General features: G+C 46.8%; 4 protein-coding genes across 4 annotated transcripts; 2 read left to right on the top strand and 2 right to left on the bottom strand.

Annotated features, from left to right (window-relative positions):
* The first annotated feature begins 8,394 nt into the window (after positions 1 to 8,394).
* LOC115141834 (multidrug and toxin extrusion protein 1-like) lies at positions 8,395 to 16,277 on the top strand. The gene is made up of 17 exons (XM_029681079.2): positions 8,395 to 8,634; positions 9,812 to 9,913; positions 10,148 to 10,216; positions 10,426 to 10,574; positions 10,828 to 10,870; positions 10,985 to 11,029; positions 11,121 to 11,218; positions 11,351 to 11,448; positions 11,750 to 11,863; positions 12,053 to 12,120; positions 12,249 to 12,357; positions 12,499 to 12,574; positions 12,902 to 12,971; positions 15,275 to 15,407; positions 15,679 to 15,773; positions 15,862 to 15,904; positions 16,045 to 16,277. The coding sequence occupies exons 1-17, from the start codon at positions 8,491 to 8,493 to the stop codon at positions 16,275 to 16,277; spliced, it is 1,689 nt and encodes a 562-aa protein (XP_029536939.2). The 5' UTR covers positions 8,395 to 8,490.
* A 335-nt stretch (positions 16,278 to 16,612) lies between these two features.
* LOC115141290 (multidrug and toxin extrusion protein 1-like) lies at positions 16,613 to 31,277 on the bottom strand. The gene is made up of 17 exons (XM_065000357.1): positions 30,989 to 31,277; positions 30,269 to 30,370; positions 29,912 to 29,980; positions 29,559 to 29,707; positions 22,472 to 22,514; positions 22,272 to 22,316; positions 21,625 to 21,722; positions 21,367 to 21,464; positions 21,151 to 21,264; positions 20,951 to 21,018; positions 20,601 to 20,709; positions 20,393 to 20,468; positions 20,204 to 20,273; positions 19,840 to 19,972; positions 19,305 to 19,399; positions 18,082 to 18,165; positions 16,613 to 17,981 (listed from the first exon to the last, which is right to left on the bottom strand). Exons 1-17 carry the CDS (start codon positions 31,154 to 31,156, stop codon positions 17,679 to 17,681), a joined length of 1,824 nt encoding a protein of 607 aa, XP_064856429.1. The 5' UTR covers positions 31,157 to 31,277; the 3' UTR covers positions 16,613 to 17,678.
* A 14,483-nt stretch (positions 31,278 to 45,760) lies between these two features.
* Positions 45,761 to 277,026, bottom strand: LOC115141289 (membrane-associated phosphatidylinositol transfer protein 3-like). The gene is made up of 20 exons (XM_065000356.1): positions 276,674 to 277,026; positions 254,145 to 254,240; positions 229,713 to 229,820; positions 185,198 to 185,268; positions 184,382 to 184,605; positions 137,127 to 137,316; positions 133,966 to 134,100; positions 132,673 to 132,866; positions 121,359 to 121,516; positions 110,463 to 110,633; positions 78,494 to 78,688; positions 71,595 to 71,743; positions 68,327 to 68,443; positions 56,587 to 56,703; positions 55,990 to 56,138; positions 55,563 to 55,712; positions 51,175 to 51,358; positions 50,688 to 50,816; positions 50,035 to 50,425; positions 45,761 to 47,849 (listed from the first exon to the last, which is right to left on the bottom strand). Exons 1-19 carry the CDS (start codon positions 276,696 to 276,698, stop codon positions 50,102 to 50,104), a joined length of 2,886 nt encoding a protein of 961 aa, XP_064856428.1. The 5' UTR covers positions 276,699 to 277,026; the 3' UTR covers positions 45,761 to 47,849; positions 50,035 to 50,101.
* LOC135575005 (U1 small nuclear ribonucleoprotein 70 kDa-like) lies at positions 144,716 to 145,468 on the top strand (the record flags this gene model as incomplete). The annotated part of the gene is made up of 2 exons (XM_065027138.1): positions 144,716 to 145,214; positions 145,347 to 145,468. Coding segments are annotated over 2 exons (621 nt in total), but the record flags the coding sequence as incomplete, so codon positions are not given.
* Positions 277,027 to 284,665: the final 7,639 nt, after the last annotated feature.

Here is a 284,665-nt window from a genome sequence, read left to right as displayed (position 1 = left end):
CTAACCCAGGGCAAATTGTTTCAAGGAGAATCGAAAATGAAATGCTGTCCTCCCAGGAACATTGTGAAAACCTAGTGTAACGTGTCCACCTTTCAGTCTGGGCAGAAGCATTGTTAAATGCAGCCAAGATCACTGTGTACCTTTCTTTATATATAAAGAAATGACCTATCCTCAAATAGATTAAAGGCATTGCTTAGCTCTACAGAGAGTGCAGTTTTAAATATATAGACAGAGGGGAGCTGTGCCAGCAGGAATGTCAAGACTTTTCTGAATGTATTATTTTGTATGCTTGAGTTATGTTCTTCCCAGCAGGTCCTGGAATGTAAAGAAACCCACTGTAACCTTACATTCATTATAACCCCTATAGAATAAAGAGTTATAAACTCAGCAAAAAAAGAAACGTCCCTTTTTCAGGACCCTGTCTTTCAAAGATAATTCATAAAAATCCAAATAACTTCACAGATCTTCATTGTAAAGGGTTTAAACACTGTTTCCCATGCTTGTTCAATGAACCATAAACAATTAATGAACATGCACCTGTGGAACGGTCATTAAGACACTAACAGCTTACAGATGGTAGGCAATTAAGGTCACAGTTATGAAAACTTAGGACACTAAAGAGACCTTTCTACTGACTCAGAAAAACACTAAAAGAAAGATGCCCAGGGTCCCTGCGTGTGCAGATGTGGCCAGGGCAATACATTGCAATGTCCGTACTGTGAGACACCTAAGACAGCGCTACAGGGAGACAGGACGGACAGTTGATCGTCCTCGCAGTGGCAGACCACGTGTAACAACACCTGCACAGGAGTGGTACATCCGAACATCACACCTGGGGGACAGGTACAGGATGGCAACAACAACTGCCCGAGTTACACCGGGAACGCACAATACCTCCATCAGTGCTCAGACTGTCTGCAATAGGCTGAGAGAGGCTGGACTGAGGGCTTGTAGACCTGTTGTAAGGCAGGTCTTCACCAGACATCACCGGCAACAACGCCGCCTATGTGCACAAACCCACCGTCGCTGGACCAGACAGGACTGGCAAAAAGTGTTCTTCACTGACGAGTCATGTTTTTTTTTGGTCGTATTCATGTTTATTGTCAAAGGAATGAGCGTTACAATGAGGCCTGTACTCTGGAGCAGGATCGATTTGGAGGTGGAGGGTCCGTCATGGTCTGGGGCGGTATGTCACAGCATCATCGGACTAAGCTTGTTGTTATTGCAGGCAATCTCAACACTGTGCGTTACAGGGAAGACATCCTCCTCCCTCATGTGGTACCCTTCCTGCAGGCTCATCCTGACATGACCCTTCAGCATGAAAATGCCACCAGTCATACTGCTCATTTTGTGCGTGATTTCCTGCAAGACAGGAATGTCAGTGTTCTGCCATGGCTAGCGAGGAGCCCGGATCTCAATCCCATTGAGCATGTCTGGGATCTGTTGGATCGGAGGGCGAGAGCTCGGGTCATTTCCCCCAGAAATGTCTGGGAACTTGCAGGTGCCTTGGTGGAAGAGTGGGGTAACATCTAACAGCAAGAACTGGCAAATCTGGTGCAGTCCATGAGGAGATGCACTGCAGTACTTAATGCAGCTGGTGGCCACACCAGATACTAACTGTTACTTTTGATGTTGACCCCCCTTTGTTCAGGGACACATTATTCAATTTCTGTTAGTCACATGTCTTGTCACGTTCGTCGTAAGGATCGGACCAAGGCGCAGCGTGAGTAAAGTTCCAAATCATTTTAATAAATCGAAATTCACTGAACAAAACAACAAGTGACGCTACTGATGTGCACTAAGGCAACTATACATAAACAAGATCCCACACCAGAAAGTGGGCAAAAGGGCTTCCTAAATATGATCCCCAATCAGAGACAACGATAAACAGCTGTCTCTGATTGGGAACCATATCATGCCAACGTAGAAATACAAAACATAGAATGTACAAAAAGTACCCACCCTAGTCACACCCTGACCTAACCAGAATATATAGAAAAACAGGGGTATCAAAGGTCAGGGCGTGACATGACAGTGAGAGGATGTTTCTTTTTTTGCTGAGTTTATTTGAGACCTATAAACAACTATCATAGGAATACATGTTGTAAGTTATGATCAAAGTAAGCCCTTTGTAAGAAATACTGTACATTTATTCATATTCCTGACTAAATGTGGGGGAGATTCCAGATTTCCTGATTACCTGCTGCCTCCCTGTATGCAGATTATTTGACAGATATTTACATTTCAAAATAAAATGTTCAAAATGTTTTTATTTTAAGACAATTATTGATGCCATAAGTCAATGGTGCTACCTGTCAATGATTTTAGAGACTGGTATAATGATGATTTAAATGGTCTGACCATCCATATCTGTTTACACATGATTGATCCAGATACAATGAGTCCCTAACTACCTGCGGAGGTGGACAAAAAGATCTGATTACAGTCAGATCACAATGAGTCTTTTAATCGCCTACACCTGTCTAAAAATGTGGATACAATCAGAATGTGGACAAGATCAAGACAAAGGACACATGTTAGAACCAGCTATAAACGTGGCTCTAGAGAACGTGTTTGAACAGCAAGCAGGAGATGACAACGTTTCAGTAGCAGTCCTCCTCGGCTACTCCTTAGCTATTTCTCAACTTCATGACTAAAACATGCAGAGTTTCACAGCTGACTCTGACAGTACTATTGTTTTCGTCTGCTCCTTTTCTCAGTGATTGGTGGTTTGGTACATAGGCCCAGATGATCCAATAAACTTAGCGCACAGTACACCAACACAGCACAGGCTTTGGCTGAATGGCTCTACCTGTGGAGAAAGAAAATAATGTGTCATTGTCCCACCACTGAGAGATTGCATGAACCTGGCGAGGTCAGGAGATTCACTAGAAACCCAGTATTGTTGTACAGACAAAATAGTCAATTTCACAACCTCCTATTGATAGTATCCAGGGCTATAGCTCCACTTCAATACAACACACAGTGGAGACCTGGTGAAACATCTCACTAACATGAAAGAATTGTATGGAGAGGGCATGTTTCACAGTCTAGACAAGACAGCAGACATTTCACAGACACTCTACAGGTTTTTAATGGTTGAATCCTACAAGACTATATGGCCATTGACAGCTAAAACATCCCAAAACTGCACTTTATTGTGGGCTATGGAGGAGGATTGGAACCTCAAGGGGCAGAGAGGAGACTGAGAAAGGGAAGTAAGGAAGAAAATATAATATCTTAGCTAAGCCCTGACCCTGACCACAGTCTTGGGAATTTAAAATGTTAGATACTTAAGGAGTAGCTGGGTGTATAGTACAGCTCAGATCACTGTGATCTAACTATGATCTAACGTCCTAAGGGGGTAGAAGCTTGTGTAATTACAGTGCCTTTCTCTCTCTTTGCTGCCTCTGCAACACCCACTCATTATCCAATTGAAACAAGTCCTCGTGTATCATAGCCTCTATTATTACCTATATATACATTTAAGTGTTCAGTAAGAAAGGGAGAATGGTAGCTATATTCTTTGCTGAGGTTGCATAAAAAAATATTCTATAGACAAGTAAAGGCCTTTGGTAAATTTACACAGCACAGCAGAACTCTTGTTGTTATTAACCATGTGTGTGCTATTGAACACAATATCATACTGGTCAATAAGACACATAGTTGTTCAATGGTGCATGTTAGGGTCACTTGGGACCTCCAAAGTAATATATTTTACCTCAGCTCAAACACAGCAAAAGTCAATGACACCACTAAGGTCTGTGAGGACAGGGAAAATGGGAGCTTTGTGTGGTATCTGTGTACCTGATACACCTAAGTTGTATCCACTGAGTCATGCTGATTCAGACATGGAGAGAGTTTCATAGATCAGCCTTACAGGATGTCTAAGCTTCTGTTGCCCCCCTACTTAGCCACTGTATCAGTTACTAAAGCAGACAATATGTGGCCTGTCTGATAGAATCAACCTCTCCTCATACTCAGAAGATAGTGTTTGATGCTTTCCCACAGGCCAAATCACTCTCTAATTAAATGAACCAGACATTCTTAACTCATTGAATTTTCTCTCATCCAAGTTAAAAAAGGACAGAGCCAAGACAGTGGGACAAAAAGCCTTTCTTTGTGTCCTTGGTACCCAAATTGAGTTGACGCTGACCCGAGAGAAGTACCCTGACAATCAATTCTCTGACAATCAATTGGTTTTCAACACAACTAAATTGGAATAACCAAATGTAATGTTTCCATGAATATAAGTCTCCATCCCATTATAAGAGCTATTGTAAGCATTACTATGAAACAAAACAAAGCAAAACACTGTACATACAATGTCAAACAGTGTCAAATGTAGGCCTACACAGTACACACTATTAGAGAAATATTTCCAAAAGGGTTCTGAGACTGTCCGCATTTTTTAAATTTGTACTTTATTTAACTAAGCAAGTCAGTTAAGAACAAATTCTTATTTTCAATGACGGCCTAGGAACAGTGGGTTAACTGCCTGTTCAGGGGCAGAACGACAGATTTGTACCTTGTCAGCTCAGGGATTTGAACTTGCAACCTTCCGGTTACTTGTCCAACGCTTTAACCACTAGGCTACCCTGCTATAGGAGTATCCTATTTGTGGGGCAGAACTCTGTGGTTCCATGTAGAACCCTCTACATAGAACTCAAAAGGTTCTACCTGGAACCTAAGGACAGCCATGGAACCCTTTTTGGTTCTAGATAGCACAAGATTGTATGATACCTAATACTCATGGTTTAAGTGTGTTTTAAACATACTTGAAATTGTCTTAAAGACCCATTAGGCTGCAAGGTCTCTGTTACTTTTAGACAGGGACTATTATCTACACTAATGTGTTCACTGGGTCATACTCTGAGTCTACAGTAAGGTAACCACAGGAAGTGTCAGCCCTCAGGTGTCTAGAGCCTCATATGTTTGATCTTTCAACTGATGGGACTGGCACCTACCATCGACTTTCTTTCAGAGACTTTTGCAGCTTTAGACCTTTGTAAATGTCATTGTTAAAATTGCCTGGTTGTTTTTGAAATCGACTATATTGCAGTCGCCCATAACAGACTGACTGATCTCCAAATCATCTCAAATGACTAGTCATTATTTGTCTGCTCAGTCGGTGATCAGCTACTGAGCAAAATTTATGCTCCAGAACATGTATTCCCAAACGGGATAATGCCGTCGGGGGTACGCCAAATAAAAATGTGATTCACATTTTCATAGTCCATTTATATTTTCCAACGGGGTTATACATTTGGGTGATGTTTTTTTCTCGCCTGAGTAGCCTCATTTCACTGCCAAAAATAAAATGAAACCATCTAGTGTTCAGCGATATAACAACACAATGTCAAATACAGGTAGTCGACTCAAATAATTAACATCCAATCACATTAACCGTTACTCTCTCGCGGCAATTCCACTAACGGTCAGTATGTAGCCAAACGTAGCTGCTGCTCTTTCGGTTTGCTCCAAAATTGATAAATGGTTCAACAAGTAAGACACATAACAGCTGTACTGGTAGTACTGCTACAACCAGCAGTCCGGCACCAGCACCTGTCGATGACAAGTTGTTCTGCTTCCACGAGCACATCCAATGCTAGCATTAGTAATTCTACATTTGTTGGTAACCCAGCTAGCATGGACACTGACAGTTGTGAATCTGATGCAGCCGAAGAGCTACTGCCCCCTTACCTGGGAAAGCACCTTACTGACAGGGACGATGGACCATCGAAGAGGCGCAAATACGATGAGAACTACATCGATTTGGGGTTCACTTATATTGGGAGCAGTGCCTTTCCTCAGTCAGTGTGTTATAGGTGCAAATGTACTCTCACAACTCAATGAAACCTTCACTCTTGCGCAGACATTTAAAAACGAAACATGCCAATTTGAAAAATAAGCCACCGTTTTTTTGTTGTTGCAAGAATTAAGACAATTTCGAATAGTAAGACATGTATTAAAGCAAAATATACCATTAATAAGAAGGGGCTAGAAGCATCTTATATGGTGAGCTACCGAGTGGCTAGGACAGGCAAGCCCCATACTATTGTGGAGGACTTCATTCTTCCTGCTACCGCGGATATGGCTGGGACAATGCTGGGGAAAAAGGCCCAAAAAACTATACAGACAATATCTTCATCAAACAACAATGTTTCACGATGCATCAGTGACATGGCAGGAGATGTTTTGAAACAATTACTGCTTCGCATACAAGCCAGTGAATTATATGCATTACAGCTGGATGAGTCAACAGACGTGGTGAGCCAGGCACAGCTCCCGTTATATGTCCGTTACGTTCATGTAGGGTCAATTAAGGAAGACATCCTCTTCTGGAAACCAGGGAAACAGGAGAGGATATTTTGAAAGTACTGGACAGCTTTGTGACATCAAATGGACTTTGGTGGTCAAGATGTGTTGGTATCTGTACTGATGGCGCAAAAGCAATGACGGAGACATAGTGGAGTGGTAATGCGTGTGCAAGCAGTTGCTCCCGATGCCACTTGGGTACACTGCAGCATCCACCGAGAGGCTCTTGCTGCCAAGGGAATGCCTGACAGCTATAAACACGATTTGGACACTACAGTGAAAATGGTTAACTTTGTTAAAGCAAGGCCCCTGAACAATTGTGTATTTTCTGCATTATGCAATGATATGGGCAGCGACCATGTAACGCGTTTACAACATACAGTTCTGGTTATAAAGAGGCAAAGAATTGACACTTTTTTTTAAAATTGGGAGATGAGCTTAAAGTTTTCTTTACTGACCATAATTTTCACTTGTCTGACCACTTGCATGATGACGAGTTTCTCACACGACTGGCCTATCCTATTATCTTGGCTGAATGATCTGAATCTAGGATTACAGGGACTCTCCGCAACTATATTCAATGTGTGGGACGAAAGTGAGGCTATGATTAAGAAGTTGAAGCTCTTTTCTGTCTGCATTAACAAGGACAACACACAGGTCTTTCCATCATCGTATGATTTTTTGTGTGCAAATTAACTCAAGCTTACGGACAATGTCAAATGTGATATAGCGAAGCACCTGAGTGAGCTGGGTGCGCAATTACGCAGGTACTTTCCCGAAACGGACGACACAAACACCTGGATTCGTTATCCCTTTCATGCCCTGCCTCCAGTCCACTTACCAATATCTGAACAAGAGAGCCTCATTGAAATTGCAACAAGCGGTTCTGTGAAAATTTGATTTAATCAGAAGCCACTGCCAGATTTATGGATAGGTCTGTGCTCAGAGTATCCTGCCTTGGCAAATCGCGCTGTTATGACACTGATAACCTTTGCAACAATGTACCTACAGTGGGGAGAAGTATTTGATACACTGCCGATTTTGCAGGTTTTCCTACTTACAAAGCATGTAGAGGTCTGTAATTTTTATCATAGGTACACTTCAACTGTGAGAGACGGAATCTAAAACAAAAATCCAGAAAATCACATTGTATGATTTTTAAGTAATTCATTTGCATTTTATTGCATGACATAAGTATTTGATACATCAGAAAAGCAGAACTTAATATTTGGTACAGAAACCTTTGTTTGCATTACAGAGATCACACGTTTCATTTACATACATGTTTCCTGTAGTTCTTGACCAGGTTTGCACACACTGCAGCAGGGATTTTGGCCCATTCCTACATATAGACTTTCTCCAGATCCTTCAGGTTTCGGGGCTGTCGCTGGGCAATACAGACTTTCATGAAAACTAATTACAGGCACAGACTGTGTGTGGAAAATGATTTAAGACTTGAGACTCTCTCCAATTCAACCCAACACTGCAGAGTTATGTGCATCCTTTCAAGCACACCTTTCTCATTAACCTGTGGGGAGTTATTCACAAATGTTGATGAACAAATAAGGTTTTATATGTAAGATGGCTAAATAATGAGCTAAATTATTGATTGTTATTATTATATTATTATTTGTGCCCTGGTCCTATAAGAGCTCTTTGTCACTTCCCATGAGCCGGGTTGTGACAAAAACTCACACTCATTCTTATGTTTAATAAATGTATCATATAGTGTGAGTGTGAAAGGCTTACAATGATGGTAAAAAAACAACATTTGAGAGTGCGCTGAACCTGGTGCTAGAAGGGGTACGCAGCTGGAGGTTGAATGTTTGAAGGGGTTCGGGACTATAAAAAGTTTGGGAACAACTGCTCTTGAACACGGCTTTAGAGAAAAAATACTTTATTTTCAAACAATGTTGATGTTTGCAGAGGAAGGAAAGAGCTCCATCATGTGGTGGAGTTGCAGAATTGACAAAATACTGAACTTTGTCCAGCAGTTGATTGGAAATCATGTTTAACAATGCTAGTTGAGATTGCCAGTGTACAGCTAAGTCAGAGCTAGGGAGTGACAAAGGATGTCATCAGATAGGAAGTCTCGCTCTGGCAGCTGGCAGCTAGAATACCACCTTGTTCTCACTTGACCATGCAGACTTTTCTGAGCGACAGTCTTTAGAAATGGATTCTAATGGAATTGTGGAGAGCAGGATGAATGGGAATGAATTGACAATATGTGGGAGCTGTTTGAGATGTATTCGCAGGTTGATTCCTGTTGAATTCAAAAAAGAAATTCTTGAATTATCAACAATGGCTGGGCCTGTGGTAAGAAACATCTTTATTACATTTTGCCCACAATTAGGTCAAAGTTATATAAAACTTTGCATTTTTATATTACATTATTATTGTTATTTGGCAGTGATGCTTGCATATTATTGAATTCACTTAAATGCCACTTGCACACTGGATAATTATAGGTTACTGGTATCTGGCATACTATATAGGTCTGTTTAACCTGAATCCTCGATTCATCTATCACCTGGTCTGTTTAACCTGAATCATCGATTCATCTATCACCTGGTCAGTTTAACCTGAATCATCGATTCATCTATCACCTGGTCTGTTTAACCTGAATCATCGATTCATCTATCACCTAGTCTGTTTAACCTGAATTATCGATTCATCTATCACCTGGTCTGTTTAACCTGAATCATCGATTCATCTATCACCTGGTCTGTTTAACCTGAATCATCGATTCATCTATCACCTGGTCTGTTTAACCTGAATCATCGATTCATCTATCACCTGGTCTGTTTAACCTGAATCATCGATTCATCTATCACCTAGTCTGTTTAACCTGAATCATCGATTCATCTATCACCTAGTCTGTTTAACCTGAATCATCGATTCATCTATCACCTGGTCTGTTTAACCTGAATCATCGATTCATCTATCACCTAGTCTGTTTAACCTGAATTATCGATTCATCTATCACCTAGTCTGTTTAACCTGAATCATCGATTCATCTATCACCTGGTCTGTTTAACCTGAATCATCGATTCATCTATCACCTGGTCTGTTTAACCTGAATCCTCGATTCATCTATCACCTAGTCTGTTTAATCTGAATCATCGATTCATCTATCACCTGGTCTGTGAATCATCTATCACCTGGTCTGTTTAACCTGAATCATTGATTCATCTATCACCTGGTCTGTGAATCATCAAATAATCTATCGCCTGGTCTGTTTAACCTGAATCATCGAATCATCTATCACCTGGTCTGTTTAACCCAAATCATCTATCACCTGGTCTGTTTAACCTGAATCATTGATTCATATATAACCTGGTCTGTTTAACCTGAATCACTTGGAGTTACCTCAAACCGTAGATTGTTTAACACTTCATAGTGTTAGGCCTATTCACTCCACATATGCCTGATAGTATGTACAACGACATCAACTGATTTATCAAATGTTGTGGATGTATTCTATTCTTACCAGGTTATGGCTCAGCTCATGGTCTTTTTAGTGAGTTTCGTCAGTACAATTTTCTGCGGCCATTTGGGGAAGACAGAACTGGCAGGGGTCACTCTCGCCATAGCTGTAAGTATTGATTGATTTATGAGTTTATATCACTTTTGTATTACAACCATTCTGGATAATATTATCCCGGGTACTTGTCTGTTTGTGCCATCATGTGACTTTTGCCACTCCTTGTCATGCCAAACATGATGACACAAACAGACTGGTACCTGGCTGTGGTAATATTGAAATTACAGTACACCATGATATTGACATTTTCAACAAATTCTCAAAATCTCTATTCTGGTCTTCCAGGTGATTAATGTTACAGGTGTCTCCATTGGGTATGGTTTATCATCAGCGTGTGACACACTCATATCTCAGGTAGGAATGAAACCTGGTCTGTTTCCTCCTCCTAACACAGCACTGTCTCCAAAATGTTATCAAAGGTGCCTTTAACCTAGCTCTGGTCCAGGGGGTCACACGCGGCTTGCTGGCGCTCAGCTTCAGCAAGGAGCATTTAACGCCCTGGACCAGAGCTACATTATCCTGCCGTGCCACTCAAAGGTGAACTTGATTATTGTTCCTTGCAGACTTTTGGGAGCCGTAACCTCCTGAAAGTTGGGGTCATTGTACAGAGAGCCATCCTCATTCAACTTCTGGCCTGTTTCCCATGCTGGGCTGTTCTCATCAACACAGAACCAATCCTCCTGGCTGTCAAACAGAGCCCAGAGGTCGCCAGGTAGATCAGACCCCTCCAGTCACTGCAAACAGTTACCCCAGATCTAATAGATGTCTAAAATTGCACCCTATTCCCTATATAGTGCACTACTTTTGACCAGGACCCATAGGGAATAGGATTCCATTTGGGACGCAGACTATATCTCTGAATTTGGCTGTTTTCTCTCATTCACAAAGTGACATGTAGAGATTGGTTTGTAGAATGTGATTATTGTTTTGGATCATTCTGACAGAGCTCTCGTATTTCACTTTAGGCTGTCTCAGGTGTATGTGAAGATTTTTATGCCAGCACTCCCAGTGAGTACACCTATCTATCTACCCAGACACACGTGCGCACAATCAATTAAGAAAATAATTAATTTCCCATGTCAATAACTTACTAAAACATGTTTATCATTTATTTTTTAACAGGCCACATTTATTTATCAGCTGGAGGCCAGATATCTACAGAATCAGGTTAGAGCTAACCTAGACCTCAGGTCAGTCACCCTGCAAAGAGAATTATAACCTGACCATTTGATATGAATGAGACTTTATTGTCCTTCAGGGAATCATATGTCCGCAGGTCATCACTGGTGTGGTGGCCAACGTACTGAATGCCCTCATCAACTACATCTTCCTCTATGTTCTGGACCTGGGTGTAGCGTGAGTGTCATCCCCAGAGAGGGAATCCTCTGTCACCATCATTACCATTGAGGGCTATAGGATGTGATGGTAATTGTTAGCACTGAGGGCTATAGGATGTAATGTATGTTGTGGATTGTTTTCGGTTGACAGTGGGTCTGCGTGGGCCAACACCATCTCTCAGTTCTCTCTGGCTGCTATACTTTATGCCTACATCCTGTGGAAGGAACTACACAAGGCCACCTGGGCAGGTGAGACATGATTACACTAAAGTAGAGCTTATACCGCCAAATCCACAAACTCTTTGAACTCTCTGAACTCCCAGTCTGTGACTTGAATGGATCACATACAAAGGGATGCATAATACACGTTTATTAGTATGCATTTATTGAGGGGAACAGCAGTGCCATGTCAAACCAAGTGCTCTGTTCGTGGCTTCCTAATGTATTAACACAGCATGGTTTTGGTTTAGACCCAAACACCTTCTGTGAGAACATTAGCATGAACCTTTCAGGGACGATCCCAGTGTCCGAGCCTTGTGTTCCCCTGTAGGTTGGTCTTGGGAGTGCTTGGAAGACTGGGGCACCTACATCCACCTGGCTATTCCTAGCATGATCATGCTGTGTGTGGAGTGGTGGACTTATGAGATTGGAGGCTTTCTAGCAGGTATGACAACAGATAGATATTTGGGTTGTTTTGATGTCTATGAATGCCATTGATCTATTTTTTTAAAGTGAAATGTTGCTCTATATTTGACTATTTTCTTGTGGATACTTCTACACATTACAAACTGTTTAGATACTACAGTGTTTCTACTTTGGTTTGATATCCTGTCTCACTACCTCTCAATGGCAGGTCTGATGAGTGAGGTGGAGCTTGGAGCACAATCAGTCGTCTTCGAACTGGCAAGCATTTGCTACATGGTAAATATATAGTTGAGATTTACTTTATCCATCATATTATATATTCACACCAGGCACATAGGAAGTGAATCATCTGGTTGCAGATCCAGGTCCCAGAGATTGATCATGGTGTGTGTGTGTGTTGTCAGTTCCCTCTAGGGTTCAGTGTGGCAGGCAGTGTGAGGGTGGGCAGTGCTCTGGGGGCCGGAGATACAGAGCAGGCCAAGCTGTCTGCCAAGCTGGCCATGTTCTGTGCTGGTACATGTGCCTGCCAAACACCTCAAATGATATTTCAAAGCTTGACAACAGCAAATGAAGCATTCATACAATAATTAAAGGATTCAAAGTTTTACTGGAGATATGTGTTCCGTCTGTGCATGACCTGTTGTCTCTGTCCAGGGTCCGTTTCTGTGTGCTTGTCGGTTCTTGTTGGGATACTGAAGGACAAAATCTCCTGCGTCTTTACATATGATGAGTGAGTAATGTAGTCTATGGTAATTTACCACTCCAGATTTGTTCCTGTGGCTTTGGGATCTGTTGATCGTCACCATGGCTAAGCAGTTTGTTGTGTTTTACTACATCACTGGTGTGTTTTATTGTATCGTTATCACCAGACCTGTGTATGAGAGTGAACATTAATAACCTTTCTCTATGACATAACTAAGTCACTCACTGTAATACAGACGTACACATTCATGAACTTTGCTTACATATTCCTTTACACTTTAACTACGGTGAGGTGTCTCTGTCATTGATTCTACATAACTGAATGTATTTATTCACCCTGAATTTCTACCAACAGGCAGATCAGAGAGAGGGTTGCTCAAGTTATGGCTTTCTACGCCCCTTTTCTTCTGTTATATGCAATATCGGTAAGGAGTCAATGCTTCTACTGTATCACAACTTATAGCTCCCTTTACTCATCACAATATGGATCCACTTTTTATAATATCAAAGGTATTTATGTATCTAAATGTAACTGCCAAAATAAAGGAAACACCAACATAAAGTGTCTTAATAGGATGTTGGGCCACCACGAGCCAGAACAGTTTCAATGCACCTTGGCATAATTTCTAGAAGTGGAGGGAGTCACTGAGATCTCTTCTTCTAGCCATGGTAGCGAAAATAATGGGCAGTTTTATACATGACTCTAAGAATGATGGGATGTTAATTGCTTCATTAACTCAGGAACCACACCTGTGTGGAAGCACCTGCTTTCAATTTTTTTTTTACCTTTACCTTAATCTCCCAATATACTTTGCATCCCTCATTTACTCAAGTGTTTCCTTTATTTTGGAAGTTACCTGTATATACAGTGCCTTCAGAAAGTATTCATACGCTTTGACTTATTCCACATTTTGTTGTGTTACAGCCTGAATTAAAAATGGATGAAATATATGTTTTTTTCTCACCTATCTACACACAATACTCCATAATGACAAAGTGAAAACTTGTTTTTAGCAATATTTCCAAATGTATTGAAAATGAAATGCAGAAATGCCTTATTTACATAAGTATTCACACCCCTGAATTGTAATATTTTGTAGAAGCACATTTGGCAGCGATTATAGCTGTGAGTCTTTCTGGGTCTCTAAGAGCTTTCCACACCTGGATTGTGCAACATTTGCCCATTATAATTTTCTAAATTCTTCAAGCCCTGTCAAATTGGTTGTTGATCATTGCTGGACAAACATTTTCAGGTATTAGATTTTCAAGTAAATTTAAGCCGAAACTGTCACGCCTGCGCCTTGCATTGCGCACTCCTGCCACCATCATTATGCACACCTGCTCCCCTCGTCACTCGCATCAGCGATTATTACACTCACCTGGACTCACTCACCTGTGATTATTTCCTCCCCTATATCTGTCTGTTCTCTAGATTGTCCCCCGCATCAGCATTAATTGTCGTATATCTTGGTCTTACCTGGTTCTGACGCTGTTCCTGGTCCATGTTTGTGCTAAATTAAATGTTAACTCTCTGTACCTGCTTTTCATATCCAGCATTTATCCTTACCACATGAACATTCACTGTCTTCTTGATAAGCAACTCCAGTGTAGATTTGTCCTTGTGTTTTAGGTTGTTGTCCTGCTGAAAGGTGAATTAATATCCCAGTGTCTGGTGGAAAGCAGACTGAATCAGGTTTTTCTCTATGATTTTGCCTGTGCTATGCTCCATTCCATTTATTTTTTATCCTGAAAACTCCCAGTCCTTTAACAATTCCAAGCATACCCATAGCATGATGCAGCCACCATTATCCTTGAAAATATGGACAGGGTTAGTCAGTAATGTGTTGTATTGGATTTGCCCTAAACATAATAGTTTGTATTCAGGACAAAAAGTTAATTGCTTTGCCACATTTTTTGGTAGTATTACGTTAGTGCCTCGTTGCAAACAGAATGCATGAGTATTTGTATTCTGTACAGGCTTCCAGCTTTTTACTCTGTCAATGAGGTTTTCTCCTATCATAGCCATTAAACTCTGTAACTGTTTAAAAGTCACCATTGGCGTCATGGTGAAATCCCTGAGCATCTTTTCCCCCTCTACGGCAACTTAGATAGGGATGACGCCTGTATTCTTGTAGCGACTGGGTGTATTGATACACCATCCAAAGTGTAATTGATAACTTCACCATTCTTTTTTATTTTTACCCATCTATCAATCAGTGCCCTTCTTTGCGAGGCATTGGAAAAACTCCCTGGTGTTTGTTGTTGAATCTATGTTTGCAATTTACTGCTCGACTGAGGGACCTTACAGATAATTGTATGTGTAGCGTACAGAGATGAGGTAGTCATTCAAAAATCATGTCTTAACATTATTATTGCACACAGAGTGAGTCCATGAAACTTATGTGAGTTGTTAAGCACATTTTTACTCCTGAACTTATTTAAGCTTGCCATAACAAAGAGGTTGAATACTTCTCTACTCAAGACATTTCAGCTTTTCATTTTTTATTTATTAATAAAAAATAAATAAAAATAAAACATAATTCCACTTTGACATTATGGCGTATTGTGTGCAGGCCAGTGACAAAACAAATCAATTTAATACATTTTAAATTCAGCCTGTAACACAACAAACATTTGGAAAAGTAAAGGGCTGTGAATCCTTTCTGAAGGCACTGCACACATGTTTGTATTGCAACAGTAACCGTGTCTGCTTCTCCTGTTTCCCCAGGCTGCCTCGGGTAGTATTATAAGGGGGGCAGGGAAGCAGAAGGTTGGGGCGATATGCAACATCCTGGGTTACTATGGGGTTGGCTTTCCTATTGGAGTGTCCCTGATGTTTGCTGCCAAGCTAGGAATCATGGGTAAGAACATCTATAACATATTCTGAATTTTGTCCTATGAATTTATGGGGTAATACAGTATCACATTTCTTTTTCAGTCTTTTGATTGCTCCAATATTGCACCTGGGCACCTGACTGTTTCGTATTTTAACAACATCACATTGTTGGTTTGTGTAGCAAGGTGACAAGTTGGCTTATAAGCGAAGACAAACTGCCGCCAATCTCCCTACTGCCTCTTTCAGTTGTCTTCTCTTCTTTGACTGTTACTGTTATGCGTCCTCTCCTCTCCCAGGCCTGTGGACCGGTCTGTTTACCTGTGTGTTTCTACAGTCCTCCTTCCTCATCGTATATCTATCCAGAATGAACTGGAAGAAAGCCACTGTAGAGGTGAACACAGGCATAACCCTCAAGTCTTTATTTCATTTCATGTAAATGCCTTGAAGGGGATCTTAATGATGTGTTGGGTTGTTTGCAGGCCCAGATCAGAGCTGGGGTACAGGGGAACTCTACAGACATGGGTAAGAAAGTCTACATCAATCATTGACCCTTCACTTTACTGTTCATCATAACTCTCTCTATGGCTTTACAGAGGTATCATTTTATTCTTGGTTATGTAAGAAAGAATGCTCTGTCTAATAGGTGTGTTTATGTGTGACAGACATGGCCCCAGAGGCCCATTCAAATGATTCAGCTCCATGTGAGGGCCATAAAGACAGAAATGCCCTGGCTGAAGATGGGGCTGAGGCTGGGGACAGGGTGGCCCTCAACAAGGTGGGGGCACTGCTGGCCCACAGGGCCCTGATAATGCGGAGGGCCCTGGCTCTGTGTGTCATGCTCTTCATCCTAGCCCTGGGAATCATCATCAACCTATTGCTCACCAACCTCACTTGATGAACACAGAGTGAGTTCCAGAGAAAATGTTCCAGTTTCAAAATGAATGGGTTCCAGAGATAGCTCCACTCAGTGAGAGTGGTCAGAGGACCACCTAAGCAACGAAGCAGAGACGATAGGAGTGAAGAGGAGCTGGCCAAACTACAGTATGGTGCCAAAATTCCAGTACTGTTGGTCTGTGAGGAGCCAAGGGGTTACTTATTCTGGACCTTTTCATTAATCATCTGAATGAAACTGTATCACACTGAGCTGATTACACAAAGCAATCAAACCTAATGTTTTCTCATGGTAATATGATATATTGTAAACTAAAAAGTAAAGACAGACTCACACTGTACCATCCTAAATGTTTGTATTGCATTCTATTAATTCATTCCAAAACCAGTGGCGTCATGCCCATAGGGGGCACGTGCCCCCTCAGATTTGTCTGATTTTTACAGTACTTTTACAGCACACTGACTGGACCAGGCAAAGAGAACACCCCAAACCCCCCTTTAGTCTTTCTAGTAAGTGGTTCCCTCCAAGGTGCACAGAGCAAAGAAATGCCTAGGCAGGAAGCTAGATACTCTACTGCATGCAGTGGAGGAGGAGAGAGAGAGTGACACACACAGCATTTGATTTGATTTTAGCTGCTGGTGATGTGCAGAAGGGTATAATTGTAAATGAATTTGATCAAGCTGTGTAGCCTATTGATTCCTTCTTGATGAATATATCAAATCAAAATGCGTTGTTGTTTCTCTGTAATACTAGCCACCTAGCAAGTTTTTGAAATTGGCTTTAGCTAACCAGCTAGATAGATTCCCAACTTCATACCTACACTTTAAGAAAAAAGGATCACAAAAGAGTTCTGAGGTTGTCCCCATAGGATAAACCTTTTTGGTTCCAAGTTGAACCCTTTTTGTAGGACATTACTATTTTTGGTTCTATGTAGAACCCTCTACATGGAACCCAAAAGGGTTGTATCTGGAACCAAAAAGGATTCTATCTGGAACCAAAAGGGGCTCTTCAAAGGGTTCTCCTAGAGGGACAGCCGACGAGTGTAGCTAACAAACCATGTCAGGCTATCAATCAAGTTAGAGTAGCTTGTCTAATTACTGTATCTTAGCTGGGCATGCCTGCTGCCAAGGTTGCTACACTTTAGAAAAGCAAGCCCTTACTAAATGTACTGAAGGCATAACATTTCTTAAAGAATCAATTTACATCATTCATTAAAATGAAAATTGAACAAGGTAAGAGGTATGCATAGATAACCTACAGAAAAATATACATAATGATTATAGCTCTAGATTGCAGGAAAAATCGGATTCACGTTTAATAATTGGTGTAATAACAGATTCAGTGACACAGCACACTATGACTGTCTTGCTACAGGGTCTGTTCTGGATCGCCCAGGTATTACTCCTAGATGAGAACTGTTGACGGGGTGAGTTCAGGGGGGTAGGTAATGGTAAAGGTAGTGTTGCTCCAGTCTACACTCAGATTGCGCCATGAGCTGATTGGTAGAGGCAGTAGAAGATGGACACTTGTCCCCACAGCTAGGATGACAATGGCAGCCAGTACGGTGAAACCTCTCCTCAAGACCAGCTGGGTGGTGGAGAGCAGGGCTCTGGGGCTCCCATCCTCCTTCTGCACCTCTGGGGTCAAATTGCTTCCCCTGAGGTCCCCCTGGCCCTCAGCACTCACTGACATGTATCCATTCACTGTCTGGGTGTGGAAGAAGGCACAATCTGGGTTAGAACAATGTTATTTGCGAGTATAGTATAAATAACATAAAAAATAGGACTGAGCAACATTTTCTACTCACCCTGCCATTGTTCTCTGTGTAGTCAGGTGCAACTATACTCCTCATTGACACCATATGTCCAGCCTTTCCAGCTCGTTTCACAGCCTGTCACAAACAGTTCAACTCCATGATGCTGACAGCAAACATTTTCCTTCACCCACCCCAGACCATTACTATGCTTCACAGAAACCATAAAGATAGAGGCCGCCCCAGGCCACTACTATGCTTCACAGAAACCATAAAGATAGAGGCCGCCCCAGACCATTACTATGCTTCACAGAAACCATAAAGATAGAGGCCGCCCCAGGCCACTACTATGCTTCACAGTAACCATAAAGATAGAGGCCGCCCCAGGCCACTACTATGCTTCACAGTAACCATAAAGATAGAGGCCGCCCCAGGCCACTACTATGCTTCACAGAAACCATAAAGATAGAGGCCGCCCCAACCATGCTTCACAGGCCACACCCCCAGGCCACTATGCTTCACAGTAACCATAAAGATAGATGCCGCCCCAGGCCACTACTATGCTTCACAGTAACCATAAAGATAGAGGCCGCCCCAGGCCACTACTATGCTTCACAGAAACCCTAAAGATAGAGGCCGCCCCAGGCCACTACTATGCTTCACAGTAACCATAAAGATAGAGGCCCCAGGCCACTACTATGCTTCACAGTAACCATAAAGATAGAGGCCGCCCCAGGCCACTACTATGCTTCACAGTAACCATAAAGATAGAGGCCGCCCCAGGCCACTACTATGCTTCACAGTAACCATAAAGATAGAGGCCGCCCCAGGCCACTACTATGCTTCACAGTAACCATAAAGATAGAGGCCGCCCCAGGCCACTACTATGCTTCACAGTAACCATAAAGATAGAGGCCGCCCCAGGCCACTACTGATTCACAGTAACCATAAAGTAACCATAGAGGCCGCCCCAGGCCACTACTATGCTTCACAGTAACCATAAAGATAGAGGCCGCCCCAGGCCACTACTATGCTTCACAGTAACCATAAAGATAGAGGCCGCCCCAGGCCACTACTATGCTTCACAGTAACCATAAAGATAGAGGCCGCCCCAAGCCACTACTATGCTTCACAGTAACCATAAAGATAGATGCCGCCCCAGGCCACTACTATGCTTCACAGTAACCATAAAGATAGAGGTATGGGCTGTCAGTCTCTCAATTACCTGAGTCCCTGTATGTCCCAGATAGGGAAGTGAAAAGCCACTGGTGACGTACCTTCTCTGTCATTTTCCTCCAGTCGAGCCTGAAGATGACAGTGATGAAGAAGCTGGACTGTAGAATTACACAGATTAACAGGCCTAACCAGAACCCTGTGGGAGAGGAGAGGAGGGACCTTCTCTGTCATTTTCCTCCAGAGAGCCTGAGAGGAGAGGAGAAGCTGGGAGAGGAGAGGAGAGGAGACCCTGTGGAGAGGAGAGGAGAGGAGAGGAGAGGAGAGGAGAGGAGAGGAGAGGAGAGGAGAGGAGAGGAGAGGAGAGGAGAGGAGAGGAGAGGAGAGGAGCTTTGACCAAGGACAGAGAACATTGTGTCATCTTCAATACAGAATAGCTCTGCTATTCATGATTCTTAATGGCTAGTGAGAGCATCTATTTTTCTGAATGTTTTTGTACCACATTTCTGAATTTGATCATAACCATACTTCTGTTGCAAGTATATGGCAAGGCAGTAAGAATGACCAAAGACCTCTGGTCATGAAAAGGATGTCTAAAATTGTGTTTGGTTTTCATAAAATTCAGAACTGAGTACATACCTACAACCCTGAGGCCAGCTGCAAACATCAAAGAGATGCCCAGTGGAAGGCCCACGCAGTAGTAGGTGATGAGATTAGCCATCGCTGCTATCTTCTGTTTGCCCGTGCCCAGGATGATTCCCATACACACACACTGGGACAGACAGACAAATCTCAGATTAGTGGGTGTTAACAGAGAGAGACAAACACTGTTACCAGGTTTCATGGCTTATCACTCATTCAACCAATGTTCCTGGGTCCCGGACAAATACACAGACTACCTCTCTTATTCCACTGTATATTAATGACTTCTTATTGTAGCAGTGTTATTGTATAAAATGTTATTCATTTTTTCAATGGTTACAAACCACTTGAGTGCACTTACCACTAGCCCATCAAAGAACTGAAGAACACAGTACACATTTAGAAGTTGAGAGACCAGATCTATGATCTGCCTGAAAAGGAAAGAGAGCATGGTTATTGAGATGGTCAGGTTCCAATTTGGGACTGTCTTGACTTGAATCATTATGTTGAATATATGTGTATATGTATATATGTATGCATATGTACTTACGCATCAGAAGTAAACATGAAGCCGATTACTGTTTTAGTAGAGATCAGCATGATTCCCTGAATTACTGCCATTGAACCTAGAGCATGGGACAGAGGAAAAAGACCAAGCATTACTGCAAAATAACTACTAGTTTGTCAAAGTAATTATTGTAATTTTAGTTCACCATAGATCACCATAGATGGTTTAAACCAGGGCCATATGAGCTGACCTGACAGGGCAAGGGACACCTTGCTGGTGAGGATGGCCCCGGCTGTGTCTCCGGCCCCCAGGGCGTTCCCCACACGAACACATGCTGCAGCCTGGATCCCCAGGGGGAACTTTACCCACACAACACAACACATTAACTAGACACCTCATAAACAGCTTGCTGTCTTATTCTAACCAGGCCTCAAACAAAGTTAATGTGTGTTTTCGCCTCAAATTTTACTTTGACCTGTAGCCAACAATTGTGGGTTATTCTTCAACTTATTTGGACTGGATAGCCAGGGCATTGGGTTTTGTTTGGTTTCCATGATAGGACTGTTAGGGTGGGTGTGTAAGGAGTTTTGTACACAGTACCATGTAGTTGATGAAAGCCAGCATTATGACCACATGTTGAGCAGCCAGGTCCACTTCACTCAGCATGCCTGAGAAAGAGAGAAGGAAAGAGAGAGGGGGAAGAATGCAGAGGTGGATGTTACATAAATATGGTTGTTTTGGCCTTTGGAATGTGACTGTTCATTGGTTCATTGGTGTTAACCTTACGAGCTGAAATGTACCTGCAAGGAACCCCCCAAGCTCATAGATCCACCATTCGAAACACAGCATCAGAGTACTGGGGATGGCTAGTTTCATATAAGAGCCCCACTCCTGCAGCGCTTCTGTAGTCCAGCCTGTAGGGAGAGACAATGGCCTGTTCATCCCAACACAAACTAGTCGATTTCAGTGGGTCACATTCATCAGGCACAATCACAGAGATGTGGACGTTCTATTACCTCCCCATGTTTTCACATGTAGCTTCTTCCAACAAATGTAAGCAAATAAGAAGGAACATATGTAGAGTTGGGAAAGCGTATTAGCTGCTGCCGACCCTCTGGAAAACAAACACACACAAACAAACAGAAACACACTCCATGAAATGATAAGGAGCATTGCATACTTACACTGGCAGGTACATTCTTGATACTCTGACGATGTTACTGACTGTTAAGAATATGGCACTGTTATCAATGTTATTGTGTGAGCACACCTACATAACTCCCAGGTCCATCCAGTAGAGCAGGATATAGTTTGTCACCACATTGGCGATGTTGGCCGCTGCTGCTGTGTACATCTGAGGCAGTATTATCCCCTGAGCACAGAAACACACTCGTTGATATGATTATAAACATCAGAATCACACCTATGATTGTCTTACTCCTTAACCCAGATGATATACAAGACACTGGGATGAGGATGCCATCATAGAAATAAGAATGAATAGAAAGGGCATCTCCATATAAGTCATTGATGGCATAATGGGTGGACTGGCAGCCATTTGGAGTGTACCCATGCCAGGAAGTCAAATCAGGAAGTGTACCCTTCAATCTGTGCTGTGATTTGTTGAGTCAACTCAACTGACATTACAAAAAAAACATGAGCCACCTCAGTGAGCATCATTTGAATGAACATGCTACATTACCATGGTAATCCAGCATCACTTGATAGAACATTCCAAAACAACATGACAATGATTGCATTACAATACTTGGCAGCCATTGTGAGTGTACCTATGAGTTTACCAGTCAATTGCCAGAGTAAGAGCTTCCAAGGCCATTCTATTCATTCTTATTTCTATGGATGCGATGAGGTGTGAGAAACAAAACAAGTCAGTTGTAGCCCAGCAGCACGGTCAGTGTACCTGGTTTTGGAGATAAGAAGCCTGAAGTTGATGCAGGAAAATAGCCTAAAATATAGAGATACAGAGTAAATGACAAAGACAGGGAGGAGAGGATGTTCTATTCATCTAATAAGAATAGGTTAATGGAGCCAGCGAGTTGAAAACAGACTAAATTGAAGCCAGTCTAAACAAGTGGGTGTTTGATAAAACAGACAACTCACTGGCACTGCAGGTAGGTAGGCGATGACATACAGCTGTGCTATCCTAAAATACAGAGCATATATTCACTGTTAAATCACACTAAATTACTACACGTGTTTCCATGTATTAACCCTATACACACCCCATACTGCTACACTCTATCCATTAACCATTATGTTGTCCATAAAAGTCCCCTATTCAGGCAGCAGTGTCAAAATGTTTATTGCATCTAGAAACTAACAGCAATCTGTACATCTCATTGAGTAGGTCAATTGGCTGTGAAAACATTGCTGGCGTTTGTGTCTGTGGAATTGCCAGGGGCCACATTTGATGCTGAGAGCAGCCAGAGATGGTGTTATTGCAGCTAAGAGAATGAAGAGTTCTGTTCTCCCCAACTAGCATACAAACAAGCACATATCTTTACCCAGCATCAGAGGCACGGCACCGTGCATCGGCTGTATCTGTGCTTTGAGTAGGGCCTCATATATTTCCTGACCATGTGACCTGATCAGGAACAACAAGTGTTAAACATATCAAAATATATTTTATATTTGAGATTCTTCAAAGTAGCCACCCTTTGCCTTGATGACTGGGGCTCCTGAGTGGCGCAGTGGTCTAAGGCACTGCATCTCAGTGCTAGAGGTGTCACTATCCAGATCCTGGTTCAATTCCAGGCTGTATCACAACTGGCTGTGATTGAGAGTCCCATAGGGTGGCGCCCAGTGTCGTCCGGGTTTGGCCGGGGTAAGCTGTCATTGTAAATAACAATTTGGTCTTAACTGACTTGCCTAGTTAAAAAAAGACAGCTTTGCATTCTCTCAACCAGCTTCATGAGGAATGCTTTTCCAACAGTCTTGAAGGAGTTCCCACATATGCTGAGCACTGATTTTCCTTCACTCCTCGGTCCAATTCATCCCAAACCATCTCAATTCGGTTTGAGGTCGGGTGATTGTGGAGGCCAGGTCATCTGATGCCGTGCTTCTACACCTGCATTGCTTGCTGTTTGGGGTTTTAGGCTGGGTTTCTGTACAGCACTTTGAGATATCAGCTGATGTACGAAGGGCTATATAAATCAATTTGATTTGATTTGATTTTATTTGACCCAGTACTCCATCACTTTCCTTCTTGGTCAAATAGCCCTTACACAGCCTGGAGGTGTGTTTTGGGGACATTTTCCTATTGAAAAACAAATGTTAGTCCCAATAAGCACAAACCAGATGGGATGGTGTATCGCTGCAGAATGCTGTGGTAGCCATGCTGGTTAAGTGTGCCTTGAATTCTAAATAAATCACTGACAGTGTCATCAGCAAAGCAACCCCACACCATCACACCTCCTCCATGCTTCACCGTGGGAACCACGCATACAGAGATCATCCATATACAGTGGTTGGAACCAAAAATCTCAAATTTGGACTCAGTCCAAAACAGATTTCCACTGGTCTAATCTCCATTGCTTGTGTTTTTTGGCCCATGCAAGTCTCTTCTTATTATTGGTGTCCCTTAGAAATGGTTTCTTTGCAGTAAATCGACCACGAAGGCCTGATTCATGCAGTCTCCTCTGAACAGTTGATGTTGAGATGTGTCTGTAACTTGAATTCTGTGAAGAATTCGTTTGGGCTGCAATTTCAGAGGCTGGTAACTTTAATGAACTTGTTCTCTGTAGCAGAGGAAACTCTGGGTCTTCCTTTCCTGTGGCGGTCCTCATGAGAGACAGTTTCATCATAGCATTTGATGGGTTTTGTGACTGCAATTGAAGAAACTTTCAAAGTTCTTGAAATTTTCCACATTGACTGACCTTCATGACTGATCATCACTGACCTTCAAATGTATAAACTTTTGACTGGTACTGTACATTACTGCTTTACCCACTTTATATGTATATAATGTATTCTAGTCAATGCTCATCTTATATAAATACTGCTGTGGACACCTTTTCTATTCATATACTATCAATACTGTCTATACTGTGGACGGACCACTAGAGGGCAGGCTGGGTTCATGGATAGTTGCCCAACAGAGCCTGGGAGACAAGGTAACCAGAGTCAATTAAGCACAGCTGACGGTACTAATGAGATACTCTCCTTCCCCTATAAAAGAGAGAATGGAACCAGAAGGAAGGGGAAAACTATCTCTGGAAGATGGCCACCGAGAGAGAGAAGCTGTGCTGAAGGAACCACTAAGACGGTGACAAAACCGTGATTTATGTTTGTTGTAGTTTAAAGATTATCCTATTGTGTTCTTGTTTCATCTGGAGAAGAAGATGTGTGTTTTTCCTTGGAAGATTTTTCATTGATTATGTTTGAATGTTTTTGTTGACAAAATACTCTCAATAGAGAACCGTGTTCAATCAGAAAAACCTTTTTCCTGACTCGTTTATTCCACCTTCCCGCTTTAGAGTGACGCCTAATTACTTGGTACGCTCACATTGGTGGAGGATGCGGGCATTAGGTGGACGAGTGACACAAGGATAAGTGAGTAAATCAAGATTCTTCCAGTAGACCCGGAGGAACCATTCAAGAACAATGGATAACGCCCTACTACAACAATTGATCACGGCACAGCGGACAACCATAGAACTCCTGCAACAACAGCTGAACCGACTAGAAGAACCTAGAGTTAAGCCAAGAGCGGCTGCTCACGCCATCTTACCTCGTCTCTCCAAGGAGGATGATATTGAGGCCTTCCTCATGACCTTCGAAAGGACGGCCACCTTGGAAGAGTGGCCGCCCACAGAATGGGCGGCGCATTAGCCCCTCTTTTGACCGGGGTGGCTCAGGAAGCCTATTTTGACCTGGATTCCCACGAAGCTGCGGACTATGGGCGACTAAAAACCGAGATCCTGTCCCGGTACCAGCTGACTGCCAGAGATAGGGCTGTAAAGTTCCATCAATGGACCTATACAGCTGATCAACCCGTCCGTGCCCAGATCTTCGCCTTAATACGACTGACGAAACAGTGGCTAGAACCTGGAAAGGGAGTAGGACATGTGATAGAGACTCTCGTAGTGGACAAGATATTGAGAGAATTACCCAGTGACTTACAAAGGGTTGTGGGGCAAGCCAACCCGTTGTCAGCCGACGACATAGCCCAGGCGGTGGAAACATATCGGTCTACAGGGGAGTTGTTAAAAAGTGACAAGGAGGAACGGAAGGAGTCTGGCAATCCCGTACCACGACTCACCCCGGCGCGCTCGCCACCGAAACGTCCAAGCCCCTCCCGGAGGTGGGAGAAGTCAGCCACCACACAGCAGGGTCGGTGTTATAAATGTCAGTCTCCCAACCATTATGCCCCACAATGTCCTAGCAAGGATGAGCCCATGGTCACGGAGTCATCACTGCCTACCCCCACACATCCCGTTTTGAGGAGGCAGGATCAACACTGTTGGTTAGCAGAGATAGCCCCAGCCTCAGAGATTCCGGTGCAAGTCGAAGGACAAGATGTGGTAGCTATTCTCGACTCGGGAAGTATGGTTACGTTAGTAGAGGAGCGGATGGTGACCTCCGCAACACTGCTACCAGACAAAGTAGCCGTATCCTGTATCCATGGAGACACCCACTATTACCCCACTGTGAATCTGCCTATTCTCACTCCAAAAGGAAGGTGTACAGTCAGGGCCGGGAAAGTGCCACAGCTGAAGGTGCCATTATTGATCGGGAGAGACTGTCCCTTATATAAGGAGCTTCGGCAGATGACGTTATGCACGGGAAGAAGGGGGACAGGAAAGAAGAGAAAATCCAAGCCCGAGGTAGTAGTCCTACAAGGAGACGTAGCCGCGTCCTCGTCCTCTGCAGCAGAGGAAGAAATAGCGACCCAACGTTTACGACAGATATTCCAAGAAACCACCGATGAAGACACATGTGAAGGGCTATACACAACGCAGGAAGGAAGGAGCAACCAGGCGTTAAGGGATATATTTGAAGCTCCATCCGAGGAGGGAACCTGGAAGGGATTCTCCTCGGTCACCCCTGATGGGGATGTGGAACAACCTCCACATCCCTCTACCGAGGTCGACCTGCCCCAGGAATTAAAGGGACAGTTCGGCACCTCGCAGCATAGAGACCCAGACCTAAGGGAGGCCATGAGGAAGGTGAAGGTGATCGACGGGAGGAACGTCGACGGATCAGGTGAGCCCCCTCTTCCTTACTATGCAATCAGGCGGGGTCTCTTATACTGGGTCGTACGACGAAGGGGGAAAACCAGGAATTACTAATGGTGCCTAGGCCATACAGAGATACAGTTCTACAGTTAGCCCATTCCCACGTCCTAGGAGGACACCTGGCACGAGACAAGACTATTGACAGAATCATGCAGAGATTCTATTGGCCCCGGGTCACCCGGGATGTGGCCAGGTATTGTAGGACGTGTGATCAATGTCAACGTACAGCCCCACGGCCACACCTACGTAACCCTTTGATTCCTCTCCCCATCATAGAGACTCCTTTGAACGCATAGCTATGGACCTCGTAGGACCCCTCCCAAAATCCGCCAGAGGACACGAGTACATCCTAGTGGTTATAGATTACGCTACCAAGTTCCCGGAGGCCATACCCCTGCGTAACATGTCGTCAAAGGGAATTGCCAAGGAGTTATTCCTGATGTTCTCTCGTGTGGGCCTCCCCAAGACTATCTTGACTGATCAAGGAACCCGTTCATGTCCCGGTTGATGAAGGACTTGTGTCGGTTATATCAGGTTCAACAGATACGTACAAGCATATTCCACCCTCAAACAGACGGGTTGTGTGAACGCTTGAACAAAACGATAAAAAGCATGTTGAGAAGGGTGGTGTCCCGAGATGGGAAAAACTGGGACATGCTTCTCCCACACTTAATGTTTGCCCTGCGAGAAGTACCCCAGGCATCCACTGGATTCTCTCCGTTTGAATTGCTCTATGGCAGACCCTGTCGAGGAATCCTCGACTTAGCCAAGGAGACCTGGGAGACCCAACCATGCCCCTTTCGATCCACAATAGAACACGTTACCCTGATGAGAGACCGCCTGTCAGCAGTGTGGCCCATAGTCAAGGAGCATATGGAGAAGGCCCAAAGGACCCAAGGCCGGGCCTATGATAAGTCTGCGACCCCCCGTGAGTTCACCGTGGGAGAGAAAGTGATGGTGCTTGTGCCCACGGCCGAACATCGCTTGCTGGCGCAGTGGAGGGGGCCCTACGAGGTAATGAAAAGGGTCTCACCGGTCAATTACCTCATCAAGCAACCTGACAGGATGAAGAAGGTCCAAATCTATCACATAAACCTGCTGAAGACATACCATGGACGAGAGGAGGAGGTGGCTTTGATGGCCCTGGAGGGCAAAGGAAAAGAGGAGGCTCTACCACAGGGCCGGATCGAGGAACGGGAATGCAGACGCGCTGTCCCGACGCGACCAAGACGGTGCGTCTGGCGCCCGACCCTCCGGTTCGGTCCTGGGGGGGAAGGTATGTGGACGGACCACTAGAGGGCAGGCTGGGTTCATGGATAGTTGCCCAACAGAGCCTGGGAGACAAGGTAACCAGAGTCAATTAAGCACAGCTGACGGTACTGGTACTAATGAGATACTCTCCTTCCCCTATAAAAGAGAGAATGGAACCAGAAGGAAGGGGAAAACTATCTCTGGAAGATGGCCACCGAGAGAGAGAAGCTGTGCTGAAGGAACCACTAAGACGGTGACAAAACCGTGATTTATGTTTGTTGTAGTTTAAAGATTATCCTATTGTGTTCTTGTTTCATCTGGAGAAGAAGATGTGTGTTTTTCCTTGGAAGATTTTTCATTGATTATGTTTGAATGTTTTTGTTGACAAAATACTCTCAATAGAGAACCGTGTTCAATCAGAAAAACCTTTTTCCTGACTCGTTTATTCCACCTTCCCGCTTTAGAGTGACGCCTAATTACTTGGTACGCTCACAATACACACCATCATATACATACATATTTATATTCTGGACTCTGACATTGCTTGTTCTGATATTTCTTAATTCCTTTCTTTTAATTTTGTGGAATTTGTGTGTATTGCTTTATATTGTTAGGTATTACTGCACTGTTGGAGCTAGAACCATAAGCATTTTGCTGCACCTGCAATAACATCTGCAGAATACGTGTACGTGACCGAGATGTACGCGATCAGTTCTCGGGAAGACTCTTTTCTCTGTATACATCAATGATGTTCCTATTGCTGCTGCTGAGTCTTTGATCCACTTCTACGCAGACGACACCCTTCTGCATACCTCTGGCCCTTCTTTGGACACTGTGTTAACTAACCTCCAGACGAGCTTCAATGCCATACAACACTCCTTCCGTGGCCAACAACTGCTCTTATGAAAGTAAAACCAAATGCATGTTCTTCAACCGATCACTGCCTGCACCTGCCCGCCCGTCCAACATCACTACTCTGGACGGTTCTGACTTAGAATATGTGGACAACTACAAATACCTAGGTGTCTGGTTAGACTGTAAACTCTCCTTCCAGACTCACATTTAGCATCTCCAATCCAAAATTAAATCTAGAATCGTCTTCCTATTTCGCAACAAAGCATCCTTCACTCATGCTGTCAAACATAACCTCGTAAAACTGTCTATCCTACCGATCCTTGACTTTGGCGATGTAATTTACAAAACAGCCTCCAACACTTTACTAGAAAATTGGATGTAGTCTATCACAGTGCCATCCGTTTTGTCACCAAAGCCCCATATACCAGCCACCACTGCGACCTGTATGCTCTCGTTGGCTGGCCCTTGCTACATATTCGTCGCCAAACCCACTGGCTCCGGGTCAGTTTTTCTCCTTTGCACCCCAGTATCTCTACTTGCACATTCATCTTCTGCACATCTATCACTCCAGTGTTTAATTGCTAAATTGTAATTATTTAGCCACTATGGCCTATTTATTGCCTTACCTCCCTAATCTTACTACATTTTTTTATTGTGTTAATGACTGTACGTTTGTTCATCCCATATGTAACTCTGTGTTGTTGTTTGTGTCGCACTGCTTTGCTTTATCTTGGCCAGGTTGCAGTTGTACATGAAAACTTGTTCTCAAATGGCCTACCTGGTTAAATAAAGGTGAAATAAAAAATAAAAAATAGCATTGACTTGATTTGATTTTTACACCGTACCTGGCCACTTCAGGCTCCTGGCCCAGAGCCAGCAGGATAGACTGGGTGTTGAGGAGCATGGCCCAGCAGGGGAGACAGAAGAGCAGTAGGATCAACACACTCCTCTGGAGAATCACCCCCACACGCTGCAGGTTCTTACCACCAAATGTCTGCTCAGACACACACACACACACACACACACACACACACACACAACACACAAACAACACACACAACACACACACACACACACACACACACACACAGTGTGAATGACAAGACATTATCGTTAGGGTCACAGACTCTGACAGTTGCATATATTTCAACAGGAACGTATACTTCAACTACTGCATGTTTTATTTACACGTACATACCTGAGATACCAAAGTGTCACATGCTAAGGCAAGTCCACCTCCTGTTGCTGCAGTCGTAACATTAATAGTCTGAAGAAGATGACCATCAAACACATTTACAGCACACGATTACATAAAGATTTACATTCTTACAGTATGTTAATGTTTTTTTTAATGATAATTGATTATTGATTATTACTATCCCCTTCCTTGTGGTTCTTCAAAGGAATACCAGAATCTGTAGGGACCTGAGGTGATGTTGTAATATTTCTTTCCATTCTCCCTCCTTTCCTCTCCAACCACATACTGAGGGACATTTTCTTATCTAAGCTGATAGATCCCAGCAGAGTACACAACATAGCCAGAGGATTGACTCACCGCGCAGGCCAGGCCATAGCCAGCTAACATCTCATTCCCCAGGCGACCACAGAACATAGTGATGACAAACGGAAGCAGGTAGTTTAGGATTCGAGATAGCAGCTAGGGGAAGACAACACTCATAAACAATAACAAACACCCTACTGGGCAAAAACCCAAGAATCTATGTGATGATGTTGAATCAATGTGGAAAACTCATTGGATTTGCTAAAAGTCATCAACGTAAAGACATTTCACCTCACTTTGATCCTAAATCCAATGACATGGTGAAATGTTTTGTTGATTTCACGTTGAATTCACAATAGTTGACAACTCAACCAAATGTAAATCAAAACTAGACGCTGAACTGATGTCTCTGCCCTGTGGGACAGACATTACTTCTAAGTCAATCAAGAGAAATATACTTGAAACACTAGTTCTGATGGGCTTTAGTGTCCCTCGGAGTGTACTTTGAATAAATCATAGTGCCATTAGTATGCACTGCACAGTGCATCCTGTAGCCTAGTATTTCACTCTCACAGAGTAATCTACCTATAACCCTGACAACAGAGCTGTCCACTCCAAACAGTGCCACACAATAGCTGTGTCCCAAATAGCACCCTATATTCCCTTTATAATGCACTACCTGGTCAAAAGTAGTGTTCTATATATGGAGTATATGGTGCCATTTGGGAAACACAATAACACACAACAGGCTCGGTGGGCAGTGCCAGTCCTTACCAAGGGTCCAGTCATCCGGAGAATGTGGTAGAGCTCCTCTCTATGTGCCAGGGGGATTCTGTGCCTTACCCAGCGGCAGCAGAACAGTTTGGCACTAGACTCCTCCATTATAGGTAAATTAGAATTAGAAGTGGGCCCAGATGCCAGTGTAGGCCCAGAGTCTTCCATCCCTGCCTTTGTGTCTGTGTGTGTCCCCTCAGTCCTCAATAGTGTTACTGCTGGGACTGTGCTGTAACTCCCCTGTGACTGTCAGACAGACAGCTCCTCTGCAGCTGTGTAAGCACTGCTCTGGTCAGCAGGTCACCAATGCAAAGTTTCAACATCCCAAAAGGCTTACATATTAAACACAAGTGTGAAGCATCTCAAGTGCCTTGTCATTGCATAATAGAAGGACTCAGATAAACAGAACAACACAGTACCAGTCAAAAGTTTGGACACATCTACTCATTCAAGGGTTTTTCTTTATTTTTTACTATTTTCTACATTGTAGAATAATAGTGAAGACATAAAAACTATGAAATAACACATATGGAATCATGTAGTAACCAAAAAAGTTGTTACTATATTTTAGATTATTTAAAGTAGCCACCCTTTGCCTTGATGACAGCTTTGCACACTCTTGGCATTCAACAAGGACCAAGCTGGAAGAGACCGATAAATACCAGTATTTCTATTGCAGGTCTTTTAACTGAATGACTAATACTTGTTGGGTATTTATGCTTTGTTTGTATCGAATGGATGGGGAGTGCCAACAGAGAGAAACATAATGATTTACATACATGCAATTAACCTTATCGTCATCCTCTTTCCTCAACGCGAAAAGAAATGAGATAGGTGATTAAGAGCATACAGTGATTGTTGATAATATTATGACAACAATCTTATGACAACAATCTTAGCTTCTGACCAAGCAATCCACCTCAACTGCAAAGTCAAATTCAAACTATTCAACTAGATGTGTGTTTATCATTGTGAAGGATGTAGCATCAAATGTTAAAGTGTCTGACAATCTACCTTGTCAGAGCAGCAAAGATCACCCGGTCAGTACACTGGCATAAAGCAATAGAAGATCCAGCCTGCTTCATTTACCTGGCCATCTGTAACACTGCGACAGCAGACGGTAATGCAAATGGGAAAAATATATCTTATGAATGGAATATATCCTTATATTCTCATAAACACTACGGAAACGTGACTGTTGTCTGAAGTTCGTTTATGGAGGAGAATTACAAACCAAAACCAGTAGACACACCCACAAACTATGAAGACACCTATCAGGTAGAGAGAACTGATGACAGTGACAGGGAGATGTAGTATCTAACTGCACTCCCACTATCTCAGCACTGGAGGGGGCAACAGGGCTGTAAATACCTGAAATCTGTCTAAAATCTCAACAGTTATCAAAAGGTTCCAAAAGGGTTCTTCAGCTGTCCCCGATAGGAGAACACTTTTTGGTTCCAGGTAGAACCATTTTGGGTACAATGTAGAACCCTTCTACATGGAAGACAAAATGGTTCTACCTGCAACCAAAAGGGGTTCTTCAAAGGATTCCCCTATGGGGAGAGTGTACTGTGTCAGTCTCTGGACCAAGCCTGACTAAATCCATCAGGCCAAATCAAACATAATGTGCTGTGTCACTTGACATCTTGTTGTTTCCCCTCTGATGCCCATCTGTTATCGTGTTGTTCACAATCTCCTGGACTGATGATGGCACTTCATATCCCTGCTCTCCTCGCCTCTCTCTCTCTTGTTTGGACAGTTTAGAAAGACAGGAGCAGAGATATGTGAAGAGGAGACACAGTGGGAAGATTGGATGCAGCTTGGGAATCAAACCCTCAGGTCTCCATGGTCATCATACAGCTGATGTGCTAAGAGCTAGCAGTGGTACCACTTGACCACAGGCACTGCAGAGGGAAGCTATTTCTGTGAGCTATGAAATACTATTGTCCCCTGGCTTCCTCCTCTAGGTCTAAGCCGTCAGGATGAAAGTAAACCGTCTGATAAAAGCCCTTCCCTCGCTTCTCTTCCTGGGCTGTTTGTGTCAACTAGCAGCAGGTCAATCAAAAACAACCCTCCTTCCTTCCAAAATACACTACTGATATCTACCTCTCCACCAAGGAAACTATCCCATTTCAGCTCTAAGACAATGTTTTTCCAGCACAGTGTGTACCAGTGCTTGGTGTAAAATGAATTTGCCCTGGTATAGATGGGTATGTTTCATGTCTGAGGTGTGAATGCAGTATACAGAGTTAAACAGGAAACACAAACAAAATAGAACAGAAGAATAAAAGCCTTGGAGAAAAGCCAACACGAGTCACCCAACCAAATTATAGTATTTTCCATAAATTATATTGTCTTTCACACAGCATGTCATATTCAGATGATATGAATTACAAACAGAAATAAAAAGCTACTGTAAGTACAGTACATTAAAAACACCCATGTACAGTAATCATGTCTGGTGTTTTTATAATGGCACCATAACAAATGATATTGTTCTCTAGTCTTGGATGTACTGTCAGGGCCCGATTCTGACTTAGGAAATGTAGTTGATATTCAGACTTCATTTATACAGATAAATAACAGGCATAGCCATGGAAAGATAAATAACAGGCATAGCCATGGAAAGATAAATAACAGGCATAGCCATGGAAAGATAAATAACAGGCATAGCCATGGAAAGATAAATAACAGGCATAGCCATGGAAAGATAAATAACAGGCATAGCCATGGAAAGATAAATAACAGGCATAGCCATGGAAAGATAAATAACAGGCACAGCCATGGAAAGATAAATAACAGGCATAGCCATAGAAAGATAAATAACAGGCATAGCCATGGAAAGATAAATAACAGGCATAGCCATGGAAAGATAAATAACAGGCACAGCCATGGAAATATAAATAACAGGCATAGCAATGGAAAGATAAATAACAGGCACAGCCATGGAAAGATAAATAACAGGCATAGCCATGGAAAGATAAATAACAGGCACCGCCATGGAAAGATAAATAACAGCCATAGCCATGGAAAGATAAATAACAGGCACCGCCATGGAAAGATTTGTGGGGGTGGTGCTGTGATCTTCTCACAGTGGGGTGCAGAATTAGAATCAGTGATTATTTTTTGCACATTGCTACATCAGTCCACTAATACAGGATTAGTAAAGGCCCTGTGCACTACTTTTGTGAGAAAAAAAATATTTTCAAATATGATTATTTTTATGAACATATGTGTTTAATTCAGATTATCCCATGGCTATGGTAATGGGCTTGGCAGGCGTGGTTCCCTTGCACACGCTGAATACATTTAATTCAACCACTGAAAATCCTCCCACTTGTTAGCCAACAGATTTTCTCGTGGAGTTTTCATTCATTTGGGTTTTCAGTACATTTATCTTAAGCCATCCCTTTAAATATGGTGTACATGTAATTTGAAATTTGTCGTCAAACTAGAATACGTAGATTTAAAAACTCTCTGATCCTGTAGATTATTTAGGTACATTTCTGAGTTGGGAAAGTATGTATAAATCATTTAAAAAAACAGTCTCGGAGAGCCTTCACGAACAAAATATATTGATGAATCAAAAACAGTCGTTTGATTCATCCTGAAAGTTGTCATATTCAAGTTCAATCCATTAAATATTAGAAGGTGTAAAAAAGCGTACAATAAGGGTTAAACAATAGTCCTATAAATCTACCCTAATCCTCACTAGTAATGGAACTAAATGACAATGGTCCAGTTGTTATGAACCATGTGCTAGGCTCCAGGTTTAACATGCTATGTGTGGTCTAAGAGTTGCAGGTTAGTCTCAGTAAAAGGAATGGAAGAGTCTCAACTCTAAATCTTCTTCTGTAAACAAGTAATAGAGGTGCTTGGAACAAGAAATCAAACACATGAAATGTTTTTGTTTTTTTCATCTTTCTGTTTATTTTCTTTAACACATAGTAGTGTTATTAAACCATATGCATACGTTTGGGCTTGTGACTTCTTCAGGTTAACCTAGGCGAAGGGAACAGGGTGAATGGTCAGCAGTCTGTGTGTACAGGACTTGTCCCAGGCCGACCACCAGGTCACCTTCACCTGCCAGCAAAAGAGAGACCCCAGCGTCAAAGCCTCTGTGATGCTGATTGTCCACTGTGAGGACTGATGGACAGACATCTATCATACTCCGAGTCCTCATTCTCAGGAAGCATGGATCAGAATATGAGGGAATTAAGCATGAGTGCTTTCTCAATTGTACTCACTCACTGTTCTAAAACACCAGTCTCAACGTCAACAGTGAAGAGCTGACTCCAGGATGCTGGCTTTCTAGGCAGAGTTGCAAAGAAAAGCCATATCTCAGACTGGTCAATAATAAGAAAAGATTAAGATGGGCAAAAGAACACAGACACTGGACAGAGGAACTCTGCCTAGAAGGCCAGAATCCCGGAGTCGCCTCTTCACTGCTGACGTTGAGACTTGTGTTTTGAGGGTACTATTTAATGAAGCTGCCAGTTGAGGTCTGTTTCTCAAACTAGACACTCTAATGTACTTGTCCTCTTGCTCAGTTGTGCACCGGGGCCATCCACTCCTCTTTCTATTCTGGTTAGAGCCAGTTTGCGCTGTTCTGTGAAGCGAGTAGTACATAGCGTTTTACGAGATCTTCAGTTTATTGGCAATTTCTCGCATGGAATAGCCTTCATTTCTCAGAACAAGAATAGACTGACGAGTTTCAGAAGATTTTGAGCCTGTAATTAAACCCACACATGCTAATGCTCCAGATACTCAACTAGTCTAAAAATGCCAGTTTTATTGCTTCTTTAATCACAACAACAATTGCAAAAGGGTTTTCTAATGATCAATTAGCCTTTTAAAATGATACACTTGGATTAGCTAACACAACGTGTCAATGGAACACAGGAGTGATGGTTGCTGATAATGGGCCTCTGTACCTATGTAGATATTCCATTAAAAATCCATTTAAAAAAATCTAATTTCCAGCCACAATAGCCGTTTACAACATTAACAATGTCTACACTGTATTTCTGATCAATTTTATGTTATTTTAAAGGAGAAAAATGTGCTTTTCTTTCAAAAACAAGGACATTTCTAAGTGACCCCAAACTTTTGAACGGTACATTCACGGTGTACATTCACAATAGAATTCATAGCATGATAAATATGTTTATGCCTTAGCACACACTCAATTAAGTTGGAGAGCCCTATTGATCCCTATCATAATAGAATATTCCTCTCCTTCTGCTGTCCTCACAGATCTGTCAGGTACAGACAATGTGACAGTGGAGGAGTTCAGTGACATGGTGCTGTCCTGTCCCATCTACGCCAAACCCCCTGTGACGGTGTCGTAGCTGCTGGACGGGAGGCCCTAGAGCTGGTCGGCAATGGGGCAGAGGCCAAGGTCACCATCACCAAGGCCCTAAGGGACCTCCACCCAGGACTCTTCAACTGCATGGCAACAACCACAGAGTATGGAGACACCACCAAGTTCTTCCAGCTCATTGTGGAAGGTTAGAGCTGTCAAGGAGAGATCAGAGAGAACTGAATGGTGCTATTATACTGTGGTAAACATACAGTTCAAGTCTGGGTTAAACTCAGATTATTGTCATTTCTATCACCTGAACAATAGGTCATTTTCTGAGAGAGGTAGCTTGTGAAATTATAGTCTGTCTGGATGTGGTAGATTCAAGAAATTATAGTCTGTCTGGTTGTTGTAGATTCAAGAAATTATAGTCTGTCTGGTTGTTGTAGATTCAAGAAATTATAGTCTGTCTGGTTGTTGTAGATTCAAGAAATTATAGTCTGTCTGGTTGTTGTAGATTCAAGAAATTATAGTCTGTCTGGTTGTTGTAGATTCAAGAAATTATAGTCTGTCTGGTTGTTGTAGATTCAAGAAATTATAGTCTGTCTGGTTGTTGTAGATTCAAGAAATTATAGTCTGTCTGGTTGTTGTAGATTCAAGAAATTATAGTCTGTCTGGTTGTTGTAGATTCAAGAAATTATAGTCTGTCTGGTTGTTGTAGATTGAAGAAATTATAGTCTGTCTGGTTGTTGTAGATTCAAGAAATTATAGTCTGTCTGGTTGTTGTAGATTCAAGAAATTATAGTCTGTCTGGTTGTTGTAGATTCAAGAAATTATAGTCTGTCTGGTTGTTGTAGATTCAAGAAATTATAGTCTGTCTGGTTGTTGTAGATTGAAGAAATTATAGTCTGTCTGGTTGTTGTAGATTCAAGAAATTATAGTGTATAAGTTTTACAGTTCGAAAGATCATGTTAATACATTCATAAACAAGTCTGGGATACTATGACATTAGTACCATCATTTCTATCAGAACAAACAGACAGGACAACATGTGCTTTTCTGAGAGAGGTAGCTTGTGAAATGACTATGTCTGCTTGTTTTATTGTAAGGTGTCAACTGATGGAACGTAAGGAATTAACGCCAGCGTTCTATACATTGCCTTGGAAATAACTGACGACACAATGGGAAGCGCCGGACCCAAAGTCAAACGTGAATCTAGTGTTTTCATGTGCAGAACGCATTCAAATACCATACCTTTTCAGCCTGCAGCATACCGCCCTGTAACCCACTGCTGGTTTGTTTCTGATGGAAAGCAGGGTTGGTCCTGGATGGGAGACCAGATGCTGCTGGAAGTGCTGTAGAAGGGCCAATAGGAGGCACTCTTTTCTCTGGTCTAAAACATTTTTCCCAATGCCCCTGAGCAGTGATTGGGGACATCGCCCTGTGTAGGGTGCTGCCATTTGGATGGGACATTAAACAGGTGTTTTGACTCTCTGTGATCACTAAACATCCCATGGCGCTTATCATAAAGTATGGGTGTTAACCCTGGTGTCCTGGCTAAATTGCTAATTTGGCCACCTAGTCATCCCCAGCTTCCAATTGGCTCATTCATCCCCCCCTCCTCTCCCCTGTAACTATTCTCCAGGTTGTTGATGTAAATGAGAATGGGTTCTCAGTCAACTTAACAGGTAAAAAAATTATACGTTTATGTCTTTCACAGTGCTGGAAGTAAGATATTTGTTCTTCAACGGTACCTACACAGTTACGGAAATGTTGTAACTAATCTAATTGTTTTCTTTTGTCTAACATCCTGCCGATAAGAAACATCATATATTTGACCTAAGTAATAAAGAACCGAAGGCTAACAATTATTTGATTTCTGGTCAATTATAAAATGAATAAGTGACTGAAGGAACTTATTTTCTATTATATTCTTTGCTTATTGAAAGCTTGTCACCTTGCCAGGTCTTACCATGCCTGGATCCTGGCAGACAAAGATAATGATTCAGCTACCTTCTCATGAATGTGATTCCATAAAGTTACATATTGATGGCCAGCATGTGAAGTGCAGAAACAAGGGCTAGTCCCGCAGCTCTTCTTTTGAGATCCAATAAAACCACTACAGCCAGTTAAATATTGATGAAATCAGATCAGATGAGGCCATGCAAGCTGGCAGTCAAATCCAAAGACCTAGCCAGTGTGGGAATCGTCTGATAAATGATAGGCTCAGGAACGTGACCTTTCGTGGCTCGGGTGCATAACTTAAAACATTTTTAAAAATAGAAAACAGAGACAGAATTAATCATATTTTCAAAATATTTTTTAAGTATTCTGATGGAAACCAATATATAATGAATACATGAAGTAATGTAAATCATTTATTTCCAAAGTAATTCCCTTCTAAATTTTTGGAAACTAATAGTAGTGTCTGTCTGTCTGTCTGTCTGTCTGTCTGTCTGTCTGTCTGTCTGTCTGTCTGTCTGTCTGTCTGTCTGTCTGTCTGTCTGTCTGTCTGTCTGTCTGTCTGTCTGTCTGTCTGTCTGTCTGTCTGTCTGTCTGTCTGTCTGTCTGTCTGTCTGTCTCAATTCAAGGGCTTTATTGGCATGGGAAACGTGTTAGGTAAATAATATACAAAAGTGAAATAAACAATAAAAATGAACAGTAAGCATTACACATACAGAAGTTTCAAAACAATAAAGACATTACAACTGTCATATTATGTATATATACAGTGTTGTAACAATGTACAAATGGTTCAAGTACACAATGGAAAATACATTAGCATAAATATGGGTTGTATTTACAATGGTGTTTGTTCTTCACTGGTTGCCCCTTTCTTGTGGCAACAGGTCACAAATCTTGCTGCTGTGATGCCACACTGTGGTATTTCACCCAGTAGATATGGGAGTTAATCAAAATTGGGTTTGTTTTCGAATTCTTTGTGGATCTGTGTAATCTGAGGGAAATATGTCTCTAATATGGTCATACATTGGGCAGGAGGTTAGGAAGTGCAGCTCAGTTTCCACCTCATTTTGTGGGCAGTGTGCACATAGCCTGTCTTCTCTTGAGAGCCATGTCTGCCTACGGCGGCCTTTCTCAATCACAAGGCTATGCTCACTGAGTCTGTATATAGTCAAAGCTTTCCTTAAGTTTGGGTCAGTCACAGTGGTCAGGTATTCTGCCACTATGTACTCTCTGTTTAGGGCCAAATAGCATTTCCTTTTTGTTTTCTCATGATTTGCTTTGGTCTAATTGTGCTGCTGTCCTGGGGCTCTGTGGGGTGTGTTTGTGAACAGAGCCCCAGGACCAGCTTGCTTAGGGGACTCTTCTCCAGGTTAATCTCTCTGTAGGTGATGGCTTTGTTATGGAAGGTTTGGGAATCACTTCCTTTTAGGTGGTTGTATAATTTAACAGCTCTTTTCTGGATTTTGATAATTAGTGGGTATCGGCCTAATTCTGCTCTGCATGCATTATTTGGTGTTCTACGTTGTACACAAAGGTTATTTTTGCAGAATTCTGCATGCAGAGTCTCAATTTGGTGTTTGTCCCATTTTGTGAAATCTTGGTTGGTGAGTGGACCCCAGACCTCACAACCATAAAGGGCAATGGGCTCTATGACTGATTCAAGTATTTTTAGCCAGATCCTAATTGGTATGTTGAATTTTATGTTCCTTTTTGATGGCATAGAATGCCGTTCTTGCCTTGTCTCTCAGATCGTTCACAGCTTTGTGAAAGTTACCTGTGGCGTTATAATTACTATGTGGGGTTCTAGGTTTATTTTTCTATGTTGGTGTTTGTGTATGATTCCCAATTAGAGGCAGCTGGTAATCGTTGTCTCTAATTGGGGATCATACTTAAGTTGCATTTTTTCACCTGTGGGTTATGGGATATTGTTTATGTTTAGTTGCCTGTTCGCACTACATTGTCATCAGGGTTGGTTTATTCTTTATTATGTTTTGTTTTGTATTAGCTTAAGTTTCACTTTCATTAAAATATGTGGAACTTGAAGTACGCTGCGCCTTGGTCCGACCATCATTATTACAAACATCGTGACACCTGTAGCCCATTCAAGGTAAGATTTGTATTTGATCCTGTATATGTTTTTGCTCTTTATTCTTTGTTATAGAGCCAAAAAGATTGGAGAAGTGGTTTACCCATACATCTCCATTTTGGATAGATAATACTTTGTGTTGTTGTTTGTTTAGTGTTTTCCAATTTTACCAGAAGTGGTTAGTCTATGGATTCTTCAATTACATTGAGCTGATTTCTGACGTGCTGTTCCTTCTTTTTCCGTAGTGTATTCTTGTATTGTTTTAGTGATTCACCATAGTGAAGGTCTCTCTCTCTCTCTCTCTCTCTCTCTCTCTCTCATTTATATATAAATGATCACAGGACAAATTAAGCTTTTGATTTCTGTCCAGGAATAATAATCCCTGTGATTCAGCACTGGCACGTGGTTCCACGCTCTGTAACTACCTGCCACAGAGAAGTTTAGTAGAGTTCTTTTGGAGCTAGATAATTCTGGAAAAGTATGAGCTGGAACGTTACTGCTGTGCAAGTAGACGCACAGTATGTGTCCTGTGAATAAGAATTTTGATGTACTAGTCAATTATATTTGAACAAAACATGATCTGTTGCTGTACGCCTTCTGAGTTCTCTACTCCCCTGTTTGGCGGCTTTATACTTCTGTTTCACAACCAAGACGTGCAGACGCATATTTCCTCAGTCTTTATGAGCACTGAAGTGCTGCGCTGCTAGGGGCTATTTCAGGCCACATTCTACAAATCATAACAACCACTTTCAGTGGGACTCCATAGTGGTCTTGAGACCACTTTCTATCAAGTACATGGATTACCTAACATGTTACAGTGCCTTCAGAAGGTATTCAGATGCCTTGACTTCTTCCAAATTTTGTTAGATTACAGCATTATTCTGAAATTGATTCAATAGTTTTTTCCCTCATCAATCTACACACAATTCCCCATAATGACAAAGCAACAACAGGTTTGAATTATTTAAAACAAATTTATAATAAAAAAACGACTAAAATATCACATTTACATATATATTCAGACCCTTCACTACTCAGTACTTTGTTGAAGCACCTTGAGCAGTGATTACAGCCTCGAGTGTTATTGGGTATGACGCTACAAGCTTGGCACACCTGTATTTGGGGACTATCTCCAATTCTTCTCTGCAGATCCTCTCAAGCTCTGTCAGGTTGGATGGGGAGCTTCGCTTCACAGTTGTTTTCAGGCCTCTCCTCGACCAGTTTCAAGTTTGGGCTCTGGCTGGGCCACTCAAGGACATTCAGAGATTGTCTTGGCTGTGTGTTTAGGGTTGTTGTCCTGTTAGAAGGTGAACCTTTGACCCAGTCTGTGGTCCTGAGCGCTCTGGAGCAGGTTTTCATCACGGATCTCTCTCGATCCTGACTAGTCTCCCAGTCCCTGCCGCTGAAAAACATCCCCACAGCATGATGCTGCCACAACCATGCTTCACCGTAGGGATGGTGCCAGGTTTCCTCCTGAAGTGATGCTTGACATTCAGGCCAAAGAGTTTAATCTTGGTTTCATCAGACCAGAGCATCTTGTTTCTCATGGTTTGAGAGTCTTTTAAGTTCCTTTTGGCAAACTCCAAGTGCACTGTCATGTGCCTTTTACTGAGCAGTGGCTTCCGTCTGGCCACTCTACCATAAAGACCTGATTGGTGGAGTTCTGCAGAGATGGTTGTCCTTCTGGAAGGTTTTCCCATCTCCACAGAGGAACTCTAGAGCTCTGCCAGAGTGACCATCGACCATCCTTCGACCTCATGGCTTGGTTTTTGCTCTGACATGCACTGTCAACTGTGGGACCTTATATAGACAGGTGTGTGCCTTTCCAAATCATGTCCAATCAATTGAATTTACCACAGGTGGACACAAATCAAGTTGTAGAAACATCTCAAGGATGATCAATGGAACATGTTGCACCTGAGCTTAATTTCGAGTCTGAATACCAATGTAAATAAGGTATTTCTGTTTTTGGGTGGAGGCTAGTTTAAAGAATCTCAAATATAAAATATATTTTGATTGGTTTAACACTTTCTTGGTTACTACATGATTCCAAATGTGTTATTTTATAGTTTTGATATCTTCACTATTATTCTACAATGTAGAAAATAATAAAAATAAAGAAAAACCCTGGAATGAGTATGTGGTTCTACTGGTACTGTATGTGCTGAGACGAGTGTGTGTGTTGAGTATGTTGTTGCCTTTCCAGTCCCCTCTCTCCCGCTGTGTGAGCCATATTTCAAAGTGATTGCATGGCATGATGGCCCTCTGCTGTGTTGTCGACCATTTAAGGGAATAGCTTTGCAGCCAAAGAAATCAAGTGCAATTAATCAAACTGAATGAGATGGAAGTCACGACTCCTATCATAGCCCAAAGGAACAACCCTGTCAGGTTCAAAAAGCCTTTACAATTAAGGGAATTCTTTATGTGGAAGAAGAGAGGTAATGGTGGAACTCTAATAAACTTTTCAGAAGAACAATAGTTACTACATACTGTAGGCCTGGTAACTGTGAATGAGGATAAATAGAGTTGCAGTGATCATAATCCCTATACTATCAAGTCTAGAAAGCTTTTGTTTTGCCTCACAGTGTATTTGATGGAGAAGTAAATGTTTGTTTGACTTTGAAATTACCAGTGACAATGACTACATGAGTCTTATAGGGGAATCCTTCATTCCAGATATTGATTGGGCCAGAGAGGCTTGGCAGTATGACAAATGATGTCAAAAAGTAGGCAATACTTTCTACAGACATCCTGTGAACTAACCTTTCTCCCCATTAATATATCCATTAATATACCAAAGACAAATGAGATTCATAATAACAAGGATAAGGACACAGGAAGTCAAAATAAGACTGCGAGGGGTTCAATTTCAGGGTTAAGTTTGACAATGTGGGCTATCTGGTAAAGCTTTCCAAATAGCTGTGGATTAGCATAAATATTAAGAAGAGGTCTGCACAAAGCTGTGTGATTATGGGCTTGATGGAGTCATTAGAATGATGGGAGGAAGTTCTCAGGACTGATTCTTAGAGCTGGAGGAGACAGTTAATCAAGGAGCGTTGAACCAAATTGAGTGTTTGTCTGTTCTCATTTTTTATTACTGACAGGATAGTGAGAGATCGTTGAAGTCCAATAACACAATTACAGGAAACTATATCATATAAACAAATGTTTCCACTACATTAAAACTGTACAAAATGTTCAATTTGATTTCTGCAGCAGTGTAACTCTGACCATACAGTTCTCCTCCAGATAGAACAGCATGACAATAAATAAAGAAATATCACTTAATTCACAGAAATGATGTACAATATTGAATGGCAATTGTTTTGCCCTTCCCACCACATTTTATAGGAAACAGGCCAGCTGAAATCAGAATTACTGTAAATAGTGTACTGTACAACACCCAATGGTAGTGTCGTTGAAAATACAGTGAGTACCATACAGTGTACAACACATTATATTGATGGGTTAAGAGATCGTCACGATCAGATGACATTGTCATGATCAAGATACAAATCACAAGTCAAAGTGTATATCATCCTATCAAACAGTATTCACCCAGACCAGGACATTGTTGCTGGTATGTTATTGACATTATTATAGGGATGGGGATACAGAGACTCACATGTTTTAAATATAGCTACTGTTCTGTCATTAGTTTAGTAAGCTTAGGTACTGGCCCGAAGGTGTGTTACTCTATGTGGTTCAATAAAAGAGGAAAGCAAATAACTAACTCTCACTCTCTCTATGCTTCTGGTTTCCTTGCTCTTTCTCAACAGTTATAAAAACTTGCCAGGGAGGTTAAATTCTTCTCCAGTCAATGGGGTTTGAAGAACACAATACTACTCCTGCCTTTAACCCTGAGACAACTCTGAAGAACAAATCTCTCCTGCCTGAAGAACACACTACTACTCCTGCCTTGAAGAACACTACTTCTCAACAGTTATAAAAACCTTGAAGAACACAATACAGCTTGAAGAACACATTCTTGGTGAGACACTCGTGCCTTGAAGAACACAATACTACTCCTGCCTTGAAGAACACAATACTACTCCTGCCTTGAAGAACACAATACTACTCCTGCCTTGAAGAACACAGTACTACTCCTGCCTTGAAGAACACAATACTACTCCTGCCTTGAAGAACACAATACTACTCCTGCCTTGAAGACTACTCCTGCCTTGAAGAACACAATACTACTCCTGCCTTGAAGAACACAGTACTACTCCTGCCTTGAAGAACACAATACTACTCCTGCCTTGAAGAACACAATACTACTCCTGCCTTGAAGAACACAATACTACTCCTGCCTTGAAGAACACACTACTACTCCTGCCTTGAAGAACAATACTACTCCTGCCTTGAAGAACACAATACTACTCCTGCCTTGAAGAAGAACACAATACTACTCCTGCCTTGAAGAACACATACTACTCCTTGAAGAACACAATACTACTCCTGCCTTGAAGAACACAATACTACTCCTGCCTTGAAGAACACAATACTACTCCTGCCTTGAAGAACACAATAACTTGAAGAACAATACTACTCCTCCTTGAAGAACACAATACTTGAAGAACACAATACTACTCCTGCCTTGAAGAACACAGTACTACTCCTGCCTTGAAGAACACTCCTGCCTTGAAGAACACTACTACTCCTGCCTTGAAGAACACAGTACTACTCCTGCCTTGAAGAACACAATACTACTCCTGCCTTGAAGAACACTACTACTCCTGCCTTGAAGAACACACTACTACTCCTGCCTTGAAGAACACATACTACTCCTGCCTTGAAGAACACAATACTACTCCTGCCTTGAAGAACACAATACTACTCCTGCCTTGAAGCCTTGAAGAACACACTACTACTCCTGCCTTGAAGAACACTACTCCTGCCTTGAACTTGACCCTGCCTTGAAGAACACAGTACTACTCCTGCCTTGAAGAACACACTACTACTCCTGCCTTGAAGAACACAATACTACTCCTGAAGAACACAATACTACTCCTGCCTTGAAGAACACAATACTACTCCTGCCTTGAAGAACACTACTACTCCTGCCTTGAAGAACACAATACTACTCCTGCCTTGAAGAACACAATACTACTCCTGCCTTGAAGAACACAATACTACTCCTGCCTTGAAGAACACAATAACTCCTGCCTTGAAGAACACAATACTACTCCTGCCTTGAAGAACACACTACACTCCTGCCTTGAAGAACACATACTACTCCTGCCTTGAAGAACACAATACTACTCCTGCCTTGAAGAACACAATACTACTCCTGCCTTGAAGAACACAATACTACTCCTGCCTTGAAGAACACAATACTACTCCTGCCTTGAAGAACACAATACTACTCCTGCCTTGAAGAACACAATACTACTCCTGCCTTGAAGAACACAATACTACTCCTGCCTTGAAGAACACAATACTACTCCTGCCTTGAAGAACACAATACTACTCCTGCCTTGAAGAACACAATACTACTCCTGCCTTGAAGAACACAGTACTACTCCTGCCTTGAAGAACACAATACTACTCCTGCCTTGAAGAACACAATACTACTCCTGCCTTGAAGAACACACTACTACTCCTGCCTTGAAGAACAGGCAACACTGACCAACCTTTGACTTCTCCCTCCAGAATACATGGTCTTTACTTGTTGTGCTCAGGAGCATATTGGAGCTACAGGTATTTACACCATAAATACTTAATACTTGAATATACAGAAACGTACACACACACACAATAACACACACTCACAGTGCATGCATGACGCATGACTCCCTTTCAGAATATACTTCAAATGTATACAAGACAAAATATCAAGTCGATACAACACACTTTCTCATGAATGTCAAACTCCTACTTTGGTCAAGCAATTAGGATAATAATGTAATTTTCATAATTCTACACAACAACAAAATACAATTTAAGGCAAAAGTAACTATCAGTCACGTTAAACAACCATGTTAAAAAAACACACTTTTAAAATATTTCTGTACACAGTTTTCATTATAGAAAAATATGTGAGTTGCACAGAGTGGTCAGATCTTTTCCTAACCCACCATAGTACAGTAAATATGATGACATGGTATCTCATATCAATAGACACACCCCTTCATTAGTCCCAACGACAACCCTTACAGTTCAAGATGTAGCTTTCCTAAAATGGATGGAAGCTAGAACATTCTGAATGATGTTATTTCACCCGACAAGAAGTTAGGATCTATTGAAAGATATACCGTTCATAGAACATATTCACTTCTCAGTGTCAGTTCCACATTTTAGACTTCTGACAATAACAATATTCAATCAGTTGTTTCATCATTCCTCATGTGAGGTCGTCATGACTACTCTGATGTCTGAGTCTATCTCATCACAACCCTGTAAAGAATTTTGGTCAAATCAGTACAACCATTCCCTCAAACAGCTTTACAAAGCACATCATACTCAGTCCATCCATACATGCCCAGGATCCTGACAGAGGAGTAAAACATGTAGTTCCACATCTGCAGTCAGATATAAGATCACAACAACAGCAAGCAAATCCCGCTATTGTATCTGAGCCACCAGGAGTAACAGCATTCCACAGGCATTGTCACAGCCTGCAGCGAGTGTGCTGAGATACAACACATCCTTTAGGATTCAGAGCTACAGAACACCAAGCACCGCGGTATACTGTAGTACTTGGATAGTGCAAGACAGAGCAGCTTTCGGCTGTCCACTCTGTCGTCGGTTCAGTGGACATAGACCCCCTACCAGGCTGCTGTCTGAAGCCGTGTTCTGCCTCACTGACTAACTGAATGAGAGAGGGAGAGATGGATGGATGGCTATAGGGCTGAGGCTGGAGTGGGGTTAGGTCAGGTCAGCCGGGCTGAGGAACATAAGGTTAATGTCCACAGTGTGAAGCAGCCAGAGGCCCACAGCACTCCTGGGGACACAGACCATAGAGAGGGACACAATGTCTGTTCTATGTATATAAATGATAATTGCAGGAGTATGTCAGTGTAGCTCTGCCACCTGTCAACACAACAGGTCAATGAACACACTATCTGGAACATCTCCTGATGGTATATTGCTTGGGCTAGAACATTGCTCCATAGGTTTCAACAGGATCTCATTCCCAGTGGGGGACGAGAGGGAGTCTTCTAGCATTTAACTGTGTGTTGATCTCCTGTTCTGCAGCAAGTGTTTCTGCACCATGATACAAATGACCAAAGTGTCTCTCTCTCTTTGCTTGACAAAAAACAACATACTGTTTCAATAGCACTGCCACTGAAAAAACGTGGACATAATTTGAGCTTGAGAGGCCGCATTAGGATGAATGCATGGCTGTTTCAAGCATTAGGTGAAAGCTTAAGGAATATTAGACATGAGTCCTGGGAATGGAGAAGCTGTTGAAGATGTGTAGAGGGCCAAGCAGCCAAGCAGCCAAGCAGCCAAGCAGGAGGTTAACACAACTGATACCAGCAGAAGATCCAATATAGGTGACGACACTGAAAAGAAAGAAAGATTTGTTTAGTTTGGTAGTTCCTATTCCAATCAAAGCCCAAAGCCATATACAGTTGAAGTCGGAAGTTTACATACACCTTAGCCAAATACATTTCAACTCAGTTTTTCAATTCCCTGTCTTAGGTCAGTTAGGATCACCACTTTATTTTAAGAATGTGAAATGTCAGAATAATAGTAGAGAATGATTTATTTCATAATTTTTTTCTTTCAACACATTCCCAATGGATCAGAAGTTTACATACACTCAATTAGTATTTGGTAGCATTGCCTTTAAATTGTTTAACTTGGGTCAAACGTTTCAGGTAGCCTTCCACAAGTTTCCAAACATGACAATGGTCATTATGGCCAAACAGTTATATTTTTGTTTCATCAGACCAGAGGACATTTCTTCAACGATCTTTGTCCCCATGTGCAGTTGCAAACCGTAGTCTGTCTTTTTTATGGCAGTTTTGGAGCAGTGGCTTCTTGCTGAGCGGCCTTTCAGGTTATGTCGATATAGGACTAATTTTTACTGTGGATACAGATACTTTTGTACCTGTTTCCTCCAGCATCTTCACAAGGTCCTCTGTTGTTCTGGGATTGATTTGCACTTTTCGCACCAAAGTACGTTCATCTCTAGGAGACAGAAGGCGTCTCCTTCCTGAGCGGTATGACGGCTGCGTGGTCCCATAGTGTTTATACTTGCGTACTGTCGTTTGTATATATGAACGAGGTACCTTCAGGCATTTGGAAATTGCTCCCAATGATGAACCAGACTTGTGGAGGTCTACAATTTTATTTATGTGGTCTTGGCTGATTTCTTTTGATTTTCCCATGATGTCAAGCGAAGAGGCACTGAGTTTGAAGGTAGGCCTTGAAATACATCTACAAGTACACCTCCAAATGACTCAAATGATGTTGATTAGCCTATCAGAAGCTTCTAAAGCCATGACATACTTTTCTGGAATTTTCCAAGCTGTTTAAAGGCACAGTCAACTTAGTGTATGTAATGATCCACTGGAATTGTGATACAGTGAATTATAAGTGAAATAATCTGTTTGTAAACAATTGTTGGTAAAATTACTTGTGTCATACACAAAGCAGATGTCCTCACCGACTTGCCAAAACTATAGTTTGTTACCAAGAAATTTGTGGAGTGTTTGAAAAATTAGTTTTAATGACTCCAACCTAAGTATTAAAACTTCCGACTTCAGCTGTATAAGTGAACAGTGAATTATCCTATACACCTGTGTATTATCATTACCAACAAAAGCCAACTAGATTAGTTCCTACAGGCCCACTGAAGTGACAGCACCCACACTCCAATCTCCGTAATTGCAGAAACACTATTCCCAAATCTAGAAATGAGTGGATTTCGTGCTTGATTGGACACTCCAGTTGTAGCTCATCAGGCCCTCTATGCAGCTCTGTAAAATGGGAGAATAGGAGGCAGTGAGCGTTGAAAATAAAGGAGCTGTTCCTAATAATAGCACAGCTACCGCAGGTTCCTTCATGAATATTTATGAGAGAATACAGGCTGATCTCTGCTCTCTCTGTCTGGTCTCCCCATTCGATTTCTTCCTTTTCGCTTTCTTTCTCCATCCCTCTCTCTCTTTCATCTCTCTCCATCTTTCTGACTGCAGCCTCTCTCTCCATGTTTCAATTTCTCAGTCTCTCTCTCCCTCTCTCTTCTCTTCCTCTCCCTCTCTGCCCCCTCTCTCCTCCTCTCAGACAGTAAAGCTGTTATTATTCTGTTTAGCTGTATAAATCATAATGCCTGCAGCACCTACTTCAGCTGTGATGACCCTCGCGCCACAAAACATAACAAAATCAAGGTGAACATTTATTGACTGCACCAGAGTACAATATGAGCAAAACAAATCAATCTGTGTTGGAGTGAAAGCGTTACAAAGCCTTGTGTTCTCAAAGGCTTAGGACACAATGCTGAAGAACCAAAGGTGAATGTCTAAATTATTCAGAATTAATCATTTATTCACATGACATAATTGCTACTATGCTGCAGTAAAGTTAATTAGACAATATATTTTCACAGCCTCAAGTACAACAACTCAGAAACACGTTCTGGGGGGATATTTTTTAGTTTTTTGCTATTATAGAGAGACAGTATGATCATATAGTTGTAGGAGTATAATATAGGGCAATTTAAACCCTTTAAGTGTGAGTTCTCACCTTGGCCCTGGACAATGAGACCCTTGTCCTCCTCCTTGTCCATCTTCCCTCCATCTCTCTCTGTCTGTCAGGGTGTGGCGTCTCCACGGTGTATGGAGGCCCGCCCCCAGACACCATGGCCGCCGCCCCCTCCTCCTCCCCCGGGATCCTGATCAGACTCTGGTTGGCTCTGGGCCCGCTCAGGCTTAGGGTTGGGGGTGCAGGGAGGGTCAGGGTGCTGGACAGACATGGTTCTCCTCAGGTGGGTGCGTTTACACAGGAAGTCAGGTTTGGCAGAGAGGCCGAAGGAGCCTTTCCTCAGGACCATGCGGACCGAGGAGGTCTTCTTGGATCTGGTCCGGTGGCCAAACTGCAGTGAGGAGAGATGCACTGCATAGCCATCACTTAGGAACTATGGGAAAGAGAGAGAGAGACAGAGAGAGACAGAGAGAGAGAGAGAGAGAGAACGAGAGTTAGTGAGATTGGCCATGTTAGATAAAGAATGGAACACTAAACAGGTAGAGAGAGATGGAGAGTGACAGGAAAGAACAAAAGCCACAGACAGACCGGAATAGATACATCAAAACACAATCGATAGCTATTAGTGAGTCAATGCCATTAGCTTGATCGTTAAAGAAAAGTAGAAGAGGAGTGTACAGTCCCCTGATGTCTACCTGGCATTGATTCTGGTACTTCTTGGAAGGCCTGCCCACAATGTAAATCTGTGAAGGACTCAGACCCAGCATGTTGTACACGGAGATGTCCTTCATGGAGCCATAGGCTGAGTTGATCTTAATGTGACACTGGCAGAGAGAGAGAGAGAAAGAAAGAAAAAAAGAAAGAAAGAAAGAAAGAAAGGGAGGGAGGGAGGGAGGGAGGGAGGGAGGGAGGGAGGGAGGGAGGGGGAGGGAGGGAGGGAGGGAGGGAGGGAGGGATGGAGGCCCACAGTCAATGTTAATGTGAGAACCAAGGAAGTGTGCGTTAGAAATAGAGGAAGAGAGAGAAAGAGAGAGAAAGAAAGGGATAGAAAAAAGATAAGATATATATAGACAGGGTGAGAAAAAGAAAGAGAGAAAGAAAAAGAGGAAGATATACACAAAGACAAGGAGTTGAGATAGAGAGCAAGAAAAATATATCCACTGTATCATGTATGTAATGTACCTCCTGCACTAGATTCCTGAGGAAGATGGTTTTCTGTCTCAGTGGGTCGTGGACCAGGCCCTCAGAGAAGAAGATCATGCCCTGGGGGAAGTTGTGTTGGGACAGCCATGACACCACGCGCTGCTTCTGCATGTCTGGCCTCCCTGTGATGTAGATGATAAGATAGCCCAGGTCCTGCCAGTGTCTGAACACAAAGATAATTAGATAAATTCCTCTGAGAATTATCGTTTTCACTGAACATAAAGACAGACTGACATCAATAATATTCCTCTGAGATTTATGGTTTATTTTCTTTTTTTTCTTATTATTTCTTATGTCCAGTATGAAGGAAGTTAAAGGTACAGTGCATTCGGAAATTATTCAGACCCCTTTACTTTTTACAGCCTTATTCTAAAATTGATTAAATTATTTTTTCCGTTATCAAGCAACACACCCCATAATGACAATGCTAAAAATGGTTTTTTAAATTTTACCCCTTTTTCTCCCCAATTTCGTGGTATCCAATTGTTTTAGTAGCTACTATCTTGTCTCATCGCTACAACTCCCGTACGGGCTCGGGAGAGACGAAGGTTGAAAGTCATGCGTCCTCCGATACACAACCCAACCAAGCCGCACTGCTTCTTAACACAGCGCCATCCAACCCGGAAGTCAGCCGCACCAATGTGTCGGAGGAAACACCGTGCACCTGGCAACCTTGGTTAGCACGCACTGCGCCCGGCCCGCCACAGGAGTTGCTGGTGCACGATGAGACAAGGACATCCCTACCGACCATGCCCTCCCTAACCCGGAAGACGCTAGGCCAATTGTGTGTCGCTCCACGGACCTCCCGGTCGCGGCCAGTTACGACAGAGCCTGGCGAAACCCAGAGTCTCTGATGGCACAGCTGGTGTTGCAGTACAACGCCCTTAACCACTGCGCTAACCGGGAGGCCCAAAGCTAATTATTTAAAACATTTTTGCAAATGTAGATAAAAAACACACAAAAACATTTTTTTTAGTACTTTGTTGAAGCACCTTTGGCAGCAATTACAGCCTCAAGTATTCTTTGGTTTGATGTTACAAGCTTGGCACATCTGTATTTGGGGAGTATCTCCCATTCTTCTTTGCAGATCCTCTCAAGCTCTGTCAGGTTGGATGGGGAGTGTCACTGCATAGCTATTTTCAGGTCTCTCCAGAGATGTTCGATCGGGTTCAAGTCCGGGCTCTGGCTGGGCCACTCAAGGACATTCAGAGACTTGTCCAGAAGCCACTCATGTGTTGTCTTTGCTGTGTGCCTAGGGTCGTTCTCCTGTTGGAAGGTGAACCTTCTCCCCAGTCTGAGATCCTGAGCGCTGTGGAGCAGATTTTCATCAAGGATCTCTGTGTGCTTTGCTCCGTTCATCTTTGCCTCGATCCTGACTAGTCTCCCAGTCCCTGCCGCTATAACATCCCCACGGCATGATGCTGCCACCACCATGCTTCACAGTAGGGATGGTGCCAGGTTTCCTCCAGAAGTGATGCTTGACATTCAGGTCAAAGAGTTCAATCTTGGTTTCATCAGACCAGAGAATCTTGTTTCTCATGGTCTGAGTGTCACGTCCTGACCTTAGTTCCTTTTTTATTTATCTATTTTAGTTTGGTCAGGGCATGAGTTGGGGTGGGCATTCTATGTTTTGTTCTGTGTGTTTTCTTTCTAGGTGTTTGGCCTGGTCCCAATCAGAGGCAGCTGTCAATCATTGTCTCTGATTGAGAACCATACTTAGGCAGCCTGTTTTCCCACTATGGGTTGTGGGTAGTTGTTTTCTGTTTTGTGTATTGCACCTTGCAGAACCTTTCGTTTGTCATTTTGTTGTTTTTTTGTTCAAGTATTCGTATTGATTAAAAGGTATTATGAATACTTACCACGCTGCACCTTGGTCTTCTCCTTCTCCCGACAACAGACGTTACACTGAGAGTCTTTAGGTGCCTTTGACAAACTCCAAGCGGGCTGTCATGTGCCTTTTACTGAGGAGTGGCTTCCCTCTGGCCACTCTACCATAAAGGCCTGTTGTGATGTTGTATTAGTTAATATGACGTCTGTTGTTCATCGAATGATTAAAAGTTTATAATTGCGTGATTAACTGAATCAAGCGATTATTAACTCATTAACCTGGGGCACCATGGGAAAACTAGTTTATATTGAGTTTCTATTTCCCAAATTACCTCAAAGAATATCAGAATATCGATTTTAAAACAGCCGCTAATTAACCAGTTACCTCTACAATCTCGTTCTGAACGTCGTATAGTCCGTGAATCTGCACGGACCCGGGTCTCACCAATGAGTTCGTACCACACCAATCTTAGTTGAATATTTATTTACGAGAAAGCTAAAATGATGATAAAAGATACACGTAGACAAAACACATTATAGGCTATTGATTAGAACTTAGTATAACGGGCCAACACACTATGGCGCGTGTTACCCAAAATGGGGATTTCATAGAGAGAGAGGAAAAAGAAAGTACACGAGAAATATACATTTGGGTGAATTTGTCAGATATGCTTATTTTAACCCTAGCCTTGCCCCAAACTGCCGCTCTTATGGGTCAGAATATAATGATGTAATTACGTGGGGAAGGTCTCTGTGGAATCTCCGCGTGGACCGTTCAGGGGACCGTTCAGCTGCTCGATGACACACTTCTCCGGCGCACTTTTCTGGTCATCCTCACGATGTCAGTGTCCTTTTGGCTTAGGAGTCTGTTCCCTCACCCTTTCTCTGGAAGGGGTCTTCTGAGGACAGACAGCTCTGTAGCTCAGAGTTCACAGCATAGGAATGAAACCCTTTAGATACCACGATTCACTGGGATTGGATGCTAAGAGGGTCCGGCTTGAATTCACCTGCTTAGACACAGCTACTCATCTGTAGCTTGGGTAGAAAAATATTTCTTTGTCTTCAAACTTGTGTTGCGTTCTTGGTTTGTTGATTTTTTTAGACCTTGGCTGCAGCTTGGGTCACGTAGCCCTGTCTGTAAATTCTTTACTCACAAGTTTTATACCCTTGTGTCAGAAGTGGGCATAACCCCCTTTAGGGCAATTCTCTGGGCGTAACTAGTTACAAGGCAAGGTCTAGATTTTACTCAGATCCAATTTTTGACAACTAACTTCACATTTCATATTTACCAAAACATTCTCTTTGATTTGGATATTTTCAATACAACGTACAATGTATAAACATCAAACTATACTAGGTAAACTGTTGATGTTACAATGTTACATTGTTTTCTTAATAATGTCATCTATTAACCTTTAATAACAAAACAAAAATTACCTACATTTTCATATTCCATCTATCGTCATGACCACCATTGTGGCTGATGGAAACCATTGTTCCAAAGTCCCTTTATTTCATGTTTAATGTTCTGAGGCTGGTTCTCCATAGTAACAGGACAAAGGAATTTGTCTGTGGCCTGAGATTTGCCAGCGTGAGGGGCGTTAGGGGTCATAAAACCCCCACATCTTCAGAGCCTTAGATCTCTCCTTCTCTGTTGGGGTTGAGAGATAATCTGTAGGGTTGTGGTCTCCTGTAACCTGACCTGATCAGGACAGTCATGACAGGCCTTACAGTCACCTCCTTGACCAAGGCCGTTCTCCCCTGTTTGCTCAGTTTGGTTGGGCGGTCAGCTCTGGGAAGAGTCTTGGTGGTTCCAAACTTCTTCCATTTAAGAATGATAGAGGCCACTTTGTTCTTGGGGACCTTCAATACTGCAGATTATTTTTTGCTACCCTGCCAAAGGGCTGTCTCGGAGCTCTACGGACAATTCCTTCGACCTCATGACTTGGTTTTTGTTCTGATATGCACTGTCAACTGTGGGACCTTATATAGACAGGTGTGTGCCTTTTCAAATCATGTTGAATCAATTAAATTTACCACAGGAGGACTCCAATCAAGTTGAAGAAACATCTCAAGGATGATCAATGGAAACAGGATGCACCTGAGCTCAATTTCAAGTCTAATAGAACAGACTCTGAATACATATGTAAATAAGGTATTTCTGTTTTTTTTTTAGATTTTATACATTTGCAAAATAATCTAAAAACCTGTTTTCGCTTTGTCAGTATGGGGGTATTGTGTGTAGATTGATGAGGATCTTTTTGGTTTCTCATCCATTTTAGAATAAAGCTCTCAAGTAACAAAATTCTAGTTAGCATTTGCACTAACACTAGTTAGCAACTTCCTTCAAACTCCCTTTAATGTGACAAAATACAACGATCATATTCTGAGCTGAACAGATGACTTGTAGGCGTTGAAATTGAGTTATCATTTACATTCCATTAATAATTTATCTCTGCTTGAACTGCTCCTTAATCAAACAAAAGCTGGAAGGCACATTCACAAACACAAACACACAAACACTCGCACGCATGAGTTACCTGACGACGTCCACTGCTCCGGGGCGGACTTTAGGGTCACTGCCCATGATGGAGACGCTAGCAGCGAAGGAGCCATCGATGCTGAACACCACACACTCCATCCCCCTGGGCAACACCGTCAGGTAGGCCTCTGCACTCGTCTGATCTCCCCTGGGCAGGAGGTAAAGAGAGGGGGAGAGGATGATTGCTACTGTAGGCACCTCAGGGGCTCCTTGTTATTCAACAATCTGTGAGTACACTGTTAGAGCTTCACAGTACTTTACCTCCATCACTGATATGGGCCGTAATTCAATTCAGTATTCTTCCACTTTCATGGGAACTCGTCCCAACCCGCATCCATTTCATTACTGATACAACCTCTAACATACTATAACAAACATGCTGTGGTTGCATATCAATCAGAAATAAAAAGGAGTTGTGTGCTTACTTGACCATCATTTTGATAGGGTAGACCCCGGTGGCCAGCTTCTTGCTCTTGGGGATGGTGTAGACCACTCTGCCACTACTGGTGGTCACCTCTGTGTCAAAGTGGACCCAACGGCCGGACTGGGGCTGGGTCATTAGGAGAATGTCCACCTGGGAGAGGACAAGATAGATTCATGATAAGATGATATGATACGTACGGTTCAGGGCCGCAAGTTAATTCCCTTCAATAAACTTTAGTGTTGATGTCTGTCAAAGCAAATTCCTTTGTCAGACCACCATAAGAGAAGTATAAATTTCACTTTATTGAAATGCAGACACTTTTAAAAGTGTTGCAACTCTAGTGTTGTAAATAGGGCAAATAGTGTTTGCAAATTTCTTAATTCTATTTAACCTTTATTTAACTAGGCAAGTCAGTTAAGAACAAATTCTTATTTACAATGACGGCCTACCCCGGCCAAACCCAGGCGACGCTGGGCCAATTGTGCGCCGCCCTATGGGACTCCCAATCACGGCCGGATGTGATGCAGCCTAGATTTGAACCAGGTACTGCAGTGAGGCCTCTTGCACTGAGATGCAGTGTCTTGTGTTGTGTCGTCACCTTCTCTCCAGTCAGAGTCACCATGTCCAGTGGGCCGTACATGAACCGACCAACCAGCGTCTGTGGTCCCTCCTCTGTGGCGATGATATCATTCACCCTGTGGTTGCCAGTCACATTCTGCATGAGGAGAAGAGATTTACTGTCACTTCTCTTTAGTTTTGTGCATCCCAAATGGCACCCTACACTCTTAGAAAAAAAGGTGCTATCTAGAACCTACAAGTAGAACCCTTTGAAGAATATTTTTTGGTTCCATGTCGAACCTTTTCCACAGACGGTTCTACATTGAACCGAAAAGGTTTCTACCTGGAACCAAAAAGGGTCGTACCTGGAACCAAAAAGGTTTACCCTATGGGGACAGCCGTAGAACCCTTTTGGAATGCTCTTTTCTAAGAGTGTATTACGTATATAGTGCACTACTTTTGACCAGAGACCTATGATCCCTGGTCATATGTAGTGCACTATAAAGGGAATGAAGTGCCATTTGGGACTTCGTATTTGTCTTTCATTACTTTCTGCGTCACTCCTCCTCAGACGTAGTGTTTACATCGGCAGGAGAAAATGGGATGTCAAAAGAAGGATGAAAAATAGCCCTGTTTTTAAATTTATCCCTGTTTTGATGCATCACATTTGAAACGTGTGGTGAAGGAGTCTCAGAAGTGTGCACTACAGGACCTTACCAAAAGAGGGTGTCAAATCTCCATGAAGCCTGGCTACAGTAGCAGTGTGGTTCTGGTTCCCCTTCACTACATATAATTTCAAAGAGCAGGGTGAATAACCCTAAATGAGCTGAGCTAAGGAGAAGTCCTCTAACTCCACATGGCACCCTATTCAATATGTAGTGCACACTACTTTTGACAAGGGCCCATATGGCTCTAGTCAAAAGTAGTGCACTACATAGGGAATAGCGTTCCATTTGGGACACAAACCAACTTCATTGCTGAGCTGGTGGGATATTAATGACAAATGAAAGCAGAGGAGTTTACAGATGTAGTTCCCTGGCTCTGTTACAGTAACGCCATGCTGCGTTACCTCAGTAATAACAACCACAGGTGGTTGGAGATAGAATCATTGGGGACAGGTTTGACTGAAGGAAACTTTCAGGAACACTTAGAGGGTCATTTCTAAGGGTTGTAGCGCTATAGGTGTGGGAGTGTGTCAGAAATATTTTTGCTATTTCCACAACTGGAATTATGGGAGCAGTAGCTGGCGGTGGGGCGAAAGGGCTGGGTTTTGATGAATAAACAAGGTGTGTGTGTGTGTGTGTCGAGGGTTGACGCCTCACTGGCTAATCAGAACATGCTCAATGGCTAAATATGTGGTTGCTTCAAGCTGTTTATTTACGTATTGCGTTTTCATCAACTCCAATTCAAGTGTTAGTCCGCTATAGCCTAGTGGGTTAAACAGCCAGCCCCATATTCGTTACATATATTAAATGTTTGCAGTCCACAATGTTCTCGTTGCATTTCTTTCAAATGGAACTACATTGTTAAACATCGGTTATATTATTCACTCTGATACAGGTCAAATACAGTCTGGACATGGACATGTCAAACATAGGCAATAAGCAAGATTACATTCACATGGCTATTGATAAGGCCTAAAAAGCATATCATTCTAATAAAAAATGAAACAACAAGTTTAAAATAGGCTGTCTAAATACAGTTACAGGCACCATGATTCCTCCCCGTGGGTATATTATACAGTCTATGCAACTTAGACTATGGAGGGTTTGACACACATCCAAACTTAAAGATCCAATATAAAGAGAATGCTGTTATACTGCTCCCAAATGTAATGTTTTATAAACATCACGAAACCACCTGCTTCAGAAATAGCAGACAAAATTGCATTGCATTCGAAGCACGTAGGTTTTCTCAACCTAAATCCATGGATGGTGAATCTTTCTAGTAAGTTTGGTTTCTTATCTAATTAAATGGAAAACAATCCATCTGTATTTTAAAACAACAACAATATTTCTAAATATGCTGAACAAAAATATAAACGCAACATGCAACAATTTCAAAGGTTTTATTGAGTTACAGCTCAAATGACCCTCTGGAGGTCATAAGGTGAACGCACCAATTTGTAAGTCGCTCTGGATAAGAGCGTCTGCTAAATGACTTAAATGTAAATGTAAATATCAGGAAATCAGTCAAATGAAATAAATAAATTAGGGCCTAATTTATGGATTTCACATGACTGGGACTGTTGGTCACAAAAAGGGCCTCACAATGGGCCTCATGATCTCGTCACGTTATCTCTGTGCATTCAAATAGCCAAAACCCATTGTGAGGCCGGTTGGACATAATGCCAAATTCTCTACAACGATGTTGGAGGCAGTTTATGGCAGAGAAATTCATATTTCATTATCTGGGAACAGCTCTGGTGAACATTCCTGCAGTCAGCATGCGAATTGCATGCTCCCTCAAAATGTGAGACATCTGTGCCATTGTGTTGTGTTGGTGCACCTGTGTAATGATCATGCTGTATAATCAGCTTTTTTATACTGTATTCCACACCTGTCAGGTGGATGGATTATCTTGGCAAAGAGAATAGTTCAACTAACAGGAATGTAAAGACATTTGTGCACAACATTTGAGCAAAATGTGCTTTTTGTGGATATGGAACATTTCTGGATATGAAACATGGGACCAACACTTTACATGCGTTTATATTTTTTTTATTATTATTTTTTTTTATTTTTTTTATTTTTTTATTTTTGGTCAGTGTAGGATTGGCTCATAAGCATGAAATCATAAATCACATCTCTCGTATTATGGGCATAAAAGGCAATGTGTGCACACATGGGCCTAAGGGCTCTTCGGGCAGGACGCTTGGATGTTTGTCTTATTCATTGAAGATGGTTTATTAAACACTACACAGTAACCCTATAATAGACCTAGTTATAACATACAGTAACCCTATAATAGACCTAGTTATAACATACAGTAACCCTATAATAGACCTAGTTATAACATACAGTAACCCTACAATAGACCTAGTTATAACATACAGTAACCCTATAATAGACCTAGTTATAACATACAGTAACCTTATAATAGACCTAGTTATAACATACAGTAACCCTACAATAGACCTAGTTATAACATACAGTAACCCTACAATATACCTAGTTATAACATACAGTAACCCTATAATAGACCTAGTTATAACATACAGTAACCCTATAATAGACCTAGTTATAACATACAGTAACCCTATAATATACCTAGTTATAACATACAGTAACCCTACAATAAACCTAGTTATAACACACAGTAACCCTATAATAGACCTAGTTATAACATACAGTAACCCTATAATAGACCTAGTTATAACATACAGTAACCCTATAATAGACCTAGTTATAACAAACATACAGTAACCCTACAATAGACCTAGTTATAACATACAGTAACCCTATAATAGACCTAGTTATAACATACAGTAACCCTACAATAGACCTAGTTATAACAAACATACAGTAACCCTATAATAGACCTAGTTATAACATACAGTAACCCTACAATAAACCTAGTTATAACATACAGTAACCCTACAATAGACCTAGTTATAACAAACATACAGTAACCCTATAATAGACCTAGTTATAACATACAGTAACCCTATAATAGACCTAGTTATAACATACAGTAACCCTATAATAGACCTAGTTATAACATACAGTAACCCTACAATAAACCTAGTTATAACACACAGTAACCCTATAATAGACCTAGTTATAACATACAGTAACCCTATAATAGACCTAGTTATAACATACAGTAACCCTATAATAGACCTAGTTATAACAAACATACAGTAACCCTACAATAGACCTAGTTATAACATACAGTAACCCTATAATAGACCTAGTTATAACATACAGTAACCCTACAATAGACCTAGTTATAACAAACATACAGTAACCCTATAATAGACCTAGTTATAACATACAGTAACCCTACAATAAACCTAGTTATAACATACAGTAACCCTACAATAGACCTAGTTATAACAAACATACAGTAACCCTATAATAGACCTAGTTATAACATACAGTAACCCTATAATAGACCTAGTTATAACATACAGTAACCCTATAATAGACCTAGTTATAACATACAGTAACCCTACAATAGACCTAGTTATAACAAACATACAGTAACCCTACAATAGACCTAGTTATAACATACAGTAACCCTACAATAAACCTAGTTATAACATACAGTAACCCTACAATAAACCTAGTTATAACATACAGTAACCCTACAATAGACCTAGTTATAACATACAGTAACCCTATAATAGACCTAGTTATAACATACAGTAACCCTACAATAGACCTAGTTATAACATACAGTAACCCTACAATAAACCTAGTTATAACAAACATACAGTAACCTTATAATAGACCTAGTTATAACATACAGTAACCCTACAATAGACCTAGTTATAACATACAGTAACCCTACAATAGACCTAGTTATAACATACAGTAACCCTATAATAGACCTAGTTATAACATACAGTAACCCTATAATAGACCTAGTTATAACATACAGTAACCCTATAATAGACCTAGTTATAACATACAGTAACCCTACAATAGACCTAGTTATAACATACAGTAACCCTACAATAAACCTAGTTATAACATACAGTAACCCTACAATAGACCTAGTTATAACAAACATACAGTAACCCTACAATAGACCTAGTTATAACATACAGTAACCCTACAATAGACCTAGTTATAACATACAGTAACCCTACAATAGACCTAGTTATAACACACAGTAACCCTACAATAAACCTAGTTATAACATACAGTAACCCTACAATAGACCTAGTTATAACAAACATACAGTAACCCTACAATAGACCTAGTTATAACATACAGTAACCCTACAATAGACCTAGTTATAACATACAGTAACCCTACAATAGACCTAGTTATAACATACAGTAACCCTACAATAGACCTAGTTATAACATACAGTAACCCTACAATAGACCTAGTTATAACATACAGTAACCCTACAATAGATCTAGTTATAACATACAGTAACCCTACAATAGACCTAGTTATAACATACAGTAACCCTACAATAGACCTAGTTATAACATACAGTAAACCTATAATAGACCTAGTTATAACATACAGTAACCCTATAATAGACCTAGTTATAACATACAGTAACCCTACAATAGACCTAGTTATAACATACAGTAACCCTATAATAGACCTAGTTATAACATACAGTAACCCTATAATAGACCTAGTTATAACATACAGTAACCCTACAATAGACCTAGTTATAACATACAGTAACCCTACAATAGACCTCGTTATAACATACAGTAACCCTACAATAGACCTCGTTATAACAAACATGTTATAACAAACATGTAGCCTATCTAGTTGGTTTTTATTGGCTTCAACATTGAAATATTCGACTACACACGTTGCATTCACATTTCGAAAATGCACCTCATGTTCGAGCCATGGACAATTGGGCATTGCCCAAACGTTATAATAAGATAACCCTACCATCGCCAATTATATGGCCTGTTACTGACTTTACCACATGAATGGTAAACAAACAGCCTAGAGCCTGGAGACAGCACCAAGGACAGTGATTGGAATTCCTGCCATTTTTTAATTTATTTTTTAAATATTTATTTAACTAGGCAAGTCAGTTAAGAACAAATTCTTATTTTCAATGACGGCCTAGGAACAGTGGGTTAACTGCCTATTCAGGGGCAGAACGACAGATTTGTACATTGTCAGCTCGGGGATTTGAACTTGCAACCTTCCAGTTACTAGTCCAACACTATAACCACTAGGCTACCCTGCCGCTCCAAATTGACTGTTTGGTTACAAAATCTAAAGGAAAAACAGTAGTCCCTGTATCATGAATAGTGGGACCCCAGCTAATGTCATCTAATGAAGCAATTAAACATTTCCAGACACAACACAATTTGCATTTTGATTAAGTTTGTCAATAATTAATCTTTGCCAGTACTGAGCCATGCTGAAGCTGTGGCATCTCAGCATGACACACACACACACACACACACACACACACACACACACACACACACACACACACACACACACACACACACACACACACACACACACACACACACACACACACACACACACACAGACTTCTACACACTGGCATGCCTGTGAATAGGCTGAAAGGCCAGATTGATTCTAATATCTGGACAGTGGCCACATGTCTCTACTACAGGTCACTGCTGAATCTCTCTGCATGAATGCCTGTCTCATGAGAAAATAGAAGAACATATCGCTATCACACCGGGTGAGTGGTGAGTTCACCTTGCCCTCAGACACACACTGAGAGGAGGAAATGGAGAGGAGAGGCAGACCCCTGTCTTACAGCGGTGGCCCCACTCCATCAGTGACAAAGAGCCCCTTACTAGGATAGTGAACTGAAGTCACAGCATCACTGATGCCAGGTAGGGCCCTCTGAATGGTATCACTATTCCCTGGATGAGCTGGCAGTGCCCAGATGAAGTCTATACAGGACACCAGGAGACTGTATAACAATACGGCTATAACAGATATCATATTCAAATCCCAAATCAAATCAAAGTTATTGGTCACATACACATGGTTAGCAGATGTTAATGCAAGTGTAGCGAAATGCTTGTGCTTATAGTTCCGACAATGCAGTAATAACCAACGAATAATCTAACCTAACAATTTCACAACAACTACCTTATACACACAGTGTAAAGGAATGAAAGAATATGTACATAAAAATATATGAATGAGTGATGGTACAGTATGGCATAGGCAAGATGCAGTAGATGGTATCGAGTACAGTATATACAGTACATATGAGATGAGTAATATAGGGTATGTAAACATATAAAAGTGGCATTGTTTAGAGTGGCTAGTGATACATGTATTACATCAAGATGGCAAGATGCAGTAGATGGTATAGAGTACAGTATATACATATGAGATGAGTAATGTAGGGTATGTAAACATTATTTGAAGTGGCATTGTTTAAAGTGGCTAGTGTTACATTTTTACATACATTTTTACATTATTAAAGTGGCTAGAGTTGAGTCAGTATGTTGGCAGCAGTCACTCAATGTTAGTGTTGGCTGTTTAACAGTCTGATGGCCTTGAGATAGAAGCTATTTTTCAGTCTCTCGGTCCCTGCTTTGATGCACCTGTACTGACCTCGCCTTCTGGATGATAACGGGGTGAACAGGTGGTTGTTGTCCTCGATGATCGTTATGGCCTTCCTGTGACATCGGGTGGTGTAGGTGTCCTGGAGGGCAGGTAGTTTGCCCCCGGGGATGCGTTGTGCAGACCTCACTACCCTCTGGAAAGCCTTACGGTTGTGGGCGGAGCAGTTGCCGTACCAGGCGGTGATACAGCCCGACAGGATGCTCTCGATTGTGCATCTGTAAAAGTTTGTGATTGCTTTTGGTGACAAGCCAAATTTCTTCAGCCTCCTGAGGTTGAAGAGGCGCTGCTGCGCCTTCTTCACCACGCTGTCTGTGTGGGTGGACCAATTCAGTTTGTCCCCGATGTGTATGCCGGGGAACTTAAAACTTACTACCCTCTCCACTACTGTCCCGTCGATGTGGATAGGGGGGTGCTCCCTCTGCTGTTTCCTGAAGTCCACGATCATCTCCTTTGTTTTGTTGAGGTTGAGTGTGAGGTTATTTTCCTTGACACCACACTCCGAGGGTCCTCACCTCCTCCCTGTAGGCTGTCTCGTCGTTGTTGGTAATCAAGCCTACCACTTTAGTGTCTTCTGCAAACTTGATGATTGAGTTGGAGGCGTGCATGGCAATGCAGTCGTGAGTGAACAGGGAGCTCAGAACACACCCTTGTGGGGCCCCAGTGTTGAAGATCAACTGGGTGGAGATGCTGCTACCTACCCTCACCACCTGGGGGCGGCCCGTCAGGAAGTCCAGTACCCAGTTGCACAGGGCCCAGGGTCTCGAGCTTGATGACAAGTTTGGAGGGTACTATGGTGTTATATGCTGAGCTGTAGTCGATGAACAGCATTCTCACATAGGTATTCTTCTTGTCCAGATGGGTTAGGGCAGTGTGCAGTGTGGTTGCGATTGCGTCGTCTGTGGACCTATTGGGGCGGTAAGCAAATTGGAGTGGGTCTAGGGTGGAGGTTATATGGTCCTTGACTAGTCTCTCAAAGCACATCATGATGACGGAAGTGAGTGCTACGGGGCGGTAGTTGTTTAGCTCAGTTACCTTAGCTTTCTTAGGAACAGGAACAATGGTGGCCCTCTTGAAGCATGTGGGAACAGCAGACTGGGATAAGGATTGATTGAATATGTCCGTAAACACACCAGCCAGCTGGTCTGCGCATGCTCTGAGGACGCGGCTGGGGATGCATTCTGGGCCTGCAGCCTTGCGAGGGTTAACACATTTAAATGTTTTACTCACGTCGGCTGCAGTGAAGGAGAGTCCGCAGGTTTTGGTAGCGGGCCATGTCAGTGGCACTGTATTGTCCTCAAAGCAAGCAAAGAAGTTGTTTAGTCTGTCTGGGAGCAAGACATCCTGGTCCGCGACGAGGCTGGTTTTCTTTTTGTAATCCGTGATTGACTGTAGACTCTGCCACATACCTCTTGTGTCTGAGCTGTTGTATTACGACTCTACTTTGTCTCTATACTGACACTTAGCTTGTTTGATTGCCTTGTGGAGGGAATACCTACACTGTTTGTATTCGGTCATGTTTCCGGTCACCTTGCCCTGATTAAAAGCAGTGGTTCGCCCTTTCAGTTTTGCGCGAATGCTGCCATCAATCCACGGTTTCTGGTTGGGGAATGTTTTAATAAACGCTGTGGGTACAACATCACCGATGCACTTGCTAATAAACTCGCTCACCGAATCAGCGTATTCGTCAATGTTGTTGTTTGACGTAATGCGGAACATATCCTAGTCCACGTGAACGAAGCAATCTTGAAGCGTGGAATCAGATTGGTCGGACCAGCGTTGAACAGACCTGAGCGTGGGAGCTTCCTGTTTTAGTTTCTGTCTGTAGGCTGGAAGCAACGAAATGGAGTCGTGGTCAGCTTTTCCAAAAGGAGAGCGGGGGAGGGCCTTCTGTGTCGCAGAAGTTAGAATAACAATGATCCAGGGTTTTACCAGCCCTGGTTGCACAATCGATATGCTGATAGAATTTAGGGAGTCTTGTTTTCAGATTAGCCTTGTTAAAATCCCCAGCTACAATGAATGCTGCCTCGGGATATGTGGTTTCCAGTTTACATAGAGTCAAATGAAGTTAATTTAGGGCCATTGATGTGTCTGCTTGGGGGGGAATATATGCAGCTGTGATTATAATTGAAGAGAATTCTCTTGGTAGATAATGCGGTCGGCATTTGATTGTGAGGAATTCTAAGTCAGGTGAACAGAAGGACTTGAGTTCCTGTATGTTGTTATGATCACACCACGTCTCGTTAATCATAAGGCATACCCACCCACCCTTCTTCTTACCAGAAAGATGCTTGTTTCTGTCGGCGCGATGCGTGAAGAAACCAGCTGGCTGTACCGACTCCGATAGCATATTTCGAGTGAGCCATGTTTCCGTGAAGCAAAGAACGTTACAGTCTCTTATGTCTCTCTGGAATGCTACCCTTGCTCGGATTTCATCTATCTTGTTGTCAAGAGACTGCACATTGGCGAGTAGTATGCTCGGGAGCGGTGTGCGATGTGCCTGTCTCCGGAGCCTGACCAGAAGACCGCTTCGTCTGCCCCTTTTACGGCGTAGTTGTTTTGGTTCGCCGGCTGGGATCCGATCCATTGTCCTGGGTGGTGGGCAAAACAGAGGATCCGCTTCGGGAAAGTGGTATCCCTGGTCGTAATGTTGGTGAGTTGACGTTGCTCTTATATCCAATAGTTCCTCCCGACTGTATGTAATAAAACCTAAGATTACCTGGGGTAACAATGTAAGAAATAACACGTAAAAAAACTAAATACTGCATAGTTTCCTAGGAACGCGAAGCGAGGCAGCCATCTCTGTCTGCGCCGAAAGTTTAAGTGGTCAAGTTCTCCAAGATGCTCTTCCTCCAGCTGTTGCTCCTCTACTACTTACACAAGAGACAGATCACAGGCTTGGAGGCTGGAGCAGAACATGTAAGACACAGTCCAATGAATCCTATGTCTAGTTTCCTTAAATATACTGTAGATAGGTTCCAGTGGGCCACGCAGTACATAATATAACAGGACAAAAGCCCATTGTTATTGAATTATTTGCTTTGAATATACTGATGTCCCAGAAATAGACTGGGCTGACCTTTCAGCCTGGCAGTAGTCATGTTGTCTTTTATTCTGGCTCCATGCACCAGGATTCCAGGGCATCTCCCCAGTCCGGTGAGACCTGTTCCGGTTCCACGTACCAGGCCTCCAGTATGTCTCCCCAGCCTGGTAAGACCTGTGGCAGTTCCACGCACCAGGCTTCCAGTACGTCTCCTCAGTCCGGTGAGACCTGTTCTGGCTCCACGTTCGAAGCCTCCAGTGATGATCCATGTCCCGAAGCCTCCAGTGATGATCCATGGCATGAAGCCTCCAGTGATAATCCATGGCACGAAGCCTCCAGTGATGATCCACGGCACGGAGCCACCAGTGATGATCCACGGCACGGAGCCACCAGTGATGATCCATGGCCCGGAGCCTGCAGTGAGGATCCATGGCACAAAGCCTCCAGCGTTGATTCGCGGTCCGGAGCCTCCAGCGACGGTCCCCTGTCCGGAGCCTGCAGCGACGGTCCCCTGTCCAGAGCCTGCAGTGACAGTCCCCTGTCCGGAGCCTGCAGTGACGGTTACCAGTCCGGAGCCTCCAGCGACAGTCTCCAGTCCTGAGCCTCCAGCGACGGTCCCCAGTATGGGGCCTCCAGCGATGGTCCCCAGTCCGGGGCCTGCAGCGAGGGTCCCCAGTCCGAGGCCTACAACGAGGGTCCCCAGTCCAGGGCCTGCAATGAGGGTCCCCAGTCCGGGGTCGGCAATGAGGGTCCCCAGTCCGGGGCCTGCGGCGAGGGTCCCCAGTCCGGGGCCTGCGACGAGGGTCCCCAGTCCAGGGCCTACAACGAGGGTCCCCAGTCCGGGGCCTACAAGAAGGGTCCCCAGTCCGGGGCCTGCAACGAGGGTCCCCAGTCCGGGGTCGGCAACGAGGGTCCCCAGTCCGGGGCCTGCGGCGAGGGTCCCCAGTCCGGGGTCGGCGACGAGGGTCCCCGCACCAGAGGTGCCACCAAAGTGGGGGGAGCCAGAGGTGGAGCACCTTGGTCCAGTCATTTCCTTGACGACGATCGTGACAAGATGTGTGAAGCTGATGTTAAAAGTGTGTGCATAAGTGTGTGTGTGTGCATGCGTGCCTGTGTGTGCGCACACGTCCTTATCGCTTTGTCTCTGACCGAGATACAATTATAAAATGTTTGAACTAAAGATGATTCAATATTTATTGGAATTTCCTCATAAAGCGATTGAACGTACTACAAATTGCTTCTTTCTACAATACACACAGTAATCCCAAATCTGCCCCAAATGGGACCCTATTCTCTATATAGCGCACTTCTTTTATCCAGAGCCCTGGTCAAAAGTAGTGCACTATATAGGGAATAGGGTGCCATTTTGGACATAGCCATAGAATCAACAGTGTGGGGCTAATATTGACACTTCCTACTGTCCTTTATCTTCCATTAATAAGTCATGCTGGTTTCCTCACCCTCAGTTTGACAGGCGTCCTCCTGCGAAGCCACTTCTCCCGTGGGCTGGATGGAGAGAAGGGGGCTGAGTCCTTGCTGTCAGCTTCCTGGGCCTTCACACTGTCGCATTGTATGAGCTACATGAACACACACACAAGCACACACACAGTCCATTAATCCATCGCCGGCTTAGTCCACTCAGTATGACGGCACTTCTCAAAACAGAATCCCTAGTCTACATTTAGGCACCGGATGCACATTTATCAGTGGAGTGTCACACGACCTACAGACAAAACAATGATATGGAATACTCATCCTCTGGTGCTCAAACACACTTTAGAGAGAATAAAACTAGGACTGTCATTATCTTGAGGTGTACACAGTCACAGATGCTAACTGGAGCTCATTTGTCAAGAGGAAGATTGAGGTGTATTAACAGGATAGCTAGAGGATGATCCGCTATGGAGTGGACTCTATGTACATTTCATCTCAGAAGTTGAGAAGAAAAACCTGTCTATCTTTAGCCTAATCAATGTGTAGCCAGGCTAATGAAACAGCAGGGCTAATGATGTGTTTCCAAAGAGGAGAGGAGAGGAAAGGACAGGTCGCAGTGAGAGAAGGAGCTCTACTCCATGACTGTATTAACAAGATCCCAGTTTAAGATTCAACCTCTTATTACACAGCAATTATGTAAGAAAAGGTCATTGATTTCACTAAACCAGCAGTTAAGTACAGTAAATAAATGAAAAGGGCAGTAAGCTTGTGCGAATCATAATGTCCGTATCCATTTCCATGATAGGATATCGATTAGAGCTGAAACCCACTGATCCAAGATAACAATCAGTCAGTTTATTATCTTCATGGTAGAGATAGATAATAGTTCTTATTTCCTGTGTACTCTCTGATTTCCCTCACGTCACTCTCCCACACAAAAGACTGAGGTACCGCAGCAGCAGCCAACACCATGGGTGCACTTTCCAAATAGCACCTTATTCCCTATATCGAGCACTACTTTTAGCCAGAGCCTATGGACCCTGGTCAAAGGTAGTGCACTATATAGGGAATAGGGTGCAATTTGAGAAACAACCCCTTACTGTATTGGATGCTGCTCTGGTCTCTTCTCCTTAAAGTAGGTGGACACCCCTTCAAATTAGTGGAGTCAGCTATTTCAGCCACACCGGTTGCTGACAGGTGTATAAAATCGAGCACACAACCATGCAATCACCATAAAAGAATATCTGACCTTTACCACCTGGACAAAAGGAACACCTATGTGAGAATGCTGTTCATTGACTACAACTCAGCGTTCAACACCATAGTGCCCACAATTCCCCCTCAGGAGACTGAAAAGATTTGACATGGGTCCCAAGATCCTCAAAATGTTCTACAGCTGCACCATAGAGAGCATCCTGACCGGTTGCATCACCGCCAGGTATGGCAACTGCTCGGCATCCGACCGTAAGCGCCACAGAGGATAGTGCGTACGGCCCAATACATCACTGGGGCCAAGCTTCCTGCCATCCAGGACCTATATACTAGGAGGTGTCAGAGGAAGGCCCAAAAAATCATCAAAGACTCCAGTCACCCAAGTCATAGACTGTTCTCTCTGCTACTGCACGGCAAGCAGTACCGGAGCACCAAGACCAAAAAGCTCCTTAACAGCTTCTACCCCCAAGCCATAAGACTGAACAATTAATCAAATGGCCAACCCCCCATGTTTTTACACTGCTGTTACTCACTGTTTATGCATAGTCACTTTACCCCACTTTACCTCTACCTACATGTCACTGTTTACCTACATGCACAAATGACCTCAGCTAACCTGTACCCCTGCACATTGACTTGGTTTCAATGTTTCTTTTTATCAAATGTTTTACTTAAGTTTATTTAGTAAACATTTTCTTAATTAACTCTATTTCTTGAACTGCATTGTTGGTTAAGTGCGTAAGTAAGTAAGCATGTTGCAAATAACATTTGATTTGATTTGATAGTAGAATGGCCTTCCTGAAGAGCTCAGTGGCTTTCAAAGTGGCACCATCATAGGATGCCACTTTTCCAACAAGTCACTTCGTCAATTTTCTGCCCTGCTAGAGCTGCCCCGGTCAACTGTAAGTACAGCTCAGCCATGAATTGGTAGGCCACACAAGCTCACAGAATGGGACCGCCAATTGCTGAAGCTCGTAGCGCGTTAAAATTGTCTGTCCTTGTTCGCAACACTCACTACCGAGTTCCAAACTGCCTCTGGAAGCAACGTCAGCACAAGAACTGAGCTTCATGAAATGGGTTTCCATGACAAGCATTGGCTAGAGTGGTTTAATGCTCACCGCCATTGTCTCTGGAGCAGTGAAAATGTGTTCTCTGGAGTGATGAATCACGCTTCTCCACCAGGCAGTCCGACGGACGAAACTAGGTTTAGCAGATGCTAGGAGAACGCTACCAGCCCCAATGCATAGTGCCAACTGTAAAGTTTGGTGGATGAATAATGGTCTGGGGCTGTTTTTCAAGCCCCTTAGTTCCAGTGAAGGGAAATCTTAATGCTACAGCATACAATGACATTTTATATGATTCTGTGCTTCAGTTTGGGGAAGGCCCTTTCCTGTTTCATTATGATGTCGGCCCCGTGCACAAAGCGAGGCCCTAACAGAAACGGTTTGTCGAGATCGGTGTGGAAGAACTTGGCGTGGAAGAACTTGCACAGAGCTCTGACCTCAACCCCATCCAAAGCCTTTGGGATGAATTGGAACGCCAACTAGGAGTCAGGCCTAATCGCCCAACATTATTGGGCGAATGGACGACCTCACTAATGCTCTTGCGGCTGAATGGGGAGCAAGTCTCCGCAGCAATGTTCCAACATCTAGTGGAAAGCCTTTCCCAGAAGAGTGGAGGCTGTTATATTAGCAAACAGAGGACCAACTCCATATTAATGCCCATGATTTTGGAGTGAGCAGGTGTCCACATACTTTTAGCCATGTAGTGTATCTCATTGCTCTCTAATGACAATGTTAAAAGGCTGTCACTGGTCAGAATGGGTTTCAACTGGACACGACACGCCGGCTGGTTTTATTCACTCTGCGGGTGTCTGAAGATATCACGAGCAGATCCACACACACCTCCGACATACACATAATACACACACACACACCCTCACACACACGTATGCATGCAGGCACGCACAGCCACAATCCACAGCACAAATAATGACTGTTGGTATACAGTATCTGAATTCTAGGCTCAATAGTCACGAGAACCACAAACACACACATATACATATGGAGGGGTGGGTGTTACCTGTCGGAGCAGAAACGCAGCTACATCAGTGGACTCCCAGTAGGAGGCATGGAAGAGATGAGGCAGTGCCACAGTGGGGAAGGAGGTCAACACGTCTGGACAGTACAGAGCATAGTCCAACCTCTTAGTGCCCCACCAGCTACTGGAAACTGAGGTACATACGCATGCGCACAAACACACACACGAACGCACACACACACACAGAGAGAGAGAAACACACAAAAGAGAGAGAATGAACACAGGAATATCAAGATAATATGGGTTTCTTGGAGTTATTTGAAGTGATTTGTGGATACTAATGGTATTATTCATCTGGTCTTTTAGGCACCACAGTATTAGCAAGTAGAAATAGAAGTAGGTTAATCTTGAGAGGCACAGTTGGATCTCCTGAGTCTGGCTATATGTGCCCACCATAGATAATGATAATGTATAGAGCATAGCCCCAATGTGCCCTTTAACTCTGATCGCTAATGAGCAGTCTCCACCTCTCTCTCTCTGCTTCTTTCTCTCTATGCTTCTTTCTCTCTCGCTCTGCTTCTTTCTCTCTCTCTCTGCTTCTTTCTTTCTCTCTCCCTGTGCTTCTTTCTCTCTCTCTGCTTTTTTCTTTCTCTCTCTCTGTGCTTCTTTCTCTCTGTGCTTCTTTCTCTCTCTCTCTCTATGCTTATTTCTCTCTCTGTGTGCTTCATTCTCTCTCCCTGTGCGTCTTTCTCTCTCTCTGCTTCTTTCTTTCTCTCTCTCTGCTTCTTTCTCTCTCTCTCTGCTTCTTTCTTTCTCTCTCTGTGCTTCTTCCTCTCTCTGCTTCTTTCTCTCTCCCTGTGCTTCTTCCTCTCTCTGCTTCTTTCTCTCTCTCTCTCTGCTTCTATCTGTCTCTCTCTCTGTGCTTCTTTATCTCTCTCTGCTTCTTTCTTTCTCTCTCTCTGTGCTTCTTTCTCTCTCTCTGCTTCTTTCTTTCTCTCTCTCTGCTTCTTTCTTTCTCTCTCTCTGTGCTTCTTTCTCTCTGTGCTTCTTTCTCTCTCTCTGCTACTCTCTCTCCCTCTGCTTCTTTCTCTCTCTCTCTGTGCTTCTTCCTCGCTCTGCTTCTTTCTCTCTCTCTCTGCTTATTTCTTTCTCTCTCTCTGCTTCTTTTTCTCTCTTTGCTTCTTCCTTCTCTCTCTCTGTGCTTCTTTCTCTCTCTCTGCTTCTTTCTTTCTCTCTCTGTGTGCTTCTTTCTATCTCTCTGCTTCTTTCTCTCTCTGTGCTTCTTTCTATCTCTCTGCTTCTTTCTCTCTCTGTGCTTCTCTCTCTCTCTGCTTCTTTCTTTCTCTCTCTGCTTCTTTCTTTCTCTCTGCTTCTTTCTCTCTCTGCTTCTTTCTCTCTCTCTCTGTGCTTCTTTATCTCTCTCTCTGCTTCTTTCTTTCTCTCTCCGTGCTTCTTTCTCTCTCTCTGTGCTTCTTTCTCTCTCTCTCTGCTTCTTTCTTTCTCTCTCCCTGTGCTTCTTTCTCTCTCTCTGCTTTTTTCTTTCTCTCTCTGTGTGCTTATTTCTCTCTGTGCTTCATTCTCTCTCCCTGTGTGTCTTTCTCTCTCTCTGCTTCTTTCTTTCTCTCTCTCTGCTTCTTTCTCTCTCTCTGTGATTCTTTCTCTCTCTCTCTGCTTCTTTCTCTCTCTCTGTGCTACTCTCTCTCTCTCTGCTTCTTTCTTTCTCTCTCTGTGCTTCTTCCTCTCGCTGCTTCTTTCTCTCTCCCTGTGCTTCTTCCTCTCTCTGCTTCTTTCTCTCTCTCTCTCTCTCTCTCTCTCTCTGCTTCTTTCTCTTTCTCTGCTACTCTCTCTCCCTCTGCTTCTTTCTCTCTCTCTCTGTGCTTCTTCCTCGCTCTGCTTCTTTCTCTCTCTTTGCTTTTTCCTTTCTCTCTCTGTGCTTCTTTTCTCTCTCTCTCTGCTTCTTTCTTTCTCTCTCTGTGTGCTTCTTTCTATCTCTCTGCTTCTTTCTCTCTCTGTGCTTCTCTCTCTCTGTGCTTCTTTCTCTCTCTATGCTTCTTTCTCTCTCTATGCTTCTTTCTCTCTGTGTGTGCTTCATTCTCTCTCTCTGTGCTTCTTTCTCTCTCTCTGCTTCTTTCTCTCTGTGCTTTTTTCTCTCTCTCTCTGCTTCTTTCTCTCTCTCTCTGTGCTTCTTCCTCTCTCTGCTTCTTTCTTGCTCTTTCTGCTTCTTTCTTTCTCTCTGCTTCTTTCTCTCTCTGCTTCTTTCTTTCTCTCTTTGCTTCTTTCTTTCTCTCTGCTTCTTTCTCTCTCTGCTTCTTTCTCTCTCTCTCTCTGTGCTTCTTTATCTCTCTCTCTGCTTCTTTCTTTCTCTCTCTGTGCTTCTTTCTCTCTCTCTGTGCTTCTTTCTCTCTCTCTCTGCTTCTTTCTTTCTCTCTCCCTGTGCTTCTTTCTCTCTCTCTGCTTTTTTCTTTCTCTCTCTGTGTGCTTATTTCTCTCTGTGCTTCATTCTCTCTCCCTGTGTGTCTTTCTCTCTCTCTGCTTCTTTCTTTCTCTCTCTCTGCTTCTTTCTCTCTCTCTGTGATTCTTTCTCTCTCTCTCTCTGCTTCTTTCTCTCTCTCTGTGCTACTCTCTCTCTCTCTCTGCTTCTTTCTTTCTCTCTATGTGCTTCTTCCTCTCTCTGCTTCTTTCTCTCTCCCTGTGCTTCTTCCTCTCTCTGCTTCTTTCTCTCTCTCTCTCTCTCTCTCTCTCTGCTTCTATCTGTCTCTCTCTCTGTGCTTCTTTATCTCTCTCTGCTTCTTTCTTTCTCTCTCTCTGTGCTTCTTTCTCTCTCTCTGCTTCTTTCTCTCTCTATGCTTCTTTCTCTCTCTGTGTGCTTCATTCTCTCTCTCTGTGCTTCTTTCTCTCTGTCTGCTTCTTTCTTTCTCTCTCTCTGTGCTTCTTTCTCTCTGTGCTTCTTTCTTTCTCTCTGCTACTCTCTCTCCCTCTGCTTCTTTCTCTCTCTCTCTCTGTGTGCTTCTTCCTCGCTCTGCTTCTTTCTCTCTCTCTCTGCTTATTTCTTTCTCTCTCTCTCTGCTTCTTTTTCTCTCTTTGCTTCTTCCTTCTCTCTCTCTGTGCTTCTTTCTCTCTCTCTGCTTCTTTCTTTCTCTCTCTGTGTGCTTCTTTCTATTTACATTTACATTTAAGTCATTTAGCAGACGCTCTTATCCAGAGCGACTTACAAATTGGTGCATTCACCTTATGACCTCCAGTGGAACAGTAGTGCATCTAAATCTTTTCAGGGGGAGGGGTGAGAGGGATTACTTTATCCTATCCTAGGTATTCCTTAAAGAGGTGGGGTTTCAGGTGTCTCCGGAAGGTGGTGATTGACTCCGCTGTCCTGGCGTCGTGAGGGAGTTTGTTCCACCATTGGGGGGCCAGAGCAGCGAACAGTTTTGACTGGGCTGAGCGGGAACTGTACTTCCTCAGTGGTAGGGAGGCGAGCAGGCCAGAGGTGGATGAACGCAGTGCCCTTGTTTGGGTGTAGGGCCTGATCAGAGCCTGGAGGTACTGAGGTGCCGTTCCCTCACAGCTCCGTAGGCAAGCACCATGGTCTTGTAGCGGATGCGAGCTTCAACTGGAAGCCAGTGGAGGGAGCGGAGGAGCGGGGTGACGTGAGAGAACTTGGGAAGGTTGAACACCAGACGGGCTGCGGCGTTCTGGATGAGTTGTAGGGGTTTAATGGCACAGGCAGGGAGCCCAGCCAACAGCGAGTTGCAGTAATCCAGACGGGAGATGACAAGTGCCTGGATTAGGACCTGCGCCGCTTCCTGTGTGAGGCAGGGTCGTACTCTGCGGATGTTGTAGAGCATGAACCTACAGGAACGGGCCACCGCCTTGATGTTAGTTGAGAACGACAGGGTGTTGTCCAGGATCACGCCAAGGTTCTTAGCGCTCTGGGAGGAGGACACAATGGAGTTGTCAACCGTGATGGCGAGATCATGGAACGGGCAGTCCTTCCCGGGAGGAAGAGCAGTTCCGTCTTGCCGAGGTTCAGCTTGAGGTGGTGATCCGTCATCCACACGGATATGTCTGCCAGACATGCAGAGATGCGATTCGCCACCTGGTCATCAGAAGGGGAAAGGAGAAGATTAATTGTGTGTCGTCTGCATAGCAATGATAGGAGAGACCATGTGAGGTTATGACAGAGCCAAGTGACTTGGTGTATAGCGAGAATAGGAGAGGGCCTAGAACAGAGCCCTGGGGACACCAGTGGTGAGAGCACGTGGTGTGGAGACGGATTCTCGCCACGCCACCTGGTAGGAGCGACCTGTCAGGTAGGACGCAATCCAGGCGTGGGCCGCACCGGGAGATGCCCAACTCGGAGAGGGTGGAGAGGAGGATCTGATGGTTCACAGTATCGAAGGCAGCCGATAGGTCTAGAAGGATGAGAGCAGAGGAGAGAGAGTTAGCTTTAGCAGTGCGGAGCGCCTCCGTGATACAGAGAAGAGCAGTCTCAGTTGAATGACTAGTCTTGAAACCTGACTGATTTGGATCAAGAAGGTCATTCTGAGAGAGATAGCGGGAGAGCTGGCCAGGACGGCACGTTCAAGAGTTTTGGAGAGAAAAGAAAGAAGGATACTGGTCTGTAGTTGTTGACATCGGAGGGATCGAGTGTAGGTTTTTTCAGAAGGGTGCAACTCTCGCTCTCTTGAAGACGGAAGGGACGTAGCCAGCGGTCAGGGATGAGTTGATGAGCGAGGTGAGGTAGGGGAGGAGGTCTCCGGAAATGGTCTGGAGAAGAGAGGAGGGGATAGGGTCAAGCGGGCAGGTTGTAGGGCGGCCGGCCGTCACAAGACGCGAGATTTCATCTGGAGAGAGAGGGAGAAAGAGGTCAGAGCACAGGGTAGGGCAGTGTGAGCAGAACCAGCGGTGTCGTTTGACTTAGCAAACGAGGATCGGATGTCGTCGACCTTCTTTTCAAAATGGTTGACGAAGTCATCTGCAGAGAGGGAGGAGGGGGAGGGGGGAGGAGGATTCAGGAGGAGGAGAAGGTTGCAAAGAGCTTCCTAGGGTTAGAGGCAGATGCTTGGAATTTAGAGTGGTAGAAAGTGGCTTTAGCAGCAGAGAGAGAAGAGGAAAATGTAGAGAGGAGGGAGTGAAAGGATGTCAGGTCCGCAGGGAGGCGAGTTTTCCTCCATTTCCGCTCGGCTGCCCGGAGCCCTGTTCTATCTCTCTGCTTCTTTCTCTCTCTGTGCTTCTTTCTCTCTCTGTGCTTCTTTCTCTCTGTTCTTCTTTCTCTCTCTCTGTGCTTCTTTCTCTCTGTGCTTCTTTCTCTCTCTCTCTCTCTCTCTCTCTCTATGCTTCTTTCTCTCTCTCTGCTTCTTTCTTTCTCTCTCTCTGTGCTTCTTTCTCTCTGTGCTTCTTTCTCTCTCTCTCTCTGCTTCTTTCTCTTTCTCTGCTACTCTCTCTCCCTCTGCTTCTTTCTCTCTCTCTCTGTGCTTCTTCCTCACTCTGCTTCTTTCTCTCTCTTTGCTTCTTCCTTTCTCTCTCTCTGTGCTTCTTTCTCTCTCTCTCTGCGTCTTTCTTTCTCTCTCTGTGTGCTTCTTTCTATCTCTCTGCTTCTTTCTCTCTCTGTGCTTCTCTCTCTCTGTGCTTCTTTCTCTCTATGCTTCTTTCTCTCTCTATGCTTCTTTCTCTCTCTGTGTGCTTCTTTCTATCTCTCTGCTTCTTTCTCTCTCTGTGCTTCTTTCTATCTCTCTGCTTCTTTCTCTCTCTGTGCTTCTTTCTCTCTGTGCTTCTTTCTCTCTCTCTGTGCTTCTTTCTCTCTGTGCTTCTTTCTCTCTCTCTCTTTCTCTCTCTCTCTATGCTTCTTTCTCTCTCTCTGCTTCTTTCTTTCTCTCTCTCTGTGCTTCTTTCTCTCTGTCCTTCTTTCTCTCTCTCTCTCTGCTTCTTTGTCTTTCTCTGCTACTCTCTCTCCCTCTGCTTCTTTCTCTCTCTCTCTGTGCTTCTTCCTCACTCTGCTTCTTTCTCTCTCTTTGCTTCTTCCTTTCTCTCTCTCTGTGCTTCTTTCTCTCTCTCTCTGCGTCTTTCTTTCTCTCTCTGTGTGCTTCTTTCTATCTCTCTGCTTCTTTCTCTCTCTGTGCTTCTCTCTCTCTGTGCTTCTTTCTCTCTATGCTTCTTTCTCTCTCTATGCTTCTTTCTCTCTGTGTGTTCTTCTTTCTCTCTCTCTCTGCTTCTTTCTTTCTCTCTCTGTGCTTCTTTCTCTCTCTCTGCTTCTTTCTCTCTGTGCTTTTTTCTCTCTCTCTCTGCTTCTTTCTCTCTCTCTCTGTGCTTCTTCCTCTCTCTGCTTCTTTCTTTCTCTCTCTGCTTCTTTCTTTCTCTCTGCTTCTTTCTCTCTCTGCTTATTTCTTTCTCTCTCTGCTTCTTTCTTTCTCTCTGCTTCTTTCTCTCTCTGCTTCTTTCTCTCTCTCTCTCTCTCTGTGCTTCTTTATCTCTCTCTCTGCTTCTTTCTTTCTCTCTCTGTGCTTCTTTCTCTCTCTCTGTGCTTCTTTCTCTCTCTCTCTGTGCTTCTTTCTCTCTCTCTGTGCTTCTTTCTCTCTCTCTGTGCTTCTTTCTTTCTCTCTCTGCGCTTCTTTCTTTCTCTCTCTGTGCTTCTTTCTCTCTCTGTGCTTCTTTCTTTCTCTCTCTGCTTCTTTCTCTCTCTGCTTCTTTCTCTCTCTGTGCTTCTTTCTCTCTCTCTGTGCTTCTTTCTCTCTCTGTGCTTCTTTCTCTCTCTGTGCTTATTTCTCTCTCTCTCTGTGCTTCTTTCTCTCTCTCTCTGTGCTTCTTTCTCTCTCTCTCTTTTCATATCACTGCCCTTTCTTTCCTTCTTTCTTTCTCTATCTTGTCCTCTCTCTCTCTTTTCCCCTTTCTCTCTGCTTCTCTCGCTCCCTCTCTCCTGTCTCTCTTTTATTCTCTCTCTCACTCACTGTTGGTGATGGTGCTACTCATGCGGCCCACAGAGCAGAAGGACGTCTCACTGTCCACGCTGGTCACACTGGCTCTGCGCCCTCCTCCTCCTCCCCTTCCACTGCTGTCTGTCTCAGGGGAAGGGGGCACGGTCGGGGCACCAGGACTGGGCTCTGCCTCCAGGAACACCTCTGGGTGACTTTGGATACTGTCAGCTAAAATGAGAGAGAGACAGAGAGAGAGAGAGAGGCAGAGGGAGAGAGCGGTAGAAAGAGTGAAAGGGAGGGAGAGTTTAATTATATAACAATTAACTAGTAACATTTTCTGTGATTCAGTACTGTTATGGGCGTCCCGAGTGGCACACCAGTCTAATGCACTGCATCTCAGTGCTGGAGGCGTCACGGCCGCGACCGGAAGCCCATGATGAGGCCGCACAATTGGCCCAGCATCGTCCGAGTTAGGGGAGGGTTTGGCCGGCTGCGATGTCCTTGTCCCATCGCGCTCTAGTGACTCCTTGTGGCGGTCAGGCACATGCACGCTGACTTCGGTGGTTAGTTGTACGGTGTTTCCTCCAACACATTGGTGCAGCAGGCTTCTGGGTTAAGCATGCAGTGTGTCAAGAAGCAGTGTGGCTTGGATGGGTTATTTTTCGGTGGACGCAATTGCTCTCGATCTTCGCCTCTCCTGAGTCCTTATGGGAGTTGCAGCGATGGGACAAGAATGTAATTACCAATTGGATATCACAAAATTGGGAGAGAAAAGGGGAAAAGTTTTAAATAATAAATCAATACTGTTATATGGTCTAATTTGCTAGTATGTGGTATTAGCTTGTTTTGTGCGTGCTAGAGGAAAGCCTTGGAAACACACACAGTGTCAGGTAATTAGGTTGGACTTGTAATGATCCAGGGATTGTGATGACCAATCAACACACCCAACCCCAGGAGCTGAGAGAGAGAGAGGTCAGTGAGGGAAACTGTAAACAACTACACTACAGCCCAGGTGGCCCTAGTTACTCCTCACCTTTATTTTTGGACGGATGTGTATGTTTTGTCCCGTAGACTGAAGAAGGAAACGTGGATTTCCCCCGTGATATATATGGTTGTATCAGAGAACATGGACCTGTAGGATAGTCTTTACAAGACATGACATACTCGTAGCAGATCACATCAATAATATCATTCTTAGAGAGACAAGTGACTGCTCCCTCTGTTCAATGATACATTTATGTTGAACTTCACAGGATCCTCTCTGGAATAAAGAAGGAGAGTGGGCGGGAGAGAGAGAGATAGTATAAGAGAGAGCAATGAAGAGAAAAGAGAGAGACAGATAGACTACAAGGGAAATGTGTCATCATTTCCTAGACATGTTGAGGCCAATGTATTTTCTCTTCATCCAATTCAATTCAGCTGTTCATTCTACTTGTATTTGTTCCTTTCCCCTTATTTGAGCATTTTCTTCTACTTCCTTTCCATTTTATGTCTGTAATAGCTTGACAATATACTCTCTGTCTCTGGCTGCAGCATAACTAGGGGTCAGGTATGGTTGGCATGGTTACAGTACAGCGTTGTTGTTTATTGTAATGAAAGGCTGTAGTAAAGGCTATCTGTAGTGTAGGTTATATGAGTGCATCCACATTGTTCCAATCAATTCTCCAGCTGTGGAAACATTATCATCAGCCTTCTGTAACAACTATGCTATGGTGTACTGTACTGTAGAGGGAAAGAGGGAGGGGAAGGACAGAGCGAGTGAATTAAGTGTAAAAAAGAAAAGAAAAGCCTTGACATATCGATATCCATAAAAGCAACCCAATAACAATATCCAATATCCTCCGGGGTGAGTCCCAAATGGCATCCTATTCTCTATATAGTGTACTACCTTTGACCACGGCCCTTTTCAAAAGAAGTGCACTGTAGGGAATAGGGTCCCATTTGTGATGGAGACTGTTGTCGGTCTGTCCTCTGTCTCAGTTACATGTAAGGCTCTTGCAGTATAGCATGGTAATCTATCTCATTACATTTAACATTGACTCTGATAGGAACAGACAGTCTGAGTGTCTGCCTGGAGAACGTTCCATTAAGCACAGGCATATTTAAGGGCAGGTCTGTGTGTGTATGATCAAATCAAATCACATTTTATTTGTCACATACGCCAAATACAACAGGTGTAGACCTTACAGTGAAATGCTTACTTACAAGCCCTTAACCAACAATGCAGTTTTAAGAAAATACCTAAAAAAAATAAAAGTAAGAGGTAAGAAAAACAAATAATTAAAGAGCAGCAGTAAATAACAATAGCGGGGCTATATACAGGGGGTACCGGTACAGAGTCAATGTGGAGGCTATATACAGGGGGTACCGGTACAGAGTCAATGTGGAGGCTATATACAGGGGGTACCAGTACAGAGTCAATGTGGAGGCTATATACAGGGGGTACCGGTACAGAGTCAATGTGGAGGCTATATACAGGGGGGTAGCAGTACAGAGTCAACATATCAATGTGGAGGCTTTATACAGGGGGTACCGGTACAGAGTCAACATATCAATGTGGAGGCTTTATACAGGGAGTACCGGTACAGAGTCAACATATCAATGTGGAGGCTTTATACAGGGAGTACCGGTACAGAGTCAACATATCAATGTGGAGGCTTTATACAGGGAGTACCGGTACAGAGTCAACATATCAATGTGGAGGCTTTATACAGGGAGTACCGGTACAGAGTCAACATATCAATGTGGAGGCTTTATACAGGGAGTACCGGTACAGAGTCAACGTATCAATGTGGAGGCTATATACAGGGAGTACCGGTACAGAGTCAACGTAACAATGTGGAGGCTTTATACAGGGAGTACCGGTACAGAGTCAACGTAACAATGTGGAGGCTTTATACAGGGAGTACCGGTACAGAGTCAACGTATCAATGTGGAGGCTATATACAGGGAGTACCGGTACAGAGTCAACGTAACAATGTGGAGGCTTTATACAGGGGGTACCGGTACAGAGTCAACATATCAATGTGGAGGCTTTATACAGGGAGTACCGGTACAGAGTCAACGTAACAATGTGGAGGCTTTATACAGGGGGTACCGGTACAGAGTCAACATATCAATGTGGAGGCTTTATACAGGGGGTACCGGTACAGAGTCAACATATCAATGTGGAGGCTTTATACAGGGAGTACCCGTACAGAGTCAACGTGTCAATGTGGAGGCTTTATACAGGGAGTACCGGTACATAGTCAATGTGGAGGCTATATACAGGGAGTACCGGTACAGAGTCAATGTGTCAATGTGGAGGCTATATACAGGGGTACCGGTACAGAGTCAACGTAACAATATGGAGGCTATATACAGGGAGTACCGGTACAGAGTCAACGTATCAATGTGGAGGCTATATACAGGGAGTACCGGTACAGAGTCAACGTGTCAATGTGGAGGCTTTATACAGGGGGTACCGGTACAGAGTCAACGTATCAATGTGGAGGCTATATACAGGGGGTACCCGTACAGAGTCAACGTGTCAATGTGGAGGCTTTATACAGGGAGTACCGGTACATAGTCAATGTGGAGGCTATATACAGGGAGTACCGGTACAGAGTCAATGTGTCAATGTGGAGGCTATATACAGGGGGTACCGGTACAGAGTCAACGTAACAATATGGAGGCTATATACAGGGAGTACCGGTACAGAGTCAACGTATCAATGTGGAGGCTATATACAGGGAGTACCGGTACAGAGTCAACGTGTCAATGTGGAGGCTTTATACAGGGGGTACCGGTACAGAGTCAACGTATCAATGTGGAGGCTATATACAGGGGGTACCGGTACAGAGTCAACGTAACAATGTGGAGGCTATATACAGGGGGTACCGGTACAGAGTCAACGTGTCAATGTGGAGGCTTTATACAGGGGGTACCGGTACAGAGTCAACGTAACAATGTGGAGGCTATATACAGGGGGTACCGGTACAGAGTCAACATATCAATGTGGAGGCTTTATACAGGGGGTACCGGTACAGAGTCAACGTGTCAATGTGGAGGCTTTATACAGGGGGTACCGGTACAGAGTCAACATATCAATGTGGAGGCTTTATACAGGGGGTACCGGTACAGAGTCAACATATCAATGTGGAGGCTATATACAGGGAGTACCGGTACAGAGTCAACGTATCAATGTGGAGGCTTTATACAGGGGGTACCGGTACAGAGTCAACGTAACAATGTGGAGGCTATATACAGGGGGTACCGGTACAGAGTCAACGTAACAATATGGAGGCTATATACAGGGAGTACCGGTACAGAGTCAACGTATCAATGTGGAGGCTATATACAGGGAGTACCGGTACAGAGTCAACGTGTCAATGTGGAGGCTTTATACAGGGGGTACCGGTACAGAGTCAACGTATCAATGTGGAGGCTATATACAGGGGGTACCCGTACAGAGTCAACGTGTCAATGTGGAGGCTTTATACAGGGAGTACCGGTACATAGTCAATGTGGAGGCTATATACAGGGAGTACCGGTACAGAGTCAATGTGTCAATGTGGAGGCTATATACAGGGGTACCGGTACAGAGTCAACGTAACAATATGGAGGCTATATACAGGAGTACGGTACAGAGTCAACGTATCAATGTGGAGGCTATATACAGGGAGTACCGGTACAGAGTCAACGTGTCAATGTGGAGGCTTTATACAGGGGTACCGGTACAGAGTCAACGTATCAATGTGGAGGCTATATACAGGGGTACCGGTACAGAGTCAACGTAACAATGTGGAGGCTATATACAGGGGTACCGGTACAGAGTCAACGTGTCAATGTGGAGGCTTTATACAGGGGTACCGGTACAGAGTCAACGTAACAATGTGGAGGCTATATACAGGGGTACCGGTACAGAGTCAACATATCAATGTGGAGGCTTTATACAGGGGGTACCGGTACAGAGTCAACGTGTCAATGTGGAGGCTTTATACAGGGGGTACCGGTACAGAGTCAACATATCAATGTGGAGGCTTTATACAGGGTACGGTACAGAGTCAACATATCAATGTGGAGGCTATATACAGGGAGTACCGGTACAGAGTCAACGTATCAATGTGGAGGCTTTATACAGGGGGTACCGGTACAGAGTCAACGTAACAATGTGGAGGCTATATACAGGGGGTACCGGTACAGAGTCAACATATCAATGTGGAGGCTATATACAGGGGGTACCGGTACAGAGTCAATGTGTCAATGTGGAGGCTATATACAGGGGGTATCGGTACAGAGTCAATGTGTCAATGTGGAGGCTATATACAGGAGTACCGGGAGAGTCAAGGTATCAATGTGGAGGCTTTATACAGGGAGTACCGGTACAGAGTCAACATATCAATGTGGAGGCTTTATACAGGGAGTACCGGTACAGAGTCAACGTAACAATGTGGAGGCTATATACAGGGGGTACCGGTACAGAGTCAACGTATCAATGTGGAGGCTATATACAGGGAGTACCGGTACAGAGTCAACGTAACAATGTGGAGGCTATATACAGGGGGTACCGGTACAGAGTCAACGTATCAATGTGGAGGCTATATACAGGGAGTACCGGTACAGAGTCAACGTAACAATGTGGAGGCTTTATACAGGGAGTACCGGTACAGAGTCAACGTAACAATGTGGAGGCTTTATACAGGGAGTACCGGTACAGAGTCAACGTAACAATGTGGAGGCTTTATACAGGGAGTACCGGTACAGAGTCAACATATCAATGTGGAGGCTTTATACAGGGAGTACCGGTACAGAGTCAACGTATCAATGTGGAGGCTATATACAGGGAGTACCGGTACAGAGTCAACGTAACAATGTGGAGGCTTTATACAGGGAGTACCGGTACAGAGTCAACGTAACAATGTGGAGGCTTTATACAGGGAGTACCGGTACAGAGTCAACGTAACAATGTGGAGGCTTTATACAGGGAGTACCGGTACAGAGTCAACGTATCAATGTGGAGGCTATATACAGGGAGTACCGGTACAGAGTCAACGTAACAATGTGGAGGCTTTATACAGGGGGTACCGGTACAGAGTCAACATATCAATGTGGAGGCTTTATACAGGGAGTACCGGTACAGAGTCAACGTAACAATGTGGAGGCTTTATACAGGGGGTACCGGTACAGAGTCAACATATCAATGTGGAGGCTTTATACAGGGGGTACCGGTACAGAGTCAACATATCAATGTGGAGGCTTTATACAGGGAGTACCCGTACAGAGTCAACGTGTCAATGTGGAGGCTTTATACAGGGAGTACCGGTACATAGTCAATGTGGAGGCTATACAGGAGTACCGGTACAGAGTCAATGTGTCAATGTGGAGGCTATATACAGGGAGTACCGGTACAGAGTCAACGTATCAATGTGGAAGCTATATACAGGGGGTACCGGTACAGAGTCAATGTGTCAATGTGGAGGCTATATACAGGGGGTACCAGTACAGAGTCAACGTAACAATATGGAGGCTATATACAGGGAGTACCGGTACAGAGTCAACGTATCAATGTGGAGGCGATGTACAGGGAGTACCGGTACAGAGTCAACGTGTCAATGTGGAGGCTTTATACAGGGGGTACCGGTACAGAGTCAACGTATCAATGTGGAGGCTATATACAGGGGGTACCGGTACAGAGTCAACGTAACAATGTGGAGGCTATATACAGGGGGTACCGGTACAGAGTCAACGTGTCAATGTGGAGGCTTTATACAGGGGGTACCGGTACAGAGTCAACGTAACAATGTGGAGGCTATATACAGGGGGTACCGGTACAGAGTCAACATATCAATGTGGAGGCTTTATACAGGGGGTACCGGTACAGAGTCAACGTGTCAATGTGGAGGCTTTATACAGGGGGTACCGGTACAGAGTCAACATATCAATGTGGAGGCTTTATACAGGGGGTACCGGTACAGAGTCAACATATCAATGTGGAGGCTATATACAGGGAGTACCGGTACAGAGTCAACGTATCAATGTGGAGGCTTTATACAGGGGGTACCGGTACAGAGTCAACGTAACAATGTGGAGGCTATATACAGGGGGTACCGGTACAGAGTCAACATATCAATGTGGAGGCTATATACAGGGGGTACCGGTACAGAGTCAATGTGTCAATGTGGAGGCTATATACAGGGGGTATCGGTACAGAGTCAATGTGTCAATGTGGAGGCTATATACAGGGAGTACCGGTACGGAGTCAAGGTATCAATGTGGAGGCTTTATACAGGGAGTACCGGTACAGAGTCAACATATCAATGTGGAGGCTTTATACAGGGAGTACCGGTACAGAGTCAACGTAACAATGTGGAGGCTATATACAGGGGGTACCGGTACAGAGTCAACGTATCAATGTGGAGGCTATATACAGGGAGTACCGGTACAGAGTCAATGTGTCAATGTGGAGGCTATATACAGGGGGTACCGGTACAGAGTCAACGTATCAATGTGGAGGCTATATACAGGGAGTACCGGTACAGAGTCAATGTGTCAATGTGGAGGCTATATACAGGGAGTACCGGTACAGAGTCAACGTGTCAATGTGGAGGCTATATACAGGGAGTACCGGTACAGAGTCAACGTGTCAATGTGGAGGCTATATACAGGGAGTACCGGTACAGAGTCAATGTGGAGGCTATATACAGGGAGTACCGGTACAGAGTCAACATATCAATGTGGAGGCTATATACAGGGAGTACCGGTACAGAGTCAATGTGGAGGCTATATACAGGGAGTACCGGTACAGAGTCAACGTAACAATGTGGAGGCTTTATACAGGGGGTACCGGTACAGAATCAACGTATCAATATGGAGGCTATATACAGGGAGTACCGGTACAGAGTCAACGTATCAATGTGGAGGCTATATACAGGGAGTACCCGTACAGAGTCAACGTGTCAATGTGGAGGCTTTATACAGGGAGTACCGGTACATAGTCAATGTGGAGGCTATATACAGGGAGTACCGGTACAGAGTCAACGTATCAATGTGGAAGCTATATACAGGGGGTACCGGTACAGAGTCAATGTGTCAATGTGGAGGCTATATACAGGGGGTACCGGTACAGAGTCAACGTAACAATATGGAGGCTATATACAGGGAGTACCGGTACAGAGTCAACGTATCAATGTGGAGGCTATATACAGGGAGTACCGGTACAGAGTCAACGTGTCAATGTGGAGGCTTTATACAGGGGGTACCGGTACAGAGTCAACGTATCAATGTGGAGGCTATATACAGGGGGTACCGGTACAGAGTCAACGTAACAATGTGGAGGCTATATACAGGGGGTACCGGTACAGAGTCAACGTGTCAATGTGGAGGCTTTATACAGGGGGTACCGGTACAGAGTCAACGTAACAATGTGGAGGCTATATACAGGGAGTACCGGTACGGAGTCAAGGTATCAATGTGGAGGCTTTATACAGGGAGTACCGGTACAGAGTCAACATATCAATGTGGAGGCTTTATACAGGGAGTACCGGTACAGAGTCAACGTAACAATGTGGAGGCTATATACAGGGGGTACCGGTACAGAGTCAACGTATCAATGTGGAGGCTATATACAGGGAGTACCGGTACAGAGTCAATGTGTCAATGTGGAGGCTATATACAGGGGGTACCGGTACAGAGTCAACGTATCAATGTGGAGGCTATATACAGGGAGTACCGGTACAGAGTCAATATATCAATGTGGAGGCTTTATACAGGGAGTACCGGTACAGAGTCAATGTGTCAATGTGGAGGCTATATACAGGGGGTACCGGTACAGAGTCAACGTATCAATGTGGAGGCTATATACAGGGAGTACCGGTACAGAGTCAATGTGGAGGCTATATACAGGGAGTACCGGTACAGAGTCAACGTATCAATGTGGAGGCTTTATACAGGGAGTACCGGTACAGAGTCAACATATCAATGTGGAGGCTATATACAGGGAGTACCGGTACCGAGTCAATGTGGAGGCTATATAGAGGGAGTACCGGTACAGAGTCAACATATCAATGTGGAGGCTATATACAGGGAGTACCGGTACAGAGTCAATGTGGAGGCTATATACAGGGAGTACCGGTACAGAGTCAACGTAACAATGTGGAGGCTTTATACAGGGGGTACCGGTACAGAGTCAACGTATCAATGTGGAGGCTTTATACAGGGAGTACCGGTACATAGTCAACGTGTCAATGTGGAGGCTATATACAGGGAGTACCGGTACAGAGTCAACGTGTCAATGTGGAGGCTATATACAGGGAGTACCGGTACAGAATCAACGTATCAATGTGGAGGCTTTATACAGGGAGTACCGGTACAGAGTCAACGTGTCAATGTGGAGGCTATATACAGGGGGTACCGGTACAGAGTCAACGTATCAATGTGGAGGCTATATACATCGGGTACCGGTACAGAGTCAACGTAACAATGTGGAGGCTATATACAGGGGGTACCGGTACAGAGTCAATGTGTCAATGTGGAGGCTATATACAGGGAGTACCGGTACAGAGTCAACGTGTCAATGTGGAGGCTATATACAGGGAGTACCGGTACAGAGTCAACGTGTCAATGTGGAGGCTATATACAGGGAGTACCGGTACAGAGTCAATGTGGAGGCTATATACAGGGAGTACCGGTACAGAGTCAACATATCAATGTGGAGGCTATATACAGGGAGTACCGGTACAGAGTCAATGTGGAGGCTATATACAGGGAGTACCGGTACAGAGTCAACGTAACAATGTGGAGGCTTTATACAGGGGGTACCGGTACAGAATCAACGTATCAATATGGAGGCTATATACAGGGAGTACCGGTACAGAGTCAACGTATCAATGTGGAGGCTATATACAGGGAGTACCCGTACAGAGTCAACGTGTCAATGTGGAGGCTTTATACAGGGAGTACCGGTACATAGTCAATGTGGAGGCTATATACAGGGAGTACCGGTACAGAGTCAATGTGTCAATGTGGAGGCTATATACAGGGAGTACCGGTACAGAGTCAACGTATCAATGTGGAAGCTATATACAGGGGGTACCGGTACAGAGTCAACGTAACAATGTGGAGGCTATATACAGGGGGTACCGGTACAGAGTCAACATATCAATGTGGAGGCTATATACAGGGGGTACCGGTACAGAGTCAATGTGTCAATGTGGAGGCTATATACAGGGGGTACCGGTACAGAGTCAATGTGTCAATGTGGAGGCTATATACAGGGAGTACCGGTACGGAGTCAAGGTATCAATGTGGAGGCTTTATACAGGGAGTACCGGTACAGAGTCAACATATCAATGTGGAGGCTTTATACAGGGAGTACCGGTACAGAGTCAACGTAACAATGTGGAGGCTATATACAGGGGGTACCGGTACAGAGTCAACGTATCAATGTGGAGGCTATATACAGGGAGTACCGGTACAGAGTCAATGTGTCAATGTGGAGGCTATATACAGGGGGTACCGGTACAGAGTCAACGTATCAATGTGGAGGCTATATACAGGGAGTACCGGTACAGAGTCAATGTGTCAATGTGGAGGCTATATACAGGGAGTACCGGTACAGAGTCAACGTGTCAATGTGGAGGCTATATACAGGGAGTACCGGTACAGAGTCAACGTGTCAATGTGGAGGCTTTATACAGGGAGTACCGGTACAGAGTCAATGTGGAGGCTATATACAGGGAGTACCGGTACAGAGTCAATGTGGAGGCTTTATACAGGGGGTAACGGTACAGAGTCAACGTGTCAATGTGGAGGCTTTATACAGGGGGTACCGGTACAGAGTCAACGTATCAATGTGGAGGCTATATACAGGGGGTACCGGTACAGAGTCAACGTAACAATGTGGAGGCTATATACAGGGGGTACCGGTACAGAGTCAACATATCAATGTGGAGGCTTTATACAGGGGGTCCCGGTTTAGAGTCAACGTGTCAATGTGGAGGCTTTATACATGGGGTACCGGTACAGAGTCAACATATCAATGTGGAGGCTATATACAGGGGGTACCGGTACAGAGTCAATGTGTCAATGTGGAGGCTATATACAGGGGGTACCGGTCCAGAGTCAACGTGTCAATGTGGAGGCTATATACAGGGGGTACCGGTACAGAGTCAACGTGTCAATGTGGAGGCTATATACAGGGAGTACCGGTACAGAGTCAACGTATCAATGTGGAGGCTTTATACAGGGAGTACCGGTACAGAGTCAACGTGTCAATGTGGAGGCTATATACAGGGAGTACCGGTACAGAGTCAATGTGTCAATGTGGAGGCTATATACAGGGGGTACGGGGTACAGAGTCAACGTAACAATGTGGAGGCTATATACAGGGAGTACCGGTACAGAGTCAATGTGGAGGCTATATACAGGGAGTACCGGTACAGAGTCAACGTAACAATGTGGAGGCTATATACAGGGAGTACCGGTACAGAGTCAATGTGCCAATGTGGAGGCTATATACAGGGGGTACCGGTACAGAGTCAACGTATCAATGTGGAAGCTATATACAGGGGGTACCGGTACAGAGTCAATGTGTCAATGTGGAGGCTTTATACAGGGAGTACCGGTACAGAGTCAACGTAACAATGTGGAGGCTATATACAGGGGGTACCGGTACAGAGTCAACGTGTCAATGTGGAGGCTATATACAGGGGGTACCGGTACAGAGTCAACGTATCAATGTGGAGGCTATATACATCGGGTACCGGTACAGAGTCAACGTATCAATGTGGAGGCTATATACAGGGAGTACCGGTACAGAGTCAACGTGTCAATGTGGAGGCTATATACAGGGGGTACCGGTACAGTGTCAACGTATCAATGTGGAGGCTTTATACAGGGAGTACCGGTACAGAGTCAACGTGTCAATGTGGAGGCTTTATACAGGGAGTACCGGTACAGAGTCAATGTGGAGGCTATATACAGGGAGTACCGGTACAGAGTCAATGTGGAGGCTTTATACAGGGGGTAACGGTACAGAGTCAACGTGTCAATGTGGAGGCTTTATACAGGGGGTACCGGTACAGAGTCAACATATCAATGTGGAGGCTATATACAGGGAGTACCGGTACAGAGTCAATGTGGAGGCTATATACAGGGAGTACCGGTACAGAGTCAACATATCAATGTGGAGGCTATATACAGGGAGTACCGGTACAGAGTCAATGTGGAGGCTATATACAGGGAGTACCGGTACAGAGTCAACGTAACAATGTGGAGGCTTTATACAGGGGGTACCGGTACAGAATCAACGTATCAATATGGAGGCTATATACAGGGAGTACCGGTACAGAGTCAACGTATCAATGTGGAGGCTATATACAGGGAGTACCCGTACAGAGTCAACGTGTCAATGTGGAGGCTTTATACAGGGAGTACCGGTACATAGTCAATGTGGAGGCTATATACAGGGAGTACCGGTACAGAGTCAATGTGTCAATGTGGAGGCTATATACAGGGAGTACCGGTACAGAGTCAACGTATCAATGTGGAAGCTATATACAGGGGGTACCGGTACAGAGTCAATGTGTCAATGTGGAGGCTATATACAGGGGGTACCGGTACAGAGTCAACGTAACAATATGGAGGCTATATACAGGGAGTACCGGTACAGAGTCAACGTATCAATGTGGAGGCTATATACAGGGAGTACCGGTACAGAGTCAACGTGTCAATGTGGAGGCTTTATACAGGGAGTACCGGTACAGAGTCAATGTGGAGGCTATATACAGGGAGTACCGGTACAGAGTCAATGTGGAGGCTTTATACAGGGGGTAACGGTACAGAGTCAACGTGTCAATGTGGAGGCTTTATACAGGGGGTACCGGTACAGAGTCAACATATCAATGTGGAGGCTATATACAGGGAGTACCGGTACAGAGTCAATGTGGAGGCTATATACAGGGAGTACCGGTACAGAGTCAACATATCAATGTGGAGGCTATATACAGGGAGTACCGGTACAGAGTCAATGTGGAGGCTATATACAGGGAGTACCGGTACAGAGTCAACGTAACAATGTGGAGGCTTTATACAGGGGGTACCGGTACAGAATCAACGTATCAATATGGAGGCTATATACAGGGAGTACCGGTACAGAGTCAACGTATCAATGTGGAGGCTATATACAGGGAGTACCCGTACAGAGTCAACGTGTCAATGTGGAGGCTTTATACAGGGAGTACCGGTACATAGTCAATGTGGAGGCTATATACAGGGAGTACCGGTACAGAGTCAATGTGTCAATGTGGAGGCTATATACAGGGAGTACCGGTACAGAGTCAACGTATCAATGTGGAAGCTATATACAGGGGGTACCGGTACAGAGTCAATGTGTCAATGTGGAGGCTATATACAGGGGGTACCGGTACAGAGTCAACGTAACAATATGGAGGCTATATACAGGGAGTACCGGTACAGAGTCAACGTATCAATGTGGAGGCTATATACAGGGAGTACCGGTACAGAGTCAACGTGTCAATGTGGAGGCTTTATACAGGGAGTACCGGTACAGAGTCAACATATCAATGTGGAGGGTTTATACAGGGAGTACCGGTACAGAGTCAACGTAACAATGTGGAGGCTATATACAGGGGGTACCGGTACAGAGTCAACGTGTCAATGTGGAGGCTATATACAGGGGGTACCGGTACAGAGTCAACGTATCAATGTGGAGGCTATATACATCGGGTACCGGTACAGAGTCAACGTATCAATGTGGAGGCTATATACAGGGAGTACCGGTACAGAGTCAACGTATCAATGTGGAAGCTATATACAGGGGGTACCGGTACAGAGTCAATGTGTCAATGTGGAGGCTATATACAGGGAGTACCGGTACAGAGTCAACGTGTCAATGTGGAGGCTTTATACAGGGGGTACCGGTACAGAGTCAACGTATCAATGTGGAGGCTTTATACAGGGAGTACCGGTACAGAGTCAACGTGTCAATGTGGAGGCTTTATACAGGGAGTACCGGTACAGAGTCAATGTGGAGGCTATATACAGGGAGTACCGGTACAGAGTCAATGTGGAGGCTTTATACAGGGGGTAACGGTACAGAGTCAACGTGTCAATGTGGAGGCTTTATACAGGGGGTACCGGTACAGAGTCAACATATCAATGTGGAGGCTATATACAGGGAGTACCGGTACAGAGTCAATGTGGAGGCTATATACAGGGAGTACCGGTACAGAGTCAACATATCAATGTGGAGGCTATATACAGGGAGTACCGGTACAGAGTCAATGTGGAGGCTATATACAGGGAGTACCGGTACAGAGTCAACGTAACAATGTGGAGGCTTTATACAGGGGGTACCGGTACAGAATCAACGTATCAATATGGAGGCTATATACAGGGAGTACCGGTACAGAGTCAACGTATCAATGTGGAGGCTATATACAGGGAGTACCGGTACAGAGTCAACGTGTCAATGTGGAGGCTTTATACAGGGAGTACCGGTACATAGTCAATGTGGAGGCTATATACAGGGAGTACCGGTACAGAGTCAATGTGTCAATGTGGAGGCTATATACAGGGAGTACCGGTACAGAGTCAACGTATCAATGTGGAAGCTATATACAGGGGGTACCGGTACAGAGTCAATGTGTCAATGTGGAGGCTATATACAGGGGGTACCGGTACAGAGTCAACATAACAATATGGAGGCTATATACAGGGAGTACCGGTACAGAGTCAATGTGTCAATGTGGAGGCTATATACAGGGAGTACCGGTACAGAGTCAACGTATCAATGTGGAAGCTATATACAGGGGGTACCGGTACAGAGTCAATGTGTCAATGTGGAGGCTATATACAGGGGGTACCGGTACAGAGTCAATGTAACAATGTGGAGGCTATATACAGGGGGTACCGGTACAGAGTCAACGTATCAATGTGGAGGCTTTATACAGGGGGTACCGGTACAGAGTCAACATATCAATGTGGAGGCTTTATACAGGGGGTACCGGTACAGAGTCAACATATCAATGTGGAGGCTTTATACAGGGGGTACCGGTACAGAGTCAATGTGTCAATGTGGAGGCTATATACAGGGGGTACCGGTACAGAGTCAACGTATCAATGTGGAGGCTATATACAGGGGGTACCGGTACAGAGTCAACGTATCAATGTGGAGGCTTTATACAGGGGGTACCGGTACAGAGTCAATATATCAATGTGGAGGCTTTATACAGGGAGTACCGGTACAGAGTCAATGTGTCAATGTGGAGGCTATATACAGGGGGTACCGGTACAGAGTCAACGTATCAATGTGGAGGCTATATACAGGGAGTACCGGTACAGAGTCAATGTGGAGGCTATATACAGGGAGTACCGGTACAGAGTCAACGTATCAATGTGGAGGCTTTATACAGGGAGTACCGGTACAGAGTCAACATATCAATGTGGAGGCTATATACAGGGAGTACCGGTACCGAGTCAATGTGGAGGCTATATAGAGGGAGTACCGGTACAGAGTCAACATATCAATGTGGAGGCTATATACAGGAGTACCGGTACAGAGTCAATGTGATGGAGGCTATATACAGGGAGTACCGGTACAGAGTCAACGTAACAATGTGGAGGCTTTATACAGGGGGTACCGGTACAGAGTCAACGTATCAATGTGGAGGCTATATACAGGGAGTACCGGTACAGAGTCAACGTGTCAATGTGGAGGCTTTATACAGGGAGTACCGGTACATAGTCAACGTGTCAATGTGGAGGCTATATACAGGGAGTACCGGTACAGAGTCAACGTGTCAATGTGGAGGCTATATACAGGGAGTACCGGTACAGAATCAACGTATCAATGTGGAGGCTTTATACAGGGAGTACCGGTACAGAGTCAACGTGTCAATGTGGAGGCTATATACAGGGGGTACCGGTACAGAGTCAACGTATCAATGTGGAGGCTATATACATCGGGTACCGGTACAGAGTCAACGTAACAATGTGGAGGCTATATACAGGGGGTACCGGTACAGAGTCAACGTGTCAATGTGGAGGCTTTATACAGGGGGTACCGGTACAGAGTCAACGTGTCAATGTGGAGGCTTTATACAGGGGGTACCGGTACAGAGTCAACGTGTCAATGTGGAGGCTATATACAGGGGGTACCGGTACAGAGTCAACATATCAATGTGGAGGCTATATACAGGGGGTACCGGTACAGAGTCAACATATCAATGTGGAGGCTTTATACAGGGGGTACCGGTACAGAGTCAACATATCAATGTGGAGGCTTTATACAGGGGGTACCGGTACAGAGTCAACGTGTCAATGTGGAGGCTATATACAGGGGGTACCGGTACAGAGTCAACGTATCAATGTGGAGGCTATATACATCGGGTACCGGTACAGAGTCAACGTAACAATGTGGAGGCTATATACAGGGGGTACCGGTACAGAGTCAACGTGTCAATGTGGAGGCTTTATACAGGGGGTACCGGTACAGAGTCAACGTGTCAATGTGGAGGCTTTATACAGGGGGTACCGGTACAGAGTCAACGTGTCAATGTGGAGGCTATATACAGGGGGTACCGGTACAGAGTCAACATATCAATGTGGAGGCTATATACAGGGGGTACCGGTACAGAGTCAACATATCAATGTGGAGGCTTTATACAGGGGGTACCGGTACAGAGTCAACATATCAATGTGGAGGCTTTATACAGGGGGTACCGGTACAGAGTCAATGTGTCAATGTGGAGGCTATATACAGGGGGTACCGGTACAGAGTCAACGTATCAATGTGGAGGCTATATACAGGGGGTACCGGTACAGAGTCAACGTATCAATGTGGAGGCTTTATACAGGGAGTACCGGTACAGAGTCAATGTGTCAATGTGGAGGCTATATACAGGGGGTACCGGTACAGAGTCAACGTATCAATGTGGAGGCTATATACAGGGAGTACCGGTACAGAGTCAATGTGGAGGCTATATACAGGGAGTACCGGTACAGAGTCAACGTATCAATGTGGAGGCTTTATACAGGGAGTACCGGTACAGAGTCAACATATCAATGTGGAGGCTATATACAGGGAGTACCGGTACAGAGTCAATGTGGAGGCTATATAGAGGGAGTACCGGTACAGAGTCAACATATCAATGTGGAGGCTATATACAGGGAGTACCGGTACAGAGTCAATGTGGAGGCTATATACAGGGAGTACCGGTACAGAGTCAACGTAACAATGTGGAGGCTTTATACAGGGGGTACCGGTACAGAATCAACGTATCAATGTGGAGGCTATATACAGGGAGTACCGGTACAGAGTCAACGTATCAATGTGGAGGCTATATACAGGGAGTACCGGTACAGAGTCAACGTGTCAATGTGGAGGCTTTATACAGGGAGTACCGGTACATAGTCAACGTGTCAATGTGGAGGCTATATACAGGGAGTACCGGTACAGAGTCAACGTAACAATGTGGAGGCTATATACATCGGGTTCCGGTACAGAGTCAACATAACAATGTGGAGGCTATATACAGGGAGTACCGGTACAGAGTCAACGTGTCAATGTGGAGGCTATATACAGGGGCTACCGGTACAGAGTCAACGTGTCAATGTGGAGGCTTTATACAGGGAGTATCGGTACAGAGTCAACGTGTCAATGTGGAGGCTATATACAGGGGGTACCGGTACAGAGTCAACGTATCAATGTGGAGGCTATATACATCGGGTACCGGTACAGAGTCAACGTAACAATGTGGAGGCTATATACAGGGGGTACCGGTACAGAGTCAACGTGTCAATGTGGAGGCTTTATACAGGGGGTACCGGTACAGAGTCAACGTTTCAATGTGGAGGCTATATACAGGGGGTACCGGTACAGAGTCAATGTGGAGGCTATAGACAGGGGGTACCGGTACAGAGTCAACGTGTCAATGTGGAGGCTATATACAGGGGGTACCGGTACAGAGTCAACGTATCAATGTGGAGGCTATATACAGGGGGTACCGGTACAGAGTCAACGTGTCAATGTGGAGGCTATATACAGGGGGTACCGCTACAGAGTCAACGTATCAATGTGGAGGCTATATGCAGGGGGTACCGGTACAGAGTCAATGTGTCAATGTGGAGGCTATATACAGGGGGTACCGGTACAGAGTCAATGTGTCAATGTGGAGGCTATATCCAGGGGGTACCGGTACAGAGTCAATGTGTCAATGTGGAGGCTATATACAGGGGGTACCGGTACAGAGTCAACGTGTCAATGTGGAGGCTATATACATCGGGTTCCGGTACAGAGTCAACATAACAATGTGGAGGCTATATACAGGGAGTACCGGTACAGAGTCAACGTGTCAATGTGGAGGCTATATACAGGGGCTACCGGTACAGAGTCAACGTGTCAATGTGTGGGGGCACCGGTGTTGAGGTAATTGAGATAATTAGGTACATGCAGGTAGGGTTGTTAAAGTGGCTATGCAAATAGTCTGGGTAGCCATTTGATTAGCTGTTCAGGAGTCTTATGGCTTGGGGGTAGAAGCTGTTAAGAAGTCTCTTGGACCTAAACTTGGCGCTCCGGTACCGCTTGCCGTGCGGTAGCAGAGGGGACACTCTATGACTAGATTGGCTGGAGTCTATTAGGGCCTTCCTCTGACACCGCCTGGTATAGAGGCCCCGGTGATGTACTGGGCGTCCGTGTGTGTGTGTGTGTCTGCGGGTGCGGGTGCGTGCATGTTCTCATGCATGTATGTGTGTGTGTGTGTGTGTGTGTGTGTGTGTGTGTGTGTGTCTGCGGGTGCGGGTACGTGCATGTTCTCATTCATGTATGTGTATGTGTGGGTGATTACTGGTTACCGACCGGTCGGTGAATCACTGGTCGCCACAGATGTAGAGGGTGGACCAGACCCTGTTTGATGTTCTCAGCAGGTATTTTGTTTTTACATTATGACAGGGCCAGTAGAACACAGAAAGGCTGGATGATTTTTATTATGGGCAGCAGGGGGCATGGATGCCAGCAGCATGGATGCCAGCAGCATGGATGCCAGGATATGGAGATACAGTATTCAATGAGAACATTTTCCTGTATCAGAATGCTAAACAGGGAGCAGTGCATCTCCACCTCGACTGATCATCTGAGGACTCCAATTTGTATTCCTCTATTTAACCAGCAATCCATGGAGAGGCAATGTGTGTACTGGATGTTTGTTTTCATGATGCTTAAGTGTGTGTGTGTGTTTATGTGACTATATTCCTGTGTGTTTGCATGTCTGCATATCAAAATATGTTATTGTGAGCCATCGTCTATCAGCTCGGTCCTTAAAGGATGTCTACTGTCATTATGCAATCCATTCCAGTGAGGTTAACTCTTTGTGTTTCTGCCGCTGTGACCTTTAGTGGACCATTTAAACAAAGCATCGGATGCTCCTCCACACTACTCGGCTGTCAGTCTAATTTCCCCCGTCTGTAAGGGACTGGCAACCACAGCAGAATACAAACTCCAGGCTGCTTTCCCAGGCAGGCGTGTGGGGGAGCTAATACAGGCCTGCGGTTATGGTGGCCAATAAAAACCAACAGTTGAGACTGGTCTTTTTATAGGCATGGGGAAAGGTGGCAAGGATGGTCACATACATATTCACAGGGTCACACAGGGCTAAATAAATGTTGGAATGTAAACAATCAGCATACTATAGTGTGTGCCCATGAGAGAGTGAAATTAAGGTTCTGTTGTATGGCAATTAGTGTAGAAAATGTGACTGGGTGTGACAGATATTTTCCTTAATCTGTTGGATCCTTTTACAAATGCATGTGCGCAAGCCCATGCATGGACCCACGTGCACACACCTACACACAAACACACACACAAACTAGGGTTTCCATTAGCCTATCAAAACAATTAGAAGCTGATAAATAAAACTGGTGCCAGCCAACTGTCAGGGAGAATAATCCAAATCACATTGCAACATAATGCTTTTTATCCTATTCATTGTTGGAAAAACCTGACAATGGAAATATATTTGACCGGTCATCCTTATCAGTCTATAGGTTCATTTGCATCATTTAGTGGAATTGAATTGCCGCGTGTGTATTTTCGTTAGTCGTTATATTTATCACGCGAGCACAGTGTACAGATACAGAGCCTATGAGCTGCTACAGCTTCTCAAACAGCTCATGTTGCTGCTGGAATGAAATGGGCTTTTATAAGCCCAATGATTGCGTAACCATTCTAAATGCAATCGCGTGTTAAAAACGGTTTGATGGCCACAATTAAAAAGAGTTACTAAAAAGAGCTTTATTTGTCAATTGAAGTGCCCTTACTATTCGCCATTCAAGTGCATATACAAAACGATATGGAGGCTTCTTTCTCCAGTGGCCAATGGCACCATCCTAGTCATATTAGCAATCCATGCATCTTTAGATCTCCCCTTTTCTAAATGTCCTTGCATCACATCGTCGAGTTGCATGTATGGAACTTAATGAATAACCATCATCTACATTTTATTTTTGTCATTCTGAACACCATTACGCACCCAATGCATGTCCTTTAAATGAAAATGCTGCAGGCCAAATGTCCGACACCACATTCTACTAACCCTGACACAACACATGCGCGCGCACACATCTTCCATTTTTATTTTTTTATTTGACCCCTTTTTCTCCCCAATGTCGTGGTATCCAATTGTTTTAGTAGCTACTATCTTGTCTCATCGCTACAACTCCCGTACGGGCTCGGGAGAGACGAAGGTTGAAAGTCATGCATCCTCCAATACACAACCCACACCGCTTCTTAACACAGCGCGCGTCCAACCCGTAAGCCAGCCGCATCAATGTGTCAGAGGAAACACTGTGCACCTGGCAACCTTGGTTAGTGCGCTCTGCGCCCGGGCCCACCACAGGAGTCGCTGGTGCGCGATGAGACAAGGATATCCCTACCGGCCAAGCCCTCCCTAACCCGGTCGCGGGCGGTTACGACAGCCTGGGCACGAACCCAGAGTCTCTGGTGGCACAGCTGGCGCTGCAGTACAGCGCCCTTAACCACTGCGCCACCCGGGAGGCTCCACATCCTTTATTTTTAATGAGCCACAGTCCTTCTACTCTCAGTGGAGCCCTCATCCTCTGTCACTTTAGTGTTAGTGGGGACTTTCACAGCACACTGCACACAGACAGGGGACGCTGACTGTCACGCACTCTCTGTCGAGAGAAAGAAACAACACCAGGATTTTAACAATGTTTGCTGGAGGAGAAACAGAGGTTGAGAGAGTGACTGAGAGCGAGAAAAAGATAGATGAGAGAGAAAGCGAGAGAGAGAGATGATTGAGACTCCATGCAGAATTCTGCAAAAATATCCTCTGTGTACAATGTAAAACACCAAATAATGCATGCAGAGTAGAATTAGGCCAATACCTGCGACTTATCAAAATTCAGAAAAGAGACGTTAAATTCTACAACCACCTAAAAGGAAGCGATTCCCAAACCTTCACCTACAGAGAGATGAACCTGGAGAAGAGTCCCCTAAGCAAGCTGGTCCTGGGGCTCTGTTCACAAACACAAACACACCCCACAGAGCTCTAGGACAGCAACATAATTAGACAACCAAATCATGAGAAAACAAAAAGGTAATTACTTGACACATTGGAAAGAATTAACAAAAAAACAGAGCAAACTAGAATTCTATTTGGCCCTAAACAGAGAGTACACAGTGGCAGAATACCTGACCACTGTGACTTACCAAACTTAAGGAAAGCTTTGACTATGTACAGACTCAGTGAGCATAGCCTTGCTATTGAGAAAGGCCGCCGTAGGCAGACATGGCTCTCAAGAGAAGACAGGCTATGTGCACACTGCCCACAAAATGAGTTGGAAACTGAGCTGTACTTCCTAACCTCCTGCCCAATGTATGACCATATTAGAGACACATATTTCCCTCAGATTACACAGATCCACAAAGAATTCGAAAAACAAACCCAATTTTAATAAACTCCCATATCTACTGGGTGAAATACCACAGTGTGCCATCACAGCAGCAAGATTTGTGACCTGTTACCAGAAGAAAAGGTCAACCAGTGAAGAACAAACACCACTGTAAAAACAACCCATTTTTATGCTTATTTACAGTTGAAGTTGGAAGTGTACATACACCTTAACCAAATACATTTAAACTCAGTTTTTCACAATTCCTGACATTTAATCCTAGTAAAAATGCCCAGTCTTAGGTCAGTCACTTTCGCATTCCGGTCGCATTCCGCTTCGCTCCACAGGTAGTATCACATTTTCATTTCATTTCATTACAGTCCCAACGGTGTGATTTGTTTGATCGTAGCTAGCTACATAGCTAGCTACATAGCCGTCTTTGTTTCAAAGATAATTGTGTAGTCTGGAGCGATTTTCTAGGTTAGCTAGCCAGCTATTGTCGTTCTCCTAACGCAACGTAACGTAATCAACACTGCTAGCTAGCCAGCTAGCTCCCGAAAAGCAGCATTGTAGAAACTTCACACTCAACGGTACGACTTGATTAGGGTAGTGTCAACAACGCAGCTAGCCTACCCCAGCAGTACTGTATCATTTTAATCATTTTAGTCAATTAGATTCTTGCTACGTAAGCTTAACTTTCAGAACATTCGAGACGTGTAGTCCACTTGTCATTCCAATCTCCTCTGCATTAGCGTAGCCTCTTCTCTAGCCTGTCAACTATGTGTCTGTCTATCCCTGTTCTCTCCTCTCTGCACAGACCATACAAACGCTCCACACCGCATGGCCGCGGCCACCCTAATCTGGTGGTCCCGGCGCGCACGACCCACGTGGAGTTCCAGGTCTCCGGTAGCCTCTGGAACTGCCGATCTGCGGCCAACAAGGCAGAGTTCATCTCAGCCTATGCCTCCCTCCAGTCCCTCGACTTCTTGGCTCTGACGGAAACATGGATCACCACAGACAACACCGCTAATCCTACTGCTCTCTCTTCGTCCGCCCACGTGCTCTCGCACACCCCGAGAGCTTCTGGTCAGCGGGGTGGTGGCACCGGGATCCTCATCTCTCCCAAGTGGTCATTCTCTCTTTCTCCCCTTACCCATCTGTCTATCGCCTCCTTTGAATTCCATGCTGTCACAGTTACCAGCCCTTTCAAGCTTAACATCCTTATCATTTATCGCCCTCCAGGTTCCCTCGGAGAGTTCATCAATGAGCTTGATGCCTTGATAAGCTCCTTTCCTGAGGACGGCTCACCTCTCACAGTTCTGGGCGACTTTAACCTCCCCACGTCTACCTTTGACTCATACCTCTCTGCCTCCTTCTTTCCACTCCTCTCCTCTTTTGACCTCACCCTCTCACCTTCCCCCTACTCACAAGGCAGGCAATACGCTCGACCTCATCTTTACTAGATGCTGTTCCTCCACTAACCTCATTGCAACTCCCCTCCAAGTCTCCGACCACTACCTTGTATCCTTTTCCCTCTCGCTCTCATCCAACACTTCCCACACTGCCCCTACTCGGATGGTATCGCGCCGTCCCAACCTTCGCTCTCTCTCCCCCGCTACTCTCTCCTCTTCCATCCTATCATCTCTTCCCTCTGCTCAAACCTTCTCCAACCTATCTCCTGATTCTGCCTCCTCAACCCTCCTCTCCTCCCTTTCTGCATCCTTTGACTCTCTATGTCCCCTATCCTCCAGGCCGGCTCGGTCCTCCCCTCCCGCTCCGTGGCTCGACGACTCATTGCGAGCTCACAGAACAGGGCTCCGGGCAGCCGAGCGGAAATGGAGGAAAACTCGCCTCCCTGCGGACCTGGCATCCTTTCACTCCCTCCTCTCTACATTTTCCTCCTCTGTCTCTGCTGCTAAAGCCACTTTCTACCACTCTAAATTCCAAGCATCTGCCTCTAACCCTAGGAAGCTCTTTGCCACCTTCTCCTCCCTCTTGAATCCTCCTCCCCCTCCCCCTCCTCCCTCTCTGCAGATGACTTCGTCAACCATTTTGAAAAGAAGGTCGACGACATCCGATCCTCGTTTGCTAAGTCAAACGACACCGCTGGTTCTGCTCACACTGCCCTACCCTGTGCTCTGACCTCTTTCTCCCCTCTCTCCAGATGACATCTCGCGTCTTGTGACGGCCGGCCGCCCAACAACCTGCCCGCTTGACCCCGTCCCCTCCTCTCTTCTCCAGACCATCTCCGGTGACCTTCTCCCTTACCTCACCTCGCTCATCAACTCATCCCTGACCGCTGGCTACGTCCCTCCCGTCTTCAAGAGAGCGAGAGTTGCACCCCTTCTGAAAAAACCTACACTCGATCCCTCCGATGTCAACAACTACAGACCAGTATCCCTTCTTTATTTTCTCTCCAAAACTCTTGAACGTGCCGTCCTTGGCCAGCTCTCCCGCTATCTCTCTCAGAATGACCTTCTTGATCCAAATCAGTCAGGTTTCAAGACTAGTCATTCAACTGAGACTGCTCTTCTCTGTATCACGGAGGCGCTCCGCACTGCTAAAGCTAACTCTCTCTCCTCTGCTCTCATCCTTCTAGACCTATCGGCTGCCTTCGATACTGTGAACCATCAGATCCTCCTCTCCACCCTCTCCGAGTTGGGCATCTCCGGCGCGGCCCACGCTGGATTGCGTCCTACCTGACAGGTCGCTCCTACCAGGTGGCGTGGCGAGAATCCGTCTCCTCACCACGTGCTCTCACCACTGGTGTCCCCCAGGGCTCTGTTCTAGGCCCTCTCTTATTCTCGCTATACACCAAGTCACTTGGCTCTGTCATAACCTCACATGGTCTCTCCTATCATTGCTATGCAGACGACACACAATTAATCTTCTCCTTTCCCCCTTCTGACGACCAGGTGGCGAATCGCATCTCTGCATGTCTGGCAGACATATCAGTGTGGATGACGGATCATCACCTCAAGCTGAACCTCGGCAAGACGGAGCTGCTCTTCCTCCCGGGAAGGACTGCCCGTTCCATGATCTCGCCATCACGGTTGACAACTCCATTGTGTCCTCGTCCCAGAGCGCTAAGAACCTTGGCGTGATCCTGGACAACACCCTGTCGTTCTCAAATAACATCAAGGCGGTGGCCCGTTCCTGTAGGTTCATGCTCTACAACATCCGCAGAGTACGACCCTGCCTCACACAGGAAGCGGCGCAGGTCCTAATCCAGGCACTTGTCATCTCCCGTCTGGATTACTGCAACTCGCTGTTGGCTGGGCTCCCTGCCTGTGCCATTAAACCCCTACAACTCATCCAGAACGCCGCAGCCCGTCTGGTGTTCAACCTTCCCAAGTTCTCTCACGTCACCCCGCTCCTCCGCTCTCTCCACTGGCTTCCAGTTGAAGCTCGCATCCGCTACAAGACCATGGTGCTTGCCTACGGAGCTGTGAGGGGAACGGCACCTCAGTACCTCCAGGCTCTGATCAGGCCCTACACCCAAACAAGGGCACTGCGTTCATCCACCTCTGGCCTGCTCGCCTCCCTACCACTGAGGAAGTACAGTTCCCGCTCAGCCCAGTCAAAACTGTTCGCTGCTCTGGCCCCCCAATGGTGGAACAAACTCCCTCACGACGCCAGGACAGCGGAGTCAATCACCACCTTCCGGAGACACCTGAAATCCCACCTCTTTAAGGAATACCTAGGATAGGATAAAGTAATCCTTCTCACCCCCTTAAAAGACCTAGATGCACTATTGTAAAGTGGCTGTTCCACTGGATGTCATAAGGTGAAAGCACCAATTTGTAAGTCGCTCTGGATAAGAGCGTCTGCTAAATGACTTAAATGTAAAAAATGTAAATGTAGTTAGGATCACCACTTTATTTTAAGAATGTGAAATGTCAGAATAATATTAGAGAGAATGATTTATTTCAGCTTTTATTTCTTTCATCACATTCCCAGTGGGTCAGAAGTTTACATACAGTCAATTCATATTTGGTAGCATTGCCTTTAAATTGTTTAACTTGGGTCAAACATTTCGGGTAGTCTTCCACAAGCTTCCCACAATAAGTTAGGTGAATTTTGGCCCATTCCTCCTGACAGAGCTGAAGAGTCAGGTTTGTAGGCCTCTTTGCTCGCACACGCTTATTCAGTTCTGCCCACAAATTTTCTATAGGATTGAGGTCAGGACTATGATGGCCACTCCAATACCTTGACTTTGTTGTCATTAAGCCATTTTGCCACAACTTTGGAAGTATGCTTGGGGTCATTGTCCATTTGGAAGACTCATTTGCCACCAAGCTTTAACTGATGACTTGAGATGTTGCTTCAATATATCCACATCATTTTCCTCTCTCATGATGACATCTATTTTGTGAAGTGCACCAGCCCCCCTTCCAGCAAAGCACCCCCACAACATGCTGCCACCCACATGCTCCCCTGTTCTGGGGTTGATTTGCACTTTTCGCACTAAAGCACGTTCATCTCTAGGAGACAGAACGCGTCTCCTTCCTGAGCGGTATGACGGCTGAGTGGTCCCATAGTGTTTATACTTGCATATTATTGTTTATACAAATGAACGTGGCACCTTCAGTCGTTTGGAAATTGCTCCCAAGGATGAACCAAACAGACTCTCAAGCTGTGTTAGGTTGGATGGGGAGCGATGCTTCACAACTATTGTCAGGTCTCTCCAGAGATGTTCGGGTTGAAGTCCGGGCTATGGCTGTGCCACTCAAGGACATTCAGAGGCTTGTCCTGAGGCCACTCCTGCATTGTCTTGGCTTTTTGTATATTTTGCATTGTCTTGGCTTTTGTATAGTATCTACTTCACTTGCTTTGGCAATGTTAACATATCTTTCCCATGCCAATAAAGCCCCTTGAATTTAATTTAATTGAGATGAGAGAAAGACAGAATCCTCTGAATGTTGTTGACTGTCATTTAATGCAAAATATAAAATAAACTGTTTGAAAGAAGGTAAGGCAGAATCTGCGGTTGAACGAGAAAGGGTGGGAATGAGAGACAAGATGCAGAGAGAGAGTGAGGTATAGAGAAAGACAGAGTGAGAGAGAGAAATAGGGAGCGAGATGACAGTATCTGCGGGGAGAGGTAATGACAGGGAGGTAGGAGAGAAGTGAGAGGAGAGGACAGGGAGGTACGAGAGGGGTGAGAGGAGAGGGCAGGGGGGTAGGAGAGGGGAGAGGAGAGGGCAGGTGGGTAGGAGAGGGTGAGAGGAGAGGGCAGGGGGGTAGGAGAGGGGGAGAGGAGAGGAGAGGGCAGGTGGGTAGGGGGTAGAGGAGAGGGCAGGTGGGTAGGAGAGGGGTGAGAGGAGAGGGCAGGGGTAGGAGAGGGTGAGATGAGAGGGCAGGTGGGTAGGGGGAGAGGAGAGGGCAGGTGGGTAGGAGAGGGGTGAGAGGAGAGGGCAGGGGGTAGGAGAGGGGGAGAGGAGACGGCAGGTGGGTAGGAGAGGGGTGAGAGGAGAGGGCAGGTGGGTAGGAGAGGGGTGAGAGGAGAGGGCAGGGGGGTAGGAGAGGGGTGAGATGAGAGGGCAGGTGGGTAGGGGGGGGAGAGGAGAGGGCAGGCGGATAGGAGAGGGGTGAGAGGAGAGGGCAGGTGGGTAGGAGAGGGGAGAGGGCAGAGGGGTAGGAGAGGGGTGAGAGGAGAGGGCAGGTGGGTAGGAGAGGGGTGAGAGGAGAGGGCAGGGGGTAGGAGAGGGGGGAGAGGAGAGGGCAGGTGGGTAGGAGAGGGGTGAGAGGAGAGGGCAGGGGGCAGGAGAGGGGTGAGATGAGAGGGCAGGTGGGTAGGGGGGGAGGGCAGGTGGGTAGGAGAGGGGTGAGGGAGGGCAGGTGGGTAGGGGGGGCAAGGGGGTAGGAGGCACCAGGACCACAACACCACTATCAGTATGGAAATGGAGGGGAGTTAAGAAGAATGAAAGCACCAATGTTGTGGTGGACAGTGGACAGAAGGAGGAGATGTGCATGATTATACTGGGGCCTTGAAACATCTCTTTACTACAGCCTGGCTTCTAAGGCATACTGTTCTCTCTCTCTCTCTCTCTGTGTGTGGTGTGCGCATGTGTGTGTATGTGTGTTTGTGTGTGTGCGTATGTATGTATAATATTGCTGCAGTGCAATGCAAGGACTAAACTCTTCCTGTGCGATATGAAAGACATAACCATACAAACTCAGGAGTTGACAGTTGCAGAGCATTGGCTGTTTGTCTATTGCCGTTGCATTTCAGTCAATAGAAAAGCAACCAACAGAAAGCTGATTTTCTCTGTATTACTGCCCTTCATCACAATAAAGCCTCCACAATGTGGATGGGTACTGATGGTAGAGCCTTACCAATAGGAGTAGGATTTAATCGCTTCTCCATGTCACCATCGCTTTAAATAATTACCACATTATAGCACCAAAGGAAATTAGTGTTTCAGTGTGTGTGTGTGTGTGTGTGTGTGTGTGTGTGTGTGTGTGTGCGCTGCTGCGTGGGTGTGTTTTAATGTAACTCATACTTTGACAGCCTCTGAGCCTGATCAATGGATTTAGTGGCGTAATTAAAAATCAGCAATGCTGTGAGAGACTGTAGATGTGTCCCAAATGACACCCTATTCCCTGTAGGAGGACTGTGAGAGTGTGAAAGTGTCTCCTTGCTGAACACACTACTGATGCACCATGAGATTCCTCCCCTCTAATTAAACACCATCTCTTCTAACTGACAGGGACTTCTGAATAGGATGACACATATTGTCAGTAAGCAGTTTGCTAATGTGGGGAGTTGCTAACAGCTCATTTGCCGTTGTTGATGTTGTTGTGACATTATTGTAATTATTTGCGGTTACTTCATATAAGTTGGTTTCTTTCAGCATTTTAGGTCTGTGGCACTCCCTTATGAACCATAAGTAAGCAGTGTCAGAGTCAGAATGGTCCATAGGGCAGGAGCCTTTCTCCTGTTTCTGTGGCGTGAAACAGCTTGATGTACAAGTACACTAGACAGGACCAGAACGGCTGTAGGTTGCCGTGTACTGTACAGCCTTTGTACTACTATCTCCCTTTAAATTTACCTTGAGAGAGGCAGGGGCAGAGGCATGGTGTTTAAGTCTCAAAGTCCCAGAAGGAGGCTAAAAACATTGTTTTAAAAAACCAGTGCTTCATTAGAGTGTTAAAGCCAGCCCTCCTGTCCCTGCTGGGATTATTGTGCTACCTAGTACCTACCTACCCTGACACATCTAGCCCAGTAATACCTCACACACACACACACAGACACAGATGCACAAACACACAGGTGTCTGAGTCTGATCCTCAGAGAGGTCTCAGGTTAACGTAACACCCAAGAGGATGAATTATAATGACTTTGAAATGCAAGGCTTCGGGCCAGACTCGCCTATTTTTCTGTAAGGCTAACAGACAGTGAGAGCCTCAGTTCCCCCACTGTGTGTGTGTGTGTGTGTGTGTGTATGTGTGTGTGTGTGTGTGTGTGTTGGAGTGTCTGTGTAGTATGTGTGAGTGTGTGGGTAGAGTCCAGTGAGTGTGCATAGTCAGTGCACAAAAATAAACTAAAATGCAAATAGTCGCAGGTTTAGCAGGTTGAGCTGTAGAATTGCAATATTTACCTGGAGTTAAATCTGTAAATAGCACTTCTGGGTGATTTAAAAAGTCATAATAAATTGATCAATAATATAATAATAAAAATGTTTATCTTAATTTGCAACCTGTAGAAACTATGGGAATAGAAAGTTCATAACTTTTGTGATGGGATTAAAAACAAACAAGAGTTAACTATTGTAAAACACATTGTGTCTGTATAATGTATATAGTATGTATAAGCTGGAAGTAGAAGCCTAAGTGTTGTTGTCCATTAGTTTACTCCAATTTGGGGAGGGGTGGTAGGGTTAGGGGAGGGGTGGTAGGGTTAGGGAGGGCTGGTAGGGTTAGGGGAGGGTGGAAGGGTTTAGGGGAGGGCTGGTAGGGTTAGGGGAGGGCTGGTAGGGTTAGGGGAGGGCTGGTAGGGTTAGGGGAGGGCTGGTAGGGTTAGGGGAGGGCTGGAAGGGTTAGGGAGGGCTGGTAGGGTTAGGGGAGGGGTGGCAGGGTTAGGGGAGGGCTGGTAGGGTTAGGGAGGGCTGGTAGGGTTAGGGGAGGAGTGGAAGGGTTAGGGGAGGGCTGGTAGGGTTAGGGGAGGGTGGTAGGGTTAGGGGAGGGCTGGTAGGGTTAGGGGAGGTGGTAGGGTTAGGGAGGGTGGTAGGGTTAGGGGAGGGGTGGTAGGGTTAGGGGGGGGTGGTAGGGTTAGGGGGAGGGGTGGTAGGGTTAGGGGAGGGCTGGTAGGGTTAGGGGGGAGGGGTGGTAGGGTTAGGGGAGGGCTGGTAGGGTTAGGGGAGGGTGGTAGGGTTAGGGGAGGGGTGGTAGGGTTAGGGGAGGGCTGGAAGGGTTAGGGGAGGGCTGGTAGGGTTAGGGAGGGATGGTAGGGTTAGGGAGGGCTGGTAGGGTTAGGGGAGGTGGAAGGGTTAGGGGAGGGCTGGTAGGGTTAGGGAGGGGTGGTAGGGTTAGGGAGGGCTGGTAGGGTTAGGGAGGGGTGGAAGGGTTAGGGGAGGGGTGGTAGGGTTAGGGGAGGGGTGGTAGGGTTAGGGGAGGGGTGGAAGGGTTTAGGGGAGGGCTGGTAGGGTTAGGGGAGGGGTGGTAGGGTTAGGGGAGGGCTGGTAGGGTTAGGGGAGGGCTGGTAGGGTTAGGGGAGGGTGGAAGGGTTAGGGGAGGGGTGGTAGGGTTAGGGGAGGGGTGGTAGGGTTAGGGGAGGGGTGGAAGGGTTTAGGGAGGGCTGGTAGGGTTAGGGAGGGGTGGTAGGGTTAGGGGAGGGCTGGTAGGGTTAGGGGAGGGCTGGTAGGGTTAGGGGAAAATAATAAAGGACAATACATTTAAAAAATATATACAGTGGGGCAAAAAAGTCTTTAGTCAGCCACCAATTGTGCAAGTTCTCCCACTTAAAAAGATGAGAGAGGCCTGTAATTTTCACCAGATCGAGGGAGATTATCAGTGGTCTTGTATGACTTCCATTTCCTAATAATTGCTCCCACAGTTGATTTCTTCAAACCAAGCTGCTTACCTATTGCAGATTCAGTCTTCCCAGGTGCAGGTCTACAATTTTGTTTCTGGTGTCCTTTGACAGCTCTTTGGTCTTGGTCATAGTGGAGTTTGGAGTGTGACTGTTTGAGGTTGTGGACAGGTGTCTTTTATACTGATAACAAGTTCAAGCAGGTGCCATTAATACAGGTAACGAGTGGAGGACAGAGGAGCCTCTTAAAGAAGAAGTTACAGGTCTGTGAGAGCCAGAAATCTTGCTTGATTGTAGGTGACCAAATACTTATTTTCCACCATAATTTGCAAATAAATTCATTAAAAATTCTACAATGTGATTTTCTGGATTTGTTTTAGTTGAAGTGTACCTATGATGAAAATTACAGGCCTCTCTCATCCTTTTAAGTGGGAGAACTTGCACAATTGGTGGCTGACTAAATACTTTTTTGCCCCACTGTATATATTTTATACATATATTGAAAAAATATATATATGGTGGATTGGAAATGATGCAGATAATTACATTGAAGGAAGCTACAGTCTATCTGGAATATTAAAGCTGATTTGCTCCCCAAAATAAATATAAAACATGTAAAAGAAAAACATTTGTTCAGGTTGCCAATTCTTATGGCTTGGGGGTAGAAGCTGTTCAGGAGCCTTTTGGTTCCAGATAGCAGAAAGAACGGTCTATGACTTGGACAATGTTTAGGGCCTTCCTCTGACACCGCCTGATATAGAGGTCCTGAATGGCAGGGAGCTTGGCCCCAGTGATGTACTGGACTGTACCCCCGAGCCTCTGTAGCACCTTGCAGTTGGATGCCAAGCTGTTGTCATACCAAGTGGTGATGCAGCCAGTCAAGATGCTCTCAATGGTGCAGCTATAGAACCAACCTACTTAGAATTCTCAAAATGTTTCACACTGACTTTGAAATGCAAAACCCAAAATATGACAAATACAGTAGAGCGATACATTTAGAATACGCCGGTATCGCCTCCTTAGTTGAATTGATTTTCTATTAATAGTTTCCCTCTGACTCACCTATAAGTGTGCAGCGTCCGTCTCCCAGGGGGTAGCGCTGGTAGCGCGGCATGGGGAAGGGGGGCAGCTTGTGGAAGAGGGGCTCCAGCAGGGGCTCCAGTCTGGAGGCAGAGGGGTCCGAGGGGTAGAACAGGTTGAAGATCTGGGTGCAGGCAGGGCGGAGTTGACTCACTGAGGGACATAGGACAGCAGACAGCAGAGATTAGGGAGCGCTTAGTCTGTGAACTAATACATTATAAGGCTTGTGTGTACGAAATGTGATGTGTGGGAAAGGTAGCCCCACACTCTTCTCAATTTACATCAACAACATAGCTCAGGCAGTAGGAAGCTCTCTCATCCATTTATATGCAGATGATACAGTCTTATACTCAACTGGCCCCTCCCCGGATTTAGTGTTAAATGCTCTACAACAAAGCTTTCTTAATGTCCAACAAGATTCCTCTGCCTTCACCTTGTTCTGAACACCTCCAAAACAAAGGTCATGTGGTTTGGTAAGAAGAATACCCCTTTCCCCACCTGTGTGATTACTACCTCTGAGGATTTAGAGCTTGAGGTTGTCACCTCATACAAGTATTTGGGAGTATGGCTAGACAGTACACTGTCCTTCTCTCAGAACAGATCAAAGCTGCAGGCTAAAGTTAAATCTAGACTTGGTTTCCTCTATCGTAATCACTCCTCTTTCACCCCAGCTGCCAAACTAACCCTGATTCAGATAACCATCCTACTAGATTACGGAGATGTAATTTATAGATCAGCAGGTAAGGGTGCTCTCGAGCGGCTAGATGTTCTTTACCATTTGGCTATCAGATTTGCCACCAATGCTCCTTATAGGACACATCACTGCACTCTATACTCTGTAAACTGGTCATCTCTGTATACCCGTTGCAAGACCCACTGGTTGATGCTTATTTATAAAACCCTCTTAGGCCTCACTCCCCCCTATCTGAGATACCTACTGCAGCCCTCATCCTCCACATACAACACCCGTTCTGCCAGTCACATTCTGTTAAAGGTCCCCAAAGCACACACATCCCTGGGTCGCTCGTCTTTTCAGTTCCCTGCAGCTAGCGACTGGAACGAGCTGCAACTAACACTTAAACTGGACAGTTTTATCTCAATCTCTTCATTTAAAGACTCAATCATGGACACTTGTGGCTGCTTTGCGTGATATATTGTTGACTCTACCTTCTTGCCCTTTCTGCTGTTGTCTGTGCCCAATAATGTTTGTACCATGTTTTGTGCTGCTAACATGTTGTCCTGCTGCCATGTTGTGTTGCTACCATGCTGTTGTCATGTGGTGTTGCTGCCATGTTGCTGTCATGTTGCACTGCTACCATGCTGTTGTCATGTTGTGTTGCTACCATGCTGTTGTCATGTGGTGTTGCTGCCATGTTGTTGTCATGTTGCACTGCTACCATGCTGTTGTCATGTTGTATTGCTACCATGCTGTTGTCATGTGGTGTTGCTGCCATGCGGTTGTCTTAGGTCTGTCTTTATGTAGTGTTGTGTTGCTACCATGCTGTTGTCATGTTGTGTTGCTACCATGCTGTTGTCATGTTGTGTTGCTACCATGCTGTTGTCATGTGGTGTTGCTGCCATGCTGTTGTCTCAGGTCTCTCTTTATGTAGTGTGGTGTTGCTGCCATGCTGTTGTCTTAGGTCTCTCTTTATGTAGTGTTATGTTGCTGCCATGCTGTTGTCTCAGGTCTCTCTTTATGTAGTGTTATGTTGCTGCCATGCTGTTGTCTTAGGTCTCTCTTTATGTAGTGTTGTGTTGCTGCCATGCTGTTGTCTCAGGTCTCTCTTTATGTAGTGTTGTGTTGCTGCCATGCTGTTGTCTTAGGTCTCTCTTTATGTAATGTTGTGTTGCTGCCATGCTGTTGTCTTAGGTCTCTCTTTATGTAGTGTTGTGTTGCTGCCATGCTGTTGTCTCAGGTCTCTCTTTATGTAGTGTTGTGTTGCTGCCATGCTGTTGTCTTAGGTCTCTCTTTATGTAGTGTTGTGTTGCTGCCATGCTGTTGTCTCAGGTCTCTCTTTATGTAGTGTTGTGTTGCTGCCATGCTGTTGTCTTAGGTCTCTCTTTATGTAGTGTTGTGTTGCTGCCATGCTGTTGTCTCAGGTCTCTCTTTATGTAGTGTTGTGTTGCTGCCATGCTGTTGTCTCAGGTCTCTCTTTATGTAGTGTTGTGTTGCTGCCATGCTGTTGTCTTAGGTCTCTCTTTATGTAGTGTTGTGTTGCTGCCATGCTGTTGTCTCAGGTCTCTCTTTATGTAGTGTTGTGTTGCTGCCATGCTGTTGTCTTAGGTCTCTCTTTATGTAGTGTTGTGTTGCTGCCATGCTGTTGTCTTAGGTCTCTCTTTATGTAGTGTTGTGTTGCTGCCATGCTGTTGTCTTAGGTCTCTCTTTATGTAGTGTTGTGTTGCTGCCATGCTGTTGTCTTAGGTCTCTCTTTATGTAGTGTGGTGTTGCTGCCATGCTGTTGTCTCAGGTCTCTCTTTATGTAATGTTGTGTTGCTGCCATGCTGTTGTCTTAGGTCTCTCTTTATGTAGTGTTGTGTTGCTGCCATGCTGTTGTCTCAGGTCTCTCTTTATGTAGTGTTGTGTTGCTGCCATGCTGTTGTCTCAGGTCTCTCTTTATGTAGTGTGGTGTTGCTGCCATGCTGTTGTCTTAGGTCTCTCTTTATGTAGTGTTGTGTTGCTGCCATGCTGTTGTCTCAGGTCTCTCTTTATGTAGTGTTGTGTTGCTGCCATGCTGTTGTCTCAGGTCTCTCTTTATGTAGTGTTGTGTTGCTGCCATGCTGTTGTCTTAGGTCTCTCTTTATGTAGTGTTGTGTTGCTGCCATGCTGTTGTCTCAGGTCTCTCTTTATGTAGTGTTATGTTGCTGCCATGCTGTTGTCTCAGGTCTCTCTTTATGTAGTGTTGTGTTGCTGCCATGCTGTTGTCTTAGGTCTCTCTTTATGTAGTGTTGTGTTGCTGCCATGCTGTTGTCTTAGGTCTCTCTTTATGTAGTGTTGTGTTGCTGCCATGCTGTTGTCATGTGGTGTTGCTGCCATGCTGTTGTCTCAGGTCTCTGTTTATGTAGTGTTGTGTTGCTGCCATGCTGTTGTCTCAGGTCTCTCTTTATGTAGTGTTGTGTTGCTGCCATGCTGTTGTCTCAGGTCTCTCTTTATGTAGTGTTGTGTTGCTGCCATGCTGTTGTCTCAGGTCTCTCTTTATGTAGTGTTGTGTTGCTGCCATGCTGTTGTCTTAGGTCTCTCTTTATGTAATGTTGTGTTGCTGCCATGCTGTTGTCTTAGGTCTCTCTTTATGTAGTGTTGTGTTGCTGCCATGCTGTTGTCTTAGGTCTCTCTTTATGTAGTGTTGTGTTGCTGCCATGCTGTTGTCTTAGGTCTCTCTTTATGTAGTGTTGTGTTGCTGCCATGCTGTTGTCTTAGGTCTCTCTTTATGTAGTGTTGTGTTGCTGCCATGCTGTTGTCTTAGGTCTCTCTTTATGTAGTGTGGTGTTGCTGCCATGCTGTTGTCTCAGGTCTCTCTTTATGTAATGTTGTGTTGCTGCCATGCTGTTGTCTTAGGTCTCTCTTTATGTAGTGTTGTGTTGCTGCCATGCTGTTGTCTCAGGTCTCTCTTTATGTAGTGTTGTGTTGCTGCCATGCTGTTGTCTTAGGTCTCTCTTTATGTAGTGTTGTGTTGCTGCCATGCTGTTGTCTCAGGTCTCTCTTTATGTAGTGTGGTGTTGCTGCCATGCTGTTGTCTTAGGTCTCTCTTTATGTAGTGTTGTGTTGCTGCCATGCTGTTGTCTCAGGTCTCTCTTTATGTAGTGTTGTGTTGCTGCCATGCTGTTGTCTCAGGTCTCTCTTTATGTAGTGTTGTGTTGCTGCCATGCTGTTGTCTTAGGTCTCTCTTTATGTAGTGTTGTGTTGCTGCCATGCTGTTGTCTCAGGTCTCTCTTTATGTAGTGTTGTGTTGCTGCCATGCTGTTGTCTCAGGTCTCTCTTTATGTAGTGTTGTGTTGCTGCCATGCTGTTGTCTCAGGTCTCTCTTTATGTAGTGTTATGTTGCTGCCATGCTGTTGTCTCAGGTCTCTCTTTATGTAGTGTTGTGTTGCTGCCATGCTGTTGTCTTAGGTCTCTCTTTATGTAGTGTTGTGTTGCTGCCATGCTGTTGTCTTAGGTCTCTCTTTATGTAGTGTTGTGTTGCTGCCATGCTGTTGTCATGTGGTGTTGCTGCCATGCTGTTGTCTCAGGTCTCTGTTTATGTAGTGTTGTGTTGCTGCCATGCTGTTGTCTCAGGTCTCTCTTTATGTAGTGTTGTGTTGCTGCCATGCTGTTGTCTCAGGTCTCTCTTTATGTAGTGTTGTGTTGCTGCCATGCTGTTGTCTCAGGTCTCTCTTTATGTAGTGTTGTGTTGCTGCCATGCTGTTGTCTTAGGTCTCTCTTTATGTAATGTTGTGTTGCTGCCATGCTGTTGTCTTAGGTCTCTCTTTATGTAGTGTTGTGTTGCTGCCATGCTGTTGTCTTAGGTCTCTCTTTATGTAGTGTTGTGTTGCTGCCATGCTGTTGTCTTAGGTCTCTCTTTATGTAGTGTTGTGTTGCTGCCATGCTGTTGTCTTAGGTCTCTCTTTATGTAGTGTTGTGTTGCTGCCATGCTGTTGTCTTAGGTCTCTCTTTATGTAGTGTGGTGTTGCTGCCATGCTGTTGTCTCAGGTCTCTCTTTATGTAATGTTGTGTTGCTGCCATGCTGTTGTCTTAGGTCTCTCTTTATGTAGTGTTGTGTTGCTGCCATGCTGTTGTCTCAGGTCTCTCTTTATGTAGTGTTGTGTTGCTGCCATGCTGTTGTCTTAGGTCTCTCTTTATGTAGTGTTGTGTTGCTGCCATGCTGTTGTCTCAGGTCTCTCTTTATGTAGTGTGGTGTTGCTGCCATGCTGTTGTCTTAGGTCTCTCTTTATGTAGTGTTGTGTTGCTGCCATGCTGTTGTCTCAGGTCTCTCTTTATGTAGTGTTGTGTTGCTGCCATGCTGTTGTCTCAGGTCTCTCTTTATGTAGTGTTGTGTTGCTGCCATGCTGTTGTCTTAGGTCTCTCTTTATGTAGTGTTGTGTTGCTGCCATGCTGTTGTCTCAGGTCTCTCTTTATGTAGTGTTATGTTGCTGCCATGCTGTTGTCTCAGGTCTCTCTTTATGTAGTGTTGTGTTGCTGCCATGCTGTTGTCTTAGGTCTCTCTTTATGTAGTGTTGTGTTGCTGCCATGCTGTTGTCTTAGGTCTCTCTTTATGTAGTGTTGTGTTGCTGCCATGCTGTTGTCATGTGGTGTTGCTGCCATGCTGTTGTCTCAGGTCTCTGTTTATGTAGTGTTGTGTTGCTGCCATGCTGTTGTCTCAGGTCTCTCTTTATGTAGTGTTGTGTTGCTGCCATGCTGTTGTCTCAGGTCTCTCTTTATGTAGTGTTGTGTTGCTGCCATGCTGTTGTCTCAGGTCTCTCTTTATGTAGTGTTGTGTTGCTGCCATGCTGTTGTCTTAGGTCTCTCTTTATGTAATGTTGTGTTGTTGTGTTGCTGCCATGCTGTTGTCTTAGGTCTCTCTTTATGTAGTGTTGTGTTGCTGCCATGCTGTTGTCTTAGGTCTCTCTTTATGTAGTGTGGTGTTGCTGCCATGCTGTTGTCTCAGGTCTCTCTTTATGTAATGTTGTGTTGCTGCCATGCTGTTGTCTTAGGTCTCTCTTTATGTAGTGTTGTGTTGCTGCCATGCTGTTGTCTCAGGTCTCTCTTTATGTAGTGTTGTGTTGCTGCCATGCTGTTGTCTTAGGTCTCTCTTTATGTAGTGTTGTGTTGCTGCCATGCTGTTGTCTCAGGTCTCTCTTTATGTAGTGTTATGTTGCTGCCATGCTGTTGTCTCAGGTCTCTCTTTATGTAGTGTTGTGTTGCTGCCATGCTGTTGTCTTAGGTCTCTCTTTATGTAGTGTTGTGTTGCTGCCATGCTGTTGTCTTAGGTCTCTCTTTATGTAGTGTTGTGTTGCTGCCATGCTGTTGTCATGTGGTGTTGCTGCCATGCTGTTGTCTCAGGTCTCTGTTTATGTAGTGTTGTGTTGCTGCCATGCTGTTGTCTCAGGTCTCTCTTTATGTAGTGTTGTGTTGCTGCCATGCTGTTGTCTCAGGTCTCTCTTTATGTAGTGTTGTGTTGCTGCCATGCTGTTGTCTCAGGTCTCTCTTTATGTAGTGTTGTGTTGCTGCCATGCTGTTGTCTTAGGTCTCTCTTTATGTAATGTTGTGTTGCTGCCATGCTGTTGTCTTAGGTCTCTCTTTATGTAGTGTTGTGTTGCTGCCATGCTGTTGTCTTAGGTCTCTCTTTATGTAGTGTTGTGTTGCTGCCATGCTGTTGTCTTAGGTCTCTCTTTATGTAGTGTGGTGTTGCTGCCATGCTGTTGTCTCAGGTCTCTCTTTATGTAATGTTGTGTTGCTGCCATGCTGTTGTCTTAGGTCTCTCTTTATGTAGTGTTGTGTTGCTGCCATGCTGTTGTCTCAGGTCTCTCTTTATGTAGTGTTGTGTTGCTGCCATGCTGTTGTCTTAGGTCTCTCTTTATGTAGTGTTGTGTTGCTGCCATGCTGTTGTCTCAGGTCTCTCTTTATGTAGTGTGGTGTTGCTGCCATGCTGTTGTCTTAGGTCTCTCTTTATGTAGTGTTGTGTTGCTGCCATGCTGTTGTCTCAGGTCTCTCTTTATGTAGTGTTGTGTTGCTGCCATGCTGTTGTCTCAGGTCTCTCTTTATGTAGTGTTGTGTTGCTGCCATGCTGTTGTCTTAGGTCTCTCTTTATGTAGTGTTGTGTTGCTGCCATGCTGTTGTCTCAGGTCTCTCTTTATGTAGTGTTATGTTGCTGCCATGCTGTTGTCTCAGGTCTCTCTTTATGTAGTGTTGTGTTGCTGCCATGCTGTTGTCTTAGGTCTCTCTTTATGTAGTGTTGTGTTGCTGCCATGCTGTTGTCTTAGGTCTCTCTTTATGTAGTGTTGTGTTGCTGCCATGCTGTTGTCATGTGGTGTTGCTGCCATGCTGTTGTCTCAGGTCTCTGTTTATGTAGTGTTGTGTTGCTGCCATGCTGTTGTCTCAGGTCTCTCTTTATGTAGTGTTGTGTTGCTGCCATGCTGTTGTCTCAGGTCTCTCTTTATGTAGTGTTGTGTTGCTGCCATGCTGTTGTCTCAGGTCTCTCTTTATGTAGTGTTGTGTTGCTGCCATGCTGTTGTCTTAGGTCTCTCTTTATGTAATGTTGTGTTGCTGCCATGCTGTTGTCTCAGGTCTCTCTTTATGTAGTGTTGTGTTGCTGCCATGCTGTTGTCTCAGGTCTCTCTTTATGTAGTGTTGTGTTGCTGCCATGCTGTTGTCTCAGGTCTCTCTTTATGTAGTGTGGTGTTGCTGCCATGCTGTTCTCTTAGGTCTCTCTTTATGTAGTGTTGTGTTGCTGCCATGCTGTTGTCTCAGGTCTCTCTTTATGTAGTGTGGTGTTGCTGCCATGCTGTTGTCTCAGGTCTCTCTTTATGTAGTGTGGTGTTGCTGCCATGCTGTTGTCTCAGGTCTCTCTTTATGTAGTGTTGTGTTGCTGCCATGCTGTTGTCTTAGGTCTCTCTTTATGTAGTGTTGTGTTGCTGCCATGCTGTTGTCTTAGGTCTCTCTTTATGTAGTGTTGTGTTGCTGCCATGCTGTTGTCTCAGGTCTCTCTTTATGTAGTGTTGTGTTGCTGCCATGCTGTTGTCTCAGGTCTCTCTTTATGTAGTGTTGTGTTGCTGCCATGCTGTTGTCTCAGGTCTCTCTTTATGTAGTGTTGTGTTGCTGCCATGCTGTTGTCTTAGGTCTCTCTTTATGTAGTGTTGTGTTGCTGCCATGCTGTTGTCTCAGGTCTCTCTTTATGTAGTGTTGTGTTGCTGCCATGCTGTTGTCTCAGGTCTCTCTTTATGTAGTGTTGTGTTGCTGCCATGCTGTTGTCTCAGGTCTCTCTTTATGTAGTGTTGTGTTGCTGCCATGCTGTTGTCTCAGGTCTCTCTTTATGTAGTGTTGTGTTGCTGCCATGCTGTTGTCTCAGGTCTCTCTTTATGTAGTGTTGTGTTGCTGCCATGCTGTTGTCTCAGGTCTCTCTTTATGTAGTGTTGTGTTGCTGCCATGCTGTTGTCTCAGGTCTCTCTTTATGTAGTGTTGTGTTGCTGCCATGCTGTTGTCTTAGGTCTCTCTTTATGTAGTGTTGTGTTGCTGCCATGCTGTTGTCTTAGGTCTCTCTTTATGTAGTGTTGTGTTGCTGCCATGCTGTTGTCTTAGGTCTCTCTTTATGTAGTGTGGTGTTGCTGCCATGCTGTTGTCTCAGGTCTATCTTTATGTAATGTTGTGTTGCTGCCATGCTGTTGTCTTAGGTCTCTCTTTATGTAGTGTTGTGTTGCTGCCATGCTGTTGTCTCAGGTCTCTCTTTATGTAGTGTTGTGTTGCTGCCATGCTGTTGTCTTAGGTCTCTCTTTATGTAGTGTTGTGTTGCTGCCATGCTGTTGTCTCAGGTCTCTCTTTATGTAGTGTGGTGTTGCTGCCATGCTGTTGTCTTAGGTCTCTCTTTATGTAGTGTTGTGTTGCTGCCATGCTGTTGTCTCAGGTCTCTCTTTATGTAGTGTTGTGTTGCTGCCATGCTGTTGTCTTAGGTCTCTCTTTATGTAGTGTTGTGTTGCTGCCATGCTGTTGTCTCAGGTCTCTCTTTATGTAGTGTTATGTTGCTGCCATGCTGTTGTCTCAGGTCTCTCTTTATGTAGTGTTGTGTTGCTGCCATGCTGTTGTCTTAGGTCTCTCTTTATGTAGTGTTGTGTTGCTGCCATGCTGTTGTCTTAGGTCTCTCTTTATGTAGTGTTGTGTTGCTGCCATGCTGTTGTCATGTGGTGTTGCTGCCATGCTGTTGTCTCAGGTCTCTCTTTATGTAGTGTTGTGTTGCTGCCATGCTGTTGTCTCAGGTCTCTCTTTATGTAGTGTTGTGTTGCTGCCATGCTGTTGTCTCAGGTCTCTCTTTATGTAGTGTTGTGTTGCTGCCATGCTGTTGTCTCAGGTCTCTCTTTATGTAGTGTTGTGTTGCTGCCATGCTGTTGTCTTAGGTCTCTCTTTATGTAATGTTGTGTTGCTGCCATGCTGTTGTCTTAGGTCTCTCTTTATGTAGTGTTGTGTTGCTGCCATGCTGTTGTCTCAGGTCTCTCTTTATGTAGTGTTGTGTTGCTGCCATGCTGTTGTCTCAGGTCTCTCTTTATGTAGTGTGGTGTTGCTGCCATGCTGTTGTCTTAGGTCTCTCTTTATGTAGTGTTGTGTTGCTGCCATGCTGTTGTCTCAGGTCTCTCTTTATGTAGTGTGGTGTTGCTGCCATGCTGTTGTCTTAGGTCTCTCTTTATGTAGTGTTGTGTTGCTGCCATGCTGTTGTCTCAGGTCTCTCTTTATGTAGTGTTGTGTTGCTGCCATGCTGTTGTCTCAGGTCTCTCTTTATGTAGTGTTGTGTTGCTGCCATGCTGTTGTCTTAGGTCTCTCTTTATGTAGTGTTGTGTTGCTGCCATGCTGTTGTCTCAGGTCTCTCTTTATGTAGTGTTGTGTTGCTGCCATGCTGTTGTCTCAGGTCTCTCTTTATGTAGTGTTGTGTTGCTGCCATGCTGTTGTCTCAGGTCTCTTTATGTAGTGTTGTGTTGCTGCCATGCTGTTGTCTCAGGTCTCTCTTTATGTAGTGTTGTGTTGCTGCCATGCTGTTGTCTCAGGTCTCTCTTTATGTAGTGTTGTGTTGCTGCCATGCTGTTGTCTCAGGTCTCTCTTTATGTAGTGTGGTGTTGCTGCCATGCTGTTGTCTTAGGTCTCTCTTTATGTAGTGTTGTGTTGCTGCCATGCTGTTGTCTCAGGTCTCTCTTTATGTAGTGTTGTGTTGCTGCCATGCTGTTGTCTCAGGTCTCTCTTTATGTAGTGTGGTGTTGCTGCCATGCTGTTGTCTTAGGTCTCTCTTTATGTAGTGTTGTGTTGCTGCCATGCTGTTGTCTCAGGTCTCTCTTTATGTAGTGTTGTGTTGCTGCCATGCTGTTGTCTCAGGTCTCTCTTTATGTAGTGTTGTGTTGCTGCCATGCTGTTGTCTCAGGTCTCTCTTTATGTAGTGTTGTGTTGCTGCCATGCTGTTGTCTCAGGTCTCTCTTTATGTAGTGTTGTGTTGCTGCCATGCTGTTGTCTCAGGTCTCTCTTTATGTAGTGTGGTGTTGCTGCCATGCTGTTGTCTTAGGTCTCTCTTTATGTAGTGTTGTGTTGCTGCCATGCTGTTGTCTCAGGTCTCTCTTTATGTAGTGTTGTGTTGCTGCCATGCTGTTGTCTCAGGTCTCTCTTTATGTAGTGTGGTGTTGCTGCCATGCTGTTGTCTTAGGTCTCTCTTTATGTAGTGTTGTGTTGCTGCCATGCTGTTGTCTCAGGTCTCTCTTTATGTAGTGTGGTGTTGCTGCCATGCTGTTGTCTTAGGTCTCTCTTTATGTAGTGTTGTGTTGTCTCCCTTGTCATGATGTGTGTTTTGTCCTTTATTTTAATTGTATTATTTATTATTTTTAATCCCAGCCCCCGTCCCTGCAGGAGTCCTTTTGCCTTTGGGTAGGCCGTCATTGTAAATAAGAATTTGTTCTAAACTGACTTGCCTAGTTAAATAAAGGTTAAAATAAAAATAAATTAAAAAATACGTATATTTGTAGTCTAGAAAGGCTCTAAAAAGCTGCATCTGCTGTATGTAGTAGAATTATGAACTAGTGGTCTTTTCAAGCAAAATAAGTATGAAGATGGATCTGGTCCATCAGAGAGGTAGCTAAACATTGTGGGGAAGGAGTTGCATCAGGGACTGCCTAGACACAGAGGTGTGTGAGAAGTGTGTGTGTTTCTCCAACAACACCTACCCTGGACAGCAGGCAGTACCGTGCGTCTCATGGCCAACACCAGACCCAGTGGACAGCCCAGCAGGAAACATTCAGAGACCTCAAAGTCAAACCTCCCTGGGTTCAAAATCAGACTACTGCTGCTGCCGGGGCGCAGGTCCACCCCCTCCTGCATCAGACTGGGAGAAGAGGAAGGAGAGAGGGAGTAACAGAGGGAGGGGTGGAAGGAGAGAGGGAGTCGCAGAGGGAGGGGTGGAAGGAGAGAGGGAGGTGCAGAGGGAGGGGTGGAAGGAAAGAGGGAGTCGCAGAGGGAGGGATGGAAGGAAAGAGGGAGTCGCAGAGGGAGGGATGGAAGGAAAGAGGGAGTCGCAGAGGGAGGGATGGAAGGAGAGAGGGAGGTGCAGAGGGAGGGGTGGAAGGAGAGAGGGAGGTGCAGAGGGAGGGGTGGAAGGAGAGAGGGAGGTGCAGAGGGAGGGTGGAAGGAAAGAGAGAGTCGCAGAGGAGGGATGGAAGGAGAGAGGCAGGTGCAGAGGGAGGGATGGAAGGAGAGAGGGAGGTGCAGAGGGAGGGATGGAAGGAGAGAGGCAGGTGCAGAGGGAGGGATGGAAGGAGAGAGGGAGATGCAGAGGGAGGGATGGAAGGAAAGAGGGAGTCGCAGAGGGAGGGATGGAAGGAGAGAGGGAGTCGCAGAGGGAGGGATGGAAGGAGAGAGGGAGGTGCAGAGGGAGGGGTGGAAGGAGAGAGGGAGGTGCAGAGGGAGGGATGGAAGGAGAGAGGGAGGTGCAGAGGGAGGGATGGAAGGAGAGAGGCAGGTGCAGAGGGAGGGTGGAAGGAGAGAGGGAGGTGCAGAGGAGGGTTGGAAGGAGAGAGGGAGGTGCAGAGGGAGGGTTGGAAGGAGAGAGGGAGTTGCAGTGGGAGGGGTGGAAGGAGAGAGGAGGTGCAGAGGGAGGGTTGGAAGGAGAGAGGGAGGTGCAGAGGGAGGGTTGGAAGGAGAGAGGGAGGTGCAGTGGGAGGGTGGAAGGAGAAAGGGAGGTGCAGAGGGAGGGGTGGAAGGAGAAAGGGAGGTGCAGAGGGAGGGTTGGAAGGAGAGAGGGAGGTGCAGTGGGAGGGATGGAAGGAGAGAGGGAGGTGCAGAGAGAGGGGTGGAAGGAGAAAGGGAGGTGCAGAGGGAGGGGTGGAAGGAGAAAGGGAGGTGCAGAGGGAGGGTTGGAAGGAGAGAGGGAGGTGCAGTGGGAGGGATGGAAGGAGAGAGGAGGTGCAGAGAGAGGGGTGGAAGGAGAGAGGGAGGTGCAGAGGGAGGGTGGAAGGAGAGAGGGAGGTGCAGAGAGAGGGGTGGAAGGAGAGAGGGAGGTGCAGAGAGGGGTGGAAGGAGAGAGGGAGGTGCAGAGGGGGGGTGGAAGGAGAGAGGGAGGTGCAGAGAGAGGGGTGGAAGGAGAGAGGGAGGTGCAGTGGGAGGGTGGAAGGAGAGAGGGAGGTGCAGAGGCAGGGATGGAAGGAGAGAGGCAGGTGCAGAGGGAGGGATGGAAGGAGAGAGGGAGGTGCAGAGGGAGGAGTGGAAGGAGAGAGGGAGGTGCAGTGGGAGGGTTGGAAGGAGAGAGGGAGGTGCAGAGGGAGGGTTGGAAGGAGAGAGGGAGGTGCAGAGGGAGGAGTGGAAGGAGAGAGGGAGGTGCAGTGGGAGGGTTGGAAGGAGAGGGAGATGCAGTGGGAGGGTTGGAAGGAGAGAGGGAGGTGCAGAGAGAGGGGTGGAAGGAGAGAGGGAGGTGCAGAGGAGGAGTGGAAGGAGAGAGGGAGGTGCAGAGAGAGAGGTGGAAGGAGACAGGGAGGTGCAGAGGAGGAGTGGAAGGAGAGAGTGAGGTGCAGAGAGGGTTGGAAGGAGAGAGGAGATGCAGTGGGAGGGTTGGAAGGAGAGAGGGAGGTGCAGAGAGAGGGGTGGAAGGAGAGAGGGAGGTGCAGAGGGAGGAGTGGAAGGAGAGAGGGAGGTGCAGAGAGAGAGGTGGAAGGAGACAGGGAGGTGCAGAGGGAGGAGTGGAAGGAGAGAGTGAGGTGCAGAGAGAGGGTTGGAAGGAGAGAGGCAGGTGCAGAGGGAGGAGTGGAAGGAGAGAGGGAGGTGCAGAGGGAGGGATGGAAGGAGAGAGGCAGGTGCAGAGGGAGGGATGGAAGGAGAGAGAGATGCAGAGGGAGGGATGGAAGGAAAGAGGGAGTCGCAGAGGGAGGGATGGAAGGAGAGAGGAGTCGCAGAGGGAGGGATGGAAGGAGAGAGGGAGTGCAGAGGGAGGGGTGGAAGGAGAGAGGGAGGTGCAGAGGGAGGGATGGAAGGAGAGAGGAGGTGCAGAGGGAGGGATGGAAGGAGAGAGGCAGGTGCAGAGGGAGGGATGGAAGGAGAGAGGGAGGTGCAGAGGAGGGGTGGAAGGAAAGAGGGAGTCGCAGAGGGAGGGATGGAAGGAAAGAGGGAGTCGCAGAGGGAGGGATGGAAGGAGAGAGGGAGTGCAGAGGAGGGATGGAAGGAGAGAGGGAGGTGCAGAGGGAGGGATGGAAGGAGAGAGGGAGGTGCAGAGTGAGGGATGGAAGGAGAGAGGGAGGTGCAGAGGAGGGGTGGAAGGAGAGAGGGAGTCGCAGAGGGAGGGATGGAAGGAAAGAGGGAGGTGCAGAGGGAGGGTTGGAAGGAGAGAGAGGAGGTGCAGAGGGAGGGTTGGAAGGAGAGAGGGAGGTGCAGTGAGAGGGGGTGGAAGGAGAGAGGGAGGTGCAGAGGGAGGGATGGAAGGAGAAAGGAGTGCAGAGGGGTGCAGAGGGAGGGGTGGAAGGAGAGAGGGAGGTGCAGAGGGAGGGTTGGAAGGAGAGAGGGAGGTGCAGAGGGAGGGTTGGAAGGAGAGAGGGAGTTGCAGTGGGAGGGTGGAAGGAGAGAGGGAGGTGCAGAGGAGGGTTGGAAGGAGAGAGGGAGGTGCAGAGGAGGGTTGGAAGGAGAGAGGGAGGTGCAGAGGGAGGGTTGGAAGGAGAGAGGGAGGTGCAGTGGGAGGGTGGAAGGAGAAAGGGAGGTGCAGAGGGAGGGGTGGAAGGAGAAAGGGAGGTGCAGAGGGAGGGTTGGAAGGAGAGAGGGAGGTGCAGTGGGAGGGATGGAAGGAGAGAGGGAGGTGCAGAGAGAGGGTGGAAGGAGAGAGGGAGTGCAGAGGGAGGAGTGGAAGGAGAGAGGGGAGGTGCAGAGAGAGGGGTGGAAGGAGAGAGGGAGGTGCAGAGAGAGGGGTGGAAGGAGAGAGGGAGGTGCAGAGGGAGGAGTGGAAGGAGAGAGGGAGGTGCAGAGAGGGGTGGAAGGAGAGAGGGAGGTGCAGTGGGAGGGGTGGAAGGAGAGAGGGAGGTGCAGAGGCAGGGATGGAAGGAGAGAGGCAGGTGCAGAGGGAGGGATGGAAGGAGAGAGGGAGGTGCAGAGGGAGGAGTGGAAGGAGAGAGGGAGGTGCAGTGGGAGGGTTGGAAGGAGAGAGGGAGGTGGAGAGGGAGGGTTGGAAGGAGAGAGGGAGGTGCAGAGGGAGGAGTGGAAGGAGAGAGGGAGGTGCAGTGGGAGGGTTGGAAGGAGAGAGGGAGATGCAGTGGGAGGGTTGGAAGGAGAGAGGGAGGTGCAGAGAGAGGGGTGGAAGGAGAGAGGGAGGTGCAGAGGGAGGAGTGGAAGGAGAGAGGGAGGTGCAGAGAGAGAGGTGGAAGAAGACAGGGAGGTGCAGAGGGAGGAGTGGAAGGAGAGAGTGAGGTGCAGAGAGAGGGTTGGAAGGAGAGAGGCAGGTGCAGAGGGAGGATGGAAGGAGAGAGGGAGGTGCAGAGAGAGGAGTGGAAGGAGAGGGAGGTGCAGTGGGAGGGATGGAAGGAGAGAGGGAGGTGCAGTGGGAGGAGTGGAAGGAGAGAGGAGGTGCAGAGGGAGGAGTGGAAGGAGAGAGGGAGGTGCAGAGGGAGGAGTGGAAGGAGAGAGGGAGGTGCAGTGGGAAGGGTGGAAGGAGAGAGGCAGGTGCAGAGGGAGGGGTGGAAGGAGAGAGGGAGGTGCAGAGGAGGGGTGGAAGAGAGAGGGAGGTGCAGTGGGAGGAGTGGAAGGAGAGAGGGAGGTGCAGAGGGAGGAGTGGAAGGAGAGAGGGAGGTGCAGAGGGAGGAGTGGAAGGAGAGAGGGAGGTGCAGAGAGAGGGGTGGAAGGAGAGGGAGGTGCAGTGGGAGGGATGGAAGGAGAGAGGCAGGTGCAGAGGGAGGGGTGGAAGGAGAGAGGGAGGTGCAGAGGGAGGAGTGGAAGGAGAGAGGGAGGTGCAGTGGGAGGGATGGAAGGAGAGAGGCAGGTGCAGAGGGAGGGTGGAAGGAGGAGAGGGAGGTGCAGTGGGAGGGTTGGAAGGAGAGAGGGAGATGCAGTGGGAGGGTTGGAAGGAGAGAGGGAGGTGCAGAGAGAGGGGTGGAAGGAGAGAGGGAGGTGCAGAGGGAGGAGTGGAAGGAGAGAGGGAGGTGCAGAGAGAGAGGTGGAAGAGAGGGAGGTGCAGAGGGAGGAGTGGAAGGAGAGAGGGAGGTGCAGAGAGAGAGGTGGAAGGAGACAGGGAGGTGCAGAGGGAGGAGTGGAAGGAGAGAGTGACGTGCAGAGAGAGGGTTGGAAGGAGAGAGGCAGGTGCAGAGGGAGGAGTGGAAGGAGAGAGGAGGTGCAGAGAGGAGTGGAAGGAGAGAGGAGGTGCAGTGGGAGGGATGGAAGGAGAGAGGAGGTGCAGTGGGAGGAGTGGAAGGAGAGAGGAGGTGCAGAGGAGGAGTGGAAGGAGAGAGGGAGGTGCAGAGGGAGGAGTGGAAGGAGAGAGGGAGGTGCAGTGGGAAGGGTGGAAGGAGAGAGGCAGGTGCAGAGGGAGGGGTGGAAGGAGAGAGGGAGGTGCAGAGGAGGGGTGGAAGGAGAGAGGGAGGTGCAGTGGGAGGAGTGGAAGGAGAGAGGGAGGTGCAGAGGGAGGAGTGGAAGAGAGGGAGGTGCAGAGGAGGAGTGGAAGGAGAGAGGGAGGTGCAGAGAGAGGGGTAGAAGGAGAGAGGGAGGTGCAGTGGGAGGGATGGAAGGAGAGAGGCAGGTGCAGAGGGAGGGGTGGAAGGAGAGAGGGAGGTGCAGAGGGAGGAGTGGAAGGAGAGAGGGAGGTGCAGTGGGAGGGATGGAAGGAGAGAGGCAGGTGCAGAGGGAGGGGTGGAAGGAGAGAGGGAGGTGCAGTGGGAGGGTTGGAAGGAGAGAGGGAGATGCAGTGGGAGGGTTGGAAGGAGAGAGGGAGGTGCAGAGAGAGGGTGGAAGGAGAGAGGGAGGTGCAGAGGGAGGAGTGGAAGGAGAGAGGGAGGTGCAGAGAGAGAGGTGGAAGGAGACAGGGAGGTGCAGAGGGAGGAGTGGAAGGAGAGAGTGAGGTGCAGAGAGAGGGTTGGAAGGAGAGAGGCAGGTGCAGAGGAGGAGTGGAAGGAGAGAGGGAGGTGCAGAGAGAGGAGTGGAAGGAGAGAGGGAGGTGCAGTGGGAGGGATGGAAGGAGAGAGGGAGGTGCAGTGGGAGGAGTGGAAGGAGAGAGGGAGGTGCAGAGGGAGGAGTGGAAGGAGAGAGGGAGGTGCAGAGGGAGGAGTGGAAGGAGAGAGGGAGGTGCAGTGGGAAGGGTGGAAGGAGAGAGGCAGGTGCAGAGGGAGGGGTGGAAGGAGAGAGGGAGGTGCAGAGGGAGGGGTGGAAGGAGAGAGGGAGGTGCAGTGGGAGGAGTGGAAGGAGAGAGGGAGGTGCAGAGGAGGAGTGGAAGAGAGGGAGGTGCAGAGGGAGGAGTGGAAGGAGAGAGGGAGGTGCAGAGGGAGGGGTGGAAGGAGAGAGGGAGGTGCAGAGGGAGGGATGGAAGGAGAGAGGAGGTGCAGAGGGGGAGTGGAAGGAGAGAGGGAAGTGCAGTGGGAGGGATGGAAGGAGAGAGGCAGGTGCAGAGGGAGGGGTGGAAGGAGAGAGGGATGTGCAGAGGGAGGGATGGAAGGAGAGAGGGAGGTGCAGAGGGAGGAGTGGAAGGGGAGAGGAGGTGCAGTGGGAGGGATGGAAGGAGAGAGGGAGGTGTAGTGGGAGGGATGGAAGGAGAGAGGGAGGTGCAGAGGGAGGGGTGGAAGGAGAGAGGGAGGTGCAGAGGGAGGAGTGGAAGGAGAGAGGGAGGTGCAGTGGGAGGGATGGAAGGAGAGAGGGAGGTGAAAGAGAAAAGAGAGGCAGAGAGAAAAATTATAAACCAAATCTTCGAATGTTGCAAAAGAGTGAGACGAGGGAGGCTGACTCAAATTTAAATACAAGCCTGCATCTCAGTCACTCAGTATAATGGATTTTGACAACTCAGTCCACTGTGTGTGTCCTGAGTGGGCAGGGGAAATAACAGGTTGGTTGAGCCTGTGTGTGGTAAGCATATGTTATCTGGGAGAGGAGACCGGGGCTTTAGTAGAGCCCTTGACCATTCTGACTCAGTCTGAAAAGCTCTCCTCTCTCTCTTTGGCAGAGCAGAGAGACAGATGGGGCTTGCGGATGTTTGAACAGCCAAGCTAGCCTTAAACCCACTGACTGGCTATAAATCTACACACCCTGAAGACCCTCCAGTCCAACCAAAACTAAGAGTGAAGGATTATGGTCTGTGGCCAGCCCAAGAGGGAAAATCAACCCGCCTTGGATTGCTGGTTGCTCTCTTTGTCTTTCGTCTTCCTACTGCCTGCCTCTCTCACTTGCTCTAATTTCTGACCTCCTTTCCTGCCCTCCAGACCCCACCTCTTTCTGCTGGGGTCTGAACGCCATAGGCTGTTGTCTCATTGGCAAAGAGAGAGATAGAGTTGGAATGAGAGAGTGAAGGAAAGAGAGATAGAGAGATTCAGATTCAGAAAACTTTGTCCTCAGAGTCAATTCATTTTGCAGCAGTCATAGAACATATCACACATACAAAATGTAATAAATAGCAAAGGATATTTACAAGGCAGTAGGCAGGGTAAGTATAGATTCATTCTGCAAGTGCTAAAGTGCAATTAGTCCAACATTTTGTTAAGCTGCAGAATTGCATTCTGAATAAAAGAGTACTTGGCCCTATTTCTTTTAACCGTAGGTCGTCTGTACCTGAGGCTAGAGGGAAGGAGCTGGAAATCGGAGTGGAGTGGGTGAGAGGAGTCAACCCCTTTTATTGGCCTTCTGGAGGGCTATGCCCAGGTAGAGAGATGACAGTTCTTGCTGTTGCAGCCCCATGATTTTCTCACAAGTCCTGACTATCTTGCCCAACCTATTTTTCTGTGCAACCTTGATATTCCCAAACCAGCAGGTCAAGCAGTAGGACAGAATGCTCTCAATGAATGATTTATAAACGAGAACCGTGATGGTTAGATCAACATTCAAAAAGTGCAGTTTCTGTCGGAAATACATTCTCTGTTGGCCTTTCAAAAGATAGCGTCAGAACACTGATCCCAGGACAGCTGGTTGTGACTAGACCACAGTAGTTGTACTCCTCCACTATTTCGATAGGCTCACCTTTTATCAGTGTGCATGGTAGTGTTCCTTCCAAAGTCAATCACCATGTCCGTTGTTTTTGATGAGGGAGAGAGAGAGAGAGAGAGAGAGAGAGAGAGAGAGAGAGAAGGAGAGAGAGAAACTCTCTGACCGATCACGACTTCAACAGAGGAAGGAGAAAAGGCTTTCGTTGTTAGCAGAGGGCCTACTGGGAAATCCCCTGCTTGAGGTGGAAAAAGAGGCTCCTGACAGGCAGGTGACCCGGAGATATGCAGGCTTCCCAGAGGCCCCTGAGGAGTGGGCTGATGCCTGGGATGCCACAGCTCTAATAATAGCAGAGCCCTCCATGTGACCGGGCGGTGATGCCCTGTGGAAAGGGCCGGGCAAAATGTCATCATCCTCCACACTGCTGAGCTGACTGGGGTTTTAATGAAGAGAATAACTAGCAGGGGGAGATGATGATGAGAGGTGCGTCACCATGGACACGCTGCAGAATCAGTGTGAACAAGTCAAATCTCTGAGAGAGTAGGGCGCCAATGGTAGGGCACCCAATTCCCTATATAGTGCATTACTAGGGTGCCATTTAGGATGCAGCTTAGGTTGCCAGGGATCTGGCTACTGGAGCCATACAAATAAAATGCTATTTCTATGACTGTAACTACGCTGATGTGGGCCTCACTGGAGCATGTGATTTGGAATGGGAACACTGGTTGCTTGGTGCTGGTTAATTGGTAGCATGGTAGAGAGCTGGGAGCTCCCCATCCACCCAGCAATAGCGACATTCACCAGCAGTAGTCAGTCTCCTATGCGCACACTGCCACAAATAGGCTATTTATGGCCCAGAGCAGGCCGGCAGGTAGACAGGGAGGCCGGCAGGCATATAGATAGACAGAAAGGCAGGCAGGCAGACAAGCAGACTGGCAGGCAGAAAGGCAAGCAGGACGGCAGAGAAACAGTCAGATAGGCAGGCTGAAAAGCGGACAAGCGGAAGGCAGACAGGCAGAAAGGCAGGCAGGCAGACAGGCAGGTAGACAGGCAGAAAGGAAGGCAAAAAGGCAGGCAGGCAGGCAGGTAGACAGGCAGAAAGGCAGGCAGGCAGGCAGGCAGCTAGGCAGGCAGGCAGGCAGGCAGGCAGGCAGGCAGGTAGACAGGCAGAAAGGAAGGCAGAAAGGCAGGCAGGCAGGCAGGTAGACAGGCAGAAAGGCAGGCAGGCAGGTAGACAGGCAGAAAGGCAGGCAGGCAGGCAGGTAGACAGGCAGATAGGCAGGCAGGCAGGCAGGTAGACAGGCAGAAAGGCAGATAGGCAGGCAGGCAGGCAGGTAGACAGGCAGAAAGGCAGGCAGGCAGGCAGGCAGGCAGGCAGGTAGACAGGCAGAAAGGAAGGCAGAAAGGCAGGCAGGTAGACAGGCAGAAAGGCAGGTAGAAAGGGACATATTGATGACAGAGTGACACACATAAATAGAACATCCCATGACAACCTGGCTGAGGGCCAGATAGCTACAGTACTTCTGGGCTATCCCATCACACCACTGAGTACATAGATGGATGGACGTGCACTCATACACAAATCATTAAAAATGTCACTAGAAATGTCTGGAATAAACATTGGGTATGGAACTGCGTAATAAGAAAACATGTATTCAGATATGACTCTAATGACAGTGGTATATGCCAAGAATGTGATGGTAGGAGTATACTATTATGGGATTTTCCCTAAGTCTGAGTATCAACTGTATTTAACCTTTATCTTCTTTGAATGTCAACAGAGTCCTGCCAAGAGAGAGAAAAGGCAGAATAATCCCCACTGTGTCTATCACTGAGATGAGCAAAGGGAAAAGTTCTGTTACGACCTCCTCATAATCCAACCACGGTGCATGAATTGCACTCTTGGAGGTATTGTCCACACTTTTGGAGGACAATAGAAATTTAAATTAGAGTTAGGGTTGAGCCGGGTGTGGACATGAAGCAAGGGTTAGGGTTATGGTTAAGGTTAAGGGTTATGGTTAAGGTTAAGGGTTGGGGTTATGGTTATGGTTAAGGGTTAGGGTTATGGTTAAGGTTAAGGGTTATGGTTATGGTTAAGGGTTAGGGTTATGGTTATGGTTAAGGGTTATGGTTAAGGTTAAGGGTTGGGGTTATGGTTATGGTTAAGGGTTAGGGTTATGGTTAAGGTTAAGGGTTATGGTTATGGTTAAGGGTTATGGTTATGGTTAAGGGTTATGGTTAAGGTTAAGGGTTGGGGTTATGGTTATGGTTAAGGGTTAGGGTTATGGTTAAGGTTAAGGGTTAGGGTTATGGTTAAGGTTAAGGGTTATGGTTATGGTTAAGGGTTAGGGTTATGGTTAAGGTTAAGGGTTATGGTTAGGTTAGGGTTAGGGTTATGGTTAAGGGTTAGGGTTATGGTTAAGGGTTAGGGTTATGGTTATGGTTAAGGGTTAGGGTTATGGTTAAGGTTAAGGGTTATGGTTATGGTTAAGGGTTATGGTTATGGTTAAGGGTTATGGTTAAGGTTAAGGGTTGGGGTTATGGTTATGGTTAAGGGTTAGGGTTATGGTTAAGGTTAAGGGTTAGGGTTATGGTTAAGGTTAAGGGTTATGGTTATGGTTAAGGGTTAGGGTTATGGTTAAGGTTAAGGGTTATGGTTAAGGTTAAGGGTTAGGGTTATGGTTAAGGGTTAGGGTTATGGTTAAGGGTTAGGGTTATGGTTATGGTTAAGGGTTAGGGTTATGGTTATGGTTAAGGGTTAGGGTTATGGTTATGGTTAAGGGTTATGGTTAAGGTTAAGGGTTGGGGTTATGGTTATGGTTAAGGGTTAGGGTTATGGTTAAGGGTTATGGTTAAGGTTAAGGGTTAGGGTTATGGTTAAGGGTTAGGGTTATGGTTAAGGTTAAGGGTTAGGGTTATGGTTATGGTTAAGGGTTAGGGTTATGGTTATGGTTAAGGGTTAGGGTTATGGTTATGGTTAAGGGTTAGGGTTATGGTTAAGGGTTATGGTTTATGGTTATGGTTAAGGGTTAGGATTAAGGGTTAGGGTTATGGTTAAGGGTTATGGTTAGGGTTATGGTTAAGGGTTAGGGTTATGGTTATGGTTCAGGGTTATGGTTATGGTTCAGGGTTATGGTTATGGTTAGGGTTAGGGTTAAGGATTAGGGTTATGGTTATGGTTAAGGGTTATGGTTAAGGGTTAGGGTTAGGGTTAAGGGTTAGGGTTATGGTTAAGGGTTAGGGTTAAGGGTTAGGGTTATGGTTAAGGGTTAGGGTTATGGTTAAGGGTTAGGGTTATTGGTTAGCGTTATGGTTAAGGGTTCGGGTTGAACTGGGTGTGGACATGTAGATAGGGTTAGGGTTATGGTTAAGGGTTAGGGTTAAGGGTTAGGGTTATGGTTATGGTTAAGGGTTAGGGTTGAACTGGGTGTGGACATGTAGCTAGGGTTAGGGTTATGGTTAAGGGTTAGGGTTATGGTTAAGGGTTAGGGTTATGGTTAAGGGTTAGGGCTGAACCGAGTGTGGACATGTAGCTAGGGTTAGGGTTATGGTTAAGGGTTAGGGTTAAGGGTTAGGGTTGAACTGGGTGTGGACATGTAGCTAGGGTTAGGGTTATGGTTAAGGGTTAGGGTTAAGGGTTAGGGTTGAACTGGGTGTGGACATGTAGCTAGGGTTAGGGTTATGGTTAAGGGTTAGGGTTATGGTTAAGGGTTAGGGTTATGGTTAAGGGTTAGGGTTGAACCGGGTGTGGACATGTAGCTAGGGTTAGGGTTATGGTTAAGGGTTAGGGTTATGGTTAGGGTTATGGTTAAGGGTTAGGGTTGAACCGGGTGTGGACATGTAGCTAGGGTTTTGGTAAGGATTAGCTTCCATCAGGGTGATGTTCTCTGTCTACAGTACCTGCTGAAGAAGCTGTGTTGTCCAGTAGATGTGTCTCCATCATACGAGTCACTCTGTTTCCTGCTGAGGGGCTGTCTGGCCTGGTTGTGTCCATCGCTGGGCAGGGCCGAGATATCAATGTTACTCTTACTCAGCCTCTTACTGGAGCTGAGGCCAAGGCTGGGGCTGTGACAGGGGCTGTCCTCAGGGTTATCCTGCGTGGGAGGAAGAGAGCGTGGGACACAAGCCTTCACCGTTCACTCACACTCAAATACCATAACTGAACACAAATGAGCAGCTCATTGCTAATCCCTCTTTCTCAGCACATAGGAGAATGTGGGAGCTGGCTAGCTACCAGACCTGGGTATAAATACATGTGCGTTTCAGTATTTGTACTTGAAATATTTCTGTGAATGAGTATTTTTCAAATAATGTGTCCAAATCAACTACTTCTATTTTAAGTATTTTAAAGTATTTTAAAATAATTTTCTATAAATAGCCGACAATTTCAAACAACAGTATGTCAAAATACAGTACTTGTTTCCAAATACATTAATTCAAATACCCCTAGGACCAAACAGACCCAGGTTTAAATTGCATGGAGTATTTAAATATTTGCATTTGAAAATACACTTTGTATTGTGTATTTGAGTATTTTTCAAATACATACCAACACATTCCATGTGTATTTCCAAATACATTTTAATATTGACCTACTTTATTTTAAATGTCTCTGAAAGTAATTGAAATACACTAAAGAATATTTGAACCTACGTTTGCTAACTACAGATAGAGATTGGTCCTGTTTTATGTGTGAGGCTACAGGGGAGTAGTAGTGGGAAAAGCAGATTTGAGGTTAGAGAGAGAGAGAGAGAGAGAGAGAGAGAGAGAGAGAGAGAGAGAGAGAGAGAGAGAGAGAGAGAGAGAGAGAGAGAGAGAGAGAGAGAGAGAGAGAGAGAGAGAGAGAGAGAGAGAGAGAGGACAGTGAGAGCAGCCCAGGGGATCATGCAGTACTAACTGGGTGTAAACAAACAGGAAAAGACAGGCCAGCTCAGGACGGAGAGAGAGGATTTTCAAGGTCTTGGCTAGGATAGCATGGGGAAGGAGAGACTGTCTGAGAGGAAAGCTGTCTGAACAGAGAAGATCTTACACAATTCTAGCTACAGGCCATGGGGAGATAGTTGAATAGCACAGAGAGCACAAACTGAAATTGTAATGCCTCAATGTAAAAGGGTCTAGGGGAATCTAAAAGTGCAGTTTTACAGAACATGTTAGAGTATATGTTGATTGAGTTGTAATGTGTCATGCCACTACCTTGAGGCTCTCAGTGCTGTTGTTCCTGCTGCTGCTGGGACTGCTGTGCTGCCTCTGACTGCTACTACTGCTGCTGCTGAAACACAGGGCGTCGAAGCACAGCACACCTCCCACACAGTCGCCCATCACACACACCTGGACAGGAACACACAAGCACGCACGCACAGACACACACACACGGTTTTAGAAACCCTCGCTCCATGCCTCCCCAGCAGGCAGATTTGGGCCCGTGCCTGTTCAGGTCCATAGTCGAATCTGAATGTCAATAACACACTTCATTAGGACTGACTCAGTCTGAGGGAACAACACATTTCTCCTTAATTGGTTTGACGTGACACCATTGTACTTGGCTTCCTGACTTGGAATTGCATTATGACCACAAATCTTGTCAAAGTTATGAAAGGAGGGGCCTCCCGAGTGGCACAGCGGTCTAAGGCACTGCATCACAGTGCTTGAGGCGTCACTACAGACCTGGGTTCGATCCCAGGGTGTGTCACAGCCGGCCGTGACCGGGAGAACCATGAGGTGGCACACAATTGGCCCAGCGTCGTCCGTGTTAGGGGATGGTTTGGCTTGTCTCATCGTGATTTTCTTGTCTCATCACGCTCTAGTGACTCCTTGTGGCGGACGGTGTTTCCTCCGACACATTGGTGCAGCTGGTTTCCAAGTTAAGCAAGCAGTGTGGCTTGGCAGGGTCATGTTTCGGTGGATGCATGGCTCTCGAGTCCGTAGGGGAGTTGCAGCGATGGGACAATACTAACTACCAATTGGATATCACGAAAAAGGGGTAAAAAAAGTACAAAAAATATATATAATTATTCAAGGAGAGGAAGTTCAATATAATAGAGTTTATACATTGTATGGTTTTGCCAATAATGTGCTCTTGAAAATTACAGCACTTAATTAAACCATAGGTCTTTATCAGAGAGGGGATTGCCCACAGGTGTGTGAGAGTTAATGGGGTCTGCAGACGGCATGATAAAGCTGCAGGTCTCTGGCGACATTAGTCCCCACAGTGAACACAGAGGATTACCCAGCCCTCTCTATCCCAATCATCACTTCCTCTGGAAATCTTTGGCTTCCATTAAACGGACTGCAGCACATTATTGGATTTGGCCTGAGAGTTTCAAGACTAGTCATTCAACTGAGACTGCTCTTCTCTGTATCACGGAGGCGCTCCGCACTGCTAAAGCTAACTCTCTCTCCTCTGCTCTCATCCTTCTAGACCTATCGGCTGCCTTCGATACTGTGAACCATCAGATCCTCCTCTCCACCCTCTCCGAGTTGGGCATCTCCGGCGCGGCCCACGCTTGGATTGCGTCCTACCTGACAGGTCGCTCCTACCAGGTGGCGTGGCGAGAATCCGTCTCCACACCACGTGCTCTCACCACTGGTGTCCCCCAGGGCTCTGTTCTAGGCCCTCTCCTATTCTCGCTATACACCAAGTCACTTGGCTCTGTCATAACCTCACATGGTCTCTCCTATCATTGCTATGCAGACGACACACAATTAATCTTCTCCTTTCCCCCTTCTGATGACCAGGTGGCGAATCGCATCTCTGCATGTCTGGCAGACATATCCGTGTGGATGACGGATCACCACCTCAAGCTGAACCTCGGCAAGACGGAGCTGCTCTTCCTCCCGGGAAGGACTGCCCGTTCCATGATCTCGCCATCACGGTTGACAACTCCATTGTGTCCTCCTCCCAGAGCGCTAAGAACCTTGGCGTGATCCTGGACAACACCCTGTCGTTCTCAACTAACATCAAGGCGGTGGCCCGTTCCTGTAGGTTCATGCTCTACAACATCCGCAGAGTACGACCCTGCCTCACACAGGAAGCGGCGCAGGTCCTAATCCAGGCACTTGTCATCTCCCGTCTGGATTACTGCAACTCGCTGTTGGCTGGGCTCCCTGCCTGTGCCATTAAACCCCTACAACTCATCCAGAACGCCGCAGCCCGTCTGGTGTTCAACCTTCCCAAGTTCTCTCACGTCACCCCGCTCCTCCGCTCCCTCCACTGGCTTCCAGTTGAAGCTCGCATCCGCTACAAGACCATGGTGCTTGCCTACGGAGCTGTGAGGGGAACGGCACCTCAGTACCTCCAGGCTCTGATCAGGCCCTACACCCAAACAAGGGCACTGCGTTCATCCACCTCTGGCCTGCTCGCCTCCCTACCACTGAGGAAGTACAGTTCCCGCTCAGCCCAGTCAAAACTGTTCGCTGCTCTGGCCCCCCAATGGTGGAACAAACTCCCTCACGACGCCAGGACAGCGGAGTCAATCACCACCTTCCGGAGACACCTGAAACCCCACCTCTTTAAGGAATACCTAGGATAGGATAAAGTAATCCCTCTCACCCCCCCTCCCCCTTAAAAGATTTAGATGCACTACTGTTCCACTGGATGTCATAAGGTGAATGCACCAATTTGTAAGTCGCTCTGGACAAGAGCGTCTGCTAAATGACTTAAATGTAATGTAAATGTAATTAGAGGAAATGAGATCTCCCATTCTCTCTCTCCTCTTCTCCTCCCTTGTTCCTAACAGTATGATTCATCTCCAGTCAGTCAGTGTGACCCTGTGGGAGCCAGGGGGACACTTTAGAGGACGGACCCACCTGGCCAGTGAAGCCCTTTATGGGCGGACACTTCCGGAGGTTGGACCCACCTGGCCATTGAATGCCTTTATGGGGGGGGAACACTTTAGAGGACGGACCCACCTGGCCAGTGAAGGACTTTATGGGGGGCACTTCAGAGGACGGACCCACCTGGCCAGTGAAGCCCTATATGGGGGGACACTTTAGAGGACGGACCCACCTGGCCAGTGAAGCCCTATATATGGGGGGACACTTTAGAGGACGGACCCACCTGGCCAGTGAAGCCCAATATGGGGGGGACACTTTAGAGGACGGACCCACCTGGCCAGTGAAGTCCTATATGGGGGGACACTTTAGAGGACGGACCCACCTGGCCAGTGAAGCACTATATATGGGGACACTTTAGAGGGATGGACCAACATGGCCAGTAAAGCCCTGTCTGGGGGGGACACCTTAAGAGGACATGTCTACCTGGCCAGTGAAGCCCTGTCTCCAGGGACACTTTAGAGGACAGACCCACCTGTCCGGTGAAGCCCTGTCTCCAGGGACACTTTAGAGGACAGACCCACCTGTCCGGTGAAGCCCTGTCCGTCCTGGGACACGAGGAAGCTGTGGTAGGCCTGGTTGGCGCGGGTGATGAGGGTTGCCACGGCGTCCTGGTAGTGTGGGGCTGCGATGGCGAGGAGCGGGAGGGCGGCCAGGGGCAGGTGGTCAACGCTGCTGGACACACAGCTCTCATCATAGCTGTATGGGTTCAGACTGGGACAGGAATAAGTGAGTCATTTTTTGAGCCTTGAACAACAATCAATTCAATTTTTTAAAATGAAACATTATTTATCCCTGGAAATGTACTTGTGTTGCCATAGTTTCGTGTCTTACAAGGAGAATGGAATGTACCTATATGGTGAATGGAGAGCCCTCTGACATTTATCAACAGGCATTCATTCATCAATCGTTTCCACTGCACAAAAATGTCTTGGGAAATGGAATTTGGAAAAAGTATTGTAATTGGCTGCTTCTGTTAATCCAAGGTTATTTTGGGAAAGATCCAACAAAATGATTTGTTACCCCGGAACGTATAAATACGATGAATGAGCATGTGGCTAATCATCTCTCTCTCTCTCTCAATTAGATTTAAGGGCTTTATTGGCATGGTCTCTCTCTCTACAGGTGCAGGCTTGTAGACTCTCCCCGGCTGGCACAACCTCTCCTCCTCTGCCTGTCTGATAGCAGCCTCTGTTTATCTGATGTGTGTGTGTGTGTGTGTGTGTGTGTGTGTGTGTGTGTGTGTGTGTGTGTGTGTGTGTGTGTGTGTGTGTGTGTGTGTGTGTGTGTGTGTGTGTGTGTGTGTGTGTGTGTGTGTGTGTGTGTGCGTGTGTGTGTGTATGTGTATGCAAGCGTGTCTTTTCTGTGTGTGTGAATCACAGGGAGTGACAGTGCTGCACGCCACAGCGTCCGAGACCCTTTATCCAACAGTGTGGGAACCAGTGAAGGATATCCTTGTCCCTTTTACGCTCTAACAGCTGAATCGCCCTTATCGCTATCACAAATGGCACCCTATTCCCTATATAGTGCACTACTTTTAACCAGGGCCCTATGGCTCTGGCCAAACATAATATCAAGGCACGAGGCGAGACCCAGATGCAGACACAGGAAGCAGATGGTTGGAGTCTTACAATGTTTATTAATCCAATAGGGTAAAGCAAGAGAATGGTTGTGGACAGGCAGTTCAGAGTGCAGGCAGAATCAAGGTCAGGGCAGGCAGGATGATCAGGCAGGGGGGAAAGTAGTCCAGAGTCAGGCAGGGGTCAGAACCGGGAGGACTATCAAAAAAGCATAGCAAAAGGAGTACGGGAAAAACACGCTGGTTGACTTGACTAGCATACAAGACGAACTGGCACAGATAGATAGACAGGAAACACAGGGATAAACACACTGGGGGAAATAAGCGACACCTGGAGACAATCACAGGAACAGGTGAAACAGATCAGGGCGTGGCACGTAATGCCCTCTGTAGAGAATAGGGTGCCATTTGGGATGGACCCAGTGCCTGGAGGGACCAGTATGGGGTGTGAGGGGTGGGGTCAACATAGTGCAAAGACCTAGCAGTATCCCTGTAGACATACTACCATTGATAAGAACATCAAGGAGAGAAATGGAGCTTTCCAGGTGGATGGCTGAAGCTATGATGTCTGGCTGTTACTGTGAAGGGAGGAGTACCCCTGCTCTCTCTCTCTCAATTCAATTCAAGGGCTTTATTGGCATGGGAAACATATAACATTCGGGGCGGCAGTGGTTAGAGCGTTGGACTAGTAACCGGAAGGTTGCAAGTTCAAACCCCTGAGCTGACAAGGTACAAATCTGTCGTTCTGCCCCTGAACAGGCAGTTAACCCACTGTTCCTAGGCCGTCATTGAAAATAAGAATTTGTTCTTAACTGACTTGCCTAGTTAAACAAAGGTCAAATAAAAATAAATATATATACACTGCTCAAAAAAATAAAGGGAACACTTAAACAACACAATGTAAATAAGTCAATCACACTTCTGTGAAATCAAACTGTCCACTTAGGAAGCAACACTGATTGACAATAAATTTCACATGCTGTTGTGCAAATGGAATAGACAACAGGTGGAAATTATAGGCAATTAGCAAGACACCCCCAATAAAGGAGTGGTTCTGCAGGTGATAACCACAGACCACTTCTCAGTTCCTATGCTTCCTGGCTGATGTTTTGGTCACTTTTGAATGCTGGCGGTGCTTTCACTCTTGTGGTAGCATGAGATGGAGTCTACAACCCACACAAGTGGCTCAGGTAGTGCAGCTCATCCAGGATGGAACATCAATGCGAGCTGTGGCAAGAAGGTTTGCTGTGTCTGTCAGCATAGTGTCCAGAGCATGGAGGCGCTACCAGGAGACAGGCCAGTACATCAGGAGACGTGGAGGAGGCCGTAGGAGGGCAAAAACCCACTAGCAGGACCGCTACCTCCGCCTTTGTGCATAGAGGAGCAGGAGGAGCACTGCCAGAGCCCTGAAAAATGACCTCCAGCAGGCCACAAATGTGCATGTGTCTGCTCAAACGGTCAGAAACAGACTCCATGAGGGTGGTATGAGGGCCCGACGTCCACAGGTGGGGGTTGTGCTTACAGCCCAACACCGTGCAGGACATTTGGCATTTGCCAGAGAACACCAAGATTAGCAAATTGGCATCCCTGTCTCACCCCACAGCCCTGTGTGAAGAAATGTGTTTTTTGCCTATTTTAACACTTTTATAATATCGTATATTTTTCTCCCAACACCACTTTCCATCAATTTGTATAGTAGACCCTCATGCCAAATTGAGTGTCTCTCTCTCTCTCTCTCTCTCTCTCTCTCTCTCTCTCTCTCTCTCTCTCTCTCTCTCTCTCTCTCTCTCTCTCTCTCTCTCTCTCTGTGTGTGTGTGTGTGTGAACAGATCCCCTGTGTCTGTGGTGGGGAACATGGAGCATGAAACTGTGACACCACTATAATAAGACATGCCTACAGTATAAAAGTGATAGGACCAGTTTTCTGTTCAGTTCTTTCACAGGTATAGTTAGGCAATGTGCTAGGTGAAAGGTTCCGTTTCACTAGAATGTATCTGAAGCTGGTACAAGACCCCCAGAATGGTCGACTGTCTGCTTTTAAAGCTGCGTACTGTAAGTACTTAGACTGTAACAGCGGTACTATATGAGTTATCCACTGGTAGTCACTATCAAGGGCCTGTGTAATGTACTGAGGGCAAGGTCATAGCTATAGCTGTGCTGTGTCATGCTGTTCCTGTCATGTTAACAGAGCCCTGTCGAGCCCCCTGCTGCTGGCACAGGACACAAACATGACCTTAACACTGCTGGCACAGGACACAAACATGACCTTAACACTGCTGGCACAGGATACAAACATTACCTTAACACTCCTGGCACAGGACACATACATTACCTTAACACTGCTGGCACAGGACACAAACATGACCTTAACACTGCTGGCACAGGATACAAACATTACCTTAACACTGCTGGCACAGGACACATACATTACCTTAACACTGCTGGCACAGGACACAAACATTACCTTAACACTGCTGGCACAGGACACAAACATTACCTTAACACTGCTGGCACAGGACACAAACATTACCTTAACACTGCTGGCACAGGACACAAACATTACCTTAATACTGCTGGCACAGGACACAAACATGACCTTAACACTGCTGGCACAGGACACACACATTACCTTAACACTGCTGGCACAGGACACAAACATTACCTTAACACTGCTGGCACAGGACAAAAACATTACCTTAACACTGCTGGCACAGGACAAAAACATTACCTTAACACTGCTGGCACAGGACACAAACATTACCTTAACACTGCTGGCACAGGACAAAAACATGACCTTAACACTGCTGGCACAGGACACAAACATTACCTTAACACTGCTGGCACAGGACACAAACATTACCTTAACACTGCTGGCACAGGACACACACATTACCTTAACACTGCTGGCACAGGACACACACATTACCTTAACACTGCTGGCACAGGACACAAACATTACCTTAACACTGCTGGCACAGGACACGCACATTACCTTAACACTGCTGGCACAGGACACACACATTACCTTAACACTGCTGGCACAGGACACAAACATTACCTTAATACTGCTGGCACAGGACACGCACATTACCTTAATACTGCTGGCACAGGACACGCACATTACCTTAACACTGCTGGCACAGGACACAAACATTACCTTAACACTGCTGGCACAGGACAAAAACATTACCTTAACACTGCTGGCACAGGACAAAAACATTACCTTAACACTGCTGGCACAGGACACAAACATTACCTTAACACTGCTGGCACAGGACACAAACATTACCTTAACACTGCTGGCACAGGACACACACATTACCTTAACACTGCTGGCACAGGACACACACATTACCTTAACACTGCTGGCACAGGACACAAACATTACCTTAACACTGCTGGCACAGGACACACACATTACCTTAACACTGCTGGCACAGGACACAAACATTACCTTAATACTGCTGGCACAGGACACGCACATTACCTTAATACTGCTGGCACAGGACACGCACATTACCTTAACACTGCTGGCACAGGACACAAACATTACCTTAACACTGCTGGCACAGGACAAAAACATTACCTTAACACTGCTGGCACAGGACAAAAACATTACCTTAACACTGCTGGCACAGGACACAAACATTACCTTAACACCCCTGGACAGGACAAACTCACATTACCATAACACCCCTGGACATGTGGCTACACGGCCAAGACCAAGGTCAAAGGGCACCTAGAAACAACACAACAAGACATCACAAAGCCACCCACCCAGTTTCTCTCGTCAGCCTGTTCTTTATTTATTTCTAGAGATGGATAATTAGTAGACTCCTTATGCAAACACCTGCTGTTGGTATTGCAGTGGGATGTCTATTCTTTACCTTTATAGTGTCCAGACAATGCTTTGTTACTGACATTCAGTGTAATTGGATTCCACTATACAGGTATGTTGTTGTTGGTTGATTTAAAGTTGGGCTGGGAATCAAATTTCTTGGTGCTGTTTGTTTTGAATCAGTACAATTCATTAGAAGTAGGGAGACAGCAACCTGTTCTTCCAGGTGTAAAATTATTGCTCAACCAAGGGCTCGTTAATTAAGACTGTAATAGGAATCAGGTTAGATTCTCCAGATTCTCAATTAAGACAACATGTTCAGCCCTAAAGATGCTCAGAAGAGGCAGAAATGCTAATGAGGTTGACATAGCAACATCAATACAGCAAACACTGTTAACACTGTGGATAACTGTCTCAGGAGACTGAGACTATTGCTTCTCATCTTTCTCAGTCTGCCATATTAACAACACAGATCCTAATAGGAACGCAGTGGCTTTCAAGTCTCCAGACACACATCTCAGCATGTCTCTGCATCACGGTGCTTGAGGCATCACTACAGACCCGGATTCTTTCCCAGGCTCTGTCGCCGCCGATCGCGTCCGGGAGACCCATGGGGCGGTGCACAATTGGCCCAGCGTCGTCAGGGTTAGTAGGGGAGGGCTTGGTCGGCCAGGATGGCCTTGTCCCATCGCGCTCTAGCGACTCCTGTGGCGAGCCGGGCGCAATGCACGCTGACTTTGGTCATCAATTGTACGGTATTTCCTCAGACACATTGGTGCGGCTGGCTTCAGGGTTAAGTGAGCAGTGTGTTAAGAAGCAGTTCGGCTTGGCAGGGTCGTGTTTCGGAGGATACATGGCTCTCGACCTTCGCCTCTCCTGAGTCCGTATGGGAGTTGCAGCGATGGGACAAGACTGTAACCAGCAATTGGATATCACGAAAAAGGGGTAAACATTTTTTTTTTAAAGCAGCACACACTTTAAGAGACCCTTGGCTACTCGATCTCTGCCTGTGTGTAACACTTCTAACAAAAGCAGGCATTCAGTTGTGTTCAACCTTCAGCGAGCCTGTCAGCCTGTTCCTACAGTACTTGAACAAACCTCTTCAATAATACAACTTAGAGAATTGTATCAAGGCCATTCACAAAGCTCTTATCAATGCATTGATTGATGACTGTCGTTTAAAAACAAAAAACTGTTAGAATCAGAATTGGGTTTAGTCCCAAATGGCACCGTATTCCCTATATACAGCACTACTTTTGACCAGAGTCCTATGGGCCCAAGCAGTGCACTACATTGGGAATAGGGTGCCATTTTGGCACAATGTTTATCATCCTTTCTCACATCCATTTCTGATTCTGCAGGTTTACATATTAGTGTGCTGATGAAGAGATGCCTAGCTAACTGCCATTAACAGGATCCAGCCATTAGCAGCGGCATGGCAAGAGAGAGGAGATAGGGCTGATTAAACAGATACGCCTCTAAGCTAGCATCAGCAAGCTAGCATCTCTCCTCAAAGCTAATACTGCACACAGCAGCCTAACCTTGAGAGAAGGTTACACTTTCTCACATTCTCTCCCACTTCATCTAATGTCACAGAGCAGCGAAGACTGAAAAAGGCTCTCTTCAGAGAGGGTTTGTGGAATTTCTGCTTAATTGCCCTCCCCTTGTCTTAATGGCCTGGGTTTACAGGGCACACAGTTTACAAAGCTAACGAGGGAGAGACAGAGACAGAGGGAGAGACAGAGACAGAGAGAGGGAGAGACAGATACATATACAGAAGGAGAGGAAGAGACAGAAGGAGAGACAGAGGGAGAGACAGAGACAAATACAGAAGGAGAGACAGAGACAGAAGGCGAGACAGAAGGAGAGACAGAGACAGAAGGAGAGACAGAGGGAGAGACAGAGACATATACAGAAGGAGAGGCAGAGGGAGAGGCAGAGACAGAAGGAGAGGCAGAGACAGGAGAGACAGAGGGAGAGGCAGAGACAGAAGGAGAGACAGAGACAGAAGGAGAGACAGAGGGAGAGACAGAGACATATACAGAGGAGAGGGAGAGACAGAGACATATACAGAAGGAGAGGCAGAGACAGAGACATATACAGAAGGAGAGGCAGAGGGAGAGACAGAAGGAGAGGCAGAGACAGAAGGAGAGACAGACTGAGAGGCAGAGACAGAAGGAGAGATAGAGGGAGAGACAGAGACATATACAGAAGGAGAGGGAGAGACAGAGACATATACAGAAGGAGAGACAGAGACATATACAGAAGGAGAGACAGAGAAAGAAGGAGAGAGAGACAGAAGGAGAGACAGAGAAAGAAGGAGAGACAGAGACAGAAGGAGAGACAGAAGGAGAGACAGAGAAAGAAGGAGAGGCAGAGGGAGAGACAGAGACATATACAGAAGGAGAGGCAGAGACAGAAGGAGAGACAGAAGGAGAGGCAGAAGGAGAGGCAGAGACAGAAGGAGAGACAGAGACATATACAGAAGGAGAGACAGAGAAAGAAGGAGAGACATATACAGAAGGAGAGACAGAGAAAGAAGGAGAGACAGAGACAGAAGGAGAGACAGAAGGAGAGACAGAGAAAGAAGGAGAGGCAGAGGGAGAGACAGAGACATATACAGAAGGAGAGGCAGAGACAGAAGGAGAGACAGAAGGAGAGGCAGAAGGAGAGGCAGAGACAGAAGGAGAGACAGAGACATATACAGAAGGAGAGACAGAGAAAGAAGGAGAGACAGAGACAGAAGGAGAGACAGAAGGAGAGACAGAGAAAGAAGGAGAGGCAGAGGGAGAGACAGAGACATATACAGAAGGAGAGGCAGAGACAGAAGGAGAGACAGAAGGAGAGGCAGAAGGAGAGGCAGAGACAGAAGGAGAGGCAGAGACAGAAGGAGAGACAGAAGGAGAGAAAGAGACAGAAGGAGAGACAGAAGGAGAGGCAGAAGGAGAGGCAGAGACAGAAGGAGAGACAGAGGGAGAGACAGAAGGAGAGACAGCCGGAGAGACAGAAGGAGAGGCAGAGACAGAAGGAGAGACAGAGGCATATACAGAAGGAGAGACAGAGAAAGAAGGAGAGACATATACAGAAGGAGAGACAGAGAAAGAAGGAGAGACAGAGACAGAAGGAGAGACAGAAGGAGAGACAGAGAAAGAAGGAGAGGCAGAGGGAGAGACAGAGACATATACAGAAGGAGAGGCAGAGACAGAAGGAGAGACAGAAGGAGAGGCAGAAGGAGAGGCAGAGACAGAAGGAGAGGCAGAGACAGAAGGAGAGACAGAAGGAGAGGCAGAAGGAGAGGCAGAGACAGAAGGAGAGACAGAGGGAGAGACAGAAGGAGAGACAGCCGGAGAGACAGAAGGAGAGGCAGAGACAGAAGGAGAGACAGTGACAGAAGGAGAGACAGAGACAGAGAGAGAGACAAAGACAGAGGGAGAGACAGAAGGAGAGACAGCCGGAGAGACAGAAGGAGAGGCAGAGACAGAATGAGAGACAGCCGGAGAGACAGAAGGTGAGGCAGAGACAGAAGGAGAGACAGAGACAGAGGTAGAGACAGAAGGAGAGACAGAAGGAGAGGCAGAGACAGAGGGAGAGACAGAAGGAGAGGCAGAGACAGAGGGAGAGACAGAAGGAGAGGCAGAAGGAGAGGCAGAGACAGAAGGAGAGACAGCCAGAGAGACAGAAGGAGAGGCAGAGACAGAAGAAGAAACAGAAGGAGAGACAGAGACAGAAGGCGAGGCAGAAGGAGAGGCAGAGACAGAAGGAGAGACAGAGACAGAAGGAGAGACAGAAGGAGAGGCATAAGGAGAGGCAGAGACAGAAGGAGAGACAGAGACAGAAGGAGAGGCAGAGACAGAAGGAGAGGCAGAGACAGAGGGAGAGGCAGAGACAGAGGGAGAGACAGAAGGAGAGGCAGAAGGAGAGGCAGAGACAGAAGGAGAGACAGAGACAGAAGGAGAGACAGAAGGAGAGGCAGAAGGAGAGGCAGAGACAGAAGGAGAGACAGAGACAGAAGGAGAGGCAGAGACAGAAGGAGAGGCAGAGACAGAGGGAGAGGCAGAGACAGAGGGAGAGACAGAAGGAGAGGCAGAAGGAGAGGCAGAAGGAGAGGCAGAGACAGAAGGAGAGACAGAGACAGAAGGAGAGGCAGAGACAGAAGGAGAGGCAGAGACAGAGGGAGAGGCAGAGACAGAGGGAGAGACAGAAGGAGAGGCAGAAGGAGAGGCAGAGACAGAAGGAGAGACAGAGACCGAAGGAGAGACAGAGACAGAAGGAGAGACAGCCGGAGAGACAGAAGGAGAGGCAGAGACAGAAGGAGAGAAAGAGACAGAAGGAGAGACAGCCGGAGAGACAGAAGGAGAGGCAGAGACAGAAGAAGAAACAGAAGGAGAGACAGAGACAGAAGGAGAGGCAGAGACAGAAGGAGAGACAGAGACAGAAGGAGAGACAGAGACAGAAGGAGAGACAGAAGGAGAGGCAGAGACAGAAGGAGAGGCAGAAGGAGAGGCAGAAGGAGAGGCAGAAGGAGAGGCAGAGACAGAAGGAGAGACAGAGGGAGAGAAAGAAGGAGAGACAGCCGGAGAGACAGAAGGAGAGGCAGATACAGAAGGAGAGACAGTGACAGAAGGAGAGACAGAGACAGAGAGAGAGACAAAGACAGAGGGAGAGACAGAAGGAGAGACAGCCGGAGAGACAGAAGGAGAGGCAGAGACAGAAGGAGAGACAGAGACAGAGGAGAGGCAGAGACAGAGGGAGAGACAGAAGGAGAGGCAGAAGGAGAGGCAGAGACAGAAGGAGAGACAGAGACAGAAGGAGAGACAGAAGGAGAGGCAGAAGGAGAGGCAGAGACAGAAGGAGAGACAGAGACAGAAGGAGAGGCAGAGACAGAAGGAGAGGCAGAGACAGAGGGAGAGGCAGAGACAGAGGGAGAGACAGAAGGAGAGGCAGAAGGAGAGGCAGAGACAGAAGGAGAGACAGAGACCGAAGGAGAGACAGAGACAGAAGGAGAGACAGAGACAGAAGGAGAGGCAGAGACAGAAGGAGAGGCAGAGACAGAGGGAGAGGCAGAGACAGAGGGAGAGACAGAAGGAGAGGCAGAAGGAGAGGCAGAGACAGAAGGAGAGACAGAGACCGAAGGAGAGACAGAGACAGAAGGAGAGACAGCCGGAGAGACAGAAGGAGAGGCAGAGACAGAAGGAGAGAAAGAGACAGAAGGAGAGACAGTCGGAGAGACAGAAGGAGAGGCAGAGACAGAAGAAGAAACAGAAGGAGAGACAGAGACAGAAGGAGAGGCAGAAGGAGAGGCAGAGACAGAAGGAGAGACAGAGACAGAAGGAGAGACAGAGACAGAAGGAGAGACAGAAGGAGAGGCAGAGACAGAAGGAGAGGCAGAAGGAGAGGCAGAAGGAGAGGCAGAGACAGAAGGAGAGACAGAGGGAGAGAAAGAAGGAGAGACAGCCGGAGAGACAGAAGGAGAGGCAGAGACAGAAGGAGAGACAGTGACAGAAGGAGAGACAGAGACAGAGAGAGAGACAAAGACAGAGGGAGAGACAGAAGGAGAGACAGCCGGAGAGACAGAAGGAGAGGCAGAGACAGAATGAGAGACAGCCGGAGAGACAGAAGGTGAGGCAGAGACAGAAGGAGAGACAGAGACAGAGGGAGAGACAGAAGGAGAGGCAGAAGGAGAGGCAGAGAAAGAAGGAGAGACAGCCAGAGAGACAGAAGGAGAGGCAGAGACAGAAGAAGAAACAGAAGGAGAGACAGAGACAGAAGGCGAGGCAGAAGGAGAGGCAGAGACAGAAGGAGAGACAGAGACAGAAGGAGAGACAGAAGGAGAGGCATAAGGAGAGGCAGAGACAGAAGGAGAGACAGAGACAGAAGGAGAGGCAGAGACAGAAGGAGAGGCAGAGACAGAGGGAGAGGCAGAGACAGAGGGAGAGACAGAAGGAGAGGCAGAAGGAGAGGCAGAGACAGAAGGAGAGACAGAGACAGAAGGAGAGACAGAAGGAGAGGCAGAAGGAGAGGCAGAGACAGAAGGAGAGGCAGAGACAGAAGGAGAGGCAGAGACAGAAGGAGAGGCAGAGACAGAGGGAGAGGCAGAGACAGAAGAAGAAACAGAAGGAGAGACAGAGACAGAAGGAGAGGCAGAAGGAGAGGCAGAGACAGAAGGAGAGACAGAGACCGAAGGAGAGACAGAGACAGAAGGAGAGACAGCCGGAGAGACAGAAGGAGAGGCAGAGACAGAAGGAGAGAAAGAGACAGAAGGAGAGACAGCCGGAGAGACAGAAGGAGAGGCAGAGACAGAAGAAGAAACAGAAGGAGAGACAGAGACAGAAGGAGAGGCAGAGACAGAAGGAGAGACAGAGACAGAAGGAGAGACAGAGACAGAAGGAGAGACAGAAGGAGAGGCAGAGACAGAAGGAGAGGCAGAAGGAGAGGCAGAAGGAGAGGCAGAAGGAGAGGCAGAGACAGAAGGAGAGACAGAGGGAGAGAAAGAAGGAGAGACAGCCGGAGAGACAGAAGGAGAGGCAGATACAGAAGGAGAGACAGTGACAGAAGGAGAGACAGAGACAGAGAGAGAGACAAAGACAGAGGGAGAGACAGAAGGAGAGACAGCCGGAGAGACAGAAGGAGAGGCAGAGACAGAATGAGAGACAGAGACAGAGGGAGAGGCAGAGACAGAGGGAGAGACAGAAGGAGAGGCAGAAGGAGAGGCAGAGACAGAAGGAGAGACAGAGACAGAAGGAGAGACAGAAGGAGAGGCAGAAGGAGAGGCAGAGACAGAAGGAGAGACAGAGACAGAAGGAGAGGCAGAGACAGAAGGAGAGGCAGAGACAGAGGGAGAGGCAGAGACAGAGGGAGAGACAGAAGGAGAGGCAGAAGGAGAGGCAGAGACAGAAGGAGAGACAGAGACAGAAGGAGAGACAGAGACAGAAGGAGAGACAGAGACAGAAGGAGAGGCAGAGACAGAAGGAGAGGCAGAGACAGAGGGAGAGGCAGAGACAGAGGGAGAGACAGAAGGAGAGGCAGAAGGAGAGGCAGAGACAGAAGGAGAGACAGAGACCGAAGGAGAGACAGAGACAGAAGGAGAGACAGAAGGAGAGGCAGAAGGAGAGGCAGAGACAGAAGGAGAGAAAGAGACAGAAGGAGAGACAGCCGGAGAGACAGAAGGAGAGGCAGAGACAGAAGAAGAAACAGAAGGAGAGACAGAGACAGAAGGAGAGGCAGAAGGAGAGGCAGAGACAGAAGGAGAGACAGAGACAGAAGGAGAGACAGAGACAGAAGGAGAGACAGAAGGAGAGGCAGAGACAGAAGGAGAGGCAGAAGGAGAGGCAGAAGGAGAGGCAGAGACAGAAGGAGAGACAGAGGGAGAGACAGAAGGAGAGACAGCCGGAGAGACAGAAGGAGAGGCAGAGAGACAGAAGGAGAGACAGTGACAGAAGGAGAGACAGAGACAGAGAGAGAGACAAAGACAGAGGGGAGAGACAGAAGAGAGACAGCCGGAGAGACAGAAGGAGAGGCAGAGACAGAAGGAGAGACAGAAGGAGAGACAGAAGGTGAGGCAGAGACAGAAGGAGAGACAGAGACAGAGGGAGAGACAGAAGGAGAGGCAGAAGGAGAGGCAGAGACAGAAGGAGAGACAGCCAGAGAGACAGAAGGAGAGGCAGAGACAGAAGAAGAAACAGAAGGAGAGACAGAGACAGAAGGAGAGGCAGAAGGAGAGGCAGAGACAGAAGGAGAGACAGAGACAGAAGGAGAGACAGAAGGAGAGGCAGAAGGAGAGGCAGAGACAGAAGGAGAGACAGAGACAGAAGGAGAGGCAGAGACAGAAGGAGAGGCAGAGACAGAGGGAGAGGCAGAGACAGAGGGAGAGACAGAAGGAGAGGCAGAAGGAGAGGCAGAGACAGAAGGAGAGACAGAGACAGAAGGAGAGACAGAAGGAGAGGCAGAAGGAGAGGCAGAGACAGAAGGAGAGGCAGAGACAGAAGGAGAGGCAGAGACAGAAGGAGAGGCAGAGACAGAGGGAGAGGCAGAGACAGAAGAAGAAACAGAAGGAGAGACAGAGACAGAAGGAGAGGCAGAAGGAGAGGCAGAGACAGAAGGAGAGACAGAGACAGAAGGAGAGACAGAGACAGAAGGAGAGACAGAAGGAGAGGCAGAGACAGAAGGAGAGGCAGAAGGAGAGGCAGAAGGAGAGGCAGAGACAGAAGGAGAGACAGAGGGAGAGACAGAAGGAGAGACAGCCGGAGAGACAGAAGGAGAGGCAGAGACAAAAGGAGAGACAGTGACAGAAGGAGAGACAGAGAGAGAGACAAAGACAGAGGGAGAGACAGAAGGAGAGACAGCCGGAGAGACAGAAGGAGAGGCAGAGACAGAATGAGAGACAGCCGGAGAGACAGAAGGTGAGGCAGAGACAGAAGGAGAGACAGAGACAGAGGGAGAGACAGAAGGAGAGGCAGAGACAGAGGGAGAGACAGAAGGAGAGGCAGAGACAGAGGGAGAGACAGAAGGAGAGGCAGAAGGAGAGGCAGAGACAGAAGGAGAGACAGCCAGAGAGACAGAAGGAGAGGCAGAGACAGAAGAAGAAACAGAAGGAGAGACAGAGACAGAAGGCGAGGCAGAAGGAGAGGCAGAGACAGAAGGAGAGACAGAGACAGAAGGAGAGGCAGAGACAGAGGGAGAGGCAGAGACAGAGGGAGAGGCAGAGACAGAGGGAGAGACAGAAGGAGAGGCAGAAGGAGAGGCAGAGACAGAAGGAGAGACAGAGACAGAAGGAGAGACAGAAGGAGAGGCAGAAGGAGAGGCAGAGACAGAAGGAGAGACAGAGACAGAAGGAGAGGCAGAGACAGAAGGAGAGGCAGAGACAGAGGGAGAGGCAGAGACAGAGGGAGAGACAGAAGGAGAGGCAGAAGGAGAGGCAGAGACAGAAGGAGAGACAGAGACCGAAGGAGAGACAGAGACAGAAGGAGAGACAGAGACGGAAGGAGAGACAGCCGGAGAGACAGAAGGAGAGGCAGAGACAGAAGGAGAGAAAGAGACAGAAGGAGAGACAGCCGGAGAGACAGAAGGAGAGGCAGAGACAGAAGAAGAAACAGAAGGAGAGACAGAGACAGAAGGAGAGGCAGAGACAGAAGGAGAGACAGAGACAGAAGGAGAGACAAAGACAGAGACAGAAGGAGAGACAGAAGGAGAGGCAGAGACAGAAGGAGAGGCAGAAGGAGAGGCAGAAGGAGAGGCAGAAGGAGAGGCAGAGACAGAAGGAGAGACAGAGGGAGAGAAAGAAGGAGAGACAGCCGGAGAGACAGAAGGAGAGGCAGAGACAGAAGGAGAGACAGTGACAGAAGGAGAGACAGAGACAGAGAGAGAGACAAAGACAGAGGGAGAGACAGAAGGAGAGACAGCCGGAGAGACAGAAGGAGAGGCAGAGACAGAATGAGAGACAGAGACAGAGGGAGAGGCAGAGACAGAGGGAGAGACAGAAGGAGAGGCAGAAGGAGAGGCAGAGACAGAAGGAGAGACAGAGACAGAAGGAGAGACAGAACAGAGAGAGACAGAGACAGAGACAGAAGGAGAGACAGAGACAGAAGGAGAGGCAGAGACAGAAGGAGAGGCAGAGACAGAGGGAGAGGCAGAGACAGAGGGAGAGACAGAAGGAGAGGCAGAAGGAGAGGCAGAGACAGAAGGAGAGACAGAGACCGAAGGAGAGACAGAGACAGAAGGAGAGACAGAGACAGAAGGAGAGGCAGAGACAGAAGGAGAGGCAGAGACAGAGGGAGAGGCAGAGACAGAGGGAGAGACAGAAGGAGAGGCAGAAGGAGAGGCAGAGACAGAAGGAGAGACAGAGACCGAAGGAGAGACAGAGACAGAAGGAGAGACAGCCGGAGAGACAGAAGGAGAGGCAGAGACAGAAGGAGAGAAAGAGACAGAAGGAGAGACAGCCGGAGAGACAGAAGGAGAGGCAGAGACAGAAGAAGAAACAGAAGGAGAGACAGAGACAGAAGGAGAGGCAGAAGGAGAGGCAGAGACAGAAGGAGAGACAGAGACAGAAGGAGAGACAGAAGGAGAGGCAGAGACAGAAGGAGAGGCAGAAGGAGAGGCAGAAGGAGAGGCAGAGACAGAAGGAGAGACAGAGGGAGAGAAAGAAGGAGAGACAGCCGGAGAGACAGAAGGAGAGGCAGAGACAGAAGGAGAGACAGTGACAGAAGGAGAGACAGAGACAGAGAGAGAGACAAAGACAGAGGGAGAGACAGAAGGAGAGACAGCCGGAGAGACAGAAGGAGAGGCAGAGACAGAATGAGAGACAGCCGGAGAGACAGAAGGTGAGGCAGAGACAGAAGGAGAGACAGAGACAGAGGGAGAGACAGAAGGAGAGGCAGAGACAGAGGGAGAGACAGAAGGAGAGGCAGAGACAGAGGGAGAGACAGAAGGAGAGGCAGAGACAGAAGGAGAGACAGAGACAGAAGGAGAGACAGCCAGAGAGACAGAAGGAGAGGCAGAGACAGAAGAAGAAACAGAAGGAGAGGCAGAAGGAGAGGCAGAGACAGAAGGAGAGATAGAGACAGAAGGAGAGGCAGAGACAGAAGGAGAGGCAGAAGGAGAGGCAGAGACAGAAGGAGAGACAGAAGGAGAGGCAGAAGGAGAGGCAGAGAGAGACAGAGAGAGGAGAGACAGAGACAGAAGGAGAGACAGAAGGAGAGGCAGAAGGAGAGGCAGAGACAGAAGGAGAGACAGAGACAGAAGGAGAGGCAGAGACAGAAGGAGAGGCAGAGACAGAGGCAGAGACAGAGGGAGAGACAGAAGGAGAGGCAGAAGGAGAGGCAGAGACAGAAGGAGAGACAGAGACCGAAGGAGAGACAGAGACAGAAGGAGAGACAGAGACGGAAGGAGAGACAGCCGGAGAGACAGAAGGAGAGGCAGAGACAGAAGGAGAGAAAGAGACAGAAGGAGAGACAGCCGGAGAGACAGAAGGAGAGGCAGAGACAGAAGAAGAAACAGAAGGAGAGACAGAGACAGAAGGAGAGGCAGAGACAGAAGGAGAGACAGAGACAGAAGGAGAGACAGAGACAGAAGGAGAGACAGAAGGAGAGGCAGAGACAGAAGGAGAGGCAGAAGGAGAGGCAGAAGGAGAGGCAGAAGGAGAGGCAGAGACAGAAGGAGAGACAGAGGGAGAGAAAGAAGGAGAGACAGCCGGAGAGACAGAAGGAGAGGCAGAGACAGAAGGAGAGACAGTGACAGAAGGAGAGACAGAGACAGAGAGAGAGACAAAGACAGAGGGAGAGACAGAAGGAGAGACAGCCGGAGAGACAGAAGGTGAGGCAGAGACAGAAGGAGAGACAGAGACAGAGGGAGAGACAGAGACAGAGGGAGAGACAGAAGGAGAGGCAGAGACAGAAGGAGAGACAGAGACAGAAGGAGAGACAGAAGGAGAGGCAGAAGGAGAGGCAGAGACAGAAGGAGAGACAGAGACAGAAGGAGAGGCAGAGACAGAAGGAGAGGCAGAGACAGAGGGAGAGGCAGAGACAGAGGGAGAGACAGAAGGAGAGGCAGAAGGAGAGGCAGAGACAGAAGGAGAGACAGAGACAGAAGGAGAGACAGAGACAGAAGGAGAGACAGAGACAGAAGGAGAGGCAGAGACAGAAGGAGAGGCAGAGACAGAGGGAGAGACAAAGACAGAGGGAGAGACAGAAGGAGAGACAGAAGGAGAGGCAGAGACAGAAGGAGAGACAGCCGGAGAGACAGAAGGTGAGGCAGAGACAGAAGGAGAGACAGCCGGAGAGACAGAAGGTGAGGCAGAGACAGAAGGAGAGACAGAGACAGAAGGAGAGACAGAAGGAGAGACAGAAGGAGAGGCAGAGACAGAAGAAGAAACAGACGGAGAGACAGAGACAGAAGGAGAGGCAGAAGGAGAGGCAGAGACAGAAGGAGAGACAGAGACAGAAGGAGAGACAGAAGGAGAGGCAGAGACAGAAGGAGAGGCAGAAGGAGAGACAGAAGGAGAGGCAGAGACAGAAGGAGAGACAGAAGGAGAGAAAGAAGGAGAGACAGAAGGAGAGGCAGAAGGAGAGGCAGAGACAGAAGGAGAGACAGAGACAGAGGGAGAGACAAAGACAGAGGGAGAGACAAAGACAGAGGGAGAGACAGAAGGAGAGACAGAAGGAGAGGCAGAGACAGAAGGAGAGACAGCCGGAGAGACAGAAGGTGAGGCAGAGACAGAAGGAGAGACAGAGACAGAGGAGAGACAGAAGGAGAGCAGAAGGAGAGGCAGAGACAGAAAGAGAGAGAGAGACAGAAGACAGAGAGAGACAGAAGGAGAGGCAGAGACAGAAGAGAGAAGAGACAGAGACAGAAGGAGAGACAGAGACAGAAGGAGAGAGAGAGACAGAAGGAGAGGCAGAGACAGAAGGAGAAAGAGACAGAGAGACAGAAGGAGAGACAGAAGGAGAGGCAGAAGGAGAGGCAGAGACAGAAGGAGAGACAGAGACAGAAGGAGAGACAGAAGGAGAGACAGAAGGAGAGGCAGAGACAGAAGGAGAGAGAGACAGAAGGAGAGGCAGAGACAGAAGGAGAGAGCAGAGACAGAAGGAGAGGCAGAGACAGAAGGAGAGACAGAAGGAGACAGAAGGAGAGGCAGAGACAGAAGGAGAGACAGAGACAGAAGGAGAGACAGAAGGAGAGACAGAAGGAGAGGCAGAGACAGAAGGAGAGACAGAGACAGAAGGAGAGGCAGAGACAGAAGGAGAGGCAGAGACAGAAGGAGAGGCAGAGACAGAAGAAGAAACAGAAGGAGAGACAGAGACAGAAGGAGAGGCAGAAGGAGAGGCAGAGACAGAAGGAGAGACAGAGACAGAAGGAGAGACAGAGACAGAAGGAGAGACAGAAGGAGAGGCAGAGACAGAAGGAGAGGCAGAAGGAGAGAGCAGAAGGAGAGGCAGAGACAGAAGGAGAGACAGAGAGAGAGACAGAAGGAGAGACAGCCGGAGAGACAGAAGGAGAGGCAGAGACAAAAGGAGAGACAGAGACAGAGGGAGGAGAGACAGAGAGAGAGACAAAGACAGAGGGAGAGACAGAAGGAGAGACAGAAGGAGAGACAGAAGGAGAGGCAGAGACAGAATGAGAGACAGAGAAGAGACAGAAGGTGAGACAGAGACAGAAGGAGAGACAGAGACAGAGAGGAGAGACAGAAGGAGAGGCAGAGACAGAGGGAGAGACAGAAGGAGAGGCAGAGACAGAGGGAGAGACAGAAGGAGAGACAGAAGGAGAGGCAGAGACAGAAGGAGAGACAGCCAGAGAGACAGAAGGAGAGGCAGAGACAGAAGAAGAAACAGAAGGAGAGACAGAGACAGAGAGAGGCAGAAGGAGAGGCAGAGACAGAAGGAGAGACAGAGACAGAAGGAGAGACAGAGACAGAAGGAGAGGCAGAGACAGAGAGAGGCAGAGACAGAGGGAGAGACAGAGACAGAGGGAGAGACAGAAGGAGAGGCAGAAGGAGAGGCAGAGACAGAAGGAGAGACAGAGAGAGAAGGAGAGACAGAAGGAGAGGCAGAAGGAGAGGCAGAGACAGAAGGAGAGACAGAGACAGAAGGAGAGGCAGAGACAGAAGGAGAGGCAGAGACAGAGGGAGAGGCAGAGACAGAGGGAGAGACAGAAGGAGAGGCAGAAGGAGAGACAGAGACAGAAGAGAGAGACAGAGACAGAAGGAGAGACAGAGACAGAAGGAGAGACAGAGACAGAAGGAGAGACAGCAGAAGGAGAGACAGAAGGAGAGGCAGAGACAGAAGGAGAGAAAGAGACAGAAGGAGAGACAGAAGGAGAGGAGAGACAGAAGGAGAGGCAGAGACAGAAGAAGAAACAGAAGGAGAGACAGAGACAGAAGGAGAGACAGAAGGAGAGACAGAGACAGAAGGAGAGGCAGAGACAGAAGGAGAGGCAGAGACAGAGGGAGAGGCAGAGACAGAAGAAGAAACAGAAGGAGAGACAGAGACAGAAGGAGAGGCAGAAGGAGAGGCAGAGACAGAAGGAGAGACAGAGACAGAAGGAGAGACAGAGACAGAAGGAGAGACAGAAGGAGAGGCAGAGACAGAAGGAGAGGCAGAAGGAGAGGCAGAAGGAGAGGCAGAGACAGAAGGAGAGACAGAGGGAGAGACAGAAGGAGAGACAGAAGGAGAGACAGAAGGAGAGGCAGAGACAAAAGGAGAGACAGTGACAGAAGGAGAGACAGAGAGAGAGACAAAGACAGAGGGAGAGACAGAGAGAGAAGAGGAGAGACAGAAGGAGAGGCAGAGACAGAATGAGAGAGAGGAGAGACAGAAGGTGAGGCAGAGACAGAAGGAGAGACAGAGACAGAGAGGAGAGACAGAAGGAGAGGCAGAGACAGAAGGAGAGACAGAAGGAGAGGCAGAGACAGAGGGAGAGACAGAAGGGAGAGGCAGAAGGAGAGGCAGAGACAGAAGGAGAGACAGAGAGACAGAGAGACAGAAGGAGAGGCAGAGACAGAAGAAGAAACAGGAGAGACAGAGACAGAAGGAGAGGCAGAAGGAGAGGCAGAGACAGAAGGAGAGACAGAGACAGAAGGAGAGACAGAAGGAGAGGCATAAGAGAGGCAGAGACAGAAGGAGAGAGAGACAGAAGGAGAGGCAGAGACAGAAGGAGAGACAGAGACAGGAGAGGCAGAGACAGAGGAGAGACAGAAGGAGAGGCAGAAGGAGAGGCAGAGACAGAAGGAGAGACAGAGACAGAAGGAGAGACAGAAGGAGAGGCAGAAGGAGAGGCAGAGACAGAAGGAGAGACAGAGACAGAAGGAGAGGCAGAGACAGAAGAAGAGGCAGAGACAGAGGGAGAGGCAGAGACAGAGGGAGAGACAGAAGGAGAGGCAGAAGGAGAGGCAGAGACAGAAGGAGAGACAGAGAGAGAAGGGAGAGACAGAGACAGAAGGAGAGACAGAGACGGAAGGAGAGACAGCCGGAGAGACAGAAGGAGAGGCAGAGACAGAAGGAGAGAAAGAGACAGAAGGAGAGACAGCCGGAGAGACAGAAGGAGAGGCAGAGACAGAAGAAGAAACAGAAGGAGAGACAGAGACAGAAGGAGAGGCAGAAGGAGAGGCAGAGACAGAAGGAGAGACAGAGACAGAAGGAGAGACAGAGACAGAAGGAGAGACAGAAGGAGAGGCAGAGACAGAAGGAGAGGCAGAGACAGAAGGAGAGACAGAAGGAGAGAAAGAGACAGAAGGAGAGACAGAAGGAGAGAAAGAGACAGAAGGAGAGACAGAAGGAGAGGCAGAAGGAGAGACAGAAGGAGAGGCAGAGACAGAAGAAGAAACAGAAGGAGAGACAGAGACAGAAGGAGAGGCAGAAGGAGAGGCAGAGACAGAAGGAGAGACAGAGACAGAAGGAGAGACAGAGACAGAAGGAGAGGCAGAGACAGAAGGAGAGGCAGAGACAGAAGGAGAGACAGAAGGAGAGAAAGAGACAGAAGGAGAGACAGAAGGAGAGAAAGAGACAGAAGGAGAGACAGAAGGAGAGGCAGAAGGAGAGGCAGAGACAGAAGGAGAGACAGAGACAGAGGGAGAGACAGAAGGAGAGACAGCCGGAGAGACAGAAGGAGAGGCAGAGACAGAAGGAGAGACAGAAGGAGAGACAGAAGGTGAGGCAGAGACAGAAGGAGAGACAGAGACAGAGGGAGAGACAGAAGGAGAGACAGAAGGAGAGGCAGAGACAGAGGGAGAGACAGAGAGAGCAGAAGACAGAGACAGAAGGAGAGACAGAGACAGAAGGAGAGACAGAGAGAGACAGAAGGAGAGGCAGAGACAGAAGGAGAGACAGAGACAGAGGGAGAGACAGAATGAGAGACAGAAGGAGAGGCAGAGACAGAGCAGAGACAGAGGAGAGACAGAAGGAGAGACAGAAGGAGAGGCAGAGACAGAAGGAGAGACAGAGACAGAAGGAGAGACAGGGAGAGACAGAGACAGAAGGAGAGCAGAAGGTGAGGCAGAGACAGAAGGAGAGACAGAGACAGAAGGAGAGACAGAAGGAGAGGCAGAAGGAGAGGCAGAGACAGAAGGAGAGACAGATACAGAAGGAGAGGCAGAGACAGAAGGAGAAGCAGAGACAGAGAGAGGCAGAGACAGAAGGAGAGACAGAAGGAGAGGCAGAGACAGAAGGAGAGAAGGAGAGACAGAGACAGAAGGAGAGACAGAGACAGAAGGAGAGACAGAAGGAGAGGCAGAGACAGAAGGAGAGACAGACAGAGAGGCAGAGACAGAGACAGAGAGACAGAAGGAGAGACAGAAGGAGAGGCAGAGACAGAAGGAGAGACAGAGGCAGAGACAGAAGAGAGAGACAGAGACAGAAGGAGACAGAGACAGAAGGAGAGACAGAGACAGAGAGACAGAGACAGAAGGAGAGACAGAAGGAGAGACAGAGAAGAAGGAGAGGCAGAGAGAGACAGAGACAGAGACAGAAGGAGAGACAGAGACAGAAGGAGAGACAGAAGGAGAGGACAGAGACAGAGAGGAGAGAAAGAAGAGAGGAGAGACAGAGACAGAAGGAGAGGCAGAGACAGAAGGAGAGACAGAAGAGAGAGGCAGAAGAGAGGCAGAGAGACAGAAGGAGAGACAGAGGGAGAGACAGAAGGAGAGACAGAGAGGCAGAGACAGAAGGAGAGGCAGAGACAGAAGGAGAGCAGAGACAGAGGAGAGACAGAGACAGAGAGAGAGACAGAAGACAGAGAGGCAGAGACAGAAGGAGAGACAGAGGAGAGACAGAAGGAGAGGCAGAGACAGAAGGAGAGACAGAGGAGAGACAGAAGGAGAGGCAGAGACAGAAGGAGAGACAGAGACAGAGAAGAGACAGAAAGAGAAGAGAGACAGAGGAGAGACAGAAGGAGAGAGCAGAGACAGAAGGAGAGACAGAAGGAGACAGAAGGAGAGGCAGAGACAGAAGGAGAGACAGCCAGAGAGACAGAAGGAGAGGCAGAGACAGAAGAAGAGACAGAAGGAGAGACAGAGACAGAGAGAGGCAGAAGGAGAGGCAGAGACAGAAGGAGAGACAGAGACAGAAGGAGAGACAGAAGAGAGCAGAAGAGAGAGGCAGAGACAGAAGGAGAGACAGAGACAGAAGGAGAGGCAGAGACAGAAGGAGAGGCAGAGACAGAGGGAGAGGCAGATACAGAAGGAGAGACAGAAGGAGAGGCAGAAGGAGAGGCAGAGACAGAAGGAGAGACAGAGACAGAAGGAGAGACAGAGAGGAGAGGCAGAAGGAGAGACAGAGACAGAAGGAGAGACAGAGACAGACAGAGAGGCAGAGACAGAAGGAGAGGCAGAGACAGAAGGCAGAGAGAGGGAGAGACAGAAGGAGAGGCAGAAGGAGAGGCAGAGACAGAAGGAGAGGCAGAGAGAAGGAGAGACAGAGACAGAAGGAGAGACAGAGACGGAAGGAGAGACAGAGGAGAGACAGAAGGAGAGGCAGAGACAGAAGGAGAGACAGAGACAGAAGGAGAGACAGAAGGAGAGGCAGAGACAGAAGAAGAAACAGAAGGAGAGACAGAGACAGAAGGAGAGGCAGAAGGAGAGGCAGAGACAGAAGGAGAGACAGAGACAGAAGGAGAGACAGAGACAGAAGGAGAGACAGAAGGAGAGGCAGAGACAGAAGGAGAGACAGAGAGACAGAAGGAGAGACAGAAGAGAGAAAGGACAGAGAGACAGAAGGAGAGACAGAGAGGCAGAGGAGAGACAGAGACAGAAGGAGAGACAGAGGAGAGACAGAGAGAGAAGGAGAGACAGAGACAGAGACAGAGGAGAGACAGAAGGAGAGACAGAAGGTGAGGCAGAGACAGAAGGAGAGACAGAGACAGAGGGAGAGACAGAAGGAGAGACAGAAGGAGAGCAGAGACAGAGGGAGAGACAGAATGAGAGACAGAAGGAGAGGCAGAGACAGAAGGAGAGACAGAGACAGAAGGAGAGACAGCCGGAGAGACAGAAGGTGAGGCAGAGACAGAAGGAGAGACAGAGACAGAGGGAGAGACAGAATGAGAGACAGAAGGAGAGGCAGAGACAGAGGGAGAGACAGAAGGAGAGACAGAAGGAGAGGCAGAGACAGAAGGAGAGACAGAGACAGAAGGAGAGACAGCCGGAGAGACAGAGATAGAAGGAGAGGCAGAAGGTGAGGCAGAGACAGAAGGAGAGACAGAGACAGAAGGAGAGACAGAAGGAGAGGCAGAAGGAGAGGCAGAGACAGAAGGAGAGACAGAGACAGAAGGAGAGGCAGAGACAGAAGGAGAAGCAGAGACAGATGGAGAGGCAGAGACAGAGGGAGAGACAGAAGGAGAGGCAGAAGGAGAGGCAGAGACAGAAGGAGAGACAGAGACAGAAGGAGAGACAGAGACAGAAGGAGAGACAGAAGGAGAGGCAGAAGGACAGGCAGAGACAGAGACAGAAGGAGAGACAGAGACAGAAGGAGAGACAGAAGGAGAGGCAGAGACAGAAGAAGAAACAGGAGAGACAGAGACAGAAGGAGAGGCAGAAGGAGAGGCAGAGACAGAAGGAGAGACAGAGACAGAAGGAGAGACAGAAGGAGAGGCAGAAGGAGAGGCAGAGACAGAAGGAGAGACAGAGACAGAAGGAGAGACAGAGACAGAAGGAGAGACAGAAGGAGAGGCAGAGACAGAAGAAGAAACAGACGGAGAGACAGAGACAGAAGGAGACGCAGAAGGATAGGCAGAGACAGAAGGAGAGGGAGAGACAGAAGGAGAGGCAGAGACAGAAGGAGAGGGAGAGACAGAAGGAGAGACAGAAGGAGAGAGCAGAGACAGAAGGAGAGACAGAGACAGAAGGAGAGACAGAAGAGAGGCAGAAGGAGAGGCAGAGACAGGAAGGAGAGACAGAGAGACAGAAGGAGAGACAGAGACAGAGGAGAGAGACAAAGACAGAGAGGAGAGACAGAAGGAGAGACAGAAGAGAGACAGAAGGAGGACAGAGACAGAAGGAGAGACAGAAGGAGAGACAGAAGGAGGCAGAGACAGAAGGAGAGACAGAACAGAAGGAGAGACAGAAGGAGAGGCAGAGACAGAAGGAGAGACAGAGACAGAAGGAGAACAGAGACAGAAGGAGAGACAGAAGGAGAGGCAGAGACAGAAGGAGGCAGAGACAGGAGAGACAGAGGGAGAGAGCAGAGACAGAAGGAGAGGAAGGAGAGACAGAAGGAGAGACAGAAGGAGAGACAGAAGAAGGAGAGACAGAGACAGACAGGAGAGACAGAAGGAGAGACAGAAGGAGAGGCAGAGACAGAAGGAGAGACAGAGACAGAAGGAGAGACAGAGACAGAAGGAGAGGCAGAGACAGAGAGGCAGAGACAGACAGAAGGAGAGACAGAAGGACAGAGGCAGAGACAGAGGAGGACAGAGACAGAGACAGAGAGGAGAGACAGAGACAGAACAGAGAGGAGAGACAGAAGGAGAGGCAGAGACAGAAGGCAGAGACAGAAGGAGAGACAGAAGGAGAGACAGAAGGAGAGGCAGAGAGAAGGAGAGACAGAGACAGAGAGACAGAAGGACAGAGACAGAAGGAGAGAGACAGAAGAGGCAGAGACAGAAGGAGAGACAGAGACAGAAGGAGAGAGAGACAGAAGGAGAGGCAGAAGGAGAGGCAGAGACAGAGACAGAAGGAGAGGCAGAAGGAGAGGCAGAGACAGAAGGAGAGGCAGAGACAGAAGGAGAGGCAGAGACAGAAGGAGAGGACAGAGACAGAGAGAGAGGAGAGGCAGAGACAGAAGGAGAGGCAGAGACAGAAGGAGAGGCAGAGACAGAAGGAGAGGCAGAGACAGAAGGAGAGACAGAAGGAGAGAGACAGAAGGAGAGACAGAAGGAGAGGCAGAAGGAGAGGCAGAGACAGAAGGAGAGACAGAGACAGAAGGAGAGGCAGAGACAGAGGGAGAGGCAGAGACAGAGGGAGAGACAGAAGGAGAGGCAGAAGGAGAGGCAGAGACAGAAGGAGAAACAGCCGGAGAGACAGAAGGAGAGGCAGATACAGAAGGAGAGACAGAGACAGAAGGAGAGACAGCCGGAGAGACAGAAGGAGAGGCAGAAGGAGAGACAGAGACAGAAGGAGAGACAGCCGGAGAGACAGAAGGAGAGACAGAGGGAGAGGCAGAGACAGACGGAGAGACAGCCGGAGAGACAGGGGGAGATGCAGAGGCACAGCTCACGGTGAGCTTAATTAGGCAAAGATGTGTGGAGTGAAGTGAGAGCTGCTGCTCTCTGGCTGTGTGTGCTATGAATGTACAGAATAATGAGTGGTATCTCCTTGTCCTCAGGTCACTTCAGGTCAAACTCCCTGTCGGTCCCTGTCCTCAGGTCACTGTCAGGTCAAACTCCCGGTATCTCCTTGTCCTCAGGTCACTTCAGGTCAAACTCCCTGTCGGTCCCTGTCCTCAGGTCACTGTCAGGTCAAACTCCCTGTATCTCCTTGTCCTCAGGTCACTGTCAGATCAAACTCCCTGTCGGTCCCTGTCCTCAGGTCACTGTCAGGTCAAACTCCCTGTATCTCCTTGTCCTCAGGTCACTGTCAGATCAAACTCCCTGTCGGTCCCTGTCCTCAGATCACTGTCAGGTCAAACTCCCTGTCGGTCCCTGTCCTCAGATCACTGTCAGGTCAAACTCCCTGTAGGTCCCTGTCCTCGGGTCACTGTCAGGTCAAACTCCCTGTCGGTCACAATCCTCAGGTCACTGTCAGGTCAAACTCCCTGTCGGTCCCTGTCCTCAGGTCACTGTCAGGTCAAACTCCCTGTCGGTCCCTGTCCTCGGGTCACTGTCAGGTCAAACTCCCTGTCGGTCACTGTCCTCAGGTCACTGTCAGGTCAAACTCCCTGTCGGTCCCTGTCCTCAGATCACTGTCAGGTCAAACTCCCTGTCGGTCACTGTCCTCAGATCACTGTCAGGTCAAACTCCCTGTCGGTCCCTGTCCTCAGATCACTGTCAGGTCAAACTCCCTGTCGGTCCCTGTCCTCAGGTCACTGTCAGGTCAAACTCCCTGTCGGTCCCTGTCCTCAGATCACTGTCAGGTCAAACTCCCTGTCGGTCCCTGTTCTAACGTCACTGTCAGGTCAAACTCCCTGTCGGTCCCTGTCCTCAGGTCACTGTCAGGTCAAACTCCCTGTAGGTCCCTGTCCTCGGGTCACTGTCAGGTCAAACTCCCTGTCGGTCACTGTCCTCAGATCACTGTCAGGTCAAACTCCCTGTCGGTCCCTGTCCTCAGATCACTGTCAGGTCAAACTCCCTGTCGGTCCCTGTCCTCAGTTCACTGTTAGGTCAAACTCCCTGTCGGTCCCTGTCCTCAGATCACTGTCAGGTCAAACTCCCTGTCGGTCCCTGTTCTAACGTCACTGTCAGGTCAAACTCCCTGTCGGTCCCTGTCCTCAGGTCACTGTCAGGTCAAACTCCCTGTAGGTCCCTGTCCTCGGGTCACTGTCAGGTCAAACTCCCTGTCGGTCACTGTCCTCAGATCACTGTCAGGTCAAACTCCCTGTCGGTCCCTGTCCTCAGATCACTGTCAGGTCAAACTCCCTGACGGTCCCTGTTCTAACGTCACTGTCAGGTCAAACTCCCTGTCGGTCCCTGTCCTCAGGTCACTGTCAGGTCAAACTCCCTGTAGGTCCCTGTCCTCAGGTCACTGTCAGGTCAAACTCCCGGTATCTCCTTGTCCACAGGTCACTTCAGGTCAAACTCCCTGTCGGTCCCTGTCCTCAGGTCACTGTCAGGTCAAACTCCTGTATCTCCTTGTCCTCAGGTCACTGTCAGATCAAACTCCCTGTCGGTCCCTGTCCTCAGGTCACTGTCAGGTCAAACTCCCTGTATCTCCTTGTCCTCAGGTCACTGTCAGATCAAACTCCCTGTCGGTCCCTGTCCTCAGATCACTGTCAGGTCAAACTCCCTGTCGGTCCCTGTTCTAAGGTCACTGTCAGGTCAAACTCCCTGTCGGTCCCTGTCCTCAGGTCACTGTCAGGTCAAACTCCCTGTCGGTCCCTGTCCTCGGGTCACTGTCAGGTCAAACTCCCTGTCGGTCACTGTCCTCAGGTCACTGTCAGGTCAAACTCCCTGTCGGTCCCTGTCCTCAGATCACTGTCAGGTCAAACTCCCTGTCGGTCCCTGTTCTAACGTCACTGTCAGGTCAAACTCCCTGTCGGTCCCTGTCCTCAGGTCACTGTCAGGTCAAACTCCCTGTAGGTCCCTGTCCTCGGGTCACTGTCAGGTCAAACTCCCTGTCGGTCACTGTCCTCAGATCACTGTCAGGTCAAACTCCCTGTCGGTCCCTGTCCTCAGATCACTGTCAGGTCAAACTCCCTGTAGGTCCCTGTCCTCGGGTCACTGTCAGGTCAAACTCCCTGTCGGTCACAATCCTCAGGTCACTGTCAGGTCAAACTCCCTGTCGGTCCCTGTCCTCAGGTCACTGTCAGGTCAAACTCCCTGTCGGTCCCTGTCCTCGGGTCACTGTCAGGTCAAACTCCCTGTCGGTCACTGTCCTCAGGTCACTGTCAGGTCAAACTCCCTGTCGGTCCCTGTCCTCAGATCACTGTCAGGTCAAACTCCCTGTCGGTCACTGTCCTCAGATCACTGTCAGGTCAAACTCCCTGTCGGTCCCTGTCCTCAGATCACTGTCAGGTCAAACTCCCTGTCGGTCCCTGTCCTCAGATCACTGTCAGGTCAAACTCCCTGTCGGTCCCTGTCCTCAGGTCACTGTCAGGTCAAACTCCCTGTCGGTCCCTGTCCTCAGATCACTGTCAGGTCAAACTCCCTGTCGGTCCCTGTTCTAACGTCACTGTCAGGTCAAACTCCCTGTCGGTCCCTGTCCTCAGGTCACTGTCAGGTCAAACTCCCTGTAGGTCCCTGTCCTCGGGTCACTGTCAGGTCAAACTCCCTGTCGGTCACTGTCCTCAGATCACTGTCAGGTCAAACCCCCTGTCGGTCCCTGTCCTCAGATCACTGTCAGGTCAAACTCCCTGTCGGTCCCTGTCCTCAGTTCACTGTTAGGTCAAACTCCCTGTCGGTCCCTGTCCTCAGATCACTGTCAGGTCAAACTCCCTGTCGGTCCCTGTTCTAACGTCACTGTCAGGTCAAACTCCCTGTCGGTCCCTGTCCTCAGGTCACTGTCAGGTCAAACTCCCTGTAGGTCCCTGTCCTCGGGTCACTGTCAGGTCAAACTCCCTGTCGGTCACTGTCCTCAGATCACTGTCAGGTCAAACTCCCTGTCGGTCCCTGTCCTCAGATCACTGTCAGGTCAAACTCCCTGACGGTCCCTGTTCTAACGTCACTGTCAGGTCAAACTCCCTGTCGGTCCCTGTCCTCAGGTCACTGTCAGGTCAAACTCCCTGTAGGTCCCTGTCCTCAGGTCACTGTCAGGTCAAACTCCCGGTATCTCCTTGTCCACAGGTCACTTCAGGTCAAACTCCCTGTCGGTCCCTGTCCTCAGGTCACTGTCAGGTCAAACTCCCTGTATCTCCTTGTCCTCAGGTCACTGTCAGATCAAACTCCCTGTCGGTCCCTGTCCTCAGGTCACTGTCAGGTCAAACTCCCTGTATCTCCTTGTCCTCAGGTCACTGTCAGATCAAACTCCCTGTCGGTCCCTGTCCTCAGATCACTGTCAGGTCAAACTCCCTGTCGGTCCCTGTTCTAAGGTCACTGTCAGGTCAAACTCCCTGTCGGTCCCTGTCCTCAGGTCACTGTCAGGTCAAACTCCCTGTCGGTCCCTGTCCTCGGGTCACTGTCAGGTCAAACTCCCTGTCGGTCACTGTCCTCAGGTCACTGTCAGGTCAAACTCCCTGTCGGTCCCTGTCCTCAGATCACTGTCAGGTCAAACTCCCTGTCGGTCCCTGTTCTAACGTCACTGTCAGGTCAAACTCCCTGTCGGTCCCTGTCCTCAGGTCACTGTCAGGTCAAACTCCCTGTAGGTCCCTGTCCTCGGGTCACTGTCAGGTCAAACTCCCTGTCGGTCACTGTCCTCAGATCACTGTCAGGTCAAACTCCCTGTCGGTCCCTGTCCTCAGATCACTGTCAGGTCAAACTCCCTGACGGTCCCTGTTCTAACGTCACTGTCAGGTCAAACTCCCTGTCGGTCCCTGTCCTCAGGTCACTGTCAGGTCAAACTCCCTGTAGGTCCCTGTCCTCAGGTCACTGTCAGGTCAAACTCCCGGTATCTCCTTGTCCTCAGGTCACTTCAGGTCAAACTCCCTGTCGGTCCCTGTCCTCAGGTCACTGTCAGGTCAAACTCCCTGTATCTCCTTGTCCTCAGATCACTGTCAGATCAAACTCCCTGTCGGTCCCTGTCCTCAGGTCACTGTCAGGTCAAACTCCCTGTATCTCCTTGTCCTCAGGTCACTGTCAGATCAAACTCCCTGTCGGTCCCTGTCCTCAGATCACTGTCAGGTCAAACTCCCTGTCGGTCCCTGTTCTAAGGTCACTGTCAGGTCAAACTCCCTGTCGGTCCCTGTCCTCAGGTCACTGTCAGGTCAAACTCCCTGTCGGTCCCTGTCCTCGGGTCACTGTCAGGTCAAACTCCCTGTCGGTCACTGTCCTCAGGTCACTGTCAGGTCAAACTCCCTGTCGGTCCCTGTCCTCAGATCACTGTCAGGTCAAACTCCCTGTCGGTCACTGTCCTCAGATCACTGTCAGGTCAAACTCCCTGTCGGTCCCTGTCCTCAGATCACTGTCAGGTCAAACTCCCTGTCGGTCCCTGTCCTCAGATCACTGTCAGGTCAAACTCCCTGTCGGTCCCTGTCCTCAGGTCACTGTCAGGTCAAACTCCCTGTCGGTCCCTGTCCTCAGATCACTGTCAGGTCAAACTCCCTGTCGGTCCCTGTTCTAACGTCACTGTCAGGTCAAACTCCCTGTCGGTCCCTGTCCTCAGGTCACTGTCAGGTCAAACTCCCTGTCGGTCCCTGTCCTCGGGTCACTGTCAGGTCAAACTCCCTGTCGGTCCCTGTCCTCAGATCACTGTCAGGTCAAACTCCCTGTCGGTCCTTGTCCTCAGGTCACTGTCAGGTCAAACTCCCTGTCGGTCGCTGTCCTCAGATCACTGTCAGGTCAAACTCCCTGTCGGTCCTTGTCCTCAGGTCACTGTCAGGTCAAACTCCCTGTCGGTCCCTGTCCTCAGATCACTGTCAGGTCAAACTCCCTGTCGGTCCCTGTCCTCAGATCACTGTCAGGTCAAACTCCCTGTCGGTCCCTGTCCTCAGATCACTGTCAGGTCAAACTCCCTGTCGGTCCCTGTCCTCAGGTCACTGTCAGGTCAAACTCCCTGTATCTCCTTGTCCTCAGGTCACTGTCAGGTCAAACTCCCTGTAGGTCCCTGTCCTCAGGTCACTGTCAGGTCAAACTCCCTGTCGGTCCCTGTCCTCAGATCACTGTCAGGTCAAACTCCCTGTCGGTCCCTGTCCTCAGGTCACTGTCAGGTCAAACTCCCGGTATCTCCTTCTCCTCAGGTCACTTCAGGTCAAACTCCCTGTCGGTCCCTGTCCTCAGGTCACTGTCAGGTCAAACTCCCTGTATCTCCTTGTCCTCAGATCACTGTCAGATCAAACTCCCTGTCGGTCCCTGTCCTCAGATCACTGTCAGATCAAACTCCCTGTCGGTCCCTGTCCTCAGATCACTGTCAGGTCAAACTCCCTGTCGGTCCCTGTTCTAAGGTCACTGTCAGGTCAAACTCCCTGTCGGTCCCTGTCCTCAGGTCACTGTCAGGTCAAACTCCCTGTCGGTCGCTGTCCTCAGGTCACTGTCAGGTCAAACTCCCTGTAGGTCCCTGTCCTCGGGTCACTGTCAGGTCAAACTCCCTGTCGGTCACTGTCCTCAGGTCACTGTCAGGTCAAACTCCCTGTCGGTCCCTGTCCTCAGATCACTGTCAGGTCAAACTCCCTGTCGGTCCCTGTCCTCAGATCACTGTCAGGTCAAACTCCCTGTCGGTCCCTGTCCTCAGATCACTGTCAGGTCAAACTCCCTGTCGGTCCCTGTTCTAACGTCACTGTCAGGTCAAACTCCCTGTCGGTCCCTGTCCTCAGGTCACTGTCAGGTCAAACTCCCTGTAGGTCCCTGTCCTCGGGTCACTGTCAGGTCAAACTCCCTGTCGGTCACTGTCCTCAGATCACTGTCAGGTCAAACTCCCTGTCGGTCCCTGTCCTCAGATCACTGTCAGGTCAAACTCCCTGTCGGTCCCTGTCCTCAGATCACTGTCAGGTCAAACTCCCTGTCGGTCACTGTCCTCAGATCACTGTCAGGTCAAACTCCCTGTCGGTCCCTGTCCTCAGATCACTGTCAGGTCAAACTCCCTGTCGGTCCCTGTCCTCAGATCACTGTCAGGTCAAACTCCCTGTCGGTCCCTGTCCTCAGATCACTGTCAGGTCAAACTCCTGTCGGTCCCTGTCCTCAGGTCACTGTCAGGTCAAACTCCCTGTCGGTCCCTGTCCTCAGATCACTGTCAGGTCAAACTCCCTGTAGGTCCCTGTCCTCGGGTCACTGTCAGGTCAAACTCCCTGTCGGTCACTGTCCTCAGATCACTGTCAGGTCAAACTCCCTGTCGGTCCATGTCCTCAGATCACTGTCAGGTCAAACTCCCTGTCGGTCCCTGTTCTAACGTCACTGTCAGGTCAAACTCCCTGTCGGTCCCTGTCCTCAGATCACTGTCAGGTCAAACTCCCTGTCGGTCCCTGTCCTCAGATCACTGTCAGGTCAAACTCCCTGTCGGTCCCTGTCCTCAGATCACTGTCAGGTCAAACTCCCTGTCGGTCCCTGTCCTCAGGTCACTGTCAGGTCAAACTCCCTGTCGGTCCCTGTCCTCAGATCACTGTCAGGTCAAACTCCCTGTCGGTCCCTGTTCTAACGTCACTGTCAGGTCAAACTCCCTGTCGGTCACTGTCCTCAGATCACTGTCAGGTCAAACTCCCTGTCGGTCCCTGTCCTCAGATCACTGTCAGGTCAAACTCCCTGTCGGTCCCTGTCCTCAGATCACTGTCAGGTCAAACTCCCGGTATCTCCTTGTCCTCAGGTCACTTCAGGTCAAACTCCCTGTCGGTCCCTGTCCTCAGGTCACTGTAAGGTCAAACTCCCTGTATCTCCTTGTCCTCAGGTCACTGTCAGATCAAACTCCCTGTCGGTCCCTGTCCTCAGGTCACTGTCAGGTCAAACTCCCTGTATCTCCTTGTCCTCAGGTCACTGTCAGATCAAACTCCCAGTCGGTCTCTGTCCTCAGATCACTGTCAGGTCAAACTCCCTGTCGGTCCCTGTTCTAAGGTCACTGTCAGGTCAAACTCCCTGTCGGTCCCTGTCCTCAGGTCACTGTCAGGTCAAACTCCCTGTCGGTCCCTGTCCTCGGGTCACTGTCAGGTCAAACTCCCTGTCGGTCACTGTCCTCAGGTCACTGTCAGGTCAAACTCCCTGTCGGTCCCTGTCCTCAGATCACTGTCAGGTCAAACTCCCTGTCGGTCCCTGTCCTCAGATCACTGTCAGATCAAACTCCCTGTCGGTCCCTGTCCTCAGGTCACTGTCAGGTCAAACTCCCGGTATCTCCTTGTCCTCAGGTCACTTCAGGTCAAACTCCCTGTCGGTCCCTGTCCTCAGGTCACTGTAAGGTCAACTCCTGTATCTCCTTGTCCTCAGGTCACTGTCAGATCAAACTCCCTGTCGGTCCCTGTCCTCAGGTCACTGTCAGGTCAAACTCCCTGTATCTCCTTGTCCTCAGGTCACTGTCAGATCAAACTCCCTGTCGGTCCCTGTCCTCAGATCACTGTCAGGTCAAACTCCCTGTCGGTCCCTGTTCTAAGGTCACTGTCAGGTCAAACTCCCTGTCGGTCCCTGTCCTCAGGTCACTGTCAGGTCAAACTCCCTGTCGGTCCCTGTCCTCGGGTCACTGTCAGGTCAAACTCCCTGTCGGTCACTGTCCTCAGGTCACTGTCAGGTCAAACTCCCTGTCGGTCCCTGTCCTCAGATCACTGTCAGGTCAAACTCCCTGTCGGTCCCTGTCCTCAGATCACTGTCAGGTCAAACTCCCTGTCGGTCCCTGTCCTCAGATCACTGTCAGGTCAAACTCTGTCGGTCCCTGTCCTCAGATCACTGTCAGGTCAAACTCCCTGTCGGTCCCTGTCCTCAGGTCACTGTCAGGTCAAACTCCCTGTCGGTCCCTGTCCTCAGATCACTGTCAGGTCAAAACTCCCTGTCGGTCCCTGTTCTAACGTCACTGTCAGGTCAAACTCCCTGTCGGTCCCTGTCCTCAGGTCACTGTCAGGTCAAACTCCTGTAGGTCCCTGTCCTCGGGTCACTGTCAGGTCAAACTCCCTGTCGGTCCTGTCCTCAGATCACTGTCAGGTCAAACTCCCTGTCGGTCCCTGTCCTCAGATCACTGTCAGGTCAAACTCCTGTCGGTCCCTCCTCAGGTCACTGTCGTCAAACTCCCTGTAGGTCCCTGTCCTCAGGTCACTGTCAGGTCAAACTCCCTGTCGGTCCCTGTCCTCAGATCACTGTCAGGTCAAACTCCCTGTCGGTCCCTGTCCTCAGATCACTGTCAGGTCAAACTCCCTGTCGGTCCCTGTCCTCAGATCACTGTCAGGTCAAACTCCCTGTCGGTCCCTGTTCTAACGTCACTGTCAGGTCAAACTCCCTGTCGGTCCCTGTCCTCAGGTCACTGTCAGGTCAAACTCCCTGTAGGTCCCTGTCCTCGGTCCTTGTCAAACTCTGTCGGTCACTGTCCTCAGATCACTGTCAGGTCAAACTCCCTGTCGGTCCCTGTCCTCAGATCACTGTCAGGTCAAACTCCCTGTCGGTCCCTGTTCTCAGGTCACTGTCAGGTCAAACTCCCTGTCGGTCCCTGTCCTCAGGTCACTGTCAGGTCAAACTCCCTGTCGGTCGCTGTCCTCAGGTCACTGTCAGGTCAAACTCCCTGTAGGTCCCTGTCCTCGGGTCACTGTCAGGTCAAACTCCCTGTCGGTCACTGTCCTCAGGTCACTGTCAGGTCAAACTCCCTGTCGGTCCCTGTCCTCAGATCACTGTCAGGTCAAACTCCCTGTCGGTCCCTGTCCTCAGATCACTGTCAGGTCAAACTCCCTGTCGGTCCCTGTCCTCAGATCACTGTCAGGTCAAACTCCCTGTCGGTCCCTGTTCTAACGTCACTGTCAGGTCAAACTCCTGTCGGTCCCTGTCCTCAGGTCACTGTCAGGTCAAACTCCCTGTAGGTCCTGTCCTCGGTCACTGTCAGGTCAAACTCCGGTCCCTGGTCACTGTCAGGTCAAACTCCTGTCGGTCCCTGTCCTCAGATCACTGTCAGGTCAAACTCCTGTCGGTCCCTGTCCTCAGATCACTGTCAGGTCAAACTCCCTGTCGGTCCCTGTCCTCAGATCACTGTCAGGTCAAACTCCCTGTCGGTCCCTGTCCTCAGATCACTGTCAGGTCAAACTCCCTGTCGGTCCCTGTCCTCAGGTCACTGTCAGGTCAAACTCCCTATCTCCCTGTCCTCAGATCACTGTCAGGTCAAACTCCCTGTCGGTCCCTGTCCTCAGGTCACTGTCAGGTCAAACTCCTCAGATCACTGTCAGGTCAAACTCCCTGTAGGTCCCTGTCCTCAGGTCACTGTCAGGTCAAACTCCTGTCGGTCCCTGTCCTCAGATCACTGTCAGGTCAAACTCCCTGTCGGTCCCTGTCCCTCAGATCACTGTCAGGTCAAACTCCCTGTCGGTCCCTGTTCTAACGTCACTGTCAGGTCAAACTCCTGTCGGTCCCTGTCCTCAGATCACTGTCAGGTCAAACTCCCTGTCGGTCCCTGTCCTCAGATCACTGTCAGGTCAAACTCCCTGTCGGTCCCTGTCCTCAGATCACTGTCAGGTCAAACTCCCTGTCGGTCCCTGTCCTCAGGTCACTGTCAGGTCAAACTCCCTGTCGGTCCCTGTCCTCAGATCACTGTCAGGTCAAACTCCCTGTCGGTCCCTGTCCTCAGGTCACTGTCAGGTCAAACTCCTGTCGGTCACTGTCCTCAGATCACTGTCAGGTCAAACTCCCTGTCGGTCCTGTCCTCAGATCACTGTCAGGTCAAACTCCCTGTCGGTCCCTGTCCTCAGATCACTGTCAGGTCAAACTCCCGGTATCTCCTTGTCCTCAGGTCACTTCAGGTCAAACTCCCTGTCGGTCCCTGTCCTCAGGTCACTGTCAGGTCAAACTCCCTGTATCTCCTTGTCCTCAGGTCACTGTCAGATCAAACTCCCTGTCGGTCCCTGTCCTCAGGTCACTGTCAGGTCAAACTCCCTGTATCTCCTTGTCCTCAGGTCACTGTCAGGTCACTGTCCTCAGATCACTGTCAGGTCAAACTCCCTGTCGGTCCCTGTTCTCAGGTCACTGTCAGGTCAAACTCCCTGTCGGTCCCTGTCCTCAGGTCACTGTCAGGTCAAACTCCTGTCGGTCCCTGTCCTCAGGTCACTGTCAGGTCAAACTCCCTGTCGGTCACTGTCCTCAGGTCACTGTCAGGTCAAACTCCCTGTCGGTCCCTGTCCTCAGATCACTGTCAGGTCAAACTCCCTGTCGGTCCCTGTCCTCAGATCACTGTCAGTCAAACTCCCTGTCGGTCCCTGTCCTCAGGTCACTGTCAGGTCAAACTCCCGGTATCTCCTGTCCTCAGGTCACTGTCAGGTCAAACTCCTGTCGGTCCCTGTCCTCAGGTCACTGTCAGGTCAAACTCCCTGTATCTCCTTGTCCTCAGGTCACTGTCAGGTCAAACTCCTGTCGGTCCCTGTCCTCAGATCACTGTCAGGTCAAACTCCCTGTATCTCCTTGTCCTCAGGTCACTGTCAGATCAAACTCCCTGTCCTCAGATCACTGTCAGGTCAAACTCCCTGTCGGTCCCTGTTCTAAGGTCACTGTCAGGTCAAACTCCCTGTCGGTCCCTGTCCTCAGGTCACTGTCAGGTCAAACTCCCTGTCGGTCCCTGTCCTCAGGTCACTGTCAGGTCAAACTCCCTGTCGGTCCTGTCCTCAGGTCACTGTCAGGTCAAACTCCTGTCGGTCCCTGTCCTCAGATCACTGTCAGGTCAAACTCCCTGTCGGTCCCTGTCCTCAGATCACTGTCAGGTCAAACTCCTGTCGGTCCCTGTCCTCAGATCACTGTCAGGTCAAACTCCCTGTCGGTCCTGTCCTCAGATCACTGTCAGGTCAAACTCCCTGTCGGTCCCTGTCCTCAGGTCACTGTCAGGTCAAACTCCTGTCGGGTCCCTCCTCAGATCACTGTCAGGTCAAACCCTGTCGGTCCCTGTTCAGTCACTGTCAGGTCAAACTCCCTGTCGGTCCCTGTCCTCAGGTCACTGTCAGGTCAAACTCCCTGTAGGTCCCTGTCCTCGGGTCACTGTCAGGTCAAACTCCTGTCGGTCACTGTCCTCAGATCACTGTCAGGTCAAACTCCCTGTCGGTCCCTGTCCTCAGATCACTGTCAGGTCAAACTCCCTGTCGGTCCCTGTCCTCAGGTCACTGTCAGGTCAAACTCCCTGTAGGTCCCTGTCCTCAGGTCACTGTCAGGTCAAACTCCCTGTCGATCCCTGTCCTCAGATCACTGTCAGGTCAAACTCACCAGGTCAAACTCCCTGTCGGTCCCTGTCCTCAGATCACTGTCAGGTCAAACGGTCCCTGTTCTAACGTCACTGTCAGGTCAAACTCCTGTCGGTGTCCTCAGGTCACTGTCAGGTCAAAACGGGTCACTGTCAGGTCAAACTCCCTGTCGGTCACTGTCCTCAGATCACTGTCAGGTCAAACTCCCTGTCGGTCCCTGTCCTCAGATCACTGTCAGGTCAAACTCCCTGTCGGTCCCTGTCCTCAGATCACTGTCAGGTCAAACTCCCTGTCGGTCCCTGTCCTCAGATCACTGTCAGGTCAAACTCCCTGTCGGTCCCTGTCCTCAGATCACTGTCAGGTCAAACTCCCTGTCGGTCCCTGTCCTCAGATCACTGTCAGGTCAAACTCCTGTCGGTCCCTGTCCTCAGATCACTGTCAGGTCAAACTCCCTGTCGGTCCCTGTCCTCAGGTCACTGTCAGGTCAAACTCCCTGTCGGTCCCTGTCCTCAGATCACTGTCAGGTCAAACTCCCTGTAGGTCCCTGTCCTCGGGTCACTGTCAGGTCAAACTCCCTGTCGGTCACTGTCCTCAGATCACTGTCAGGTCAAACTCCCTGTCGGTCCCTGTCCTCAGATCACTGTCAGGTCAAACTCCCTGTCGGTCCCTGTCCTCAGGTCACTGTCAGGTCAAACTCCCTGTCGGTCCCTGTCCTCAGATCACTGTCAGGTCAAACTCCCTGTCGGTCCCTGTCCTCAGATCACTGTCAGGTCAAACTCCCTGTCGGTCCCTGTCCTCAGATCACTGTCAGGTCAAACTCCCTGTCGGTCCCTGTCCTCAGGTCACTGTCAGGTCAAACTCCCTGTCGGTCCCTGTCCTCAGATCACTGTCAGGTCAAACTCCCTGTCGGTCCCTGTTCTAACGTCACTGTCAGGTCAAACTCCCTGTCGGTCCCTGTCCTCAGATCACTGTCAGGTCAAACTCCCTGTCGGTCCCTGTCCTCAGATCACTGTCAGGTCAAACTCCCTGTCGGTCCCTGTCCTCAGATCACTGTCAGGTCAAACTCCCTGTCGGTCCCTGTCCTCAGGTCACTGTCAGGTCAAACTCCCTGTCGGTCCCTGTCCTCAGATCACTGTCAGGTCAAACTCCCTGTCGGTCCCTGTTCTAACGTCACTGTCAGGTCAAACTCCCTGTCGGTCACTGTCCTCAGATCACTGTCAGGTCAAACTCCCTGTCGGTCCCTGTCCTCAGATCACTGTCAGGTCAAACTCCCTGTCGGTCCCTGTCCTCAGATCACTGTCAGGTCAAACTCCCGGTATCTCCTTGTCCTCAGGTCACTTCAGGTCAAACTCCCTGTCGGTCCCTGTCCTCAGGTCACTGTAAGGTCAAACTCCCTGTATCTCCTTGTCCTCAGGTCACTGTCAGATCAAACTCCCTGTCGGTCCCTGTCCTCAGGTCACTGTCAGGTCAAACTCCCTGTATCTCCTTGTCCTCAGGTCACTGTCAGATCAAACTCCCTCGGTCCCTGTCCTCAGATCTGTCAGGTCAAACTCCCTGTCGGTCCCTGTTCTAAGGTCACTGTCAGGTCAAACTCCCTGTCGGTCCCTGTCCTCAGGTCACTGTCAGGTCAAACTCCCTGTCGGTCCCTGTCCTCGGGTCACTGTCAGGTCAAACTCCCTGTCGGTCACTGTCCTCAGGTCACTGTCAGGTCAAACTCCCTGTCGGTCCCTGTCCTCAGATCACTGTCAGGTCAAACTCCCTGTCGGTCCCTGTCCTCAGATCACTGTCAGATCAAACTCCCTGTCGGTCCCTGTCCTCAGGTCACTGTCAGGTCAAACTCCCGGTATCTCCTTGTCCTCAGGTCACTTCAGGTCAAACTCCCTGTCGGTCCCTGTCCTCAGGTCACTGTAAGGTCAAACTCCCTGTATCTCCTTGTCCTCAGGTCACTGTCAGATCAAACTCCCTGTCGGTCCCTGTCCTCAGGTCACTGTCAGGTCAAACTCCCTGTATCTCCTTGTCCTCAGGTCACTGTCAGATCAAACTCCCTGTCGGTCCCTGTCCTCAGATCACTGTCAGGTCAAACTCCCTGTCGGTCCCTGTTCTAAGGTCACTGTCAGGTCAAACTCCCTGTCGGTCCCTGTCCTCAGGTCACTGTCAGGTCAAACTCCCTGTCGGTCCCTGTCCTCGGGTCACTGTCAGGTCAAACTCCCTGTCGGTCACTGTCCTCAGGTCACTGTCAGGTCAAACTCCCTGTCGGTCCCTGTCCTCAGATCACTGTCAGGTCAAACTCCCTGTCGGTCCCTGTCCTCAGATCACTGTCAGGTCAAACTCCCTGTCGGTCCCTGTCCTCAGATCACTGTCAGGTCAAACTCCCTGTCGGTCCCTGTCCTCAGATCACTGTCAGGTCAAACTCCCTGTCGGTCCCTGTCCTCAGGTCACTGTCAGGTCAAACTCCCTGTCGGTCCCTGTCCTCAGATCACTGTCAGGTCAAACTCCCTGTCGGTCCCTGTTCTAACGTCACTGTCAGGTCAAACTCCCTGTCGGTCCCTGTCCTCAGGTCACTGTCAGGTCAAACTCCCTGTAGGTCCCTGTCCTCGGGTCACTGTCAGGTCAAACTCCCTGTCGGTCACTGTCCTCAGATCACTGTCAGGTCAAACTCCCTGTCGGTCCCTGTCCTCAGATCACTGTCAGGTCAAACTCCCTGTCGGTCCCTGTCCTCAGGTCACTGTCAGGTCAAACTCCCTGTAGGTCCCTGTCCTCAGGTCACTGTCAGGTCAAACTCCCTGTCGATCCCTGTCCTCAGATCACTGTCAGGTCAAACTCCCTGTCGGTCCCTGTCCTCAGATCACTGTCAGGTCAAACTCCCTGTCGGTCCCTGTCCTCAGATCACTGTCAGGTCAAACTCCCTGTCGGTCCCTGTCCTCAGATCACTGTCAGGTCAAACTCCCTGTCGGTCCCTGTCCTCAGGTCACTGTCAGGTCAAACTCCCTGTCGGTCCCTGTCCTCAGATCACTGTCAGGTCAAACTCGGTCCCTGTCCTCAGGTCCCTGTCCCTGGTCACTGTCAGGTCAAACTCCCTGTCGGTCACTGTCCTCAGATCACTGTCAGGTCAAACTCCCTGTCGGTCCCTGTCCTCAGATCACTGTCAGGTCAAACTCCCTGTCGGTCCCTGTCCTCAGATCACTGTCAGGTCAAACTCCCTGTCGGTCCCTGTCCTCAGGTCACTGTCAGGTCAAACTCCCTGTCGGTCCCTGTCCTCAGATCACTGTCAGGTCAAACTCCCTGTCGGTCCCTGTTCTAACGTCACTGTCAGGTCAAACTCCCTGTCGGTCACTGTCCTCAGATCACTGTCAGGTCAAACTCCCTGTCGGTCCCTGTCCTCAGATCACTGTCAGGTCAAACTCCCTGTCGGTCCCTGTCCTCAGATCACTGTCAGGTCAAACTCCCTGTATCTCCTTGTCCTCAGGTCACTGTCAGATCAAACTCCCTGTCGGTCCCTGTCCTCAGGTCACTGTCAGGTCAAACTCCCGGTATCTCCTTGTCCTCAGGTCACTTCAGGTCAAACTCCCTGTCGGTCCCTGTCCTCAGGTCACTGTAAGGTCAAACTCCCTGTATCTCCTTGTCCTCAGGTCACTGTCAGATCAAACTCCCTGTCGATCCCTGTCCTCAGGTCACTGTCAGGTCAAACTCCCTGTATCTCCTTGTCCTCAGGTCACTGTCAGATCAAACTCCCTGTCGGTCCCTGTCCTCAGATCACTGTCAGGTCAAACTCCCTGTCGTCCCTGTTCTAAGGTCACTGTCAGGTCAAACTCCCTGTCGGTCCATGTCCTCAGGTCACTGTCAGGTCAAACTCCCTGTCGGTCCCTGTCCTCGGGTCACTGTCAGGTCAAACTCCCTGTCGGTCACTGTCCTCAGGTCACTGTCAGGTCAAACTCCCTGTCGGTCCCTGTCCTCAGATCACTGTCAGGTCAAACTCCCTGTCGGTCCCTGTCCTCAGATCACTGTCAGGTCAAACTCCCTGTCGGTCCCTGTCCTCAGATCACTGTCAGGTCAAACTCCCTGTCGGTCCCTGTCCTCAGATCACTGTCAGGTCAAACTCCCTGTCGGTCCCTGTCCTCAGGTCACTGTCAGGTCAAACTCCCTGTCGGTCCCTGTCCTCAGATCACTGTCAGGTCAAACTCCCTGTCGGTCCCTGTTCTAACGTCACTGTCAGGTCAAACTCCCTGTCGGTCCCTGTCCTCAGGTCACTGTCAGGTCAAACTCCCTGTAGGTCCCTGTCCTCGGGTCACTGTCAGGTCAAACTCCCTGTCGGTCACTGTCCTCAGATCACTGTCAGGTCAAACTCCCTGTCGGTCCCTGTCCTCAGATCACTGTCAGGTCAAACTCCCTGTCGGTCCCTGTCCTCAGGTCACTGTCAGGTCAAACTCCCTGTCGGTCCCTGTCCTCAGGTCACTGTCAGGTCAAACTCCCTGTCGGTCCCTGTCCTCAGATCACTGTCAGGTCAAACTCCCTGTCGGTCCCTGTCCTCAGATCACTGTCAGGTCAAACTCCCTGTCGGTCCCTGTCCTCAGATCACTGTCAGGTCAAACTCCCTGTCGGTCCCTGTCCTCAGATCACTGTCAGGTCAAACTCCCTGTCGGTCCCTGTCCTCAGATCACTGTCAGGTCAAACTCCCTGTCGGTCCCTGTCCTCAGGTCACTGTCAGGTCAAACTCCCTGTCGGTCCCTGTCCTCAGATCACTGTCAGGTCAAACTCCCTGTCGGTCCCTGTCCTCAGGTCACTGTCAGGTCAAACTCCCTGTCGGTCCCTGTCCTCAGATCACTGTCAGGTCAAACTCCCTGTCGGTCCCTGTCCTCAGATCACTGTCAGGTCAAACTCCCTGTCGGTCCCTGTCCTCAGATCACTGTCAGGTCAAACTCCCTGTCGGTCCCTGTCCTCAGGTCACTGTCAGGTCAAAAGGTCCCTTGTCCTCAGGTCACTGTCAGGTCAAACTCCCTGTAGGTCCCTGTCCTCAGGTCACTGTCAGGTCAAACTCCCTGTCGGTCCCTGTCCTCAGATCACTGTCAGGTCAAACTCCCTCGGTCCCTGTATTCAGGTCACTGTCAGGTCAAACTCCCTATCTCCCTCCTCAGGTCACTTCAGGTCAAACTCCCTGTCGGTCCCTGTCCTCAGGTCACTGTCAGGTCAAACTCCCTGTATCTCCTTGTCCTCAGATCACTGTCAGGTCAAACTCCTGTCGGTCCCTGTCCTCAGATCACTGTCAGGTCAAACTCCCTGTCGGTCCCTGTCCTCAGATCACTGTCAGGTCAAACTCCCTGTCGGTCCCTGTCTAAGGTCACTGTCAGGTCAAACTCCTGTCGGTCCCTGTCCTCAGATCACTGTCAGGTCAAACTCCCTGTCGGTCCCTGTTCTCAGGTCACTGTCAGGTCAAACTCCCTGTCGGTCCCTGTCCTCAGGTCACTGTCAGGTCAAACTCCCTGTCGGTCACTGTCCTCAGGTCACTGTCAGGTCAAACTCCCTGTCGGTCCCTGTCCTCAGATCACTGTCAGGTCAAACTCCCTGTCGGTCCCTGTCCTCAGATCACTGTCAGGTCAAACTCCCTGTCGGTCCCTGTCCTCAGATCACTGTCAGGTCAAACTCCCTGTCGGTCCCTGTTCTCACGTCACTGTCAGGTCAAACTCCCTGTCGGTCCCTGTCCTCAGGTCACTGTCAGGTCAAACTCCTGTAGGTCCCTGTCCTCAGGTCACTGTCAGGTCAAACTCCCTGTCGGTCCCTGTCCTCAGGTCAGGTCAAACTCCCTGTCGGTCCCTGTCCTCAGATCACTGTCAGGTCAAACTCCCTGTCGGTCCCTGTCCTCAGATCACTGTCAGGTCAAACTCCCTGTCGGTCCCTGTCCTCAGATCACTGTCAGGTCAAACTCCCTGTCGGTCCCTGTCCTCAGATCACTGTCAGGTCAAACTCCCTGTCGGTCCCTGTCCTCAGGTCACTGTCAGGTCAAACTCCCTGTCGGTCCCTGTCCTCAGATCACTGTCAGGTCAAACTCCCTGTCGGTCCCTGTCCTCAGGTCACTGTCAGGTCAAACTCCCTGTCGGTCCCTGTCCTCAGATCACTGTCAGGTCAAACTCCCTGTAGGTCCCTGTCCTCGGGTCACTGTCAGGTCAAACTCCCTGTCGGTCACTGTCCTCAGATCACTGTCAGGTCAAACTCCCTGTCGGTCCCTGTCCTCAGATCACTGTCAGGTCAAACTCCCTGTCGGTCCCTGTCCTCAGATCACTGTCAGGTCAAACTCCCTGTCGGTCCCTGTTCTAACGTCACTGTCAGGTCAAACTCCCTGTCGGTCCCTGTCCTCAGATCACTGTCAGGTCAAACTCCCTGTTGGTCACTGTCCTCAGATCACTGTCAGGTCAAACTCCCTGTCGGTCACTGTCCTCAGATCACTGTCAGGTCAAACTCCCTGTCGGTCGCTGTCCTCAGGTCACTGTCAGGTCAAACTCCCTGTAGGTCCCTGTCCTCGGGTCACTGTCAGGTCAAACTCCCTGTCGGTCACTGTCCTCAGGTCACTGTCAGGTCAAACTCCCTGTCGGTCCCTGTCCTCAGATCACTGTCAGGTCAAACTCCCTGTCGGTCCCTGTCCTCAGATCACTGTCAGGTCAAACTCCCTGTCGGTCCCTGTCCTCAGGTCACTGTCAGGTCAAACTCCCTGTCGGTCCCTGTCCTCAGATCACTGTCAGGTCAAACTCCCTGTCGGTCCCTGTCCTCAGATCACTGTCAGGTCAAACTCCCTGTCGGTCCCTGTCCTAACGTCACTGTCAGGTCAAACTCCTGTCGGTCCCTGTCCTCAGGTCACTGTCAGGTCAAACTCCCTGTAGGTCCCTGTCCTCAGGTCACTGTCAGGTCAAACTCCCTGTCGGTCACTGTCCTCAGATCACTGTCAGGTCAAACTCCCTGTCGGTCCCTGTCCTCAGATCACTGTCAGGTCAAACTCCCTGTCGGTCCCTGTCCTCAGATCACTGTCAGGTCAAACTCCCTGTCGGTCCTGTCCTCAGATCACTGTCAGGTCAAACTCCCTGTCGGTCCCTGTCCTCAGATCACTGTCAGGTCAAACTCCCTGTCGGTCCCTGTCCTCAGATCAGTGTCAGGTCAAACTCCTGTCGGTCCCTGTCCTCAGATCACTGTCAGGTCAAACTCCCTGTCGGTCCCTGTTCTAACGTCACTGTCAGGTCAAACTCCTGTCGGTCCCTGTCCTCAGATCACTGTCAGGTCAAACTCCCTGTCGGTCCCTGTCCTCAGATCACTGTCAGGTCAAACTCCCTGTCGGTCCCTGTCCTCAGATCACTGTCAGGTCAAACTCCTGTCGGTCCCTGTCCTCAGATCACTGTCAGGTCAAACTCCCTGTCGGTCCCTGTCCTCAGGTCACTGTCAGGTCAAACTCCCTGTCGGTCCCTGTCCTCAGATCACTGTCAGGTCAAACTCTCTGTAGGTCCCTGTCCTCAGATCACTGTCAGGTCAAACTCCTGTCGGTCCCTGTCCTCAGATCACTGTCAGGTCAAACTCCCTGTCGGTCCCTGTCCTCAGATCACTGTCAGGTCAAACTCCTGTCGGTCCCTGTCCTCAGATCACTGTCAGGTCAAACTCCCTGTCGGTCCCTGTCCTCAGGTCACTGTCAGGTCAAACTCCCTGTCGGTCCCTGTCCTCAGATCACTGTCAGGTCAAACTCCCTGTCGGTCCCTGTCCTCAGGTCACTGTCAGGTCAAACTCCCTGTCGGTCCCTGTCCTCAGATCACTGTCAGGTCAAACTCCCTGTCGGTCCCTGTCCTCAGATCACTGTCAGGTCAATCTCCCTGTCGGTCCCTGTCCTCAGATCACTGTCAGGTCAAACTCCCTGTCGGTCCCTGTCCTCAGATCACTGTCAGGTCAAACTCCCTGTCGGTCCCTGTCCTCAGATCACTGTCAGGTCAAACTCTCTGTAGGTCCCTGTCCTCAGCTAAAAGAATACAAGCCCAGCACCATCAGGGAAGCCATTTTAAGACATCACTTGAGATTGAGTTGTTTATTAGTTTAACTGTAGACACTGTTTTGTATATCTTCAACTGTCACAGAGGAAATGTGTTGTGTCACAGCAAAATAAATACATTGAGGTGCTTTACTTGTTGTCACTTGTTAATTGGATGTATGATGGTGAAGAGTCAGACTGACTGGTTCACATCCTCATTCTGTGTGTGTGCATGAGAGCGCTTGTGTGCTTGTGTGCATGTGTATCTGTGTGTGTGTGTTAGGTGTGTGTGTTCCACCACTCAAGCCTCTCATTACAGCTCTCCTCCTGACACCTAGCAGCTCGCCAGCGGCGGCTGGTCCCTTCATTAGGAGAGAAAGCCCATAATGAGCTCTCAGGGCCTCTCAGGATCACCATGGGCCTTGCCCAGACACCAAGAAGGTGGTGTCCTAAATGGAACCCTATTCCCTACATAGGGCACCACTTTTAACGCTATGGGCCCTATGTAGGGAATAGGGTGCCATTTGTGACACAACCCAAGAGAACAGCACCGGTTATCAGGAGAAAAACACACAACACAAACACGCCAGCTCATTGTGTTCTACACACAGGGAATCACGCTCTGACCTCCACAGAGGCCTGTTAGACTGGAGCTGCTCTTTGACGCGTTAAGAGGCTAGAGCCCATCCACTCCCTAGTGTCAAATCCCAGCAGGAGATTGAATTAGCGGCACAGCAGCAATCTCTTCTCCCACCATCGCCTCTGCATTATATTCCTCGGATGTTGTTGTGGCTGATGTTTATCATGGCATGTCTAGAAACACAATTTAATGGCAGTGGCATCAATTCATATGTATGTGTGTGTGTGTGTGTGTGTGTGTGGGTGTCTTTATGCGGTCACACACGTGTATTTGTGTTTGTATGTGCCTGCCTAGGAATACACTCTTAGAAAATAAACTGGAACTCAGCAAAATATTCACAATTGTTGCATGTTGTGTTTATATTTTTGTTCAGTATAGAAAGCACCTTTTTTCGAAGATTGTACATGGAGCAGCGATTTAGAAATGTGGCAATAACTCACACACACACACACACACACACACACACACACACACACACGGAGTCCCGGGGGATGTTGTTCCTTCCCTGGCCGTTGCTTTGCCGTGCAGGGAGGCAGGCAGGCAGAAAGATGTCAAGACAGCTGCTGAGGCAACACTACATCTATTTAAGCTCTCGCCTCCAGTCTCTATCTCTCACCAACGCCAATCACCAGACAGACGGACGGACGGAAGACTCAGTTTGCACCCCAAACGGCACCCTATTCCCTGCTGATCAAAGTAGTGCACTATGTGGGGAATAAGTTGCTAATTGGGACGCAGCCTCAGAACCCAGTCTCCTGGTTCCCAGTCCACACATACTAACTAGTGGAAATATAGACACAAACATTTTCACTGGCATATGAATGGAAAATAGCTGTGCAAAACAAAGTGACATTCTACCAAAGACAACATATAGAGTAGGAAGCTGAAACATGATTCCCCCTGAAAGCCTGGCAGCTTTAAATACAACAGGAAAATATTAGTCTCTGTGCAGACAGCAGCCTGACATATACTGCCGACAATCGCCCGAAAACAGAACAGAACAGAGAGATGCTGCTTCTGCCTCCTCCTCAGAACAGGAAAAACTGAAGATAGTCTACAAAGTCTTCTAGTTTTCACCTGCCCAGGGTCTTCATTACTTAACGGAGGTGCTTTAAAGAAGAGGATCCAAAGAGAGTGAAAACCTCTTTAAGGCTTATGTGTGATTGAAGACTTGCAGGCAGCCATCATCATCCGCTTTCAAGGCAGCCAGCTACAGTAACTACTGTACATGTAGAAGAGGTTTTGAATAGATCAACATTGACATGCGGGCAGCAGCTTCTTCTGGAGGTAACTGATACCTCAAACGTATCATCTTCAATTCAGTTCCCTCTATGCCACAACCAGATAGACACAGGAGCCCAATAATAAGAACAGTGGTTAATTAGGTAAAGACCATAGAGTGTCATCAAATGACACACTATGATCCCAATAATAAACAAAGCCACCCAAACAGCACCGGGACACTAATGCAACTCAAACCAGTCATTTGAAGTCACTCTGGGATTCAATTTCATCTTCCTTCCTCTGTTAGCTGAATAGAGCTAGTGTCTTCAGGTGGCTTCTATGGTAGATCAATTAAAAACACTGAGCAGGGAAAAAGGTTATGAGTTTAATTTTCCAAATGCCTTGAAAGCCTGGGAAATGTCAGTGGCATGCTAATTATCATCCCAACATCTGTTTAACGGCTGCCTGCTCTATATATATTTTCCAATTTAACCTTCAACAGAATTGGCAGCCTGTTATCTCTGGCCCGACGTCGCTGTTGACTCATTTGATTCCCGAGACCAATTTGTGTGAAGTGGAAATGGTCACTTGGGTATTCTGCTATGCCTCCTTAAAAATGACAAACATGCCTAAACGGTGTAGTGTCATTCTGACTGTCAGACTAAATCGCTGGCAAATCGCTGCTGGGTGGTGAATTCACCTCAATGGAAATGCTATCAAATATATCCCACATATCACAAGTTATTACTGCTATAAAGCAATCATGACTCTCCACTGTGCTTCAGCTATTCAGCTCAGCAACGGGAGGCAGCGCTGAGGCAATCTGAAAGGGATGAAAGGCCAATACAAACTGCACTTCAATGCCAAACAGAAAGCTAAAATCATAATCCTAAAAATAAAGAAATATTAAGAAAGTCAATATTTTTCCTCCCCTTGACGTGTTGTGTGATTGACTCACTTGGAGACGAGGGAGAAGGCCTCGGCACACACAGCCGGGCAGGCCACTAGCTTGATCGTCACATGTTCTGCTGCGGCCTGGAAGTGTGCCCGAGCCACCTTCTCCAGCACAGAGGACAGCGTGGTGGCATCGCCAGCCTTGGTGCCAGGGTCTCCCCCTGCCGTATCCAGGATGTTCCCACCATGCATCACCAGCAGCAACACGTGGGTCTTACACTGGGTCTTCTGCCAAGTGGAGGAGAAGAAGGAATGACCAAAGAAGAGTAAGAAAAGAGGTGAGGATGAGGAGGATGTGAGGGGAGAGGAGGGAGAAGTGGGTTAGTGGTATAAGGCAAGACTCCTGGACCTGCATTCATATATACTACAGATAATAGAGACACCTCATTCATATATACTATAGATAATAGAGAGACCTCATTCATATATACTATAGATAATAGAGACACCTCATTCATATATACTATAGATAATAGAGACACCTCATTCATATATACTATAGATAATAGAGAGACCTCATTCATATATACTATAGATAATAGAGAGACCTCATTCATATATACTATAGATAATAGAGAGACCTCATTTATATATACTATAGATAATAGAGACACCTCATTCATATATACTATAGATAATAGAGAGACCTCATTCATATATACTATAGATAATAGAGAGACCTCATTCATATATACTATAGATAATAGAGAGACCTCATTCATATATACTATAGATAATAGACAGACACCTCATGAACAGACGGAGTGTAGGGTAGTTATACTGGTCATTTATTTATCAGAGTGTATTGTGATTCTCCTACCTCCATGTCCTCTAACCCGTCGATGCTACTCTGAGGGACACATCGAGGACGCCCCAGGCGATACAGGCTCCCTACAGATTTAAAATAGGAGAGAGGGAGAGAGAGAGCGAGAGATAATTAAAGACAGAATTGTAGATAGAGAAAGAGGGAGGAAGAGAGAGAGATATACAGAAAGGAGAGAGGGTAGGGGGAAGAGAGAGTGAAAGAGTGAGAGAGATATAGAAAGGAGAGAAAGAGGGAGAGACAATGGAGAGAGAGAGAGAACTCAATACATGAGCCACTTCACACTTCAATTATTATTGATCCCAGGAGCTAACCAATTTCAGTATAACTTAAAGCCTCAACTTTTCTCTTTATTCCTTCCATATCTGAGAGATGAGCCCCAAATATTGTATGCCCTTAAGTTCAAATCTCATAAGCACATACTCTGGAAAAGTCAATACTGACTCATCACACAGAATCCTTTCATTTCTCTCTCTCTCTCTCTCTCTCTCTCTCTCTCGCTCTCTCTCTCTCTCGCTCTCTCTCTCTCTCTCGGCTCTGTGCTTTACTTCCTGCTTGTTTATCTGTTCTCCCCCTGGCAGCGTTTGCCAGGGGAGGCTGTCACACACTCACAGCCTGTCAGCTCCCAGCCCACAGCCTGCCCTACTCTGTCTGTCTGTCTGTCTGTCTGTCTGTCTGTCTGTCTGTCTGTCTGTCTGTCTGTCTGTCTGGCTGCCTACATGCCTGCCTGCCGGCCGGCCGGCCTGCCTGCCTGCCAGCCACTCTGTCTCCGGCCACCTCTTGCCTCCTGCCTGCCTCCTTCCATTTCAACACTCAGCAGACCCACTGCACTATTCTGGTCAAAATGTTAGCCACAGCAAATCAATGGAGAAGTATCTTTGTAAGTGGGAGGTGGAATAACAATGAGAGCTGGTGTTTTAATTTATTGGACCGGTACAGGGAGCACAGAACAAGATTAGTCATACATTTAAAATACATGTGTGATCAGAGGTTCTCTGCATATTTACAATGAAGCCTTTTTGCTTCTTACGTAACATTAGATAATTGCAACCAAAACAAACCTCTCAAATATTCAGGAGTTGTAACATAGAGTAAAAAAAATGGGTTGAGTGAACCCAACTCACAACCCAGAAAGTTCTGCTAAAATAGAGCCATGGTAGACAGGGGAGCCTGCAAGTAATGGGCAGTGAAGTCTACATACATGCACAGCTGGTTGTAGACAGACAGAAGCCTACTTTACTATAAATAAGACATTTTTGTATAATTTTGAAGTGCATTGATGTAATCCTATTTGTGACAGGGAAGCTGAGTGGTGAAAAGCAGTCTCCCGTGGCCCTCGGTAAGCCTCTCCTGCAGCTGTGCAGCCTAGCTAACGGCAGGGAATCCATCCAGGTTCTAACTCTCCCTCCCTCTTTCTTTGACTTTTTACCTTTCTTATTATCTCTCCCTCACTTTCTTTCACAGCGGCGTCCCTCTCTCATGTTCTGCCAATATGTGCATTACAAGTCTCAGAGGCACATAGGCTCACTGGCTGACTCTAATCTAAACGAATGAATTTGCTCAGAAAGCCCTCTCTAGACTCCTCCAAGTCAGGAGCTAAGGGTGCCAGGACTCAGAAGCAATATGTCTTTTGTCACCTATACAACATCTCAACCACACTCTCAAAGCCATCACACTCACTTCAGTTTCAGCCTCTTGAGTCATGTAATAGCGCAGGAACAAATTGGACATTTGGTTTGTTTGCAAGTACTAAATGTGGAATTTTTGCATTTGGTAAGATGCTGTATAATAAATAGTGTTTTATAGGATAATCAAAACCAATCTTAGTTGATTATTTAATAGTGTGAGTAAACTATAAACAAATAACAATTTTCTGTATAAAAGGATATTGGCAGTATGTCAGTACTAGCTAGTGGAGGAAGGATATTGGCAGTATGTCAGTACTAGCTAGTGGAGGAAGGATATTGGCAGTATGTCACTACTAGCTAGTGGAGGAAGGATATTGGCAGTATGTCACTACTAGCTAGTGGAGGAAGGATATTGGCAGTATGTCAGTACTAGCTAGTGGAGGAAGGATATTGGCAGTATGTCAGTACTAGCTAGTAGAGGAAGGATATTGGCAGTATGTCAGTACTAGATGGTGGAAGAAGGATATTGGCAGTATGTCAGTACTAGCTAGTGGAGGAAGGATACTGGCAGTATGTCAGTACTAGCTAGTGGAGGAAGGATACTGGCAGTATGTCAGTACTAGCTAGTGGAGGAAGGATATTGGCAGTATGTCACTACTAGCTAGTGGAGGAAGGATATTGGCAGTATGTCACTACTAGCTAGTGGAGGAAGGATATTGGCAGTATGTCACTACTAGCTAGTGGAGGAAGGATATTGGCAGTATGTCACTACTAGCTAGTGGAGGAAGGATATTGGCAGTATGTCACTACTAGCTAGTGGAGGAAGGATATTGGCAGTATGTCACTACTAGCTAGTGGAGGAAGGATATTGGCAGTATGTCAGTACTAGCTAGTGGAGGAAGGATATTGGCAGTATGTCACTACTAGCTAGTGGAGGAAGGATATTGGCAGTATGTCAGTACTAGCTAGTGGAGGAAGGATATTGGCAGTATGTCAGTACTAGCTAGTGGAGGAAGGATATTGGCAGTATGTCACTACTAGCTAGTGGAGGAAGGATATTGGGAGTATGTCAGTACTAGCTAGTGGAGGAAGGATATTGGCAGTATGTCACTACTAGCTAGTGGAGGAAGGATATTGGCAGTATGTCAGTACTAGCTAGTGGAGGAAGGATATTGGCAGTATGTCAGTACTAGCTAGTGGAGGAAGGATATTGGCAGTATGTCACTACTAGCTAGTGGAGGAAGGATATTGGGAGTATGTCAGTACTAGCTAGTGGAGGAAGGATATTGGCAGTATGTCAGTACTAGCTAGTGGAGGAAGGATATTGGCAGTATGTCAGTACAAGCTAGTGGAGGAAGGATATTGGCAGTATGTCACTACTAGCTAGTGGAGGAAGGATATTGGCAGTATGTCAGTACTAGCTAGTGGAGGAAGGATATTGGCAGTATGTCAGTACTAGATGGTGGAGGAAGGATATTGGCAGTATGTCAGTACTAGCTAGTGGAGGAAGGATATTGGCAGTATGTCAGTACTAGCTAGTGGAGGAAGGATATTGGCAGTATGTCAGTACTAGCTAGTGGAGGAAGGTTCCCGGCAGTATGTCAGTACTAGCTAGTGGAGGAAGGATATTGGCAGTATGTCAGTACTAGCTAGTAGAGGAAGGATATTGGCAGTATGTCAGTACTAGATGGTGGAGGAAGGATATTGGCAGTATGTCAGTACTAGCTAGTGGAGGAAGGATATTGGCAGTATGTCAGTACTAGCTAGTGGAGGAAGGTTCCCGGCAGTATGTCAGTACTAGCTAGTGAAGGAAGGATATTGGAAGTATGTCAGTACTAGCTAGTGGAGGAAGGATATTGGCAGTATGTCACTACTAGCTAGTGGAGGAAGGATATTGGCAGTATGTCAGTACTAGATGGTGGAGGAAGGATATTGGCAGTATGTCACTACTAGCTAGTGGAGGAAGGATATTGGCAGTATGTCAGTACTAGCTAGTGGAGGAAGGATACTGGCAGTATGTCAGTACTAGCTAGTGGAGGAAGGATATTGGCAGTATGTCAGTACTAGCTAGTGGAGGAAGGTTCCCGGCAGTATGTCAGTACTAGCTAGTGGAGGAAGGTTCCCGGCAGTATGTCAGTACTAGCTAGTGGAGGAAGGTTCCCGGCAGTATGTCAGTACTAGCTAGTGAAGGAAGGATATTGGCAGTATGTCAGTACTAGCTAGTGGAGGAAGGTTCCCGGCAGTATGTCAGTACTAGCTAGTGGAGGAAGGTTCCCGGCAGTATGTCAGTACTAGCTAGTGGAGGAAGGTTCCCGGCAGTATGTCAGTACTAGCTAGTGGAGGAAGGTTCCCGGCAGTATGTCAGTACTAGCTAGTGGAAGAAGGTTCCCGGCAGTATGTCAGTACTAGCTAGTGGAGGAAGGTTCCCGGCAGTATGTCAGTACTAGCTAGTGGAGGAAGGATATTGGCAGTATGTCAGTACTAGCTAGTGGAGGAAGGATATTGGCAGTATGTCACTACTAGCTAGTGGAGGAAGGATATTGGCAGTATGTCAGTACTAGATGGTGGAGGAAGGATATTGGCAGTATGTCACTACTAGCTAGTGGAGGAAGGATATTGGCAGTATGTCAGTACTAGCTAGTGGAGGAAGGATATTGGCAGTATGTCAGTACTAGCTAGTGGAGGAAGGATACTGGCAGTATGTCAGTACTAGCTAGTGGAGGAAGGATATTGGCAGTATGTCAGTACTAGCTAGTGGAGGAAGGTTCCCGGCAGTATGTCAGTACTAGCTAGTGGAGGAAGGATATTGGCAGTATGTCAGTACTAGCTAGTGGAGGAAGGTTCCCAGCAGTATGTCAGTACTAGCTAGTGGAGGAAGGTTCCCGGCAGTATGTCAGTACTAGCTAGTGGAAGAAGGTTCCCGGCAGTATGTCAGTACTAGCTAGTGGAGGAAGGTTCCCGGCAGTATGTCAGTACTAGCTAGTGGAGGAAGGTTCCCGGCAGTATGTCAGTACTAGCTAGTGGAGGAAGGTTCCCGGCAGTATGTCAGTACTAGCTAGTGAAGGAAGGATATTGGCAGTATGTCAGTACTAGCTAGTGGAGGAAGGTTCCCGGCAGTATGTCAGTACTAGCTAGTGGAGGAAGGTTCCCGGCAGTATGTCAGTACTAGCTAGTGGAGGAAGGATATTGGCAGTATGTCAGTACTAGCTAGTGGAGGAAGGTTCCCGGCAGTATGTCAGTACTAGCTAGTGGAGGAAGGTTCCCGGCAGTATGTCAGTACTAGCTAGTGGAGGAAGGTTCCCGGCAGTATGTCAGTACTAGCTAGTGAAGGAAGGATATTGGCAGTATGTCAGTACTAGCTAGTGGAGGAAGGTTCCCGGCAGTATGTCAGTACTAGCTAGTGGAGGAAGGTTCCCGGCAGTATGTCAGTACTAGCTAGTGGAGGAAGGTTCCCGGCAGTATGTCAGTACTAGCTAGTGGAGGAAGGTTCCCGGCAGTATGTCAGTACTAGCTAGTGGAGGAAGGTTCCCGGCAGTATGTCAGTACTAGCTAGTGGAGGAAGGTTCCCGGCAGTATGTCAGTACTAGCTAGTGGAGGAAGGATATTGGCAGTATGTCAGTACTAGCTAGTGGAGGAAGGATATTGGCAGTATGTCAGTACTAGCTAGTGGAGGAAGGATATTGGCAGTATGTCAGTACTAGATGGTGGAGGAAGGATATTGGCAGTATGTCACTACTAGCTAGTGTAGGAAGGATATTGGCAGTATGTCACTACTAGCTAGTGGAGGAAGGATATTGGCAGTATGTCAGTACTAGCTAGTGGAGGAAGGATATTGGCAGTATGTCACTACTAGCTAGTGGAGGAAGGATATTGGCAGTATGTCACTACTAGCTAGTGGAGGAAGGATATTGGCAGTATGTCACTACTAGCTAGTGGAGGAAGGATATTGGCAGTATGTCAGTACTAGCTAGTGGAGGAAGGTTCCCGGCAGTATGTCAGTATTAGCTAGTGGAGGAAGGTTCCCGGCAGTATGTCAGTACTAGCTAGTGGAGGAAGGTTCCCGGCAGTATGTCAGTACTAGCTAGTGAAGGAAGGATATTGGCAGTATGTCAGTACTAGCTAGTGGAGGAAGGTTCCCGGCAGTATGTCAGTACTAGCTAGTGGAGGAAGGTTCCCGGCAGTATGTCAGTACTAGCTAGTGGAGGAAGGTTCCCAGCAGTATGTCAGTACTAGCTAGTGGAGGAAGGTTCCCGGCAGTATGTCAGTACTAGCTAGTGGAAGAAGGTTCCCGGCAGTATGTCAGTACTAGCTAGTGGAGGAAGGTTCCCGGCAGTATGTCAGTACTAGCTAGTGGAGGAAGGTTCCCGGCAGTATGTCAGTACTAGCTAGTGGAGGAAGGTTCCCGGCAGTATGTCAGTACTAGCTAGTGGAGGAAGGTTCCCGGCAGTATGTCAGTACTAGCTAGTGGAGGAAGGATATTGGCAGTATGTCAGTACTAGCTAGTGGAGGAAGGTTCCCGGCAGTATGTCAGTACTAGCTAGTGGAGGAATGATATTGGCAGTATGTCAGTACTAGCTAGTGGAGGAAGGTTCCCGGCAGTATGTCAGTACTAGCTAGTGGAGGAAGGTTCCCGGCAGTATGTCAGTACTAGCTAGTGGAAGAAGGTTCCCGGCAGTATGTCAGTACTAGCTAGTGGAGGAAGGTTCCCGGCAGTATGTCAGTACTAGCTAGTGGAGGAAGGTTCCCGGCAGTATGTCAGTACTAGCTAGTGGAGGAAGGTTCCCGGCAGTATGTCAGTACTACCTAGTGAAGGAAGGATATTGGCAGTATGTCAGTACTAGCTAGTGGAGGAAGGTTCCCGGCAGTATGTCAGTACTAGCTAGTGGAGGAAGGTTCCCGGCAGTATGTCAGTACTAGCTAGTGGAGGAAGGATATTGGCAGTATGTCAGTACTAGCTAGTGGAGGAAGGTTCCCGGCAGTATGTCAGTACTAGCTAGTGGAGGAAGGTTCCCGGCAGTATGTCAGTACTAGCTAGTGGAGGAAGGTTCCCGGCAGTATGTCAGTACTAGCTAGTGAAGGAAGGATATTGGCAGTATGTCAGTACTAGCTAGTGGAGGAAGGTTCCCGGCAGTATGTCAGTACTAGCTAGTGGAGGAAGGTTCCCGGCAGTATGTCAGTACTAGCTAGTGGAGGAAGGTTCCCGGCAGTATGTCAGTACTAGCTAGTGGAGGAAGGTTCCCGGCAGTATGTCAGTACTAGCTAGTGGAAGAAGGTTCCCGGCAGTATGTCAGTACTAGCTAGTGGAGGAAGGTTCCCGGCAGTATGTCAGTACTAGCTAGTGGAGGAAGGATATTGGCAGTATGTCAGTACTAGCTAGTGGAGGAAGGATATTGGCAGTATGTCACTACTAGCTAGTGGAGGAAGGATATTGGCAGTATGTCAGTACTAGATGGTGGAGGAAGGATATTGGCAGTATGTCACTACTAGCTAGTGTAGGAAGGATATTGGCAGTATGTCACTACTAGCTAGTGGAGGAAGGATATTGGCAGTATGTCAGTACTAGCTAGTGGAGGAAGGATATTGGCAGTATGTCACTACTAGCTAGTGGAGGAAGGATATTGGCAGTATGTCACTACTAGCTAGTGGAGGAAGGATATTGGCAGTATGTCAGTACTAGCTAGTGGAGGAAGGATATTGGCAGTATGTCACTACTAGCTAGTGGAGGAAGGATATTGGCAGTATGTCAGTACTAGCTAGTGGAGGAAGGATATTGGCAGTATGTCAGTACTAGCTAGTGGAGGAAGGATATTGGCAGTATGTCACTACTAGCTAGTGGAGGAAGGATATTGGCAGTATGTCAGTACTAGCTAGTGGAGGAAGGATATTGGCAGTATGTCAGTACTAGCTAGTGGAGGAAGGATATTGGCAGTATGTCAGTACTAGCTAGTGGAGGAAGGATATTGGCAGTATGTCAGTACTAGCTAGTGGAGGAAGGATATTGGCAGTATGTCAGTACTAGCTAGTGGAGGAAGGATAGGCAGTATGTTGGCTAGTATGTCATGTACTAGCTAGTGGAGGAAGGATATTGGCAGTATGTCAGTACTAGCTAGTGGAGGAAGGATATTGGCAGTATGTCACTACTAGCTAGTGGAGGAAGGATATTGGCAGTATGTCAGTACTAGCTAGTGGAGGAAGGATATTGGCAGTATGTCACTACTAGCTAGTGGAGGAAGGATATTGGCAGTATGTCAGTACTAGCTAGTGGAGGAAGGATATTGGCAGTATGTCACTACTAGCTAGTGGAGGAAGGATATTGGCAGTATGTCAGTACTAGCTAGTGGAGGAAGGATATTGGCAGTATGTCAGTACTAGCTAGTGGAGGAAGGATATTGGCAGTATGTCAGTACTAGCTAGTGGAGGAAGGATATTGGCAGTATGTCAGTACTAGCTAGTGGAGGAAGGATATTGGCAGTATGTCAGTACTAGCTAGTGGAGGAAGGATATTGGCAGTATGTCAAGGCTAGTGGAGGAAGGATATTGGCAGTATGTCAGTACTAGCTAGTGGAGGAAGGATATTGGCAGTATGTCAGTACAAGCTAGTGGAGGAAGGATATTGGCAGTATGTCAGTACTAGCTAGTGGAGGAAGGATATTGGCAGTATGTCAGTACTAGCTAGTGGAGGAAGGATATTGGCAGTATGTCAGTACTAGCTAGTGGAGGAAGGATATTGGCAGTATGTCAGTACTAGCTAGTGGAGGAAGGTTCCGGCAGTATGTCAGTACTAGCTAGTGGAGGAAGGATATTGGCAGTATGTCAGTACTAGCTAGTGGAGGAAGGATATTGGCAGTATGTCAGTACTAGCTAGTGGAGGAAGGATATTGGCAGTATGTCAGTACAAGCTAGTGGAGGAAGGATATTGGCAGTATGTCACTACTAGCTAGTGGAGGAAGGATATTGGCAGTATGTCAGTACTAGCTAGTGGAGGAAGGATATTGGCAGTATGTCAGTACTAGCTAGTGGAGGAAGGATATTGGCAGTATGTCAGTACTAGCTAGTGGAGGAGTATGGATATTGGGAGTATGTCAGTACTAGCTAGTGGAGGAAGGATATTGGCAGTATGTCAGTACTAGCTAGTGGAGGAAGGATATTGGCAGTATGTCAGTACTAGCTAGTGGAGGAAGGATATTGGCAGTATGTCACTACTAGCTAGTGGAGGAAGGATATTGGCAGTATGTCAGTACTAGCTAGTGGAGGAAGGATATTGGCAGTATGTCAGTACTAGATGGTGGAGGAAGGATATTGGCAGTATGTCAGTACTAGCTAGTGGAGGAAGGATATTGGCAGTATGTCAGTACTAGCTAGTGGAGGAAGGATATTGGCAGTATGTCAGTACTAGCTAGTGGAGGAAGGTTCCCGGCAGTATGTCAGTACTAGCTAGTGGAGGAAGGATATTGGCAGTATGTCAGTACTAGCTAGTAGAGGAAGGATATTGGCAGTATGTCAGTACTAGATGGTGGAGGAAGGATATTGGCAGTATGTCAGTACTAGCTAGTGGAGGAAGGATATTGGCAGTATGTCAGTACTAGCTAGTGGAGGAAGGTTCCCGGCAGTATGTCAGTACTAGCTAGTGAAGGAAGGATATTGGAAGTATGTCAGTACTAGCTAGTGGAGGAAGGATATTGGCAGTATGTCACTACTAGCTAGTGGAGTCAGGATACTAGTACTAGAGTGGAGGAAGGATATTGGCAGTATGTCACTACTAGCTAGTGGAGGAAGGATATTGGCAGTATGTCAGTACTAGCTAGTGGAGGAAGGATATTGGCAGTATGTCAGTACTAGCTAGTGGAGGAAGGATACTGGCAGTATGTCAGTACTAGCTAGTGGAGGAAGGATATTGGCAGTATGTCAGTACTAGCTAGTGGAGGAAGGTTCCGGCAGTATGTCAGTACTAGCTAGTGGAGGAAGGTTTGGCAGTATGTCAGTACTAGCTAGTGGAGGAAGGATATTGGCAGTATGTCAGTACTAGCTAGTGGAGGAAGGATACTGGCAGTATGTCAGTACTAGCTAGTGGAGGAAGGATATTGGCAGTATGTCAGTACTAGCTAGTGGAGGAAGGTTCCCGGCAGTATGTCAGTACTAGCTAGTGGAGGAAGGTTCCCGGCAGTATGTCAGTACTAGCTAGTGGAGGAAGGTTCCCGGCAGTATGTCAGTACTAGCTAGTGAAGGAAGGATATTGGCAGTATGTCAGTACTAGCTAGTGGAGGTGGCAGTATGTCAGTACTAGCTAGTGGAGGAAGGTTCCCGGCAGTATGTCAGTACTAGCTAGTGGAGGAAGGTTCCGGCAGTATGTCAGTACTAGCTAGTGGAGGAAGGTTATTGGCAGTATGTCAGTACTAGCTAGTGGAGGAAGGTTCCCGGCAGTATGTCAGTACTAGCTAGTGGAGGAAGGTTTGGCAGTATGTCAGTACTAGCTAGTGGAGGAAGGATATTGGCAGTATGTCAGTACTAGCTAGTGAAGGAAGGATATTGGCAGTATGTCAGTACTAGCTAGTGGAGGAAGGTTCCGGCAGTATGTCAGTACTAGCTAGTGGAGGAAGGTTCTGGCAGTATGTCAGTACTAGCTAGTGGAGGAAGGATATTGGCAGTATGTCAGTACTAGCTAGTGGAGGAAGGTTCCCGGCAGTATGTCAGTACTAGCTAGTGGAGGAAGGTTTGGCAGTATGTCAGTACTAGCTAGTGGAGGAAGGTTCCCGGCAGTATGTCAGTACTAGCTAGTGGAGGAAGGATATTGGCAGTATGTCAGTACTAGCTAGTGGAGGAAGGTTCCGGCAGTATGTCAGTACTAGCTAGTGGAGGAAGGTTCCCGGCAGTATGTGTACTAGCTAGTGGAGGAAGGTTTGGCAGTATGTCAGTACTAGCTAGTGGAGGAAGGTTCCCGGCAGTATGTCAGTACTAGCTAGTGGAAGGTTGGCAGTATGTCAGTACTAGCTAGTGGAGGAAGGTTCTGCAGTATGTCAGTACTAGCTAGTGGAGGAAGGATATTGGCAGTATGTCAGTACTAGCTAGTGGAGGAAGGATATTGGCAGTATGTCACTACTAGCTAGTGGAGGAAGGATATTGGCAGTATGTGTACTAGATGGTGGAGGAAGGATATTGGCAGTATGCTAGTGGAGGAAGGATATTGGCAGTATGTCAGTACTAGCTAGTGGAGGAAGGATATTGGCAGTATGTCAGTACTAGCTAGTGGAGGAAGGATATTGGCAGTATGTCACTACTAGCTAGTGGAGGAAGGATATTGGCAGTATGTCACTACTAGCTAGTGGAGGAAGGTTACTAGCTAGTGGAGGAAGGATATTGGCAGTATGTCAGTACTAGCTATGGAGGAAGGTTCAGTATGTCAGTATTAGCTAGTGGAGGAAGGTTCCCGGCAGTATGTCAGTACTAGCTAGTGGAGGAAGGTTCCCGGCAGTATGTCAGTACTAGCTAGTGGAGGAAGGTATTGGCAGTATGTCAGTACTAGCTAGTGGAGGAAGGTTCCCGGCAGTATGTCAGTACTAGCTAGTGGAGGAAGGTTCCCGGCAGTATGTCAGTACTAGCTAGTGGAGGAAGGTTCCCAGCAGTATGTCAGTACTAGCTAGTGGAGGAAGGTTCCGGCAGTATGGTACTAGCTAGTGTCCCGGCAGTATGTCTAGCTAGTGGAGGAATGTCAGTATAGCTAGTGGAGGAAGGTTCCGCAGTATGTCAGTACTAGCTAGTGGAGGAAGGTTCCCGGCAGTATGTCAGTACTAGCTAGTGGAGGAAGGTTCCCGGCAGTATGTCAGTACTAGCTAGTGGAGGAAGGATATTGGCAGTATGTCAGTACTAGCTAGTGGAGGAAGGTTCCCGGCAGTATGTCAGTACTAGCTAGTGGAGGAAGGATATTGGCAGTATGTCAGTACTAGCTAGTGGAGGAAGGTTCCCGGCAGTATGTCAGTACTAGCTAGTGGAGGAAGGTTCCCGGCAGTATGTCAGTACTAGCTAGTGGAAGAAGGTTCCCGGCAGTATGTCAGTACTAGCTAGTGGAGGAAGGTTCCCGGCAGTATGTCAGTACTAGCTAGTGGAGGAAGGTTATGTCAGTACTAGCTAGTGGAGGAAGGTTCCCGGCAGTATGTCAGTACTAGCTAGTGGAGGAAGGATATTGGCAGTATGTCAGTACTAGCTAGTGGAGGAAGGTTCCCGGCAGTATGTCAGTACTAGCTAGTGGAGGAAGGTTCCGGCAGTATGTCAGTACTAGCTAGTGGAGGAAGGATATTGGCAGTATGTCAGTACTAGCTAGTGGAGGAAGGTTCCCGGCAGTATGTCAGTACTAGCTAGTGGAGGAAGGTTCCGGCAGTATGTCAGTACTAGCTAGTGGAGGAAGGTTCCCGGCAGTATGTCAGTACTAGCTAGTGAGGAAGGATATTGGATATTCAGTACTAGCTAGTGTTCATGTCACTAGCTAGTGGAGGAAGGTTCGGCAGTATGTCAGTACTAGCTAGTGGAGGAAGGTTTGGCAGTATGTCAGTACTAGCTAGTGGAGGAAGGTTTGGCAGTATGTCAGTACTAGCTAGTGGAGGAAGGTTCCCGGCAGTATGTCAGTACTAGCTAGTGGAGGAAGGTTATTGGCAGTATGTCAGTACTAGCTAGTGGAGGAAGGATAGGTTGGCAGTATGTCACTACTAGCTAGTGGAGGAAGGTATTGGCAGTATGTCAGTACTAGATGGTGGAGGAAGGATAGGAGTATGTCACTACTAGCTAGTGTAGGAAGGATATTGGCAGTATGTCACTACTAGCTAGTGGAGGAAGGATATTGGCAGTATGTCAGTACTAGCTAGTGGAGGAAGGATATTGGCAGTATGTCAGTACTAGCTAGTGGAGGAAGGATATTGGCAGTATGTCACTACTAGCTAGTGGAGGAAGGATATTGGCAGTATGTCACTACTAGCTAGTGGAGGAAGGATATTGGCAGTATGTCAGTACTAGCTAGTGGAGGAAGGATATTGGCAGTATGTCAGTACTAGCTAGTGGAGGAGGAAGGATATTGGCAGTATGTCAGTACTAGCTAGTGGAGGAAGGATATTGGCAGTATGTCACTACTAGCTAGTGGAGGAAGGATATTGGCAGTATGTCAGTACTAGCTAGTGGAGGAAGGATATTGGCAGTATGTCAGTACTAGCTAGTGGAGGAAGGATATTGGCAGTATGTCAGTACTAGCTAGTGGAGGAAGGATATTGGCAGTATGTCAGTACTAGCTAGTGGAGGAAGGATATTGGCAGTATGTCATGATATTGGCAGTATGTCAGTACTAGTGGAGGAAGGATATTGCAGTATGTCACTACTAGCAGTATGTCACTACTAGCTAGTGGAGGAAGGATATTGGCAGTATGTCAGTACTAGCTAGTGGAGGAAGGATATTGGCAGTATGTCACTACTAGCTAGTGGAGGAAGGATATTGGCAGTATGTCAGTACTAGCTAGTGGAGGAAGGATATTGGCAGTATGTCAGTACTAGCTAGTGGAGGAAGGATATTGGCAGTATGTCACTACTAGCTAGTGGAGGAAGGATATTGGCAGTATGTCAGTACTAGCTAGTGGAGGAAGGATATTGTCACTACTAGCAGTATGTCATGTCTACTAGCTAGTGGAGGAAGGATATTGGCAGTATGTCAGTACTAGCTAGTGGAGGAAGGATATTGGCAGTATGTCAGTACTAGCTAGTGGAGGAAGGATATTGGCAGTATGTCACTACTAGCTAGTGGAGGAAGGATATTGGCAGTATGTCAGTACTAGCTAGTGGAGGAAGGATATTGGGATGTCAGTACTAGCTAGTGGAGGAAGGATATTGGCAGTATGTCAGTACTAGCTAGTGGAGGAAGGATATTGGCAGTATGTCAGTACTAGCTAGTGGAGGAAGGATATTGGCAGTATGTCAGTACTAGCTAGTGGAGGAAGGATATTGGCAGTATGTCAGTACTAGCTAGTGGAGGAAGGTTGGCAGTATGTCAGTACTAGCTAGTGGAGGAAGGATATTGGCAGTATGTCAGTACTAGCTAGTGGAGGAAGGATATTGGCAGTATGTCACTACTAGCTAGTGGAGGAAGGATATTGGCAGTATGTCAGTACTAGCTAGTGGAGGAAGGATATTGGCAGTATGTCAGTACTAGCTAGTGGAGGAAGGATATTGGCAGTATGTCAGTACTAGCTAGTGGAGGAAGGATATTGGCAGTATGTCAGTACTAGCTAGTGGAGGAAGGATATTGGCAGTATGTCAGTACTAGCTAGTGGAGGAAGGATATTGGCAGTATGTCAGTACTAGCTAGTGGAGGAAGGATATTGGCAGTATGTCAGTACTAGCTAGTGGAGGAAGGATATTGGCAGTATGTCAGTACTAGCTAGTGGAGGAAGGATATTGGCAGTATGTCACTACTAGCTAGTGGAGGAAGGATATTGGCAGTATGTCAGTACTAGCTAGTGGAGGAAGGATATTGGCAGTATGTCAGTACTAGCTAGTGGAGGAAGGATATTGGCAGTATGTCAGTACTAGCTAGTGGAGGAAGGATATTGGCAGTATGTCAGTACTAGCTAGTGGAGGAAGGATATTGGCAGTATGTCAGTACTAGCTAGTGGAGGAAGGATATTGGCAGTATGTCACTACTAGCTAGTGGAGGAAGGATATTGGCAGTATGTCAGTACTAGCTAGTGGAGGAAGGATATTGGCAGTATGTCAGTACTAGCTAGTGGAGGAAGGATATTGGCAGTATGTCAGTACTAGCTAGTGGAGGAAGGTTCCCGGCAGTATGTCAGTACTAGCTAGTGAAGGAAGGATAAGTATGTCAGTACTAGCTAGTGGAGGAAGGATATTGGCAGTATGTCACTACTAGCTAGTGGAGGAAGGAATTGGCAGTATGTCAGTACTAGATGGTGGAGGAAGGATATTGGCAGTATGTCACTACTAGCTAGTGGAGGAAGGAGTATTGTATGTCAGTACTAGCTAGTGGAGGAAGGATATTGGCAGTATGTCAGTACTAGCTAGTGGAGGAAGGATATTGGCAGTATGTCAGTACTAGCTAGTGGAGGAAGGATATTGGCAGTATGTCAGTACTAGCTAGTGGAGGAAGGTTCCCGGCAGTATGTCAGTACTAGCTAGTGGAGGAAGGTTCCCGGCAGTATGTACTCAGTGGAGGAAGGATACTAGCTAGCTGGAGGAAGGATACTGGCAGTATGTCAGTACTAGCTAGTGGAGGAAGGATATTGGCAGTATGTCAGTACTAGCTAGTGGAGGAAGGTTCCCGGCAGTATGTCAGTACTAGCTAGTGGAGGAAGGATATTGGCAGTATGTCAGTACTAGCTAGTGGAGGAAGGATATTGGCAGTATGTCACTACTAGCTAGTGGAGGAAGGATATTGGCAGTATGTCAGTACTAGCTAGTGGAGGAAGGATATTGGCAGTATGTCAGTACTAGCTAGTGGAGGAAGGATACTGGCAGTATGTCAGTACTAGCTAGTGGAGGAAGGATATTGGCAGTATGTCAGTACTAGCTAGTGGAGGAAGGTTCCGGCAGTATGTCAGTACTAGTAGTGGAGGAAGGTCAGTATGTCAGTACTAGCTAGTGGAGGAAGGATATTGGCAGTATGTCAGTACTAGCTAGTGGAGGAAGGTGCAGTATGTCAGTACTAGCTAGTGGAGGAAGGATATTGGCAGTATGTCAGTACTAGCTAGTGGAGGAAGGTTCCCGGCAGTATGTCAGTACTAGCTAGTGGAGGAAGGTTCTGGCAGTATGTCAGTACTAGCTAGTGGAGGAAGGTTATTGGCAGTATGTCAGTACTAGCTAGTGAGGAAGGATATTGGCAGTATGTCAGTACTAGCTAGTGGAGGAAGGTTCCGGCAGTATGTCAGTACTAGCTAGTGGAGGAAGGTTTGGCAGTATGTCAGTACTAGCTAGTGGAGGAAGGTTCCCGGCAGTATGTCAGTACTAGCTAGTGGAGGAAGGTTCCGGCAGTATGTCAGTACTAGCTAGTGGAAGAAGGTTCCCGGCAGTATGTCAGTACTAGCTAGTGGAGGAAGGTTCCGGCAGTATGTCAGTACTAGCTAGTGGAGGAAGGATATTGGCAGTATGTCAGTACTAGCTAGTGGAGGAAGGATATTGGCAGTATGTCAGTACTAGCTAGTGGAGGAAGGATATTGGCAGTATGTACTAGATGGTGGAGGAAGGATATTGGCAGTATGTCACCACTAGCTAGTGGAGGAAGGATATTGGCAGTATGTCAGTACTAGCTAGTGGAGGAAGGATATTGGCAGTATGTCAGTACTAGCTAGTGGAGGAAGGATATTGGCAGTATGTCAGTACTAGCTAGTGGAGGAAGGATATTGGCAGTATGTCAGTACTAGCTAGTGGAGGAAGGATATGTGTACTAGCAGTATGTGGAGGAAGGATATTGGCAGTATGTCAGTACTAGCTAGTGGAGGAAGGATATTGGCAGTATGTCAGTACTAGCTAGTGGAGGAAGGATATTGGCAGTATGTCAGTACTAGCTAGTGGAGGAAGGTTCCCGGCAGTATGTCAGTACTAGCTAGTGGAGGAAGGTTCCCGGCAGTATGTCAGTACTAGCTAGTGAAGGAAGGATATTGGCAGTATGTCAGTACTAGCTAGTGGAGGAAGGGCAGTATGTCAGTACTAGCTAGTGGAGGAAGGTTCCCGGCAGTATGTCAGTACTAGCTAGTGGAGGAAGGTTCCGGCAGTATGTCAGTACTAGCTAGTGGAAGAAGGTTCCCGGCAGTATGTCAGTACTAGCTAGTGGAGGAAGGTTCCCGGCAGTATGTCAGTACTAGCTAGTGGAGGAAGGTTCCCGGCAGTATGTCAGTATTAGCTAGTGGAGGAAGGTCAGTATGTCAGTACTAGCTAGTGGAGGAAGGTTCCCGGCAGTATGTCAGTACTAGCTAGTGAAGGAAGGATATTGGCAGTATGTCAGTACTAGCTAGTGGAGGAAGGTTCCGGCAGTATGTCAGTACTAGCTAGTGGAGGAGGTTCCCGGCAGTATGTCAGTACTAGCTAGTGGAGGAAGGGCAGTATGTCAGTACTAGCTAGTGGAAGGTTCCCGGAGTTGGCAGTATGTCAGTACTAGCTAGTGGAGGAAGGTTCCGGCAGTATGTCAGTACTAGCTAGTGGAAGGTTCCCGGCAGTATGTCAGTACTAGCTAGTGGTTCCGGCAGTATGTCAGTACTAGCTAGTGGAGGAAGGTTCCGGCAGTATGTCAGTACTAGCTAGTGGAGGAAGGATATTGGCTAGTGGAGTGGAGGAAGGTTCCCGGCAGTATGTCAGTAGCATATTGGCAGTATGTACTAGCTAGTGGAGGAAGGTTCCCGGCAGTATGTCAGTAGCTAGCTAGTGGAGGAGGAAGGTTATGGCAGTATGTCAGTACTAGCTAGTGGAGGAAGGTTACGGCAGTATGTCAGTACTAGCTAGTGGAGTATGTCAGGCTAGTGGGAGGAAGGGCAGTATGTCCTTAGCTAGTGGAGGAAGGTTCCCGGCAGTATGTCAGTACTAGCTAGTGGAGGAAGGTTCCGGCAGTATGTCAGTACTAGCTAGTGGAGGAAGGTTCCCGGCAGTATGTCAGTACTAGCTAGTGGAGGAAGGTTCCGGCAGTATGTCAGTACTAGCTAGTGGAGGAAGGATATTGGCAGTATGTCAGTACTAGCTAGTGGAGGAAGGATATTGGCAGTATGTCACTACTAGCTAGTGGAGGAATTGGCAGTATGTCAGTACTAGCTAGTGGAGGAAGGATATTGGCAGTATGTCAGTACTAGCTAGTGGAGGAAGGATATTGGCAGTATGTCAGTACTAGCTAGTGGAGGAAGGTTTGGCAGTATGTCAGTACTAGCTAGTGGAGGAAGGATATTGGCAGTATGTCAGTACTAGCTAGTGGAGGTGGAGTGCAGGAAGGTTCCCGGCAGTATGTCAGTACTAGCTAGTGGAGGAAGGCAGTATGTGTCAGTAGGTTCCCGGGCAGTAGCTAGTGGAGGAAGGATAAGGTGTCAGTACTAGCTAGTGGAGGAAGGTTCCGGCAGTATGTCAGTACTAGCTAGTGGAGGAAGGTTCCCGGCAGTATGTCAGTACTAGCTAGTGGAGGAAGGATATTCGGCAGTATGTCAGTACTAGCTAGTGGAGGAAGGATATTGGCAGTATGTCAGTACTAGCTAGTGGAGAAGGATATTGGCAGTATGTCAGTACTAGCTAGTGGAGGAAGGTTACCGGCAGTATGGAGGAAGGATATTGTACTAGCTAGTGGAGGAAGGATATTGGCAGTATGTCAGTACTAGCTAGTGGAGGAAGGATATTGGCAGTATGTCAGTACTAGCTAGTGGAGGAAGGTACTAGTATGTCTACTAGCTAGTGGAGGAAGGTTCCCAGTACTAGCTAGTGGAGGAAGTATGTCAGTACTAGCTAGTGGAGGAAGGTTCCGGCAGTATGTCAGTACTAGCTAGTGGAGGAAGGTTCCCGGCAGTATGTCAGTACTAGCTAGTGGAGGAAGGATATTGGCAGTATGTCAGTACTAGCTAGTGGAGGAAGGTTCCCGGCAGTATGTCAGTACTAGCTAGTGGAGGAAGGTTCCGGCTAGCTAGTGGAGGAAGGTCTCGGCAGTATGTCAGTACTAGCTATGGAAGAAGGTTCAGTATGTCAGTACTAGCTAGTGGAGGAAGGTTCCCGGCAGTATGTCAGTACTAGCTAGTGGAGGAAGGTTCCGGCAGTATGTCAGTACTAGCTAGTGGAGGAAGGATATTGGCAGTATGTCAGTACTAGCTAGTGGAGGAAGGATATTGGCAGTATGTCACTACTAGCTATGGTCATGTACTAGTGGAGGAAGGCTAGTGGAGTGGAGTATGGAAGGATATTGGCAGTATGTCACTACTAGCTACTAGGATATTGGCAGTATGTCAGTACTAGCTAGTGGAGGAAGGAGCAGTATGTCAGTACTAGCTGGTGGAGGAAGGATATTGGCAGTATGTCAGTACTAGCTAGTGGAGGAAGGATATTGGCAGTATGTCAGTACTAGCTAGTGGAGGAAGGTTCCCGGCAGTATGTCAGTACTAGCTAGTGGAGGAAGGATATTGGCAGTATGTCAGTACTAGCTAGTGGAGGAAGGTCATATTGGAAGGATATTGTATGTCAGTACTAGCTAGTGGAGGAAGGATATATTGGCAGTATGTCAGTACTAGCTAGTGGAGGAAGGATAGCAGTATGTCAGTACTAGCTAGTGGAGGTCAGTATGTCAGTACTAGCTAGTGGAGGAAGGATATTGGCAGTATGTCAGTACTAGCTAGTGGAGGAAGGATATTGGCAGTATGTCACTACTAGCTAGTGGAGGAAGGTTCAGTACAGTATTGTCAGTCAGTACTAGCTAGTGGAGGAAGGATACTGGCAGTATGTGGCTAGTGGAGGAAGTATGTCAGTACTAGCTAGTGGAGGAAGGTTTGGCAGTATGTCAGTACTAGCTAGTGGAGGAAGGTTTGGCAGTATGTCAGTACTAGCTAGTGGAGGAAGGATATTGGCAGTATGTCAGTACTAGCTAGTGGAGGAAGGATATTGGCAGTATGTCAGTACTAGCTAGTGGAGGAAGGTTGGCAGTATGTCAGTACTAGCTAGTGGAGGAAGGTTCCGGCAGTATGTCAGTACTAGCTAGTGGAGGAAGGTTCCCGGCAGTATGTCAGTACTAGCTAGTGGAGGAAGGTTCCCGGCAGTATGTCAGTACTAGCTAGTGGAAGAAGGTTCCCGGCAGTATGTCAGTACTAGCTAGTGGAGGAAGGTTCCCGGCAGTATGTCAGTACTAGCTAGTGGAGGAAGGATATTGGCAGTATGTCAGTACTAGCTAGTGGAGGAAGGATATTGGCAGTATGTCACTACTAGCTAGTGGAGGAAGGATATTGGCAGTATGTCAGTACTAGATGGTGGAGGAAGGATATTGGCAGTATGTCTACTAGCTAGTGGAGGAAGGATATTGGCAGTATGTCAGTACTAGCTAGTGGAGGAAGGATATTGGCAGTATGTCAGTACTAGCTAGTGGAGGAAGGATACTGGCAGTATGTCAGTACTAGCTAGTGGAGGAAGGATATTGGCAGTATGTCAGTACTAGCTAGTGGAGGAAGGTTCCCGGCAGTATGTCAGTACTAGCTAGTGGAGGAAGGTTCCCGGCAGTATGTCAGTACTAGCTAGTGGAGGAAGGTTCCCGGCAGTATGTCAGTACTAGCTAGTGAAGGAAGGATATTGGCAGTATGTCAGTACTAGCTAGTGGAGGAAGGTTCCCGGCAGTATGTCAGTACTAGCTAGTGGAGGAAGGTTCCCGGCAGTATGTCAGTACTAGCTAGTGGAGGAAGGTTCCCGGCAGTATGTCAGTACTAGCTAGTGGAAGAAGGTTCCCGGCAGTATGTCAGTACTAGCTAGTGGAGGAAGGTTCCCGGCAGTATGTCAGTACTAGCTAGTGGAGGAAGGTTCCCGGCAGTATGTCAGTATTAGCTAGTGGAGGAAGGTTCCCGGCAGTATGTCAGTACTAGCTAGTGGAGGAAGGTTCCCGGCAGTATGTCAGTACTAGCTAGTGAAGGAAGGATATTGGCAGTATGTCAGTACTAGCTAGTGGAGGAAGGTTCCGGCAGTATGTCAGTACTAGCTAGTGGAGGAAGGTTCCGGCAGTATGTCAGTACTAGCTAGTGGAGGAAGGTTCCGGCAGTATGTCAGTACTAGCAAGTGGAGAAGGTTCCGGCAGTATGTCAGTACTAGCTAGTGGAGGAAGGTTCCGGCAGTATGTCAGTACTAGCTAGTGGAGGAAGGTTCCGGCAGTATGTCAGTACTAGCTAGTGGAGGAAGGTTGTTGGCAGTATGTCAGTACTAGCTAGTGGAGGAAGGTTCCGGCAGTATGTCAGTACTAGCTAGTGGAGGAAGGTTCCGGCAGTATGTCAGTACTAGCTAGTGGAGGAAGGTTTGGCAGTATGTCAGTACTAGCTAGTGGAGGAAGGTTCCGGCAGTATGTCAGTACTAGCTAGTGGAGGAAGGTTCCGGCAGTATGTCAGTACTAGCTAGTGGAGGAAGGTTCCGGCAGTATGTCAGTACTAGCTAGTGGAGGAAGGTTCCGGCAGTATGTCAGTACTAGCTAGTGGAGGAAGGTTCCCGGCAGTATGTCAGTACTAGCTAGTGGAGGAAGGTTTGGCAGTATGTCAGTACTAGCTAGTGGAGGAAGGTTCCCGGCAGTATGTCAGTACTAGCTAGTGGAGGAAGGATATTGGCAGTATGTCAGTACTAGCTAGTGGAGGAAGGTTCCCGGCAGTATGTCAGTACTAGCTAGTGGAGGAAGGTTCCCGGCAGTATGTCAGTACTAGCTAGTGGAGGAAGGTTCCCGGCAGTATGTCAGTACTAGCTAGTCCGGCAGTATGTCAGTACTAGCTAGTGGAAGGAAGGATATTGGCAGTATGTCAGTACTAGCTAGTGGAGGAAGGTTCCCGGCAGTATGTCAGTACTAGCTAGTGGAGGAAGGTTCCCGGCAGTATGTCAGTACTAGCTAGTGGAGGAAGGATATTGGCAGTATGTCAGTACTAGCTAGTGGAGGAAGGTTCCGGCAGTATGTCAGTACTAGCTAGTGGAGGAAGGTTCCGGCAGTATGTCAGTACTAGCTAGTGGAGGAAGGTTCCGGCAGTATGTCAGTACTAGCTAGTGAAGGAAGGATATTGGCAGTATGTCAGTACTAGCTAGTGGAGGAAGGTTCCGGCAGTATGTCAGTACTAGCTAGTGGAGGAAGGTTCCTGCAGTATGTCAGTACTAGCTAGTGGAGGAAGGTTCCGGCAGTATGTCAGTACTAGCTAGTGGAAGAAGGTTCCCGGCAGTATGTCAGTACTAGCTAGTGGAGGAAGGTTCCCGGCAGTATGTCAGTACTAGCTAGTGGAGGAAGGATATTGGCAGTATGTCAGTACTAGCTAGTGGAGGAAGGATATTGGCAGTATGTCACTACTAGCTAGTGGAGGAAGGATATTGGCAGTATGTCAGTACTAGCTAGTGGAGGAAGGATATGGCAGTATGTCACTACTAGCTAGTGGAGGAAGGATATTGGCAGTATGTCACTACTAGCTAGTGGAGGAAGGATATTGGCAGTATGTCAGTACTAGCTAGTGGAGGAAGGATAGGCAAGCTATGGAGGAAGGATATTGGCAGTATGTCACTACTAGCTAGTGGAGGAAGGATATTGGCAGTATGTCAGTACTAGCTAGTGGAGGAAGGATATTGGCAGTATGTCAGTACTAGCTAGTGGAGGAAGGATATTGGCAGTATGTCAGTACTAGCTAGTGGAGGAAGGTTCCCGGCAGTATGTCAGTACTAGCTAGTGGAGGAAGGATATTGGCAGTATGTCAGTACTAGCTAGTGGAGGAAGGATATTGGCAGTATGTCAGTACTAGCTAGTGGAGGAAGGATATTGGCAGTATGTCAGTACTAGCTAGTGGAGGAAGGATATTGGCAGTATGTCAGTACTAGCTAGTGGAGGAAGGATATGTGTACTAGCTAGTGAAGGAAGGTATGTCATGTAGCTAGTGGAGGAAGGATATTGGCAGTATGTCAGTACTAGCTAGTGGAGGAAGGATATTGGCAGTATGTCAGTACTAGCTAGTGGAGGAAGGTTTGGCAGTATGTCAGTACTAGCTAGTGGAAGAAGGTATTGGCAGTATGTCAGTACTAGCTAGTGGAGGAAGGTTTGGCAGTATGTCAGTACTAGCTAGTGGAGGAAGGTTTGGCAGTATGTCAGTACTAGCTAGTGGAGGAAGGTTTGGCAGTATGTCAGTACTAGCTAGTGGAGGAAGGTTCCGGCAGTATGTCAGTACTAGCTAGTGTCTGCAGTATGTGTATAAGTGGAGGAAGGTTCCCGGCAGTATGTCAGTACTAGCTAGTGGAGGAAGGTATTGGCAGTATGTCAGTACTAAGCAGTATGTCAGTACTAGCTAGTGGAGGAAGCAGTATGTCAGTACTAGCTAGTGGAAGAAGGTTCCCGGCAGTATGTCAGTACTAGCTAGTGGAGGAAGGTTCCCGGCAGTATGTCAGTACTAGCTAGTGGAGGAAGGTTCCGGCAGTATGTCAGTACTAGCTAGTGGAGGAAGGTTCCCGGCAGTATGTCAGTACTAGCTAGTGGAGGAAGGTTATTGGCAGTATGTCAGTACTAGCTAGTGGAGGAAGGATATTGGCAGTATGTCAGTACTAGCTAGTGGAGGAAGGTTCCCGGCAGTATGTCAGTACTAGCTAGTGGAGGAAGGATATTGGCAGTATGTCAGTACTAGCTAGTGGAGGAAGGTTCCCGGCAGTATGTCAGTACTAGCTAGTGGAGGAAGGTTCCGGCAGTATGTCTACTAGCTAGTGGAGGAAGGTTTGGCAGTATGTCAGTACTAGCTAGTGGAGGAATGGCAGTATGTCAGTACTAGCTAGTGGAAGGAAGGATATTGGCAGTATGTCAGTACTAGCTAGTGGAGGAAGGTTCCCGGCAGTATGTCAGTACTAGCTAGTGGAGGAAGGTTCCGGCAGTATGTCAGTACTAGCTAGTGGAGGAAGGATATTGGCAGTATGTCAGTACTAGCTAGTGGAGGAAGGTTCCGGCAGTATGTCAGTACTAGCTAGTGGAGGAAGGTTATTGGCAGTATGTCAGTACTAGCTAGTGGAGGAAGGTTCCCGGCAGTATGTCAGTACTAGCTAGTGAAGGAAGGATATTGGCAGTATGTCAGTACTAGCTAGTGGAGGAAGGTTCCCGGCAGTATGTCAGTACTAGCTAGTGGAGGAAGGTTGGCAGTATGTCAGTACTAGCTAGTGGAGGAAGGTTCCCGGCAGTATGTCAGTACTAGCTAGTGGAGGAAGGTTCCCGGCAGTATGTCAGTACTAGCTAGTGGAGGAAGGTTCCGGCAGTATGTCAGTACTAGCTAGTGGAGGAAGGATATTGGCAGTATGTCAGTACTAGCTAGTGGAGGAAGGATTTGGCAGTATGTCAGTACTAGCTAGTGGAGGAAGGATATTGGCAGTATGTCAGTACTAGCTAGTGGAGGAAGGATATTGGCAGTATGTCAGTACTAGCTAGTGGAGGAAGGATATTGGCAGTATGTCAGTACTAGCTAGTGGAGGAAGGATATTGGCAGTATGTCAGTACTAGCTAGTGGAGGAAGGTTTGGCAGTATGTCAGTACTAGCTAGTGGAGGAAGGATATTGGCAGTATGTCAGTACTAGCTAGTGGAGGAAAGGTTCTAGCTAGTGGAGGAAGGATATTGGCAGTATGTCAGTACTAGCTAGTGGAGGAAGGTTCCGGCAGTATGTCAGTACTAGCTAGTGGAGGAAGGATATTGGCAGTATGTCAGTACTAGCTAGTGGAGGAAGGTTTGGCAGTATGTCAGTACTAGCTAGTGGAGGAAGGTTTGGCAGTATGTCAGTACTAGCTAGTGGAGGAAGGATATTGGCAGTATGTCAGTACTAGCTAGTGGAGGAAGGATGGCAGTATGTCAGTACTAGCTAGTGGAGGAAGGATATTGGCAGTATGTCAGTACTAGCTAGTGGAGGAAGGGATATTGGCTATGTCAGTACTAGCTGGAAGGAAGGATATTGGCAGTATGTCAGTACTAGCTAGTGGAGGAAGGTTTGGCAGTATGTCAGTACTAGCTAGTGGAGGAAGGTTATTGGCAGTATGTCAGTACTAGCTAGTGGAGGAAGGTTCGGCAGTATGTCAGTACTAGCTAGTGGAGGAAGGATATTGGCAGTATGTCAGTACTAGCTAGTGGAGGAAGGATATTGGCAGTATGTCAGTACTAGCTAGTGGAGGAAGGTTCCGGCAGTATGTCAGTACTAGCTAGTGGAGGAAGGGAAGCAGTATGTCAGTACTAGCTAGTGAAGGAAGGATATTGGCAGTATGTCAGTACTAGCTAGTGGAGGAAGGTTTGCAGTATGTCAGTACTAGCTAGTGGAGGAAGGATATTGGCAGTATGTCAGTACTAGCTAGTGGAGGAAGGTTCCCGGCAGTATGTCAGTACTAGCTAGTGGAGGAAGGTTCCGGCAGTATGTCAGTACTAGCTAGTGGAGGAAGGTTCCCGGCAGTATGTCAGTACTAGCTAGTGGAGGAAGGTTCCCGGCAGTATGTCAGTACTAGCTGGAGGAAGCAGTATGTCAGTACTAGTGGTGGAGGAAGGATTTGGCAGTATGTCAGTACTAGCTAGTGGAGGAAGGTTCCCGGCAGTATGTCAGTACTAGCTAGTGGAGGAAGGATATTGGCAGTATGTCAGTACTAGCTAGTGGAGGAAGGTTCCCGGCAATGGACTAGCTAGTGGAGGAGGTTCCCGGCAGTATGTCACTACTAGCTAGTGGAGGAAGGTTCCGGCAGTATGTCAGTACTAGCTAGTGGAGGAAGGATATTGGCAGTATGTCAGTACTAGCTAGTGGAGGAACAGTATGTCAGTACTAGCTAGTGGAGGAAGCAGTATGTGGAGGAGGAAGGATATTGGCAGTATGTCAGTACTAGCTAGTGGAGGAAGGTTCCCGGCAGTATGTCAGTACTAGTAGCTAGTGGAGGAAGGTTCCCGGCAGTATGTCAGTACTAGCTAGTGGAGGAAGGTTCCGGCAGTATGTCAGTACTAGCTAGTGAAGGAAGGATATTGGCAGTATGTCAGTACTAGCTAGTGGAGGAAGGTTCCCGGCAGTATGTCAGTACTAGCTAGTGGAGGAAGGTTCCCGGCAGTATGTCAGTACTAGCTAGTGGAGGAAGGATATTGGCAGTATGTCAGTACTAGCTAGTGGAGGAAGGTTCCCGGCAGTATGTCAGTACTAGCTAGTGGAGGAAGGTTTGGCAGTATGTCAGTACTAGCTAGTGGAGGAAGTATGTTCTAGCATTGGCAGTATGTCAGTACTAGCTAGTGGAGGAAGGTTCCCGGCAGTATGTCAGTACTAGCTAGTGGAGGAAGGTTCCCGGCAGTATGTCAGTACTAGCTAGTGGAGGAAGGTTCCCGGCAGTATGTCAGTACTAGCTAGTGGAGGAAGGTTCCCGGCAGTATGTCAGTACTAGCTAGTGGAGGAGTATGTCAGTAGCTAGTGGAGGAAGGATATTGGCCAGTATGTCAGTACTAGCTAGTGGAGGAAGGTTTGGCAGTATGTCGGCAGTATGTCAGTACTAGCTAGTGGAGGAAGGTTCGCAGTATGTCAGTACTAGTGGAGGAAGGCTATGTCAGTACTAGCTAGTGGAGGAAGGATTTGGCAGTATGTCAGTACTAGCTAGTGGAGGAAGGCAGTATTCGGCTAGCTAGTGAGGAAGGTTTGGCAGTATGTCAGTAGCTAGTGGAGGAAGGTTCCCGGCAGTATGTCAGTACTAGCTAGTGGAGGAAGGTTCAGCAGTATGTCTACTAGCTAGTGGAGGAAGGTTATTGGCAGTATGTCAGTACTAGCTAGTGGAGGAAGGTTCCCGGCAGTATGTCAGTACTAGCTAGTGGAGGAAGGTTCCCGGCAGTATGTCAGTACTAGCTAGTGGAAGAAGGTTCGGCAGTATGTCAGTACTAGCTAGTGGAGGAAGGTTCCCGGCAGTATGTCAGTACTAGCTAGTGGAGGAAGGTTCCGGCAGTATGTCAGTACTAGCTAGTGGAGGAAGGTTATTGGCAGTATGTCAGTACTAGCTAGTGGAGGAAGGTTCCCGGCAGTATGTCAGTACTAGCTAGTGGAGTAAGGTTCCCGGCAGTATGTCAGTACTAGCTAGTGGATGAAGGTTCCCGGCAGTATGTCAGTACTAGCTAGTGGAGGAAGGATATTGGCAGTATGTCAGTACTAGCTAGTGGAGGAAGGTTCCCGGCAGTATGTCAGTACTAGCTAGTGGAGGAAGGTTCCGGCAGTATGTCAGTACTAGCTAGTGGAGGAAGGTTCCCGGCAGTATGTCAGTACTAGCTAGTGGAGGAAGGTTCCCGGCAGTATGTCAGTACTAGCTAGTGGAGGAAGGTTCCCGGCAGTATGTCAGTACTAGCTAGTGGAGGAAGGTTCCCGGCAGTATGTCAGTACTAGCTAGTGGAGGAAGGTTCCCGGCAGTATGTCAGTACTAGCTAGTGGAGGAAGGTTCCCGGCAGTATGTCAGTACTAGCTAGTGGAGTAAGGTTCCCGGCAGTATGTCAGTACTAGCTAGTGGAGGTTCCGGCAGTATGTCAGTACTAGCCGGCAGTATGTCAGTACTAGCTAGTGGAGGAAGGATATTGGCAGTATGTCAGTACTAGCTAGTGGAGGAAGGTTCCCGGCAGTATGTCAGTACTAGCTAGTGGAGGAAGGATATTGGCAGTATGTCAGTACTAGCTAGTGGAGGAAGGGTGTTTATTTGCTTCTTTATCCCTCTGTCTCGTTCTGTCTCAGCCACTGTGTCTTAGAATGTCATTCCTCCATAAATTAAATTAAGCCATGTTGCTGTCCTTCCATGTCTCCTGTCCCTGCCTTTTGCAAAGTTCTCTCTCTCTCTCTCTCTCTCTCTCACACTCTATCCCCTGGTTCCTACAACTACTGCCACAATTACAGATTTTTATCAGCTTTAGAGGCAGCAGAGAGAGAGAGAGAGAGAGAGAGAGAGAGAGAGAGAACCTCCTAATATTGTGAAGTTGCTGTCAGGCCACAGAGAGTTTACAGAATACATATTTCCAATGAAAAAGTTGTACACACTCAAAATATGTTTCCCAAAATTTGGCACACGGGGCTATGTAATGTCAGCTCCATTTAGACTGAGGGCTTGTGAACTGTGAGGCTAACTCTTATAGAGGCCTGAGAGAACCTACCCAGAACAACACTTAAAGGTGAGCCATGTTTGACGACTAAGGCCCCCTGTACACTTAGTGCTGGAGGGAATGTATTCATCCAATGTGACAACTCACTCACCACATGCCATCACTGTTTTGTGTAGAGCAATAAGCACCTTAACAACATTCACTTGGCTTGGTCCAAATCAGGAAAATGGGTGATACATAGAAACTGTTCGGAGCCATTTTGGGCCTGCATCAGAAATGGCACCCTGTATGCACTGTCTACTTTTGACTAGGGCCCCCATAGGACTCTGGTCAAAAGTAGTGCACTATATGGAATAGGGTGCAATTTGGGACCACTGATCCTAATGAAAGATTGTTTTCAGTACAATCTGACATGGAGCTGTAACCTCTGTGACCTGGCCCTGGAACAGTGGAGGAATGCTAACATCCAGCTCCATCTGTTCACTAGGGCTGGGGATTGCCATGGACCTCAAGATATGATATATCACGATACTTAGGTGCTGATATGTTATGTATTGTGATTTTCACCATTGTTTTTCACGATACTGTGATGTTATTGCGATTCGATGTTCCAAACATATTGCAGACCATATGTCTGCTGTAAAGGGACAAGAGACCATATGTCTGCTGTAAAGGGACAAGAGACCATATGTCTGCTGTAAAGGGACAAGAGACCATATATCTGCTGTAAAGGGACAAGAGACCATATGTCTGCTGTAAAGGGACAAGAGACCATATGTCTGCTGTAAAGGGACAAGAGACCATATGTCTGCTGTAAAGGGACAAGAGACCATATGTCTGCTGTAAAGGGACAAGAGACCATATGTCTGCTGTAAAGGGACAAGAGACCATATGTCTGCTGTAAAGGGACAAGAGACCATATATCTGCTGTAAAGGGACAAGAGACCATATATCTGCTGTAAAGGGACAAGAGACCATATGTCTGCTGTAAAGGGACAAGAGACCATATGTCTGCTGTAAAGGGACAAGAGACCATATATCTGCTGTAAAGGGACAAGAGACCATATGTCTGCTGTAAAGGGACAAGAGACCATATGTCTGCTGTAAAGGGACAAGAGACCATATGTCTGCTGTAAAGGGACAAGAGACCATATGTCTGCTGTAAAGGGACAAGAGACCATATGTCTGCTGTAAAGGGACAAGAGACCATATGTCTGCTGTAAAGGGACAAGAGAGACCCATGAGACAACAAGTTTTGATCAGTCATGGAAATAAATATGCTGAAAACAAATGAGCTCCTTATTTAAAAAGAAGATGGAGAACAAGCTATGAAGAAAAATACTGGAGATTTGGTACCGGTACAGCTAACTAGAACAAAAATAACATTGCAATATTGTCAAAACGATACAATAGGATATATCGTCAAAAATAATATCCCAATATGTAACTGTATGGATCCCCTACCCCCATCACTACTGTTCACTACAGCTCAGTATAGTACACACACACCAGGCAGGGAACTTACCAGCTCACCACCATTACAGAACACTCAGACACACGGACACACAAGTGGCTCGCGGTGAGAATATACACTCACTGGACAGTTTAAAGGGAATACACATTTATTACCGGGTCTATCTGCCTCCAGAACACCCTGAATTCTTTAGGACATGGATTATACAGGAATGTTTGGAAACGTTCAGAAACATTCCACAGGGAACGTTCCACAGGGATATTGGTCCATGCTGCTGCTTACGCCAAATCCTGACTCTGCCATTAGCATGACGCAACAGGAAACGGGGCCTGCTTTACATAGCAAGCCACGGCCGTGTGACTCACTGTCTGTAGGAGCGAACCATTTTCGTGAACGGGTTGGTGTACCTAATAAACTGTCCGGTGAGTGTACATTACGCACAAGCACAGATGGACAAGTGTCTGGAGCATGAGCACGCACACACACAAGCATGCACACTCGCACCCACCCACATACACAGCAAAGCACAATCATATGCCTATTTAGAGCTGTGAACACACACATTACCACCCCAATCTGTGTCCCTGATTGCCACAGCTGCTTCCTACCCATGTGCCACTGCTGCTGCTCTGTGGGCCGACCTATCTGTTATGTGCCCCTCAGTGCAGAGGATGAATAGACGCTGAGTCCCATAGGGCCCTGGTCAAATGTAGTGCACTACGTAGGGAATAGTTGCCCGCTTCTACTGTGACTTTACACTCACACTGTTGCTACACATATTTAAATCAACATGCACGCCCATATTTTAATCAACAGTAAACATCTATAACAATCTATAACCGGTCATAAAGCTGTTAACCAGCACCAGTCACGTCTAACTGCATTTGAAATGTATATTTCATATCCTGTTCCTTTACCTGGAGCTGAACGACAACATAAGTGTTGTTTAGGTGTGATTATCTGCTCACATTGCTTTCACAATGTATTTCCCACAACACATTCTGTCAGACATACACACATCCACAGCTACACACACTTACACACACGCAGATAACCCCCCACACACACACACACACACACACACACACCATACACACAGGAGAGTGTTATCAACAAACACGCCATCCCAACAGAGAGGTGTATAGTGTACAGACGTATTAGGCAGTCCAATAGTCCAGACAGTCTCGGCTATAGCTGTCTCCTTCATAGACTCTATCGCTTGTTATCATTATCTCTGCTCTGCTCTGCCTTTCTTTTTTGACACCCTTTTATTATTCCAGACAGAGGAGGCCCTTGTCTCCCCAGCTCCCATGCTTTGGGGATTTCCTGTTTAAAGAAGGAAATTGCAATAAGGCAAAGATGGAAAAAAGTAATTAAATGGGAATTAGCGTGTGAGGGAGACTGTGCCTGCTAGGCTAGCAGCGTATAAAAAATGACTTGGCTGGCTGGGGGTGAGAATGAGGCAATGGGGTGAATATAGATGAGGAGGGGGAAGATACTATTCCCTCTGTGTGCATGTCTGAGAGGAGTTAGCTACAGGTTGTAGGTAGGACTAGAGAGAGTAGCTAGCTGTAGTAGAGAGGGCTAGAGAGAGCAGATACCTACAGGCTGTAGGACTAGAGAGAGTAGCTAGCTGTAGTAGACAGGGCTAGAGAGAGCAGATACCTACAGGCTGTAGGACTAGAGAGAGCAGCAACTTACAATGGGTAGGGCTAGAGAGCAGATACCTACAGGCTGTAGGACTAGAGAGAGCAGCAACTTACAATGGGTAGTGCTAGAGAGCAGATACCTACAGGCTGTAGGACTAGAGAGAGTAGCTAGCTGTAGTAGATAGGGCTAGAGAGAGCAGATACCTACAGGCTGTAGGACTAGAGAGAGCAGCAACTTACAATGGGTAGGGCTAGAGAGCAAATACCTACAGGCTGTAGGACTAGAGAGAGCAGCAACTTACAATGGGTAGTGCTAGAGAGCAGATACCTACAGGCTGTAGGACTAGAGAGAGTAGCTAGCTGTAGTAGACAGGGCTAGAGAGAGCAGATACCTACAGGCTGTAGGACTAGAGAGAGTAGCTAGCTGTAATAGAGAGGGCTAGAGAGAGCAGATACCTACAGGCTGTAGGACTAGAGAGAGCAGTAACTTACAATGGGTAGTGCTAGAGAGCAGATACCTACAGGCTGTAGGACTAGAGAGAGTAGCTAGCTGTAGTAGACAGGGCTAGAGAGAGCAGATACCTACAGGCTGTAGGACTACAGAGAGCAGCAACTTACAATGGGTAGGGCTAGAGAGAGCAGATACCTACAGGCTGTAGGACTAGAGAGAGCAGCAACTTACAATGGGTAGTGCTAGAGAGCAGATACCTACAGGCTGTAGGACTAGAGAGAGTAGCTAGCTGTAGTAGAGAGGGCTAGAGAGAGCAGATACCTACAGGCTGTAGGACTAGAGAGAGCAGTAACTTACAATGGGTAGTGCTAGAGAGCAGATACCTACAGGCTGTAGGACTAGAGAGAGTAGCTAGCTGTAGTAGAGAGGGCTAGAGAGAGCAGATACCTACAGGCTGAAGGACTAGAGAGAGTAGCTAGCTGTAGTAGAGAGGGCTAGAGAGAGCAGATACCTACAGGCTGTAGGACTAGAGAGAGCAGCAACTTACAATGGGTAGGGCTAGAGAGCAGATACCTACAGGCTGTAGGACTAGAGAGAGTAGCTAGCTGTAGTAGAGAGGGCTAGAGAGAGCAGATACCTACAGGCTGTAGGACTATAGAGAGTAGCTAGCTGTAGTAGACAGGGCTAGAGAGAGCAGATACCTACAGGCTGTAGGACTAGAGAGAGCAGCAACTTACAATGGGTAGGGCTAGAGAGCAGATACCTACAGGCTGTAGGACTACAGAGAGCAGCAACTTACAATGGGTAGTGCTAGAGAGCAGATACCTACAGGCTGTAGGACTAGAGAGAGCAGCAACTTACAATGGGTAGTGCTAGAGAGCAGATACCTACAGGCTGTAGGACTAGAGAGAGCAGCAACTTACAATGGGTAGTGCTAGAGAGCAGATACCTACAGGCTGTAGGACTAGAGAGAGTAGCTAGCTGTAGTAGAGAGGGCTAGAGAGAGCAGATACCTACAGGCTGTAGGACTAGAGAGAGCAGTAACTTACAATGGGTAGTGCTAGAGAGCAGATACCTACAGGCTGTAGGACTAGAGAGAGTAGCTAGCTGTAGTAGACAGGGCTAGAGAGAGCAGATACCTACAGGCTGTAGGACTAGAGAGAGCAGTAACTTACAATGGGTAGTGCTAGAGAGCAGATACCTACAGGCTGTAGGACTAGAGAGAGTAGCTAGCTGTAGTAGACAGGGCTAGAGAGAGCAGATACCTACAGGCTGTAGGACTACAGAGAGCAGCAACTTACAATGGGTAGGGCTAGAGAGAGCAGATACCTACAGGCTGTAGGACTAGAGAGAGCAGTAACTTACAATGGGTAGGGCTAGAGAGCAGCTACCTACAGGCTGTAGGACTAGAGAGAGCAGCAACTTACAATGGGTAGTGCTAGAGAGCAGATACCTACAGGCTGTAGGACTAGAGAGAGTAGCTAGCTGTAGTAGAGAGGGCTAGAGAGAGCAGATACCTACAGGCTGTAGGACTAGAGAGAGCAGCAACTTACAATGGGTAGGGCCAGAGAGCAGATACCTACAGGCTGTAGGACTAGAGAGAGCAGCAACTTACAATGGGTAGTGCTAGAGAGCAGATACCTACAGGCTGTAGGACTAGAGAGAGTAGCTAGCTGTAGTAGAGAGGGCTAGAGAGAGCAGATACCTACAGGCTGTAGGACTAGAGAGAGTAGCTAGCTGTAGTAGAGAGGGCTAGAGAGAGCAGATACCTACAGGCTGTAGGACTAGAGAGAGTAGCTAGCTGTAGTAGAGAGGGCTAGAGAGAGCAGATACCTACAGGCTGTAGGACTATAGAGAGTAGCTAGCTGTAGTAGACAGGGCTAGAGAGAGCAGATACCTACAGGCTGTAGGACTAGAGAGAGCAGCAACTTACAATGGGTAGGGCTAGAGAGCAGATACCTACAGGCTGTAGGACTACAGAGAGCAGCAACTTACAATGGGTAGTGCTAGAGAGCAGATACCTACAGGCTGTAGGACTAGAGAGAGTAGCTAGCTGTAGTAGAGAGGGCTAGAGAGAGCAGATACCTACAGGCTGTAGGACTAGAGAGAGCAGCAACTTACAATGGGTAGGGCTAGAGAGCAGATACCTACAGGCTGTAGGACTAGAGAGAGCAGCAACTTACAATGGGTAGTGCTAGAGAGCAGATACCTACAGGCTGTAGGACTAGAGAGAGTAGCTAGCTGTAGTAGAGAGGGCTAGAGAGAGCAGATACCTACAGGCTGTAGGACTAGAGAGAGCAGTAACTTACAATGGGTAGGGCTAGAGAGCAGCTACCTACAGGCTGTAGGACTACAGAGAGCAGCAACTTACAATGGATAGTGCTAGAGAGCAGATACCTACAGGCTGTAGGACTAGAGAGAGTAGCTAGCTGTAGTAGACAGGGCTAGAGAGAGCAGATACCTACAGGCTGTAGGACTACAGAGAGCAGCAACTTACAATGGGTAGGGCTAGAGAGAGCAGATACCTACAGGCTGTAGGACTAGAGAGAGTAGCTATCTGTAGTAGAGAGGGCTAGAGAGAGCAGATACCTACAGGCTGTAGGACTAGAGAGAGCAGCAACTTACAATGGGTAGTGCTAGAGAGCAGATACCTACAGGCTGTAGGACTAGAGAGAGTAGCTAGCTGTAGTAGAGAGGGCTAGAGAGAGAGCAGATACCTACAGGCTGTAGGACTACAGAGAGCAGCAACTTACAATGGGTAGGGCTAGAGAGCAGATACCTACAGGCTGTAGGACTAGAGAGAGCAGTAACTTACAATGGGTAGGGCTAGAGAGCAGCTACCTACAGGCTGTAGGACTAGAGAGAGCAGCAACTTACAATGGGTAGTGCTAGAGAGCAGATACCTACAGGCTGTAGGACTAGAGAGAGTAGCTAGCTGTAGTAGACAGGGCTAGAGAGAGCAGATACCTACAGGCTGTAGGACTAGAGAGAGCAGTAACTTACAATGGGTAGAGCTAGAGAGCAGCTACCTACCTACAGGGTGTAGGACTAGAGAGAGCAGCTACCTACCTACAGGGTGTAGGACTAGAGAGAGCAGTAACTTACAATGGGTAGAGCTAGAGAGCAGCTACCTACCTACAGGGTGTAGGACTAGAGAGAGCAGCTACCTACCTACAGGGTGTAGGACTAGAGAGAGCAGTAACTTACAATGGGTAGAGCTAGAGAGCAGCTACCTACCTACAGGGTGTAGGACTAGAGGGAGCAGCTACCTACCTACAGGGTGTAGGACTAGAGAGAGCAGTAACTTACAATGGGTAGTGCTAGAGAGCAGATACCTACAGGCTGTAGGACTACAGAGAGCAGCAACTTACAATGGGTAGAGCTAGAGAGCAGCTACCTACCTACAGGGTGTGACATGGTGAGGTTGGATCCAGGTGCAGAGAAGAGACCAGACGAGGAATCAGCGGTTAACGATAAACATAATACTTTAACGGTAACGGAAGGATCACAGTAACACAGGGGAAAAAAACACTAAGTCGCGGAAACTCACTCAGGAGACAAACGTACACGGCACATAATTCAAGCTTCAGCAAAGGACAACAGCAAACATACTTCTTTTAACAGGGAAAACATCATGAGTAAATAGGACACACCCGAGTGTCGTTAATGTCTCTAGGACGGTCTCAGCTGCCCTCTGGTGACAGGTGGAACCTTCACAGTACCCCCTTTGAGCCAGGGCAACCACCACATAGTTGGTTGAAGGTCCAAACGAATCCCGGATCCAGGATGTCCCGGGCAGGCACCCAAGTCCGCTCCTTGGGGCCGTAGCCCTTCCAGTCCACCAGGTACTGCAGGGTGCCTCGGACCCGACGAGCCTCCAACAGACGCCGGAGAGTGTAGGCCGGGCGACCGTCGACAAGTCGAGGGGGATGGAGGGGCAGGTGTGGGGGAGAGAAGGGACCAGTCCTTACCAGCTTGAGACGGAAGACATGGAAGGATGGACAGACCCTCATACCTGGGAAGCTGGAGACGATAGGTTTGATGTGACTCAGGATCTTGAATGGTCCTATGTAGAGTGGTGCGAGCTTCCGTGAAAGTATTCAGACCCCTTGACTTTTTCCACATTTTGTTTAAGTTACAGCCTTTTTCTAAAATGTATTAAATTGTTCATGCTGTGGGGATGTTTTTCAGCAGCAGGGAGACTAGTCAGGATCGAGGGAAAGATGAACAGAGCAAAGTACAGAGAGATCATTGATGAAAATCACTCAGGACATCAGACTGAGGTGAAGGTTCACCTTCCAACAGGACAACTACAGTTGAAGTTGGAAGTTTACATACACCTTAACCAAATACATTTAAACTCACTTTTTCACCATTTCTGACATTTAATCCTAGTAAAAAAATGCCCTGTCTTAGGTCAGTTAGGATCACCACTTTATTTTAAGAATGTAAAATGTCAGAATAATAGTAGAGAGAATGATTTATTTCAGCTTTTATTTCTTTCATCACATTCCCAGTGGGTCAGAATTTTACATACACTCAATTAGTATTTGGTAGCATTGCCTTTAAATTGTTTAACTTGGGTCAAATGTTTCAGGTAGATATCCACAAGCTTCCAACAATAAGTTGGGTGAATTTTGGTCAATTCCTCCTGACAGAGCTGGTGTAACTTAGTCAGGTTTGTAGGCCTCCTTACTCGCACACACTTTTTCAATTCTGAACACAAATGTTCTATAGGACTGAGGTCAGAGCTTTGTGATGGCCACTACAATATCTTGACTTTGTTGTCCTTAAGCCATTTTGCCACAACTTTGGAAATATGCTTGGGGTCATTGTCCATTTGGAAGTCCAATTTGTGACCAAGCTCAACTTCCTGACTGATGTCTTGAGATGTTGCTTCATTATGATATATTTTGTGAAGTGCACCAGTCCCTCCTGCAGCAAAGCACCCCCATAACATGATGCTGCCACCCCCATGCTTCACGTTTGGGATGGTGTTCTTCAGCTTAAAAGCATCCCCCTTTTTCCTCCAAACATAATGATGGTCATTATGGCCAAACAGTTCTATTTTTGTTTCATCAGACCAGAGGACATTTCTCCAAAAAGTACGATCTTTGTCCCCATGTGCAGTTACAAACCGATTTAAGCTTTTCACACCAAAGAACGTTCATCTCTAGGAGACAGAACGCGTCTCCTTCCTGAGCGGTATGACGGCTGCGTGGTCCCATGGTGTTTATACTTACTGTTGTTGGTACAGATGGTGGTACCTTCAGGCGTTTGGAAATTGCTCCCAAGGATGAACCAGACTTGTGGAGGTCTACAATTTTTTTCTGAGCTCTTCGCTGATTTCTTTTGAATTTCCCACGATGTCAAGCAAAGAGGCACTAAGTTTGAAGGTAGTCCTTGAAATACATCCACAGGTACACCTCCAATTGACTCAAATGATGTCAATTAGCCTGTCAGAAACTTCTAAAGTCATGACATAATTTTCTGGAATCTTCCAAGTTGTTTAAAGGCACAGTCAACTTAGTGTATGTAAACTTCTGACCCAGTGTAATTGTGATACAGTGAATTATAAGTGAAATAATCTGACTGTAAACAATTGTTGGAAAAATTACTTGTGTCATCCACAAAGTAGATGTCTTAACCAACTTGTCAAAACTATAGTTTGTTAACAAGAAATTTGTGGCGTGGTTGAAAAAAACTATACAGTTTAAGTCTGAAGTTTACATACACTTAGGTTGGAGTCATTAAATCAAATTTTTATTATATTGTATAATAATATGAAATATTACCTATTCCATACCTATGAAATAACATAGGTATGGAATCATGTAGTAACCAAAAAAGTGTAAAATATATTTTACAGTACATTTGAGATTTTTCAAAGTAGCCACCCTTTGCCTTGATGACAGCTTTGCACACACTTGGCATTCTCTCAACCAGCTTCATGAGGTAGTCACCTGGAATGCTTTCTAACAGTCTTGAAGGAGTTTCCACATATGCTGATCACTTGTTGGCTGCTTTTCCTTCACTCTGCAGTCCAACTCATCCCAAACAGTCTCAATTGGTTTGAGTTTGGGTGATTGTGGAGGCCAAGTCATCTGATGCAGCACTCCACACTCTCCTTCTTGGTCAAATAGCCTGGAGGTGTGTTTTGGGTCATTGTCCTGTTGAAAAACAAATGACAGTCTCACTAAGTGCAAACCAGATGGGATGGCGTATCGCTGCAGAATGCTGTGGTAGCCATGCTGGTTAAGTGTGCCTTGAATTCTAAATATATCACAGACAGTGTAACCAGCAAAGCACCCAGACACCATCACACCTCCTCCTCCATGCTTCACGGTGGGAACCACACATGCGGAGATCATCTGTTTACCTACTCTGCGTCTCACGGCGGTTGGAACCAAAAATCTCAAATTTGGACTCATCAGACCAAAGGACAGATTTCCCCCGGTCTAATGTCCATTGCTTGTGTTTCTTTGCCCAAGCAAGTCTCTTCTCATTATTGGTGTCCTTTAGTAGTGGTTTCTTTGCAGCAATTCGACCATGGCCTGATTCACGCAGTCTCCTCTGAACAGTTGATGTTGAGATGTGTCTGAGATGTGTCTGTTACTTGAATTCTGTGAAGCATTTATTTTGGGCAGTAATCTGTGGTGCAGTTAATTGCCAATTTCTGAGGCTGGTAACTCTAATGAACGTATCCTCTGCAGCAGAGGTAACTCTGGGTCTTCCTGTCCTGTGGTGGTCCTCAGTTTCATCAGAGTACTTGATGTTTTTTGCGACTGCACTTGAAGAAACTTTCAACGTTTTTGTCATTTTCCGGAATGACTGACCTTTGTGTCTTAAAGTAATGATGGACTGTTGTTTCTCTTTGCTTATTTGCTTATATGGACTGGTCTTTTAACAAATAGGGCTATCTTCTGTATACCAACCCTACCTAGTCACAACACAACTGATTGTCTCAAACACGTTAAGAAGGAAAGAAATTCCACAAATTAACTTTTAACAAGGCACACCTGTTAATTCAAATGCATTCCAGGTTCCACCTCATGAAGCTGGTTGAGAGAATGCCACGAGTGTGCAAAGCTGTCATCAAGGCAAAGGGTGGCTACTTTGAAGAATCTAAAATATATTTTGATTTGTTTTACACTTTTGTGGTTACTACATGATTCCATATGTGTTATTTCATGGTTTTAATCTCTTCACTATTATTCTACAATGTAGAAAATAGTAAAAATAAAGAAAAACCTTTGAATGAGTAGGTGTGTCCAAACTTTTGACTGGTACTGTATATATTTGATGGGATGTATAGACATTATGGACAGTATGTGAATAGAATATGTAGTATATCTGATGAATATGTAGGATATAATAGTACATGTACAATAATAGTTGAATAGGATGGACTTGACTAGAATACAGTATATATATATGTTTTTATTTATTTACTTTTCTGCTCTTTTGCACACCAGTATCTCTACTTGCACATGTTCATCTGATAATTTATCACTCCATTGTAAATCTCCTAAATTGTAATTATTCACCTACCTCCTCATGCATTTTGCACACAATGTATATAGACTCTTTTTTTTCTACTGTGTTATTGACTTGTTTATTGTTTATTCCATGTGTAACTCTGTGCTGTTGTCTGTTCACACTGCTTTGCTTTATCTTGGCCAGGTCGCAGTTGTAAATGAGAACTTGTTCTCAACTAGCCTACCTGGTTAAATAAAGGTGAAATAAATAAATACAATAAAAATAAAACATATGAAATGGGTAAAACAGTACGTAAACATTATTAAAGTGACCAGTGTTCCATTATAAAAGAGTTCAGTGTTCCATTATTAAAGTGACCAGTGTTCCATTATAAAAGAGTTCAGGTTCAGTGTTCCATTATTAAAGTGAACAGTGTTCCATGTCCATGTATATAGGGCAGTAGCCTCTAAGGTGCAGGGTTGAGTAAGTGGGTGGTAGCCGGCTAGTGACAGTGACTAAGTTCAGGGCTGGGTACTGGATGGAGGCCAGCTAGTGATGGCTATTTAACAGTCTGATGGCCTTGAGATGGAAGCTGTTTTTCAGTCTCTTGGTCCCAGATTTGATACACCTGTACTAACCTTGCCTTCTGGGTGATAGCATGGTGAACAGGCAGTGGCTCAGGTGGCTGAGGTCCTTGATGATCTTCTTGGCCTTCCTGTGACACTGGGTGCTGTAGATGTCCTGGAGGGCATGCTGTGTGCCCCCGGTGATGCGTTGAGCAGCCTGCACTACCCTCTGGAGAGCCCTGCAGATGGGGATGGTGCAGTTGTCGTACCAGGTGGTGATACAGCCCAACAGAATGCATCTGTAAAAGTCTGTGAAGGTCTTAGGGTCCAAGCTGAATTTCTTCAACCTCCTGTTGCACCTTCTTCACACACGGTCTGTGTGGGTGGATCCTTTCAGATTGTCAGTGATGTATACGTCGAGGAACTTGAAGCTTTTCACCTTTTCCACTGCGGCCCGTCGATGTGGATTGGGGGTGCTCCCTCTGCTGTCTCCTGAAGTCCACGATCAGTTCCTTCGTTTTGTTGACAATGAGGGAGAGGTTATTTTCTTGGCACCACTTCGCCAGGGCCCTCGTCTCTTCACTGTAGGCTGTCTCGCCGTTGTTGGTAATCAGGCCTACCACTGTTGTGTCATCTACAAACTTGATGATTGAGTTGGAGGCATGCGTGGCCACGCAGTCATGGGTGAACAGTGAGTATAGGAGGGGGCTGAGCACACACCCATGTTGAGGATCAGCGTACTGGAGGTGTTGTTGCCTACCTTCACCACCTAGTGGCCCATCAGGAAGTCCAAGACCCACTTGCACAGGGCGTGGTTCAGACCCAGGCTCCTGAGCTTAATGGTGAACTTGGAGGGTACTATGGTGTTGAATGCGTTCTATTCAATGTATTCTTCTTGTCCAGATGGGATAGGTCTGTGTGCAGTGTGATGGTGATTGCATCATCCATGGATCTATTGCGGCGGTATGCAAATTGCAGTGGGTCTAGGGTGTCGGGTAAGGTGGAGGTGATACGATCCTTAAGCCTCTCCAAGCACTTCATGATGACAGAAGTGAGTGCTATGGGGCGACAGTCAATTAGTTCAGTTACCTTCGCTTTCTTGGGTACAGGAATAATGGTGGACATCTTGAAGCAAGTGGGGACAGCAGACTGGGATAAGGAGAGATTGAATATGTCCGTAAACTCTCCAGCCAGCTGGTCTGCGCATGCTCTGAGGACGTGGCTAGGGATGCTGTCTGGGCCGGCAGCCTTGCGAGGGTTAACATGCATAAATGTCTTACTCACATCGGGCACGGAGAACTTACGATCTTATCCTCAAAGCGAGCGAAGAAGGTGTTTTGCCTGTCTGGAAGCAAGACGTCGGTGACCGCGACATGGCTGGTTTCCCTTTGCAAGCTGTGATTGTCTGGATTCCCTACCATGCAAACACACATAGTTCTACCCAACACACAATTAGCCTAAAGAACTATTAAATTAGCGTCAATTACAAGTCGTGAGGGACCAGCCATCAAATTCACTAAGGGGGCTAAGTGTGTAACACAATATCACAGGGATAATTACATGGAGTGGTTACAGCCATTACCATACAGCCATTGATGGCTATGACAGCAACTGTTGCTTTCCTATCAAAGTCACGTCTGCAACTCAAATGGCACCCTATTCCCTATAGAGTGCACTACCTTTGAGCAGAGCCCTATATGGGCCCTGATTAAAGATACTGCACTTTATAGGTAATAGGGTGACATTTTGGGACGCAGCCCACCGTCCAGTGCATGAACAAAGGCATGTTGTTTGTCAAATCATGGAGGATGAAAATTGGATGATGGTACAATAGATTACCTGCAGTACTACAATACTGCAGAATGTACAGTAACCTTTCAAACAGCTTTTGTAATGGAATAGCTGAGATGGGTTCCATTCTAGAATGACCTAACCATGAGGCCACTCTGGTGCTGTACAGATCACTACAGTACAGTGCCATAAGTAGAACCAGTGACATTTCACACCCACTTTTTTGTAACAGTGTTTGACTGAACATCTTTAAATGAAGGTCTTTCATCTCTACAGGTGGGCATTCCACCACCCTCGCCCAGACCCCAAAAACCCAGCAATTAAAACTATCTACTTCAATCTGTAGGACCTCATGCATGATCCTTACCTGATAAGCTACTGTAGCACACTGCTGTAGATATGGAAAGATTTGGACATGGAAAATTAAAAAAGGAAAGATATGTTTTCCTGCCTGGTGTTGCATTTGATGATGTTTTAGCCAGCCAAGAAATGTTCTCTAAGTACAATACAGTCAGAGATCAATCAGTAAACCTTGAGCTGGCAATTAATGGTTTCTCAGTGAAGCCTTAGAGAAGAGAAAACCAATGAGAAAACCAAGAGATTGCAATGTCTGTAAATGTGGACTATCTGACTTTGATCCTGCCTCAGACTTCAAAGCTCGCTCACTAATGTCAGGTCTAAGTGCTGACAAGATTCATATCCTTTGATTTATCATGTTTCGTTAATGTGATGTAAATAGTATTGGTGATGGTTATACAGTGTATGTCTGGAAAAACTCTCAGAAAGCATAAGAATGCCTCTATTTTCTTGGAAAAAACTCTCAGAAAGCATAAGAATGCCTCTATTTTTCTGGGAAAAATTCTCAGAAAGCATAAGAATGCCTCTATTTTTCTGGGAAAACCAATCCCTAAAGAGTTCACGTTGATAACCCTCATCCCTCCTCATGGTTTGGAGATGTTTGATGTGTATATTTTGGCAAGAGAAGTGGGCACAGGGACTGTGGCCAGACAGAAAGTAGGGTGGCACGGGAGAAAGAGAGGAAGACGCTAGCAGGCATGATGCATGGCCCAGTGATTGCTTCTTCACCACCCTGTCAGGCCTGCTTAAGACCCCTTGTTCTTAATTCCCCATTGTCTTGTCCAATAGAGAAGTTCAGCTGGTTTTACATTGGCTGTTGGGGTAAACACTCAAGCTGTGTCTCAAAAACCACCCTATTTCCTTTGTAATGCATAGGGAATAGGGTGCCAAATCGGATGCGGCCTCGGACTAGAGACAGGGCTGAGTAACTGTGTGGCTCAGTGAGTTATCTGATGTGAGCTGCTGTTGTTGTTGCACAGTCTCTAATCTGTGCAACTCTTTAATATAAACAAACACGGTCCTCCCTGAACTAACAAAGCATTGTGCTGCATTTCTGCCATTGATGTGTCTCACGATCAAGGCTGTGGGATTTCTGAAGTATAACACGGCTCTTGGTTCAGTCAAAATGTTGTCAAAATGTCTACCTGAGACAAAATAAAACATGAATCTACATTAAATACAGTCATTTGCATGAGTCTGCAGTACAGTGAAGTAGCTAATTAGTCACATCACTTGTCTGTGTCAGATCAAGTTTTAATTTCTTTATTTACATTTGAAAAACACATTCAAATGACATTTAACACTAACCAATATTTCATTCATGTGATTTAAGATGAAATACAGTTGATGTCAAACATAGTCAGTCTGAATAAAGGGAGTGATGGAGAGAGGGTATTTTCAGAGGAGATATTACAGTAGGAGGAGCTATTACAGTAGGAGGAGCTATTACAGTAGGAGGAGCTATTGCAGTAGGAGGAGCTATTACAGTAGCTGCTTCCACTAGGCATGCATGTATCTGCCTCTGGAAAAAGCCCTGTCAATCTTCAAAGAGCAAAAAATAACCAAGAGAGAGGGAGTTACTTAAGACCAGATAAATCGCTGGGGTTTGCAAATCAGAGCACTGAGATTCAAATAAAAATAAGTAAATCAGAAAAGAAAAATAAACCAGAAGAACAAAGTAAATAGAGAAATCGATATGATCATGCCGTACATACCTACACGTACGCTACGGTCACAAGATGCAGGCCTCCTTATTGCTCCTAGAATTTCTAACCAAACAGCTGGAGGCAGGGCTTTCTCCTATAGAGCTACATTTTTATGGAATGGTCTGCCTACCCATGTGAGAGACGCAGACTCAGTCTCAACCTTTAAGTCTTTACTGAAGACTCATCTCTTCAGTAGGTCCTATGATTGAGTGTAGTCTGGCCCAGGGGTGCAAAGGTGAATGGCAAGGCACTGTGTGGACGAACCGCCCTTGCTGTCTCTGCCTGGCCAGCTCCCCTCTCTCCACTGGGATTCTCTTTCTCTAACTCTATTACGGGGGCTGAGTCACTGGCTCTCTAGTGCTCTTCTATGCTGTCCCTAGGAGGGGTTGAGAGTGGGTTGAGTCACTGACGTGATCTTCCTGTCCTGTTTTGCACCCCCTCGAGCTCGTGCGGCGGAGGAGATCTTTGTGGGCTATATTCAGTAAGTTGGTGGTCTGTTGACTCTCTAGTGGTTTGGAGGCTGTGCTTTGGCAAAATGGGTGTGGTTATATCCTGCCTGGTTTCCCCCTTCCCCCATCTCAGCCTCCATTATCTATGCAGCGAAAGTCTATGTGCCAGGGGGCTAGGGTCCGTCTGTTATATCTGGTGTAATTCTCCTGTCTTCTCTGGTGTCCTGTGTGAATTTAAGTATGCTCCCTCTAATTCTCTCCCTCCCCTCCCAGAGGACCTGAGTCCTAGGACCATGCCTCAGGACTACCTGGCCTGATGATTCCTGGCTGTCCCCAGTCCACCTGGTCGTGCTGCTGCTCCAGTTTCAACTGTTCTGCATGTGGCTAGGGAAGCCTGACCTGTTCACCGGATGTGCTGTTTTCGACGGTCTCTCTCTCTCTCTCTACCGCACCTGCTGTCTCAACCTCTGATTGCTCGACTATGAAAAGTCAACTGACATTTACTCCTGAGTTACTGACCTGTTGCAATACGTTTGATTTATTTATTGAGTGATTGTTATGACCGATAATGAGGAAAATTCACATTTTCACTATAGTGACTCATTGCCTTCCAGTAGACTTATTCCGACAAGAACAAAGAGTTTACAAATCAATACATGCAGCAGAGCATCAACGTCTGTCTGATTTTAAACTAACCAAACATATAAACACATAAATGGATGTTTGAAGTTATTTGAATTTTGATGGATCAAAGGTCTCATTTGTGATTTGTTGTGTGAAATTCTTTGTTTAACTGCACTAAACATTGTGAATAGATGCGTGAACTTGTGTGTTTTTGTTTGTGAGCAAGCAGCTCCACAGTACTGCAGTAGGAGGTGGAAAGAACTGAACAGATGTTCAGCGGGCCATAGAGCCCTCTCATGCCCCCAGGGTACACTGTGTGTAACGTACCTTGTGATTGGTCCATGTGTCCAGGGTACCCTGTGTGTAACATACCTTGTGACAGTGTACCCTGTGTGTAACATCAATTGTGATTGGTCCATGTGTCCCAGTGTACCCTGTGTGTAACATACATTGTGATTGGTCCATGTGTCTCAGGGTACCCTGTGTGTAACGTACCTTGTGATTGGCCCAAGTGTCCCAGTGTACCCTGTCTGTAACATATATTGTGATTGGTCCATGTGTCCCAGGGTACCCTGTATGTAACATGCCTTGTGATTGGTCCATGTGTCCCAGGGTCTCGATCTGCTCCACCAGGTCGTTGGAGTTCCACTGGCTCATCCCCAGGAGGATGGCACTCTTCCCCTCCAGCACATCTGCTAGGACAAACAGTCACACAGGGAGGAGGGTTACAATCTGTCTGTTGGGGGACAGACACACAGGGAGGAGGGTTATAATCTGTCTGTTGGGGGACACAGACACACAGGGAGGAGGGTTATAATCTGTCTGTTGGGGGACAGACACACAAGGAGGAGGGTTAAAATCTGTATGTTGGGGGACACAGACACACAGGGAGGAGGGTTACAATCTGTCTGTTGGGGGACACAGACACACAGGGAGGAGGGTTACAATCTGTCTGTTGGGGGACACAGACACACAGGGAGGAGGGTTACAATCTTTATGTTGGGGGACACAGACACACAGGGAGGAGGGTTACAATCTGTATGTTGGGGGACACAGACACACAGGGAGGAGGGTTACAATCTGTATGTTGGGGGACACAGACACACAGGGAGGAGGGTTACAATCTGTCTGTTGGGGGACACAGACACACAGGGAGGAGGTTACAATCTGTCTGTTGGGGGACACAGACACACAGGGAGGAGGGTTACAATCTGTATGTTGGGGGACACAGACACACAGGGAGGAGGGTTACAATCTGTATGTTGGGGGACACAGACACACAGGGAGGAGGGTTACAATCTGTCTGTTGGGGGACACAGACACACAGGGAGGAGGGTTACAATCTGTATGTTGGGGGACACAGACACACAGGGAGGAGGGTTACAATCTGTATGTTGGGGGACACAGACACACAGGGAGGAGGGTTACAATCTGTATGTTGGGGGACACAGACACACAGGGAGGAGGGTTACAATCTGTCTGTTGGGGGACACAGACACACAGGGAGGAGGGTTACAATCTGTATGTTGGGGGACACAGACACACAGGGAAGAAGATTTACATTTACATGACATTTTAGTCATTTAGCAGACGTTCGTATCCAGAGCCACTCACAGGAGCAATTAGTGTTAAGTGCCTTACTCAAGGGCACATCAACAGACTTTTCACCTAGTTGGCTTGGGGATTCGAACCAGGTTATTGGCGCAACGCAGCTACCTGCCGCCCACCATTACATTATTATAGAACCCAATCACATGCTGTAGTTGATGCTGAGAACTGAACAGATTATCTGGTTGGTTAACACAGAGGAGAGGGGAAATCCAGACAGATGCAGGGACAGGGACAGGGACACTGGGCACACACACACACACACACACATACAGGGACAGCGGTTAGAATCTCAGAACATAGACACACAAAGATCGGGCTAAAGTGGCTGGATGCCACAAAAAAAAATCTATATTTGGTTCTGTCAATACAGTCATTTCCATACAGTTTATTTCTGTCCTTTGCTACATTTCCCCTAGTTTAGCCAAAACCAGACACAGCAGCTGTGGAAGAGACTACATCAGTGACACATGGCATGTAACTACCAATCAGAGGATACTCAGACTCCCATTGGACCATCATCAGAGCAAAGTTGAAGTGACAGCGTGATGTGCAAATGATGAGCATGAGCCATGGTCAAAGGGGTTGTCTGCTGTGATGGTTGTTCTGGGCTGCTGCAGTCACAGTACCATGGTCAGAGGGGTTGTCTGCTGTGATGGTTGTTCTGGGCTGCTGCAGTCACAGTACCATGGTCAAAGGGGTTGTCTGCTGTGATGGTTGTTCTGGGCTGCTGCAGTCACAGTACCATGGTCAAAGGGGTTGTCTGCTGTGATGGTTGTTCTGGGCTGCTACAGTCACAGTGCCATGGTCAGAGTGGTTGTCTGCTGTGATGGTTGTTCTGGGCTGCTGCAGTCACAGTACCATGGTCAGAGTGGTTGTCTGCTGTGATGGTTGTTCTGGGCTGCTGCAGTCACAGTACCATGGTCAGAGTGGTTGTCTGCTGTGATGGTTGTTCTGGGCTGCTGCAGTCACAGTACCATGGTCAGAGTGGTTGTCTGCTGTGATGGTTGTTCTGGGCTGCTACAGTCACAGTACCATGGTCAGAGGGGTTGTCTGCTGTGATGGTTGTTCTGGGCTGCTGCAGTCACAGTACCATGGTCAGAGTGGTTGTCTGCTGTGATGGTTGTTCTGGGCTGCTACAGTCACAGTACCATGGTCAGAGGGGTTGTCTGCTGTGATGGTTGTTCTGGGCTGCTACAGTCACAGTACCATGGTCAGAGGGGTTGTCTGCTGTGATGGTTGTTCTGGGCTGCTGCAGTCACAGTACCATGGTCAGATGGTAGTCGTTGATGGGCCGGCTCGTAAAGACAAGTGACACACAATGTCCAATACACTGCTCCTCTCTCTCTCTCTCTCTCTCTCTCTCTCTCTCTCTCTTTTTTTTTCTCTCTTTCTCTCACACCCACACATGCCTGGCATCTCAGAGTGGCTTTGACACTGTTCTGCCAGGCCTGTCCACTCTGATCACACTGACAGGCCTACTGGTCACTGTCTGTCTCTATAGCCCTTTATCTTCCTTCTCTTCCTCTTTCTCTGTCTGTCTCTGTTGATGCTAACCCACACACACACACACATGCAAAAATACACAAAATGTGTTGAGGCAGGGAAGCGTGCAGGTTTTAACCAAGCACTGAGAATGCACTGACTCATCTCCCGGAGAGCAGCACTGATGAGAGCAACTTACAGACACAATGGAAGAACACAACGCCTGTGAGGTGTGAAACATGCTTAAAGTAGAGAGAGGAACACAACAGAAAGCCTGGCACTCCGAGCAGAGGAAGGAAGATTTTAGCTATGCAAACAGATCAAATATACAAACAGCCAGAACCAAATAACACAGACTAAATCAAAACCTCCACCGCCCAGTGCCAAGCGGATCAGAAGGAAAGCCAAAATAAAGCAGCATCTCATTCAGATTCAGAGAGGGAAGGAATGAATGAAGGATGCGATTGCCCTGTAACTGACAGCCCTAGATGAGAAAGAAGAGAGTAGGAGGGATGCAGGATCGTCCAACAACCTGACAGTACGGAGAGCGAGGGAGAGAAGGAAGACACTGATTGTATAGAGCAGGAGGTATACAGCCAGAACAGATGTCAACTCTGGATGACAACAATCACTATGTCAACAACATCATCATGGTTCTAAACAGGACAGCACAACAATATCCACTGTAGCCTAGCTACAGCATATGATAATGGTCACTGCATAACTTTGATTTGCAAGTATAATTGAATAGGGGTGTAAAAGTAGAGCTAGAGTCGATCAGGACATGACATTATAAAGGATGTGGAAGATGGATAGCATATAGGAGAAGCGAAAGTAGCCCACTGGTATGAATAGAGGAGCAGATGTTTGGGGAGGAAGAGATGATAAATAGGTAGAAGGGAAAGGAAGAGACAGACATTAATTTAAGTCGCTAACCAACTAAAAAGACCTAGAACAGTGACTCACACAGGCTCAATTCAACAAACAAACCTTAGCTACTTTCCTTTACATCCACAACACAACTAATTACTCAATGTCAAGTGAGTATTTGCAGCACAAAAGGAAGTGCGGAGAACACAGCACACTATTTACAAGACAAAGACTGTTAGACATTGCAAAAGTATTCATCTGTTTAAAACATTGCAAAAACCGTCTTAGCCTACACCTGCTGTGACCAAGCCTGGCGCAACAGAGAAGACATTCACAAACAAAAATATAAACGCAACATGCAACAACTTCAATGATATTACTGAGTTACAGTTCATATAAGGAAATCAGTCAATCATTTTTTTATTAGGCCCTAATCTATGACTTTCATATGAATGGGCAGGGGCGCAGCCATGGGTGGGCTTGGCAGGACATAGGCCCCCCGACTGGGGAGCAAGGCCCAGCCAATCAGAATGAGTTTTTCCCTACAAAAGGGCTTTATTACAGACAGAAATACTCTTCAGTTTCATGAGCTGTCCGGTTGACTGGTCTCAGACAATCCCGCAGGTGAAGGAGCCGGGTTTGTTGAGGTCCTAGGCAGGTTGGACGTACTGAAAAATTCTCGACAACAACCTTGGAAGCGACGTACGGTAGAGAAATTGACTTTACATTCTCTGGCAACATCTTTGGTGGACATTCCTGCAGTCAGCATGCCAAATGCACGCTCCCTCAAAACCTGAGTCATCTGTGGCAATGTGTTGTGTGACAGAACTGCACATTTTAGAGTGGTCTTTTATTGTCCCCAGCACAAGGTGCACCTGTGTAATGATCAAGCTTTTTAATCAGCATCTTGATATGCCACACCTGTCAGGTGGATGGGTTATCTTGGCAAAGGAGAAATGCTCACTAACAGGGATGTAAACAAATTTGCTCACAAAATTTGACAGAAATAAGCTTTTTGTGTGTATGGAAAATATGTGGGATCTTTTATTTCAGCTCATGAAACATTACATGTTGCGTTTATATTTCTGATTAGTATACATGAGGAATGGATCCTGCTAAAAACATATCTTTCTACAGATGGCACCGTGTCTACCCAGGGCACATCCACAATTCACATGTTTTATCCCACTTTCAAAGCATGCTTGTCAAGCAGGAGAGAGATAGGAGACGTGAAAGATTGGAATTGAAGAGACAGTCAGCCAAATCTCTATGTAGGCTGAAAAACCTCTTTCCCTGTTGTTGGCTCTAAATGCATGAGACCAAATTGCTGCCCTCACTAATAGCAGGTTACACTGCACAACCAGGTAAATGTGTAAACAACATATGAGGTAGGTAAGGAGTTTGAAATAGAATGTTCCAATCAGGGAGTGTGAGCCTCAGTGCAGCACAGGTCTGGCTTGCTTATGCTTGTTTTCCATTTTCAGCAGTGTATGACTCCAGTAAGTCACTACCAGCATGGGTCAAGTGACAACAAACAATTACATGGAAAACCAGTGACATGGTGTCTGTTGGCTGTATTTAAATGTCAAGTAAATGCAGCAAGATACATTCTGAAAGCCCAAGCCTCCCATCACTAGTGCTGTTACAATATATTCCGACAAAATGCAGCCACATTAATTTCAAAGTACAAGAAGTGTTTGAGTACAGTGCCATGGTAATACATTAGTAATGGGTCTACAATGAGTGGCTTCAGTGGTAGCCTACGATAATGGGAAAAGCAATCTGTCTCCAGCAGCCATTTATTACCAATTTAAACCCAACAGTAAATATGATCTGTATTAGGCCCAGTCTGACAAATTCAACTCATTATTCAAAATCATGTAATCAGATAACAAATCAGGATTAACGCAGAATAAATTGGTCAACACCACACGTCAATAAGCATGGTGACAGTTGAGCTGGCATAGGCTTGCCTGCATGGTCCGCCTGGAATGGAGAGCACTCACTCAGAACGATGGGAGATTTTCCTCACTCTGGTGGATACAGCTGATGGCTTGTGAAGATACAGAGCCATTGGTAAAAGGAGGGGGGGGGGGGGTTGTATGAAGATGGAAGCTGTCTGGTGTGCAAAGGGTGGAAAAGGTGCATCTCTCTATCTCTCAAAGCGAAGTCTATTATTCCATCCATCTCCATAATGCTGAGAGCCAAGCACAGAGCCTCTAAACCTTTGTTGATTCCTTAAGATACATTAAAGGGATGAGGTGAGACCTAGTGAGCATGAACAGCATGCTAAGTCACAACAGTGGCAGACACAGCCAGGCAAAGGCAAAGCATTACCTGGGAGAGTCCACATCTTATTGAAGGCATATCAAATGAAGGACAAGTTGATTGACAGTCTTGATTGTGTAACCTTTATTTAACTAGGGCTTGACATACTCTAACACATTGTTTCTATTCATATTCATGCTAGGTCCTATCAAACTGCATGATCAAATAAAAAGGAAATGGAATGAGAATTAGTCAACGCTGTGCTACAGTGAGAATACTCAGTTAATTGAATCCAGGCAAAACGACAGATAAGTTAATAAACCTAGACTAAAACTGATTCATACTTCATGAATAATATAAATATATTAACTTGTATTTGTTTGCTGTCATCAGGGGCACTATATATACTCAGGTCTACTCAGATAGTGATAAATCTTGCACTGCAGATATCGAGCCAACTAGAAAATATAGTGCTCTTGAAAAATTATTACTAAATCTACCCCTTCCAATCTCATTCCAATCTTCTCTCAGTAGAGCAGCCTCGTCTGAGGACACTGTGGCAGAGACGTTGTCTTACGTCAGAAAGCATGACGTTTCCATCTGAGGGACAAGCGCCATGCAGGAGAGACGCCACCTGATGAGAAAACAATGGTGGCAGAGATGGACACACCAAATCATCAAGACAAACATATTATGTTATTGAGGTCTTGATCAGCCCTGTCTGTCTAGGAAGGTGAGTAAACACTGTGATTCAGTCAACAACGTCAACAGACAGCATTCAGTCAGTCACGGCCGTCACAGAAATGTGATACCGTCACACTGTCACACAGACAGACACCAATGTGTCACCTTCTGACCCAGTAGTCACTGCCGTGGGTTGGTCAAAGACAACACAGACCACTGAGAATATACAACGCACTCCAGTGAGCTCCAGCTCTCACTAGAATGGAAGCTGTCATATTGATATTTCCATTTCCTTTCTCCAATACTACCAGTGACCCTCTAATAGCTGTCATTTGTGAGGCCATGACAATAATAATGAGAACAGCCTCAGCAACGGGGCATTTGTCATTTGACCAACCCACGGCAGTGACTCCTGGAGTATATATGTTTGTCTTGATGATTTTGTGTGTCCATCTCTGCCACCATTGTTTTCTAATCAGGTGGCGTCTCTCCTGCATGAAGCTCATCACTCAGATGGAGACGTCATGCTTTCTGACATAAGACTACGTCTTAAATCACTTAGGAAGCAATCCCATCTGCACTCTAACACTGACTGCCCATAAGGCTCTGGTCAAAAGTGGTGTACTACTCAGGGAATAGGGGGCCATTTGAGATGCTCTGTAGCCATACTTTAGACCAGGGGTACTCAACTCTTACCTTTCGAGGTCCGGAGCCTGCTGGTTTTCTGTTCTACCTGATAATTAATTGCACACACCCGGTGTCGCAGGTCTAAATCAGTCCCTGATTAGAGGAGAATCACCCACCCGGTGTCGCAGGTTTAAATCAGTCCCTGATTAGAGGAGAATCACCCAGGTCTAAATCAGTCCCTGATTAGAGGAGAATCACCCACCCGGTGTCGCAGGTTTAAATCAGTCCCTGATTAGAGGAGAATCACCCACCCGGTGTCGCAGGTTTAAATCAGTCCCTGATTAGAGGAGAATCACCCACCCGGTGTCGCAGGTTTAAATCAGTCCCTGATTAGAGGAGAACAATGAAAAATGCAGTGGAACTGGCTTTGAGGTCCGGAGTTGAGGGCTTTAAACCATTATAATCAGACACAATTGGACCTCCTCATTCAGTCTGAAACCTCTAGATCTGAGGTAGCTTTTCTATCCAACAGAGTATGATTATTTCACTTTTCTAGAGGCTATCATAAATATTCTTAGAGGACCTTGGTGGAGCCAGCTTGCGTAAATTTACCACTAGGGAGAATGGAAATAATGATATGAAATCCAGATTAACATATAGTCTCTAAGGTGCAGCCAAACACCTCCAGAAGTGAATAGTGAATGGGTCATCTCTTTAGTATATCAGTATATTCAGTGGGGTAAAGTACTTAAGTAAAAAATACTTTACATTTTTTAATTTAAATTTTACCCCCTTTTCTCCCCAATTTCGTGGTATCCAATTGTTAGTAGTTACTATCTTGTCTCATCGCTACAACTCCCGTATGGGCTCGGGAGAGATGAAGGTCGAAAGCCATGCGTCCTCCGAAACAGAACCCAACCAAGCCGCACTGCTTCTTAACACAGCGCGCATCCAACCCGGAAGCCAGCCGCTCCAATGTGTCGGAGGAAACACCTTGCCCCTGGTGACCTGGTTAGCGTGCACTGCGCCCGGCTCGCCACAGGAGTCGCTAGTGCGCGATGAGGCAAGGATATCCCTACCGGCCAAACCCTCCCTAACCCGGACGACGCTAGGCCAATTGTGCGTCGCCCCATGGACCTCCCGGTCGCGGTTGGCTGTGACAGAGCCTGGGCTCGAACCCAGAGTCTCTGGTGGCACAAATAGCTCTGCGCCACCCGGGAGGCCCGTAAAAATACTTTTAAGAACTACTTAAAAGTCGTTTTTGGCGATATCTGTACTTTACTTTACTATTTATATTTTTCACAACTTTTACTTTACTACATTCCTAAAGAAAATTATGTACTTTTACTCCATACATTTTCCCTGACACCCAAAAGTACTCATTACATTGTGAATGCTTAGCAGGAAAGAAAATTGTCAAATTTGCACACTTATCAAGAGAACATCCCTGGTCATCCCTACTGCCACTGATTTGGCAGACTCACTAAACACAAATCCTTTGTTTGTAAATGATATCTAAGTATTGGAGTGTAAATTTAAAAAACAAGAAAATTGTGCCGTCTGGTTTGCTTAATATAAGTAATCTTTTATTATTCGAACTTATACTTTTGATACTTACATATATTTTAGCAACTACATTTACTTTTGATACTTAAGTATAGTTAAAACCAAATACTTTTAGACTTATACTCAAGTAGTATTTTACTGGGTGATTTTCACTTTTACTGAAGTCATTCTCTATTAAGGTATCTTTACTTTTACTCAAGTCTGACAATTGGGTACTTTTCCACCACTGTATATTTGTGACAGTTTAATACGTTCTTGTGGTTTTACTGGTCTGGAGCTTTATGGCGTGTGGGTGACGGCATTAGTCATCCTGAAATCATCCCAGGAGCTCATTGTGATGGCTTTAGTGGTATAATACAGTATACCCCCACTCTCTCTCTATCTCTTACTCACTCACTCCCTCTTCATTTCTCTCTCAAACATGATCATCTCCATCTCTCTCTCTGTGTCTCTCTCTCTGTCTTAGTCTTTCCCTCCCTCTTCATTTCTGTCTCAAACATTATCTTCCCCATCTCTCTCTGTGTCTCCTCTCTCTCTCTGTCTGTCTCTCTTACTCCCTTCCCCTCTCCCTCCCTCTTAATTCATCTCTCTCTCTCTCTGTGTCTCCTCTCTCTCTCTGTCTGTCTCTCTTACTCCCTTCCCTCTCCCTCCCTCTTAATTCATCTCTCTCTCTCTCTGTGTCTCCTCTCTCTCTCTGTCTGTCTCTCTTACTCCCTTCCCCTCTCCCTCCCTCTTAATTCATCTCTCTCTCTCTGTGTCTCCTCTCTCTCTCTGTCTGTCTCTCTTACTCCCTTCCCCTCTCCCTCCCTCTTAATTCATCTCTCTCTCTCTCTGTGTCTCCTCTCTCTCTCTGTCTGTCTCTCTTACTCCCTTCCCCTCTCCCTCCCTCTTAATTCATCTCTCTCTCTCTCTGTGTCTCCTCTCTCTCTCTGTCTGTCTCTCTTACTCCCTTCCCCTCTCCCTCCCTCTTAATTCATCTCTCTCTCTCTCTCTCTGTGTCTCCTCTCTCTCTCTGTCTGTCTCTCTTACTCCCTTCCCCTCTCCCTCCCTCTTAATTCATCTCTCTCTCTCTCTGTGTCTCTCTCTCTCTCTGTCTGTCTGTCTTACTCCCTTCCCCTCTCCCTCCCTCTTAATTCATCTCTCTCTCTCTCTGTGTCTCCTCTCTCTCTGTCTGTCTCTCTTACTCCCTTCCCCTCTCCCTCCCTCTTAATTCATCTCTTCTCTCTGTGTCTCTCTCTCTCTCTCTGTCTGTCTCTCTTACTCCCTTCCCTCTCCCTCCCTCTTAATTCATCTCTCTCTCTCTCTGTGTCTCCTCTCTCTCTCTGTCTGTCTCTCTTACTCCCTTCCCCTCTCCCTCCCTCTTAATTCATCTCTCTCTCTCTCTGTGTCTCCTCTCTCTCTCTGTCTGTCTCTCTTACTCCCTTCCCCTCTCCCTCCCTCTTAATTCATCTCTCTCTCTCTCTGTGTCTCCTCTCTCTCTCTGTCTGTCTCTCTTACTCCCTTCCCCTCTCCCTCCCTCTTAATTCATCTCTCTCTCTCTGTGTCTCCTCTCTCTCTCTGTCTGTCTCTCTTACTCCCTTCCCCTCTCCCTCCCTCTTAATTCATCTCTCTCTCTGTCTGTCTCTCTTACTCCCTTCCCCTCTCCCTCCCTCTTAATTCATCTCTCTCTCTGTCTGTCTCTCTTACTCCCTTCCCCTCTCCCTCCCTCTTAATTCATCTCTCTCTCTCTCTGTGTCTCCTCTCTCTCTCTGTCTGTCTCTCTTACTCCCTTCCCCTCTCCCTCCCTCTTAATTAATCTCTCTCTCTCTGTGTCTCCTCTCTCTCTCTGTCTGTCTCTCTTACTCCCTTCCCCTCTCCCTCCCTCTTAATTCATCTCTCTCTCTCTGTGTCTCCTCTCTCTCTCTGTCTGTCTCTCTTACTCCCTTCCCCTCTCCCTCCCTCTTAATTCATCTCTCTCTCTGTGTCTCCTCTCTCTCTCTGTCTGTCTCTCTTACTCCCTTCCCCTCTCCCTCCCTCTTAATTCATCTCTCTCTCTCTCTGTGTCTCCTCTCTCTCTCTGTCTGTCTCTCTTACTCCCTTCCCCTCTCCCTCCCTCTTAATTCATCTCTCTCTCTCTCTGTGTCTCCTCTCTCTCTCTGTCTGTCTCTCTTACTCCCTTCCCCTCTCCCTCCCTCTTAATTCATCTCTCTCTCTCTCTGTGTCTCCTCTCTCTCTGTCTGTCTCTCTTACTCCCTTCCCCTCTCCCTCCCTCTTAATTCATCTCTCTCTCTCTCTCTGTGTCTCCTCTCTCTCTCTGTCTGTCTCTCTTACTCCCTTCCCCTCTCCCTCCCTCTTAATTCATCTCTCTCTCTCTCTGTGTCTCCTCTCTCTCTCTGTCTGTCTCTCTTACTCCCTTCCCCTCTCCCTCCCTCTTAATTCATCTCTCTCTCTCTCTGTGTCTCCTCTCTCTCTCTGTCTGTCTCTCTTACTCCCTTCCCCTCTCCCTCCCTCTTAATTCATCTCTCTCTCTCTCTGTGTCTCTCTCTCTCTCTGTCTGTCTCTCTTACGCCCTTCCCTCTCCCTCCCTCTTAATTCATCTCTCTCTCCCTCTTAATTCTCTCTCTCTCTGTCTGTCTCTCTTACTCCCTTCCTCTCCCTCCCTCTTAATTCATCTCTCTCTCTCTCTACTCCTTCCCTCTCCCTCCCTCTTGTCTCCTCTCTCTCTCTGTCTGTCTCTCTTACTCCCTTCCCCTCTCCCTCCCTCTTAATTCATCTCTCTCTCTCTCTGTGTCTCCTCTCTCTCTCTGTCTGTCTCTCTTACTCCCTTCCCCTCTCCCTCCCTCTTAATTCATCTCTCTCTCTCTCTGTGTCTCTCTCTCTCTCTGTCTGTCTCTCTTACTCCCTTCCCCTCTCCCTCCCTCTTAATTCATCTCTCTCTCTCTCTGTGTCTCCTCTCTCTCTCTGTCTGTCTCTCTTACTCCCTTCCCCTCTCCCTCCCTCTTAATTCATCTCTCTCTCTCTCTGTGTCTCTCTCTCTCTCTGTCTGTCTCTCTTACTCCCTTCCCCTCTCCCTCCCTCTTAATTCATCTCTCTCTCTCTCTGTGTCTCTCTCTCTCTCTGTCTGTCTCTCTTACTCCCTTCCCCTCTCCCTCCCTCTTAATTCATCTCTCTCTCTCTCTGTGTCTCTCTCTCTCTCTGTCTGTCTCTCTTACTCCCTTCCCCTCTCCCTCCCTCTTAATTCATCTCTCTCTCTCTCTGTGTCTCTCTCTCTCTCTCTGTCTGTCTCTCTTACTCCCTTCCCCTCTCCCTCCCTCTTAATTCATTCTCTCTCTCTCTCTGTGTCTCCTCTCTCTCTCTGTCTGTCTCTCTTACTCCCTTCCCTCTCCCTCCCTCTTAATTCATCTCTCTCTCTCTGTGTCTCCTCTCTCTCTGTCTGTCTCTCTTACTCCCTTCCCTCTCCCTCCCTCTTAATTCATCTCTCTCTCTCTCTGTCTGTCTCTCTTAATTCTCTCTCTCTGTCTGTCTCTCTTACTCCCTTCCCCTCTCCCTCCCTCTTAATTCATCTCTCTCTCTCTCTGTGTCTCTCTCTCTCTCTGTCTGTCTCTCTTACTCCCTTCCCTCTCCCTCCCTCTTAATTCATCTCTCTCTCTCTCTGTGTCTCTCTCTCTCTCTGTCTGTCTCTCTTACTCCCTTCCCCTCTCCCTCCCTCTTAATTCATCTCTCTCTCTCTCTGTGTCTCCTCTCTCTCTCTGTCTGTCTCTCTTACTCCCTTCCCCTCTCTCCTCTGTCCTCTTAATTCATCTCTCTCTCTCTCTGTGTCTCCTCTCTCTCTCTGTCTGTCTCTCTTACTCCCTTCTCCCTCCCTCCCTCCCTCTTAATTCATCTCTCTCTCTCTCTGTGTCTCCTCTCTCTCTCTGTCTGTCTCTCTTACTCCCTTCCCCTCTCCCTCCCTCTTAATTCATCTCTCTCTCTCTCTGTGTCTCCTCTCTCTCTCTGTCTGTCTCTCTTACTCCCTTCCCTCTCCCCCTCTTAATTCATCTCTCTCTCTGTCTGTCTCTCTTACTCCCTTCCCCTCTCCCTCCCTTAATTCTTCTCTCTCTTAATTCATCTCTCTCTCTCTCTGTGTCTCTCTCTCTCTGTCTGTCTCTCTTACTCCCTTCCCCTCTCCCTCCCTCTTAATTCATCTCTCTCTCTCTCTGTGTCTCCTCTCTCTCTCTGTCTGTCTCTCTTACTCCCTTCCCCTCTCCCTCCCTCTTAATTCATCTCTCTCTCTCTCTGTGTCTCCTCTCTCTCTCTGTCTGTCTCTCTTACTCCCTTCCCCTCTCCCTCCCTCTTAATTCATCTCTCTCTCTCTCTGTGTCTCCTCTCTCTCTCTGTCTGTCTCTCTTACTCCCTTCCCTCTCCCTCCCTCTTAATTCATCTCTCTCTCTCTCTGTGTCTCCTCTCTCTCTCTGTCTGTCTCTCTTGTCTCTCTTACTCCCTTCCCCTCTCCCTCCCTCTTAATTCATCTCTCTCTGTGTCTCCTCTCTCTCTCTGTCTGTCTCTCTTACTCCCTTCCCCTCTCCCTCCCTCTTAATTCATCTCTCTCTCTGTCTGTCTCTCTTACTCCCTTCCCCTCTCCCTCCCTCTTAATTCATCTCTCTCTCTGTCTGTCTCTCTCTCTCTCTCTGTCTGTCTCTCTTACTCCCTTCCCCTCTCCCTCCTCTTAATTCATCTCTCTCTCTCTCTGTGTCTCTCTCTCTCTCTCTGTCTGTCTCTCTTACTCCCTTCCCCTCTCCCTCCCTCTTAATTCATCTCTCTCTCTCTCTGTGTCTCCTCTCTCTCTCTCTGTCTGTCTCTCTTACTCCCTTCCCTCTCCTCCCTCTTAATTCATCTCTCTCTCTCTCTCTGTGTCTCTCTCTCTCTCTCTGTCTGTCTCTCTTACTCCCTTCCCCTCTCCCTCCCTCTTAATTCATCTCTCTCTCTGTCTGTCTCTCTTACTCCCTTCCCCTCTCCCTCCCTCTTAATTCATCTCTCTCTCTGTCTGTCTCTCTTACTCCCTTCCCCTCTCCCTCCCTCTTAATTCATCTCTCTCTCTCTCTGTGTCTCCTCTCTCTCTCTGTCTGTCTCTCTTACTCCCTTCCCCTCTCCCTCCCTCTTAATTCATCTCTCTCTCTCTCTGTCTGTCTCTCTTACTCCCTTCCCCTCTCCCTCCCTCTTAATTCATCTCTCTCTCTCTCTAAAAGTATTATTATGTCAGGAGAAAACAAGTTGTCCTGACATTACTTAATTACATGCTCCTAAGAATATAACTTTTAGAGCCATCCATCCCTCCTGTTAAGAGCAAGCCCATCTCTTCAAATCTCAGGACATTTTACCACCATTTTATTAGCTTGCTGTGGTTTATTTTTTAAAGATCTTATTCCCAAGAGGGCATTATTATCAATCACCCAAAAACAACTTCATCCTCTCTCCCTCTTGATGTTTTCATGAATATACTACACTGATAATGCTGTTATGAACACAAAATAGTTTCTGCGTAAGGGGTTATATTTTTTTCATTGGTTGAGGTAGGGAAGCTTTTATAAAAGCTTGAAAGGTTTCTCCAAGGTTTTTCCCATCACACTTTAATGCTTCAAAAACAACAGGCGGGCGGCCACAAAGCTATTCCAATATTATGCATCAATCAAAGACTACGGGATGATGCGCGATTGGTGAGCCGCAATGCTGCAAAGCACAGACCAATCAAAAGACTACAGTATAATGACATCCAGAGATGAAAAGTCTCAGAGAACAACTGGCTGGCACTTTTCCCAATTCAGCTGACGGCGGGCACTAACATCTGGACTTTTTAATTGAAATCCCCTGTTGTGTGGTGGGCCAGAAACCCCTCATTATATATGAATGAGAACTCATGAAAGATTGATGTGGAAACATGCAGGTAGTTGAGAGTTACCAGTTCATTCTCCAACTGCAATAACTTCAAACTCCATTCTGTTTGCAGAGGGAAAGGGACACAACACAAAGCAGTACAAGACAATTGAATAATGCAGTGTGAGCTTGTCTGTTTTGTTGTGGAGCTTTGTTCAAAACCCATTATTATGCTTCCCATGGAGACAACCCCCCCCCCATAATAATAAGAGAAAAAATTGCTTCAAAATAGATATTGGTCCATTTTACCTGCTGCCATTTTGCAAATAGAGCCTTTGCCTTCCCTCTTCTCATTGTTTACTCTCAATGTTATGCAGTAATTAAACATCTCTCTAAGCATGGGTATTTCATGCTGTAGTGAGAAAAAGTGAGCGGGAGCGATATGGGGGTGCCAGGGTAAATCTGTTCCACTTTATAGGCCACATGGGATCCTTACCCTAGTGACTCTGCCTGTCAGATGGAATATATTCTCAGACAGTTCTGCTCTGTGGCACCGTACAGTGATAAGGGATGCACAGCACATGTCTCATACGTGACAACCAAATATGTGTGGAGATGTGTGTGTACAAACGGGTATGTGTGGAGATGTGTTTGTGGGTGTGTACAAACGGGTATGTGTGGAGATGTGTTTGTGGGTGTGTACAAACGGGTATGTGTGGAGATGTGTTTGTGGGTGTGTACAAACGGGTATGTGTGGAGATGTGTTTGTGGGTGTGTACAAATGGGTATGTGTGGAGATGTGTTTGTGGGTGTGTACAAACGGGTATGTGTGTGTGGAGATGTGTTTGTGGGTGTGTACAAATGGGTATGTGTGGAGATGTGTTTGTGGGTGTGTACAAACGGGTATGTGTGGAGATGTGTTTGTGGGTGTGTACAAATGGGTATGTGTGGAGATGTGTTTGTGGGTGTGTACAAACGGGTATGTGTGGAGATGTGTTTGTGGGTGTGTACAAATGGGTATGTGTGGAGATGTGTTTGTGGGTGTGTACAAACGGGTATGTGTGGAGATGGGTGTGTACAAACGGGTATGTGTGGAGATGGGTGTGTACAAACGGGTATGTGTGGAGATGTGTTTGTGGGTGTGTACAAACGGGTATGTGTGGAGATGGGTGTGTACAAACGGGTATGTGTGGAGATGGGTGTGTACAAACGGGTATGTGTGGAGATGTGTTTGTGGGTGTGTACAAACGGGTATGTGTGGAGATGTGTTTGTGGGTGTGTACAAATGGGTATGTGTGGAGATGGGTGTGTACAAACGGGTATGTGTGGAGATGGGTGTGTACAAACGGGTATGTGTGGAGATGTGTTTGTGGGTGTGTACAAATGGGTATGTGTGGAGATGTGTTTGTGGGTGTGTACAAACGGGTATGTGTGGAGATGTGTTTGTGGGTGTGTACAAATGGGTATGTGTGGAGATGTGTTTGATGGGTGTGTACAAACGGGTATGTGTGGAGATGTGTTTGAGGTGTGTACAAATGGGTATGTGTGGAGATGTGTTTGGGTGTGTACAAATGGGTATGTGTGGAGATGTGTTTGTGGGTGTGTACAAACGGGTATGTGTGGAGATGGGTGTGTACAAACGGGTATGTGTGGAGATGTGTTTGTGGGTGTGTACAAATGGGTATGTGTGGAGATGGGTGTGTACAAACGGGTATGTGTGGAGATGGGTGTGTACAAACGGGTATGTGTGGAGATGTGTTTGTGGGTGTGTACAAATGGGTATGTGGAGATGGTGGAGTGTACAAACGGGTATGTGTGGTGTGTACAAACGGGTATGTGTGGAGATGGGTGTGTACAAACGGGTATGTGTGGAGATGTGTTTGTGGGTGTGTACAAACGGGTATGTGTGGAGATGTGTTTGTGGGTGTGTACAAACGGGTATGTGTGCATGCACACAAGCTGCATACTCCAGCGCACTATTAATTAGCGTCAGTCAGATTTGTTCACGGTTTGACAGTGAATTGTGTTTAATTACTCAGGGTGCATTCATACCATTTAGGTGATAACACACACAAACACACACACACACACACATAGACACACACACAGTTACACACACACACACAACGACTGACACCGGATTTTGAGAAGCAGGTACGGAGAGTCAACATTTATTCAGGAACAGACAGGTAACAAAACAGAAACAGCGTCAGCACGCGGGTAAACAACGACAAACGACAATTAATGCTGAGGCAGGGAACAGAGCGGGGGACCAGACAGATATAGGGAAGTTAATGACAGAGGGGATTGAGTCCAGGTGAGTCCAATAATCGCTCATGCGGTGACGGGGAGAAGGCTGGGGTGCGTAATGATGGTGGCAGGAGTGCATAATGCTGGGGAGCCTGGCGCCCTCGAGTGCCAGGGAGGGGGAGGGGGAGCAGGCGTGACACACACACATAGACACATACACACATATAGACACACACACAAACAACCACACAGACACACACGCACACACATAGACACATACACACGCCCACCCCCCCCTCCACACACACACACACACCCACACACACACACACACACACAGACACACACGCACGCACACACATAGACACATACACACATATAGACACACACACAAACAACCACACAGACACACATGCACACACATAGACACACACACACACACACACATACACACACACACACCCACACACACACACACACACACACACACACACACACACACACACGTGAAAAGTCAGTATAAATAAGCAGGCCATTGACACAGTCAACACAAACATGTGACGTAGGGCAGAGAAATAACATTTGTTTCTGCAACCCCTGGCATCCATGAAAACTTCCTCTCAGCAGTGGAGAACTGGGACAAGAGAGAGGAAGACAGGCTGCAGTCCAAACACTGACAGACACACCCTATCCCCTCAGCCCTCAAATGACCCTTTTATACAACCCCTTTGGCACTCATTTATGAGCCTTGTGGTAATTTTTCAGAACTCTAGACACAAAACTCACTTGTAAAACAGGCTGTCCGATGTTCAAAACATTGCATTGTGCATTCATATCTTTAAAGAAACCTTGCACTCGCAGAAACATTGGTTCAAATAACTAATTTATCATGAAAAACCATAAGAACATTCATTTAGATCACCCACACACAAGATACCAATAGTTTCAATATGTAGTTGTTCGTACAATCATTAAATATTGTAGTTTCATTATGCTACTACACTTACATATATCACTGTAAAAGGACTAGTAGAGAGAATACTACAGACACAGTGGAATCATTGAACAAAATCTGAAATGTATTGATGAAATACAATAAAATCACAACATAGGTTCCTTTGAATCAAAGCAAAAATAATTAGCTACAAAAAAGGAAAAAACTACAGTAAAATGTCAACTGCAGTGTTCCTCACCTGGCTTATTGTAAAACATCACTGCAGTGTTCCTCACCTGGCTTATTGTAAAACATCACTGCAGTGTTCCACACCTGGCTTATTGTAAAAAGCAAAACAAAGGATCGATTACTGTACTTCTATATTCCCATCAACCCTGTCTTGTCAATTTGGCCACAGGCTCTCATCCACATCACAATGGATGTTTTCATTAGCCAAACATCTTGGGAAGAATCTTTGGCTTTGGCGAATCCAGGCCTGACACTGGTCTGCAGTGATGTCATTGCATGCGTCATCCATGGCTGGAGAAGGGTGGCTTGTTTGTGCGGGCGCCTATCATATACCTTCCACCCCCATGTGGAGAAAAAATCCTCAATCGTTTTAAGGAAAGGAGAGTATGAGGGTAAGTACAGGGTGGTAAATTGTGGGCCTGAAACCATGCTTGCACCATTTGATCATGGTGGAATCTGACATTATCCCACACAATGACATAGGTCACATCATCAGCTCTACAGACCTGATTTAGCTCATCAAGGAGAGTTGCATTATTTAATCCAATAAGAGGTATGTGTCCCACCACCACACATTTTCTAGGTACTGGCCAATGAAATTCCGACCTCTCCTCCTTGTCTTGGCCAGGTTGAAGCCTGCCTCATCCAAAAAGAGGAATTTGTGATGGTTTTCGTCAGCATCCAGCTCCATCACCCTCTAAAAAGACAGTTTGGAAAGAGAATTACTGGTTACAATAATGTAGATTTTTTGGGGAATTTCTCACAACAGGCATCTTGAAACTGAACATACCTGAACATACTCAGTCCTCGGTTGCTTCACTCTGTCTGCATTTCTTTCAAAATGCACACGGTATAGCTGTTTTAGAGACATCTGGTGCCTTTTCAGCATGAGTGCAATAGTCGGCAAACTTATGGCTTCCACATTGTTGAACATGTCGTCATTGTCCAAGATGTGCTGCTAAATTTCTGTAAGGCGAATATAATTTCTGTCCCGAACCAAATTGACCACAGCCCGCTCTTGTTGGTCAGTCAGAATTTTGCCTCTGCCTCTCCTATTCGGCCTAGTCTCAATTCTGCAAGGAAAATTACAGTAAGAACACATTTAGTCACATCACCTACTCTGTGGTACACATTGGCATGCAGTATACAGTCATTTGACAATTGAGAGGAGCCTAATGTTTAGTTCATGCTGAAGACTTACTGGTTCTCATTGCGGAAAGTTCTGATGATTGAGGCTACTGTTGATCTTCTGAGGTTCGGTTGAATCATTGTAGCTGCCTCAGTCATTGTCATGCCATGATTTACGACATGGCCTACAACTATTGCTCATATTTCATTGGACAGTCTTTGCTGTTGCTGCCGCTGTCTTGGTCCGTGGCCTTGTCCAAAAAAATGGTGTGCAGAAGGGCATCTCTTAACGTACAACACCGTGAATAATTAAGGCTGTTGTGGAGGCAAACGGGAGTCCTATCCAGTACTAGATAGGTGTACCTAATAAACCAGTGAGTGTACCGTAATGTCAAATCTGAAAACATGGTCTGGAAAAGTGGTACATGGGACCATAGAAACTGTGTCTGATAAAGAATGATGATGAAATATTACATCCATAGATAATGTAGTCCAATTGGTTCATGTTCCACGGTAATTGGTGTCAATGGATCTCGTTATCCTAAAACTTTCATGATCTAAACATGGAATATTGTTCGTCAGTTTCCATAAAACTATGCATAAAGAGTAATGCAACAGTTACTTATCATTTTGAGCAGTTGTATCAACTGATAGTTAGATCATTGTAATGAAATGAATAGACAGTCATCTAAGATGTCATGTGTGAATTGCATTTTGAACAGGTGATTTTAGTTCAATGAACAAATTATCTTAGCTTTATGTGTATTGTATCCAAGCTATTGGGAAAAGTGTTAGAGTTCTGAAAAATGTGCATTTTGATCATCGGTTGTGAGTTTTGTGTCTAGAGTTGTGAAAAATGACATCAAGGTTCTGAAATTATTGCCAAAGTGATTTAAAAAAAACTGTAAGCGGACACTCCTTGATGATGTATCATGGCGTCTGACGAGCATACACTTGCAGGGCGAGGGAGGAAGGAATGATTTTTAAATGGACCACCCTTGCCCAGAAATTCGTCACTCATTGTCACGCCCTGGCCTTAGTATTCTGCGTTTTCGTTATTGTTTTGGTTAGGCCAGGGTGTGACATGGGGATTTATGTGGTTTGTTTTGTCTGGGGTTGTTTGTGGTTATGGGATTGTGGTTAGAGTAGTACTCTAGGTAAGTCTATGGTTGCCTAGAGTGGTTCTCAATCAGAGGCAGGTGTTTATCGTTGTCTCTGATTGGGAACCATATTTAGACAGCCATATTCTTTAGGTCTCTTGTGGGTGATTGTTCCTGTCTTTGTGGCACCAGATAGGACTGGTTTTTTTTTTTCCACGTTTCTTGTTTTGTAGATTGTTGTATTTTCATCTTTATTAAAGATGTACAAAACTAACCACGCTGCATTTCGGTCCGCCTCTCTTTCACCAGAAGAAAACCGTTACACTCGTTCATCCCGCGATGACTGTGTTTTCAGCCACCGGTAGCTTGTGGGTGCTTTGTATACGCTACAGTCAATTATGAGTGCATGTCTACTTAAATTAAATATATCATTCTTAATATAAGCCTACTGTATGATAGCTAGCAAATTAAATAGCTAAATAACGTTAGCCTGCCTAGCTGTAACTTCTGAAGAAGGAAAACATTTTATTTCTACAACTTCCAAAAGCTAACCAAACAAAAACATCATTACTTTACAAGGCCTGTTTGTGCCGTCATGCATTAGTAGCACAATTTCTAACTTAATTTACATTCGTTTTTACTTCCACTTGTATGTTGACTCCATATTGACCTTGAAGTTTACATTTTTGGCTGACTTTTCTTAGCGGATATACATTCGTCGCGATTTGAATTATGGGGAGTTTCAGGCCCCGAAGTGAACATAATTGTACACTCGCAAACTCAATTAAAAACAAGGGCTGAGGGACTTACTTTGCAAACTTCCCTTGCTTGGCTAATCACTTGGACCACCCTCCAAGATGGTAACGAGCTCCTGTCTGTCTCCAGCTTTGCCGGTTTTTGACCATTCTGCCTGCCCTGACCCTGAGCCTGCCTGCCGTTCTGTACCTTTCGGACTCTGCTCTGGATTACTGACCTCTGCCTGCCCTGACCCTGAGCCTGTCTGCCGTTCTGTACCTTTCAGACTCTACTCTGGATTACTGACCTCTGCCTGCCCGGACCCTGAGCCTGCCTGCCGTTCTGTACCTTTCAGACTCTACTCTGGATTACTGACCTCTGCCTGCCCTGACCCTGAGCCTGCCTGCCGTTCTGTACCTTTCGGACTCTGCTCTGGATTACTGACCTCTGCCTGCCCTGACCCTGAGCCTGTCTGCCGTTCTGTACCTTTCAGACTCTACTCTGGATTACTGACCTCTGCCTGCCCGGACCCTGAGCCTGCCTGCCGTTCTGTACCTTTCAGACTCTACTCTGGATTACTGACCTCTGCCTGCCCTGACCCTGAGCCTGCCTGCCGTTCTGTACCTTTCGGACTCTGCTCTGGATTACTGACCTCTGCCTGCCCGGACCCTGAGCCTGCCTGCCGTTCTGTACCTTTCGGACTCTGCTCTGGATTACTGACCTCTGCCTGCCCTGACCCTGAGCCTGCCTGCCGTTCTGTACCTTTCGGACTCTGCTCTGGATTACTGACCTCTGCCTGCCCTGACCCTGAGCCTGCCTGCCGTTCTGTACCTTTCGGACTCTGCTCTGGATTACTGACCATTCTGCCTGCCCTGACCCTGACCCTGAGCCTGCCTGCCGTTCTGTACCTTTCGGACTCTGCTCTGGATTACTGACCTCTGCCTGCCCTGACCCTGAGCCTGCCTGCCGTTCTGTACCTTTCGGACTCTGCTCTGGATTACTGACCATTCTGCCTGCCCTGACCCTGAGCCTGCCTGCCGTTCTGTACCTTTCGGACTCTGCTCTGGATTACTGACCTCTGCCTGCCCTGACCCTGAGCCTGCCTGCCGTTCTGTACCTTTCAGACTCTGCTCTGGATTACTGACCATTCTGCCTGACTCTGCTCCTGACCTCCCTGACCCTGAGCCTGCCTGCCGTTCTGTACCTTTCGGACTCTGCTCTGGATTACTGACCTCTGCCTGCCCTGACCCTGAGCCTGCCTGCCGTTCTGTACCTTTCGGACTCTGCTCTGGATTACTGACCTCTGCCTGCCCTGACCCTGAGCCTGCCTGCCGTTCTGTACTTTCGGACTTGCTCTGGATTACTGACCTCTGCCTCTGGATTTCGGACTGACCATTCTGCCTGCCCTGACCCTGAGCCTGCCTGCCGTTCTGTACCTTTCGGACTCTGCTCTGGATTACTGACCTCTGCCTGCCCTGACCCTGAGCCTGCCTGCCGTTCTGTACCTTTCAGACTCTGCTCTGGATTACTGACCATTCTGCCTGCCCTGACCCTGACCCTGAGCCTGCCTGCCGTTCTGTACCTTTCGGACTCTGCTCTGGATTACTGACCTCTGCCTGCCCTGACCCTGAGCCTGCCTGCCGTTCTGTACCTTTCGGACTCTGGATTCTGACCATTACCCTGAGCCTGCCTGCCGTTCTGTACCTGACTCTGCCTGATTGCAGCCTCTGCCTGCCCGGACCCTGAGCCTGCCTGCCGTTCTGTACCTTTCAGACTCTGCTCTGGATTACTGACCTCTGCCTGCTCTGACCCTGAGCCTGCCTGCCGTTCTGTACCTTTCGGACTCTGCTCTGGATTACTGACCATTCTGCCTGCCCGGACCCTGAGCCTGCCTGCCGTTCTGTACCTTTCGGACTCTGCTCTGGATTACTAACCTCTGCCTGCCCTGACCCTGAGCCTGCCTGCCATTCTGTACCTTTCGGACTCTACTCTGGACTACCGACCTCTGCCTGTCCTTGACCTGTCGTTTGCCTGCCCCCCTGTTTTTGTAATAAACTTTTGTTACTTCGAAACTGTCTGGGTCTTCTTCTGAGCCTTGACATGAGGAGTGTGGTCTCTGTTGTCTGTCACTGAGGCAAGCTGTGCAGTGTACACCAGGAGAAGTGGAACTATGTTGAGGCTAGATAAATCTGTTTATTTGAATAATGTGCTGCTATTTTGGTCATTATGTTACACAAGATGACAGAAATGTGATGTTTTTTTAGTTGTTTTTTTTAACCTTTAACTAGGCAAGTTAATAATACATTTGGATTAAATGTGTTAAGATACTGTAGAATTGGTTTGACGTAATCTCCCTTATCCATCTCTCTAAAAGAAAAGCGCTTGAAGCAAAGACTCTGCGTAATTAACATTTTCAGTTACCCCAGTGGGCGTGATAGCTTATCTCCCTGGGAACATAGAATCCTTTATAGGAACAAACCAACTGAAACCTGCTGAATAATGCTACCACTATTCCTAAACGACAGATACAACCATATAAATGATTGATCATAAACAAGGCATGCATGATGACGCATTTCCCTGGCTGTTATATTAAAATACGGTTAAAGGCCCATGCTACTGACGTGGTGATCCGTGTGTGTGTGTGTGTGTGTTGTGCTTCATGAGGATTTCCCTTCATGTAAAGCCTCTCCCTTCCTAAGGGCCTATCATATTTTACACTTTAACTACCACCTCTAATGATGCTTATCTGCTTAATCACAGGGCTATTCTTAGACTACAGACACAGCAGATGGAGACTGACAGGATGACCTCACCGGGAGAAATATCCTCTGTGCTTAGAAATGATAAACCGGCACAAGCACCGATTACATTTGTCCCTAGCGTTTCCACAAGAGGTACAGAGAGGGTCTTGGGTCGCATCCAGGACATGATTTATCTTCCTCAGTTTCCATGGAGGTGTTCCAAATGACGCCATATTCCCTATATAGTGCACTACATAGGTACAACTAAGGACTGGAGATGGATTGATCTAGAGGGAAAATACATTTGGTTGGACAAAGCTGTCAGGACAGAGCATACAAGCAACATGCAACAGATGCTCTCCATTTCAGTCAGGGACAATAGTTCCAGACCACCTACGATTTTCACCATGCGCCTACTGTGTGAAAGCCTGGTGTTAAGAGCAACAACACACCTGTTACTACGGCGTTCCTGTAGGGAATCCACTCAACAGAGATCAGCAACCATTACTGTTATACAACTGAGTCACCTTCCTTCGCCTCTATCTTCCCACCGCGGGTCTAGCATTAGCAATCAGCCTCGCTCTTAGCCTGGAGATAGACTTCTCTCCAATCAATCAAAACAGAAATCATTGACCCACGTTAAATAGCTCCCCTGACCACATCCCAAGCTGCATGCAAATTCCCTGGTGATGTGTGATTCTTGCATTACAGTTCAAATGATTTCCCCTTTCACTGTTCAAAAACCTGTGAGGAAGCCTGAGAATATATTAGCCTGGCAGGCATGTAAGCCCAATCGGACCCATGTGATAGGATAAGGCACTTTTCAGGGTGCTCACAAAGGAAGAGAGATAAGGGGAAGATGAGAGAGGAAGAAAGACAGGAAAGAGAGAGAGAGTTGAACTAAGCTCTCTGGGTGTTATCAAAGGAAAAAATGAAACTAACCTCTGGCATCGAAAAACTCCTCATCTGAGCTGTCAACAGACTCCTGTGCAATGTCCTGCATCCGCCAGTGGGAGGCACTGTGCTGACGGGAAGCGGCTGAGGGGTAGAAAGAGAAAAACAGATCAAGTTCTATGTCAGGAGAAACGTCTATGTGCGGCATCATGTCATTATTCAAGGACAAATTAATTATGTGAATCTATAGGTTTTTCCTTTCAGCTTCAAGTGCATTGTCTGTCTATAAACGGCAGCAGAACAATTGCATTAGCTTGTAGGGCCTTGGGCAGAGAGGCTCCATTGGCCTCCAGTGTTACAGAGCACAAATCAAGCAAACCAGAGCCCTATTTTGAAGGGGGCTCATATAAAGAAATATAAGGCTCTGAAGCAAACCAATTGAGTTCAGAGGTTAGCCAGCTCATATTCTCTATTAACCATAAAATATTGGAGAGGGTGGCTCCATATCTAGGCAGGCTACTGTCCCTCAACAACACTCAACAACACCCAATACCTGAGATATTGAATCAATCTTTAGTATTTTTATTTATTTATTTCACATTTATTTGACCAGGTAGGCAAGTTGAGAACAAGTTCTCATTTACAATTGCGACCTGGCCAAGATAAAGTAAAGCAGTTCGACACATACAACAACACAGAGTTACACATGGAGTAAAACAAACATACAGTCAATAATACAGCAACAAAATAAGTTTATATACAATGTGAGCAAATGAGGTGAGATAAGGGAGGTAAAGGCAAAACAAAGGCCATGGTGGCGAAGTAAATACAATATAGCAAGTAAAACACTGGAATGGTAGATTTGCAGTGGAAGAATGTGGAAGGCAGAGATAGAAATAATGGGGTGCAAAGGAGCAAAATAAATAAATAAATACAGTAGGGGGAGAGGTAGTTGTTTGGGCTAAATTATAGATGGGCTATGTACAGGTGCAGTAATCTGTGAGCTGCTCTGACAGCTGGTGCTTAAAGATAGTGAGGGGGATAAGTGTTTCCAGTTTCAGAGATTTTTGCAGTTCGTTCCAGTCATTGGCAGCAGAGAACTGGAAGGAGAGGCGGCACAAAGGAAGAATTGGTTTTGGAGGTGACCAGAGAGATATACCTGCTGGAGCGCGTGCTACAGGTGGGTGCTGCTATGGTGACCAGGGAGCTGAGATAAGGGGGAGCTTTACCTAGCAGGGTCTTGTAGATGACCTGGAGCCAGTGGGTTTGGCGACGAGTATGAAGCGAGGTCCAGCCAACAAGAGCTACAGGTCGCAGTGGTGGGTAGTATTTGGGGCTTTGGTGACAAAACGGAAATGTAAATGACATCGCCGAAGTCGAGGATCGGTAGGACGGTCAGTTTTACAAGGGTATGTTTGGCAGCATGAGTGAAGGAGGCTTTGTTGCGAAATAGGAAGCCAATTCTAGATTTAACTTTGGATTGGAGATGTTTGATGTGAGTCTGGAAGGAGAGTTTACAGTCTAACCAGACACCTAGGTATTTGTAGTTGTCCACATATTCTAAGTCAGAACCGTTCAGAGTAGTGATGTTGGACGGGCGGGCAGGTGCAGGCAGCGATCGGTTGAAGAGTATGCATTTAGTTTTACTTGTATTTAAGAGCAATTGGAGGCCACAGAAGGAGTGTTGTATGGCATTGAAGCTCGTCTGGAGGATTGTTAACACAGTGTCCAAAGAAGGGCCAGAAGTATACAGAATGGTGTCGTCTGCGTAGAGGTGGATCAGAGACTCACCAGCAGCAAGAGCGACATCATTGATGTATACAGAGAAGAGAGTCGGTCCAAGAATTTAACCCTGAGGCATAGAGACTGCCAGAGGCCCGGACAAATATTCATAATTATGATGAATATGCCAACATACAGCCTACCTGTACACTACCTGTACAACCAATCCATGTGTATAAGAGAAAAAACATTTTCTCAATCCCCTTCTAAAATACTGTGAAACCATTGCACTTCTGAACACCAAAATAAATACAAGTTTTAATTTGAAGATTTAACCAAAATCAGTTGAAGCTGAAAAGAGTGGACTATAGAGACTGCCAGAGGCCCGGACAACAGGCCCTCCGATTTGACACACTGAACTCTATCAGAGAAGTAGTTGGTGAACCAGGCGAGGAAATCATTTGAGAAACCAAGGCTATCGAGTCTGCCGATGAGGATGTGGTGATTGACAGAGTCGAAAGCCTTGGCCAGATCAATGAATACGGCTGCACAGTATTGTTTCTTATCGATCGTTAAGATACCGTTTCGGACCTTGAGCGTGGCTGAGGTGCACCCATGACCAGCTCTGAAACCTGATTGCATATCGGTGAAGGTATGGTGGGATTCGAAATGGTTGGTAATCTGTTTGTTGACTTGGCTTTCAAAGACCTTAGAAAGGCAGGGTAGGATAGATATAGGTCTGTAGCAGTTTGGGTCAAGAGTGTTGCCACCTTTGAAGAGGGGGATGACCGCAGCTGCTTTCCAATCTTTGGGAATCTCATACGACACGAAAGAGAGGTTGAACAGGCTAGTAATAGGGGTTGCAACAATTTCGGCAGATAATTTTAGAAAGAAAGGGTCCAGATTGTCTGATTTGTAGGAGTCCAGATTTTGCAGCTCTTTCAGAACATCAGCTGACTGGATTTGGGAAAAGGAGAAATGGGGAAGGCTTGGGCGAGTTGCTGTGGGGGGTGCAGTGCTGTTGACCGGGGTAGGGGTAGCCAGGTGGAAAGCATGGCCAGCCGTAGAAAAATGCTTTTTGAAATTCTCAATTATAGTGGATTTATCGGTGGTGACAGTGTTTCCTATCCTCAGTGCAGTTTCTAGCTTCCCTGAAAAGTTGCATATCACAGGGGCTGTTCGATGCTAATGCAGAACGCCATAGGATGTTTTTGTGTTGGTTAAGGGCAGTCAGGTCTGGGGAGAACCAAGGGCTATATCTGTTCCTGGTTCTACATTTCTTGAATGGGGCATGCTTATTTAAGATGGTGAGGAAGGCATTTTTTTAAATAACCAGGCATCCTCTACTGACGGGATGAGGTCAATATCCTTCCAGGATACCCCGGCCAGGTCGATTAGAAAGGCCTTCTCGCTGAAGTGTTTCAGGGAGCGTTTGATAGTGATGAGTGGAGGTTGTTGACCCATTACGGATGCAGGCAATGAGGCAGTGATCGCTGAGATTTTGGTTGAAAACAGCAGAGGTGTATTTAGAGGGCAAGTTGGTTAGGATGATATCTATGAGGGTGCCCGTGTTTACGGCTTTGGGGTGGTACCTGGTAGGTTCATTGATCATTTGTGTGAGATTGAGGGCATCAAGCTTAGATTGTAGGATGGCTGGGGTGTTAAGCATGTTCCAGTTTAGGTTGCCTAGCAGCACGAGCTCTGAAGATAGATGGGGGACAATCAGTTCACATATGGTGTATTACACAGATATCATGTGAAAAGTATGAATGCCAGTGAGTTCCTCAAATTCCCATTCTTCAGGACTAGAAAGAGGGAGTATTTAGAGAGATCCCTCAAGCTCTGTTCTTCTAAGATCAGTGTTATAAAGTAATGCCTGATAAAGTCAATAACGTTCATTAGAAATGACTTTCAGACAACCAACGATTCTTCCTTTAAGTACTATTGAATTCAAACAAGATCAATGACAAGTGAAAGTGACAAAGTAAATCCTTCCATTGCGCTAACCTCCAGAGAACTGCAATGGGAGAGAAAAATGTCACCTAATTGAGCTGTGAGCTTTCCCGACTCTACACACAGAGAGCCAGTGTCTGAGAATCTAAGAGCCTTTACTCCACAACACAACAACACCAGGCTGCTTATGTTTGATCTCAGCTCTTTTCATACCCTCATCCCTCCATCCCTTCCTATATTATCTACTTCCAGAGGACATTTGCAGAGTACCGTACTGGATGTTGAAACGCTGAGTTCATGGCTTCCATTACCATGGCACCTTCTCTGCCCTCACTGTTTTCACTCTCTCCGTCTCTCTCTCTCTCTCCTACGGCCCACTTCTCCTCATCGCTACACAGGAATTAATGAGCTTTTCATTTCTTACAGGACTCCATCAGGTCAAATGTTTTCCCTGTTAATATCTCATTGAGGAATGGGTGTCTCAACCGTTGGAGTTCTCTATTAGAGTCATGAAATGGAGGATAGGTTAGTCTATGCTCAACCACAGCCTGGGCTAGGCCAGCACCTTTCACGACAGGACCCTTGAATTTACTTTTTGCACTGTCTCTATGCACTCACAGGACCCTACACACTCACACTGATACTCCAACACACATGCACAAACACCCACTTCATCATTTACTCACACACACATAATATGCACATACATTTATACTGACTCTACCCACACCCACTCACATACAATCATCATATACTCTGCTGCTACTCTGTTTTTCATATATCCTGATGCCTAGTCACCTTACCTCTATTTTTTTATTTTTTATTTCACCTTTATTTAACCAGGTAGGCTAGTTGAGAACAAGTTCTCATTTGCAACTGCGACCTGGCCAAGATAAAGCATAGCAGTGTGAACAGACAACACAGAGTTACACATGGAGTAAACAATTAACAAGTCAATAACACAGTAGGAAAAAAAAGGGAGTCTATACATACAGTATCTACCTCTATTACTCCAGTACCACTGCACATTGTAAATAGGCTACAAGATCTGACTGAGCATATATATAGTATGCTTACTTACTTTCTCGTGTTCCTCTTATTTCTATTTATTGCGTGTTTTTGTTCTACCTAATGTTAGTTTTAGTCCTACATGAATTACTGCGTTGTTTGGGTGTGGAGCTTGTCACAGCTAATACTTAGTGAAAATGGGTTTTCAGGTGTTCACCCTGGTTCATTTCATTGGACTACATTTCTTTACAGCCAAGTGTATGGAGACACACCATATGGGCCCTGGTCAAAAGTAGTGCACAATATAGAGAATATGATGCCATTTGGGACACTCTGATGATGAAAATGTAAATACTAACTATGTCCTAATGAGTAATTGATAGTGACTGCAAATAGGGGCATTAACCAAACACATGACATATTTACACTATTCTGTAATGTATTCTGAGTGATTTCCTTTAAATCTAATTACTCTATACATTCAATACCTCATTTACACAATCAAGCATTTGGACACACCTCATTCAAGAGTTTTTCTTTATTTGGACTATTTTCTACATTGTAGAACAATAGTGAAGACATCAACACTATGAAATAACACATGGAATCATGTAGTAATCAAAAAAGTGTTAAACAAATCAAAAATATATTTTAGATTCTTCAAAGTAGCCACCCTTTGCCTTGATGACAACTTTGCACACTCTTGGCATTCTCTCAAACAGCTTCACCTGGAATGCTTTTCTAACAGTCTTGAAGGAGTTCCCGCATATGCTGAGCACTTGTTGGCTGCTTTTCCTTCACTAAGCGGTCCAACTCATCCCAAACCATCTCAATTGGGTTGTGGTCGGTGATTGTGGAGGTCAAATAACCCTTACACAGCCTGGAGGTGTGTTTTGCGTCATTGTCCTGTTGAAAAACAAATGACAGTCTCACTAAGTGTAAACCAGATGGGATGGAGTATCACTGCAGAATGCTGTGGTAGCCATGCTGGTTAAGTGTGCCTTGAATTCTAAATAAATCACTGACAGTGTTACCAGTAAACCACCCACACACAATTACACCTTCTCCGCCATATTTCACAGTGGGAACCACACATGCAGAGATCATCCGTTCACCTACTCTGCGTCTCACAAACACATGGCGGTTGGAACCAAAAATCGCACATTTGTACTCCTCAGACCAAGGGACAGATTTCCACCGGTCTAATGTCCATTGCTTGTGTTTCTTGGCCCAAACAAGTCTCTTCCTCTTATTGGTGTCCTTTAGTAGTGGTTTCTTTGCAGCAATTTGACCATGAAGGCCTGATTCACGCAGTCTCTTCTGAACAGTTGATGTTGAGATGTGTCTGAGATGTGTCTGTTACTTGAACTCTGTGAAGCATTTATTTGGGCTACAATCTGAGGTGTAGTTAATTGCCGATTTCTGAGGCTGGTAACTCTAATGAACTTATCCTCTGCAGCAGAGGTAACTCTGGGTCTTCCTTTCCTGTGGCGGTCCTCATGAGTGTCAGTTTCATCATAACACTTGATGTTTTTTGCGACTGCACATTAAGAACATTTTCTGGATTTACTGACCTTCATGTCTTAAAGTAATGATGGACTGTAGTTTCTCTTTGCTTATTTGAGCTGTTCTTGCCATAATATGGACTTAGTATTTTACCAAATAGGGCTATCTCCTGTATACCACCCCTACCTTGTCACAATTGGGTCAAAACACATTAAGAAGGAAAGAAATTCCACAAATGAACTTTTAACAAGGCACACCTGTTAATTGAAATGCATTCCAGGTGACTACCTCATGAAGCTGGTTGAGAGAATGGAAAGAGTGTGCAAAGCTGTCATCAAGGAAAAGGGTGGCTACTTTGAAGAATCTCAAATATAAAATATATTTGGATTTGTTTAACACTTTTTTGGTTACCACATGATTCCATGTGTTATTTCATAGTTTTGATGTCTTCACTATTTTTACACCATGAGGAAAATAGTCAAATAAAGAAAAACCTTAGGTGTGTCCAAACTTTTGACTGGTACTGTATATTCAGTATATCCGTATGACTTTTGTTGGTCCCTATCATCAGATGTAAAACAAGAAGTTGGAGAAGATTTACAAACAAATAAAGATAGATTCGTATAAATACATTTACATTTACATTTAAGTCATTTAGCAGACGCTCTTATCCAGAGCGACTTACAAATTGGGCTCAATAATGTGTGAAGAGCTTTGGGAGATGCACTTTGTATTCTATTATTATTTCAATGGGATTCACACTCACAGTCTCTTCTTTATAATGGAGTTCACCATAGTAAAGACTAGAAAAAGTGAGAATTTTTTTTTTTTTGTGTGGATGGTACATGGGAGTTCTCAGTACAGTTTTCTGTTGTTAGAAACCCTGGCCTTGATCATACTGTGGTGCATAAATTGAGAATTGGCCCAGCAAGAACTCCTCACAAGCCATTAGGGGGAAACTCAGCACCCCTGAAGGATAATGTCCGGACCCTCTGCATCTGGGCTACTCAGAACCCATAGATATACTGTAAATCCCTTTTAATCAGGAACATACAGTAATCTCCTTATAATAAAATGCAGCTCTCTTCAGGATAACTGCTCACCCTCTGCCTGGCCCTCATTCTCTCTCTGTCTGTCGCTCCACCATCCTGGACCCTTACTGTGATCTGACTCTTCAGTCAGCTCCGTCATCATTTTCCTCATTTTGATATTCACAAAGGTTGCATAGAACATCTCCACAATTTTGCACATTGTTCCACAATTTCCAAATAAGTCAGATTTTATGACATTGATAGCATATTTGTTTAGGTTAATGATCATATTTTTTGCTTTTGAGAAGATATGTTTTGTGATGTCCCAACAGTGTTCTCGCCAGATTGTTCCCACAACATAATGAAACATTCTGGGAACCTTTAAATAACACATTAAATGCATTCTAGGAAAGTTTTTGCAACATCAGGCAAATATTTTATACCAACATTCTGTACTCAACTGGACAGTTTTTATGTTATGTTATTTGCTGCGCCTAACGAATGTTCTGGGAATTTTCACAAAACCAATTTTTTGGTTTGCTGGGTATGTTCTTTTCTTCTCAACACAGAGTAGAAAGAGCACTTGGGTCTGGTTCACTGGACATGTATTGACATGTATGTAGAATACAGAACATTTTGTATGAATGTGCTCTGACTCTGTGATTTGTAGAGGGGGAAATTGTCAATTCGCATGACAATAAAATGAGTTGGCAAAAGAACAGAGACAGACTTGCAACCAGGCTAGGGTGGAGGGGGGCAAAGGTAAATAATGAGGAGAGCCATCCGGTCTTCTGTGGATTGGACATACTCATTAACATCTTCTGATTTATTAAATCCCATTTTAACACACAATTAAACTCAATTTCCACAGCCAAAGAAAAAATTGTGCAAAAGAGAGGTCTGGGGAAAAGGGGAGAAGAGTGATCTCTCCATCAAATGTGCTAAATCGCTCAGTTGTAACCTTCCACATGGAATACCCACACACCCGCAAGATCTCATCCCTGTAGATACTTTTGTTTTGTTAATAGTTTGCTTTGCAGTTCCAGGGAGACAGCAGAATGCACACACGTCTTTATATAGTAACCTGCTTAATCTGCCATTTGATAAAAAATCTCACTCAATACCTACAGTATACTGCCCGGACTTCTCCCTACCTAGCAAAGGTCACATACTCTACGTCAGTGCTGAGGTTCACTTCAGACATAGGCAGGGTCAGTGGTAGTGAGTTTTACATTGACAAATGACAGCCCAGTGAGGGGCAGAGAGTGTGCAGGGGTCTGCTCTATAGCTTAGCTCTGACAACAGACCTATCAGACCTCCCCTCCTGCTTTAGCATGATGCCTAATGGCCACATCTAATGGGGGAGGAGGGACTGTGAGTGTATAATATGGCACAGGACTATGGCACAGGACCAGGATTTCAACATAGACTTTTTTCCTCTGATGACGCATATCAAGAGTGAGAGTGGGGAGAAATTGCTCAAGTAGTTTTTAAATGAAATGAGCGGCATTAGTGAGCTTATGTAGGCGATGAAGTAATCCAAAAGGCATTACAGACATACTCTAAAGTATATTCCCTTATCGGTAAGTAACCACCAGTATCTGTGGTCCATATTGAAGATATTTGAGAGAGACTAACATGGGAATGATAAAAACCCTTCCTCTAAAATGTTACTAAAAAAGCCACGTCTATCCCAGCTGTAGTTTGAGGCAAAGGCTGCTACTGTAAAGTGCTGCTCTCTCTCTCTATCTATCTCTCTCTTTCTCCCTCCCTCCCTCCCTCCCTCCCTCCCTCCCCAGCCAGCCAGCTTCAGGCTCCCGGTTAGGTATACAGGCAGTGCTCGACAACCCAGTGCCTGTGTGCTTCCTCATGACAAACAGCCATTAAATTCTAATTAACACTATTTAGCATGCTTGAATAAATAACTGAGGTTAGGGTCTGAATTCATTATCACACGCCTGAGTAGAGTTTAGGAAACGCTATGCTGCCGCAGCCTGTTGATCACTTGGCAGCACTGCTGAATAGAATAACCCTAAGATTTCACTGATGCAACATAAGATTGTAACATTAGATGATAACCGTCAGTTATTGGAAAATGACAAATGTCTTCATGGCTCAAATATTCCATGGACAATAGGGCTATTTGAGGGCTTACATGAGGTTGCAAAATATACATAAATAATACATGGAAACAATCATTGTGAAAATGTATCAAAAAGGTAACACGTAAACTTGGCATTGTAATATGTAATTTGTTGGTAGAGAGTCAGCCAGGCATATCTATAATTTTTCTGGCAACAACGTAGTGATTGAAGTAGCAAACATGAGTGGTTGTGAGACTGAGCTCTCCCTCTAAGGTACGAGAAAGAGCGAGAGAGAGAGAGAGGGAGGCGAGGGTATCACTGCCTCCCCTCATCGAAGTTACAAGTTACAGCAGCTGCACATTACATATACAGACCACTTGACTATTTCCTCGTTTTGTTAAGTTTTGACAGTTGACAGTGCATGTCAAAGCAAAAATCAAGTCATGAGGTTGAAGGAATTGTCCGTAGAGTTCTGAGACAGGATTGTGTCGAGGCACAGATCTGGGGAAGTGTACCAAAATGTCTGCAGCATTGAAGGTCCCCAAGAACACGGAGGCCTCCATCGTTCTTAAATGGAAGAAGTTTGGAACCACCAATACTCTTCCTAAAGCTGGCCGCCTGGCCAAACTGAACAATCGGGGGAGAAGGGCCTTGGTCAGGGAAGTGACCAAAAACCCGATGGTCACTCTGAAAGAGCTCCAGAATTCCTCTGTGGAGATGGGAGAACCTTCCAGAAGGACAACCATCTATGCAGCACTCCACCAATCAGGCCTTTATGGTAGAGTGGCCGGACGGAAGCCACTCCTCAGTAAAAGGCACATGACAGTCCACTTGGAGTTTTCCAAAAGGCACCTAAAGACTCTCCGACCATGAGAAACAAGATTCTCTGGTCTGAATGCCAAGCGTCACGTCTGGAGGAAACCTGGCACCATCCCTACAGTGAAGCATGGTGGTGGCAGCATCAAGCTGTGGGATGTTTTTCAGCGGCAGGGACTGGGAGACTAGTCAGGATCGGGGGAAATATGATCGGAGCAAAGTACAGAGATAGATTCTTAATGAAAACATGCTCCAGAGCGCTCAGGACCTCAGACTGGGGCGAAGGTTCACCTTCCAATAGGACAACGACCCAAAGCATACAGCCAAGACAACATAGGAGTGGCTTCGGGAAAAGTCTCTGAATGTCCTTGAGTCCTTCAGTCCACTGTCAGACAGTCAGGTTGGCAGCTGGTAGCTGTTTGAGAAACTGAAGACATGTTTGAGGACTGAGAAGAACAGAGGAATGTCACTAATATTATTCAGCCCATCACACAGCAAAGCTGCCAGAGAAGATATACAGAATTAACCAAACTACGTAATTACTTTCTAAATTAATTTATTCAACTGCAATCATTGGTCTTGATTCTTCTTCCTCTTTCAATTTGGATCTTATCAATAAGCAGAGTTTATTATGTTGAGTATGCCTGAAAATAAATGAAAGAACAAAACTATCAGATAATTACAGTAACGATGTCAGCTGAAGCCATTAATGCAGAAAACAATGTTATCTAGGGAATGTGTTTGTCTGGGTTATTGATGGCACTGCTTACTTTCTCGAATGAGTTCTGAGGACAAAAGCTACTTGTCTGCTCAACCGTCCTTTCTGTGATAATCACCATCTCGCCTCTTAAACTTTTCTTTAACAGTGAAATGGTCTTACTGGGTTGTGTTACGAACAGGAATCACAGAAGACAAGGACTGTCTGGTGTCTCTGTGCTTAATTGTCTGCAGACTGACAAAAGCCTTTGAGATTCAGACATAATAATCAACCGAAAATGTAAACAATTCAACTGTGACCAGTTCAATTTACCGGTACATGAAGCTGAAAAGCACGGCTATGTTTCGACTTTCCTCGAGGTAGAAACTAATCAGTTGGATAAGTGGCCAGACGGAAGCCACTCCTCAGTAAAAGGCACATAACAGAGATGGAACTATCCAAACAGAACATAAATCTCCTACAAATGTTGATATTTTGCTGCTTTGACAACCAAACACGATCCAATATCACTTTTGAAACACAATACATTTAGCCTATTAAAGAAAATGTCACCCAAAAACAACACTACATGACCAAAAGTATGTGGTCACCTGTACGTCGAACATCTCATTCCAAAATCATGGGCATTAATATGGAGTCGATCCCCCCTTTGCAGCTATAACAGCCTCCACTCGTCTGGGTGGCTTTCCACTAGATGTTGGAACATTACTGCAGGGACTTGCTTCCATTCAGCCACAAGGGAATTAATGAGGTTGAGCACCGATGTTGGGTGATTAGCTCTGGCTCACAGTCTGCGTTCCAATTCATCCCAAAGGTGTTCAATAGGGTTGAGTTCAGGGCTCTGTGCATGCCAGTTAAGTTCTTCCACACAGATCTCGACAAACCATTTCTGTATGGACCCCGCTTTGTGCATGGGGACATTGTCATTCTGAAACAGGAAAGGGCCTTCCCCAAACTGTTGCTACAAAGTTGGAAACGCAGAACCGTCTAGAATGTCATTTAATGCTGTAGCGTTAAGATTTCCCTTCACTGGAAGTAAGGGGCCTAGCCAAACCATGAAAAACAGCCCCAGACCATTATTCCTTAAGGCAATAAATAGGCCATAATAGCGAAGTAATTACAATTTAGCAAATTAACACTGGAGTGATAGATTAACAGATGGTGATGTGCAAGTAGAAATACTGGTGTGCAAGAGAGCAGAAAAGTAAATAAAAACAATATAGGGATGAGGTAGGTAGATTGGGTGGGCTATTTACAGATGGGGTATGTACAACAGCAGCGATCGGTTAGCTGCTCAGATAGCTGATGTTTAAAGTTAGTGATAAAAATATAAGTCTCCAGCTTCGGCAATTTTTGCAATTCGTTCCAGTCATTGGCAGCAGAGAACTGGAAGGAAAGGCGGCAAAAGGAGGTGTTGGCTTTGGGGATGATCAGTGAAATATACCTGCTGGAGCGCGTGCTACGGGTGGGTGTTGTTATCGTGACCAGTGAGCTGAGATAAGGCGGAGCTTTACCTAGCAAAGACTTATAGATGACCTGGAGCCAGTGGGTCTGGTGACAAATATGTAGCGAGGGCCAGCCGACTAGAGCATACAGGTCGCAGTGGTGGGTGGTGTAAGGGGCTTTGGTGACAAAACGGATGGCAGTGAGATAGACTGCATCCAGTTTGCTGAGTAGAGTATTGGAAGCTACTTTGTAAATGGCCGAATTCGAGGATCGGTAGGATAGTCAATTTTACGAGGGTATGTTTGGCGGCGTGAGTGAAGGAAGCTTTGTTGCGAAATAGGAAGCCGATTCTAGATTAAATTTTGGATATGGCATTAATGTGGATGCTACTATGATTACAGATAGTCCTGACTGAATCGTGAATAATTATGAGTTACAAAAGCACAAATATCATTCCCCAAAAATGCTAACCTCTCCTGTTATTGTAATCGTGAGAGGTTTGCATGTCTGGGGGTATAATATTTGTGCGTCTTCATTTCAAATCCAAAGTGCTGGAGTACAGAGCCAAAACAACAATAATTACGGAGGACACTGTACCTGCCTGAAGTGTCCTTCTATCTCCTACCTAGGGTCTTGATCAAGTGGATTTTGAAGACTGAAAGACTGCATGTAACCCCTAAACCTCTGATGCTCTTCACTTCAATGAGGATATAATGTTTTAAGGAGAAGCTGAAACAGAAATGCTGTATCATCATGTCCCAAGTACATATGATATGGCATATTTGGTAGAGCCTCTGCTAAAAACAAAATGGATGTTCCCATCTCCTCTTGTCAAGAAGGAATTTTCCTTACTGGTCCCCAGCTGCTTTTTGGTCATGAAAGAAAGCAGATCTCAAGTAACGATGAAGCAGATAAGAAGAATGAGTGTGAATGTAAGAAAGATTACAATAAAGTCTATATCTAGGCCAAGTTGTTTTACTGTAAAGAAACCAAAAGGATAAAAAAAGATCCTATCTACAAAGAACACTGACACAGAGATTACACACTACAGTCAAAGGTGCAACGATATTTAATGAAAATATACCATGGAGAAATACATATTGCAGTTTGCCATCAATCTTGTACCAGCGTGTCCAAACATTGCAGGGTTCAAATAATCTTGAGCAGAACAGCGAGAATGGCTGGAATGATGGCTGTGGCCATAGATTTGCCTTTAGCTCAGTGGGGGATAATCATTCACATCATAGTGTGACTAATAGTGTGACTATTATGACAAACTGAAAAAAATGACTCCAGTTACAGCTACTTACATTACAATTAGTCTGTAATGGTTTCAAATAAATCTATTGTCAATTATAAACTGGGGAGCAATACTGGGGAGCAATACTGGGGAGCAATACTGGGGAGCAATACTGGGGAGCAATACTGGGGAGCAATACTGGGGAGCAATACTGGGGAGCAATACTGGGGAGCAATACTGGGGAGCAATACTGGGGAGCAATACTGGGGAGGGGAGCAATACTGGGGAGCAATACTGGGGAGCAATACTGGGGAGCAATACTGGGGAGCAATACTGGGGAGCAATACTGGGGAGCAATACTGGGGAGCAATACTGGGGAGCAATACTGGGGAGCAATACTGGGGAGCAATACTTTCCTCTCATATTACAGCATGCCATGAATCATCTGCACTGCAAAACTAGTGACAGAGTGAAACGCTTCCTGTTACAATGTACCGAGAACTACTAACCTCCTAAGAACAAATCTCCCACTGGGCACAGATGTAATTTCAACATCTAGTTTTGATTTAATTTTGGTTGAGTAATCAACTAATGTCAATTCAACAAAACATTTCACCATGTCATTGAGTTTAGGTTAAAAGTTGGGTGAAAAAAATATGAAATTCCATTACGTTGATGGCTTGTTGCAAATTCAATCAGTTTTCCATGTTGATGCAACGACATCATATTGAATTATTTTGTTGAAATGATGTGAAAACAATATCGATTCAATCAGTTAATTCCCAGTGGTTTATGAGCTCTCAAAATGTATCTATCTATGTATCTATCTATCTATTAATCTATCTATCGCTCTCTGTCTCTCACTTTCATTCCCTTCCATTGCATCTCTCTTTACTCATCGAATCAACTGCTAATTGAGCTGATTCAATAAATGGGACATGGCTGGCATGTGATCTGGATAGGTTTCTACTATACAGAGCTGAGCTTCCTCTCCTAACACCTGGGCTGGTTCAAAATATACTATCATTGTGTAGGGGTCCCAAATGTCACCCTATTATTTTGGTCAGAGCCTTGGTCAAAGGTAGTGCACTATAAAGAGAATGGGGTGTAATTTGGAACACAAACACACTGTGTTTCAGTCAGCAATCAGTGGCGTAAGTGCATGTTACTCTAGCAAGCTGTTTTGTTCAAGTGCATTGGGAAGTCTCCCTTTTTTGTGGTATTTATAGGATCACATCTCAAAGCCGTTGTGTACTTCCTGTTGTCACGCACTGATTAGTTTCACCTGTCTTTGTGCTTGTCTCCACACCCTTCCAGGTGTCGTTCATCTTCCCCCACTATCCCCTGTGTATTTATACCTGTGTTTTCTGCTTGTCTGTTGCCAGGTTCCTTTTGTTTCGTCAAGCCTACCAGCGGTTTTCACCTCTGCGCCTGTCTCTCATTTGTTTCTGTTTTTCCCGGTTTTGACCTTTCTGCCTGCCTTGACCCTGAGCCTGCCTTGACCCTGAGCCTGCCTTGACCCTGAGCCTGCCTTACCTCCTCGGAGCGCTTCAATGTAGACTCGGGCACCTGTCGGGCGTTCCCTCGTCATGGATCTGCAGCCTTCCTCCTTCCCCTCGGACCGCTCTAAGATAGCATACCTCATCACGCTGATGTCCGGGAGGGCTCTCGCCTGGGCTACGGCAGTATGGGAACAACAGTCGGCCATATGCTTTAGTCTGGAGGGATTCGTGGTGGAGGTGAAAAAGGTTTGAGCCTCCGGAGTCTGGGAGAGAGACTGCCCGGAAGCTACTCCAGCTTCGGCAGGACTCCCTCAGTGTGGCAGACTATGCAGTGGATTTCCACACGCTAGCATAGAGAATGGAGGGTGCCTGGATCCCGGAAGCGCTGTTCGACACATTCCTGCACGGATTATCGGAGGAAGCAAAGGACGAGCTTGCAGCCCGGGAACTACCGACAGATCTCAACTCACTCATCACCTTAACCATATAAGATACGGGAACGTAGGAGGGAGAAGAGGTCTGATAGCGGTCCCAATTGCTCACTCAAGGATCCCACCTTGCATCTGATGAACTCCGGAAGTTCCCGACGTCTATGTCCCCGAGAGGATCCGAGCTTACCCGAGTTCCTTCAAGAGCCTCCGAAGACTACCGATTCACCTCTTCCCGAGCCAATGCAGGGCTAGGTTGTCTCCAGCCGACCGCGTACACAGACTTGACACCCAGAGTTGTCTGTATTGCAGTACTGCTGGTCATTTTGTGTCTACCTGTCCCTTCAAGAGACCTAGCACATTCGTTGGAGAGAGCACTCTGGTGGGTCTTAAAGATAATTGTTATTCTCCCCTTACTTGCCCCCCTCTCCATGCCATCCTGCTGTGGGGAGTCCAAGTCCAGTCCAAGTCTCTCCAGGTACTTATCGACTCGGGGGCTGATATGAGTCTCATGGATGTTACCCTGGTGTCCGAGCTGGTTATCCCCACTCAACCCCTCTCCATTCCCATGGATGTTAGAGCGCTGTACAGGCTCGTCGGCTGGAGCCCATTCTGCCACACTCATTGCCTGAAGTCAGCTCTGCCTGCCCCAGGACGTCTTACTGGGGGCTTGGAAATTGCCCCCGACCTCTCCGCCAGTCAAGCGGGGTACCAGGACCTCTGAGATCTACCAGGATGTACCATGCCAGATGTTTGGTGCGCCGCAATAGCCCCGCGGCTACACCCCCGGAAGCCGGGACCTCCTTTGACCTCGGGGCAGGGGATTCCAGTACCTGGTTGACTGGGAGGGTTATGGCCCAGAGGAGAGGTGCTGGGTCTCCGCTAGGGACATCCTGCCAGGGACCCAGGCCTCATCTGAGTTCCAACGCCGGCACCCTGCTCAACAAGGTATGCGCCCAGGTAGGACGCCAGGTGGCATCCCTGGGAGGGGGGGGGTACTGTCACACCTTGATCTGTTTCACCTGTCTTTGTGTTCGTCTCCGACCCCCTCCAGGTGTCGCCTATCTTCCCCATTACCCCCTTTGTATTTATATCTCTGTTCTGTTTGTCTGTTGCCAGTTCGTTTTGTTTCGTCAAGCCTACCAGCATTTTTCCCTCTGCTCCCGCCCTGAGCCTGCCTGCTGTCCTGCCCCTTTGCCCCACTACTCTGGATTACCGACCTCTGCCTGACCTGAGCCTGCCTGCCATCCTGTACCTTTTCCCCACTACTCTGGATTACCGACCTCTGCCTGACCTGAGCCTGCCTGCCATCCTGTACCTTTTCCCCACTACTCTGGATTACCGACCTCTGCCTGACCTGAGCCTGCCTGCTGTCCTGCCCCTTTGCCCCACTACTCTGGATTACCGACCTCTGCCTGACCTGAGCCTGCCTGCCATCCTGTACCTTTTCCCCACTACTCTGGATTACCGACCTCTGCCTGACCTGAGCCTGCCTGCCATCCTGTACCTTTTCCCCACTACTCTGGATTACCGTACCTTTTCCCCCTACTCTCTGCCTGACCTGAGCCTGCCTGCCATCCTGTACCTTTTCCCCACTACTCTGGATTACCGACCTCTGCCTGACCTGAGCCTGCCAGCCTGCCTGCCATCCTGTACCTTTTCCCCACTACTCTGGATTACCGACCTCTGCCTGACCTGAGCCTGCCTGCCATCCTGTACCTTTTCCCCACTACTCTGGATTACCGCCCTCTGCCTGACCTGAGCCTGCCTGCCATCCTGTACCTCTTTCCCCACTAGCCTGCCTGCCATCCTGGATTACCGACCTCTGCCTGACCTGAGCCTGCCTGCCATCCTGTACCTTTTCCCCACTACTCTGGATTACCGACCTCTGCCTGACCTGAGCCTGCCTGCCATCCTGTACCTTTTCCCCACTACTCTGGATTACCGACCTCTGCCTGACCTGAGCCTGCCTGCCATCCTGTACCTTTTCCCCACTACTCTGGATTACCGACCTCTGCCTGACCCTCTGCCTGACCTGAGCCTGCCTGCCATCCTGTACCTTTTCCCCACTACTCTGGATTACCGACCTCTGCCTGACCTGAGCCTGCCTGCCATCCTGTACCTTTTCCCCACTACTCTGGATTACCGACCCCTGCCTGACCTGAGCCTGCCTGCCATCCTGTACCTTTTCCCCACTACTCTGGATTACCGACCTCTGCCTGACCTGAGCCTGCCTGCCATCCTGTACCTTTTCCCCCACTACTGCCTGGATTACCGACCGACCTCTGCCTGACCTGAGCCTGCCTGCTGTCCTGCCCTCTGCCTGACCTGAGCCTGCCTGCCGTCCTGCCTTTTCCCCACTACTCTGGATTACCGACCTCTGCCTGACCTGAGCCTGCCTGCCATCCTGTACCTTTTCCCCACTACTCTGGATTACCTGACCTGAGCCTGCCTGCCATCCTGTACCTTTTCCCCACTACTCTGGCGACCTCTGCCCTGAGCCATCCTGTACCTTTTCCCCACTACTCTGGATTACCGCCCTCTGCCTGACCTGAGCCTGCCTGCCATCCTGTACCTTTTCCCCACTACTCTGGATTACCGACCTCTGCCTGACCTGAGCCTGCCTGCCATCCTGTACCTTTTCCCCACTACTCTGGATTACCGACCTCTGCCTGACCTGAGCCTGCCTGCCATCCTGTACCTTTTCCCCACTACTCTGGATTACCGACCTCTGCCTGACCTGAGCCTGCCTGCCATCCTGTACCTTTTCCCCACTACTCTGGATTACCGACCTCTGCCTGACCTGAGCCTGCCTGCCATCCTGTACCTTTTCCCCACTACTCTGGATTACCGACCTCTGCCTGACCTGAGCCTGCCTGCCATCCTGTACCTTTTCCCCACTACTCTGGATTACCGACCTCTGCCTGACCTGCCATCCTGTACCTTTTCCCCCTGCCTGATTACCGACCTCTGCCTGACCTACCTTTTACCCCCACTACTCTGGATTACCGACCTCTGCCTGACCTGAGCCTGCCTGCCATCCTGTACCTTTTCCCCACTACTCTGGATTACCGACCTCTGCCTGACCTGAGCCTGCCTGCCATCCTGTACCTTTTCCCCACTACTCTGGATTACCGACCTCTGCCTGACCTGAGCCTGCCTGCCATCCTGTACCTTTTCCCCACTACTCTGGATTACCGACCTCTGCCTGACCTGAGCCTGCCTGCCATCCTGTACCTTTTCCCCACTACTCTGGATTACCGACCCCTGCCTGACCTGAGCCTGCCCTCCTGCCTTTGACCTGAGCCTGCCTGCCATCCTGTACCTTTTCCCCACTACTCTGGATTACCTGCCTGACCTCTGCCTGACCTGAGCCTGCCTGCCATCCTGTACCTTTTCCCCACTACCTCTCTGGATTACCGACCTCTGCCTGACCTGAGCCTGCCTGCCATCCTGTACCTTTTCCCCACTACTCTGGATTACCGACCTCTGCCTGACCTGAGCCTGCCTGCCATCCTGTACCTTTTCCCCACTACTCTGGATTACCGCCCTCTGCCTGACCTGAGCCTGCCTGCCATCCTGTACCTTTTCCCCACTACTCTGGATTACCGACCTCTGCCTGACCTGAGCCTGCCTGCCATCCTGTACCTTTTCCCCACTACTCTGGATTACCGACCTCTGCCTGACCTGAGCCTGCCTGCCATCCTGTACCTTTTCCCCACTACTCTGGATTACCGACCTCTGCCTGACCTGAGCCTGCCTGCCATCCTGTACCTTTTCCCCACTACTCTGGATTACCGACCTCTGCCTGACCTGAGCCTGCCTGCCATCCTGTACCTTTTCCCCACTCTCTGGATTACCGACCTCTGCCTTTGCCATCCACTTTTCCCCACTCTGGATTACCGACCTCTGCCTGACCTGAGCCTGCCTGCCATCCTGTACCTTTTCCCCACTACTCTGGATTACCGACCTCTGCCTGACCTGAGCCTGCCTGCCATCCTGTACCTTTTCCCCACTACTCTGGATTACCGACCTCTGCCTGACCTGAGCCTGCCTGCCATCCTGTACCTTTTCCCCACTACTCTGGATTACCGACCTCTGCCTGACCTGAGCCTGCCTGCCATCCTGTACCTTTTCCCCACTACTCTGGATTACCGACCTCTGCCTGACCTGAGCCTGCCTGCCATCCTGTACCTTTTCCCCACTACTCTGGATTACCGACCTCTGCCTGACCTGAGCCTGCCTGCCATCCTGTACCTTTTCCCCACTACTCTGGATTACCGACCTCTGCCTGACCTGAGCCTGCCTGCCATCCTGTACCTTTTCCCCACTACTCTGGATTACCGTACCTTTTCCCCACTACCTCTGCCTGACCTGAGCCTGCCTGCCATCCTGTACCTTTTCCCCACTACTCTGGATTACCGACCTCTGCCTGACCTGAGCCTGCCTGCCATCCTGTACCTTTTCCCCACTACTCTGGATTACCAACCTCTGCCTGACCTGAGCCTGCCTGCCATCCTGTACCTTTTCCCCACTACTCTGGATTATCAACCCCTGCCTTCCTTGATGTTTGCCTGCCCCTGTTGCTGTAATAAACATTGTTACTTCGACACAGTTTGCATTTGGGTCTGACCTTAACCGTGATACTTGTACCCCCCTGGTTGGACATTCGCCTCCCTCCTGTAAGGCAGGTGGTGAGGGAGATTCTTAAAATGGTATTGTTTGCATTGTCAAACTAATTTCAGGGCTATCTTAATGACATTATCAAAAAGCCTGGTAAAAAGTAGCCACATCCCTAGGCAAGAGGGAGCTGGCTGGGTGAACGAGACTAGGTAAGACCGTAACTTGGCCTTATTGTATGCACTTTAATTCTGTCTCTGGTGTTCAGTTCATGAGATCACGGTCCAATCAGCAGAGACTATCAGATAAATGAAACTAACCTCAATAACTTGCTACCCTGACTTCATGGTTTTAATTACCTACATAACAAATCATTGCACCCCTATAACAAAATCATTGTTGTTGGGGACAATGAAAAGAGATGTTGGGCACCCCCAGGAGTCATGTATAATTTGATACTGCTTGACTTACTAAACTGGATGATAAGAGCCTAATGGGTATTTTATTATCATTCATCCCACGAAAAGAACCAATGTATGTCGCGTCTCCCGAGTCGAGGTTAAATATATAATGGAACAGGCATGAAATATCAAAACAATTCAAAAAGCATAACTAATGCTGTCAGAGAGAGTGTTATGATGAATGCAAAAGTAGGATGGGTCTGACTGGGTCACTCTAAAGAACTCACCAGACGCTCAATCTTTTATCACTCTGAGGAAAGTTGGACAAAATCTGACATGGTCTACATCCTATATTCCCTACATAGTGCACAAGTTTTGACCAGATCCCCAGGGGCCCTGGTCTAAAGTAGTGGACTATATAGAGAATAGGGTGTAATTTGGGACACACTCACACAACCCATGCTGTCCATAGCCCATTGCGTCATGTGTTGAAGTCACTATAGAGCTGGACAGCACACAATCTGTCATGCGAACATTATCTAATTAAATTCATTAGACCAAAGATGGGCCCAACTATTTCACACACAGTCAAGATTTCTTGTGTTTTTACCTTTACCTCAAACACATTCATTAAGCTGCAACATTTATTCAGCATTCCACCCCGTCAATCACCTTCCCTTGCCACCTTCATCACCTGCCATTAGGTTTATCAAGGTGCAACTGAAGGTGATTGAGGTGGAATGCTGAATGTCATTATAAAAGGTGAACCAACTAGTCTACATTGAATTTGTAATATTTCATTAAATGCACTGAATCATGAATAGGCTATCAATTTCCATAATCAACAGAACACATAGCAGCCTCGATATATTGCATTCCTTTCAATTGTATCAATTGGTGATTTAGTAAGCAGGGGTAGACTGGCCATCTGGTATTGCAGACATTTTTGGGGTGCAAAATTATCATTATTTGGTTAATAATAGGGGCCTCAAGCAAAAAAATGGGATCGTGTGGGGGCCTTAATGAAATAAATAGGCTGGTTTGGGGGCCTTGAGGAAAGAAATGGGCCAGTTTGTTACAAATCCCAGGGTTGATTTCTGGTCCCAGTCTTCCCCTGTCAGTAAGGTATTGAACCCCATGGTGATCAACTGGATACAAACCAAGTATGATGAAAATATGCAGTTAAAACAGTTATAACACCTTCATTACAACATTCATTTAACTGTCTCATCTGCAGCTTAGCGTTTTTCATCATGAATCTTGTTCTGGTGGAAGCTCTGCAGAGTGGTCATTAGCTGGCACAGCCATAAAGTCATAAAATCTCATTTTAACCCTAACCACACTGCTAACCCTAATGTCTAACCTTAAATTAAGACACATTTTGACATTGCAGCTGGTCTACCTAAGGGGAAATAGCTCACTTCTGCCTCCAGGACAAGACTCATTACAATAAACTTCAATCTGCTTATTAACTCCTGTGTCCAGTTTTACTTTTAGACCACACAACTTCATACTGTTAAATACTTGTGAGGACAAAAAGTGTCTACTAATTATAGCCTATCCACTAACAATGTAATTTTTCCTTGAATGCAAATTATTCCTTGAATGCATGCTTGTCAACAAAGACTAATGAGCGTTTGAGTCTCTCGGGAAATGAGAAGGGTTTGCCCAAATAATTTGATATGTTCATATAATATATATAATATTAAGTGTGTGTGTGTGTGTATGTGTGATTTCCAAGGTCCAAATCAAAATTTAGTGCGCGCTTTTTCCTGCCGTTAATGGTAAGGATGACGGTTTCACACCTTAAATGTGTCAAAATAATTTTAATTAAACATACTCAGGCAACATCGACAAAAATGATCTAAACACACCATTCGACAAACATCTCAGAGGACACGGGCTGCATTTTATTCGGATAGCCTACTGAAACATCACGCATTCCAACAGATTGTCTAATGGCAACGGGCTATAGCGCGCAGGCATCCTTTTACATGATTTAGGTCGAGACGTTGACTCATGCTACCTGTTAACCTCATAGGCTTTGACACCGGAGCAGATGTGGTAGTCTATATAAAAAGGTATTCAACCGAGCACCTTACCTTTCCCTTTCGTTTCCTTCGCCATCCCAACCTATGTGTCTCTATCAAGGTAGGTGCGGAGTCATTGGGGTGTCATTTTGTCAGATAGTTTGACCGAGTGGGCGCTCACTCTCTCGTACCCGCACCTTGACGCCAGCCAGACCGAGGATATGTAGCCCTGAGGCAGTGAGGCTGCGCTTTTTTGTCTCGTCTTGAATTCTGCAGCTGAGCTCTTCTGGTTCATCGGTGACAAGACCCACATCCAGCGGATCTGCCTCTTGTACGAAACACACTTTCAGTATTTGTATCTGTGCAGACTTCGTTACTGCCCGCTCCCCTCCACTACTGCCATATCACTACAACTGTTTCAAGAACCAGTGTTAGACTGCCTCCAGTGGCTTGCGGGTGTGCCACCGAAGGGCGTCCGTTGTATGAGGCTCTGCCTCCTGCACAGTTGGGATTCCAAGCGAAAAGAAATGAGTCCACAGTGACACAGTGACGCAAACTGAATTACACGGGATGCATTCCTAACCGTTGATGTGAGGTCTAGAAACAAATATAGCCATATTGGAAAATGACACATATCTACAAAATCTCACTTCTGCCTACTTAATTTGTGTAGTTACAACTGCATGATTGTAGAGTAAAATAATAAAGATAAGACAACCTATAAAAGCTTATAAACAACAGACTGAGGCTAATGTTTCAGTATGTTGAACCATAAGTATGCTGCACGCAGCAGACATGACAAATAGCTTGACAAAGACTCTTTATTGACCTTAAAGACATGATGATGATAATGACTGTCTCCAAGCCACAGATGGGGGCCTAAAGGGCAAGGACTGACTCTCACCTTGTCATGACTCTAGCTTTATTTCCTGCATCCTTGGCTCCTCCACAATGTTAGGTCAGAGACCCAGCTATAAAACATACTGGAACCAGAGTTCAACAGCATAGCATCACAGCACATTCCTCATGGTCCACAGGCGGCTCACATCACATCTTAGGCTTTGTGCGGAGTGGACTGTTGCTTTTGAGAGAAACTGTTATTAGCCACATGGATCAGATGCATGCATTAATGGCCTGCATGATGATGATGATGATGGATGTAGGTTGATTCCCAAATGGCACCCTATTCACTAAAAAGTGCACTATAGTTTGCACCGTAGTGCACTTTTGTCCTAGTCTGGTCAAAAGTAGTGCACGATAAAGGCAACGGGTGCCATTTCGGACACTTTCAAACTGTTATTAGATACATGGATAATCATAAAAGTTAATAGATAAGTTAATGGATGCATTACCATAAGGGATGTAGCCTATTGTATGTGAACTGTAGAAATACATTACAGGAGAGTAAGGCTGGCAGGCTTGCTTCAGACATTCAGTGCCTAATCTATGATGTTTTATAGATTTCCCTGCTCTGACATTGTCAAACAGCTAACTCTCACAACAGGCTGTCATATCTATCAAATAATATGCTATATTGCAACCTGGTCTCAGAGCGTTACGTATTATTCTGTATGGAAATCCGAACACTCCATTTAGTTATGATATGTTACGTTTCATATGTTATGTATTAATTTGGGGATGTCCATTACACATTTCATATGAAATGTCGCGAATTACAATTCGTAGTATATGTTCCAAATTTGAAAAACGTACAATATGTTATGATTTTGCTAAATGTATGATACAGTATGTTACAAATTCTAGCTAGGTGGCTAGGTGGCTGAAATTAGCTAGCTCGCTAACATTAGCTAAGCGAGGGGTTATTCAAATCAAATCAAATCAAAATGTATTTGTCACATGCGTCACATGCGCCGAAAACAATAAGTGTAAACCTTTCCGTGAAATGCTTACTTACAAGCCCTTAACCAACAGTGCAGTTCAAGAAGAGTTAAGAAAATATTTAACAAAAAAACTAAAGTAAAAAATAATAAAAAGTAACACAATAAAATAACGACGCTATATACAAGGGGTACCGAGTCGAGGTAATTTGTACATGTAGGTAGGGGTGAAGTGACTATGCATAGATAATAAACAGCGAGTAGCAGCAGTGTACAAAACAAATGGAGGGGAAGGGGTGGTCAATGTAAATAGTCCGGTGGCCATTTGATTAACTGTTCAGCAGTCTTATGGCTTGGGGGTAGAAGCTGTTAAGGAGCCTTTTGGCCCTAGACTTGGCGCTCCAGTACTGCTTGCCATGCAGTAGAAGAGAGAACAGTCTATGACTTGGGTGACTGGAGTCTCTGACAATTTTATGGGCTTTCCTCTGACACCGCCTAGATGACAGGAAGCTTGGCCCCAGTGATGTACTGGGCCTTACACACTACCCTCTGTAGCGCCTTACGGTCAGATGCCGAGCAGTTGCCATACCAGGTGGTGATGCAACCGGTGATGCTCTCAATGGTGCCGCTGTAAAACCTTTTAAGGATCTGATGACTCATGTCAAATCTTTTCAGTCTCCTGAGGGGGAATATGTTTTGTCGTGCCCTCTTCACGACTATCTTGGTATGTTTGGACCATGATAGTTTGTTGGTGATGTGGACACCAAGGAACTTGAAACTCTGAACCCACTCCACGACAGCCCCTTCAATGTTAATGGGGGCCTGTTCGGCCCACCTTTTCCTGTAGTCAGATCACTCATACTGTTCAGTACTGTGAGGGTTCTAGTTCTCCCTCTCTCCTGCATTTGGCCACAAGTTCTCATCAACATCACATCTTATGTCTTCTCTGGCGATGCATCTTGGAAAGTATCCTCTGGAATGTCTAATCCAACCCTGGCAGTCTTCAGGAGAAGTGTCTCCACACCCTGGCAGTCTTCAGGAGAAGTGTCTCCACACCCTGCATTCATGGCATACAGTAAGGACATCTGGTCATGTGGATGGTGGTCATAAACCTTCCACCTCCACAAAGATAAAAACTCCTCTATGGAGTTTAGGAAGGGGGAATACAAAGGCAGGAATAGTACTGACATCCTGGAATGTGCAGCAAACCAGTCTGTGACTGCAGCAGAGTGGTGGAATCCACATTATCTCACACAACAACGAAGGTAGGGGAGTTTCTTGCCCCTCTCTCCTCCACTGGCACAAGTCGATTGTGCAGGTCATCCAGAAAATAAATGAGCCACTCTGTATTGTAGGGGCCAATGAGTGGTTTGTGTAACAAATCAAATCAAATTTCAAATCAAATTTTATTTGTCACATACACATGGTTAGCAGATGTTAATGCGAGTGTAGCAAAATGCTTGTGCTTCTAGTTCCGACAATGCAGTAATAACCAACAAGTAATCTAACTAACAATTCCAAAACTACTGTCTTATACACAGTGTAAGGGGATAAAGAATATGTACATAAGGATATATAGTGATGGTACAGAGCAGCATAGGCAAGATACAGTAGATGGTATCGAGTACAGTATATACATATGAGATGAGTATGTAAACAAAGTGGCATAGTTAAAGTGGCTAGTGATACATGTATTACATAAGGATGCAGTCGATGATATAGAGTACAGTATATACGTATGCATATGAGATGAATAATGTAGGGTAAGTAACATTATATAAGGTAGCATTGTTTAAAGTGGCTAGTGATATATTTACATCATTTCCCATCAATTCCCATTATTAAAGTGGCTGGAGTTGAGTCAGTGTCAGTGTCAGTGTGTTGGCAGCAGCCACTCAATGTTAGTGGTGGCTGTTTAACAGTCTGATGGCCTTGAGATAGAAGCTGTTTTTCAGTCTCTCGGTCCCAGCTTTGATGCACCTGTACTGACCTCGCCTTCTGGATGATAGCAGGGTGAACAGGCAGTGGCTCGGGTGGTTGATGTCCTTGATGATCTTTATGGCCTTCCTGTAACATCGGGTGGTGTAGCTGTCCTGGAGGACAGGTAGTTTGCCCCCGGTGATGCGTTGTGCAGACCTCACTACCCTCTGGAGAGCCTTACGGTTGTGGGCGGAGCAGTTGCCGTACCAGGCGGTGATACAGCCCGCCAGGATGCTCTCGATTGTGCATCTGTAGAAGTTTGTGAGTGCTTTTGGTGACAAGCCGAATTTCTTCAGCCTCCTGAGGTTGAAGAGGCGCTGCTGCGCCTTCTTCACGATGCCGTCTGTGTGAGTGGACCAATTCAGTTTGTCTGTGATGTGTATGCCGAGGAACTTAAAACTTGCTACTCTCTCCTGTTCCATCGATGTGGATAGGGGGGTGTTCCCTCTGCTGTTTCCTGAAGTCCACAATCATCTCCTTAGTTTTGTTGACGTTGAGTGTGAGGTTATTTTCCTGACACCACACTCCGAGGGCCCTCACCTCCTCCCTGTAGGCCGTCTCGTCGTTGTTGGTAATCAAGCCTACCACTGTTGTGTCGTCCGCAAACTTGATGATTGAGTTGGAGGCGTGCGTGGCCACGCAGTCGTGGGTGAACAGGGAGTACAGGAGAGGGCTCAGAACGCACCCTTGTGGGGCCCCAGTGTTGAGGATCAGCGGGGTGAAAATGTTGTTGCTTATCCTCACCACCTCGGGGCGGTCCGTCAGGAAGTCCAGTACCCAGTTGCACAGGGCGGGGTCGAGACCCAGGGTCTCGAGCTTGATGACGAGCTTGGAGGGTACTATGGTGTTGAATGCCGAGCTGTAGTCGATGAACAGCATTCTCACATAGGTATTCCTCTGGTCCAGATGGGTTAGGGCAGTGTGCAGTGCGGTTGAGATTGCATCGTCTGTGGACCTATTTGGGCGGTAAGCAAATTGGAGTGGGTCTAGGGTGTCAGGTAGGGTGGAGGTGATATGGTCCTTGACTAGTCTCTCAAAGCACTTCATGATGACAGAAGTGAGTGCTACGGGGCGGTAGTCGTTTAGCTCAGTTACCTTAGCTTTCTTGGGAACAGGAACAATGGTGGCCCTCTTGAAGCATGTGGGAACAGCAGACTGGTATAGGGATTGATTGAATATGTCCGTAAACACACCGGCCAGCTGGTCTGCGCATGCTCTGAGGGCGCGGCTGGGGATTCCGTCTGGGCCTGCAGCCTTGCGAGGGTTAACACGTTTAAATGTCTTACTCACCTCAGCTGCAGTGAAGGAGAGTCTGCATGTTTTCGTTGCAGGCCGTGTCAGTGGCACTGTATTGTCCTCAAAGCGGGCAAAAAAGTTATTTAGTCTGCCTGGGAGCAAGACATCCTGGTCCGTGACTGGGCTGGATTTCTTCTTCTAGTCCGTGATTGACTGTAGACCCTGCCACATGCCTCTTGTGTCTGAGCCGTTGAATTGAGATTCTACCTTGTCTCTGTACTGACGCTTAGCTTGTTTGATAGCCTTGCGGAGGGAATAGTTGCACTGTTTGTATTCGGTCATGTTACCAGTCACCTTGCCCTGATTAAAAGCAGTAGTTCGCGCTTTCAGTTTCACGCGAATGCTGCCATCAATCCACGGTTTCTGGTTAGGGAATGTTTTAATCGTTGCTATGGGAACGACATCTTCAAAGCACGTTCTAATGAACTCGCACACCGAATCAGCGTATTCGTCAATATTGTTATCTGACGCAATACGAAACATATCCCAGTCCACGTGATGGAAGCAGTCTTGGAGTGTGGAGTCAGCTTGGTCGGACCAGCGTTGGACAGACCTCAGCGTGGAAGCCTCTTGTTTTAGTTTCTGTCTGTAGGCAGGGATCAACAAAATGGAGTCGTGGTCAGCTTTTCCGAAAGGAGGGCGGGGCAGGGCCTTATATGCTTCGCGGAAGTTAGAGTAACAATGATCCAAGGTTTTTCCACCCCTGGTTGCGCAATCGATATGCTGATAAAATTTAGGGAGTCTTGTTTTCAGGTTAGCCTGGTTAAAATCCCCAGCTACAATGAATGCAGCCTCCGGATAAATGGATTCCAGTTTGCAAAGAGTCAAATAAAGTTCGTTCAGAGCCATCGATGTGTTTGCTTGGGGGGGGATATATACGGCTGTGATTATAATCGAAGAGAATTCTCTTGGTAGATAATGCGGTCTACATTTGATTGTGAGGAATTCTAAATCAGGTGAACAGAAGGATTTGAGTTCCTGTATGTTTCTTTCATCACACCATGTCTCGTTAGCCATAAGGCATACGCCCCCGCCCCTCTTCTTACCAGAAAGATGTTTGTTTCTGTCGGCGCGATGCGTGGAGAAACCCGCTGGCTGCACCGCCTCCGATAGCGTCTCTCCAGTGAGCCATGTTTCCGTGAAGCAAAGAAAGTTACAGTCTCTGATGTCCCTCTGGAATGCTACCCTTGCTCGGATTTCATCAACCTTGTTGTCAAGAGACTGGACATTGGCGAGAAGAATGCTAGGGAGTGGTGCACGATGTGCCCGTCTCCGGAGTCTGACCAGAAGACCGCCTCGTTTCCCTCTTTTTCGGGGTCGTTTTTTTGGGTCGCTGCATGGGATCCATTCCGTTGTCCTGTTTGAAAGGCAGAACACAGGATCAGCGTCGCGAAAAACATATTCTTGGTCGTACTGATGGTGAGTTGACGCTGATCTTATATTCAGTAGTTCTTCTCGACTGTATGTAATGAAACCTAGGATGACCTTGGGTACTAATGTAAGAAATAACACGTAAAAAAACAAAAAACTGCATAGTTTCCTAGGAACGCGAAGCGAGGCGGCCATCTCTGTCGGCGCCGGAAGTAACAGCAACCCATCATTGGACAGTGCCGCACACATTGTGATGTTAGCTCCTCTCTGGCCTGGGACATCTACGGTTGTTCTCTGTCCAATCACATTTCTTCCCCTGCGGCATGTTTTTGCCAGGTTGAATCCAACTTCATCCATAAAGATGAATGTATGTGCATTTTGCCTGGCTTCCATCGCCATTACTCTCTGTCGTGTCTTTGACATCATTAAACTGAACACTTATTTATCAAATAACTCTCTGTAATTATTATTACACAATTAAACTGATTAATCAAATGTAATTAACTAGGAAGTCGGGGCACCAAGGAAAATATTCAGATTACAAAGTTATAATTTTCCTAATATAACTTTTCAGATATTTTAATATCTGATCAATTAGTCTTCTGATTAATGACTTATTCTTTATTTTACCTCACGCTAGTCTCATTCCAAACGTCGTAAATCTGCACGAACCCAGTCTTTACTATGAGTCATCCATACATCAATTGTCTTAAATCATTTATTTACTAACTAAGTAATTCACATAAATGCATAAACAAACAGTAGATAGTTACAAGGAAATGATAACAGAGTTTCCCTAGTGGGATAAACTGGTATCGTGGCTTGGTGGACAAAAGGGGAAGTGGGGGTCAACTGAGATGAGACACTACAAAGTTAATAATTATAACTATTGAAATGCTAATCCTTTGCACATACACGCTCACTCATTCGGGAATAATTGCAATCAATATATATATTTACGCTCAGTGTGTTGTCAGGATCTCTGTTGAAAAGTTAGTTTCTGTTGGAGAGTTTGTCTGCCCTCTCTCTGTTGTGGTTAGAATGGATAGTTCAGAGTGACAATCATTCATGTCGTTATAGAATAGATATTTCGGCGGTTGTCGGTCTTTGCATTCAATGATACCGAATTCCTAGCTGCAGACTAGTAATTAATATCAAAGACCTGTTCTTATTCTGTCGGTATCGATAGTCTAAGAGTTTAACCATGTGGTATGGTTAAAAGATTCCACCATCTACTCAAACCTTGGCCCTCTCGTTATCGAGGTAAGCTGGTCTGCAACCTTTGTCCTCTCGTAACTGAGAGAAACATGGTCTGTTGAGAAATTCTCAAGATGGTGGTTTTATTCGGAAGAGCAGAAAAAGGCTGTCTCATGATGCCAAGTCCTGGCTGTGTTCATGGGGGAGTGCCAGTGACTTAAGTGAAACTTTACACAGAAATACAATTCTCTCACATTACATCATTACATAGCATCTCATAATTTCACAAATAGTTTCATCTTTCCTCATTCATCCTGTACAGCAATTAGGGAGAGGGGGATGGGCTTGCTGTACCCAAAAGGGCAACGTCATGACATCTCTA

This window comes from Oncorhynchus nerka, linkage group LG14, assembly GCF_034236695.1.
Source record: "Oncorhynchus nerka isolate Pitt River linkage group LG14, Oner_Uvic_2.0, whole genome shotgun sequence".
Taxonomy (NCBI): domain Eukaryota; kingdom Metazoa; phylum Chordata; class Actinopteri; order Salmoniformes; family Salmonidae; genus Oncorhynchus; species Oncorhynchus nerka.
Note: the sequence above shows the minus strand (reverse complement) of the source record. Positions and strands in the feature narration are given on the sequence as shown.

Coding starts and splice junctions, on each gene's coding strand:
- LOC115141834 (XM_029681079.2), top strand. CDS start 8,491: ATGGATTCTAATGGAATTGTGGAGAGCAGGATGAATGGGAATGAATTG. Junction 8,635..9,811: donor CAACAATGGCTGGGCCTGTG/GTAAGAAACATC, acceptor TATTCTTACCAG/GTTATGGCTCAGCTCATGGT. Junction 15,408..15,678: donor TGCCAAGCTAGGAATCATGG/GTAAGAACATCT, acceptor CTCCTCTCCCAG/GCCTGTGGACCGGTCTGTTT.
- LOC115141290 (XM_065000357.1), bottom strand. CDS start 31,156: ATGGAAGACTCTGGGCCTACACTGGCATCTGGGCCCACTTCTAATTCT. Junction 21,265..21,366: donor ACATGTGAAAACATGGGGAG/GTAATAGAACGT, acceptor CTCTCCCTACAG/GCTGGACTACAGAAGCGCTG. Junction 19,400..19,839: donor AGCTGGCCTCAGGGTTGTAG/GTATGTACTCAG, acceptor CCTCTCCCACAG/GGTTCTGGTTAGGCCTGTTA.
- LOC115141289 (XM_065000356.1), bottom strand. CDS start 276,698: ATGGCGAAGGAAACGAAAGGGAAAG. Junction 254,241..276,673: donor GAAGGAAACGAAAGGGAAAG/GTAAGGTGCTCG, acceptor TCTACCCCTCAG/CCGCTTCCCGTCAGCACAGT. Junction 78,689..110,462: donor CGGACGCTGCACACTTATAG/GTGAGTCAGAGG, acceptor CTCTCATTTTAG/CTGACAGTATCCAAAGTCAC.